Here is a 226,633-nt window from a genome sequence, read left to right as displayed (position 1 = left end):
TGTTAATTTCAGCAAGGTCTGAGGTCAAAGAACCTGTGAATAAATCATTTATGTTTGTGTGTTTTTTGAAAATAAGAAAAAACACTCATTACCCAGGATCCAAAGCATTTTCCCCAAATCCTTCTTTCTGTTTTTTTAAAATTGTCAATAAACTCCCATGACATATCATAAATGTGAACTTATTGAATAAATAAGTTGACAAATCGGTGGATTAGAAGTCCTCCACGGTTAGGAGTGTCTTGTGCATTGCAACCCATTGAGGAGCCAATTTCCAAAGCGGGCCGATGTGTTCTTTACTCTGTTGTCCTGCTGTCCAAAGTACAAGAAAGAAAGGTGTGGAAGGGGAAGGCAAAGCGACTGTGACCTTGCCTCTCAGCCCGAGTCATTCAAATTATGCTTCAGCAGAGAATGGTTGATAGATTCTCTGCACACCAGAAGACAGCTGGCCTTATCCGTGAAGGACCATGCGTTGAAGAATAGCAGCCAAAGAAAGGAAGAGCCACCTGTATTGTGGCCGGAAGAAAAAGGATTGTTCTGGGATCATCTAACTCTAGCGCTTCTTTATGCTCAGAGGCTCCTTACAGTTTGTAGAGATACGTGTTTTTGGAGAAGGATGAAAAAGAAAATCTTGGTTTCCAATTTTGATGACCAAATATGACGGCATGGCTACTTGGCTTCACTTCTAGACTAATAGCTAGAACTTTTAAAATAGCATCTTCTCTACGAGTTCTTCCAATGAGCAGGTAGGCATTCATCTTCCTGCACAAGGGTCTCCTATTGGCTGAACTTCAGAGTCTCTAGAAAGTGTGCTGGTCATTCCTACTGCCCAGTGACATCCCCACTGTATCCTATGGGTGAGCACTCCATGTGCCCTAGCAAAGCATCTTTGTCTTCATGACCACTCAGACAGGGGACTTCTTCCACAGCTGTGGATGGCAGCGACTCCAGGGAATGTCAGGATTTGTAAAAGCACATCAAAGAAAGATGTCCTTGATAATAGTCAAGAACCCACTCAGGGTCCTGGTGATGTCTCCAGCACTCATTCCAACCACGCCTTGAATCAGATGGCATAGCAAGTCCGGACCGTGGACATGAAGACACATAATGGGAGTCACAAGAGAGGGATTCAAGGTGTCCGGTGTCTTGCTGAGATAATTAATCTGTGTCGTCACTGAAAACAAGCACAGCCAACGAAACACAGACCAGAGGATGCTTGTAAAAACAGGCTGCCACTGAAAGGGTTTCCTGATGGCAATTCCCAGGCTCTTGACAGAAGAAACGGAAAGCGTTCCAGTCATTGAACAGAGTGAAATGTAAACCAATATAGTAGTCTGTCATTTCTTGGGGGAGTCCAGCAAAAGCATCACCGAGGAGATCAATGCTGTGACAACCACAAAGCATACGCATCCTGGGTTTCTCAATTGATTTCAGTTTCATGCAAAGAAGCCATGAGGGGCATGGGGACCCATCTCCTAGATAATCTCTCCTCATCCCACAGACCCATTAAGTGCTGATTTAGGATGTCTTTCTTTCTACGAAATACCCTGATTTTTGTGAGCTTTGGTCGACACTTCCTTTTATCACTATGAATTGTCATTGGTTCTTCTTCACAATGCCCCTGGAGGAGAGAGTAGATATGCCCCATAGGATTTCTAAGCTGTGAGCTGTACCGGAGCAGACTGCTCCGTGGTTCTCCCATGGAGCGAGTGACTCATGGTTTTGAAGCACTAACCTTCGAGTTAGCAGTAGAATACTTAACCACTGTGCCACTAGACTCCTTCTCTAGAAGCAGAAACTAATGACATGCTTGGTTTTATTTCATTTTGTGCCACCAGAAGCAGCCAACAGTAGTTCTTTTGTTGTATTTTTTTCCCCAATGAGAAATGAAACACATGTATAAACCCCCCACCCTGATGCTTACTCACTTTCCACCCTCCCTAGTTTAAAAGGTCGCTTTTAACAGCATTTAATATCATGCGATGGGAAGTCAAAAAGGAGGAAGTCTCTGAACTCTTTTTGCCTTTCCCATTTCTCTTTTACTGCTGACATTTAACCCAGCAAACCGGCCCTGCTATGACTTTCCCCAGACACCTGTCCCTGAAGGAAACGCAAGACTCACCTTTGCTGAGGGCCTGTCGGCATGAAGGCGCAGGCCAGTCCTGAAACCTGGCCTTGTTTGCTTCTCTGCCTGTCCTTGCCGAGGGCTGGGGCTGTGAGTCTTTCCTGACCTCTGGTGTCCCGTGGGCTCTTCTTGGATACTGTGATCACGAGTTGTGAGTCCTACTATGCCCAAGAGGAGCGCAGGGTTAGTCAATGCCCTTCTCCTTGTCACCCTGGCATTCCAGGCTCCCCAGAATGCAATAGGAGGATCTGGGCAAGGCTATTTCAGAATGGAATTACAAGGCCAGAGAGATAACGGTTAAATTTTTCCTAACCTTGGATTTTCCCTCGCATCACCCAAGGAAAGTCCCCAGAGATCTTAAGCTCTCCTGTGGAGGAAGGGACCCGGCATGCCCCCGTCTGTCCTGCCTTCAGCTTTGCATTGGCTCTGCTGGTAGCTCCCTCTGTGACTCTCAGCCACACCTACTTCACCACTGGATGAGTGCTCCTGGTTTAAGCCTCTCTTCCTCCCCACTCACAGCATCCACTCCACCATCCAGTCATCTAAGGCAACAGGCTTAGGGGCCACAGAAGGGGAGTAAAGACTCAGTCTCTTGCAGGTGTTCACATGTGTGCATGGAGGTGTGCATGCAGTATGAAGTGGCTGGATTTTCCAGTTCATACCTCCTATCCAATATTCGCTCCAGTGGAAATTGTAAGCTTGTGCCTCTTTTGCTGATTACCCTCCATATCAAAGCAGAGTTTTGAACCAACTTGAACCAGTTTAGTCATGGAAGACACAGTCAAAAGCAGAACAGACCCCAATTTGCAAAATGTGGGTGTGTTGGAATGATAACCAGTGTAGGAAAACCTTCAGGAGGAAGCCCCAGAATGGGAGATTCAGAAGAGGTGTGTGGCACACTGGTACAGATAAAAGCTCCCAATGCAGGGAATTCAGGACAGATAAATCCCTCAGGAACAGTAATGGGAGTAGCGATCTCATGAGCGGAGGGGGATGGTCAGGGAAGGAGGAGGGGGAGTAAAGGGGAACCCATCACAAGTTTGGATGTATAGTCCCCCTCCCCCTAACGAAGGGAACGAATAATGGAAATGTGGGTGAAGGCAGACAAAGGACAGTGTAATATATGAAATAATAATAAAATATATAATTGATCAAGGATACAGGAGGGTGGTAGAGTGGGGGAGGGAAGGGAAAAAAGAGGAGCTTATCAAAAGCTCATGCAGAAAATGTCTGGGAAATGATGATGGCAACATATGTGCAAATATGCTTGATAAAATTGATGTATGGAATGTTCTAAGAGCTGTAAGAGCTCCTAATAAAATGTATGAGCCCTTTCAGGAGTCTGCTGACGGAGACTGGGTGTTTGCCACTTGTGGAGAGTGACACACACAAAATGGTATGACTCTGAGTCGTGCATCTTTATATCCACCTCTGCCTGATACGAAATCTGATTGCTCTTCTTTCTAAGAGGGACACGACATTTCTCACAGGGCGTTGATTTACCATTTCCCCCATTCTGGTTATTTTTCTGGCATACCTATTTTACAAATATGGCTTCATACCAGTTTTGGTTGGTTAGCCATGACCAAACCTGGAAGAACTGACTCGAATTTTTGTATCTCACACACACACACACACACACACACACACACACACACACACACACACACACACACACACACGGATTGTATACCAGCCTATGTTCTTTCCACTGTCTTTTACCTAAGGTGAAAATCTTCTGCAGTCCTGTGCCGACCTCATATGGGACCTTTGTGTTTATTGTTCCCTCTTCTCCCAGATCTCAGGTCTTGGCTTAAATGGCACTTCTGTCATTCGGCCTATCCGAGCACTCAAAACTCAACAGGTCATGGCCAGAGTTGATTCCTGCAGCGCCCCTATGGCATCACTACGGTACTGTCATCCACCTTCAGCCTTTCTTCCTGCTTCCCTGGCCTGTCCTCCCTCCTTTCAGCCTTTATCACTGTCTATCTCAGGAAGTCCGCCACTGACAGCAGGGGGGTCCGTTACAAGGAATCTGCTGTCAATCAGCTTTTATGTAAGTTGAACACTTCCCTTTAAAACTTGTCATTATTATTCCCTTTTGCTATCAGTATGTTTATCAAGCCAATAGTTTTCTGAAGAAAATAATAAAATTGGGCATCTGCAAGTGAACATCTGAGAGTGATCAACAGAGCAAATTCTTCAAATTCTGAGCACAAAGATGGTTTTCCTAGAGTGAGAGTATTTAGACATTTTGTAATATGTTTTTATTTAAAATCTAAAAGTAGTCTTCACAACATATTTTGGATGGTCATTCAGGTAGGGGGACAGCCTTCTCATGTGAGAACTTTGAGGGAGTTGATATTTGAATTATTACTGCGAGGATCCTCAAATATAAATACAAAAAAGTAACTTTGAGGAAAATGTGTGTTGAGAGGATTACTAATCTAAACAGACATGAGACAAAGTCTTGCCGTCCTCATTTCTCAGGTGCATGCTGGTTGCACTAGCCCCAAACAGATTTGTTCATTCTTCAGGGCAAATTTAATATTCTTCTCCAACCCCATAAATCAAGACATCAGTTCTTCCGCAGCCTTTCTTAGTCATTGTCCAGTGAAAACAGGCATAGAAGGCGTAGGGAAGTAGTATAGTGTGAGTCCTGATCCAACCCAACAGACTCCACAGTGATCTGAGTTTCTGAGGCTGCAAATTTTTTTTTAAGCTAAAGGGCAGACATTTTTTGGAGCCCACATGGGAAACCCTAGAGGGGCCCAGCATCCCCTACTGTGTAGGCATGCCGAGCAAAGGGTCACACCATTCACTGTACCCCCATGTCCCAGAGGGACTCCCCTTGAGTCCCTTTGAGCTGAGCCCCAAAGTCCCAGGACTGGCTGGGGGTGGGGACGTGAGGTTGCCAGTGTTTACAGGAGCAGAAAGCCTGGTCCCTCTCCTAGAGATGCTAGCGTACTTGAACCCCCAAATCGAGTTAGATGTCCTGTGCTTACCCCACGAGGACGTCTCACCCCTTAAAGTGCCATCTTAACTTTGGAACATTTTAAAGAGACCTGTGCAACAGGTGACTCCAATGCAATGCGTTGCTTGCATTTTTAAACAGCTTTGGTGGGCATTGATTGTCGGGCCAAGTAAAATGCAAATCTTGGTAACTTTAATATTTTCTTTTTTCTGCTATGTTGCTTATTGGCCTGCTTGTGGGGAATTTTTTTTTGATGTTGAGGTGTGATCCACACTAAAGGGTGCAGTCTTTGATTTTTATCAGCAACCCGTTTCCCCTTCAGGTAGCAAGGGTGTATCGTCGGCACACTGCTGGTTGTTAGTGAGCCTGTCTCCATTTCTGATGGCCCGTTCTTTATGTAGATCAGCTTTTCCTATTATTTGCTTAGCACACTGAGGAAAGTCTTTCCTGGTTTTAAACCATGCTGCAGCCCCTTGTTCTGCTTCAATGGTTGTCTCTTGCTCTGGGCACAGGTACACCCATATTCCACCTACATGAAATCATGGGTAATCTTGTGATGATGATGCTGTTTGCTAAGGAGATCTATGGGCTGGCATGGGCTAAGAGGTAGGGAGCAGGTGCTGTAGCATCTGGTGACACAGACAAGAAGAACACTACACTTGCCCACTGTGCCAGTGCAGAGTCTATAAAGAGGCCCCACTGGGGAGAGCAATGTAGTTGAAAGCAACCAGATTTGCCCCAACTACTGGATCCGACTGTGGCTAATTTGGGTAAATGAGATGAAGAATCTGGTTTTCAGTAGGTGCACTTTGCGTGGAAAAAAGAAAGAAAGAAACCAAACTCACTACCATCGAGTGCATCCTAACAGTGGCTGAGATAGAACCCGTCTAAAACAGTGACCCCATAGAGCAGGGCAGAACTGCCCCTGTGGGTTTCCGAGACTCGACATTTTTACAGCAGTAGAAAGTCTCTTCTTTCTACCTTTGAGTAGCTGGCAAATTCAAACTGCCGACTTTGTGATTAGCAGGCCCAGCGAGCAACCCACTAGGCCAACGGGGTATGTGGAAAATAGACATCTGTAATACCAGAAATGCACACAATTGGGCAAGGTGCTCAGGAATAGATACTGAAGGAAGAGTAAAATCAGATCTTCCATTAGAATTCTCTTGTACCATTTAGAGAGGGAATTTTCTCTTATTCTGTGTCTATGTAGTTGAGTTTGAATATACCAGTTTACATTACACAATCTTGCCTAAAACCAAGAAGCTTTGCTGGTCTGGAGAGGAATATTTAATTTCCTTCCATGTTGAAAATCTGGTAAAATATTTAGGAGGTTTTGTAGTACAACTGAAGCTCAAAGTAAGTCAAATTAGGCAATACATCAATCGTGGAAATACATGCTTCACATCGCTTCAGAATTATCAACAAAACGGATTACTTCATCTGTGACATAAACTACTGCCACCGGAGAGGCAGGCAAATCATTTTACTGTGGAAAGCAGGAGAACACTTGCTTTAATTCAAATCTCCCATCTCCACTTAGGAGTCCCCCTGGTAGATGGTGGTAGTGTTTGTTGCCTGAAAGCCAATTCCAGCACACAGCCACCTGTGCGCAACAGCGAGGAACACTGCCTGGGCCTGGGCATCCTGGCAGGTGGGGCTTTCCCCTTTAGTGCCTTGATGACTCGGGGCGGGAAGGTACCAAGGAAGAAGAAATCTTAGAATCTGAGAGAACATGTCCGATTGCTCCCTTCATCAGCACTGGCTTCCCCTCCCTTACACAGTTTGGGGCCGTTTTTCTCAAGCCTTTGCTCCTAGCATATTGGGGCATAAGGAATGCTTGGATGATTGTGAGACTCATATTCTCAGCTAGGGTGGGATTGGAGCATTCTACTTCCTGGGGCACAAAACAGTAAGTTTGAAAGTTTGGTTGGAGCAAAGTTTGAAAGACCTTTCTCTGGACAGTCTGTTGGACCTCCCTCAGAAATATTACTCACACTCTCTTATTGATCATTGACTTAGAACAGTGTGTAGGCAAGGTTGATTGAGCAACACATCCAGTGACACCCATATATATGTGTGTGTAAGAAAGAGCTTTATATCAAGAAGTAATTGTATGCAAGGAACACATCCCAGCCCAGTCCAACTCGAGTCTTTAAGTCTGCTACTAGTGCATAGTCCCTCTTCAGATTCATGAAACCACGTGCAATGACGCTTACTGCCAAAGTATCACAGGCTGGTGGGTGCAAAGTCTTGTGGATCCAATGGTGGTGGACCCATTTCCTGAGCTCTGGCAGCAACCAGCATCCGCCAGCTAGAATGTAAAGGCATAGGGAGTGGGGGAGGTTCTCAGGGCCCTCCTTTGAGAAGGCCACGCCCACAAGGAGTCCCCATTAGGCTGTGACCTGATTGACAGGCTAAACGCCACCCCTACACTTTTATGTCTCTTCAAGTTGACATGAAATTGTGTAGCCATCACAGTGTTTCCCAAATTGGGTAATCACGTGCTCAGGGATGTGTGTGCTGGAACCCCTGAGGGCAGCAGCATAAGCAGCTATCTTGGATCACAAAGGTTTTTAAGTGTAGGGATGTGGGGGTGGGGGCAGGTGAGGGTGGGGAGGGGGACAGTAATTTTTTTTCCTTCTGAAAAATGGGCAGTAGGCTCATAAGTTTAGGGGCTCATGATTTAAAACACTGGCAATGGATAAGTCTTAACTGAAGGCAAGTACTGATTTAGGATTTCTCACCTTGGCTGGAGGCTTTTGAATAGCACCCAGTCCTTATTACTCAGTCTCCTGTCTGTAGTTGGCACCCACCCAAGATATTCCTTGACTATGGGGAGTGAGGGCCGCCCTGAAGCTTTGAGAAGTGGCTGAGGGGATCTCATTAAACCATAAAAACAAAACAAAAATCCAATGCCATCAAGTTGCTTCCAAATCACAGGGACCCTAAGGGCAGAGTAGAACTTCCTTGTAGGTTTCTGAGACTATACCCCATTAGAGGAGGAGAAAGCATCATCATTAAACCACCAGCCCTAAAGAGGCAGCAGCTTTTGCAGGGGTGGCCACTTCCTGTAGCATGTGATCATTCAAGTCGGTTCCAACCCATAGCTACCCTGTGTCCAACAGAACGCACCAGTGCCTGTCCTGTGCCGTTCTCACAGTGTGCCAATTGTGCCAATTGGGCCACTGTGTTGATCCGCCTCCTGGAGGGCTTTCCTCTTTTTCACTGTCCCTCCACTTTACCAAACATGATGGCCTTCCCCAGGGACTGGTCTCTCCTGACAATGTGTCCAAAGGATGTGAGACAAAGTCTTGCCATCCTTGCCTCTAAGGAGCACTCTGGCCGCACTTCTCAGACAGATTGGTTTGTTCTTTTGGCCTTCCATTACTTGCAATAGTCTTTCCTTGCAGTATAGTTCAAATGCATCGACGCTTCTGAGGTTAGCCATAGCTGATGAACCGGGAGAGTAGCCAGTCTGTAGGCTGCTCGCTGGCCTATGTGATGGACTGGTACAGGGGAGATGCTGGTGATGGAAGCAGGTTCTCGTCCCTGGGACAGTTGGTTACGGGCTGTATGGAGAGAGTTGGCAGCCAGTAGATGGAGCAGAAGTGGAAAGACAGGACAGAGACACGGAGAGTTGCTGAAGCAAGCTAATGGCAGAATAGGAAGTGAGTTTTTTCTGGGACTAAGTCCTGAAAGTCACCTCCTTAGAGCTGGGATTGTGCAAGAGTTCTTGTTTTCCTCTGGAAATGGCCTGTGAGAGTCGGCGTAGGGGCATGCTGGCGCCAGCTCCCAGCACCCCTAGAGATGGCTGTGTGCATCTCTTCCCAATTCTGCCTCCAGAGACAGGTGGGGGGCGTGTTGACATCACCTAAACTGGTACATGCTACCAAGCAGGGTTACCCCTCCAAATCTGGTGGTTATAGATACACTACCATACCGCTTGGGCGAGGGAGAAGTTAGGTAGGAGGAAGGCACCCAAGTTATCACCTCTGGCCTCCTCTCCTTAAAAGCAAGCAGTTTTTTAAAAAATAAATCATTTTATTGGGGCGCTTACAAGAATCCATGCATCAATTTTATCAAGCACATTTGTATATATGTTGCCTTCATTATTTTGAAAATATTTTCTTTCTGCTTGAGACCTTGGTATCAGCTCCTCTTTAGCCCCTCCCTCTCCAACTCATGTACCCCTAATAAATTATAAATGATCATTTCTCATATCTTACACCACCTGCTTTGTTCGTTGTTGCTTGTCCCCCTAGGGAGTGGGGGATGGGAATTGTGCGTCATTGAGATCAGTTCCTCCTTTCTTTCCCTTCCCCCCCCACCTTCCCCCACCCTCACGGTGTCTATACTCCCATTACTGTTCCTGGGGGTTATCTGTCCTGGATTGCATGTGTCCATAGCTCTCATCTGTACCAGTGTATGTGCTCTATCTAGCTGGATTTGCAAGGCAGAACTGGGGCCGTGATAGTGGAAGAGGAGATAGAGGAGGAAGCATTAAAGAAACAGGAATGTTGTGTGTTCCAGCGGTGCTGTGCTACACCCAACTGTTTCGTTCTTCTTTGTGACCCTTCTGTGAGGGAATGTGCAATTATCTACAGATGGGCTTCGGGTCTCCACTATGACCCCCATCATTTGCATTGATAATTTAAAAGCAAGCAGTTATTAAGAAAGGATGTGAACATGATTGCTATTATATAATAATGTAATAGAAAAGACATTAAAGAAAGCATGAAGTACATTATTAAAGAATCAGAGGTTAGCTGATAAAACTCGCAGGAATGTGGTCAGTGTGTGGTATCTTTCCTGTCCCGCCCCGCCCCCCGCCCCCAGGGGGTGACTGGACAAGCTGGTTAGGCCTCTGGTTTTAGTTCCAGGTGTATCCTTTACCCGCTCCTTGAGGTAACCTGAGTGTACATCTGTTATATAAAACCGCAGGAGCCCAATGAATACGGTTGTTGAATGCCTTCTCTTCTTCTCTTTAATGTAGAGAAAATAGGGCAGATCAGAATAGTGAAGAGTCTAGATGAGGCTTGAATTCCAACACTATTTAACACCTTCCTGGTAGTGTAATATTACTTCTCTCTGCCACAGTCTCCGTAGCTGTAAAATAGGGACAAAATAATAAGCTCAGAGATATTTGCAAAGGTTCAAAGACTTATTGTACATAAAATAGCCAGGACAATGCCAGCTGCTCACCATACACTCAAGAACTTCAGTTCTTTTCTCTCTCATCTTCAACATACATAGGGCCCTGGTGGCAGAGTGGTTACACATTGGGCTATTGACCACAAGGTCAGCAGTTTGAAACTACCGGCCATGCTGAGGGAAAATGATGAAGCTTTCTACTCCTGTAAAGAGTCACTGTCTCCCCCACAGGGGCCCATCCTATCCTGTCCCACAGGGTCTCTATGAGTCAGAATCGACTCCGTCGCAGTGGGTTTTAGAGCGCGAGTCACCATACACACTCCGTATGTAGGACAGGCCCCCTGAGAGTAAAGTTGGCCAAGTCAACATAGCTCATTAAATCTCCACTAGCCACTGAGTTGGCTAGTAAGGGCATCTCACTCGTTTTCATTTTAAGTTTTTATATTTGAGATTGTTTAACTCAGATATTTCAAACACAACCAACACAATTCCAAGCCTTTGAAATAAGCCTTTCTTTACAGTTACCAGTCTACGGATGACTATGCTTGTTTTATTTTTTGTTTTCAACAAAACATCTAGATTATGGGCAAAGAACTGTGCTAGGTGTCACAGGGGAATTAAAAACAGATGCTTGTATAATACAAAGCTGAGAAAGAGGGAAGTGGGTGGGGATGGGGTACTTAGTTTTGGAAACCTTCCCTCCCAACCACACAACAACCAAACTTCCTGCCACTGAGTCGGTTCCTACTCATAATGACCCTCCAGGACGGAGTAGAACTGTGTTTACAGGTGTAGAAAACCAAGTCTTTCTCCCGAGGAGCAGTTGGTAGTTTTGACACCAGAATAATGTTGTGTCTTTTAACTCTCTTATTTCTTGTATCAGAATGTATCGACTGTTTATTCACCCATGTCATCTGCCCTCCGCCCTGTGTTCACTGACAGCACATTAAGTGTGAAATCTGCCCTTCTGCCAGGCATACTTCATGGGATGCGGTGCTTTTAGAACCAGATGTTTTGAGGGGAGCCACTTATGAATGGACTGTTTTTTGTTTGTTTGTTTTTTGTCTTTCAGCTTTCATGCTATGCCAGAATTGAATTTGTTTTGAAATGAAGTTTCTGAATTTCAAATACAGTATTTTCAAATAAATGATGTGATATACATATTACCATCAGTTGAATACATTTCAGAGTAATACACTCTAAATCTGTTTGACATTTATCCCTTTAAGTATTTTGCATCAATAAATAATTTCTGGAGTATTTTTAAATGTTCATAAGCAATTGCGTAACATTCTACATCTCCAGGGCATCTTCCATTAATTTGAATAAAAAAGTAAAGTACAGTAATTAAGACATAATTAGGTTGTCTTCAAAAGCTAAGGGTCATTTGCCCTTTACTACGAGAGGAGTTATCAGTGCCCAAGGAAAGCCAGGGAACTGCTGGGCTAGGGCCTGCGATTAACCATCTGGGCCTGCCATTTTTGTCTTCAGACAGACAACCTTTCGACTAACCATCAGCCTGGCCCCGGGCACAAACTACGGCAAGTACAAAATGACCGTGGGGGATGAGTAGAGCTTGGAGGTGGGGACACTCTTCAACACCTGACATTTAGCTAGTGTGAAAAATCTTATTGCCTAGATAGCCTGCCTCAACTCTGCTGATGCTGCTCAGAAATAAGTTTGGGGAGAAGTGCATGTCCAAGAAAGAAACACGCCTACACACAAACACCCCCACCCACCCGCCTCCCCGCTGCTACACGCTGCTCGGAAAGCCTGGCTCAGGAGACTAGGTGTGTGAGTTGGCAGTGCTGCTCCAGCCTCACTCTCCCCACCGCCGGGGAAGACGCGTAAGTGCCAGACTTTGTATCACTTCGCTATCCAACTTCTCTGTAGACCAGGGAGGGGCGGCACGATTCTGAACCCCCTGAGCGGTTTCCCTTGGACCGCGGGATGCCGTCTGGTCCCCTAGGGGTGGGGCCGGCCCCTTCAGGGGTCTCAGGTGGGCTGGTGCCGTTGCAAAGGGCGGCTGGAGCGACCCCGCCGAGGCGCAGGAGGGCGAGGGGAGGCGGGAGCTGGCGGCGCCGAGCCCGGGCAGGGCGCCCCGTCCGCGGCCGGCGCGCCGCGGTCCTCCCTCGCTCGGCTCCTATGCTCTTATTTGGACTCGGCTGCCCGTGCCCAGGAATTTCCCGTCATGCCTCCCGCCGCCCCGTCCGTCGCCCGCAGCCGGCCGGGAGGGAGGAGCGGAGCGGGGCGCGGACGGCGGCGGCGGCGGCTCCCCGGGGTTCCCTCCCGCGCCCCGGCCCGCTGCGCCTGTGCCCGAGCCTGTGCGTGGCCGCGGCGCCCGGAGCCGCGCGGTCCCGTAAGTTCGGCCGCCCGGCCCGCATCCCCGCATCCCCGCGCCCTCCCCTCCCTGGCAAGTTGCGGTGTGGGCGGGAGGGTCGCCCGGGTCCGGAGTCCCCCGCGAGCTCGGCCCGGCGCCCCCTCCGCCCTGCGGGGACCCCCACCCCCTTTTCGGAGCGCAGGAGCGCCGCCCCGGGCTGCACCCCGCGGCGGCGCTGAGGGGAGGGAGGTCAGGGCTGGCCGCGGCCCCGCCGACGGGAGGCGTCCGGCCGCCTCCGGGACACCTTACCCGGCGCCCGGCGCGAACCCGAGCCCGCGGGCGGCTCTCCAGGGGAGGGGCCGGCGGGGCCGCCGCGGGAGGCCCGGGAGGGGCGCCCCGGGCTCGGGGTGGGGGTGGGGTGGGGTGGGGCGGGGGGCGCGGCCCCGGGCAGCGGCCCCCCTGGCTCCCCTGCGCCCCGCGAGCCGGCCGCCCAGGGTGGCTGCCGGACTAACGGGCCGGGCGCGTGGGAACGCACCGGCCAGGCCCGGGGGCGGGGGCGCCGGCGGCGGGAGGGGCGCACCCCGGGGCGCTCGCACCCCCACCCGTCCCCGCCGGCCCGCCCCCCGCGCCCCCTGTCCCGCGTGCGGGGTCGGCGCCCGCCGTCCGGCCGGCGTTTCCTAGGCCGGAGGCCAACGGCCCGGAGCCGGCCGGCCAGGTAGCGGGCTTGTTTTGGTGGGAGGGGAAAGGAGGTCTTCAAGAGTGTCTTCCAAGTTTCCCCGCTCCTTTTAGACTGGAGGTGTCTTTCTGCCGGCCTTGCTGTAAGACTATTAGCGAAGAAGCGGTCGTTCTAGAGGCGTCATCATATGCTTTTTACGAGCGTTTTTTTTAATCATGGAAAATATGTGAGGACTTTTTTTAAAAGGATGATTATAGATGTAGTTGTTTGAAAGTCCGAATGTCGCGTTGAAGGTACGTGTGAAAGTAAGTGCACAAACCTTTCTACGAGGCAGGAGGACTCCTCAAAGCTTTGGGGTCATCATTTTATATGGAAAAGAAGAACAGACATGGTAATTCCTCCAATTTGAGATTCTTGATGAGATTTTTAGTTGGCTCTTGTTTTGCCCCCAATAGACAACTGTCCAAAGAAGATCTGGTTAGCAATTAGGATTTAGAAATTACTTGGAAGCTGATCCTATTGGTATTGAGTACATTCTGGGATGTCTGGTATATATCTTTATATTCTCATTTGCAGCCTTGGTAGCAGAATCGATTTTAAAAAGTAGTTTGTCTATACAAAAGTCCTTAGGATTCAGGTAACTAATTTAGGCAAGTTAGTTCAAGTGAATGGCAGATTAAAAAAATATATTTAACTTACAAATGTGTAGTTTATAAGTATCACTTGAAGCAATGGTATTGGTTTCATCGTTTCAGAATAATTTTGCTTCTCTAAAAAACCTACTTTTATGGAGTTTTACTTTAGAGGTAACTTAAATAGCACTTCTTGAGAAATATAACAGGTTGTAACCTCACATTTTACCAATGGGCTTCTAAAAATACTGTGCTGAGCCATAAAGAGTGGATTGTACTGCTAGGGAATGGACCAATATGTATGCCCGCACCCCTCTCTCACCTGTGTTGACTTACCAAAGGCTTGTGCTAAAGTAGCCCTTGAAGACCAAAATCTAGTCCGCACCAGTAATTTTGAACAGCAAGCTTATATTTAGACTCTTTAAACATTTATTCTTTTAATTTCAGTCCCAGCTGACACAGCAGACTAATTTCTGGTGACTTTTACTAGGACTCTTATGTGAATGACTGGAATTAAAGAATATATATTAAAATAAGTAGCTCTCTGCCGTTTAGAACTTTGTCACAGTACCTACCCTGTCTGTCTGCCAAAGCTGCAAGCTTACAAACCATTAAAGCTTTGCATGAGGACATGTTTTTTTTCTAAATTAAAATGCTAGCCCAATAGTTCTGATATCCTTAAAAAAATCAAGTAATATCCAAAGCATATCACAGCAGAAATATTCATAGGTGATATTCTAGTACATATGCCATTTATTAATTGAAATTACATTTTTAAATCATTAAAGAATAACTTTAGGAAATGACTGCTTCTGCTTTTTGGTGTTATCCTAATCTGGTCAGTCTCTTGGATTTTATTCCCATGTTTGGATGGCCTGGTTGGGGAGTTGGTTGATGATACAGATTCCGTCTCTGTAAAATGGTAGAATTGTTTTTATGCCCCTTCTGTCTCCAGGATTCCATAATACTGTTTTTGTTTCTATAATCCTGACACCCACTACATTTGGTTCCCTCTTCGGATTGTCAGCCTCTGACTCGCTATTCACGTTAAACTGGTCTATCTGTAGTCAGCACTAATGGGTGTGGATCTAGCTTTGGGGAGCCTGGATCTGCCTCAGGACCATCTTGACACCAGCACAGGCACACAAACACACACTCTTGGACAGAGTTTGGTGATATTAAGTTTCTGTTAGCTCCCCTTTCTCACCTAACAGTAGAAAGTGCCAACAATGTTGTGGCGTAAATGCCTAACCGCTTTCTGGCAAGTGTTAAGTTAGAAATACCAATGGAGAGCAACGCCTGTGTTCAGAGGCTCGTGGCTAGTTACTGGGGGGTGGGGTGGGGTGGGGGGCATTCTATAGGGAAATGCCCTATATTGAGTTATGTCCTTTTGATCTTACACACGAAGAGACCAGAGGTTCAAGCCCACCAGTCACGCCAACAGAGAAAGATGAGGCTGTGTGCTCCCATAAACATTTACAGCCCCGGAAACCCCATATACGATTGATCGGAGTTGGAATTGACGTGATGGCAGTGGGTTGGGTTTGCTTTCATCTGATCTGTTCAAAATTAAGGTGGCTTTGAATAGTAGCATAATCAGATAGCTTTAATGTGCCAGATTGAATATTTCTGGTTGTTGTACAGATAACTCAAGGTTTTACCTTGAATGTTCCTATATATTTTCTCCCTGATAAAATGCTCAATATCATCTCAGCATTTGTCTGTACTAACAACACACCAGTCATATTTATGACTATTAAGAGAATAGAAAGTTTATAAAAGATAGCCTAGTAATTAATCAACCAGTTGACATTAGAGTGAATTTTGTTTATTACCTTAGTTAAACTCTGGTACAGGTAACAGAAATGATTTTGAATTAGCTTTAGAAAAAGACATGAAGGAAGAGAGGACAGGGAGGAGGGCAGAAAAGGGGGGGGGGGATGAAGGAATGAAGGAATCCATGGACCAATGGAAAGCATAAGGCAGTCAGACCTTATTAGGGCCTAGGACCAGGGAAAGCCTGGACTTCTCCCGTCTCTAATCTTAGCCACTCTGTGTGCTTGCTTTCCTGCGTTCAGGCTGCATGTGGCTGGCTGCTCAGAAGCTCTTAACTATTTATGTGTCCTTGGTTCTAGCCACAGGGAGACACTGACCTAAACAATTGAGGCTCCATCCTAAATTCCTGAAAGAACTGGCTGATCTATATTTTCCCCAAGGTGACTTCTTAGTTCAGAGTTCTAAATTGTATGGAGCCCTGGTGGTATTGTCGGGTGAGCATTGGACTGCTCAGAGTGCAAGGTTGCCTGCCCAAATCCACCAACCTTCCCGAAGGAGAAAGATGAGACTACCTGCTTCTGAAAAGATTTATGGCCCCAGAGCCCAAGATATAGTTGCTGTGAGGCTCAGGTGATGCCATAGCAGTCGATTTGGGGTATATAGTGCAGCCATCTCCATAGTTTGATTTTGAATTTTATTTTATAAGATGGGGTGGTTGGTCTTTCAAATGCACAGCGTGTTCTTGATTTCAGTGTGTGTGTACAAGAGCACACACCTTCAGTGTTAGCCTGAGACGTTACTATGGTTCATTCATCTTGCTTTAGGAATGCCAGCGTGGACGCTCATGACTGTAGCACGAATCCAGACTCAGGAATTACAAGGCAATTTAGGATCCAACTGAGTGGTGAAAATCCTGTCTGATAATACCTGCTTCAGCTCTGCAGATAATCATTTGCATATTTCCAGGCATTCACTGAATTAAAATGCTGAGTTAAAAGAAAGGCTCTGAAGGATGAGTCCATTAAAGCCATATGCGATTTGAAAACAGTAACAAAACCCCCAAACCCGCTGCCTCTTGTCAATGTCATCTCCAAGTGCCCCTCTGTAACAGTGGTAGAGACATACACAATAGTCATAGGTTAAGAACCAACAACTGTTTTCTTATCTCTCACACATGCCTAGCATTCTCTGTCCCTACCTTTTGTTGCGGTGGCCTGCTGCCTGGAATATGCCTCTCTCGTTTTCCGACTGCCCTGGTCACTGAGAGTTTGGCATTTCCGCAAGCTTCTGGGGCATGCACTGAAGCACCGTTTGTACCGAGTGAAGTTCATACCCAGGCAATTTCTTGATTTCTCACTGGACTGTTAGGTTCATGAGCCCCTTGGCAGTCCCTCCACATCATGGTCCCAGGTATGAAGATTCTTTACTGTCTCAAGCATTCTGAAACAGGTTTTACGGCATCTGGCTTACTTTTGTTGCCTCCTTTTTTGGACAGTGGAGCTAACTCACAGTATCCTCTTATTTTGGGTCTTGACTGCTTTCTAGATTTTCTAGGCTTTTCCATGAATATTCTGGGCCCCCGTGTGAGGGAGAATCAACTATACCGAGGGATAGGATGTTTTCTTGTCGAGGTAACAGGAGGAAGGAGAGAATCACTGGCTCGTGTGGAAGAAAGCCTGTTGGGTTGAGCACCCACTACTTAACCATATATAGAGAGGACAGGTGTAGAGAAACAAAGCATCTATGCAGAGAAACAGTGGGAAGATAAAGTATCATGATGGAAATTTAGGTTTGGCCTACATGGAAAGCTAGGAGGCTGGCAGTTTGGACCATTTTAATAAGCTATGAGAAGCCATTGAAGTTGTTTGGTGCATGAAATAGTAGAATCAGAGTGGAATTATAGGCTATATTGTCTAGCAGTTTAGAGGATTAATTTAATTGGGAGGCAAAACGACTGGGCCAACAAGAAAGTGTTGCTTAAGCGTTTTTGTGTGAGAATGAAATCTGAGCTAAGTAGTGGCCGCGTGGTTGGCGACGTTTTGCTAAAGTGGATTGTACAGAAATGATTAATGGACTATGGAGAAAGAGAGGGACAAGCCGTCAAGTGTGGGAGGGTGAGAGCATCTGGACTCCGACCGGGTCAGTGAGTGGATGAGAGTAAACAGTAAGTTTTGTTTTAGATATACGGGTTTGAGATGTTGATAGGACATTGATGTGTGATAGTGCCAGAAATAGGAGACTATAACATGTTGTAAAAAAGTAAGGTAAAAATGAGGTCCAGAAAAATGCTCCAAGAGCCTTTGCTGGTTCAAGGAGGAGGAAAGACAGAGGAGAAACATCATGAAGAAGATCACTCTGATCTGGCTGTGAAAGATGCCCAACCCGTTTATGGCATTCTGCCCACGAGCTCTCCTGATTTAGGGGGACCACATTTACTAACATCAGGAATAATATGTGGGAAACAGTCAGCAAAGGATATTGCAGGCATACAATAGCCTGAGCTTTCTAACCTGCACAATTGTTGGTGCTACTTCCTTGCATGTCGTCCATCAGCGGCGCTTCATGCCTTGTAGAAGGCCTTAATCACCAAGCCTTGTTTTCCTCCGCACTCCGGGGCATCCTTAAGTTGTTCAGGACACCTTCCCTTCATCTTCCCCCAGAGGGAACAGATTGTGACGATGTGATTTCCACCAGGGGGAATGAATACTTGTTAGCCTTCTTGACTTTATTGGGGGGCTCATAAAACTCATCACATTCCATACATCCATCCATTGTGTCAAGCACGTTTGTACATTTGTTTCGATCATCCTTCTCAAAACATTTGCTTTCTACTTGAACCCTTGGTATCAGCTCCTCATTTTACCCCCTCCCTGGTTTCTTTTTTTTTACAGATCATTTTACTGGGGGCTCTTACAGCTCTTATAACAACTTATACATCAATTGGATCAAGCATATTTGTACATATGCTTTAATCATCATTTTCCAAACACTTTCTACTTGAGCCGTTGATGTCAGCTCCTCTTTTTCCTCTCCCCCCTCCTTTTATGGTTTTGTGAGTCAGTAATCTTATTTAAAGGCATAAATAATCAAGGAGAAACTTAAATAAATCCATTCTTCAATATGTATTTTAAACCTAAGACAATACTGAAAATAAGCCTGTGGTATCTATTAGAGTCTATAAAATAACAGAATAACCCTTGCATAACTTAGAGCACCATACAGTTCACTGTCACCCTTTCATGTGCCTTTTGTTTTTGTTGTGTTTTACTGCCAGAGTCTTGAGTTTGGGTGGGGTCGGGTAAGATGCATATTGCATTTTATTAACCAGAAAATCAAGCCAGTTGCCATAGAGCTGATCCAGTGCCTATAATAGGTGGATGCGCACTTTTTCTTAGATTACAGGTGTACTTGTAAACCTTGTTTTTAACATCTCGGTGTGTGAATATGCCTCCTAGGCAGACAGCCATGAGGGATGCATAGGAATTGCAAGATGTTAAAGTACAGGCAAATTGAAAAAAACAAAACAAAACCGTTGACTACTTAGCATATTTTTATCCTTGGGGCTGTATACATGTTTCCAGGGAGTCAGTAAGTGTGATGAAAAGAACACTGGATGGTGACCTGGGAGACCGGCATTAGAGTTTGTTCGTGCTAAGTCTTTTAAACTCTTTGTGCCTCAGTTTAATATATGTGCTGCCTAATGTCTTGAAATAGATTCAATAATTTTGAATGGAAATAATATGATTAATACATTATGAAAAGTTATGCCTACTCTAGCTATGTTTAGTTTAAGTTGGCCCTTTACATAACTAAATGTAAATATCATTTTGTGTCTAATGTCTTATGTTGGACTATCTAGCCTAATACACCGAGAATTTGATCCATAAGCAAAGTTACATAACCTTAAAGAAGCTTCCCCTCTTCCCAGAAGAATTTACTTCACAGGACAGCACTGAAGCCACAGCTCAGGGAGAGGAACATGTCTGATCAGAGCACAAAATGAAGGGGGAGAAAGAGAGTGGAGCACATCCTGGCCCACCAACCCTTGAGGACGATATCCCTGCTCAGAGCAGCCAATCCACAGGGAAGACCATATGGCCAGCCCTACTACAAGACATAACATCCCTCACAGACCCAAGGCCCTGCGAGGGACAACATGGGAATGGGGATGGGAATGGTGCCCAATGTGACCCCACCACACTGAGGCAAAACACTAAGGGCAACAGAACAGCAAGGGGAGCAGAGCAAGGAAGTCCTGAGGGAATATCAAAAATAGACTTTGGGGCCAGGGCGTGGTGCCTGATCAGATTTGAGCAGAGAATACTCCTGAAGGTCAACCAATAGACCTCAAACTATTTATAGGTTTTTCTTTTGTTGTTGTTGTTTTCTTTTGTTGCTTTGTTTTACTCTGTCTTGTTTGTGTGCATATTATTATCTCTGCATGTCTATCTAGATAAGGTAGGCAGGATAAACAATCTGGAGGAGAAAACAATGGGACTGACTGATAATTCCAGGGGGACATTGGAGAGAGGGAGACCAGGGAAAGGAAGTGGGTGTTAACAAACTGAAGGACAAGGGAACAAAAATGATCTAAAAGTGATGGCGAGGAGGGTGTAGAGGCCTGGTAGGGCTTGATCAAGGGTAATGTAACTGAGAGGAATTACTCAAACCCAAATGAAGGCTGAACATGATAGTGGGACAAGAGGAAAGTCAAAGGAAATAGAGGAAAGAACTAGGAGGCAGAGAGTATTTATAGAGGTCTAAATACAGGCATGTGCATATGTAAATATATTTATATATGATGATGGGGAAATAGGCTTATGTGCAGATATTTATAAGTTTAGTATTAGGTAGCAGATGGATATTGGGTCTCCACTCAAGTACTCCCTCAATACAAGAACACTTTGTTCTATTAACCTGGCATTCCATGATGCTCACTTTCCCAACACGATCACTGAAGACAAAGTGGGTTCATAACCAAATGTGGTGAAGAAAGCTGATGTGCCCGGCTATCAAAAAATATAGCATTTGGGATCTTAAAGGCTTAAAGGCTTGAAGGTAAACAAGTGGCCATCTAGCTCAGAAGCAACAAAGCCCACAAGGAGGAAGCACACCAGGCTGCGTGATCTTGAGGTATCAAAGGGATCAGGTATCAGGCATCATCAGAACAAAAAATCATATCATTATGCATAAGGGTGAGTGCAGAGTGGAGACCCAAAGCCCAACTGTAGGCAATTGGACATCCCGGTACAGAAGGGTCTGGGGGATGAGATGAGCCAGTCAGGGTGCAGTGTAGCAATGATGAAACATGCAACTTTAATCTAGTTCCCAAATGCTTCCTCCCACCCCCGCTATCATGATCCGAATTCTGCCTTACAAATCTGGCTAGACCAGAGCATGTTCACTGGTACAGATAGGAACTGGAAACACAGGGAATCTAGGGTGGATGATTCCTTCGGGACCAGTGGTGAGAGTGGTGATATTGGGAGGGTAGAGAGAGGGTGGGTTGGAAAGGGGGAACTGATCACAAGGATCTACATGTGACCTCCTCCCTGGGGGATGGACAACAGAAAAGTGGGTGAAGGGAGACGTTGGATAGGGCAAGATATGACAAAATAATAATTTATAAATTATCAAGGGTTCATGAGGGAGGGGGGAGCGGGGAGGGAGGGGGAAAATGAGGACCTGATGCCAGGAGCCTACGTGGAGACTAAATGTTATGAGAATGATAAAGGCAATGAATGTGCAAATGTGCTTTACATGATTGATATATGTGTGGATTGTGATAAGAGTTGTATGAACCCTCAATAAAATGATTAAAATCTATGTGTATAGCATCTGGGGTCTTAAAGGCTTGAAGATAAACAAGTGGCCATCTAGCTGAAAAGCAAGAAAGCCCACATGGAAGAAGCACACCAGCTTGTGTGATCACTAGGTGTCGATGGGATCAGGTATCAGGCATCAAAGAACAAAAAATCATATCATTGTGAATGAAGGGGAGTGCAGAGTGGGAACCCAAAGCCCATCTGTAGGCAACTGGACATCCCCTTATAAGAAGGGCCATGGGGAGGAGATGAGCCAGTCAGGGTGCAGTATAGTGCCGATGAAATATACAACTTTCCTCTAGTTCTTTAATACTTCCTCCTCCCCACTATCATGATCCCAATTCTACCTTACAAATCCAGCTAGACCAGAGGATGTACAATAGTAAAGTTAGGAACTGGAAACACAGGGAATCCAGGACATGACCAGTGACGAGAGGCGATACAGGGAAGGTGGCGGGCAGGTGGGGTAGAAAGGGGGAACTGATCACAGGATCTACGCATAATCCTCTCCCTGGGGGGGTTGGAGAACAGAAAAGTTGGTGAAGGGAGATGTCGGACAGTGTAAGACATGACAAAATAATAATTTGTAAATTATCAAGGGTTCATGAAGGAGGGGGTGCGGGGAGGGAGGGAAAAATGAGCTGATACCAAGGGTTCAAGTAAAAAGGAAATGTTTTGAGAAGGATGATGGCAACAAATGTACAAATGTGCTTGACACAATGGATGTATGTATGGATTGTGATGAGTTGTATGAGCCCCAGTAAAATGAGTAAACAAAAAGGTTTAGTACATATGTGGAGGATAGATTAAAATTTATTAGAAGCATCATATTAAATATTCCATCTGAAGTAAGGCCATTTAGCACTAGGTATGACTCATTCTAATTGTACAGCAGTGGATTGCTAAGTTATGCACGAGAATATTTTGCAGATGGAAAAGTTCTCTTTTAGCTGCATTCACCACCGCTGTTGTACCCCTAAGCATACTATTAAACAACAACAAAAACTGTCATTGGTCTTTGTAATAACAACTGACTATAAAGATCAGTACCAAGTTGGCTCCTATTTGGCAGAAGCTAAATATAACCCTGCTCTTGACCTCCAGCACTGCACTGTGCACATTGGGTTCAGTGATTCACTGGAACAATCATAAATAGCTCAGGAAAGCAAGATAGCCGCCATAACAATTTAATAACAGGAAAAGGCTACAAGCAGAAGCGAAGCTTCTAGGCTCCAGATGGGTTCTAGCAAGGTCTCCAGTGTTTAAAGGGGACTACCTGCCTACCATTCCAGAAAACCGTGACTCATTCTTAACCTATCAGAAACTGTCAAACAGGAAACCCAATGGCCTTCTGGGTGGATCACTTCTCTCCATCCAGGAAGAAGTTTGGTCTTGGTTGTCCTCACGGTCTCCCTTTTTCTGTTCGCTCCCGTCGCAGCTGCGGCTGTCCTTTTATTGTGTCTAGGAGGTCTGAGTGCAGGGCCCACGCTTAAAGGTGGCATTCCCCCTTGTCCTGTCCCTGGGGAAGTCCCGCCTGAGGCACAGTCTTCTAGGATTTGGATAGGATAGCCCATGTATGCCTGGCTAATTACCAGCGAGGCTCCTTAACCAATTTGAGTTAAGGCGGGGAGGAGCTCACCCCATCCCAGTAAAGATTGCGTAGCAAATAGTAACTCACTAAACCCCTTGTAATAGCATCTTTGATGGTACAGACCATTCGCTCGTGAGACTGCACACTTAACAAACCCCCAAACCCTGCTAATTTCAGTTAGAGCATTGTTTTTGCCCTTTAGTTTTTGTCTTATTATAAAGTATTGGATCCCTGGTGGTGTAATGGTTAAGCGCTGGGCTACAATCTGCATGGTCGACAGTTCAGAACCACCAGCACCTTCCTTAAGCAGAGTCTGGGAAACCCACAAGGGGTCGCTCTGAGTCAGCACTGACTCAATGGCAGTGAGTTTTATTTTATTTAGTTTTATTATTATTTTTTAAACATTTTATTAGGGGCTCATACAACTCTTATCACAATCCATACATATACATACATCAATTGTATAAAGCACATCCGCACATTCCCTGCCCCAATCATTCTCAAAGCATTTGCTCTCCACTTAAGCCCTTTGCATCAGGTCCTCTTTTTTTTCCCCTCCCTCCCTGCTCCCCTCTCCCTCATGTGCCCTTGGTAATTTATAGATTGTTATTGTGTCATATCTTGCCCTATCCGGAGTCTCCCTTCCCCCCCTTCTCTGCTGTCCATGTCCCAGGGAGGAGGTCACATGGATCCTTATAATCAGTTCCCCCTTTCCAACCCACTCATCCTCCACTCTCCCAGCATCGCCCCTCACACCCAGTGAGTTTTATTATAAACTGTTTCACACACATAAAACAATGTACAAAATCTCTATAAATCAAAAAGGATACTTTTTACCCCACTTAGCTTCTTAAATGGGATGCTAAAGGTTACCTGCATAGCCCTTGCCTGTCACATTACGTCCCCTCTGCTCCTAGGTACGCTGTTTTGTGTTTATCATTCTCTTGTTTATAATTTGATCTTCGATAAATATCAGTTTACCATGGGGAACAATTTTATCATAAACCCCAAAACCACACCCATGGCCATCAGATTGATTTTGACTCATAGTGAGCCTACAGGACAGAGTAGAGCTGCCTCACAGGGTTTTCAAGATTATAAATCTTTATCGAAGCAGACAATTACCACATCGTCATGTACTCTTTCTGTGAGCAGCCAAGTGCTTTAGCCACAGCGCTACCATGGCTCAGTAGTTTTATCAAGTTGTTCATGTTAAGTGCCATCAAGTCACTTCTGACTCATCCTGACCCTATGTACAATAGAAGGAAACACTGGTCTTGAGCCATCCGTACAATTGTTCCTCTGCTTGAGCCCATTTTTGAAGCCACTGTGTCAGTCTAGCTCCTCCTTGACGGCCTCCATCGATTTTGCTGCCCTCCTACTTTATCAAACAGGATGGCCTTCTCCAGGGACTGGTCTCTCTGAACAACATATCCAAAATAGTAAGACAGGTCTTGCCATCATTACCTTTGGCCCTACTTCTTCCAAGACAGATTTGTTTGTCCTTTTAGCAGTCTGTGCTGCTTTCAATATTCTTCTCCAGCACCACAATTCAAGTGCATCAATGCTTCTACAGCCTTCCTTATTTAATGTCCAACTTTCATATGCACTAGATGCACTGGAGAAGCAAATGTGACGAAGAAAGCTGATGGTGCCCGGCTATCAAAAGAGATAGTGTCTGGGGTCTTAAAGGGTTGAAGGTGAACAAGCGGCCATCTAGCTCAGAAGCAACAAAGCCCACATGGAAGAAGCACACCAGCCTGTGCGATCATGAGGTGTCCAAGGGCCCAGGTATAAGGCATCATGCAAATATATATATATATATATATATATATATATATATATATATATATATATATATATATATATATACCATAGTGAATGAAGGGGGAAGTGCAGAGTGGAGACCCAAAACCCATTTGTCGGCCACTGGAGATCCCTTCACAGAGGGGTTTAGGAGATTAGATGGGTCAGTCAGGGTGCGATGTACCGATGAAGAACACAGCTTTCCCCCAGATCCTGGATGCTTCCTCCCCCCAACTACCATGATCCGAATTCTACCTTGCAGGACTGGATAGAGCAGAGGTTGTACACTGGTGCATATGGGAGCTGGAGGCATAGGGAATCCAGGGTGGATGATACCTTCAGGACCAAGGGTGTGAGGGGTGATACTGGGAGCGTGGAGGGTGAGTGGGTTGGAAAGGGGGAACTGATTACAAGGATCCACATGTGACCTCCTCCCTGGGAGACGGACAGCAGAGAAGGGGGGAAAGGGAGACTCTGGATAGGGCAAATATGACAAAATAACAATCTATAAATTATCAAGGGCTCATGAGGGAGGGGGGAGCGGGGAGGGAGGGGGATAAAAAAGAGCACCTGATGCAAAGGGCTTAAGTGGAGAGCAAATGCTTTGAAAATGATTAGGGCAAAGAATGTACGGATGTGCTTTATACAATTGATGTATGTATATGTGTGGATTGTGATAAAGAGTTGTATGAGCCCCTAATGAAATATAAAAAAAATATGAAAACAGAAAAAAAAGTGTTACCATACTGCCTCTAATTATATTGTTTCATTTTGTATATTTTGGCAACACAAAGGGTCTCAAATGCTATATATCTTGTGACATGTTTTTTGGTTTCTTGTACTTTATTGTGGAATCAGATACCTGTATTCTCTCCTTTTACTTTTAAGATTCATTTTTCATTATCAGACAATAATGATAAAAATAATAGCAAATACTTACGCATGTTACTGTGTGCCAAGCACTATTCTAAATGCCTTTTGCATATTACCTCATTTAATGCTCATGGCAACACTATCAGGGAGATATAATAATATCATGGTAATTCATGTATGAAGATTCTAGGGAGTCATTTAGTAAATTGAATAAAGTAATTTGAATGTAGGCAGTCTAGTTCCAAGGTTCTTACTCTTAATTATTATGCTAGTCTGACTCCTAGGTAGTCTTTTCTTTTGATTAAATTTTATCTATCTCTGCGTATTTATTAATCATTTTGGGGGCTCATACAATTCTTTTGTTTTGTTTTGTTTTGTTTTCCACAAGAGATAAGCTTGTAGTTAGTTCAGGGATCGTTTGCTGGCCCTTAGGAGCGTTTTCCAGACCAGTGTGTTGGGGCACCACGCCCTGGCCCCAAAGTCCACTTTCAGCATTCCCTGGGGACCTTGCCACTCCATTCCCTTGCTGTTCCGCTGCACTCCCCCAGTGCTTTGCCTCGGTGTGGTGGGATCAGGTCAGGTGCAATTCCCACACTGTGTCTCCGGTGCAGTCCCCTATATCACCCTTAGTCACTGATTGGCATCATTTCTCATAGTGGGGCCAGCCATGTTGTTCACTCTGTGGACTGGCTGCTCTACTCAGGAACATCATCCTCACGGCCTGGTGGGCCAGGCTGTGCTCCACTCTCTCCTCCTGCCCCTTCATCTGCTCCCGTGTGCTCTGATCAGATATGTTCATCTCCCGGAGCTGCAGAGTCAATGTCGTCCTTTGGAACAAATTCTTTTCGGGGGAGGGGCAGGGCTCATGCAATTCTTATCACAATCCATACATCCATCCATTGTGTCAAGAGCATATGTATATTTGTTGCCATCATCATTCTCAAAACATTTGCCTTCTATTTGAGCCCTTAATATCTGCTGTTCACTTCCCCTTACCTCATGAACCCTTCATCATTCATAAATTATTATTATTTTGTCATATATTACACTGTTCGATGTCTCCCCCTGCCCGATTACATTTTTCCCATTTAGCTTTTTAAGGTGTTACTGAAAACAACAACAGTTTCTTTGCACAACACCAATCATTCAAACTAAAACCAGAATTTAATTTACGTAGGATTTATCATTTTTATTTCACCACATCCCTTTTCTTTGAGTTAGAAGGGGAACATATGTCTTTTTCATTCATAGAAGGGGAACATATGCTTCTAAAATCTTTTAAATGTTTTACTTTTGATCTATGGTTTGGAATTGATTCCATTGATTTCCTGTGCTAACTTGGACCTGTTTTTTCCAATTTGGACAATGACATCTTCTTTGAAAAATATTTTGTGACTTTGAAAAATATTAAGTAATCCACTTAATCTTCCTGAGCTTCAGATTTCCCAAATAAATTTCACTTAAGTAATCATTATTTTATTAATCAGATATATACAAAGGAAATGTCAAAAACTCATGGAAAAATTCCTTTAGCTTTCTATTCCATTTTTTAATGGACATTTTGAAGGCCCTTGTCAGAAATCACTGGGTGGCAGTGAGCTTGGTCTAAACTTCCTTTCAGAGTGCAACAGTCAGTGGAGATGAGGAAGGAAAATAATGAAATAAAAAGAAGTTCTTGATCCTGAAAGGACTGGAAATTACAGATTTTATCCAAACCCTTGAAATTACAGAGGAGAAAACTTTGACACTGAGGCATAAAATCCCTTTATAAAATAACTTTCCTGTATGTATAGCTTTTCTTTATTTGTAAATCAGCTGATTTGTTTTCTTACCACCTGTGACTTGATGCAGTCCTCAAACTTCCCCAAACTCTTAGATTCCCGCTGTTTCTGACCTGAACATATTCCAACTTTCCTCATTGTAAAAAACAAACAGGCCATCTAGACTCCACATAACCAATGACCTGGCTGTTTAATAACTTGTTTATGTTCCTGCTGACTCTTATTTCCTATAGATCTATTCCCTCTTACATGGCAGGCATTGACTTTCTAACATTTGAGGTTTAGAACCAGGCTTTGTTGGGCAAATTAACGAGTCTGACACACTGTGATAGGCGCAGAGCAAGAGGATGAGGGAAGGTGAGGAGGGCTGGAGCAGGGGGTGGGCGTTTGGAGCATGATGAGGGATATAATTATTATTCTATGTGATGTCACATTGAAGGGTTTTAGGCAGGCAGTGACAAGAACTGACCCGCATTTAAAGTAATCACTCTGGCTGCTGGGTGGAAATGACTTGGAAGGGCCAAGTGTGAAGGCAGGTAAGCCATTTAGGGCTATTTCCGTGGGTCAGATAAGAGTTAATGGTTTGGATCAGACTAGTGGTGGCAGAACTGAGACTTTGCTGATAGTCTGGGTTTAGGGAAAAGCTCCATGCCATTGGCACCGAAAGTGCTCTGATTGAAGCAGATAGCACACGTGGTATCCATATCAATAAAACCAATGGCCTAATTTAGTCCTTATCTAACTGACCACTCCCGACCACTCCTGATGTAGTGACCACCCCCCCACTCTCTAGAAATAGTCTTGTTTTCAAACCCGCCTAGCTGAGGCTTTGTACTTCCGTGCAGAGTTCCAGTCTCAGAAACTCACGGGGCAGTTCTCCCCGTCCTGTGGGGTCGCTGCGAGTTTCCGTGGACTCGATGGCAGTGAGGGTGGCTTTGTGTTTTTGGTATTGTTAGATATGTGATCTTGGGTGAATTAGTCAGATTACTTTTGCCTCAGTTTCATCACTTGTAGAAGAGATAATGTACATACCATATAGTTCAAAATTCAGACTCACTGCCTTTGAGTTGATTTTGACTCATAGCGAAACCTATACTCATTCAATAAGATAAAACGAAATCAAAACTAGAAACGAAACGCAATACTCTGGAGTTGATGCCAACTCAGTATAGGTGAATGACTTAGTTACTTAGCACAGCACCCTCCACAGAGTTAATTCACCGTAACTGTTAGCAACAGCCTCGTTATCATACTCATTATCATTGCCAGCCGGGCAGCACTTTCCTTGACCTCTCCCATCTCTGGCCAAGTGTGCCTTCTGGGTCATTTTCGCCAGTTCTTTCTTCACATGTTCACCTCTAGATGTCAAAGATCCTTAGGGCTCTGGCATCTCCTTTTCTCATTTTGCACATTTTCTTAAGTGATTTCTTCCAGACCCTGGCTTTCATCCGTATAACTAACTTCCCCAATTCTACCCACCAGCACAATGCCCTTTCCTAAGTGCCATTGCTTGTATCTTGCTTCTTGTAGTATCATCTTTGGATGGCTGTGCCTCAGAGACATACAAGTAAAAAGATGAAGTCCCCTCTCCCCCCCCCCCACCCCGCACCTCTGCCCTTCTCCAGCTCGCTATACATGGTCCTACTGTTTGCCCACGTAGAGTCTTCCCAAAGTTCTTTCTCCACTCCATGCCGTGTCAGTCTTTTGGCTGGATTTCCGCCATCATCTCCTCATTCCTCTCACCACTTCTGGTCTTATTCCACTCCTGTTCATTCTCCACATTCCGGTTACATTGATCTTTTCTGTTTGCAGATCTTACTGTACTCTCTGTCAGTTCTTTCCATTCTTTTAAAGGCAGTGGTTCTCAACCTTCCTACTGCCGTGACCCTTTAATACAGTTCCTTATGTTGGGGTGAGCCCCCCACCATAAAATCATTTCCGTTGCTACTTTGTAACTGTAATTTTGCTACTCTTATGAATCGGGTGACCCCTGTGAAAGGGTTGTTTGACCCCCAGATGGGTCACACCCCACAGGTTGAGAGCCACTGTTTTAGGGTAAAGTTTCAAGTTCTTAAAAGGAATGACTTCCGCCTGCTTGCAGCCCATCAGCTCTCTCCCAGCCCCACTGCACTCCAGCTGGCTCTGCCTGGAACTCGCTGCTTATCCTCCTTCACGTGCAGAATGCAAGCTTATCTTTTAATCAGATTAAATACTACTTTCTCTATGCGGGTTTCCTCAGAGGGCCGGCCAGACTACTTCCATCTGCTCTATAGGATCTTATTTCTTCTTTGCCTCTCAGTGAACCTTTCATACTTGTTTAAGAATAACTTTCTTTCTCAGCAGGCTGCGTGAGCTGCGTGGTGGCAGGGCCCGGGGCATCTTGTTTCCCACCTTGTCACCAGCACCTGTTAAGGAAAGAAGGCAGGCAGGCTGTGCGTTAGCAGGTGGGGCCTGAGAGCTCATCGCTTTTATTTATCTTTCTGGCCATAATTGTTCAGGATTAGAAAAGGGGACAAGAGATAAGCTTAGGTTTACTGCAATTGAACTCTCCTGGCAACGGAGAGGGACACCTCACCAGCGCTGGCGGTGGCTGATCGCAAGGTGGCCTGAGAGTTCTTCTCTTTAACTGCAGTGACGTCCAGAATTCCCAGGGCAGTGTCTTCAGCATTCCCCAGGCGTGACTGTGTTTTTCAAAAGTCAGCCACAGTGTTTCTGAGATCCTTTATAAGCTAAGGTGGACATTTCCACATACCCACCTTGCCAGAGCTGTCTGTCTTAGATGGAGCCTGTGCTGGCTATTAAACTCTGCACACTCACTGATCTACCTGCTCTCTGGCCCTTGTCCCACCTAGTTAAATGCTAGTGAGATGCTGCTTCTGTTGCGTCCCTTTCACTAACTTGCTGGAGCAGTGTTTGCACTTAGGAGGAGTTGGGAGTGACTTTTCCCCCTGTACAACCTTGCTGGGTGTTATCTAGCAGAAGTTTTCCAAAGTGGCTTTATGTTTTGTTAGTGTCCAGTGCTGATGTACGTTTCCCCTCTATTTTTATATTCCAATGCTACTTTAAGGGGCACTGGCAGGAACCTAGGAGCGCTGGTGGCATAGGGAGTTGCGAATTGAGTTGCTAAGCACAATGTCAGTGTTTGCGCTTATGGGCAGCCCCCCAGGAGAGAGGTGTGGCTATCCACTCCTGTACCAACTTGCAGCCTCAGAAACCCAGGGGCAGTTCTTCTCTGTCCAGCAGGGCCTCTAAGAGATGCAGTCTGCTCAGTGGGAGTGGCTTTGTTTTGAGGGGAGTGTGTTGGGTGTGAATTTGGTTAGGATCATGAATGAGTTTCTTTAGAAAGACATCTATTTGTATTGCCATTTTGGCTGTGTGTGTGTGTATACATGCACGTCTGTGCTTTTTCTCTCAGTACTTAATTTATTTTTAAATATCTCAATGCATTTCTTTTTTTAAGTATACTTAACTCATTTATATTTTATGTCTTTGTGGACATATTTGATTATATTCTGTCATGCTGTTTATGCTCTTTTTATAACATTTTTTACCTTTAGTTTTTGCCATATGATTTCTATGTTTTGTTGGGTTTTATCTTTCATAGGAATACAAAAGGTTAACATCTCTAGTTCTATGAACTTGAAAAAGTGATTAAATATCTTTGAACCTAAGCTCATCTAATTATTAAATTAAAAAATGATATATCATATGTGCTTGACACAATGGATGTATGTATGGATTGTGATAAGAGTTGTCTGAGCCCCCAATAAAGTGATTAAAAAAATAAAAATAAATGACATAATAATAGTGTTAGCCTATTTTCTGATGAAGGGACTTAGGACTCTTTTTTTTTTTTTCAGCTGTGGGACTTAGGGTTCTTTAACTTTTTTTGTGGTCTGGTTTTGTTAACTGAAGTGAGGCCTATTGATCCACATTTAAAAAATCATTTTATTAGGGGCTCATACAACTCTTATCACAATCCATACATACATCAATTGTATAAAGTACATTTGTACATTCGTTGCCCTCATTATTCTCAAAACATTTCCTCTCCACCTAAGCCCTTGGCATCAGCTCCTCATTTTTCCCCATCCCTCCCACTTCCCCCTCCCTGGTGAACTTTTTTTGTTTAAATTTTATGATGACCTCATGAACTCTTGATAATTTATTATTTTATCATATCTTTCTCTGTCCCACGTCTCCCTTCACCCACTTTTCTGTTGTCTGTCCCCAGGGAGGAAGCCACATGTAGATCCTTGAAATTGGTTCCCCCTTTCCAACCTACCCTCCCTATGCCCTCTCAGTATCGCCATTCACTCCACTGGTTCTGAAGGGTTCATCTGCCCTGGGTTCCCTGTGTTTCCAATTCCCATCTATACATCCTCTGGTCTAGCTAGACTTGCAAGGTAGGATTCGGATCATGACAGTGGGGAAAAGGGTGGGAAGCATTTAGGAACTAGAGGAAAGTTGTATTTTTCATCGTTGCTACATTGCACCCTGACTGACTGGCTCGTCTCCTCCCTGAGACCTTTCTGTAAGGGGATCTCCAGTGGCCTACAAATGGGCTTTGGGCCACTCATTCACTATTGTACGATTTTTTGTTCTGATGATGCCTGATAACTGATCCCTTTGACATCTTGTGATCGCACAGGCTGGTGTGCTTCTTCCATGTGGGCTTTGTTGCTTGTGAGCTAGATGGCTTCTCTCTGTGGTAGAGATAGATCCCATTGTTTGTGTATAACACATATTCTACCTTTTAAAGATTATTTTTATATATTGCCTTTAATTATATAACAATAATCAGTGATTACCACCAGACCTTTTATATTGTATTTTCCCCATTCTTAAGGATATTTTATTCCTGTATATGTACTATCCTCAAGTTGATTTTTTCTTTTGGTGGGGAAGGATATACGCATGTATGTTTCCTGAAGCCTTTCCTATATCTCAGTATAAAGAGTGTTATGTGACATATTGTAAGAAGAAGGGCTTAGAAGTGTCTTTGGTGGAGAGGTCTGAGGGGCCAGCCCCAATCCCAACTACTCCGTGGATACCTGCCCCTCCCCTCAGAATAATTTATTTCAAAGGACGGCATTGAATCTGTAGCTCCGGGAGAGGGACATATCTATTGGAGCACACGGGAGCAGATGAAGAGGGAGGAGGAGAGAGTGGAGCACGTCCTGGCCCACCAGGCCTTGAGGACGATGTTCCCACTTACAGCAGCTAGTCCACAGAGAAGACCACATGGCCGGCCCCACTCTGAGACACGACGACCCTCACTGACCCATAGCCCTACAGGGGACAACACCGGAGACACAATGTGGGAATTGCACCTGATCTGATCCCGCCACACTGAGGCAAAGCACTAAGGGGGTGCAACAGAACAGCGAGGGAACGGAGCGGCAATGTCCCCAGAGAATGCTGAAGGTGAGCTTTGGGGTCAGGGCGTGGTGCCCCAACAGACTGGACTGGAAAACACTCCCAAAGGCCAACAAACAGTCTTTGAACTAATTACAAGTTGTTGTGTTTTGTTTTTTTTTGGTCATTGGTTGTTGTTTTGTTGTATATTGTTGCTTGGTTTTGCTCTGTCGTGTTATCATCTCTGCAGGTCTGTCTAAATAAGATAGGCTGGATGAACAATCTGGAGGAGGAAACAACGGGACTGACAGTTCTGGGGGGAAATGAGATAGAGGGAGGTGGGGGGGAAAGTAGTGGTGTTAACAAACCCAGGCACAAGGGAACAACAAGTGATCCAAATTGGTGGTAAGGAGGGTGTAGGAGGCCTGGTAGGGTGTAATCAAGGGTAATGTAACCAAGAGGAATTACTGAAACCCTAATGAAGACTGAGCATGATAGTGGGACAAGAGGAAAGTAAAAGGAAATAGAGGAAAGAGCTAGGAGGCAAAGGGCATTTATAGAGGTTTAAATAAAGGCATGTACATATGCAAATATATTTATATATGAGGATGGGGAAATAGATCCGTGTGCATATATTTATAGGTTTAGTATTTAGGTAGCAGAAGGACATTGGGCCTCCACTCAAGTACTCCCTCAATGCAAGAATATGTTCTTCTATTAAGTTGACATTCTATGAGGCTCACCTTCCGGACATAACCACTGAAGACAAAGCGGGTGAATAAGCAAATGTGGTAAAGAAAGCTGATGGTGCCCGGCTATCAAAAGATGTAGCATCTGTGCTCTTAAAGGCTTGAAGGTAAACAAGCGGCCATCTAGCTCAGAAGCAGCAAAGCCCACATGGAAGAAGCACACCAGCCTGTGTGATCACAAGGTGTTGAAGGGATCAGTTATCAGGCATCAAAGAACAAAAAATCATATCATGTGTGCTCACCTCCTTGATACGATCACTGAAGACAAATGGGTGCATAAGCAAATGTGGTGAAGAAAGCTGATGGTGCCCGGCTATCAAAAGATATAGCATCTGGGGTCTTAAAGGCTTGAAGGTAAGCAAGCCAAGCAGCCATTTAGCTGAGAAGCAACAAAGCTCACATGGAAGAAGAACATCAGCCTGTGCGATCACGAGGTGTCGAAGGGATCAGATATCATGGATCACCAGAACAAAAAATATTATCGTAATGAATGAGGTGGGGAGTGTGGAGTGGAGACCCAAAGCCCATTTGTAGGTCACCAGACATCCCCTTACAGAAGGGTCACGGGGAGGAGATGAGCCAGTCAGGGTGCGATGTAGCAATGATGAAACATACAACTTTCCTCTAGTTCCTAAATGCTTTCTCCTCCCCCACTGTCATGATCCCAACTCTACCTTACAAATCTAGCTAGACCAGAGGATGTACATTGGTATAGATAGGAACTGGAGACACAGGGAATACGGGGTGGATGATCCCTTCAGGTCCAGTGGTGTGAGTGGCAGTACTGGGAGGGTAGAGGGAGGGTGGGTTGGAAAGGGGGAACCAATTTCAAGGATCTACATGTGACCTCCTCCTTGGGGGATGGACAACAGAAAAGTGCATCAAGGGAGACGTCAGACAGGGCAAGATATGACAAAATAATAATTTATAAATTATCCAGGGTTTATGAGGGAGGGGTAGCTGGGAGGGAGGGGAAAAATGAGGAGCTGATGCCAGGGGCTTAGGTGGAGATCAAATGTTTTGAGGATGCTGAGGGCAATGAATGTACAAATGTGCTTTACACCACTGATGTATGTATAGATTGTAATAAGAGTTATATGAGCCCCCAATATAGCGATTAAAAATAAGTGTCTTTGGACTGCCTCTGTATTCACAGGAGGAAAGAAGAATCAAGCTAGTCATCCCAAGGTTCATTCTTTTGAGGCAGAGTCAGACATGTTTCTTTACCAAACCAGACTGAAACTGACCCTCCTAAATGAATTCTATGCTTCTCTGTTGGGTCAGATAATTCATTGCAGTAGATATATAGAGCTCACAGATAATAGTCATGATGATAGGGTTTATTAGAGAAGTTAACTGTGGTAGGCTGGTTGAATAGAGAAATTAATGCAATGACACACAAGCGTAAGAGAGCACTGTATATCAAGCAGTGATCTCAGTCCAGTCTAGAACACGTCATAAGTCTAATACTCGTCCATAAATCCCTCTTCAGATGCATACAGCAATATGCAATGATGCAGCATGCAGGGCGATCACAGGCCGGAGGGTACAGAGTTGTGGAGATCCAAGCGCAGTGTTTCTGGCTGCTCTTTGAATGACTGGACAGCAGGAAGGGGAAGTAGAGAGAGGGGAGGTTCCCACGACCCATCAGGCTGTGACCTGTTTGACAGGTTAGACTCCACCCTTTCACTTCAGGTTGCCATGAAATTATGTACGAGCACATTAACAAACTACAATTCATGTCAGAAATGCTCAGGGTACAGTTGTTCCACTCAGCACAACCTCTTCTCAGCCATGCTCAGCCCAACTCTTTCAGGTCTTTCGTCTCTCAGCCACACAGCCTTTTGGCCTCAGCTCTGCTTGGGCAATGCTACACAGTTCCTGTAGGGCTTCTGGCATGCCACTCTACCATAAGCCTCACTTGAAGGCACACTGCTCCAGTTCCATGAATCAGCAAACTTGGCTCCCCCAGTTAAATGTCTGTATTTACCCCGCTCTACAAATGAGCTTCCTCCTCACAGGTGCTCAGCTCTTCCTGCTTCCTGGGGCTAGTGAGTTCACTGCTGTCTCATGCTGTGGCTCTGGGTTGTGCTGCCGCTCCTTCCCCACTCTCACAGCTCTCTGTCCCTGGAGAGAGGGGCTTCAATAAGCAGCACCTGTGGTCCACAGTATGTGGCCTTCTGCTGACTGGCTTCTCTGATGGTAGTGACACTGCACTGGGTCCCAGCCTTCCTCCGGGACTTCCTTTGCTTTCATCCCCCTGTCGTGTTTTCATCTTGCTATTCTCTTAGAACTCATGATGAACTAAGAAACTTTTCTCATCAGCCTTCAGAACAGCGGTTCTCAACCTGTGGGTCACAACCCCTTTGGGGGTCTAACGACTCTTTCACAGGGGTCATCTAATTCATAACAGTAGCAAAATTACAGTTATGAAGTAACAATGAAAATAATGTTATGGTCGGGGGTTACCACAACATGAGGAACTATATGAAAGAGTCAGGGCATTAGGAAGGTTGGGAACCACTGCTTTAGAAGTTAAAATAAACCTGTTTCCATCTGAAGGCTAGAGCTTGTTTATAATACCCATGGTTGAAATGCTGAGTACCTCTCCAAACAAAGAGAACAATCTTAGCATCACAGGGGCCAGATTGCTCCCAAAGGCCCCTTCTGCCAGGTACTGCCTATAAAATGTTGCTTAGCCTGCTGCTTGAGGAGACAGATTTTGATGGGCAATCTCTCTCTGCCTTCTTGGGTATTAGCACTCAGTGAATACTCTGTTCGCCCTATGGGGCAGTTGGGCTCTGTTGCATTAGGCCGCTCTGACTCTGACCATCTCAGTAAGGTTCAGCACCACTAAAGGTTAGGCACTGTGTGAGGTGAACTAGAAACAAAGTGAAAGGAGAGTTCAAGGAGTGTTGAAGCTTAGTTTCTGTTGGTAGAAAAATCAGCAATTTTCTTCTTGCCTATATTCGGTGTTTACTGTGGACCAAGTGTGATCTCTACTCCAAGTCTTCTTACTTCAGAGTTAGTATTTGAGTTGCCACCATCTAATTCTGGAATGTGGTTGGTCACTTTCAGAGGGAGAGAAAGATCTGGAGGGTCTCACCTCAACAGTTCAGTGCTCTGGTTTGGAAGTGAGACAGCATTTTTGTCCACAACTTCTTGCCCAAAAGTAGAGTTACATGGCTCCCATCCAACCACCAGGGGGCCAGGAAGTGCTGCCTTATGATGTGCCTCGAAAATACTCAAGAAATTCGAACTGAGTCCCCATTAATTGAGTCTCAGGGTTGATATCAGGATGAAATGAAATGGCATAGGCCTATATGCACATACTTATTAATGATGGCCACTAATATTTCTAACATAGCAAGATGTATACATGCAAAATATTTAAATAAAGTGGGACTAAAAACACTCTCAGACTTGAAGGGTGCAGCATATAGTGTGTGAGTGCCCTTCTCATTATACTGTGTAAATTCCAGGAACCCTAGTGGCACAGGGGTTAAGCACTCAAGTGCTAGTGGAGAGGCTACAGTTTGAAATGCACCAGCCATTCCCTAGGAGAAAGAGTTACGGCCTTGACCACCATGTTGGGGTAGCTCTACTCTGTTTGGTTGCTATGATTTGGAATTTGACTTGAGAGTAACAGGTTTAATTTTTTTTGGCACAAATGTAAGGTGATATTAACCAGAAGATATTAGAAGATACAGCATTAGAGCTTGGTTCAAGCTTGGACCTAGATCTGTGTGGTTGTTTATCAAAAGTGATGGTTAAAGTCATAAGAACGGATGAGATCATCAAAAAGAGATACAGAAATATCAAGGATGTTGAAGGGGTAGCTATGGAGCATAATTTCAATTTCTAAATTAGAAAGAAAAATATGAGCTAGAGAAGCAATTCCTAAAAACAGGGGAGAAAATTATATTGTCTAATAATTTAGAACTAACGAATTTTCAATATGGAATATCAGTCCTATAAAATGTCACTAAGAGACACTGAGCTTCAGTTTTGAGTTTCCAAAGCTCAGAGTAAGATGTGCAAAGTCAAATCTTACTATGCAATGAGAGAGTTTGAGTTTAAACTCGAGTACTAGAAAAACAAACCGCTATATAAAAACAACAAAGTGAAACAATAAAAAACAAAGATGCTGAAAGTACTTTTTGTATTAAAATGTTTATGTGATTTTTGCACTTACTATTGGCATTTTTAAAATATTAAGAACATTTCTTGAGATGAAATGTATATAAAATGTATATAAAACCTATGAAGTAGAAGTAAAATGTATGAAGTAGAAAATCAGTGTGCGTTTTAGACAAAAAAGAGATTTGTGTTTTACTGGTGGAAGGAAAAGTTCCAAATTATTAATGTCAGAATAAATAAATCTATTTGACTGATTGTTTTACTCATAAATAAGATAGCTTTTAATAGAATTTTAATTGGTAGCAAAAGATGGACATTTGCCCTTACAACTATTTGAATTATATGTGATGAACCTTCTTAGTGATCCTTGCATTGTCAAGATTAGATGCAACTTTGTGTATGTTTTACACACACGAAATAATAAAGATGTACTACAGATGCTGCACCACATAAACTAGTTTCCCAATGTCGGTGATACAGCCCCCTCGGGGGCAGTAGAACTATCCAGTGTGGCTGCAACACGTTTTGATACGTACACTTTATCCTGCATTATGGGCTATAGTTCCAAAGTTTTTAATTGCTGGGAAATGGGGTAGTGGAGAAAGCACTGAGTAATTTTTTTTTCTGAGAAAGGGCCGGTAGACAAATATGTTTGGGAACCTTACATATAGACAATAGGCATTTTGGTCTATTTCTTTCAACTTGTTTGACCTTTGATACATATCTTCAGCGCTCCTTCACTGTTTGCAACAGTTGGATCAATTTATTGCTTGTCCCACCTTTTTATTCTTTCTGGTTGAGACATGCGAATAGATGACATTTCATGAGCGACACATTCTCAGTCATATGCAGTTTATGGTATAGGCTGTGGACTGGAGCAGCTCTGACTCCACTCTTCTCTCACCGCAAGGACACCTGTCAGAGAACAAATAAGTGAAGGCGACCTTGGTAAAGAGGGCATTCTAAATTCAGACTTTTTATTGGGAGAAACATTGGCCAGTCCCATTAATTCTGCGTTGTAATGCAGGGACACTGATTGTGTGCTTCATGTTGTACCACCATTCTCACCGTCACTTGTCAAACGATTCCCCCAAACTAGCACATCTAACGCCTCCTGAACAACCCCCTCCCTTCTAGTTGTTTTTATGTTTTCTAAACCCCTCTCAGGCTTTAGCACTTCAAGGCAATTTTTTGAGGAATTGCTTGTGAGTCCTCTCATGACTCATGTTTCACTATGAGTGAGTGGGCAGGGACCGAAGTTCAAAGCCTGCTGTACCTAGATGATTTTGGAGGTTTGTTCTAAACCCTGACTGACTCAATGCAGGTCTTCCACCTTCAAACAATTCTGAAAGGCCCATTGCTGACTAGCAAAGTTTTAATTGGTAGGCCTTATATAAATTAATAGTACCATTTGTACAATATATAACATTGCCATGCAATTAGTACTCAATCAATCTTGAATAAATATTGAGTGATTTTTCAACGAAATTATTATCCTTTCAAGAGATTGCAGTAATTCAGTTTGTTTTTTCATACATAGCAGTACATGCATATTTGCAATTTCCGAGGAGGTACAGAGGAAATTGAATTGTAGTATTGTGATTGTTACTGTTAGTTTTTTGTCATAACTCACTCCCTTCAGTTCAATAAAATAGTTTAGAACTTTCCATCTGCTCCCCTCTCAAATTCAACTCCAAACTCGCTCCCATAGACTCAATTCTGACTCACAGTGATCCTAAAGGATAGAGTAGAACTGCCCCATTGGGTTTCTGAGGCTCGTTTTTTATGGAAGTAGAAAGCCTCATCTATCTCTTACACAGTGGTTTCAAAACTGTTGAGATTTTGGTTAGCAGGTTAAAAAATAACCCACTACACCACCAAAGCTCCTTTATCTTTCCATCATTTGTCCATATTTACTAATTCTCTCCAGAAGTGTTATCAAATATATAGATTACTAATATTTTAGTTATTTGGTAGCTCCTAAATATGTATTATGGAATGGATTAGAAATGTATTCTTCGGTTCTTTGTTCATGTAGCCAACAAATCTTTATTATACACTTAACACACTTATTATGTGCCACGCCATGTGCCGGTCCAGAGATCCAGACCCACACTCACTAAACACACTGCCATCGAGTCATTTCTGCCCCATGGCAACCTTACAGGACAGGGTAGGACGGTCTCTCTTGGTTTCTGGTAATGCAACTCTTTATGGGGAATAGAAACCTGGTCTTTCCTGCAGAGCAGCTGGTGGTTTTGAACTACTGAGCTTGCTGTGAGCAGCTCAACGCATTACCCCTTACATCAACAGGGCTCCTGAGAACCAAAAGAGAATCTCACAATGTGGATAGTGAATTTGTTCTCGCAGGCCTTTTCAAGGGTTCGCAAGATCCAGAGTTTTCAGACGGTACTAAGACGTTAGTTGCCTTTTCAGTGTTCACATTTACACTACTGATGCAAAAGTAATAGTGGGTAAAGCTGCTGGTGAATTAATATTAGTGGCAACAAACTTTATTAGTAATTATTCTGTTTTTCACCAAAATGAGTATATGCACAGAAGGGAAATAAAAGTCATTTTCCCATAGGAATGCCCTAGGCGAGATTATCAAATGTGTATTAATTTTATTAAATGTTGACACTTAGATAGATGTCTTTTTTAGTTATTCTAGGTAAAGAAATAGGAAGTATACTTTTACAAAGAGCTTCTGCCTACCGAAGTCAAATGGTTGCCTCTAGGGAAACCATTGGTGTGATTGTTTGGAACATCAGTTTTACTTGAAAGAAAGACCAACAGAGAAACTGTACTTATTTAGATTTGGATATTTGGCAAAAAGCGTCTCAAAAATGATCTAAGTGAGTCTGTCACTTCAGGAGAAACAACAGTGTTTGTTGCCAGTGATAAAATCTGAGCTTTCACATCAATTTTTTGTTTGTTTGTTTTAGAGAAAACTTGTGCCTGACATTGTGAGCGTGAAGCTCCCAAGAATTAAAGACTACTCTGATGAAACCAATGGTGATATTAATGAACATTATATTTTGATATTGTAGAGTGAAATGTGCCAACGAATGCCAGAACTGCAGAGCTTAGTGAACCAGTATTTTCCCAATATACAGTGGACGGTGTAACAAAATCATCCACGAGTAGAAGATTTACTCAAAATAAACTGATGGGTTTTAATTAAAAGCATGAAAAATTCATTGATTTGGTTTTAGATGACTACTGAACATTTGGTGTCAGATCAAAGAAGAATATCTATAATGATCTGAGATGGTTAAGATGCTGCCCCCTTTTCTCGTGCCTGCATAAGACTAGATTTCTTTATATCATCATATATTCTTTAGCAGATCACAGTAGATTCAAGGTGGAAACTGAGCTGCCTTCTGTTAAAAAACCCAGATAGTAAAGATATTTGCCAAAATGTAAACCTCTTCCTTCTATGTGTATGTTTGGGATAACATTATTCACTAAATGTACCATTTTAAATATCTTGTACTGTTACATTGTTTTTAATTGAATATGAAAATATTTTTAAGTGTCTTGGTTTTAATTTCTAATACAATACAGATTGGTATAGACACATGTGCAAATTCTATTAAGGGTCCTTGGTAATGCTTTAGAGTGTAAAGCACGTTTGAAATGGAAAAGTTGGGGATAACAAGTGAGTAGGTGGGGGAGAGTCCTCAGGGAAGCCCTTCCTTGGTTCTAGCTCCTCTATATCTCTGCCACCCTCCCCCATAGTTGGAAGCCATTCTCCTTCCTCTGAAATTTTATAGTGCTTTATATCTTTATAAAGGTATTTAGCACCTGTTTCTTATTCCCATCTACAGCAATACGCTTTTTGACGGCATAGGCTTCATCTTACATGTTTGCCTTCTCACTGGCAGCTGACTGGTGCTGCTTTCCAGGTGGCAGACATTTGTATATGCGACTTGAGTCACTTGTGATTGCAGGCCTCAGAAGTGCTCACTCTGACTGCTTGAGCAGAGTCACCAAGGAATCTGAATGACTAGGCTTCTACTGTTTCCATAAAAGATGCAGCCACAAAGGGTTCACTACTAAACAAAAGGGATTTCAATTCTAGTCAAAAGCCCACTGGTTTCGAGCTGTAGTTAAATGATTGATGGATCAATTCATTCTATAAGTGTTGGCTGAGCACATACTGGGTTCCAAGCATCGTGCTGATAACGTGTCATTCTGGAGCCTAGCAGTCGACATTTACATCCCTGGTCCCCAATGATGTTTCTTTCCTTTCTGATATTAAGAGGGGAGTCAGGCTTTCAAAAAAAAAATCCTCTTTTTTTTTTGACAAAATTCAAATTGGTTAACCCTTAAACCCTCTCTCGGCCCCTGCTAGGTTTTCTTTCTTTTTTGGTGGTGGGGTGTGTGTGTGTGCATTTTACTAGCTTGTGAAAAACCACCGATGTGGACATTCCCGTGGCTTTGATTGAAAAGGGATGTGGCTCTGGGCTTGACTTTGTAAAGCCACTAGTACAATCAGCTCCTTATTTTGAAGCTCAAAATCTACTTTGTGAGTTACTCTTGATTTTCTGTTCGTACCACATCTTTCTTAGGTAGTCTGCTGTTATCCAACTACAGAAAATAAAGTAAAAAGAAACAAGAATAAATCCAAATGAAAAAAACTCGAAAACTGCCTGTAGTCAAATTCTTGGATGTTAGAATTCTGGTGTGGGCAAGGGGATAGGGGAGGATGGAGAAATAGAAATTTCTGACCACAATAGGGCATTTGAGTTATCTTTGGATCTCATATCAGGTTGCAGATGCAGCTTTTCATCTCATATCTTCTTGGAAATTGCTGAAAAATGGACCACCCACTGCTTTTAAGTTAAAGCGTCACCTGCCAGCAGCCTTGCACTGACTAGGGTGCACACAACAACTACAAGCACCAGGAAAACTGAGCACTAGGAAGAAGGCAGTGCTCTAGGACGGACTGTGGCGGTTCTTCCTAATATGACTGAACTGTTGAATTGTGTGATAGGTAAATTATATGCCAATAAAACTGTTAAAAATTTTGCTAGTAAAACAGAAGGCTGAGATGGGCAAAATAGAGTGGGAAATGATAATCCTGAGTGATCAATTTCTTAGTCATGTTTTCCACTCAATACGTCAATCACAGTTATGTTCTAAGAACGGGATGCCAAGATAAGGTATCCTTCCTACTTTTCAGTGCTTTACCACCTCCCAGAAGAGAGAGTGACTGGGATTGCTGATGCAACAGCTTGTTTGACAGTACAGTGGAAACCAGAAAAGAAGAATTCAGGAAAGGCTTTCCGACAGGCTGGATCATGAGAGTAGAGGGCTCGGGGAGTGGTGCCTGGAAGAGTAAGGACATGGAATGAAGAAAAACAGGCTGTGGCAGAAGGAAACAGACCTATTTGGTGTAATGATGGTTGATTTGGCATGTTTGGAGCATGGGACATGGTGGGTTGGGAAAGTGTGGCAAGAGAAGAGGCTGAAAACTGAGTAACTTTAAACTTGAGATGTTTGTTTAGGGATTTTGACTTTATCCATAGCAGTTTCAAAAACTATGTTCTGTGAGATGGGTGACTGCAAAGAAAGGGATTTTGTTTGGACACAAATGTTTGAGAGGCTCCAGTTCAGGTAAAGGTAGGCATGCCTCAGATTTCTTCTTAATGGGTAGCATTTCCACGATGATTATGGAGCTCAGTCGAGGGGAAGTGTAGGGTGTCTCAGAACCTGGTTTGGGAAACAGCTTTGTGTGCTATGGGGAATCATCCCCAAGGACTAGGAAGAAGATTATAGGCAAGCACAGCATTGAATTATGCTATCAACACATAGTCCAATATTGCTTATTATGCATTATTCTTCAAGCCATTTTTAAAAAGCACCTGTTATTTTCAATCATGTGCTAAACATTCAGAAAGATTAGAAAGATACACCTGTGATTTTTGGCTTAAAAATGTCCATTAGCTGTGAATGTTGTCCATCTGTGCGATTATTTGGGTGAAAGACAAGACCAAGTGAGGAAGTTGAGAAACAACTTGGGGAGAGCGGTGGAGTCCCTGGGTGGTCCTTGATCAGGGTCGATCGCTACAGGGCACTGAGTGCTTCTTCCTTAGATTGTCCCCACGCAGACACAGGTATTTAATTTGCTTTCGGGTGTCAGGATCACTCTGGTGAGGAACATAACCCAGGCTGCTTAATGAGTGTGGTGGGAAGAACATTGCTAAATTGATGCTTGAAAAAATTGGGGCAGGAGGCTCACTGTTTGAATCTCTAAAATAACTGTTCAACTTATTAAAGTTGTGGTTAAACAAGTTGAGTCCATTCTGGGTGTCCTCGGGGCCCTGTCCTAAAGGTATTTCCAAGAACTTTTGAGAAGAATTTGAAGGTGAAAGAGAAGGAGAAGTTGTATCTGGTGGAAGGGAAAGATCAAATCCAGAAATTGAGGCGATCCTAGAATTTTCACCCACTTAGCTCCCGAATTTTAAGGAAGAGAATCTCCCTTAAAGGGAGATTTCTGTTTGAAGGGAGAATCTTTAAAGTCTTCTTGAATGAAATGTTCTTTGATCAGGTTAACATAGCATCAGAGTATCTAAAGTTAGTTGGCACAACCACAGGCTTTCCTTTGCCAGTTGTGCAGTGGTCAAGAATATTGACACTGGAGCTAGGCAGCCTAGCCTCAGAGCCCATTCTACCAACTTCCTCCTTAGGCCTCAGTATCTACATCAAACAATGGGAAAAGGGTTGTCTATGCCTCCTAAGATTCTGAGGATTATTTGAACTGATAGCATGTACAGTATGCAGGCTAGTGGCCTGTCACCAAGTGCTTCAGCTACTATTATCTTTAGGATAGCTTTATCCTACTGTTACCTTTAGGATAACTCACTGTGAAAAGCTTTCCAAAAAGTAGGGGGTGGTTTGTTCTAAATAGGATTCTGACACTGGAGAATGAATGACCTCCTAACTATAAATGGAACAATTAAAATTAATATAATTAAAAAATATAGTACATCGTTAAACCCACTGCCATCGAGTTGATTCCATTTCATAGTGACTCTGTCTAGGATTTCCAAGACTGTAAATCTGTACAGGAACAGATAGCCTCAACATTTTCCAGATGAGAGGCTGGTGGGTTTGAACCACCCACCTTGTGATTGACAGTGCAATGGTTACCCGATAGTGCCACTAGAGCTCCTTTAGCAAATAGCACATTTAAATAAAAGATGGTTACTATTTGTTGAATGTATATACACTGGAAATTGCTCCAAATACTTTTTAATCAATTAACTTAAAAAAAGGATATTTTATTGAAATTTTGGTGAAGTTTACACAGCAGGTTAAGTTCTAATTTTCACATAAATTGCTCACTGATATTAGTTACATTTATCACAGTGTGTTCATGTTCTCTTTAATTGTGTCTATTTGTATCCCTTTCAGTACTCTAGTTTCTCTATCCCCTTCGTTTCTTATCTGTTTTTGAGTAATTGTGGACCTTTTGGCTTCATACTCATGGTTTTTAGGTAGAACACTGGTCTTATGAGTAGTATTTTTTATTTTCTGTAGCACTCTCTTATTGTCACTACAAGATGATTTGGGGATAGACTCGGGACTAGGTGTAAAGAGTGTCTCAGGGAGTTTGTGTTAGGCCGAGTTGACCAGAGAAACAAATCCAAACACTCGTGTGTAAGCAAGAGCTTTATATCAAGAAGTAATTGTATATCAGGAAAACATCCCAGCCCCATCCAGATCAAGTCCGTAAGTCCAATACTAGTCCACACATCCCTCTTCAGACTCATGCAGACACATGCAATGATGCAAAATGCAGGAACATCACCAACCAGTGGGTGCAAAGTCTTGTGGATTCCATATCAATGGGTCCACACCCAGGGCTCTGGCAGGACTCAGTGGGGCTCAGTGTAAAGGGGGAGAGAGAGAGAGAGAGAGAGAGAGAGAGAGAGAGAGAGAGAGAGAGAGAGAGAGAGAGACCGACCGACCTCCAGGGAGCCATTTATCTCAGTGGCAGCTGCAACCTGATGAATAGGCTAAACACTCATATTTTCCTACAGGTGACATGTTAGCACAAAAAAACCATGAGGGTTTTCTTCTCCACTGTTTATTTTAAAAATAAGAATATGTTTTCTGCTCTATTCTTTTCCTCCAGGACCACCTATTTTTTTCATTTTATTTTTTGGGGCTCTATTAACTCTTATCACAATCCATACATATATCCATCATGCTAATCACATCTGTACATATGTTGTAGGACCAACTATTATGACACTGATGAGAATGATCTGTGGCGGTAGCTGGGTTCCCTCTAGTTCTGGCAGTAGGCTTGATGAGATTGTAGCTTTTATAGACTTAGTTCTTCCCTGCACTTTTGGTTACCTTCTTACTGCTGTGTTCCTGGCAAGTGAAGCTGGAAGCTGGACCACTTGCAATGTTTTAGGACCCCACTTGCTTCTATTTCCACTAGGGTACAGATTGTGATTTTTATGTGCTAGATTATGCCAATTAACTGAGTTTCCTGGTGAGAATACGGTCCTGAGTGTTCAAAATTCAGAATACCAATGCTGGAAGGTATTTGGTATTATGAGTACCTGTATTTGAGTCTTTGATATGTATATGCATATTCCTGGGTCAGTAAAATGTATTACAACTGGGGTCCCATTTCATACGAGGAGGGTATGCCCAAAAGTATTGCTACAAGGTCATAAAAACCTTTATTAAATAAACGTGAAGATATTGTTCCTTGGCATATCTTCCACTCAGATCTATACAGCCTGAAGGTGGTGTTTCCATTTTCTACATGTGCCCACGAGAATCCGCTGCTCTTCAGTCTATACCTGTCAAAATGGCAGCTTGCACATCCTCAAGGCACTCAAATTCTGTTTCTTTTATGTGCTCTTTGCATTTGTGAACAAAAAGATGTCCGAAGAGAGGCACGACAAAGGGGCTGGAGAGCAGATGAGGAGAAGTTTTCCAGTGGAATTCTCATAGGACAGTGCTTGCTGTCTTCAAAGAGTTAACAGGTGTGTTGTGCTCCAAAACAATCCCTTGGTTCAACTTTCCTGGTCCTTTCTCAGCAATGTAGTTTTCATTTACTTAAACCAAACCAAACAAGCCTTAGTAGGCGCTCTGATGGGGTGGTGGGTTAGATGCTGGACTGCTATTTCCATGACCAGCATTTCAAACCTACATATTGCTTTGTGGGAGCAAAGTGAGGCTCTCTGCTCTGGCACAAAGGGGCCGTTCACTCTGCCCTGTACGGTTGCTAACTCCTATAGTTTTTCTCCAGGATATTTTAAGGTTTTATATTTAACCTCTAAGTCTTTGATCCACTTTGAGTTAGTTTTGCGTGTGATGTGAGGTCTTATTTCCCTTTCCATCAGGTGAATATCTTGTTTTGGCAGCATCAGTTATTAGACTGCTTCTGCCCCACTGAATGGACTTTGACTTATTGCAAAAAATCAGTTGTCCAGAGATGACTGGGTTTAATTTTTAGTTCCCCATTTTCTTCCACTGGCTTATGGATATATTGAACCGATACTAGGCTGCTTTGTTATACTGACTGTATAGTATGGTTTGATATCTGGGAGTGTGAAGTCTCCTGTTTTGTTTGGAAAAGTCTTCATTTTTCCTCAATATTGTATTGGCTATTTGGGATTTCTTTCTTTTTCTTATGAATTTGGTTATTATTATTCTTTTTAATCATTTTATTAGGGGCTCATACAATTCTTATCATCATCCATACATTCATCAATTGTGTAAAGCACATTTGTACATTCATTGCCCTCATCATTCTCAAAAACATTTGCTCTCCACTTAAGCCCCTGACATCAGGTCCTCATTTTTCCCCTCCCTCCCTGCTCCCCTCTCCCTCATGAACCCTTGATAATTTATAAATTATTATTTTGTCATATCTTGCCCTGTCTGATGTCTCCCTTCACTTCTTTTCTTTTGTCTGTCTCCCATGGAGGAGGTCACATGTAGATTCTTGTAATCAGTTCCCCCTTTCCAGCCCACCCTCCCTCTACCCTCCCAGTATCACCACTCACACTATTGGTCCTGAGGGATCATCCGCTCTGGATTCCCTGTTTCCAGTTCCTGTATCTGTACCAGTGTACATCCTCTGGTCTAGTCAGATTTGTAAGGTAGAGTTGAGATCATGACAGTGGGGGAGGAGGAAGCATTTAGGAACTAGAGGAAAGTTGTATTTTTCATCGTTGCTACATCGCACCCTGACTGGCTCGTCTCCTCCCCCTGACCCTTCTGTAAGGGGATGTTCAGTGGCCTACAAATGGGCTTTGGGTCTCCACTCCGCACTCCCCACCTCATTCATTATGATAAGATTTTTTGTTCTGATGATGCCTGATACCTGATCCCTTTGACACCTTGTGATCGCACAGGCTGGTGTGCTTCTTCCATGTGGGCTTTGTTGCTTCTGAGCTAGATGGCTGCTTGTTTACTTTCAAACCTTTAAGACCCTAGACGCTATACCTTTTGATAGCCAGGCACCATCAGCTTTCTTTTTTTACATTTTATTAGGGACTCGTACAACTCTTATCACCATCCATACATATACATACATCAGTTATATAAAGCACATCCATACATTCCCTGCCCCAATCATTCTCAAGGCATTTGCTCTCCACTTAAGCCCCTTACATCAGGTCCTCTTTTTTTTTTACCCTCCCTCCCCTCTCCCCCCTCCCTCATGTGCCCTTGGTAATTTATACCTCGTTATTTTGTCATATCTTGCCCTATCCGGAGTCTCCCTTCCCCCCTTCTCTGCTGTCCCTCTCCCAGAGAAGAGGTCACATGTGGATCCTTGTAATCAGTTCCCCCTTTCCAACCCACTCACCCTCCACTCTCCCAGCATCGTCCCTCACACCCTTGGTCCTGAAGGTATCATCCACCCTGGATTCCCTGTACCTCCAGCCCTCATATGTACCAGTGTACAGCCTCTGTCCTATCCAGGCCTGCAAGGTAGAATTCGGATCATGGTAGTTGCGGGGAGGAAGCATCCAGGATCTGGGGGAAAGCTGTGTTCTTCATCGGTACTACCTCACACCCTAATTAACCCATCTCCTCTCCTAAACGCCTCTATGAGGGGATCTCCATTGGCCGACACTTGGGCCTTGGGTCTCCACTCTGCACTTCCCCCTTCATTTAATATGGTATATATATATACATATATACACATACACACACACACTTATATCATTGTTTGTTTTTTTTTGCATGATGCCTTATACCTGGTCCCTTGGCACCTCGTGATCGCACTGGCCGGTGTGCTTCTTCCATGTGGGCTTTTTTGCTTCTGAGCTTGATGGCCGCTTGTTCACCTTCAAGCCTTTAAGACCCCAGACACTATCTCTTTTGATAGCCGGCACCATCAGCTTTCTTCACCACATTTGCTTATGCACCCATTTGTCTTCAGCGATCCTATCATGGAGGTGTGCAGTCAATGATATGATTTTTTGTTCTTTGATGCCTGGTAACTGATCCCTTTGGGACCACTCGATCACACAGGCTGGTGTGTTCTTCCATGTGGACTTTGTTGCTTCTGAGCTAGATGGCCGCTTGTTTATCTTCAAGCCTTTAAGATCCCAGTCACTATCTCTTTTGATAGCCGGGCACCATCAGCTTTCTTCACCACATTTACTTGTTCACCCACTTTGGCTCCAGCCGTTGTGTCGGGAGAGTGAGCATCATAGAGTTCCAATTTAATAAAAGAAGGTATTCATGCATTGAGGGAGTGTTTGAGTAGAGGCCCAAGGTCCTTCCGCCACCTTAATACTTGACCTATAAATATAGACACATAGATCTATTCCCCATCCTCCTATATATATTTGCATGTACATGTCTTTGTCTAGACCTCCATGAATGCCCTTTGACTCCTAGCTCTTTCCTCCATCTCCCTTGACTTTCCTCCTGCCCTACTACCATGCTTCATCGCCACCTGGGCTAGAGTATACCTCTTCTCTAAGCAACCTTACCCGCACCATCAGCTTTCTTCGCCACATTTGCTTATGTACCCATTTGTCTTCAGCGATTGTATCAAGGAGGTGAGCACACAATGATATGATTTTTTGCTATTTGATGCCTGATAACTGATCCCTTTGGCACCTCGTGATCACACAGGCTGGTGTGCTTCTTCCATGTGGGCTTTGCTGCTTCTGAGCTAGATGGCCACTTGTGTACCTTCAAGCCTTTAAGAGCACAGATGCTATATCCTTTGATAGCCAGACACCATCAGCTTTCTTCACCACGTTTGCTTATGTACCCACTTTGTCTTTAGCAGTTATGTCGGGAAGGTGAGCATCACAGAATGCCAATTTAATGGAAGAACGTATTCTTGCATTGAGGGAGTACTTGAGTGGAGGTCCAATGTCCTTCTGCTACCTTAATACTTAACCTATAAATGTATGCAGATAGATCTTTTTTTCCATCCTCACATATAAATATATTTGCATATGTACATGTCTTTATCTAGACATCTATAAATGTTCTTTGCCTCCTAGCTCTTTCCTCCATTTCCTTTAACTTTCTTCCTGTCCTCCTATCATGCTCAGTCCCCACAAGGGTTTCAGCAATTCCTCTTGGTTACATTATGCTTGATCATGCCCTACCAGGCCTCCCACACCCTTCTCACCACCAATTTGGATCACTTGTTCCCTTGTCCCTGGGTTTGCTAACACCACTACTTTCCCCCCCACTTCCACCTCTCCCATGTCCCCCCAGAACTGTCGGTCCTGTTGTTTTCTCCTCCAGATTGTTCATCCAGCCTGTCTTATTTAGACAGACCTGCAGAGATAATAACATGCACAAACACAAGACAGAGCAAAACCAAGCAACAATATACATCAAAACAACAACAACAAACCAATGACAACACAAAAAAGAAAAGCTTGTAGTTAGTTCAAGGATTGATCGTTGGCTTTTAGGAGTATTTTCCAGTTCAGTCTGTTGGGGTACCATGCCCTGGCTCGAAGTCCACCTTCAGCATTCCCTTGCTGCTCCATTCCCTTGCTGTTCTGTTGCACCCCCTTAGTGTTTTGCCTCGGTGTGGTGGGATCAGATCGGGTGCAATTCCCACACTGTGTCTCCGGTGTTGTCCCCTGTAGGGCTATTGGTTAGTGTGGGACATCATGTCTCATAGTGGGGCCAGCCATGTGGTCCTCTCTGTGGACTGGCTGCTCTAATTAGGAACATCGTCTTCATGGCCTGGTGGGCCAGGATGTGCTTCACTCTCTCCTCCTCTCCCTTCATCTGCTCCCGTGTGCTCCAATCAGATATGTCCCTCTCCCGGAGCTGCAGATTCAATGTCATCATTTGAAACAATTCTTCTGGGGGGAGGGACAGGTGTCCACTTAGTAGTTGGGATTGGGGCTGGCCCCCCAGAGAATTTGGTTATTATTTCAGCTGTACATGGATTGCATTTTATCTCTAGATTGATTTAGGTCGAATTGACATTTTCACTGTGTTAAGTCTTCTAATCCATGAGCATGGGATGATGTTGTTCTTGGATGCTGCCAAGTCAGTTCTGATTCATAGCGACTCTGTACACAATAGATTGAAACACTGCCTGGTTCTGGTCCTGTGCCACTTTCACAATTTGTTGTTATGCTTGAGCCTGTTGTTGCAGACAATGTGTCAATCCATCTCATTGAAGATTTTCCTCTTTTTCACTGCCCTTCTACTTTACGGGGCATGAAGTCCTTTTCCAGGGACTTGCTTTTCCTGTTGATATAGTCAGAGTACATGAGACAAGGGCTCGTCATCTTTGCTAAAGGAGCATTTTGGCTGTACTGCATCCACGACAGATTTGTTTGTTCTTTTAAGAGTCCATTGTACGTTCACTGTTTTTCACCAACAACTGGGTCATTTCTTCTGCAGTCTTTCATATTCATTGTCCAACTTTCACATTTATATGAGGTGACTGAAAATATATGACTTAGATCAGGTTCATCTTATTCTCAAAGTAATATCCGTACACAGAGAAAATGTCTGTGCAGTGTCTCCCTCGAGGAAAGTCTCTGGGAAGCGGGGCAGTGCTGCCCTATACTCTCTGGTTCTTCCTGTAGGTGGGGCCACCATGTTCAGCTACTATGTGGGGCTGGTATCCTCTGTTACTGCGGTTTCTGGGTGGACCAATTGAGCAGGCTCCTATTCTAGGTTTCCAGCTCCTATACAGCCTGAGCTACTATAGTTCGAAACTGCTGTGGAGTGGGAAAGAAAGAAAGAGGCATCAGGGAATGTGTTTGGAAGCAGTGCCTGTGTTTAATGACATTCCAGAGTAGCTGTGGGGCCAGGTGTTCCCCCATGCTCCCAGTAGTCTAGCAGAAAGGCCTGCAGAGCAGAGGTAGGGCTCGCAGCGTGGGAATGGAGCAGGAGGCAAATGAAGTGGAGAAGAAGCTCTTAGTGTCCTAGTCATACAGCTGGCTTTACCCAGCTTGGTCTCCTCCGACCCTCCGTATTTCTACAAAGGCATAATCCATGACTTCGCTCAATGCAGACATAAGCGCATCAGTTAAATTCTAGCTGTTATTATTTTTATGGCCACATTTTCTAAATAACACAAACGATGGTCAGAAAACAGAACAAAACAAATCCTCCATTTTTGCTTAACATTGGATTTCTCACAATAACCTGTTCTTTGCAACATAATTATGTAGGTAAATGAGGAGTGGCTGTATGCTATATACTAAGACCTATATTTGATTTATTAACATTGGATAGAAATTGTACCTAATTAATTGTACCTAGTACTATTCCTACTTAAGTGAAAATTTGACTTAAATGCAGACTTGGGAATGGAAAATTTTCATAATTTGGGGACTGCCTATATGTGATATGGTGTTCCCATAACATACAAATCACACATTTCACAGAATGTAATGTGGACATCCAGTGATGCACAGTGGTATTTGAGTTTTCAGTATCCTTAGTGGTCCTCTTTTTAGATGTTCTGTCTATAGTTGAAGCGTTGTTGTCAAGTCTCTTACTAATATTGTGAAGTCATCTATTTCTCCTGTCACATTAGTCAGTGTTTGTTTAATGTGCTTCAGTGCCTTGCATGCACACACACACACACACACACACACAGTACCCCCCAAAAACCCAGAAAAAAGCTCTGCGCAGCACACATTTTTCCCTGCTAGGTGAGCATTGAGCAACTTGCTCTGAGTCAGTGCACCCAGTAGTGTCACTGGGAATGTTCTCTCTGGTCACAGTGAATTTCTTGTAAAAGCTGTTTTGCTTGAACCTCATTTTTTGGTGTGATGGCTGGTTTAAGAGAATAGCATGCAGCTGTGAAATTGTGTTTCCTGCTCATTAAATATGCTGCCGAATCTGTTGTGCTATTGAACACAGCTTACAAGGACAGTGCTGTGGGAAAAACTAAAGTGTACGAGTGGTTTTCTCATTGCAAAAAAAGCTGAAATGCCAATTGATGACAAACCTCATTCTGGACGCATGTCAACTTCCTGAACGGATGAAAATGTTGAATCAGTGCATTTGGAGTTCATTCTACCAGGGCAGACTGTTAACCAAGCTTTCTATGAGAGGTCTGAAAAGATTGAGTAACTGTGTGTGACAAAAAAGGCCTGATTTATGGCAATTGGGGTTCGGTTTTGCCACCCCGACAGTGCACCAGTTTTTTGGCAAAAAACATCATGCTTCTCTTGCCCTACACACCTTACTCAGCTGACCTGGCTTGGTGTGACTTCTTTTTGTTTCCACAAATGAAAAGGGATATGAAAGGATAGTGATTTGGTGATATAGACGAGCTGAAGAAAAAAATGAGGGAGATGCTGTCAGCCATCTAAACAGATGAATTTGAAAATGTTTTCAAGGATGGAATCACAGATTTGACAAATATATTAAGTGTAATGGAGATTACTTTAAAAGTGATATAGTTGTTTTGTAAAAAAGTCTAAATACAAAGCTATGGGGAAGAAATTCCTTTTTTGTTTTTTGTTTTGGTACTGATATATAAATAATTGGTATGTCTTCTTGCTGCAGTGAACCTTTTCTTATTATGCAACATCCTTTATCTTTTTTAATAGATTATAATTTTAGGTCTGTTTTATCTGTTAACAGTATGGCCACCTCTGTTCATTTTCGTTTTCTGGCTACTTGTCATACCTGGTTGCATTGAATATTTCCCTCCTTTTTCCTCCTTCAGTTGGTGTTATATCCAAGGTGTGTTTCTTATACGTAGAAAAAATACGGATCATGTTAAAAAAATTAAAAATCTAATCTGCCACTTTCTGCCAATTGCATCGGGGCATTATTTAGATTACTTACTTTTTAATAATGAAATTGAAAATGAAATGCCTTCCTCACTTATTTTTCTATTTTTTTGTGTTGTTTCTTCTTTGTTATCTTTATCATATTTTCCCATTTTTGTTTATATTTGCTTGCTTTTATCTGATGAGCTGTTTTGCTTTCTTCCTTCATTTTTCTGGATTTTTTTTCTTGACGATTTCTTAGTTGTTACTACATATAAAGGGGCTTCAGAAATTTCATGGAAAAATTCCTTATCTTTTTGTTTCATTTTCCCATGGACATTTTACCTTTCACAATTTAAACTTGCATCAGTGTTTATCACACGAACAACAGTTAACATACAACCGTAATATAAAAATTTATTCCTGGTGTGCTCCTCCTTCCCCCATTTCTGTTGGTGCATCTCCATTGACATCAAGATAGAAACGATCTTGATGAAAGTGAGCCTTTATTGAGGGCCCAGGACCATTGGGCTCAGGAGAACCCCACCAGCAGGAGGCATGAGAGCCGGTAGACGGGGCCCTTATTTGACCTTCTTGGGACGCGGTTGTTGGCGTGGCCTCACTTGTTCTTGCAGCAGTTAACCGCACGGGGGTGAAGGCGAGCATAACCCTTGCGGCAGATCACCTTGTCGCAGTTGTACTTCTGGGCCACCTGGTGCAGGGACGGCTTGATGATGCCAGCACGCAGACGCAGCCCCAAGTGCAGGGTGGACTCTCTCTGGATGTTGCAGTCCAAAAGGGTGCGGCCATCCTCCAGCTGTGAACCAACAAAAATCAGACGCTGCTGGTCCGGGGAATGCCCTCCTTGGCTTGAATTTTAGCTTTGACATCCTCGATGGCGCCTCTGGGTTCACCCTCAAGGGTGATGGACTTGCCCGCCAGGGTCTTCACAAAGATCCGCACTTCTGCGTTTGCCTCTTGGGCCCAAAAAAACATATTGTGCTAATTCCTTACTAACCTATTATGTTCTTTTGGGTTTTAATTATTGAGTTTATTCTCTGAAAATAGCATATAGGTACTCTGTCTTGTGACTCCCTGGGCTTTTTTTTTTTTTTAAAGTTTCTTCGATGATTTTACCTCGCCACCCCTTGTACAAACACAAGGATTTATCTAATGCGCATGCCTTTCCTTTTGGATGACGTCCTTGAGTAATACTTGCAAAGCTGGTCTAGTAGCAGTAAATTCCAAGAACCTTTTTGGGGAAGTATCTTTAATTTTTCTCTTTTTGAATGACAACTTTGCTGGGTGAAGAATTCTTGGTTGGCAATTGCTTTTGTTCAGTGCTTTATGTGTGTGGTTCCATTGTCTCCTGACATATTCTTGGGATAAATCTGCATTGATTCTTACAAAAGCCTCTTGGTATGTTAAATTATTATTTTTTCTCTTGATTCTTTCTGAATCCTCTCCTGATCTTTGGTTTTTAGAAATTGCATCAGGATCTGACAGGGAGCTGATCATTTTGTACCTCTTGTGATGGGGGTGCATGTAGCGTCCTGTGTTTGCAAGCTTGGTTCTCTGAACACATCTGGAAAATTTTCTCTTGATTATCTTTTAGAAAATTGTTTCTGTGCCTTCATTGTTGTCAAGATGATCTGGGATTCCAAAAACTATAATGTTAGATGTCTTTATGAATCCCAAATTTTCTTTTGAGTTTGCTTTTCTTTGTTCTTTTCTCTTGAGATGTGCTAAGTTTAGCTATTTTGTCTTTCAACTCATTTGTTCTATCTTGTCTGATCAACTCTATTGTTGAGTGTTTCTCTTGTTTTATTCTTCACTTCCAAAGTTCTCTGTTCCTATTTATTTGTCTATGTCATGTTTTCAGTTTCTTTGTTGAGGCTCCTCCTTTGTACTAGCATGTACATAGAAGTACTTTGTCTTCTGTGAATTTTGCTTTAAATATATTTAGCATCATAGTCTGAAGCTTCTCAATTTTTTTCTATTAGTCCCTCCTCCATAGGAGATGTTTCCTCTTCAAATTTTGCTTTTGATTGATTTTCTTCTCATGTTGTTTTCGTGTGTTTTACTAAGTTTTGGTGAACTTTGGCTTTTTTTAAATTTTAAATATTCTGGATTTTGTGGGAAAACTTTTAGATTGGGTGCTGTGGTGGAACAATGGTGCAGCACCCAGCTGATAACCAAAAGCCTGGGGTCCACGCTCACCAGTGCTCCCTGGGAGAGCAGCATCCCACCTCCAGAGACCGCCCTGGGAACCCCTGGGAGCAGCTCCGGTCTGCCCAATGAGGTCTCTATGAGTCAGAGTTGGTCTGGGGCAGGGGTTCTCAACCTTTCTAGTGCCGCAACCCCTTAATGCAGTTCCTCATGCTGTGGTGACCCCGAACCAGAACATTATTTTAGCTGCTACTTCATAATTGCCATTTTGTTACTGTTACGAATCGGGTGACCCCTGTGAAAGGGTCATTCAATCCCTAATAGGGTCGTGACTCACAGGTTGAGAACCGCTGTGGGAGCAGCGGGCTTGGCTTCTTCTCCTTTGAACCACTAGGGGACACCATTAGCCTTAGGTCCCACCCACCCTCTCTCCCCTAGCCGATTTTAGGATTCTGGATGCTGATCCTTAGGTTTCACCACACGTGTTTGTGTGGTGGGAGGATTAGCTGGTCTCAGATGTTGATGTAAGTGGCTTGACTTTCCTGTGGCAAAAGTGGAGAGCTCTCTGTCTGTACTTTATGGGTGCCCTGCTTGTGCTTTTCACTTTGTCCCACTTTGGGTAGGGAGGGAGCCAGTTCCAAGCTTGCCCTGCTGCCTTAGCCATTCCTCCTGGTCGTAGTGCCTGTGCATCTCAGGCCTCAGTGAGATTAGCTCTCGCACCAGTACTAGGACCCACTAAGAGGCAGCACACTTGGCCAGCTTCCTCAGATTAGCTCCTCTGTTTGGAGGAATGCCCAGTTCCATCTGAAAATGGCCAGGATAAGCATGTGGCCCCAACCTTGGCAGGTAGGTTCTGCCAATGTGTGTGCTGCCCCTGCCCCTCCTCTGGACTCACCCTACTCTCCCACACCTCAGCTGTCATCTGATCTCAGTCTGGGCTTGTGTGTCTGCATTCGGTGTTCAGTGAGCTCACTGCTGGGGAGTAATGGGGAGTGCCTACTCCACCGTCTTACTCTGACCCTCATTTCTAATTGCTGTTTTAGGGTTCAGGAAGCTGAGGCACAGGGAAAGCACCCTATCGAAGACCACACAACAGTTAAGGGCAGAGCCAGATTCAAATCCAGGCATTCTGATTGCAGAGTTCACAGTCATCTATTTCATTGTTTGCATGTGCAGACACACACAGTTACTTTAGATCTGTTTGTCACTGTGTTTCATTTTATTAACTGCAGACTTCAGTTAGGTGAAAGCGAAAAATAAAAATTTTCTAGGACGTGTCTGCATAAAAGCTTGCCTTTTCTACTCTGTAGAAGTGTTGTTTCTGATGTTATGTCTAAGACACATTCACTGTGATTTTTTTTGTATTACACAAGAATAGGATTATGAATTTGATTTACCAAGGCATCCAGATATAAGAATGCATTCTTTAGAAATGGTTTTCTCTTTACATTTCAGCTACATATATTCTGGTTAGTGTGTGAGTGATAACACTTTGCGTGTGCTTTACAAAATTAACTGCTGTGTCTTTTAACCTTGCAAGCATTTAAGCAATTAGGGTTATAGCAGATCCTAATTTGTGAAGTATTTGCTTTGTAGGATTTAGAAACGGATAAGTTTGTGACAAATCATACTTCTGGCATGCTTCATTATAAAAAATACTAGATTACACTAAAGTTAATCATCTGAATTCCTCCGCCTCGTTGACATAAATGTAGCACTTTCTGGGCTTTAAAAACAAAACCCCAAACTGGGCAAAACTCATATGCCACTAGATGGAGCCCTGGCTATTTGGGTAGAAACAAACTGGTTTGGACATTAAATCACAAAGTCATATCACACTGAAGGGTCCCTGGTATTTGAGGCCCTGAGCTTTTAATGGTAGAAGGCGTCTTTGTTCTTTGCCTGACCTGCAGAGTGAAATCTCTGCCTTTCTTCCTGCGCTCCGGCTTTGACACAAGCCAGATGGCGGTGGTGATGGGAGGCCGCCTGGTGCAGCAGTTGATGGAACGAATAGGAAGACATTTTATGGTGAGCTGCGGGAGCACAACTAGGCTGTAGCTTTGCTAAGTAATTACATTTACTGCGCACACTTTTATAGGTCGCAAGGAAGAAATACATTCTTAGTTACAGTGTTGCGAGGTATAGACCTTTGATCTTTTATTAGTCAGTAGTCTGCTCCAAAGGAATGCTCTCTTGTCCCTGCTCTGCATTCACTCTCAAACGGCATGTTTATTTATGTTTAATGGTTCTTTCAGGCTGTGCATTGTGATCCTTACCTTCCCTCTCCCCCCTTTGTCTCCCTTCGTAATGCAAAAGTGTTTTACTTTTGGAGTGAGTTTAGTTTGGAGAAGTCAGAGTTCAGGCATGTTAATACAAGCAGATTTCTGTCAGATATACTCCAGAGTGATTTGGTAAAATATGTTGCTGTGTGTTCTGTGTTTGTTCTTCAAGGAGGTCAGAAGAGAACAGGGACTGACATTTTTTTGTGGGGAGCAGGGGATGATGTGGGGGCGGGAGGGGGTAGGAAATGAACAAGACAGTAATTTGACATCCATTTTTGGACATTTAGTGGTGAAGCCATTTACTATGCTGATTTAAATAAAATATTTGGCGTTAATATTGCCTATTATTTTCCATTTCCATTTGAAGTTCTTCTTTCCCTTTACCAACTGAAATAGTATATAAAACCTTTTTAGAAATTCTAAAATCTGAACTTTCCCTACTGTTCAACATGTACATAATTTTGAAATTCTTCCATATGATTCATTTTTCCAAATTAAAAAAAGACATTTGCCCTTTTAAATGTTAGGCCATGAATATTAGTCACACAATTGATCTAGAAATTATAAATTTCAATGAAAATCTATATTTATCATGCTTTTTCAAACTTAATGCTTTTCTAAAGTAAAATCTCTGATTTCCCCCCTGATTTGGCACAAAAGAAATCTCTTAATCTTACAATATTTTACAACATTTTCCAGGGGAGAGAGATTTGCAAATAGTTGTTGGACTAAGTGAGTCCGGTATTTGTGCTCAGATATTACAGGGTTCCCTCTTTATTCTCTCCCTGCTTGTTGGCTGTGTGCCTTTGGACTTGGAGCTTGGGTTCCCTCACATATATATATATACTGGCGGTGCGACTTAGCTTCTAGGTTTATTGTACTAATAAACAATACCATGTGGACTATAGGCCTAAGCCAGTGCCTGTCACATAGTAGGAGCTTAGTAAATGCTAAATCCTTTCAACTTTTAAATTTCACCACTTCTTTCAACCATTTGCATGCTGTGTCCACATACTGTGCTATTATATCATGTGTACTTTCATCATAAGATGTTAATTAACCATCTGAGAAACAAGCATTTAAAATGTTTTATCACCGTGTGTGCTAAGTTCCAGATAAAACCTTATCCATCAGTTGTGCAATGGATGTGTGTAACGTTGAGCTGTTTTAATTTTTTTTTTTTTGGTCTTTTTTCTCCTACTCAGCTCTTGCCTGTGCTCTTGGCCTCTGGTTTTGGTGGTGAAGATACCCCAGTGATGTCTGCGTTCAACCTGCTGCACCTGGTGACGAAGAGCCAGCCCGCAGCCCTGCGAGCCTGTGGGCTGCCTTCAGGTTGCTGTTCCTTGCCTGCTCACAGTGAGGGCCCTGGTCCGAGGGGGTGTGTCTGCTGCAGGAAATGATACACCAGAATGCTTTGCTAAACTTCGTTTTCTTTTACTTGGGCCCTAATTTGAAAGCGGAAATTGGTTATAAATTACCACTCTACTTAGAGTAACATTCATTTCCACAGTCTGTACGACTCTGGGCAACACTGTCCAGTTTCCTTGCCCAGTGTGTCATTGTCGCTAATATTTCATGATAGCTTTTTGTTCTTTAATGCACATTGCACATCTGAAGTCATAATGCTCAGAAGGGGCTGGAAGTCTTGATAAAAAAGTGCCTCAAATCACACAGCGTAGGACTTCTTTCTGAGCAAAGAGTAATAGGAATGCTTTTTGTTTCACATGAAGCCATTCTTTTAGAAAACAAACAAAAATAAAAAGAGCAACCTTAGCATAATTATTAGTTATTCATTGTAGCTAAAAATAGAACATTCTAGTTGATAATGCCCAAATAAACAGAGTACATAGCACAGGCCAGTTGGTTCTGAAATTAGAAAGATCATGCTTTTTAAAACATGTGATTTTAAGTGTTTAAACAAGTGAGGTTTCAAAGTCTTAAGATTTAATTATGTGTTCCTATCATAACTTTAATGTTTTAATTTTATTACAAAAATCAATCCCACTTCTGTGGGCATTTTTATGTATACCTTCTAGTAATGTACATCTTTTACCACATTAGAAAAAAAACAAAGCAAACCTGCTGCTGCCGAGTTGATTCCAAGTCCTCGTGACTCTGTTGGACGGAGTAGAAGCACTTCCTGGCCTTTCTGAGGCTGCAGGTCTTACCAGAAGCAGACTGCTTCTTCTTTCACCCACAGAACAGCTGGTGGGCTCAGAGATGCCAACCAGTTGGCTAGCAGCCCAGCACTTAATCCAGTGTGCCACCAGGACTTCTCTGACCACATTAGAGAGAATGTAATTCCAAGTTCATTAAACATTTGCTGAATATCAGCTGAGTGCCAGAGGGCTGCTTTCTTCAAGGCGTACAAGATGGTGATTGGAGTAGTGAAGCATGGTGCTGTACGGTGATGAGTCTAGAGGCAAGACGGCCAACATGCCTGTCTGGGACACTGGGGGCCCACCGGGGAGGCCAGTCCTCACCCTCTGCTCTCTCTGGGAATGCGGGGCTCGGGGCACAGGGGAAGGCCTTTGACATTAAGGAGGATCCTGTACGGGCTGTAGTGCCTGAGCTGAATCTGAAATTGTGACCGCAGCAATTAGCCGGTGTCCGAGAAATGGGGAGACATCCCTAGCATGTGGAGAAGTGGGCAAGACATAAAACGTGGTAAGTGCCAGGCATGCTCAGAGAATGACGGGTCGTGCATCAAGGCTCGCTTAGGGCAATGAGGGCAAGTAGAGAGTGGTGATGAAGGAAGGGTAGCCAAATCTTGAAGCGCCGTATATGGTGTTCGGAGCAATTTAGATGTTGGCAGGGGGTGAAGGGGTCTAGAATGATAGCACTCTATAAAGCTTGTGTTGACATTGTGGCGGTCAGTGCTAATTCCAGACTGTTTCTATAGGAGGGGATGGCATAGAACCTGATTGGACAGTGAGATAGGACATTTGTCCTGAAGCTCTATTTGCCTAGCCAACACAATTCTGAAAATAGATTTTATATCTATTTGTGGTAACTCGAGGAGCTAGTGACGTTTAATGCATGGATGTCTGTAGCCACTCTCTTCAACATCCCCTGACCCCAACTACGCCCTTGCTTGCCACCGTGAGCTTATATTGAGGGAGTCTGAGGCTAGACGGAAAATTGCTAGGCTAGTGAAGAAGTCAAAAGAAAGGAATAGATTAGAGAGCGATTCAGACGGTAGCACTGACAAGGCTTATCTGTTGAATTGTATGAGATACGAGTGTGAAGGAGAACCTAAACCAATTGTGTCCCTGGGCCATGTGGAACTGTTTCATAGCTGTATACGACCTACATTTAATAACTGGGGTCTGAAGGTTACATACGTTTATACATGACTATGTTTTCCACTGAAGGGGACCAATCAAGTGTGTGAAAACACCCAGCATGGTTCTTGTAACATAGCTTACACAGTTCTTGTAACATGTTAACACCCAGAGTGGGCTGAGTTTAGAGAAACAGCTTATTCATTCTCAGTGGATTCCGCTAGATTTGACAGTCACTGCATTGAAAGGTCTTATAATGAAGTTGTTTTAATTGAATAATCCCTATCTTTAATGCTGTGATCCTAAAATGCCTGAAGGAGAAAATCAGCAGAAAGAAATCTTTGCAGTCGAAGCCCTGAGGAGCAGTGGGCTCCACAGGGACACTTGGAACCACCAGCCCTTCCATGGGAGCAAAATGAGCAACTCTCCAAAGAGTTACTGTGGGAATTCAGTAGATTAAAATGTGAACAGTACTAACAATATAGTAACTGCCATGTGACAAACACCATATGTGTGAATATTCATGCTGTAATTATACCTACTTATATGGATAAATATATATAAGTATTTGTATTCTTCTAATACTAAGACTTTATCTTTCCTTTTTTTTTTTATCTCAACCTGCTTGATTGGCAGCTTTAAGGAGCACAGGGCTTAGATATTAAAGCAAATCCCTGTGAGCCCTCTGTAAGAAAATAACAATGGACAGGAGCTTCATTTTCCTCTTTAAGATGTCAATAATTAGTTTCATTATCAAATGTGACAGTTTCTTTAACAGTGCTTTGTATCTACGAGTGAAAGTTTTTCAATAAATAGATAATTTGCAAAGATTTTGCTAAATAGTCAATTTTTATAAAAGATGTATATACTGAAGGACTGACTTTTGTAATACTTTAAAAAGAAAATGTGCAATAATTGAATGATATATGTATTAACTCCCAATTAATAATACATTTTTGAAAAGAAAGAAAATGTGCTAGAATTTTAGCTTTTAAATGTTCAGATAAGCTCCATGTTTCATGTAACTTCAGTAGGATCCACAGATGCACTTCATGTTTCAGGAATAACTCTCAGTCTGTTGTTTTGATCTCTTTATTTTACTTAAACATTCTATTTTACTAGAACTCAAGTTCTAAAAATATTAATTTATTTTTACTACCCAGGACTGAGGAAAGTTCAGAAAAACATTTTTATCTTCATTACTTAAAAAAAAATTTTTTTAATTGTGTTTTGGTGAGAGTTTGCATCATAGACTACTCAATGACATTGATTCCATTTTTCACAGAGTGCCAGCATTATCATTAATTCCTTTCGTGATTGTTCAGTAATCTCATTTCTCCACTTTCCTAATTTTTGACCATTTGGTATTCTTTCTTAGCTTGGGCTGGTAAACTGATTTTAATTTTTAAAATTTTAATTTTATAAATTTATTGGGTAGAACCATATTGAATAATGTCTGAATGATTCTAGCACATTTGCTTTCTAAGTGTTAGGAAAAAATTAGTCCACGAGTATCTACATGTTTTATAATATGGCTATTAGCAAAGTCTTTGTTATCCATTTATTGAATAAAATTTCACTCTTAGCAATATATCAGTGTTGAAGGAATTATTGCATTTAATATTAATGAAATAAACTTACTAACATCTTAAAGAATAAAAATGAAATTCAAATAGGAATTCCTCTCCTTATTGCTTTCTTTAAGGAAGGAAGGGAGAGGCCAAAATTAGAGATTTAGGAAATTATGATAAAAGTTTAAAGTTTGCTTTAATTTACTGTTCCCTGGTCCAAACCCATTACAACAAAAATCTCTGTAAATCAAAAAGATTTCTGCTCCCTAGCCAGTTCCCTAATTTTGAGTATTATTCAATAAAAAATAATTCCAGAAACAAAAAATAATTGGAACAGGCTCTTAAAGTCGATTATAACGGGACTGACCTGCATGAAGGCCATATCCCAGAAGAGCGATCTGTCGCTTTTCAGCTTTGACTTCTTTACTTCTTATTTTTTAATAAAACATTTTTAATTTAGAGCTTATTAAGTGCCTCTGAGTTATGGTTCACTCATGTTTGTAATTAAAGATTTTCCCCCTCCTGCCTCTCAGAATTTCTTCTTAATTTCCTAAAATAGTTTCCTTTGTATATTAAAAAGAGCACTGGATTAGGAGTCAGCCCTAACCACACTGCTGCCATTAATTTGGGTGACCTTGAGCAAGTCAATAAAGCTCCCTAGGCCTCACTGTCTTCATCTTTAAAATGAGGAATTTACGTGAAATAATCTATTAAATTCTGAAATTCTATGATCTTACAGACTTTCATTTGTTTTTTTTACTCCTGGCTTATGATCCATCAAATCTCAAGAGTCACTCTTAAGTAATGGCTGAGAAGTTGAAGAAAACCTCTGCGAGGCTGTGGTGGGAGGACAGAAGTATTTTCCATGGGAGGACATAGAATTCCTTCCCCCCAAAACAAGACTGAGCATTACTGGAAGGGGGATAAAGAAGCAGTTTCATGCATTGTTTTAATGATGGATAAAAATTAGGTCAAATTATAGCTTAGACCACGTTAGCTTTCAGCCTTTACGGGCGTTTATCTAAATTGTACTAATTTTAGTGGTAAAGTATACTTTTATCTGACTATGGTTGTGGCTCTTTCTTGACTTTGGTGTTGTGCTTAAGTCTCCAGTAAACTGAAGAGTCACATGGCTGTTTTGCAGTTTGTAAAAATATTATAATATGGCATAATGGCCTGATACAGGGATCAGAAGTCCTTCAGATACATATTCAGCACGTCTTGTTTGAAAGTCCTCCAATATCATCTATATAACCATAACCATAGGTCAGGGCTTAGTGGTTCCACAGCTTTGCATGGTGCCTGGCACTTAATAAATATTTGTTAAATGAATGAATAAACATTTGGAAAGTTTACATGTAGGTGAAGTGACAGCTATGACAGAGTGCAAATTTATTTGAGCATCCTTGGGAAGATTGAAAGTAAAGTGCACAGTTTGATTGTATTTTGAATATTGGTCAACGCCAATTCTTCTTTTTTTGCTTTACCTCATTAATACAGTATAGTGACTATAGCTATAAATCACATTGCTGCTAAATAAATAGGGGGAAAAAACTCAGTAACACAGAGTCTATGTTTATTTTCAAGAAGTGCATTTACTTTTTCCTCCAAAAATTGAGGTGTAGGTGATTAGACATACAATGAGAACTAAGAACTTAAGCTTATTCCTTGGAGCAAATTTATATGTAGTACTTGGAAGTTCTCATGTATAAAAAGGAATACTACAGGTATGTATTAAACCAACTCTCAAATTTGCTATTCAAGTTTGAACATCATTAGTTCATTAATAACTGATGGCATTATTGAAGATGTTATTTTCACTGTATGTGTGTGAAGTCATTAGTGGGTTGTACCTCTCTGTGGGTAGATTAACTTTCTGTTAGATTTTTGAAGTATTTCTTTGGACCGTGAAGAGATGAACCTTCTCCCTAACTAGGTTGTGAAAGCTATGACCTTCTTCCCCAGAAAGTGCATAATATATACACGGCCTAGTGGCTAACGCTTCTCACCCAAAGGCTGGTGGTTCGAAGCCTTAAAGATTTACCACCTTGGACACTCTTTGGGACTGTTTTACTCTGGGTCAGGATGAGTTGGAATCGACTCACTGGCAGTGGGTTGGCTCTTAGTTTTCAAGGTATATATTTTAAATCTTCTGAAGCTCTTCAGGGTCGGCCCTTTGACTCGGTCCAGAACCTCCATTCTAAAAGACAGATACACATGGAGCAAATAGAAATACTCTGATGAGAACACAGTGTTTCCGACTGTAAACTTCCTTCCACCGGAGTGTCCTCCACTTGTCCTGCTCATGCCTCTGCCTCCTAGTCACAGCGGTGTTTTAGCTTCATTTTACCTAAAATTATTCGACCACATAGCAGTGTCAGGGAGGTTTTTAAAAAAATCATTTTATTGGGGGCTCATACAACTCTTATCACAATCTGTGCATACATCAGTTGTATAAAGCACATCTGTACATTTGTTACCCTCATTATTCTCAAAACATTTGCAGGGAGAAGATTTTTTAACATTTGTTTTTAATAGACTTAAAAATGGAATTCTTTATTTAACCCAATTCCAAAACGGCTGAGTTGATCCGGTGGCATCCCCATCTTTCCAGTAGATGGCTCTAGTCTTATACTCTTTCACAGCATGAAAGAAGCCTGAAACCATTAGCACAGAGGTGCACTGTGAAAACTTAAACAAAAGTCTATAAAGAATATCCAGTTAGGAACATATGGATTTACAGACCACAAATTTTTCTGCTTATATTATGTTCAAACAATATTTGTAGAGTGCAAAACCTTTTCCCAGTTTCAATAGGATTCCAACTTCCCTGTGCTTGGACATCTCATCGAAATTGTCTTTCATGTATAGACTTTGTATAAACTAAAACAAGTTTTCATAAATTAACTTATCTTGTATCCAAATAGCTGATTTAACAGTAATTTATACTTTTATATGCAGCTAAATTTTCTTCAGCAGACCACCCAAGATTGAAAGAAAATTTCACATTTTGCTTTGCTGTGTTTTGAATTTTTATAGAATCTCGAGACCTATTACTTTAACATGTTGACTGTTAAGCATGCCTCACTTTTTACATGAAATCAAAATATTTTAGGAACCTAAAGAAAATTGTATTTAAAATGCTGATTAATGAGTACTCTGATGCAGCTATGTATTTTTCTTAAACAAAATGTTTGAGTAGCTCAGTGATAAAATAGAGTTTTAGTTAATGTTGAAAAGTTGCTGTGCACTATCTAATTACCAGGTCAGATCTGGACAATATATATTAGTCAAGCCTAAATTGTTATAGAACAATGCATCTGTGTGAATAAGAAGTTGGGCATATGGTTCGTTAAATGTGGAATAAATTATTTATAATCTATTATAGTAACAGTAAAGTATGTGTTTATTATATATTACTAATAACAAAACATATAGCAACATCTATTAGCAACTGGATATGAAAAAAATATAACATTTTAGTTTTGATCGAGAGATTCACTAGTTAATTGACAATGACTAAAGAATATGAAATACTCTATACATTTGAAAACAAATTTAAATTCTCTATTAGGTTGTTTAAACATTATGGACTTTGGGGAAATCATACCTATAAGCTATTAGATTTATCTGCACCAATTCATAGTGATGTGATCTAACAGTGGAAAGATGTATTAAAAACAAGCTGCTTTTACCCAGCAAACACATGTTTAATGAAAGAGTGAATCATGAATGGTCGTTCAGAAGCACTAGTGTTGAGGGTAGATAATGTTTTTTTTTTAGTATATTTTCTAGTTTACAGCTTCATCTTAAACATTTTACTTAGAATTGTAATTCTCATGTCTGCTTTTGCTAGGTACTTTTACATTTAAAACGCCTTAAATAGATTTTTATTCAGATGCCAGCGCAAATAGTTTCCAATTTTTATATTTTTGCATTTGAAATCAACCATTTATTTGGAATTTGTAATTCCCATTTCTTTTATTTAAATTCTCTAGTTAATCATTTCTGTAGATTTAGTACATTTGTGCTGATATTAGGCATTTTGAAAGGCTTGCTCTAAAAATACACCTTGAAGATATAAATTATTTAGGTGGCTCAGAAGAGCAGTCACTTAAAGAATTTAAATGTACTCAGTAGTTAGCACTGGAAATATTTATCACACTCAGCCACATAATTGCAAACATAGAATAGAAGGCCAATTTACACTTGATCTTAGCCAAAAGGCCGAGAAGCAATTAGAATGCCAATTTAAAATCATTTACTTATTTGAATTTTAAGCAAGTAAAGAAAATCCAGAATTCTAAAAAGGTATTTTTATAAGATTTTGTTTTGTTGCAGAACTGTGTATTTTCTTGCTGAATGATAAGACTGTTTCTATTCTGTTCTAGTTTGGTTAATATTCAATGTTTCTTACGTAGATTTTAGATGGCGTTATGAAAAGTTTCAAGGTTTGCACCACATTATTGGTACTGATGAAGAAACAGATAAGAGGCGTAATCTGAATTTACTAGTTTGTTTCTCTGCTTTCTGATGCCAGGCATTTATGTTTTGTACATTTTATTCTCCTTTCTTTTTCTGTAAACTAAGAATGATAAAACATTTTTAAACATCTTTTATAGTTGTAAATTTTTTATAGTTATAGAATTGAATATATGCAATTCACATTGCATTGAATTGTGCAAAGAGTTGTGCTATCACCACCGTGGTCAACTTTATCTAACAGTCTTGTCGAATCTTTCACATTTAGCTATGAACCTCTGGTTTAACATTACCTGGCATTTAAAAAAAAGATTTTTCCCCCCCAGTACCATGCAACTTTAGGCCCTTGCTATAAAGGGAGAGAGAACAGGGACAAGTAAAGAGAGAGGAGCATCAGATACATCTGAGAAAGCTGATGCACTTGACCAGCTGAAGTCTGTTTCTATTACCAGAAAATCCTTTGTTCTTATGAAGTAAACTGAACAAGATTTCCATCTGTTTAGTTCATTGTTACACCTTAGCACCTAGAATTGTGTCCATTACATTGTCTTAAAACTCAAGTAAACCGAGTACCATCAGGTGATTCCTTGTCCTAGACACCCTTTGAGACTGTAAATCTTTGTAGGAACAGCCAGCCTTTCTCCTGAGGACTGCTGGTGGGTTTGAACTGTCAACGTTGGGGTTGGCAATGTACCCAGTACCACCAGGGCTCCTAACACACAGGCGAGTACTACAGATACTTGCTGAATGAAGGAATGAATGGCGTGAATTAGCATCATCATATTATGTATCAAAACAATGGCATACTATAAGTACTGTAGTCTCTGTTAAGGAATGTACACTCGAGTGAAAAATGTGGACACTAGGTTCAACTCTGAAGGGAATTAGACATTTGGTTGTTCTGTGATTTTATAGAAATACTTTCTTCTTTACTTATGGAAGGAGGGAGTAAAAGAAGCAAGAAGCATGATGTTACCTTCTAGCTAGAATGGTGGGAGTGACTGCTTGGACTAGGAAGTAAAGACTGGAAGTTATCTGAAGGATGCTGAAGGAATGTGTGCATGTCATGAGCAGGAAGTGACATGAACGGGCGAGAGGAGCCTGGGCACGAGGATGAAAATAGACGGAATGTGAAAGCAGCACCAAGCATGAGCTCACAGTGAAATGTAATGAGTGAACTGATGAGCAGTTGCAGGCAGGAGAGACTGGCTCTTGTTAACCATGTGTGTCTCTGGACCGGTCACGTGTCTTCCCTGGCCCGTGGCTTCTCCAGGAGGGATTTGGACTAGGAGGCCATTCCTCCCATTATAATAACAGTTGTACTCATTGTGCAACAAAAACAATCCCATCATCAAATTTGAGAAACTGTATATTTCCAGTTCGTAGATTCTTAGATTTACTGCTTTTACACTTTTATCGTGTTGGTAATCAGAATGCATCCTAAAATCACTGTATTAGGGAAGCATTGTTCCATGGCTTAGTTGGAAACAATTTGCCCCTTTTCTAGTAGAGCATAAAATAAGTCAGAATATTGTAGATTAGTTATATAGCGCCCACCAGCTTAAGAAAGTCTCCGAGTCACTTGCATTGAGAGACCCACAGAACTTAGGTAGTTTTTTCCCATCTGGTTTGTCTGTGGAGCCTTCCGCTCCGTACCTTTCAAGAGGAACATCTGTTAGCTTGGCTTCCATAGAATCCACTGTGGGGAGTGCTGGACTAGGTTCCTTCAGAGGCCTTAACTCCATGGAGAGTTAATGGAATATTAGTCATCATAAAGGATTCATCTTTTCATCCTTTCACTGATTTCTTAACATTATTGTTGCAGTTTTAAAAATATTTAAGAACTATGGGGAAATGCATAATGTAGAAAATATCTTTTAGAAAGAAGATTCAAAAAGCAATAATTAGAGCATTTAATAAGTATCTAAAGACAATGAATTTAGTGCCTACTCTCATCCATGCATCAGGAGCCCTGGTGACACAGTGGGTTATGCATTGAGTTGCCAACTACGCCAGTGGTTCGAGCCCACCAGTCACTCCATGGACGTAAGATGAGGCCATTTGCTCCCATAAAGTTTGTTAGTCTCAGCAGCCCAAAGAGACAGCTCTACTCTGCCCTGTAGGGGTCACTAGGAGTCAGATTCAACTTGATGGCAGTGTTTTTTTGTTTTGCCTTTGGTTGCTTGTTTTTCTTTTGGCTCGCCCATGTATATTGCTAGGTGTAGGGCATGCAAAGATGTATGCTGCCCTTTAAGAAGATAGCAGCTCATTCATTTAAGGAGATAACAACTCAACTCCTTTAAGGAGATAGCAAGTCATTCATTTGTAGTCTTACACCTTTTTCCCCTAAGTTAGCTAGGTAATAAAAATGTAGAAGTAATGCTAGTCTTTAAATTTTCCTCCATAATTTCTCAGAAGTCTACGGACTGTGTAGCCTCCGCTTTAGCTGTCCATTAGGTAGCAATCATAGACTTGTTTTTCTGTCCGTTGTCCTTAAATAGGTTTAGTCATGAATTTTGACTTGGGTGATAGAGCGGTTGTAGAGATATGCAAAGCGATTTCCAGGTGATAGAAATTTTGTTTCTCACGAGGGATATTTAATGTTCTACTGAAATAAAATTCCATCTTCTGATCTAAGTAATGGCTTCGCCCCTTCCTCTTTGTGGTGACTTCCACTCGGTCTCCCCTGCAGACCGAGCTCCCTGGAGGAAGAGGAAGGATGAGAAAGAGAGCACTCCTTTTTCCTAAGTCTTTTTGATTGCATGTGAAATGTAGAATGGAAATGAGCCGGCCTGTTTTTAATTTTTTCCCCTTTCTGTAGGGGCTATGACGTTCCAGTAAAGCCCTATACAGGAAAAAAAATTAAAAACAGGGGACTCAACTTAATCAGACATTTCACTTGCAATCAGATCGACTTGAAGTCCACTATTGCCAATTCGTAGTGCCTTGAACAATTCTGTCTGTACTTATGTCCTTTGCAAAGCAAGAAAGTGTTTTTTGGACCAAGATGTGTTTTAAATCTTTCCCAGTGCTGGGCCGTACAGTCCACGCTAACATGCAAGCATTCCTGTCGGTGCTTGCATAGCATTTGAAGAGTTGGTGAAGCATGCCTGTAGAGTCTTTCTTGGTGCCTGTGAGGCATGCCCCCAAATGATTACTACACTTGAATTCAACAATTACCACCCGGTAACAACCCAGTAAGAATTACAAATTTTAAACACGGTGTCTATAGCTTTCAGAAAAATTATCAATGAATGCATCATTAGAACAAATGTCCTGATAAACCTCTCCATTGCCTTTTCTCAAAGAAATTGTGCAATCCCAGACACTAGCTCCTATTAAGGCTAGAACTTAATTTATTTAATAAATTTTATATGAAGGTAGTACACTTACTTCCATTGACTTATAGTGAGAAAATGCCTGCACAATTTTTTTTTTTTTTTATCATTTCCTTACTTCTCAGGCCCCCAACTTTTCCTCTTTCAAATCTGATCATCTGTCTTACTTTGGTTGTTTTTTGCTTTGCTAGGCTAACTGATACTGCTTATATGTAAGACTGCTTACAATCCTTTTGTCAGGATATATATTTGATCGCAGTACATCCATCAGCTTGTTTACATGGAGTTCTCTTCCCTTTTGCTTCTTCCCTGTTCCCCTGTCCCTATAGATCAGCGGTTTTCAACCTGTGGGTTGTGACTCCTTTGGGGGTTGAACGACCCTTTTACTGGGGTTGCCTGATTCATAAGAGTAGCAAAATTAGAGTTTTGAAGCAGCAGCGAAAATAATTTTATGGCTGGGGGTCACCACAACATGAGGAACTGTATGAAAGGGTCACAGCATTAGGAAGGTTGGGAACCACTGCTCTAGATGATGCTTCTACAAATGGTTTGAGTTTTCCATGTCCTAATTGTAACTGGACCTGATCCATCTAGGTAGGCAGAATTTTACAATGTCAGTGTTCCTATTGTTAACTCTCTTACTCAATGTTTTTTATATACTTTTTTTTAAACAATTTATTGGGGCTGATACAATTCTTTTCACAGTTCATACATATACATACATCAATTGTATAAAGCACATCTGTACAGTCTTTGCCCTATACTTTTATTTTGAGACTGTACATTCATTTTGTTAACATTTTTCTTATTTCTTCTTCTAGAATATTCAGTCTGCAAGGTCAGAAATTTGACTCACTTTTAACTGTGGATATACTGTGTATATTTAATATTTGTACAAAGTATGAATCAATATTAGGCTTGATAGTTTATATTGTCAGGCAACTTCCAATTTGGGAGAAGAAAGCAGAAGCCACTATAGGCATTTGAAAATAATTGTAAATACTATATTAGTCCATGTAAATTGTACCTCACAGAGTACATGTTCCAGTAATAAGGGCACACAAAGTATGTGGATATCTCAGTTTATCCATTCACATCTTCACTGTGGGAACCCTAAGACCAACTTTTATCATTTCACAACAGACCACTGAAATATATGTTGTTAGGTCCCAAGTCAGTTCTACCCTACGTACAACAGAACAAAACACTGCCCAGGCCTGTGCCGCCCTCACAATTACGTTTAAGCCCATGGTTGCAACTGCGGTGTCAACCCATCTTGTTTGGGATCTTCCTCTTTTTTGCTCCTCTTCTGCTGTACCAAGCATAATGTCCTTTCTGGGGACTATTCTCTCCTGATAAGCTATCAAAAGTACACGAGACAACTCTCACTGTCCTTGCTAAGGAGCATTCTGGTTGTACGGCTTCCAAGACAGAGTGTATAGACTTTTGGAAGTCCAGAATACCTTCAGCATTCTTCTCTAGCACCATAATACAAATACCTGGGTTCGTTCTTTTTTGGACTTCCTTTAATTTGGTGTCTAAATTTCATATGCATTTGAGACAACTGAAAATACCATGGCTTGGGTCAGACACTGCTTAGTCCTTGTATTAGTCTGGGTAGACTAAGGAAACGAATCCATGGACACACATATGTGTATAAGAAAGAGATTTATATACAAGAGCAACTGAACATTGAGAAAACATCCCAGCCGAGTCCAGATTAAGTCCATAAGTCTGATATTAGCCCATATTTCCCATATAAATCTATAAAGTCCTCTTCAGGCTCACGAAACACATACAATGATGCCGAATGCAGAAGATCACAAGCCAGTGGGTAGAAAGTCTTGGGATCCAGTGTCATTGGAAACATCTCAGTGCTGGCAGGGGGTCTCTCTGTGGCTTCTCCAGCTTCCGAGGTCTGGTTGTGTCCATGTGGTTTGTCTTCTGCAGTGTCTCCCAGGAAGTAGTACACAGAGAGAGGTGTCTTCCGCCTCCAACGGGGAAGTCCCAAATTTCCCAGAATTCTGAGGAGAAGACCATGCCAACACAGAAGTCTCATTGGCTATCCCCAGATTGACAGCCCAGACTCCACCCCTACACTCTTACTCCTTAAATTGATGCCAGATAAGGTGACTACCACAGCCCTCAAACTAACATCCTGGTTTTTCAACTCTTGAAAGAGGTCTTGGGCAGCAGATTTACCCAGTGCTATACTTTGTTCTCTTCACTGCTGCTTCCTTGAGCATGGATTGTGGATCCGAGCAAGATGAAATCTCCATCAACTTCACTCTTTCCTCCATTTATCATGATGTCACCTATGTGTCCAGTTGTGAGGATTTTGGTCTCCTTGATATTAAGTTGGAATCCCCGTTGAAGGCCGCAATCCTTGATTCCCCATCAGCAAGTACTGCAAGTGCGCCTCACTTTCAGCAAGCAAGGTTTTGTCATCTGCATATTGAAGGTTGTTAGTAAACCTTCCTCCAGTCCTGATACTGTATTCTTCTTCATATAATCCAGTTTCTCTGATTATTTGCTCAAAATCCAGACTGAACAGTATGAGAGGATACAAACCTGATGCCCGCCTTTCTTGATTGTAACCATGCAGTCAGTACTCCCGAGTTCTACGCACACACTGGCTCTTGATCCGCATACAAGGTCTGCACAGGCAGTGAAGTGCCCTGGAATTCGGCATTCTTTCTTTCCAAGGCCACCCATAGTGTGTGGAGGTCCACACCGTCCAATGCCGTGGCCCAATCAATAAAACACACAGAAGCATCTTGCTGGTATTCTCTGATTTCAGTCAATACCCATCTGGTATCAGCAATGATAGAACTTTGTTCCGCCTCCTCTTCTGAATCCTTCCTGAATCTCTGGCAGCTCCCTGTCAATGTATTGCTGCAACCATTGTTGCATGATCTTCAGCAAGATTTTACTTGCATGTGATATCAATGATAATGTTCTATAATTTGCATATTCTGTTGGGGCACTTTTCTTTGGAATGGGTTCAAAGTCGGTTGTTAAGGTAGCTGTGTTCCAAATTTCTTGGCATAGACTAGTGAGTGCTCCTAAAGCTTCATCACCTTGTTGAAACATTTCAGTTGGAATTCCGTGAACTCCTGGAGCCTTGTTTTTGGCTAATAACTTTACTGATGATTGGACTACTTTCAGTACCAGTGGTTCTTGATCATATGCTACTTCTTGAAATGATTGAAACAAACATATGGTCTTGCTTACTTCAAGAAGTTTTAGAATGGTATTATTGTGTTGGCATGCTTATAATGTTCATTGAGGTTAATTAGCACTCTGTGCATTGACCAAAAATAGCACAAGGGCATGAACTATGATTATGATGACAAAGATAAATTTTTTTATCACAAAGAAAATAGTATTATTTACCAAAAATAATAATTACATAAACTAATTTTTCCCAACTCTCTAGATTTGGACTTCTATTTTCCTTGTGTTATATTTAGGCCTTGGAGGCCATATAGTAAACTAAAATTAATGTACAAATTAGGAATGTTTAAAAAAGGAAAAATAATGCAAGGTATACATTTATATGGGGCTAAGTAAAAATACTACTACAAAGTAATAGGAACCTTTATAAAGCAAATTTATGAAAATGTGAAGTTACTCCTTTTTTTAATGTAACCTTCATCTAGGTCAATACATTTCTAAAGGGTATATAAACTTCTAAACCTGTTCGGAAGAATTCTGTGTGGAAAGGAGTCTGAAAGGGCAGGATCAGGGCTGTAGAGTAGATGGGGTAAGAATTTAAAAAGACAAGTGCATCTTTGGAATCGCCAAAAAAAAAAAAAATCTTCATGCAACTTTCCTGGCCTTTTTCTCCCCAATACAGTTTTCATCGTTCACAGTTCTTAGTTTGGACTGCTCCCTTGTCTTGATGACAACTTCTGTATCCTTAAAGATTATACGGCAGGATGACCCCTTTGGCGTCTCAAGAAATAGTTACCATAACCTCTGAGCCAACCTCTCTGCCTTGGATTCATTGTTGCGATCTTCCAAACCTCCCTTAAACCATGTGATCAGTCTGCACATTGCTGTGCTGTGGGCCTCGTTCTGGAACAGTGTTGCAAAGCTTCCATCATTTGGGAATAGATCCACTTGGGTTTTATTAACTTCATGCTAGCCCTGCCTCAGATTTCCCCCATGGCACAAAAGGGATCCTTTTTCTTATTTTCAGTCAGGCTAATGAGACAATGTCTTATGTATTACTGAGAAAAATTGTCTGCAATCATCTATTAATTACAGAGACATCTTTAAACAGGTTTTGTTGGGAATAAACCTGTGCATGTATGAAGTGGGACCCTCGTAGTGATACTTTCTGATCATTACCTCTTCCTCTGTGTAGTCATAGCTGATCTCTGCCAGACCTCAAAGACTGTCCTAAAGGAGGGAGCTACGAAGCGTTTCAGAAGGCGAACTCCTTGTTTAACCAAGGGAGATTGCTCTCTAGGCGCATGAAAACTTATCACCCAAAGACATCAACAAGTGTCTTCTCCTTACACATAGCCCCATGTTGGGAAGGGTGACCCACAGTCTACAAAGGGAGACGTTAAGTAGACAAAACAGATTAGCTAAGCCTGCCCTCTGATTTTGTGCTCAAAGTGGAGTCAGGAAAATAGTCTCTGGATTATTTTGAATGTAGCACTTTGCTAGAAGGACATTCAGGATGATTGTTCTTGGAAGTTAAAGCGCAAGTGCCAGGCAGTGTCTGTATTAAGATAGGTAGTTGTAAATGGTCTTGTTGATAAAGTATTTCTTTTTTGCGCATTTACATTGTTGCTTGTCTCTGTTCAATTCCCGGTCTAATACTGCCATTCTAATTCTTGCTTTCTGGGTCTGATGCTGGACTATGAACTTCCTACCCTGGCTGTTCCTGTGCTCACTTCCCCTTTGTTTGGAAAGCTCCTCCTCCAGAGACGAGCACCAACTCATTCACTCTCCAAATGCCAGCTCCTCAGGGCGGCTTACCTTGACCACTTTGTTTAAGATGAAATGCTCACTCCCGGTCCTCGCTCTGCTACACTTTTACTGCGTCCTGCTTCTTGCTTGCACACCTATTACTTTCTGAGAGGCTTTATAATTTGTTCCAAGGGTGACAGATGGGGCAGTCTGCTTCCACAGACACTTCTAAACCAAACTTCCTGTCATCAAGTCCAGGCCAGCTCATAGCGACCCGATAGGACAAAACGGCCCCGACGCGTTTCCAGACTGCAACTCTTCCAAGGAGTAGAAAGCCCCGTCTCTGCCTCAGAGCAACTGGTGGTTTCCAATGGCTTACAGTCTCGAAAACACTACGGGCTGGTTCTGTATTGTTCCACAGGACTGGCACGAGCGGGAATCGACTCCAGGCAGTGCTTACGTACCTAGAATAGTGCTAGCATATAGTAGGTGCTTAGTCAGTAATTACTGAATGAAAGTGCTACCTGACACACTGCATTTTTGACGACTTAATTAAACAGTCAGAAAATATATGGGTTAGTGGTCATCAAAGTAAGTCCGATAGCCCTACTTTCATGGAAACCAGATAACTGAAGCAAAAGTGTCCCGATACATCAGTGCTATTCTTCGGAAATATTTTTCCCTATGTAATGTTTCCTTGGAATGAAATTCAAAAGAATGGGGTATCTCTAAGCATAGAGCTTTTCTTTGCTTGTGTTTTGATTTCTCCTGAAGCCTTTGTTAGATTACTAGATAACCCCTCCTCAAAAAGCTTTATGATATACATTCTGTCGAGTTTTCTAAAGATGGACTAGGCTATGCTTTTACAAATGCCTGCTGATCTGGAAAAGTCTAATGCTATCCCTAGCTTAAAAAATTAGTTTGTTCAGTTTTCAAATATGGGGGAATAACAACCACCTGAAAATGGAAATTTATAGTGAAAAAAGTATGTTTATTTAACTGTAGCAGCAAGCTATTTCAAGGTGAACTTTACTGCTTTAACCTAGTGGTAAATTTGAAGCAAAACAAGACGTTCTTATCATTTATTATCTTGGGAAGATATTTAATAGTTTCATTTTTTTCTGACCTTAGAACCAAAATTAAAGTTATGAGATCTTTGGGTTTTGTTTTATTTTGATTTTTCACACTGAAATATGAGATTTATAACTTAAAAGGGCTCTAAGATTTAGGTAACAGAGCTGATTTACTTCTTAACAGGAAGTTAAAAAGCCTTTCAACATTTTATAGGCTCTGTGAGCATCCCATTTGAACCTTGTCCCTGACCCTGTGCCATTGGCCGATGCAAGGCAGTGTGCTATTTGGGATGAACCATGGTCATTATTAATCTTCTTTCTTATTACCAGAAAATGAATGATAGTTTCAAGCTGAAAGTTATAATGAAACTTAAAAAGAAAGGAGACAGCATCAGCACAGTTTTTCCTCCCTTAGAGTTAAACAGCTTTGGCTTGATGTTAATACAGCTATTTGCTGCGCGTCTTTAGGTAATTAGATTGTAGCCGAACCGAGCCTCAGTTGCTGAATCTGTAAAGGGAGTATAATATATATGTCCTAGGGTTTTGGAGATGATTAAGTAAGATTCTGTGACAGTAACTTTGTGTGCCTGGTATATAAAGTGCGTATAAAGTATAGTTTTCTGTTCTTCCTTCAATTCTTATTTTCATCATTCAAAACAAAACAAACAAAAAACTTGTGAGGCAAAGACTCCTCTGAAGATGTTGTTAGCAAAAAATGAATGGCTAAGAAAGTCTTGTAACATAATGAGATTCTGGACTGGCTGCTCTGTAAGATACAGCTTACCTTCAGACTTCATTATAATCAGGATGGTAGCGTGTGCATTTATTCTGACCGTGTGATCTGTATAACAATAACATGGTAGCTTTTTTTTTTTTTTTTTTTTTACAAACTTAGCCAGAGAAGTTGGCTAGGAAGCGGGCAGAGCTAGAAAGTGAACTCCTTGCTGTAAGGTTATTTCTGTTTTAACTGCTTTAAAGCAACACTAGCCTTGGGGCAACAACATGGAACAAATCTCAGGGTAACAGGGGAATTTGGCCATATTTTAGTGAAACATACCCTTGGACTACGTTTAAAATGGATACGACCTATCTGAACTGGACCCTGTAGGGAATGGTGGGAGGATTAAATAGCAAAGCGATGGTATACCTCCCTTAAGTATACTGTGTGTGTTATGTGTGCTGATATACACCCACATGCCCATTCAAAGTACAATGTTAAACATTCATCTGAAGGAAAAACCTTTCCTTAACATCCTCCTAAGTTAATTTAGAGGTCATTGAGCAGATGGCATATAATACTAATATTAAATTACCCTGTATAATAAGACAATTACAGTACCTAAATGAAGATAGTAAAAGGAAACTATCCAATGAATTACTCTAGAATATAAAAATCATATCTTCAGAATTAACAATGACACCTTCAGAAAAGTGATAGAAGAAGGGAAACCTGGGATAAAAGTGAAGCTTTTCTGTGCACGTGAGCGTGTGTGTATTTGTGTGTGTGTGGTGTGTATATATGTGTGTGTATAAATTTTGGGCTACGATGCTGATGCAAGAAGAGCTCATGTAACAAAACTTTCAGTTATCCAGGAAGTAAATTATTTTTAAATTATGTGGCAAGGAATTTGTTAAAATCTCACTAATTTCTCGCTAAGTTGCTTAATATAAAATCACAATAATTGTTTCTGATATACATATAATTCCTTTTGCTATTAGGTATACTTTAAAAGCCAAATTGTTTTGAGAGCATAGTATGGCCAAAAAGTGAAAATGTATGAAGTTTGACAACTTTAAATAAGCACTAGAATTTCTTAAAGAACAACCCTCACTTACAGTTAGGAAACAATATTTATATTTAAGGTTGAAAAGCCAGGATGTAGGAAAATTTTGCTAATTTGGAAGGTGACCTTTAAGTGCACCCAAACCAAATAATTTGTAGGCTATGACATAGGGCGCATTCCTACAAAATCTGTGTGAATGCTGCTTTAGTGGATCTCGAAAGACAGACAAAGCGCTGGGACGCGGTCTTGTGCCCCTTCCCAAACAGACGGAGGCGGACAAAGGCGCCCAGCAGCACTCTTTCAGAGCCGGCCATTAACGTGCGCTCTCTGCAGCAGTTAATGAGATGGTTCATAGTAGAAAGCAATCTGTTTTTAAGAATGTTTAGATCAAAAGTAATTTCTAATCTATGAAATAAAGTCTCTTCAATAGCCTTCATTCACCAGTAAAGCTTTTATGTTTGTATTATTTACTTCAATCAGATGTGTTCAATTTTACCTTTCTTCCTTGCACAAATACTTGACATGGTTCACCAATACTGACCAACGGTTGTATTCTTTTTTTTTCCTCCTCTCCCATAAAGAGAGATTTTGACAGGGAGAATGAAAGAGAGAGAAACATCTTTGGGTAAATGATTTGCAAGCATCTGTGCTTTAAGCTACTTTTTATGAACACTCCTTAGTAAATGACTCAAGGTAAAAAAGCAGAAAAGCATCCAATGGTAGGAAATTGCAATCCAATACCATGTAATTTAAACCTGCAGTTGCTTCTCTGGTGCTAAATGACATACAGATGGGTAGCTCAGTTCTCTCGACTCTGGGAACACAATTGGTCTTTTTGTATGAATGAATGTACATTAACAAAAATATCTTGGACAGAATCATTTAATTGTACAGAGTTTAATTATCTATGCCATTGGAAAGAATAATTTTAATTTAAGATTCTGTCACGTTAAATTTGCAAGTAATGAATTTGTTTGACAAAAATTAACGAAGATAAAGCCATCTGACAAATCAAACAAACACAGAAAGATAACTTCCATGAAGTCTAGAGTGAATTGAGTGAACATTCACTTCTTGTCGTCACCTTTCGTAGGAACAGTCGGTTTGACATCAGCTGGCTTCCTGTGACAAGGACCATTTCCATCTACCCTTCTGGCAACATTAGAAATAGATGTGAAGTCGTAGTCTTTGGGCACAGCCTAGTGTAATAGGGGATCCAGTAAGTTGAGAGGCTGTTCTTGTGGCTCTTCCCAGCCGAGGGGCCTGGTGGAGGTCAGCAGAGGCCCATCGCTGTGTGACAGCCTGCAGGCCTGCTCAAGATGGCTGCCTGTGTCGTCCCAGCTCCTCCGGGCTCTTCCCCTGCCACCTCCATGTTTTCTCCGAGAGAGTCCACCTCTCCGTCCTGGAGGCCCTGGTCCTGGGAGTTGATATCTTGCTTTCATTTCTCAATCAGAGAAACTGGTTACCCCTCCCCTTGCCCCCCAGTTTCATTTCACCTATCAAACCCACGGGGACATCAAATGTGTAAAGAAAGAGAAAGCATTCTACTTGTAAATCAGACTTCTTTATATTTCAAAAGAAGTTGCGTTCAAGATTCAGGAACCTCAGCACGCTTTCTTTTAGTTGCTACTTCAAAACATGGCCAGACATCGTTTCATTTAAGACCATCTGCAAGCCCCTCTCCCAGTGTGATGGACGGCCAAGAAAAGCCATTTCTCTGCAGTGAGTAATGGGCGCGCTGCCCCAGAGTTATATTTTTTCTCAATCATTTGCGCAAGGAAAGTAAAATGCTATACATAAACAGGTGTTGTCTGAACATTTTACTGCAGTCTGCAGAGGCTGACACAAAAACTGCCATTGTTATTGGAACCCCATTGGAATGACTTCACCATTCACGTAGCCTTAATCTGCGGAGTCTCCCTAAGTGCAAGGGAACGGCACCGGTCGAGGGAAAATGGAATGAAAAATAACGGCAGTTTTCCACGAACTTTTTGAAACCTCCTTATACATTTAGGGGAGAAAAAAATCTCTGGAAGCATGTCCACTTATTTTTGCTCTGCTTGTCCCCGATCTCCTATTTTTCTCATTCTTTTTTTTTTTCTGGGAACTTATGCATGGTTGGATATGTCTTCTTGTATAGTCTACATGACTCAAGGTAAAAAAAAAGCATCCAATGGTAGGAAATTGCAATCCAATACCATGTAATTTAAACCTGCAGTTGCTTCTCTGGTGCTAAATGACATACAGATGGGTAGCTCAGTTCTCTCCGCTCTGCGTCGTGGTTTACATGCAAGATAGAGTCTTTCAGGAGACGTTTGTTGTTCAGAACTCCGGACAACCTAGTGAAGCGTCTGACAGAATCACAGAGAACAGCAAGTCCTAGTGATGGGAAAATACATTTTTTAGGGTGCAAAGAAAAACCAAAATTGGATGGTAAGGAAAGCACCCAGAAAGGAAATTCAATGATGACGCTTTCAAGCTGTCTACCAACTTGCAAAATAATGCAATGGAAAGTTCCGGTTTATCATCCTATGCTCACCTTCTTATGTGTGTGTATAAATCACGTTTGTAGATAGAGTTATGCTTATTGGATTCATGTGGGGGGAAAGCATTTCAGGGCGCTGGGGGCGAAGGAGGTACTCCCAGGTTGTGACTGTTCACCTAGTTCGACACATTGTCAGTGCTCCAGTAGAATCACCTGGGTCAGAAGAAGCATTCTTTGTACACAGGGAGAAACAGTGAGCTGTAGCTCAGGTAAGCTTTCTTGTGCATCAGGGACTGGTGTGGTCCCTGGAAAGTGGATGCAGAAGCCGTGCTGTGGCAGCAAGCCAAAGCAATTATTCAGGATTCAAACTCAAAAGCCTCGCTCTCCCATCTATCCTCTCTCTTTTCAGGGTCATGTAGGGATAAAACGAGCTGTAAGGTGGTCTTTTCCCAGCAGGAACTGAGGAAGCGGCTAACACCCCTGCAGTACCATGTCACTCAGGAGAAAGGGACCGAAAGGTAAAGTGAGCTCTAAGAAAGAGCCATTCAACCAGAGCTCGCCCTCTCCGTCCCCTCGCCCTCGCCCTCGCCCTCGGTGAGCCCTCGGTGAGCCCCTTTCCATGCCCATCAAAGACCTCTGCATTCATTTGCTGACGTCTGCAAATTAATACCCCTGAAAAATTGCATTGTGTAGGTTAAGACTGTTTTATTTATCCTCCCCATTTAATCAACAGTCTATCTTATGTAAAGTCACAGGGCTTTTGCAAAAGGCCTGTTTTTAGTTTACTACAAGCTGTGGAAGTAATAGCGACTTAGGTACATTTTTTGGGAAGACATCACAGTAAGCAAAACCATGAGGGACATGGCACTGAGCCAGGATGCTGAAATTGTTGAAGGTGGCCATTGTAAGGATAGACATTTTGGCTGCAAAAAGAAGGTAGCATAATTTAGTTCCTTTCTGCCCCACTCCAATTTCTTTCTGAAGCACATGTGGAGAAAGTATTTATTGGCTCATTTGTGGTTGGAATGTCAAATATTTTCAATAACTGCCCTCACATGGCTTTAGTCCTTGGAAGTTCGCCCTAAGTCCTGAAAAAAGAGTTTGTTCATTTCCAAGACTGGTTTAGTGAATAAAGTCTCTCTCAGCTCAAAGGTAACGTGCCAAGGGCCAACCATTTTGTTGTCTAATTTATACCGCGGGGTTTGGCGCCAGGCCGTAACTTACCTCTGATCCAGATTTATTAATGATGTAACTTCTTGTTTTCATTCATGAACTGAAAGTGCTCTTTACCACACATGGGGTCCTGGCTAATAGGCAACACTCTCTTCCTGTCATAATATATATTGTTTACTGAATTTGCCAAATGTTGAATCCCTGACAAAGCCTGTTCTTGCCACACAATGAGCGAGCGGTGGCCTCCAGTCTCAGCTCAGGAGGACCTCGGCTTGTCTCGTCGTGTCCAGGACCAGCTCAATGATTTAATGCACACAAACAACCCGAGATTAGGTCATTCTTAAAAATTCTGTTTATAAAAAAAATTGGCCCTCATAAAGAGGGTGAAAGGATAATAAAAACAAGCTGCAGAGTACATAGACTTTTTGTTGGGCTCACACAGCTGATTTGTATTAGCTGAATGACCTCCTAGCCCTTCAGATTGTTAACTTAGAAAAATATTCCCTTCAAGCTGCAATATTCCTTTTCAAACCGAAAAATAAGACTTCTTCCACTTCATGTGCTGGACTGCTCTGCACTTTCTGATGGACGCACTTGGATACTCTAGAGTAGCAGAAATCTTACATGATAATATTTTTTAAGCAAATCTAAACTAGAGACATTAAAAAAATAGTAATCTCTTTCCCCCTAAGCATTACATAACTAGATGGCTTGATTTTTTTAAACCACTCGTTTTCAGTAGTTATATGCATATTTTATTATATAGATTGGAAATATATTAGTTATATTCCTATTTCCATATGTTTGGTCTGTTCTCATTATAGGGCATAAAGCCCTTGACACATTTATTAGAGAATTGTCATTTAAGCAAATTATGTTCTATAAGAAATAACATGTTTAATTTTTTAATGCCCTGTTTATTGTCTGACAGTGCCTTCGAAGGAGAATACACACACCACAAAGATCCTGGAGTCTATAAGTGCATTGTTTGTGGAACGCCATTGTTCAAGTAAGTGGGTGAGAAACCTGTGGGCATGGGCATATTGCAGGATGACAGCAGACTGTCCCCCCCCCCCACCCCCGTCTGGAGTGATTCTGGACTTTCTTGGTTAATGACTAGTTAGACAGTGAGGCAAGATCTTTCACTATGTGGATCTTAAAAGTGCCCATCATGAATTTGTTCATCTCAATAATTGTAGCACTTAGCAGATCGATAAAAGAGATTTTGATGAGCATAAAAATTGGTGGCATAGTGTATTTATTTATTTTTCTGGAAGCAATGGCCTTAAACTCATTTATAGGACCCGTCTGAAGGTCTTCACATAGATCCTTCTGATTGAATAATATTCACCAGATGGATTATTTTTACTTCTGCCATGAAGGGCAATATCTCTAGCAAAGAAAGTATCATGTAAATTATAGCAGGCACTTCTCTATATGCAAGATTAATGAATATGAAGTTTAACGTTCTTGAATTCACCAAAAATATTTATTTTAAAGATCCTAATAGTTTACTACAAAATAGACAGCACAGAGACTTTTTGACCAAAATAATGAGTTCCAAAAATGTATTCTGGAAAGGATGGATTTTTTATTCAAGACAGGAAATTTTTTACCGAATTTATCCGAGAAGCCTATACTTTCATGGGGATCTTGATTTTGGGGTGGGCTGGGGGTGGGGGAAAACATTAATGGAGAGTAAATGGTATTTATATAAAACAATTACAAAGTTTCTTAGGAAACTTGTAAAACACATTTAATATCTCTCTATAAATGTTTCCCTTTGAAAACACTAGCATTTATAGATTTTCCAGAAATAACAGGAAACAGTAGTTTCCTTGAAAAGAGATTTTTAATTTAAAGATCGTTTCTTCAATTGCAAAAACCTCAGTGCACGTTAGTGTTCATTGAGAATCTGTTCCAAATTCCTGTGTATTTATTCTTCATGTTAAAACCGACCCTTCAAATCTGTCACCCATTTCTTCTCAGAAAACACACATCCGTACACTTCAACACCTTCAGCTGGTGTCAGAGTAGTTGACACAACACTAAAGGGAGTTGCTGAGCCATGTTAAACTTGTTACTAACTCAACCGGTCAAATTGGCTACATCCCCCTTGCTTTTTGTTTAAAATTCTCCATCTCTTTTCCTATCATGGAATTCAGTCAAGTAGTGGCTATAAGGAGAACTTACTATCCTAAATAAGAAACAGAACCCCTGTAAATGAAGGATTTAACCCTTGTGAGATTTTGAGTCCCACATCCTAAAAGCGAGACCCTTATCCAAGCACAAGTACCGGCGGGAGTAAGATTCCACATGTGGTGTGGTAGTATTACTTTTCTGTTTTATTTCGTATTCTTGCAAGAAATCTTTTGTTTTCGGAATTTTTAAGGAATATGATTTATATATATATATGTATGTATATTCTGTCTTGTTCCTTGAAAAACGATTTGCTTGTCTTTTTACTTTTTCTTTATCTATTTTTGGAAAATCAAAGTTCTCACTCCACCTTTCTTCACACGGGACCTGCACCCTGGGGTTCCGGCAAAGGCGTGCTTGGGACCCTAGCCATGGACACTTTTGAGAGAGTCCGATTTCTGATCCCTAACAGCTCTCACTACATTCTCCTGCATTTGAGATGTCTGGGAAAGAGTCTGTGGGCTGCTGCCGCTGCTTCGTTCCCAACTGCTCTTCCATAATTGCTCTTTCCCGACCTTTCACCTATCACAAATCTTGATATGATTTATGGCCTTGGGTAAAATCTTCAGCACATCAAAGAAAGCAATGGCGTGGGGAGACATTGCAGCCGAAGGAGAGACTCACCAAAGTATGGCAAAGTAGCAGTGCCAATAGTAAGAAGGACAGTGATCATAATAATAGATAATATTTTGCGTTGGAAAGCTTCTTGGCAGGGATCTTGTCCACTTCCTTCCTTCTCCACCTGCTGTCTGTCTTGTCTGTCCTACCTCTCTCGGTGAGGAGGATGCCATGGAAACACGTGCCAACATGTGCCTTTAAATGAACAAGTCTTCATTCAGACATTGGATACGTCTGAACTGGTTGATGTACGTGACCCTAAACACTGGCTTTGTAAATTAGGTTCTATCGTGGATCTCTTTGTTCATTAAATGATATAAGTAGAAGCTGTTGACAAAATATACTTTTAAGTGTATATACAATATGCAAACACAATGTTATTAATCTTTTGCAATGATTTAAATTCTTTTAAAAAATATGAGCGGACTTCAAAAATTTGTGGAAAGATCATGACATTTTTCCCATGAATTTTTTGAAGCCCCCTCACACAGAAACCGTGCAATCATTTGAGCAGTAAAAAATGACTGAACAGAAAGAGACTTTGGTAGTAAGGCATTGACTAGGAAGACGTAAAGAGAAATTCCAAAGGATATAAAAATAAAATATAAAAACAACAGCAAAACCCAACTCCCTGCCATTGAGCTAATCTGACTCTCGGCTGCCTCTATACAAAGATTGGAGTTCTGCTCCCATAAAGAGTTACAGTTTTGGAAACCCATAGAGGCGGTTCGGTAGGGTCACTATGAGCATAAAAGCTACAAGAAACAATCAGTCCTCTCTCTCTCTGGCCAACCTTGTTGGAGAGTGGCAAGCTGGAGCTCACTGAACAGCAGAGAAGCCTCTATTGCATCGGAATAGTAGAACTTGCTGAAAATTGAACCGCTGAAACTCTGGAGATATACCTCCTAGAATTTGCTGGCAATCGACTCTCTGAGCCAAAAACCAAAACAAACAAACTCATTGCCACCAAGTCTATAGTGGCTCATAGTGGCCCTACAGGACGGTACAACTTGCCCTGTGGGTTTCTGAGACTATAACTCTTCACAAGAGTAGAAAGCCCTAGCTCTCTCCCTCAGAGTGGCTGGTGGTTTTGAACTGCTGACCTTGAAGATTGCAGCTTAGTGAGTAGCCATTACACCACCTGGACTCCTTTGCCTTCTGAAGTGCTGGGGAAAACTGTTCCCAAGTAGATGTCTCATTGGCGGCCACCAGGAGCTGCTAATCTCTGAATTACAGGAGCTTGGCCCTGGAGAAGCTACTGCTCTAGGAGCCTGGCACTGTAGAGAAATGTCTTGCACCGCAGGAGCTGGGCCTTAAAGAAACTGCTGCAGGAGCAGCACACTGGAGATACAGGGTACTCTATAGGGACTGGGGACTGGAGATGCTGGATTTTTTGCAGCCCCCTAGCACCCAGGAAGCTACCCATACTGCAGGAGTCTGGACAAAGGAAGCCCCTTGCACTGCCAGGAGCCTGTTGAGCAAGCAGATCAGGCAGGGAAGGTTGTTTTGGAGGTGATAGCTGGCACAGTCTACAGATTTTTCTCAAGATTTTGAAAATTTGGGTAAAGTTTGAAAATCACTCATTTATCTCGTGAATTAACGGTATTTTCAGAGGCTCTCTTGAGATGGTTGATGGCATGTGTGGAGCTTGAGATGTGGGGACAATGAGAGAGAGAATGGCGTTTCATTCAGAAATAGGAACGAGAGAAGGAAATGAGGCAGAATGTAATCGAGAAATAATAGGAGAAATAAGAGCAAGAGAGAAGCAGATAAAAAGGGAAAATAAATTAGAAGCACTAACTTCAAAAATACTCAGCTGCTGGCAGTGTGCAAAGGTCCTTTCCTTAACGGCCCTCTCTGCTCTCTTACTCATACTCTGTGTGTGTGCGCACAATCCTCTTCATTTACTTATCTGACATATATCCAGCATATACCTCTTTACAAAAAAGCCTATTGGTTATGCCTATTTCATTTTCGAATGTGTGCTCTACCCTAAATACATGGCCTCTCTGTACAATAGGCTGCTTTCTGAAGCTTACTAACCGTCAGAACCTTATCCACAGGCTTCTAATAGCCCAAACATGCCCTGTAGTTGATTCCCCGATTATTGTTTTCTTCCTGTTCACAAATTTTATCAACCTAGTGTATTTCTGGTGTAGTACTACTGATGTAAAGTTGGTAAATTGATTATCGGACAAACATGTTTTCTCCTCACGTTATTAGAACTTCTACAATGGCATAACATTGAATACTGCATATCAGAGAAGGCACCGCTAAATAATTTAATTTAGAAAATATTTTTGACTAATTTTAATTTTGTTTTTGCAGAAGCAAATTGATGAAATAATTTTTTTCCTCTCAAGGGGCTTAAAACTTTTGTTGGAGTGATAAGAAAAGCCACAGCAGACAATTAAAAAATATGACAAAACAGCATCAGTATATGTTTCAGTGTGCATGTTTTAAATGCATTCTTGAGTAATAGGAAGATAATGTAGCTGCATTCAAGTAAGGAGTGGCTTCCTGGGGGAGATGGACCATAGACAGAAGAAAGTTGTTTTATTATTTTTTTTTTTTTCGGGAGAGGATGCTGTATGAGAAGAGGAACTAGAGCCAGGATCAAAAGTGGATTTTCAGGGGGATAAATAGGTAGGAGTCTTTTCCAACAAGGCCGTCCTTGGGTACTAGAAAGAAAGACATTTAGATTTCTACGTGAAATGCTTTCAGCTTCGGATTTGTTTTCCTTCCAGGAAGTCCGGTGTCACTTCTTCCTCCGTGGCCCCCTGTGCCCTGCTCAGAGCACCTTGTGTGTATTGCCATCAGCGCACGCCCTACTTTGCTCTGTGACGATTGGTTTGTGTGTCTGTCTGCCCACTAGCGAGTGCACTCCACATTTGTAAGGTCATACTTGTGGTTTTAGCCTCTGTTGTTGTTAGGTGCTGGCAGGTTGGTTCCAAAGTCAAATGGCTCTGTGTACAGTAGTACGAAACATCGCCCAGTCCTGCGCCCTCCTCTCAGTGGTTACCTTTGAGCCCATGGTTGCAGCCCTGGCTTCAGTCCATCTCGTCAAGGGTCTTCCTCATTTTCCCTGCCTTTCTACTTTCCCGAGCATAATGTCCTCTTTCAGGCACTGGTCTCTCCTGACCACATGTCCAAAGCACACGAGGCAGAGTGTCACCATCCTTGCTTAGGAACTTCCTGACTGTACTTCCGCCAAGAGAGATTCGTTTGTTCTTCTCACCGTGCATTATACTTTCAGTATTCTTTGACAGCACCATAATTCAGATGAATCCATTTTCTTTTGTCTTCCTTATTCAGTGTCCATCTTTCACGTGCAATGTGAGGCACGTGCACCATAGTCCTCAACGTGCGTCCTTGTCCTTCAATCCTTTAAAGAGGTCTTGCACAGCAGATTTGCCTAATGCGATATGTTTGATTTCTTCACCGCTGCTTCCATAAGCATTGATTGGGGATCCAAGAAGCATGACATTCTTGACAACTTCAATCTTTTCTCTGCTTGTTTATTGATGTTATTTATCGGTCCAGTTGTGAATGTATTGTTTTTCTTTACCTTGATTTACAATTTAGACTACAGGTTGCCGTCCTTGATCTTTATCAGCAAATGCTTCAAGTGTCCATTTTACAGATGAGGGAACTAAGACCAGATAAATAACTTTTGCCTATCACTCAGCCAGTATGAACCTATAAGATCCAGAATAGTAATAATTAAACCTATTTTTGATTAATTACTAAAGAAAGAAGAATGCTAAGGAAGTATAATGAAATTAAGAGTCTGATCTAAAATTGATGGCACGGAGGGCGTAGGAGGCCTGGTGGGGCTTGATCAAGGGCAAGGTAGCCGAGAGGAATTACTGTAAGTTGAATGATATCCGAACATGATAGTGGGACAAGAGGAAAGTAAAAGGAAACAGAGGAAAGAACTAGGAGGCAAAAGACATTACAGAGGTCTAAATACAGGGATGTACATATGTAAATATATTTATATACAATGATAGGGAAATAGATTTATGTACATATATTTATGTGTTAAGTATTAAGGCAGACGTTGCTTTACTCAAGTATTCCCTCAACGCAAGAACACTTTGTTCTAATAACCCGGCATTCTGTGATGCTCACCTTTCCAACACGATTGCTGAAGATAAAATGGATGCATTAGCAAATGTGGTGAAGAAAGCTGATGGTGCCCGGCTATCAAAAGATACAGCATCTGGGGTCTTAGAGGCTGGAAGATAAACAAGTGGCCATCTAGCAGGGAAGCAACAAAGTCCACATGGATGAAGCACACTAGCCTGTGTGATCATGAGGTGTCGATGGGATCAGGTATCAGGCATCAAAGACCCAGAACAAAAAAATCATATCAATGTGAATGAGGGGGGATGTGGACTGGAGACCCAAAGCCCATCTGTGGACAATTGGACATCCCCTTACAGAAGGTTCACAAGGAAGAGATGAGCCGGTCAGGGTGCAGTGTAGCACCGATGAAACACACAACTTTCCTCTAGTTCTTTAATGCTTCCTCTGCCCTACTATCATGATCCCAATTCTACCTTACAAATCTGGTTAGACGAGAGCATGTACACAGGTACAGATAAGAGCTGGAAACACAGGGAATCCAGGACAGATAAACCCCTCAGAACCAATGAGAGTAGAGATACCAGGAGGGTAAGGGGAAGGTGGGGGGAGAAAGTGAGAACTGATCACAATGATCTACATATAATCTCCTCCTGGAAAACAGAAAAGTGGGTTACGAGAGACAGTGATTATTTAAGACATGAAACAAAAAATTTATAAATTATCAAGGGTTCATGTGGGAGGGGGTAAAATGATACTTAGGACTCAAGTAGAAAATGTTTTGAGAATGATGATGGCAAAAAATGTACAAACGTGCTTGACACAATGGATGTATGCATGGATTGTGATAAGAGCTATAAGAGCCCCCAATAAAATGAAATTTTTAAATTTAATTATTTAATACTATTAAAATAATTTATTTGAAAAGTTCTTGACAACTTCAATCTTTTTATTATTCAATAATAATTAAATATTAAATATTTAATACCACAATATTACTAAAACTATTTTTAATTTATTAAAATAAGTAGAATCACATACATTTTCTCTAAATGACTTTAAAATATGTAAATCTATTTTAATATTTTGCTCTAGCACCAATAGAACAAATTAAACACATGCATATCTCCATACCTTGAAAATCTGTGTTTAGCACAGTATTTACGTTGAAGGTTGATGGGTTCCAAGATGGGCTGGGAAGGAAAAGTACCTAGATCTGTTATGGCAGGACATCAAGAAGGACTCCAGTTTCAGGTTAGTTGTTCTCCTGACGGAAGTCCTATGGACTCTGGACAGGAAGATGGAGCCAGTGTTCAGGAAGCAATGAGACTTCAGCATCTGGGACGTGGGGTAGCAGCTGGATTCATGGGTGGGTTTCTAGTTATAGAAACCAGAAGATTACTGTATATTCATTTACTTGTTCCCTATCACATTTTACCAAGTAGTTGCATTCCAAATGGTCACAACTGTGTTCAAATTCTCTTCTGACGCCACTAAGGCCAACTAAAATTAGGCATACTCTAAATTTCTTCCCTTTGGCTTTGACATCTCTTAGTTATCTTCATCTTTATCAAACAATCACAACAGGCACTGGCTAAAATCAACGATTAGAACTCCTGAAACATCAGCTTATGTGTGTGACCTCAGTCTGATCAGCTGTGAAACGGAGAATAAAACCAAAGAATTGTAAGAATTCAATGTGGAAAACCTAGTATGTGGGAAAATTTCAACAAATGTCCAATATAAATGGCCTGACCAAGTTTTGGGAACATCCCACACTGTCATAAAAGCCCAGGGAACTCCTCACGAAGTGAGGCAGTTCAGGCTTACTATAGAGACTGTGTCTGTTAGCAGTGGATCCCAGCGTGATGAGTCACTGCATTTAAAGAAATTCATCTGCAAAGCGATTCACATGTGCTACATTTCACATGAGTCTCCTGTGTCATCTTATTCTAGGCTACCAGAAAATGTAAGCTATATTTCAGCCTTTTAAGAACATATGCCCATTCAGTAAAGAATTTCCCGCCCAGTGCAACAGTTTTACTAAACTATGCTATAGCATGTATGCCTGAGCCCCTTTACCATCGAAGGAAACGTTGAGCACCGACTCCCTGTGCCGCGTGACACAACTTTGCATGTGCATGGAGGTGAGGGTAGTTGGGAGGCAGGAGGATAGTGTTTTTCACTCTTTCTCTCCACTCAGATCCCATTTCATGAACCCTTTTCAATGTTGCCCATATCATATGTACTTACCAGCCATTTCAGTCAGTATGTGATTTTCTCAGGTGAGGTAACATGAGCTTAATTTTCAAGTCTTCTTTGTGTGGAACTCTAGCTAGAAATTGCCTATAATGCCAGCAAATGCTTCTTAACCTTGAACAAAGTGCATTTCACCTCATTCTAAACCCTTCAGCAAAGTAAGCCTTCAAGTACAATGAAATTGCTCAAAAATGAACAAGGGGATTGGCTTAAACTTCTTATATCTGAAGAAATCATGTATTATTTTGAGGAGAACATAAAATAGATTTCTCTCACCCGGTGTCGCTTTCTGCCTTATCCTCACTCTCAATGATTCTAGACAAAGTGTTTGTAACTGAGAATTACTTTTCCGTTTCCATCTTCTCTGAAGCTCAAGGTAAGAGAGAATTGAGAGAAAGGAACTCTCTGGAGCCGCTGGCGGAAAGAGGGAGTAAAATGCACTGATAATGTCTGATTTATCAAACCACCAGGAGAAAAAAATAAAAAGCTACATATATCTTGAAATCAGTAAACTAGGAGGATAAATCAAAAAGTAGTGCTATGAAAAGTTTATAGCAAAATGTGAAGTTACTGTTTCTTAGCATATCTTCCATGTAGCTCTGAAGGTGGTGCTTCCAGCTCTCGATCCCTTCACTAAAGCAGCCTTCGCTCTTAGGTGTACACCACCCTCAGGTGATTCAAATTGGGTTCCACTTCAATGTACATTGAGATTGGGAACCAAAAAGGAAATCTGAAGGGGCAAAACCAGGACTGTAGAGTGTGGATGGGGTGAGGTTCCCAATAAATCCTCACAGGACAGCCCTTACTACCCTTTCAAAAAGTGAGCAGTACAGTGTCATGAAAGGAAATGAGCTGGGAGGTGGGGGGTGGAAGGGGGGTGGGAAAGCCACAACTTTATTGATATTTTTTTCTACCAAGCAGTTTTCAATGTTCTTAAACCTTCTTTTAAATAACCCCGTTTGTCCCTCCAGAAGGACAAGATGAGGCTTTCTTCTGCTCCTGTAAAGAGTGACAGTCGAGGAACCCAGAAGGGCAGTCCTGCTCAGGTCTGTCAGTTGCTAGGAGTCCAAATTGACCTGATGGCAGTGAGTTTTTATTATGTTTTTGGATTTGGTCATTCCAGAAAACCTATGTGGATTATGAAATCCCCCAAATAGTCTCCATAACCTTTTGAGATGACATCTCTGCCTTGAACTTAACTCCACCAGAAGTCTGCTCAAAGGCCACTGGGTTAACTGGATGTTTTGGGGAAGGACCCTACTGAGCTGAAGACGTAGAGAGTGAGCTTGTCTGCAGTCCTCCTGTGATCACAGAGACATGTTTAGACACCTTTTGTTAGCAATGAACCCATGTATGGACTGGGCACTAGAGGTAATGCTTTTTGTTTCTTTGTTACTTCACAGAGCAAAACATAACCCAAAATGTAATCATATGCAAAGATAATTACAACTCTATTTTTTAAAGTTAAAAGTGAATTTTTTTCCTAAAATAAACTTTATCCATCTTATTTAATCATTCAACATATGTTCAGTACTTATTATATCCAGGAACAGTGAGAGCAATTTAGTAGTACTGGGACCACAACTGAAATATAAAACCACTGCCCTGAAACATGTCCATGTGTGTGTACACACGCACAACTCTGTGTGTAGACTTCAGTCAAGTGTGTGTGTGACACACATAAATGAACACAAAAGGCCAAGTGTTATAAGAAAGGCACGGGTGACTTGGAGTTCAACCACAGAGAAACACTACCTTCTGAGACAGAGCCTGTTGTGGCTGCGAGGGGCCATCGAGCCGGTCAGACTCATGTGACCTTAGGCACAGCAGAAGGAAATGTCCACCCTCACAACCGCACCTGTGCTTGAACCCATTGCTGCCACCACAGTGTCCATCCAGCTCCGTGAGGGCCTTCCTCTTTTTCACTGCATATATATATATATATATATATATATATATATATATATATATATATATATACACACACACACACATACACATATATATACATATAAACATTTTATTGGGGGCTCATACAACTCTTATCACAATCCATACATCCATCCATAGTGTCATGTACATTTGTTGTCCTCATCATTCTCAAAACATTTGCTTTCTACTTGAGCCCTTGGTATCAGCTCCTCAATTTTTCTCCTCCCTCCCTGCTACCCCCACCCCCATGAACCCTTGATGATTTATAAATTATTATTATTTTGTCATGTCTTACACTGTCCGGTGTCGCCCTTCACCCACCAAGTTAAACGTTACTTTAAAAAGAAACAGCACCTACACTTAAGATGACTAGATAACTGCAAGTGTGTGTGTGTTTGTGTGTGTGTGTGCATGTGTGTGTGTTTGTGGTGGAGTAAAGTAAGAGGAGAGCAGGCCTGCCTTGTATTGCTTAAATCACAACCTCAGTTCCCTTGGTCTATTTTGCAAATGTACATAGAAATAGAATATTATATTTTCTTAGTGAATTATAATTATAATGGATAGTTAGGACAAAATGAAAAACCTAGCAGGCAAAGACTTAGCTTTCAGGAATCAGAAAAGTAATATTTATTATTGCAATGTACATAATTTGAAATTATTTAAAGGCATTTTATAAAAAGTAATGTGCCATTATTACCAAGTACTCCTGAGGTCATCCATAAAGTGCTTTTCTTCTGAATTAACAACTTTTTTGGGGAAAGTGGTCGCTGACGTAATGAGTATTGCATACATTTTGATTCTGATATATTTAATTCTTCAGTGGGTTTTCCATGAGGGATGGGACTTCAAAATACTGGTGGGAAAATCCATGATCTTTTCATTACATTTTTTCACAAACTTTTTGAAGCCCCCCTCCCCCCTAATTGGAGAGGGGCAGCCTTTTATCTAACATTATCGAAGAAAAGTGTAGAAGCCATTGCAAGGATCAAATGGAAGCGTGTGAAATTCCAGCACTGACTGACTGCATAGCCATTAGCAAGTTTCTTAAGCATTCTCATTTTTCATTCCTTTTTTAAAAATAAACAGTTTTATTGGGACATAATCCAAATGTCATACAACTTGATAGTTGCACCATACCAATAAATGTACAATCATTACCACAGTCAACTTCAGAAGATTTTCTTTCTCCTTGTACTGTGTTATTACCTCCCTATTTCTCCCCACCCTCTCCTGCCATCCCCTCAAGGAACCATAAAGCCAGTGTGTTAGTCTGGGCAGACTAGAGCAACAAATCCAGGGACACACAGATGTGTATAAGAAAGAGATTTATATATAAGAGCTATTGAACATTGAGAAAACATCCCAGCCCAGTCCAGATCAAGTCCATAAGTCTGATATTAGCCCAGATGTATGATATCACAGACTCATGAAACACATGCAGTGAAGCCAAATGCAGGACGATCACAAGCCAGTGGTGAGAAAAGTTTTGGGTCCCGTGGCGTTGTAAGCATCTCAGTACTGGCAGGGGTCTCTCTCTGGCTTCTCTGGCTTCTGAGGTCTGTTTACGTCCACGCGGCTTGTCTTCTGTGATATCTCCCAGGGAGCAACAGAGAAAGGTGTGTTCCACCTCCAAGGAGGAAGACCCAGAGTTCCCAGAATTCTCAGGAGAAGGCCATGCCCACACACAAGTCTCATCGGCTATCTCCAGATTGACAGCCTAGACTCCACCCTATACTCTTAATCCTTAAATTGACACCAGATTAGGTGATTGTCACATCCAGTTACTTACTGTCTCTGTAGATTCACCCATCCTGCATTTCATATGCTGAGAAATATAAAAAATGCCCCCCCGAACCCCCAAAAGATTCTATAAAGCTAACAATAACAACAAAATAGAGAAAAAAGCCCATTTGGAAAGAAAACAGGAAATAGTAAAAACTAGAACAACTTTAAAATGGAGGTCAAATGATAAGGTGTTAGATTTTAAAAATCATTTTATTGGGGGCTTGTACAACTCATCACAATCCATACATCCATTCCTTGTGTCAAGCACATTTGTACATTTGTTGCCATCATCATTCTCAAAACATTTGCTTTCTACTTGAGCCCTTGGTATCAGCTCCTCATTTTTTCTCCTCCCTCCCCGCTACCCCTACCCCCACGAACCTTCAATGATTTATAAATTATTATTATTTTGTCATGTCTTGCCCTGTCCGATGTCTCCCTTCACCCACTTTTCTGTTGTCCGTCCCCCAGGGAAGGAGTTATATGTAGATCCTTGTATTCAGTTCCCCCTTTCCCCCCGCCCACCTTCCCTCCAAAGTGTTAGATTCTAGCCTAGCTTTCCAGTGCATTCGGTGTGATAGCACGGCCAGTCACATCCCTGGTCCAGTATCCATGTTCAGAGGGGGCTCACCGGAGCTTTCATCCACATGTATTTTCCCTTCAGTACTTCTTTTTTTTTTTTTTTAACATCTACAACTGTGAGTTGTGTCAAAAAGGGAATCAAAGCAGATGTTACATTTTAATTTACTGTAATTTCTCAAGGTCTAATGTGCCAAATTACTAACATAGTACAAAGCATTTTCTCTCCTTGGGTTCCTTATAAGTGTCGTTAAGCACTTTTTCCCACTGGCAGATCGATTCCCAGTTTTCTACCAACAGAAATGTACTTGTCTTCTCCGAGACATGCTTACTTTTCCTGTCTGCAGCTTGACTGGAATTTCCCATCAGGATCACTTACCACTCTGGTAGGAGTATCTTTGGGTTTGAAGTAACCTTGGTCATTTATCTCTCCCTCAATCTTGAAAATCTGACCCCAGCTGAAGTGCGGCCTCCTTTGTCAGGTGGTTGCTAAGCTGCAGAGAGGGTGCTGTGTGCATCGCGGGTGCTCTCCAAGCTCTCTACTGTGTCGATTGGCAGACTGGATTGGTAGATGGCATGACCTGGAAGTAGGAGTTTGCCTTCATCTTGGTGCCTGTTCTTATAATACTGGCCTCATACAATCTTTTTCCTTTTGTGATTGACTAACTACACTCAGCATAATGCATTCCAGATCCCTGCATGTCATAAGGTGTTTCTGGGTTGCCTTGCTGTTTTTTAGGGATGTGTAGTATTCTTTTAACTCTATACTTCTACTGATGGGAATTTGGGGCTGTTTCTCACTTCTTGCTATTGTGAACCGTGCTGCAATGAACATGGGAGAGCATAGATTTTTCATGATCTGCCTTTTCTTTCTTTGGGGTATATGCCCAGCAATGGTATTGTTGGATCATACATTATTTTTATTGCCAGTTGTCTTAGGTATTACTATATTGATTTCCCATTCTCATTTTCCTGTTAGGATGGTGAGGATAACCTTAACTCTTCCAATTCACAGCACTACTGTATCCAGTTAAATACATATGCTGTAAAAGATACACAATCCGTTCAGATTTTGACAGAGGAAAAGAACAAACCACCTTGTTTTTATGCTATTTTAAAGCGGGTCAAGCTTAGAAAATAAAAAAAAAAAAATCTCTTTTTAGCTTCTTAAACAAATACAAAGTACTTCCAAAACCCAAACCTGGGAAACATATTACAGTGTGAGAGAAGAATTATGCATCAATCTCATTTATGAAAAAATATATAAGGATCTCCATTGTTAGTAAAAGGATTATAACAGTAGGGCTGGTTTTAGAAATGAAAGGATAGTTCAGACTGGGACATCATGGGAAGTAAATGTTTACTTTAACATATACCAAGGTGAAATATTATAAAAACTCAAAATGTTTTCCTTATTTGGAAATAAAACACCCTAGTGCAAAGAGAATAGAAAGTTATTAAGCAGTATATTTGTTCAAATAAGAAGTCATTGATTGCATTGATTCAAAGATTTATTTGAAAACCCTGCCAATTAAATTATGAAATACTGCTGATTATAAAGCACTTCCACATTTGAGAGATGTTGACATGGTGGCACAGTGGTTATGTGTGCTCATCTGCTCACTGAAAAGGAGGCAGATTAAACTTAGCAGCCGATCTTCAGGGGAAAGAGTTCATAGCTTCTTCAAAGACTTACGGCCCGGGAAACTCTTAAAGGTCAGTGATCTGTTCTTTTCTAGCCTGTAGGGTCACTATGAGTTGGAATTGACTCGTGGCAGTGGATTTTAACATGTTTTTAAGTTCTCAATAGAAGAAATGAAATATCATCAGTAGTTTTGGGATGACCACTTACAACATTTATAAAAATTATATCAGACTCTTAACATCTTATATCTTGCACCTCAATGGGACTTTTTACGAAAGAAATGTTTAAAATATTAACAATAATATAAGTGTCTGAGGTGAAATAGAAGCATGTTTCCAATACTAAATATCATTCCTGAAGCAGAAGTCAAACACAAAATAACAGATTGGACTACTTAAATATGAGGATGCTCAAAAAGTTCATGAAAACGTTGAGTTAAAAGATAATAGAAGTTTTGTCACCAACTTTTTTTTTGCGTGTTTGAAACTAGCTTGTGTGTCACTTAGGAGTTTAAGTCCGTTTTCAGTTTTGCTTGCATCATTTCATGACCACTCAGAGAAGGGTGTGGGTCTGGTGTGTGAGGGATCTGGAGGGTTTTTAAGTCTGTGCCCCTTTTCTCTTTCAAATTTTAAAATATATTCATTTTTATTGGGAGTTAACAATTTTATTGGGAGTTAACACAGATATTAATCATATCAAGCAGTAATTATTGTACAATTGCTACCTAATTATTTTTTTTCTTATTTGCTCCTTTTATCTTGGAATAGAACACAAACAAAAAATATCATACTATATGTAGAACTTCCTTGTGCGTTTCTGAGACTGCAACTCTCTATCGGAGTAGAACGCCTCATCTTTCTCCTTTGGAGCTGCTGGTGGATTCAAATGGCTGACCTTGCAGTTCTTAGCCTCACACATAACCACCGTGCCACCAGGGCCCCTAAGACAAGAGGCAAATATGACCTTGAGTCTATCCCATCCAAATTTCAAGACCATCTCAAGAACAGATTTGACACATTGAACACTAATGACAGAAGCCTGATGAACTATAGGATGCCATGAAGAACATCATACACAAAGGGAAAGAATCATGAAAAAGACAGGAAAAGATGGATGAGTTGTTGTAAGAGCTGTAAGAGCCCCAATAAAACGACTTAAAAAAACAAGACAGGAAAAAAGAAAAGATCAAAGTGGATGTCAGAAGAGACTCTGAAACTTGCTCTTAATCATAGAGTAACTAACGCAAATGGAAGAAAGAATGAAGTAAAGAAACTGACACAAAGGGCAGCTCGAGAAGACTAGTAAAGTATTACAATGAAACGTGAAAAGGCCTAGCGTTAGAAACTAGAAAGGAAGAACACCCTCACGATATGTTAAACTGTAAGAACTGAAGAAAAATTTCAAGCATCGAGATGCAATATTGAAATATTGAATGATGCAAGAAGCATCAACAGTAAATGGAAGGAACACAGTCATTGTATCAAAAGGAAGTAGTCAACACTTAGCCATTTCAAGAGGTGACCTTTGATTGAGAATCAATGGCCCTGAAAGGAAAAATTCAAGCTGCGCTGAAGGCATTCACTTAAAACAAGGCTCCAGGAATGGATGGAATACTAAACTGAAAGGTGTCAACAAGCTGGTGAAGCACTGCAAGCACTCACTGATCTATGAGAAGAAACTTCGAAAACAGCCACCTACCTGGTCAGCTGACTGGACGAGATCCATATTTGTATTCATTTCAAAGAAAGGTGACCTAATAAAATATGCAAATTATAGCACAATATCATTGACATCACCTGCAAGTAAATTTTTGCTGAAGATCATTCAGAAGTGGCTGCAGCAGTACATTGAGTGGGAGCTGCCAGAAACTCAGGAAAAATTCAGAAGAGGACATGGAATAAGGGATATCATTGCTGATACCACATTGGTCTTGACTGAAATCGGAGAATACCTGAAAGATGTTTCTTTGTTGTTTTATTGACTACCGCAATGACATTCGGCTTTGTAGGCCATACAAAACTATGGATAGCCTTGAGAAGAATGGGAACTCCAGAACACCTCATGTGCTCATGCAGAACTTGTACCTGGATCAAGGAGTAGTTGGGCAGACAACAAGGAAATAACTACGTGGTTTAAAATCAGGAAAGCTGTGCATCAGGGTTGTGTCCTCTCACCATACTTGTTCATTCTGTATCATGAGCAAATCATCAGAGAAGCTGGACTATTTTAAGAAGAATGTGACATGAACATTGGAGAAAAGCTTGTTACCAATGTTCGATATGCAGATGACACAACTTTGCTGTTTGAAGTTGTGTTAGCCCAGGTAGACTAGAGAAACAAATTCATAGACATATGTGTATAGGAAAGAGTTTTATACACAAGATCAATTGAATTTTGAGAAAATATCCCAGCCCAGTCCAGATCGAGTCCATAAGTCTGATATTAGCCCATATGTCCTACACCAGTATATAAAATCTTCAGACTCATGAAACACATGCAATGATGCTGAATGAAGGAAGATCACAGGCCAGTGGGTGGGAAGTCTTGTGGATCCAGTGGCATTGTAAACATCTCATGGCTCCTCCAGCTGCCAGGGCTCTGGCTGCCTCTGGGTAACTTCATGTGGCTTCTCAACAGAAATGTCTCACAGGGAGTGAGCAAGTATCTCGCCTCCAGCAAGCTATTTATCTCCATAGCACCTCTAAATAAGGTCATCAAGCTGCAACCTGATTGACAGGTAAACCCCACCCCTTCACTTGTAAGTCTTAAATTGACAACAAAGTATGTAACTACCACAGAAGTAAGATAAGCAAGGATGTTACTTCGAGGACTAACATGCACCTGACCCAAGCCATGCTGTTTTGAATCACTTCATCAGCATATGGAAGTTGAACATTGAAGAAGAAGACCAAGAAAGAATGGCTGCATTTGAATTATGGTGCTGGCAAAGAATACTGGAAGTACCATCAACTGCCAAAAAGAGACAAACGAATCTGTCTTGGAAGAAGTTCAGGCAGAAAGCTCCTTAGAAGCAATGGTGGCCAGTCTTCCTCGTCGGTACTTTGGACATGTTATCAGGAAAGACTAGTCCCTGGAAAAGGACATCATGCTTGGGAAAACCGAGACAGGGAAAAAGCGGGAGACCTTGAGGAGATGGATTGCCACAGTGATTGTAGCGGGACTCGAGTGTAACAATTGTGACGAGAGTGCAGGAGGAGGCAGCGTTTTGTTCTGTTGTGCACACGGTTGCTATGGTCGAAACTGACTCATTGGCACCTAATAACATATTAATGGCTCCTGCTGGCAGAGTAGTGGGTTACATGTTGGGCTGAAAATATAATCTAGTATTGCAAATAATGTTGTAAAAGACAATGGAATGATCTGGAAAGGTATTTTTAACAATGTAAATGTCTATAGAACAGTATTAACATGATCTTAAGTTGTAAAATATGTGTATCTCTGAGTATATTCCTAGAAAATGGTTCAGAAGGTATGTGAGTACTGAGAGATTTGTTTGTTCTTCCGGCAGTCCATGGGGCGTTTCATGCTCTCCACCAGTGCTGCACACTCTTCTGCAGTCTTCCTCATCTAGTGGCAAATACCGTGACCCTGGACAGGTGCGCTTCCATCCACAAAGGGATAGCTCTGCTTTCCAGTACCTTACGTTGATCTTTTTTGGCAGATTTGCCATATGCATATGGCATTTGAGTTCTTAACTTCTGTTTCCATGAGTGTCCATGGTGGATTCAAGGAAAATAAAATCCTTGACAACATCAGTCTTTCTCCATTGATCATGATGTATAGCTATCCAATTGGGAGGACTTGGGTTTTCTTTATGTTGTGGTAGAGTCTACATCGAAGGCGATATATGGTTGCTAATGAATCTTCCTTCTTCTTTATGTAGTCCAGTGGCTCCTTCTTCAACATACAGGTTAAATACGGATGGTTACCTGTAAACCCTGATGTACACGGTTCATTATTTTAACTCATTCAACATTCTTCTATTCAAATGATTGCATCTTGGTCTAAGTACAGTCTCCACATGAGCACAGTAATATGCTTTAGAATTCCCATTCTTTACAATGCAACCTATAATTTGTTATGATTCACAAAGCTTAATGCCTTGGCATAGTCAATGAACTGAACATCTTTCTGGTATTCTCTGCTTTCAGCCACTTGCTCACATCAGCAATGATATTCCCCATTTCTGATTCTGGCCTGCATTTCCCTGTTGAAGTACTGCAACCATTTTGAATGACCTTCTGCAAAATGGTTCTTGCATCTTCTATTAACTCATAACCCCTTCAAGAAGCCTCTTGCCACTGAGTTGATTCTGATAGGTAGTGACCTCAGACCATCATGCCACCAGCACTTCTTTTCCCCAGGGGGAACCCTCTTGTGCTGTAAGCCCTTGTGCCTTCTGGCTGACTATTCTTTTTACTGAGTGGTTCGCCATCTGGTCGGTATCACATGCTAGTGTTAATTGGTGCTAATTTTCTGGTGTTGGCCAAGTGAGTAGGATTTGAAAGTGGAGAAAGCTATGACCAGGGTTAAAATCACAACGTTTCACATTTACAATGTGCAACGTTGCATAAGCCACTTAAACGCTGTGAGGCGTAATTTCCTCATTTATAAGATGAGCATAATGCCTTTGTCAAAAGAACTTGGGCAAGGATTAAGCAAATAAAGTGGGAATGTTTTCTCAATGGAAAACCACCTTGAGAGTGCAGTGTAGACAGTAAGCATCGGTAGAGTTGGCGCAGTGCAGCACCTCTCAGAACTAAAGCTCATCGGACAAAGGGGAGGCATAAGCACCACTTATTCAGATCGGAATGAAGCTCAGTAAGTAAGGCTTCAAAAGTCAGGAAAGTGTTGACTCTCTGCAGAGCCGTTCCTATTCTGGCAGACCCTAGAAAAGGACATCACGCTTGGTCAGGTGGAGGGGCAGCGAGAAAGAAGGCCCTCAGCATGCTGGAGCCAGACAATGGGATCACATGACACTGACTGAGGATGGGGCAAGGTGAGCAGGGGCCTGTTGAACATGGGGTCACTATGAGTTGGCCAAAACTCAACGGCACTCACAGCAACCACAACCACAACAATTTGCTGCAGGGAGTGGACTGAGGCAAAAGTGATTTTTCTTGTCCCACATAAGGGAAAATAGACAGAAACCCAGAAGGCAAGAGACAGTACGAGTGTCTCACTAATCTGTGCCATAAGACATACAATCAACGTGCTCCTTGCAGGTGAGGGCTGTCTTCTACAACATACGACTTTTCAGCTAGGTTTGTAGTTCATTGCAGTGACCACATGCAACTCCCAATGCGCACCCTTAAGGGGCTCCTTGTGGAAACTAACAGGCTGCGATTTAAGTGAGAAATGTTCAAGGTACAATTGTTCAGTTAAGGACACTCTCTGCAGTTCCCACAGGCAGGCTTCTGGCCCTCAGTCTCCTCTCTGGGCCTCTGCTCTGATTGACTAATGTTTCAACACTCTTTTGGGGCTGCTAATAAATGCCCACCGGGAATGCCACTTTGCTGTAAGCCTCATTCCGAAGGCTCACAGCTCTAGCTCTGTGGGTTTAAAAACCAAGCTTCTTGAAGTAAGTGCTTAGAGGCATCCAACTCCCCAAGCCAGTCTCCTGCCCAGAAGCTCCCAGCTTTCCTTGCTCTGCGAGCAGGCAAGTGCACTTCTCTGTCTCATGCTCTGGCTCCTGTTTTGCTGCCGCGGCTCCTGTCACTCGTCTGACGTCAAGGTTGTCTCTTGGATCAAGGAGTTTCAGTGTTCAGGAATATTGGCCTTTAGAAGACACACTGCACTCCTGACTTGCTGGTAGTGAAATTCCACTGCATCTGAGATGGCTTGTTTTATATCAGCTGGATGACTATCACTCCCAGATGGATCATAGAATACGATCAGTAATGTTTTCCCCTGCCTTCTGACCCAGACACAACAGGAAAATAAGAATCATTTAGTGGGTGTATCCAAGGCTCTGGTTAGAAGAGTCATATTAAATAATTCACTAATTTGTAGTGAAGGTGACGAGACTTTCTCGCATCCTTTGACATGTTCTCTGGAGGTTTCAGTCTCTGGAGAAGAACACTATGCTTAGTAAAGAAGAGTCACTGAAGAGGAGGCACACCCCTTCAATGAGATGGATTGATATAGTGGTTGCAACAATCGGCTCAGACCTAGCAGTGAGGATGGCGTAAAAGAGTGCACTGCTTTGCGCCTACCTAGAGCACTCTGGTTTATTATGAGACCCTTGCTTTACAAGGTTTGTAGATAACATGGAAGAAGAGCAACTGATGACTAAGACACCCAAAATATGATATCATTGGAAGAGATGAAAGAAGGAACTGAAAATGCTTAGCTGGGTTCGAGGAGTGATGGGGAGAAGAGCCAAGTAGTCCAGCTTCTCGGATTCCTTGTTCAACATACAGCTTGAATACGTATGGTTAAAGGGTAAACTTAGGTACATGCTTTTCTTGACTTTAAGGCAAACATTTCATCCTGTTGTACATAGGCGCGAGTGGGCACTGACGAGAACTACACCTGAGGGAGGGAGGGAGGGAGTGATTGGTGAGGTGAACTAGAGGAGATAGCAGACTCTAGGGATTTTCTTTTTAATTTGATAAACTGAAGAGAGGTATATTTATAGGTGTTAGAAATGAAAGAATGTGCTTTAAAACACAGATAGAAGAATAAACATTAGAGCTTTTTCTTTTTCTCTGAGGGAGGTTTAAATATTTTTAGATTATGTGATACAGTTTCCTTTTTTTAGAGATTACCCTCTTCATATCATCTCTTGATTTCATTTTTTCTCTTTTCATATACCGCTTATTTTATTAAATTTTATACTAGTAAATTGTCGCTATAAAAAGGTACTTTAGTGGAAGAAACTTCCTCTTGAATCATTTAGTAACACAGAGCTTAGATTAAAAAAATTCCTCATCCGATAACAAGAAGACAAAACAAGGAAACATTTTCCTTTCTTACAAGTGGACCAATTTGGTTTTCTATTTTTAAATCTCCGAAAAGTAGATTAAAACCTAAATAAAGTGGATGTTAAAGTGATTGGTTCAACTACTGGTCTCCTGCATCCTTTTCTGTTTTCTGGTGTTTGGATGCAGGCTCTTTGGGCGCTTTTTCTCTTGTGTGTTCACTGGTCCGTCTGTACCACTATTTTATGATGCATTTTCTACATTCAATTTTTGAATGACAGATTCTTTGCTTCTAAGTGCCAGGCATGCTTGCTGCAGAGCCATTCAATACATGGAAACTCTTACTTGTGTGGCTGTACTTACACTGTTTGAACATTTTACGGCTTCATACCACACCGTTAAGTAGACAAAGGAGTCTATTCAATTAAAGTCAAATTGGGTAGCAACACTTGGTTTATCATCCTCATAGCACATTACCATCAGTTGGGTTGCTGCAGCCCACAGCTCCTTCTGTTATTCATCTTCAGCTTTATTATCTTGCTTTATACTTGGAACAGATGACACTTTTGTTAACTCATGTCTTGATTTGTTTCCCAGTGGTTATTGTAGTTAGAGTTTTATGCACTAAGGCAAGTTGTTTTTATGCTGCTGGAGATTTGCATGTTTTACGTCTCTGTACTTACTGAAGCAGATAGTGTTAATGGCAGTGCATGACTCAAAGTCTATAGTCTACACAAGCATAAATTAACTCCCGCCCCTCGGTGGTGTGCCCTCTCTGAGCTTTCCCCAGACGACCACCCAGAAGCCAGCCAGCATCTACACAAACTGCAGAGAACCATTTGACTTAAGAACCCAGACAGACACACCGACCAAATTGCACTTGTGTCCCGTGACATGAACCAGCAAACTCCTGACTGCGGATCAGTCTGTTGATCTCAAACTATAAGGCCTTTATGAACTGAATTGCAGCTACCCTAACGAGATCTCTTCCTCAAACAGAGTTCTTCACACGTAAGCGAGCACTCCATAAGTGCCCTTGACTATGACTTAAGGAAACACATCTTTCAGTGAACTTCTTTTCGTGGCTTCCAGATGGGAGGAGAGGCATCTTGGTGTTGAATCTTTATTTTTGCTTCAGAACTTAAAAGGAGCACCAGTGTATTAACTTCATAAGATATACTGTTTTTGTGATGAATACTTTATTCACTTTCCTAGCTACTAGTCCTATCTGAGTGATTCACGGGATCTAAGATTTTATAATTTTTTTGGCTAGAAACAACAGTTTGTATAATAGTTTTAATAAGCTCACCAAGAAAATGATAAATGTATCATCATATACCTTAGTGTGGGGTCTTTTAAAACTGATTTGCAATTGTTTGGGTCTTATTTCAGAAATTTACACAAAGATAACAATGATAGATAAAAGCTTATGAATGTGGGGTTTATATACATTTGGAGTTGAAATTTTTTCTTCCAGTTTGGACAATTACTTTGGAAATTAGTAATATGAATACATTAGAAATATGAAATAATTAGAAACATGAGATTTAACAAAATTTAAATGCCTTTCATTTTTCCTTAAGGAATTCCATCTAGTCAGTGGTTCTCAGTATTTCTGGGGAATTTAAAGTATAGATTTAGAAAATCTTTAATCTATGCTTTTTAGAAGATTGGCATGACTTAAAAAATCAAATCTCGTGTCATTGATTTGAGTTTATGATCCAATGATTTAGTAGTAATTTTTGTCTCAAAAATTTAAGCTATCTTTTCTGAAGGCAGTTATATACATTTAAAAATTATTAAGTAAGCTTAGTATCCTACAGGCTTGAAGCTTTCTTACGGATACCACCAGCTCACGAGAATCAAACAGACATCCAAAACCTTTTTCTTCTCTCATTTATATATTCAGTGTAGGCGCTGTGCTGCTCATTATCCACCAAGTGACACGAGCCTTCCTTGATTACGCTTGCTCTCGCTCACGTATCCAATCTGCTAGCGTATTGCGCTCTGAGTCTGATTGCCCACCATCTCTCTGCTGCTGTGCCAGCCCGAGCCACCATCATCTTTCACTGGACTACTACACGGGTCTCTGCTTTAGCTTTTTTTTTTTTCTCTTAAAGATGGACTTCATTTTTTTCATAACAGTTTTAAACCCCATTGCCATCAAGTTGATTCTACCTCAGTGAACTACATGGCCAACTGCAACTACCCAACAAAGTTTTAAAGGCTGTAAATCTTTTTATTAAAATCATTTTATTGGAGACTCTTTTTAAAAAATCAATTTTACAGCTCTTATAACATTCCATACATCAATTATATCAAGCATATTTGCACCTATGTTGTTATCATCATTTTCAAAACATTTTCTTTTCTGCTTGAGCCCTTGGTGTCAGCTCCTCTTTTTTCCCTCCCTCCCCCACCCTCATGGAGCTCTGATAAATGATATATTCCTGTTGTTTTCATGTCTTACACTGTTCATTGTCTCTATCGCCCATGTTTCTGTTCATCTCCCCGGGTGGGGTGGTGGTTATACGGCAATCATTGTAGTCAGTTCCCCGTTCCTCCCCCTCCTGGTATCCCTGCTCCCATTGCTGTTCTTAAGGGGTTTCTCTGTCCTGGATTCCGTGTGTTGGGAGCTTTTATCTGTACCAGTGCACATGCTCTGATCCAGCCAGATTTGTAAGATAGAATTGGGGTCATGATAGTGGGGGGAGTGGGGAAGCATTAAAGAACTAGAGGAATGTTGTGTGTTCCATCGGTGCTGTGCTACACCCTGGCTGTCTCGTTCCTTCCTTGTGACCTTTCTGTGAGGGAATGTCCAATTTGGTTTTCACTCCAACCCCCATCATTTGCATCGATATATTTGTTTGTTTGGGGTGTTCTGTTGCTTGATAACTGATCTTTTCAACACCTTGTGATCACACAAGCTGGTGTGCTTCTGCCATGTGGACTTTGTTGCTTCCCTGCTAGATAGCTGTTTGTTTAACTTCAAAAGTTGTAAATTAAAAAAAATCATTTTATTGGGGGTTCATACAACTCTTATCACAATCCATACATCCATCCATTGTGTCAAGCACATTTGTTGCCATCATCATTCTGAAAACATTTGCTTTTTACTTGAGCCCTTGGTATCAGCTCCTCATTTTTGCCCCCTTCCTCCCCGCCTTCCCCTCCCTCATGAACCCTTGATAATTTATAAATTATTATTATTTTGTCATGTCTTACACTGTCCAGTGTCTCCCTTCACCCACTTTTCTGTTGTCTGTCCCCCCAGGGAGGGGGTTACATATAGATCCTTATAATTGGTTCCCCCTTTCTACCTCCACCCTCCCTCCCCCCTCACGGTATCACCACTCTCACCACTGGTCCTGAAGGGTTCATCTGTCCTGGATTCCCTGTGTTTCCAGTTCCTATCTGTACCAGTGTACATCCTCTGGTCTAGCCGGATTTGCAAGGTAGTATTGGGATCATGATAGTGGGGGGTGGGGGTGGGGGTGGGGGTGGGGAGGAAGCATTTAAGAATTAGAGGAAAGTTGTATGTTTCATTGTTGCTACACCATACCCTCACTGGCCTGTCTCCTTCCCGTGACCCTTATGTAAGGGGATGTACAGTTGCCTACAGGTGGGTTTTGAGTCCCCACTCCACACTCCCCCTCATTCGCAATGATAAGAATTTTTGTTCTTTGATGCTTGATCCTGATACCTGATCCCATCGACACCTTGTGATCACACAGGCCAAAGCTGTAAATCTTTATGGAAATAAACTGCCTTATATTTTCCCTACAGAGGAATTGGTAGGTTCAGAACACCAACCTCTCAGTAGCCACGCAGTTAACTGCTGTGTCAGGTTGAGTCTGTAGAAAAATTTTTAGCCGTTCAGAAAAATTGAGAAGATGGTAGCAAGAATTCTTAAAGAACCCCCCCCCACTCAGTTTTTCCTCTCTTATTAACATCCGACACTAGTATGATATATTTGTTAGCATTAATTAACCAATATTGCTGTGTTATTAGTAACATCCATTTTGTATTCAGATTTACTTATTTATACCTAATGTCATCTTTCTGTTCCATGTTCCTATCTGTAACACACAATATATTTAGTTGTCATAGTTTCTTAAACTTCTCTTGACTGTTACAGTCTCTTAACCTTTTAATTTTTCCTTGATAGTTTTGAAATCAGGTCTTTTGCGGGATGCTCCTTAACTGGAATTTGTGAGGATATTTTGGCCTCATGAATTGACCGATTTTATGGGTGTGGGGGAGGAAGGCCCTTTGGTAAAGTGCCATTTTTATCACACTGTACCAAGAGTACCTACTATCAGCATTACTTTGGGGAGGTGTAGTGTTGGTCAGCTCTTTTGATCACTTTGCATATGTACTCTCTTGGGAAGAAGACGCTATGAACGGCCTACTTAAGAGATTGAGGTACATACTGGAAAAATGAGTGTAGCAGTTACATTGAGAGGAACTGCTAGTATTTCAAGCCAGATTTAGAAGAGGCTCTGGGATGAGGACTATCATTTCTGATGTCAGATGGATCCTGGCCAAAAGCAGCAAATATCAGAAAGATGCTGTTACTGTACCGTTGGGTCAGGTCTACCTCATAGTGACCCTGTGCACAGTAGAACAAAAACTGCCTGATCCTGAGCCAGGCTCCAAGTTGTTCATGTATGTGAGCCCATTGTTGCAGCCATTGTCTCAATACATCCATCTCATCAAGCGTCCTCTCTAAGCTTGATGTCTTTCTCTAGGGACTGGTTTCATCTGAGAAGAAGTCCCTCCATCCTCCCTTCTAAGGAGCATTCTGGCTGTTCTCTTCCAAGACAGATTTGTTTTTTCTTTTGTCTATCCATAGTTCTTCAGTATTCTTCTGCCAGTACCATAATTCAAATGTATTGATTCTTCTTTGGTCTTCCTTACTCAATGTCCGACTTTCACTGCATAGAAGCAACTGAAAATACCATGGCTTGGGTCAGGTGTACCATACTCCTCAAAATAACATCTTTGCTTTCCAACAATTTAAAGTGGTTTTATGCAGCAGATTTACCTAATGCAGTTTGTTTCATCTCTTGACTGTTGTTTCCTTGAACATTGATTGTGCATCTAAGTAAGATGAGATCCTTGACAACTTCAATCATTTATCCAGCTGTGAGGATATTCATGATCTTTGCAGTGGTCCATACTGAAGGCCGTAATCCTTCATCTTCATCAGCAAGAGCTTTTAGTCTCCTGTACGTTCTGCAAACAAGGTTGTGCCATATGTATGTTGCAGGTTGCTAATAAGCCTTCCTCCAGTCCTGATGCCCCTTCTTCTTTATGTAATCCAGCTTCTCTGATGATTTGCTCAGCATAGAAAGCTGTTGATGTAGGTTTCATGGACCATGCAAAGGCATTTGACTGTGTGAACCATAACAAACTAGAACACATTGTGAAGAATAGAAATTCCTGAATTTCTATTGTACTGATGTTCATTGTACTCATGTGGGACTTGCACATAGATAAAAAAGCAGTCCTTCAAGCAGCAAAAAAGGAACACTGTATGGCTGAAAGCAGGACGTGTACATCAGGAATTGTGTGTATCCTAGCATATTTCATCAGGTGTTACACCGAGAAGACAATCTTAGATGCTTGATTATATGAAGAAGAACATGGCATCAGGATTAGAGGAAGACTCACTGTGAACAACTTGTGATATGCAGATGGCACAATCTTGCTTGCTAAAATTGAAGAAGACTTGAACCACTTACTGTTGAAGATCAAAGACTCCAGTGTGCCTTTACATCTCAACATAAAGAAAACAAAGTCTTCACAGCTAGTCCAATAAGCAACAACATCATGATAAGTGAAATAAAGATTGAAGTTGACCACGGTCTCATTTTACTTTGATTCACAATTAACACCCATGGTAACAGCAGCCAGGAAACCATACAATACACTGTGTTAGGAAACGTTGATCCAAAAGACTTCTTTAGAAGTGTTTGCTTTCCTTTCCCCACCTCCTCCACCGTTGTCTACCATGTGCATCCCTGGTTTTGGTCTGGTCTCTGCCATACTACAGTCTTCACCCCAAAAATGTTTGTATACAGTAGCTTTTTCCCCTATGCCACTTTTGCATTTTTTTAAAATACTTAACCTCAGCGGACTCATGTTGTACTCGTCCTTTTGTGTCTGACTTACTTCGCTTAGCATGATTTCCTCCAGTTCTTCCCATGCCGCTATGACCAGGTATAAGGCATCATGCAAAAATATATATATATATATATATATGCATGTGTGTATATATGTGATATATATATATATATATATATATATATATATATATATATATATACCATTGTGAATGAAGGGGGAAGTGCAGAGTGGAGACCCGAGGCCCAAGTGTCGACCACTGGAGATCCCCTCATAGAGGGGTTTAGGAGAGGAGATGGGTCAGTCAGAGTGCGATGTAGTACCGATGAAGAACAGCTTTCCCCCAGATCCTGGATGCTTCCTCCCCCCAACTACTATGATCCGAATTCTACCTTGCAGGCCTGGATAGTACACTGGTGCATATGGGAGCTGGAGGCACAGGGAATCCAGGGTGGACGATACCTTCAGGACCAGGGGTGTGAGGGGCGATGCTGGGAGAGTGGAGGGTGAGTGGGTTGAAAAGGGGGAACTGATTACAAGGATCCACATGTGACCTCCTCCCTGGGAGAGGGACGGCAGAGAAGGGGGTGAAGGGAGACTCCGGATAGGGCAAGATATGACAAAATAACAATCTGTGGATTATCAAGGGCTCATGAGGGAGGGGGAAAAAAAAGAGGACCTGATGCAGAGGGCTTAAGTGGAGAGCAAATGCTTTGAGAGTGATTAGGGCAAAGAAGGTACGGATGTGCTTTATACAGTTGATGTATGTGTATGTGTGGATTGTGATAAGAGTTGTATGAGCCCCTAATAAAATGTTTTTTAAAAAAAGTGTTTAAAAGCCAAGAAGTCACTTTGAAGACTAAGGTGTCCCTGTATCAAGCCTTGGCATTTTCTTGGGGAAGTATATTGCATGTACTATGGACTCCAGAAGAATGTAGGACTTCGTCCTGTAAGAAGGTGTGTTCAGACCTCCTCGTGGTAGGCCATGTCCTGACTCTGAGCAGCTTGTTCACAGAGAGGGCTGCACGGCTGGCCTCAGCCCGAGATATGACATGACGTCCCTTCCCTAGATGATAGTGCTGCAGAAGAGAGCCTAAAGATAGTAGTTCAGGTAGAGCGGCTAGTCTGACCTGTCCACGAGGGAGTGAATGGATTTACTTGATGGGGTCAGATAGGGCAAAAATAATAATAAAAAAGTAAAACATATATAATATTAAGGCTCTGGGGGAAGGGAGGGATAAAAGGGAACTAATATCAAGAAGTTCAAGGAGAAAGAAAATGTTTTGATACTGATTGTGGTAGCAACTGTACAGTTATGCTTGACCTAATTGAATTATGGATTATTATGATATCTGTATGAGCTCCGTATTAAAAAACCTAAAATGTTGTGCTAGGCCAGGTTGTCTATAGAAACAAATCTAGCAAGACTCATGTATGTATAAGAAAGAGTTTTATATCAAGAAGAAATCCCAGCCCAGTCCAACAAAAGTCCCTAAGTCTAATATTAGTCCATAAGTCCCTCTTCAGACTCATGCTGTCACATGCAGTGATGCAGATGGAAGGAAGATCCCAGGCCAGTGGGTGAAGAAATGTGTGAATCCTAGGTTGGTGGCAACATAGCAGGCCACCAGCAGCTCTCAGGTCAGTGGCAGAGTCCCAGCCAGCAGGAAACTGAAGGCAGAAGGCCACACCCTCAAGGCGACATCATCGGCCTGTGACCTTACTGACAGATGAGATTCCTCTCCTACACTTTCATGAGTCTTCTAGTTGACATAAAATCATCTAACTACCACAAAAGGATAGCCGGAGTACTCTTTATAAGGGAGGATCATGAGACGTCATCTCAGACCCTGTGGACATATTATCAGGAGGGACTAGTCTCTGAAGAATGATATCATACTTAATAAATTAGAAGGTTAATGAAAAAAGGAATGGTATGGACCTATGGGCTGTAACAAGGAACTCAACAAATTTGAGGATGCTACGGGACCGTGTGGTGCTTTGTTCTATTGTACATAGGATCTCTGTGTCAGACCAACAATAACATCATCAGAATACAACAAAGGGGGCTGAGTTTTAAACAGAAGTATTTATTTTGTAGCCTAGTACTGCTGTGGCAACAGTATCAGAATATATTGGGTAAAAGCAGCAGAAACCTTAAGAAAAAGGGCGTTAGCCTGGACTATTGAAATTAGTAAGAGCGCTAGGGAACTGGAGTGGAATTAGGCTCTAGATTCCCTTGGCCTGTTCTCCTGGGTGCACAGTGAGGAAAGTGGAAGGCAGTCGAAAAAGGGCCTTTCCCCTCAGTCACTTGTCTTCTTTTTATGGTGGAAACTGCATAAGACGCATACCCAGCAGACATCTCCTACCTCTCACTGCTCAGAAGTGAATCATATCCTTATCCTTGAGCAAAGGACAGTAGAGTTGCCATGATTGCCTGAACCAAATCATATTCATCCCTACGTTTACTTATTTTTAGCATCCTTCAAAAGCTGGAATTGGTTATTAAGGACAAGGGAGGACTGACTCCTAAGAGTGTAGCCAACAGTGTTTGCAACAATTGTTGAACTCTGAGTGTGAATAAATAGCTGTGTGAACTAATAAAGAATGGCAGCTCTGACGTGTGCAAAGAAGTTATGGGTACAATGTGAAAGACTAAAAAATAAAATTTGATATGTAAACACCTAAGACTTGCATGGACACTGGATTTTTTCCCAAAGCCCCTGTGGTGTAGTGGGTTATGCATTGGGCTGCTAACTGCAAGGTCAGCAGTTCAAAGCCATCAGCTATTCCACAGGAGAAAGATGGACTTTCTAAGAGTTACAGTCTCAAAAACTTACGGAGACAGGTGTACCCTGTCCTGTAGGATCTCTGGGAGCTCAGGGAATTTGGTTTGGTTTTGGAGTTTTTCATGTAAGTAAAACAATGAGCTTTCTAAATGTGCTCGGAATCTTACAAACGACCATATGCCTAAAATTATACCAGTGATAAAACTGTTTTCCTAAAAAACTTCAACTTTACTATCAAGTGAATTGTATACGTTACATTTTAATGACTGCCTCCTTTGCCGTGGCACCAGAGATACTAGTACTGAACAGTTTCATCAGAGAGTCTGTGGAAGATCTGTGATCAAAAGGGGGGAAATGTAGAACAGAACTTCAAAATTTCATGGACTCGAGATGTTCTGAAGCCATTGCACCTAGATGAATTTCTGAAACTATTGCCCCCAAATCATCTTTAAACCTCAAACCAACTAATTGCTTGAAGACTTCTTAAAACCAAACAATAGTTTAGCTTAACTATAAAAGAATGTCTGCCTTGAGCATTATACCCTTTAGAACTATCTTTATAGAATCAAGTTGACAGCAACTGAGCAACGACTAGAAAGATTAGACACCAACCTGAGCACGCGGGTCACTGAGCTGAAATTAAGGAGGGAGAAACACTCTGAAAAGGAGGGTGGGATAGTTGCACAGCAGACAGAATATGATCAACATCACAAAAATGGACATGCAGAACTTGAAAACGTGTCTGTGTTTGCTGTGCGTATTTACAACAACTGTATATATATATATATATATTTAAGTATCACTGATACTTGAATTCTCCTAATATCTATCCTTTCTGGTGTTTGACTTGATGGTAATTTCATTTTTTAAATCATTTTATTGGTGGCTCATACAACTCATCACAATCCATACATATATCAATTGTGTAAAGCACATTTGTACATTCGTTGCCCTCATTATTCTCAAAACATTTGCTCTCCAATTAAGCCCCTGGCATCAGCTCCTCATTTTTCCCACTCCCTCCCCGCTCCACCCTCCCTCATGAACCCTTGATAATTTATAAATTATTATTTTGTCATATTTTACACTGTGCGACGTCTCCCTTCACCCACTTTTCTGTTGTCTGTCCCTCAGGGAGGAGGTTATATGTAGATACTTGTAAATCAGTTCTCCCTTTCCACCCCACCCTCCCTCTATGCTCCCGGTATCGCCACTCTCACCACTGGTCCTGAGGGATCATCTGTCCTGGATTCCCTATGTTTCCAGTTCCTATCTACCAGTGTACATCCTCTGGTCTAGCCAGATTTGTAACGTAGAATTGGGATCATGATAGTGGGTGGTGGGGGGAAGTATTTAAGAACTAGAGGAAAGTTACATGTTTCATTGTTGCTACACTGCACCCTGACTGGCTCGCCTCCTCCCCGTGACCCTTCTGTAAGGGGATGTCCAGTTGGCTGCAGATGGGCTTTGGGTCCCCACTCTGCACTCCCCCTCATTCACAATGATATGATTTTGTTTGTTCTTTGATGCCTGATCCCTGATCCTATCAACACCTCGTGATCACACAGGCTGATGTGTTTCTTCCATGTGGGCTTTGTTGCTTCTGATGGTCACTTCATTTCAGGCTTAAAAAATGAGAAGTTTTAGTTTAAGACTTTAAAAAACAATATGTGACAGTATTGCTACTATATAAGATACAGGCTCAACTACTGTGACAAAACTTAAAGAAAATAATGTCTAAAACAGAGAGTAGTGTGGGATTCAAGTGGCAGCCTCCCAGGCACCTGTGACTTCATTGTTCTGATGACCTTACTGTCTGCTCCTCTCGCCCCACCTAAGTTGGCAGCGGACAACAAGAACCCTTTCAGTAAATGTGACTGTAAAATAGGAATAAAGGGGGGGGCATAATACAAATGACACAAATCAGAAGGAGGGCTTTTATTTAATTCTGAAATACTTACGCTGTGAGGAAGAGAAATCCGGGGAGAGCCATGCAGAAGTTTTGCTCAACAGAAATAGCGGACATTGCTTAGGTGCTGTAGGGACTGAGGTTAATACGACTCCACGGTTTTGTTGGGAAGGTAAACAATGAAGCCAGTCAGTGGACACCAGGTTAAGGTATCCATTTATGATTCTGCTCTGGATTGAGGAAATACAGAGGAGGCTTACAGAATAGGAGAGAGGGCTACAAATTAGGAATGATTTGTACCTGCAATAGGAGGCAGGAACATCCGAGAAGAAGGCTCAACAGTGAGGCTTGTGGTGGGGCCAAGGTGTGGGGAGAAAGGAGACCAGGACTACAGTGTTGATTGTTCACAGTCATAGTTGCAATCACAATTTCTTTACCTAGTTGCTGACATTACTTAGGCGTCAGATGCGAATTTACTTAAGCATACTTAAGAAGATGAATTTTTATAGCCAAGGAAGCTTCTTGCTATCCTTTTCTCTTTTGTCCTCCCTTTGATTTCTCGTGAAGCTTATTTAGGTAAAGAAAATCACTTCTTCCAAAGATGCTTTGGTACCTTGGCGTCATTTCAAAGGAACCTCATTTCCCACTTAGTTAACTACATTTCCCCTGGAAAAAAACTCTGTCCATGGAGCATCCTTTCACAGGCCTCCTGCTGGTTGGTTCTTGTCTCTTCTGTGGCAGCTGTGACCACGTCTACTACCGGTTGTTAGCGTGTGATATAAATCCGACTGGAACATGCCCACTAATTGGTGTGAGAGCTCAGTGTAGACAATGCTGTCTTATAGTAGCTTGTGTAGATAGGCCTAGTCAGAGGGCTCATTCTGCTTGACGGGACATCAGCAGCGTCTTGAGAGTAATTACCCAACAGAAGTTTTCCCACAGCCAAACCGAGAGCTTCAAAGGCTTCTGAATTTACAACCAGTATTAACCTATATCTGAAACATAGTGTTCCCACAAGGGCTCAGCGGTTTTTTCCTCCTTATTAAATGTATGAGGTTACGAGGTTCATTCACTCCTTGCTAAGAGCTTAGTGAAAAATTACTTGGTGTTGATAAATTGAAAATCTTTAATAATAAGCAAAGAGGATAATTACAAATTGTTTTTTCTCCCCTTCGTGTTGCTTCATTCTATTACTGAAACAAGTTAATCTGAAGATATCAGGTGTTTTTTTCCCACATAATTTATCCTCTTTCAAAAGCAAACTTAACTATTTTCTGCACTGGGCCAGCTGCATGAAATGTGTGTATTTACAGGGACTAGGGTAGTGCATGCATTCACGGTGCTAAGAAAAGTTTGTATTTGCATCTTAGAAAGATATCCCACTTGTCCCTCAGTGAACTGACAAATATTAACTATTTCATCCTTCTTCCCCTCCATGTAATAACTATTGTTCAAACAATTTTTATGTTTTAAAAATTTTCTTTTCCTTTGCAGATCAGAAACCAAATTTGACTCTGGCTCAGGTATGTTTACATTAATAATGTTATTCTTAGTGTGTTTTATTTACATTATTCTCTAAGGAGTAATTCATCAGATGAAGAACCATTTTGATCTTAAACAGACTGGGCAGTCTCTTCAAAACGTGGCCCAGCCTCAGAGCAGGCCGCTGGCCGCTGGGAATCGTAAGTGAGGATGCTCACTCGGGCTTTGTGACGGGTCTGCAAGAGACATTACATGCACGGATCCACAGGGGTTATACAGCCTCACTGCTCAGAACAGAGTATTATTTTTTTAGTGGACAAAGCATTCTAAATCTGAATATTTTCTGCAAGTGATTTGTTATCAAATGTGAATGATAGACACATAAATCTAGCAAACAGTAGTTTCAGCCAGGAGAAATAGAAAGTTGTCGATTATTTATTTGGTATCTATGGTTATTGGTTGGAGGGAGACAGACAATTAAGGTCAGATTAAGCCCTTATCTTATGTATCAGCAAATTTTACAGTCCCACAAATGGTGGTGTCTCAGACTCATGGATGCTTGCTTCTCATTAAGATGACTGTGGCTGTGTAGTCCTGAGAGTTGACACTGTCGCATGTCACATTCTGAGATTCATTTATGTCGCTCAGAATTGCGGATGCTGCTTTCAGTGAAAGAAAGGAAGGAAGGAAGAGAGTGTCATGTTAGGTACATACAAAGGAATTAATTAATTTCAGGAGAAAATAATTTTAAACTATCACTTTCAATTTATAAGCATATTGAATTTGATTTTAGTTCTGTTTTAAATTAAACAATGCTTTTTATGCTCAGAGAAGAACCAAGTGACATGTATTCTTCTTTTTTGACAGTGGTATTAAGGAGCTAATGTACTTTCTCCGTATGTTTCATCTTTTCTTGTTCAGCTTTATGAAGTTCCACTACTTGGTGAAACCCTTTAAATATGAAGTCTGTTTGTTTAAGTTAACAATTTCACCTAAATTTGAGCACCACAATTCCAAGACTCTTTCTCTTCTACGTGTTCTTGAAATGTCTCATCTCAGAGGCCAGTGACACCAAGACAGGCATTTGATTAATAGCATTGACTAGAGGAGGCTGCAGGCATGCTAGGAGGGTCACTGATCGACTCTTCTGCTGATTCAGATAAGGTGGCTCAAAATAGACTGACAAGTTCTTTTTAATAGCAAAAATGGTGTAAGTATGATTAAAAATGAATGAATGCCAAATATCCCTTAGCACTGATGGAGAATGACTTCTTACATTGAAAATGCATGTCTTTTTATCATTGTCACCCAGTCATCAAATATTTATTTAGGACTTATGACTTTATTGTAATCTGATGTGTACTTAAAGCACTAACAATAAAGTTAGAAATTGGCCATTGGGAAGAGGATCAGGAGTACAGCTTATAAAAATCTAGTAGGCTCACTTTGAAAGAAGACTTGGAAGTAGTGTATAAAACTGAAATATTAGGCAGCTGTTGTCAGAATCACATGATTTATGCTCAAATTTCAAACCTAAATTAAAGTGCTGCTATATTCCTCTCCTGATGTTTAATATTTATCATGAAAATAGTTATAACATCTGTACAGGCACACACATCTTTTACTCTTGTGAGTAAAGATTTTGTCCATGATGCTTTTATTTTTTCCTTGGTCCAATGTTTTTTCAAAATGCCTGTCATGGATAACATCTACTTACCTTTGAAGATACAAGTTCTGTGCTTTGAAAAGTCTTATGGGGAATACTGATTTAAAGTTTATTTTAATTTTGTATATAAATACGTTGCAGAAAGATTTCAGGTGGGTTGAAATTAAGAAACGTAATTTTTTTTTTTAAAAAAAAGGTCTTTTAGCTTACCACTGAATGAGGGGGTCATGACAAAGGAAGGCAGAATTTTAATTTTTGGTATTCTGTATGCAGTGATACTGGCACATCTTGGAACAATTGAATGTGTGGTTGCGATAGCTTCAGATTCTCTTAGTGTTCCTCAAATGCAGAGAGTACACTAGCTTAGTTACAGCTGTAGCAGGGTTTCTAGAGGGTTCCTGGTTTTTAAATGAAGGAAGACATCCATCTTACTACGAAAAATAAAACCTTAACGAATATATAGGACGGCTGGTGACTAACCAGAAAGGGAAGGGCTCAAAGTGAGATGTTTGATGTGTGTAGGCAGGTACAGGCTTGATTTCTCAGGGAAATGACACAACAAATTACCCACAATGTTACTGCACAACATTTTGCAGTTTGTTTAAATGTATTTCAGACTATGGAGGGAGATTCAGGAGCAAGGAAGGAAAGCTTTCCTTGTCAGCACACGTTAAAAATGTTCACTGACCATCCTAGAAAGTAATTAAGATTTGTTCCTAGAATTAAGAAAGCATCATCTTAGACATTTGCGGGGTGTGTTCGTAAATGTTTGACCTTTTAGAATGAAAAGTGTTCCGGCCTACATCAAAGTGAAGGCCTAAGTCTCGCGAGCAATCATCCTCTGTTAAACAATCAGTTACCACATTTGATTCCCTTGTTTCCTTTTTTTGCTTAAAGTATTTTAAAGTAAATACATTCATTTCGTTTAAAATCTGAAAATTAGGAATTGCCTAGACTTATAGAAAGGGGGGTCACTGACATTTTTAAGATTTCAGGAATCTGGATCATATACACGTTTTTAGGGAAAGAATTGCACCATCACCGAGTCCACATCAGTCAATGAGATTTTGATAGTTTTATTTGTGGTGAATTGTGTGGCTAAAAATCAAGTGAAAAAACTCTTTTCAATTTGAAGGCAGACGTATAGATTAATTCTGATTTGAGAACCTCAGGAATGTTCCAATTCTCAAATTTTGTGTAGTTAAAATTTTTGCTTCCATCTAGCTGTGTTCTCTCTCTATAAACTGAGTTATATACGGAGTAAAAACCATTTCTCTTGGTTTATAATTCAACCACCTAAGGTGTTTGACTGCCAGCTGAGAGCAGAGATTAGGTTCTCTCTAAAGAAGTTGTAGGTTTCTATTTTATTAATTGTTTTCTAGTAATGTACTACTTTTGCTTGCTTAAAATTGTGTAGAGTTGGTCCTTTTACTAATACAGTAAAACAAATTTCCTTTTATGTTCTTAAGTAGCAAGAAGCTCTGCTCTTCTCCCCACCTCCCAAGAAGTTGTTACTGGAGGAAGTAGAGCATTGAGTTTAATGTAGTGATTAAACATGAAAGCTGTATATCAAATCTCAGGAGAAACATGCTTTTGAAAGAGGCAGAGAACTGTGGAGCATATTGCATGATAGGCTATGTAAACAGAGCTCTGGAGGTCAGCGTGTGGACGCAAACCAATTAAATAAAGAACCTACTGGCTTTGCTTCATATCATCAGCATGGGGAGGGAGGACCACAAGTTAGCCTGCACAGTGTTAAAGTATAAACTTTGCTTGAATAAACTAGGCACTTTTGGAAACTTCAGTGATTCTTTCAATCCAATTCCAAGATTTTTTTTTTTTAACTAAGGTTCCTAGAAGTTAAGGGGGAAAAAAAATCCAAAATAGATGCTCTTTTGGACATTCTGTCCATACCTCTCAGCAGAGGTCCTGGTGGTGAGTTGAATGAAAGAGAAAGCAGAGTATAGAATTGTACTTTTAAACAAGAAGCAGTCAAATTTAAAGAATATGCACATATCTTCCAAAAACATGCCACTGGGGAAAGCAGAACTTGTGCAAAATAACTGGAAGAACAAAAAAAAAAATAGGGGTTTCTCTTTTGAATTTCAAGGTCTAAGGTCAAGATATAGTTGGAATTGCATCAATGTTAACAAAATATTAATACACTGTTATTTCTGTTGGATTAAAGTAGAATAGCTTTCTAACCCAGAAGCACCTGGATCCTGTAAATTGAGAACTATAAAGCTTGTCAACAGTCTGATTCTGCGGTCCTAATCTTCTCAGACAATATTTGGGCGAGACAATGAAATACCAAGTTAAATGGTACAGTTTCATAGCCCATAAACATTCAGTACAAAGTTTTTGTTTGTGTTTTTCCTGGAGAGTCGTGTCGACTGAGAAAGTAAGTAAGTTCATGTTTAGCGCTCGTTGACTCTGGGCTGCTTGGGATGGCTCTAAGAAGGAAATGGGCCCACAGAACATAGCAACTCAAAGGCATAGGGTTTCATGAAAGCAAATTATGGAGGATTAGGAAACCTAATGAGCACGGTTTAGCTGGAGAGTGGAGGAGGGAGCTTACTATTAAATAAAGCCCAAGAGTATAGAAGGTTAGGGGATCCTAAAAGACTTGGTAATGAAAGGCACAACAGAAAGTAATTATCCTGAAGAGATGGGGGTGGGGGGAACCCCCAAAGCCTTCAAGAGACAAAAAGCAGCTAATGTCACTTTTAAGACTTGTAGTTATAAAAGAATCTGCACCGGGGTAAGCAAATCAAAGACTACCATCAGCTAAAGCTCACGGCAAAACCTTGGGCCAGTAAAGAATAGAGTGGGTGGGAATGGCAGTCACTACATTGCACGGAAATGAGGACTTTGAATGTACTGGAAGCAGAGTTTTCAAAATATGATAATAAGACAATTTGCCTAACATAGTAAACCTTTCTCAAGAAATTCTAATAAGGCAAATAGTTTCTTATCTTACATATGTGAGAATATGTGGATACCACTTTTTAGCTGCTGCAATTCAAGTTCATCATTTTGAATATCTCGCTTTGGAAGTTCTCATGACAATGAACAACGAGGAACCAAAATATGATTCTCTATAGGAACATTGAGATCTGTCTTTGGGCACCATATTGACTATGCAATCTTTCAGCATATGTTTATTTGGGAATGCGCTATACTAGATGCTGAGGTTATAGCTATGAACAGGATGGACATAATTCCTTCTCTCCTGAAACTTACAACTCCTTGGTCCATTACACTAATTTACATGGGTTTCTCTGCAGTTTTAGCTTGGCAAGCCTAACCAGACTGAACTTAGACCTAAATAGATAGTGAATGAAAGAACTCTTAATATTTAAACATAAACAGATATCCTTTGGATTTTGATATACTCTTCCTTCTTCAAGCCACATCACTTGGTTTTCTACTTTACCTTTTAAGAGTTCAGTCTAATGCTAATAATTTGTGTACAAGTTTTCTATAGCTTGGAATAAGAATCGGCTTTTCCCATTTGATCATCATTAGGACAGGTTAATTTGGGAGAGAACACCGACTTCAGGCGAATGTTAGTGTTGAGTCGCTTCCATAGCAACCGTATGTGGGACAGAAGCAGACACTGCCCTCCTGTCTTGTGCCGCCTCGCACTCGCTGCTGTGTTTGCAGCCAGTGCCGCGGCACTGTCAGGCCGCCCCAGTGAGAGTATGCCTTTGTTTCTCTTTCTTTCGGCTGACTCTTGATTTTGTCAAGCACAGTGTTTTATCCAGGACCTGATCACGAGTGCAAGGTACACAAAGCCACCCCATCCTAGTTTCTCACAAGCAATCTAGCCGCACTTTTTTATAAGTAAAAGAAATAATTTTGGAAGAGGATAATAATTATTTGTGAATACTACTCCTGTTTTTACTTAAAAGGAAAACAAAATTGGGTATTCTGAATTTAAGCTCTGATACTATTCCTTCATCTGGATTTAGATTTCATTATTTATAATCATGGATCATATAGGACGGAGTGCTTCTACTGTGTGAACTCAGTTAATATCTCTCTGTAGGAATATACAGGTACCTGTTAGTTTTTTTGTTTTTTTCTTTGTGGGGGTGAGGGACCGATTATTAGTTTATGACAAGCCAGGTTCAAAAAATATTAAGGATACAGTCATTATTTCACAACAACACATCTCCTCAGACAGCAACCAAGTCGCACGCTCTCTCTCTGTGTCGTCTGGTCCCTTGAGCCCCACCTCCATGGACCAGCCCAATATTCTGTCTCACAGTCTCATAGTATCAGTGCTGCTCCTCTGTCCCGTCTCCTGTTTTTCTTGCCTCGGCCTCTGGTGCCTCTAGTCTTGGCCTCCACCTCTGCAGACAGCTTCTCTGGGAGCTTCTTCCAATGGTCGTGGGTGATCTCTTTGCTCCTGCTTCAAAGGTGGCACATCCTTTGGTAGCCAAGGGGGATGGTAACTAAAATGGTCCAACCCGTTGCCTCTATTGGTGTTTCGTATGCCCTATCTGCATAGTCACGCCCAATCATTTGGTGGGAGTTACGGAGACATACATAGACTTGCGGTATTAAATTTTTCACTCCACCACACTCACCTAGTAGTTATTTTAAATATTCAGCATGACAAGTTGGTATCAGAAACATTAAAAACCTCCAATATAGTTTTCGATTTTCTTCAAAGGTCTTTCCAATAAGCTCCAGTGATTGTCCCGTGTCTTTTAAGAAAATCTGTCAGGATTACTCCTTAGAAATTCCTAAAGAACTATGGTCAGGCCTTCTGAATTAGTCTGGGTTGACTATAGAAACAAATTCATATGTGTCTAAGAGAGTTTTATATCAAAGAGTAATTGTATATCAAGAAAACATCCCAGTCCAGTTCAGATAAATTCCATAAGTACAATATTAGCCCATATGTCGGATACCAATCTATAAATTCCTCTTCAGACTGAAGCAAAACATGCAGTGACACCGAATGCAGGAAGATCACAGGCCAGTGGTTGGAAAGTCTTGTGGATCCAGTGGCAGTGGAAGCATCTCAGCATTGGCAGGGGTCTCCATGAGGCTCCTCCAGCTCCAGGGCTCTGGCGTAGCTCCATGTGTCCTGTCAGCAAGCATGTCTCACAGGGAGTGTGTTGCCTCCTTGTTTTAAGACACATTTAGATGGCTAATTGTTTTTAGAAAACTCTTCAAGACTCTAGATGCTATTCTTTCTGATAGCCAGGCACCATCTGACTTGTCAATCTATAGCACCCACATCTTCAGTAATCTCTCCATGAGCATGAATATCGAGTTGGGCCATGCCATAAGAAGTAATTATTTTTAGATTAGGGCCCAAAGTCCCTTTATATACCTATGGTTTATGTGTCTGTCTCTGGGTCATTTTAGAGACATGATTATCATTTTAGAGAGCATTATGAGTCATCCCCACAAGTTAATTCTATTGATAGTATCATTAGTAAATGGTATAGAATTCAAAACACCATTGAGAAAAGGAAAGTATATATGTATAGATCAGCCTTTAGACCAGAATATACGAGTTGTTGACTTGTACAGATTAAAAGTTTAAGTGACCAAACACTATTTACATGAGCAGTGATGGTTGGGGGTAGAGCAAATCTTTCAGAAACATTCATTCACAAAGGCAAAATCATGCATGCTAGACTAACACATGTCATAAAAAGCGAAGAAAACATGAAAATAATAAATATATGTTAGCCCTGGGCCACCACACATTGGACACCCTCACAGGAACGGATCCGAGTCAAAGTCCAGTGACCATAACCTTGAGATAACTGTTATCTGCTACTTCACATACTAGAGCAGTGGTTCTCAACCTGTGGGTCACCACCCGTCTGGGGGGCCGGACAACCCTTTCACAGAGGTCACCCGATTCATAACAGTAGCAAAATTACAGTTATGAATTAGCAACAAAAATAATGTTATGGTTGGGGGAGGGTCACCACAACAGGAGGAACTGTATTAAAGGGTCACGGCATTAGAAAGGTTGACAGCCACTGTACAGAGTGTTTCTGCCTTAAGTTCAAGGAACTAGGTCAATTCCTTAAATCTGCTACTGGTGAGTTTAAGGTAAAGTTCAGTTCACTTGGTGGCATTTCCAAATCTTATTCTTCTGGCGTGACCTTTGAAGGGTGTTGTGCACATTGAAAAGGCAGAGTCTAAAGTCTCAGTTGTGTATGGCATGTGGCCTGGGTCAGCAAGGGCTGGATAGTACTGGGTCATGATATTGGGTGTGTTTTCACCTTGGCGTCTGTACAAGTAATGTGCACCGTTTTTTCCAAAGGCTTGTTGCCGTAATCTGGCTTACCCTAACAGAAGTGTAATCACCTTCTCTGAAACTAACGTGCCTGCCTCCTACCTCTTGGCTTAAATTTCCAGTGAAGTTCGCTAATCACGACTGTAGGTGTGTCTGTTGCGTTGGGTGACTTTAAAACAGCGTTCTCTGACATGGACTGGTTGGTCTGCTCCCTTTTCCTCCATCCTGAGATACTGGCTCCTGCTGATTTGAGGCCTCGTATGGATGACAGGGAAAGTCTAAACTGCATTTGCAGGGTGTCCATGTGGATTCGGCCATTGGTGACTCCCCTCCGACCATAGTCCAGGGCGGTGAATAGCCTTGTTAGCTAGAGAGCGTTCACTGTACAGTTGATTGTGGCAGATGCTGTTGGGTTAAAACGTAAGACCTTGTCATTTGATTTCCCTTGATCCATTTCCAGTTTGCTCCAGTTTTTAATATTTTCTACTTTCTTTTCAGTTGAGGTGTTTCTCTTTTATTTTGTCTTTTTTGGGTAGGTTTTCCTGTGTATGAAATCCAGGATAGGCAAATCTATAGAGACAGTAACTGAGTGTGTCAGTCTGGCTTGACGAGATACGCAAATTCATAGACACTCATATGTATAAGAAAGAACTCTATTTAATTTATTTATTTGTAAACATTTTATTAGGGGCTCATACAACTCTTATCACAGTCCACACATACATCAATTGTGTAAAGCACATCTGTACATTCTTTGCCCTCATCACTTTCAAAGCATTTGCTCTCCACTTAAAGGAAGACCTTTATATTCAAGAGCAGTTGTGCATTGAGAAAACATTCCGGCTCAGTCCAGATCAAGTCCATAAGTCAGATATTAGCCCATATGTCTGATACCAATCTATACATTTCTCTTTAGACCCACGAAACACATGCAGTGATGCCAAATGCAGGACAATCACAGGTCAGTGGGTGGGAAGTCTTGTGGGCCCAGTGGTGGTATAAGCATCTCAGCACTGGCAGGGGTCTCTACTTGGCTTCTCCAGCTCCAGGGCTCTAGTGTAGCTCCATGTGTCTTGTCAGCAGGAATGTCTCCCAGGGAGTGAGCGTGTGTTCTGTCTTCAGCGGGCTATTTAATTTCCTTAGTGTCTCCAAATGAGTTTATCAAGGTGGGACCTGATTAACAGGCTAAACTCCACCCCTTCACTCTTTTTTTTTCTCTTTTCTTTTTAATCATTTTATTGGGGGGCTCGTACAACTCTTATCACAATCCATACATAAATCCATGTGTCAAGCACATTTGTACATTTACTGCCATCATCCTCAAAACATTTGCTTTCTACTTGGGTCCTTGGTACCAGATTCTCATTTTCACCCCTCCCTCCCGGCCACTCCTCCCTCATTAACCCTTGATAATTTATAAATTATTATTATTTTGTCATGTCTTATACTGTCTGATATCTCCCTTCACCCACATTTCTGTTGCGGGTCCCTCAGGGAAGGCATTATGTGGAGATCTTTGTGATTGGTTTCCTCTTTCTACACCACCTTCCCTCCACCCTCCCAGTATCGCTACTCTCACTATTGGTCCTGAGGGGTTTATCTATCCTGGGTTCTCTGCGTTTCTAGTTCCTCTCTGTACCAGTGTACATCCTCTGTAAGGTAGAATTGAGATAATGATAGTGGGGCGGGGGGGTGAGGGGTGCGAGGAAAGCATTTGGGAACTAGAGGAAAGTTACATGTTTCATTGTTGCTACACTGCACCCTGACTGGCTCATCTTCTTCCCACGACCCTTCTATAAGGGGATGTCCAGTTGCCTACAGATGGGCTTTGGGTCCCCACTCCAACACCCCCTCATTCACAATGATAGCGTTTTTTGTTCTTGATGCCTGATACCTGATTCCGTTGACACCTCGTGATCGCACAGCCTTTTGTGCTTCTTCTATGTGGGTTTTGTTACTTCTCAGCTAGATGGCTGCTTGTTTATCTTCAAGCCTTTAAGACCCTAGATGCTATACCTTTTGATAGCTGAGCACCATCAGCTTTCTTCACCATGTTTGTTATTTGCACCTGCTTTGTCTTTAGTTATTGTGTCGGGAAGATGAGCATCATGAAATCCCAGTTTAATAGAACAAAGTGTTCTTGCATTGAGGGAGTACTTGAGTGGAGGCCCAATGTCCTTAATACTAAACCTATAAATATATGCATGTAGATCTGTTTCTCCATCATATATAAATATATTTACACATGTACATGCCTTTATTTAGACCTTTATAAATGCCCTTTGCCTCCTAGTTCTTCTATTTCCTTTGACTTTCCTCTTGTCCCACTATCATGCTCAGCCTTCATTTGGGTTTCAGTAATTCCTCTCAGTTACATTGCCCTTGATCAAGCCCTACCAGGCCTCTCATACTTCCTTGCCACTGATTTTGGATCACTGTTGTTCCTTTGTCCCTGGGTTTGTTAACACCACTTGCTTTCCCCTGCCTCCCCCTCTCCCATATCCCTCTGGAACCGTCGGTCCTGTTGTTTTCTCCTCCAGATTGTTTATCCCACCATTCTTAACTAGATAGCATATATAATTTTTAAACAAACAATAATAAAAATTATATCTGTACCTAACAGGATAAAGCTAAAATGCACACAATTCAATATGTGCCACCCCGTTTAAGCATACTATTCTATAAGTGAACAAAACAAAAATAGCCTATACTTATGTGAACCCCTGAACCATAATTCTATGAGCATATTCCTGTGAATGTATCCCCCCACCTATGAAAGTTTGTAAGCCAGCCACGTCATGCCTTTATCTGTCTCATTTTGGGTATCAATTTCTATACTGTCCACTTACATCAGTGCTCTGAGGAGACAATCATATTCTTTGATGTGAATAATCTTCATCTCAGTTGGAGTCTTGTGAAATCCGCATCCGTAAGCAAAGTCAAATCAGGACAGGCCATCAATAAAGTCAACAGCACCATGCACTGGTTCACAGGCTCAAAATCTTCTCTTCATCTGGTTGGGTTCTGGTCAACTCAGTGTGGGCTTTCTTACAGAGCCTCACCAGGGTGCCCATGGTCTCGTCACAAATTCACAATACACCTAGTTTCCTTGTGCTAGGTCATGAACTTCAGACCTGTCATCTACTCTCATCTTCTCCTCTAGTCCTTTTAAACTGGGTCCACAGGTGTCAGTGACCAGACTCAACCTGTCTCTTTATTGCCTCATTTTCCCCACTTCCACTCATCAAGCGGATCCAGGTGGTCACCTAACAAGCATTTCAGCCTGCCTACAGGCTCCCTTTAAGGTTGAGTCCTAGAGATGAGAGTTTCTTCATGGTTCCAGATTTTTTTCCCCCAACTTCGAGCACAAACCACAAGTTTAAAATGGAAAAAGCCAAGGAGCTCTTTTTTATTTCAGTCTGTCAATAACTCCATAGGTAAGTCTCTTCACCTTTGAATGTCCTGAGCACTCTACATACTGGGTGGGGCTAATCTTTTCAGAGTCTTCTGTGCAGGTCTGTCCTAAACCCATTTAGCGATCCAATTTTAATGGCTGAAGACAAGTGGGCTTCCAAGCTCTATTTTCTTACTTCCAAATACTCATTTATATCACTCATTATATCAACAATAATATGCAGAAGAAAGCAGTATAAACAAAGTAGAATCAGATCCTAAACGTAATTCTTAAAAGAGTTAAGTTCAGTTCTTATCTCTCTTATCTTAGTCCTTATCTAAACTATTCTATTGATACAAAATATGGGACTAGCCTCTGATAGCATCAAGCCAGAGCCAGGCTTTCTGTCAAGTCGTTTTCACTGAGCCGCTCTGAGAAATTCAAGGGGTGAGTTTGTCCCCTGAGCTCACAGTATACATTGTTCACATTCATTTTCTCCATTTCAAACAGGAATAAGCAAAGACAACAATCAAAGAAAATAATCAAAACTCTAGCTTCCCAGGTTCTTTCCAGAAAGCAACCCAGTAAACTGCATGGCCATATCTGCCCTCTGGCCAGCTAAAGAAGCACTACCATGAGGCAGAGGTCACACAAGCGTCCACTCTCCATCTTCACGATTTGCTTCTCCATACCCCTCTCCCAAGGTATCATCGTCTATTCGTCCACTTCACTAGAGAAACAAATTCATAGACACTTACATGGGTATAAGAAAGACCTTTACATACAAGAGCAATTATATATTGAGGAAATATCCCAACCCAGTCCGGATCAAGTCCATTAGTCTGATATTAGCCCATATGCCTGAAACTAATCTATAAATTCCTCTTCATACTCACGAAACACATGCAATTATGCTGAATTCAGGAGGAGCACAGGTCAGTGGATGGAAAGTCTTGTGGATCCAGTGGCAGTGTAAGCATCTCAGTGCTGGCATGAGTCTCCATGTGGCTTCTCCAGCGCCAGAGCATTAGTGTAACTCCATGTGCCTTGTTCACAGAAATGTCTCCCAGGGAGTGAGCATGTGTCCTGCATCCAGTGAGCTATTTATCTCCCTAGGGGCTCCAAATGAGGTAATCAAACTGCCACCTGATTGACAGGTTAAGCTCCACCCCTTCACTCTTAATAGTCTCAAATTGACAATAGATTATGTAACTATCACACTGGGTCATTAATTATCTAGGGACATGACAAAGGGAGGTTGGGGGGAAATGAGGCACTAACAACAATAACTATAAAAAAGAAGAAAATGTTCTAAAATAGATTTGGTGATTATTGTACATCTTAATACAATTAACTTTTTAATTACCTGATAGGTGATTTATATGCCACTAGAGGAGAGAGAGAAGTCACAATCTCAGAAACCCAAGGGGCAATTCTTCCTTGCTCTCTAGGGTCTCTGGCAGCGATTTTGAAATTGAAGACTTTGAAATTGTTTGGGGGAAGGTCAAAGAGAAACAATACTTTCAGAAATGGGTAGACCTACATGGAGGCTATGTCATGGGAATAATAGCTTCCCATTTTGATATTTTTTTACTTAATAAGGATTTCTATGATTTTGTAGCAATAAAAAAAGTACCAAAACCCCAGAATCCAAAATGGACATAGAAAAGCAGGCCCCTTGATTGTAACAATCTTTATAACAATCAGCTAGAAGGGACACAGCACTTCTCCTTAAACATAGCATAAGGACTCGGACGCAGGACGATGCAGTAGCGGCACTATTTAGGCTTTGGGTCAGACAAATCTCCCGTAGTCGCTCTTTGATTCCAGACACTTCCCAGTGGTTTTCTTGGATTCCACCCTTTTGTCATTTCTTTAAATTTTGATTTTGCCTAAAAAATAAAAATAAAGAGAGAGCTTACATGCTACAAATTCCTTTGTTCAGCTTTAGTTGAATCCAAGTTTTTCTGTTGTAGTTTAGGCAGTTGCAGTTTTCAGCTTTCTTTAGACACAGTAATTATTTCAGGAAGCATTTTGAAATTTGTAAATTGTCACTTCCTGTGTTAATGAGTACTTTGCTAGGAATGTTCCGTTTCGTGACGTGGTGGCCAAAGCATGTGTGCCCTGCATCGGATTTACTTTTAGTGAAAGGATCCCAGCGGAGGCTCTAAGAGGGCAAAGAAAACGATGGCAGCCTTTATGAAACAAAACCCCAGAAGGTGAAGCTGTTGGCTCGTGACATAACCTCCCGCGAGGTCTGTGCCCTCTTCAAGCTGGAATGTCCATTTCTGTCCCCCTGACCTGCAGAATCCCACTTCGAGGCATCTCTTCAAAATGGAAGTTTTGCCATCCTCAAGGACCTCAAATCTCATTGCTTTTCAATGTTCTTTGAGTTTGGGGAATCAAAAGAAGTTTTAAGAGTCAAAATCGGGGCTGCAGGATGATTGGGATAAGGTTCCCCAGTGAAGTTCTCATAGCTCATGCTTCCCTCAAAAACGGAGCAAGTACATGTCATGATGGAGAAGATTCCTCAGCACTGCTGTCCTGACCCTGTGCAGCGGTCAGTTTCTCTTTCTCTCTTTTTTATTTTTATGCACACCTATATTTATTGCAGCAATTTCCGTAATAGCAAAAACATGGAACCAACTAAAAACTCTGATTATAAAGGACTGGCTAAAATGTATGTATGTACATTCATACAGTAGAAACATATATGCTATCTAGATAATGCAGGTGGGATAGGCTAAAGAATGTTAACATAACTGTAAATAGTAATACTAAGAGGGCTAGCAATAATTTCTAAAATGACTTTATACTTATTTTTACAGGCAGAGTGTCTTTTGATTACTAACTTACTTGGTCAGTGAGAATGATGTGTTATTATCCATATTTGATAAATGTGAAAATTTTCACTGAGAAGTTCAATATTTTGCCCAAGGTCATGGACCTAGTAAGTAAAAGAAGGGAGATTTGAGCTTAAGTAAGGAGTACTGACTCCTTGGGGAAAGACATGGCAGTCATCTTCCTTAAAGATTTAGCCTGGGGATCATTCCATGATGCTCACCTTCTTGACACAATCGCTGAAGACAAAGACGGTGCATAAGCAAATGTGGTGAAGAATGCTGATGGTGCCCGGCTATCAAAAGATATAGCATCTAGGGTCTTAAAGACTGGAAAGTAAACAAGCGGACATCTAGCTCAGAAGCAACAAAGTTCACATGAAAGAAGCACACCAGCCTGTGTGACCACAAAGTGTCGAAGGGATGAGGTATCAGGCATCAAAGAACAAAGAATCATATCATTGTGAAAGAAGGGGAGTGTGGAGTGTGGACCCCAAGCCCATCTGTAGGCAACTGGACATCCCCTTATGGAAGGGTCATGGGGAGGAGATAAGCCAGTCAGGGTGTGATGTAGCAATGATGAAACATACAACTTTCCTCTAGTTCCTAAATGCTTCCTCCTCCCCCACTATCATGATCCCAATTCTACCTTACAAATCTGGATAGACCAGAGGATGTACACTGGTACAGATAGCAACTGGAAACAGGGACTCCAGGATGGATGATCCCTTCAGGATTAGTGGTGAGAGTGGTGATACCAGGAGGGTGGAGGGAGGGTGGAATAAAGAGGGGGAACTGATTACAAGGATCTACATGTAACCTCCTTCCTGGGGGATGGACAACAGAAAAGTGGGTGAAGGGAGACGTTGGGCAGTGTAAGATTCTAAATTATCAAGGGTTCATGAGGGAGGAGGCAGCGGGGAAGGAGGGGAAAATGAGGACCTGATGCCAGGGCCTTAAGTGGAGAGCAAATGTTTTGAGAATGAGGAGGGTAATGAATGTACAAATGTGCTTTACACAATCGATGTATGTATGGATTGTGATGAGTTGTATGAACCCCAATAAAATGATTAAAAAAAAAAGATTTAGCCTGGGAATCCCTCTGAGGCAGCTCTACTCCATCACTCTGAGGTGAGTCAAGTCCGCAGCGATGGGTAAGGAGGCCTGGGGGCGCCGGGGTTCTGTACTCATTTCCTAATGGAAAAGTCAGTGGGTCGAACTCAGCAGCCATTCTGCCGAGGAAGACCAGGTAATCTGGTTCTGTAAAAATCACAGCCAAGAAAATTCTGCAGAGCAGTTCTGCTCTGTCACATGGGAGCGCCATGCATTGGAATGAACTCCAAGACACCCAGTGACTGCCCCTTGATTCCAGGACCCTTAGTCTCAGCCACTGTGCAGTATACAAACCGAGGCGCTTCAGGCACAGGGGTTTGTCTGATGTAAACAACACTGTATGGAAGTTTGTGAACATCTATGAACTGATAGGCCACAAAGCCACATATTACCTCTTGAGAAATGGATTTGGAAGGTGAGATATCTTAACATCTACATGTAGATAATCTCCTCGGCATCAAATAACTTTCTGAGAAAGACATTTATGCAAGATTGTTTGTTGTAAGTAATAGAGGAAGAAAACTCACTCAGGATAGTGGATAACTGTTTATTTTGCACTAGTCCTGGTGGTATAGTGGTTAGGTTTTGGACTGCAATCCGCATAGTTAACATTTCAAAACCACCAGCAGCTCTGCAGGGGAAAGACCAAAAAACGGTTACTGTCCCGGAAGTCCACAGGAGCTCACTATGAGTCAGTATTGACTCAGTGGCAGCAAGAGCGCCTTCTTAGTATAGTTCAAAGTAAAAATAACCCAATTAGTATCTTTCACTATAATGTCAATAGAAATGGAAAGTAGTTACTGTATATTGGTAGATATTCATCAAGTGGAATAAATTGGTGGTCACAATCACCTCCTTTGGGTTATTTGACCATTTATGTTCATTGGGATTTCACTCATTCCTGGCCAAGAATAAAGCATATTCAACTGAACTATAGAGAAAGCTTTGCTATAGTGTATTACCCAGTTTCAAACCTAACGTTTATAAGGTTTTACGCTTCAGTATAAAATAATTTATTTACTAAACAACAAATATGGCTGTAATTACCAAACCATATTTGTTTGTTATGATTTCAAAACATTTTTATTAAAATTAGTTTAAAGTGATGACCTTTTATTTAGTTTTATTCTTTTTGTACCTCAATTTTTAATCTTGTCTTCTTATATTCTTGCATTGTGCTGTACAAAAGAACATTTTACAAGTGTTTCTTTTAATTTTTTACTAATTGTTTAGCTAAGAATCAAGGATAATCAAACTCAAAAGTGTTTTGCTTTGTTGTCATGAGTCTTCGAGTAAGGTTTTCATGTTACACTTGGGAACTCAACTACCGTTCCTCCATTAAGATCTTAAGTAGCCTTATGGCCTATACTGTATACAGTGTTACAACTTAAAAACCTTTTATTCTCGTTGCATTTTTTGTTGAAATTTAAAGGACATACAACCAGTAGACATAGGTAATCGACACTACAGTGTTAAGCTATAGTATATGATATTTGTTGAATTAATGATGCATGAATGGATGATCCATTTAGGTTGATATTGAAGATGAATGTTTCTTGTCATTTCCAAAACTATTTTCCAATTATACTTTTATTTTCTTTTAAAAATGTTAGCACACGAGAGAGTTAAGGTTTATTGTGCCGGTCTGGCCAATAAACACATGTGGGATTAATCGAAGGACGGAGAGATAAATGGCTCAGTGTGCCTCGCCGTTTTTGTTCTCTGGTCTCTTATTCTCTGATGGTCAGACCCCAGTTCTTTGCCTCAGCTGGCAAGACTCAATTTTTGTGAGACATCCCTAAGAGAAAACACATGGACCTACCCTGATACAGCCCTGGATGCTGGAGAAGGTGCGTGGAGACTCCTGCCAGCACTGAGATGCTTGCACACTCACTGGTTTGGCTTTCTTCCTGCAGTCAACATTATTGCATGTGTTTGTGAGTTTGAGGAAGACTTTATAGATCAGTGTGGGACATATGGGCTAATGTCAGACTTATGGACTTGGACTGCATTGGGTTGGGATGCTTTCTTAATGTACACCTAACTTTTATATAAACATCTCTTTTATATACATGAGTTTCTGTGGATCTGTTTCTTTTTTTTGGTGGTGGTGGTGGTGGGGGATCTGTTTCTTTAGTATAACCAGACAAACACATTACATTACCTTGCATCCAAGTCATTCCTACTATGGATGGTCACATGTAGAAAGTGAATGTTGTAAAAAAGAAGAATATTTAATAGCAGTAGACAACAATGCAGAGATTCAAGTTTTATAGCCTATAAATAGTTTCTTTACCAAAAATAAGTCTCTGGAGTCAGAGCTAATCAAACACAATTTATGGTACTAGATTATGAGATCTTAGACATATTGATTTCTGTGTTATAATAGTCTATTAAAATTAATTCCATTTTCTCTACATCCTTGATACCAACAGATTTTTACTATATGAAGGAACATGGCATTAGAATTAATGCCAACAGATTTTGCAGCCTGTTGTGAAATATTTTGTTGGTATATAGACTGGGCTTCAAAAAACTCATGCAAAAAGAGAATTTAAAGCTAAGAGACTTTTTCCCACAATTGAAACCACCTAATATGTTTTGGACTGCTTGCTGCCCAGGAGGTTAGCTGGTCAAACCCACTGGCTGTCCCACAAGAGAAAGATGAGGCTGTCTGCTCTTCCAAAGATTACATAGTCTCAGAAACTCTGTACAGGGTCACTATGAGTCGTAATCCAATTGAGGGCAGTGGGTTTGATGGTTGGTTATACCCTTTAGAGACACCTTAGCAGGGATTAGTTCAAGTATATGTGTTATCGCTTGCCTAATATAAATTTTATTTTCATATTTGCTTGTTCTAATAGTATTAAGGATTTTACAGCTTTAACAATCCATACATCAGTTGTGTCAAGTTCATTTGTACATCTGTTGCCATCATCAGTTTCAAAACATTTTCTTTCTACTTGAGCCCTTGGCATCAGCTCTCTTTTCCCCTGTCTCCCCCATCCTGCCATCCTCGTGAACCTCTAACAGATTATAAATTGTTATTATTTTTATATCTTATATAATTCGCTGTACTAAGCAGTACATAATACTAAATACACACTTCTGATTTGTTGATTAATAAATTTGTTGGATTTTTCCTAAACTATATGCCAATATATGTATTTTTAGATGTATTTAAAATAATTCAAACATTTTCTCCATACTAAGCAGTTTAAAATCATATTAAGTTCATTCATAATGAAATAGAATTATTTTGTTGTGGAGTGGGTAAAATTATTATACAGTTTTAAATTATAAATCATTTTATTGGGGGCTCATACAACTCATCACAATCCATACATACATCCATTTTGTCAAATATATTTGTACATATGTTGCCATCATCATTTTCAAAGCATTTTCTTTCTCCTTGAGCCCTTGGTATCAGCTCATTTTTCCCCCTCCCCTTCCTTCTCTCCCTCCCTCATGAACCTTTGATAATTTTTTTTCATGTCTTTTGCTGACTGATATCTCCTTTCACCCCCTTGTCTGTTGTTCATCTCCCTGGGAGGGGGTTATAGGTAGGTCATTGTGATCAATTCCCGCTTTCTCCCACCACCTTCCTTTTCCCCTCCTGGTATGGCTACTCTCAATATTGGTCCTAAGGAGTTTATCTGTCCTGTATTCCCTGTGTTTCCTGCCCTTATCTGTACCCATGTACATGGTCTGGTTTAGCCAGATTTGTAAGGCAGAATTAGGGTCATGATAGTGGGCGGGGGGAGGGGGAAGCAAGCATTAAAGAACCAGAGGAGAGCTGCATGTTTCATTGGTGCTATACAGCACCCTGACTGGCCTGTCTTCTTCCCACGGCCCTTCTGTAAGGGATGTCCCATTGCCTACAGATTGGCTTTGGGATTCCATTCCACACTCACCCCTCATTCACATTATGATTTTTTGCTCTGGGTATTTGATGCCTGATACCTGATCCTACCGAAACCAATTGATCACACAGGCTGGTGTGCTTCTTCTATGTGGGCTTTGTTGTTGTTACGCATTTTTATGCAACCTAAGAATTTTATAAACTGGCAAATATAGTCATGAAGAAAAGACTACACACTGATGAGTTTAAAAAAGATAGAAATTATTTTAAATGAATGAATGAAGTTTTACTCTAGAATGTCATTTCGTAAGTTTGAAAGCTTAGTTTAACAGTTAATTTCCACAGATGTTTGGTGTCAAGCATGGTTCATTGCCTTGAGCAAGCTAGTTGTAAATAATTTAATGTCATCGAGCAGGATAGTTCTCAGCACCCAATACGCTCCTGGTAGGGTCTTCTTCCTTATTGAGGTAATCCTGGAACAAGGCTGCCTTCTCGCTGCTGCCCATCTGGTTATTATGTTGTTAAGAAGGCCCAGGGAGGGGTTTGTTGTTTTTTGCTTGTGTGCTCACATACTCCTGAGGGAAGGCCAATCACAGATACCTGTGTCAGTTTAATTATGCTCTTGATTTAACTGTTATTGGAGCAGTTAGTTATTGTCTACACTATTTTAGTGTATGTAAGCTTCTTAGTGGTCTGGGTGACAGAAAAATATCTGATGGTAAGTGATTAGTTTTACTTAAAGCAGGAAATTATGTAAATGAGTACAGATGCCTTGCTTGTAAAACTGTTTCAAATTTAAAGCTATGCAGCATGATAAACCAACTTTATTATTTAATAGCTACGACGATAGCTTTAGAGACATGTTTGAAGACACAGCTTAACTCTATTCTCATAGATGATTGAATCTAATCTCTATCTTGTAACCAAATTTTCAGAAAAAAGCCTTTAACAATTCTTTTAGAAATCTAAAAGCACATATCATGATTTAGAAATTAGATTTTAAATTGTCTTTTAGAAATGATCACTTTGATTGCTATCTTGTAGCCAGTTTATAAGGACATTATAATTTCTGAGTTGACTCAGAATGGTATGAATTGTTGAGTGTGCAACTATGACCTGGTTTGTAACCTTCACTGACCTGTAATGAAAAGTCTGACATGTTTTAAAGCACTTCATCTTTGTTTGAGATACAATGCAAATTATGCCTTTCTTAAGGCAAAGAATTACATTGATAAGATGATCTATGAGAAATTGCTTTCATATACTTTATTCTTTTTGCTCTTAGGTATAATTTACTTCACAAAAGACTATATATATATATATATATATATATATATATATAAATTTAAGTGCCACCATGTAAGTTATGGGTTTATGTATCAAAAGAATGAGAGCTGTTTGTCTCTTAACTGTATCTGTCAGTAAGAATGATTAGAATGGTTTTATATAGGATGATCAGAAACAAGGAAGCTGGTTTATGCTGTAATATATATCAAATAACTGAGGAGGGCAGTGTGGTAAGAATGAAATGATTAATGGTTGAAGAAGATGAAAATATGTTCACATTGTGCTTTTAAAATTTTATTTATATCGTTTTAGTAGGGGCTCATACAACTCTTGTTATAATCCATACATACATCTATTGTGTAAAGCACATTTGTACATTCATTGCCCTCATCATTCTCAAAACATTTGCTCTCCACCTAAGCCCCTGGCATCAGCTCCTTCTTTTTTCCCCTCCCTCCCCGCTCCCTACCCCATGAGCCCTTGAATGTGCTTTTAATGGCCACTGTCTTAAGTTCCTAACCCAAAGTTTATAACTGGCAAAATACTGTAGGAGAAATATATCATTCATAATCCACTTAATAGTTGTGTCTTGCCTTATCAAATTGTGCCTGCTTTTTAGCTAAAATAGCATAAAATAATATATATATAGCCTTTGTGATGTTCTTAGGTATGGTCATTAAAATGTTAATAGTTATTAGGTTCAGCAGGAAAGAACTAAAATTTAGATAGGGTAGCACCCTAAATAGCTGTATGTAATTTTACACATGATCCAACTATTAGGCAGTTTTTCATCATTTGGAAATGTGCCTTTTTGAAAGCTTAACTATTCATGTTTTCTGTGTGCATAAAACACGCTGTGGCAGCAAGTAGCACTATTGATGTTGGCATTTTGTCCACTGATTCTAGTTCCTGTCTTTTTTTTTAAATGCAGAGATAGTAATGTGTATTCAGCCTCTGCTATATTTACCTAAAGGAAGTCTTTTTAATCCCTCATTTTTATCCTTCACCGGGGTTATGTGTAAATACTACATAAAATGGCAAATGGGAGAAAGTCTGCTTTGTCTAAAGCTACCATTCATCATAAACAAACACATCAGTCTGTCTTTGAAAGGGTAGAGACATGTTTTCTTTGGTGGGAGAAGTAGTATGATGGATGTTGCAAATTATACAGAGTGTTACAATTTCTTTGAGAATTGGACTTTATCTGCTTGGGATCTCACCCTATCTCACCCTATCTCCATTTTGTGTGTGTGTGTGGGGGGGGGGCGGTGTGTGAAGCATTTCTTTATTTCTGTTCATATCAAAGCTAGGAAAACTTAATTTGCTTTGGGACAAACATCTAAGCTATCATGCCCAGGAATTTATAATTGCAGTAAGATACAAATATTTATGTAAATACATCTAATTTTTAAAACCTCACTAAAGTGAATAACGTAACTTACTTTTAACATTATTGAAAAATCTCACTTGCAATTACTGTTCAGTGACCACGTAAGAGCCAAAGGATTTATTTAATTCAATAATTATGTTTATACTTATTGCTAAACACAGATAAGCTACATGTAGTGACTAAATGATTGTTTGCTGGGCCATTACCATATAAAGGTTAAATTGATCTTCTTGATTGAATTAACTCTCAATCTAAAATAATCCATTGATCGATGGTATCACCTGGAGAAGGAGGTGTACTCCTGCCACTGTCCGAGTGGGTAACACGGAAATGACCCTAGGCCCCACGGCAATGGTGGCAGTGGTGGCTCGGCTGGCATTTCAGGGGAAGGGGCCATACAGATGGTGGTGTCATTGGAACTGGTGTTACTTGTCACCCAGCGCAGTAATTCATCACCTCCCCTCCCCCACACATTACTTGCCAGTCACAGAGCAGGTGGTGGTGCCATGGTGCTCTCCATTGGATAGAACGTAGGGTCTCCTCCGTGGCCAATGGGAGTGGGAGTAGAAGCTGCAGGGAGCTGGAGTGGGGAGAGGCTGGATGACTTAATCCTCAAAGTAGCATTCTCTCCAGCCTGCCTCTAAGTTGCTTTCCTGCCTGTCCTTGTTTTAAGACAGATTTGTTTGTTATTTTGGCCGTCCATGGTACTTTTAGTATTCTTTGTGAGGACTGTAATTCAAACGTATCTTTTCTTTTTCAGTCTCCCTTATTCATTGTCCAATTTTCAAATGTGCATGAGGTGATTGAAAATACCATGATCACTGAAAATGCCTGAACCTACATATAAGTAATTGATGGTTTGCTTCCCAGTTGGCCTCTGACCTCATTTTAGCTGCCGTTAATGAGCTTCTCCATTGTCTTTTCCCACAGGTGTAGTCTATTTGATTCCTGTGTATTTCATCTTCAGACGTCCATGCACATAATCACACCTTTTGTGTTGTTAAAAAAGAGAAGTATTTGGTCTATCATGTGATCTCTCCTGCTTCATTGCTCTATCATCAAAGTCATATTTTCTGACTACTGTGTCTTTTTGTTTCTAACTTTTGCATTCCAGTCACCAGTAATTACCAATGTATCTGTGTTGTATGTTTGATCAATTTTTAGACTGGAAGACATTGGTAAAATTCTCCAATTTCTTCATTACTACCTTGAGTGCAGGGATTCTCAACCTGTGGTCATGACCCTTTTGGGAGTCAAAGGACCCTGTCATAGGGGCCACCCAATTCATAATAGTATCAAAATGACAGCTATGAAGTAGCAATGAAAATAATTTTATGGTTGGGGAGTCGCCACCACATGAGGACCTGTATGAAAGTGTGCCATTAGGAAGGTTGGGAACCACTGCTTTAGTTGTCTGTGCATAAATGTGCATAATAGTTGTACTGACTGGCTTTTCTTGTATGTGGATAGACAGCAAATAGGCCACCTTTGATTTGAGGGGCTCATCTGTGGCACAACATTGGACAATGTTCTGTGTTATTCATGAAGTTTTCATCCTCTGAGAATGCTCTGCTGCTGTTTACAAGGTTGTCAGTGGCAAAGTCCTCTGAAGTGGACACCTGGAAGCTCTGCTGAAACCCATTCACTGTGATGCCCCTGCTGGCATTTGAAATATCAGTGATGTGGGTCACAGCCTCACACGACCCAGCAGAGGACAACAAACTGACAGACAAGTAGTAGGCCAAATCATTGAAACCTCCATTAAAGAAAAATATGAAACTATAAGCCCTTTCCCCCCTTGACCTTCCCTCCCTCTAGGTTTACATACTTCTATTTCCATCGCACTGACCTTTTCATGAATAATCTAGCACTGTTTGACTTGTACCACATACAAATAGCAGTTCTGGCATCCTCGGGGGTCTCAAATCACGCTCTGGCCAAAAAACCCATTTCATTGGGAGATAATGCAGATATCATATCATTTCATAGTTCAAGTTCAGTCACATCAGGCAGTATTGTACAAGTTCAATCCCAGTTTTAAAACATTCTTTTCCTTTTTGAACTTGTTGGCATCGGTTCCTTTTTAAACTGCCCCCCGTCCACCAACCACCAGCACTATACCCCCCAGAAACGTTTATTTTACTTGCTCCCCCTATAGGGGCATCAATCCTGGAGTTCGTATATTGAAGAACAGAAAAACGTGTAACAAAAAATTCAAGAGGGTGATCCCCAATGATATAACACATCCTAGATAAACTCCAATATGAACAAACAAAACCCAACCAAACACACTGCTAGAAACCAGATCAGGGGTTCAAGTAGAAAGAAAATGTCTTGGAAAAGATGATGACTACATATGTGCAGATGTGTTTGACACAATGGATGAATGTATGGCTCATGATAAGTTCTGTAAGAGCCCCCAATAAAATGATTTTAAGAAAACCAAGCAACCAAATCAGACCTAACATGCACCAGAGGGGGGTCAACTGACAAGATCTTGACCATTCGAGACGGACTTATCCTATGGATCTTCTATAGTCCTCTCTCCAATGCACCCTGCTTGGTGACCTCTGTCTTCCCTCCCTCTATTATGGGTAGAGGGAAATCACCAGAGGATTGTTTCCTACAGAGTTTTCACAATGTATCTTGGGCTCCCACTGTCATTCATAGCCTTCTGCAAGCCAGATTCTCACAACGTAGGCTCTTATACTACGTCCTCCTTGGCTTCAGGTTATATGATTTATAATCCTTTGTTCACTGATGTTGGGGTGCTTCTTCCACGTGGACTTAGTTGGCATCTCCCTTAGATGTTTGCTTGTTTGGAAACAAGCCTTTAAGACTCCCGGTGCTTTTTTTTATCTGCTAGTCGGGCACCACCTAATTTTTTCACCTGCTTTGCTATTGCACTCAGATCTTCTGTGTTCCCTTCCTAAAGGTGAGTATTGAGCAGGGCCATGTTGTAAGAACGAATTATTCTTAAATTGGAGCTAGTATTTAGTGTGAACCCCAAACCCATTCCTGGTCAAATCACTTTTAAAATGCTTTGCGAACAAGAACAACAAAAATCTGATGGGGCAAAATCAGGGCTAGGTGGAGGAAGGTTTTCTAATAAAATTCTTATAGGAGGATTTTAGCCATCTTCTGTGAATGAGTAGGTGCGCTGTTGTGATGGGAAGAAAAATAAATCACTGGTGCACCTTTCTTGGCCTTATTCTTACCAAAGCAGTTGTCAGTGTTCTTAAAACTTCTTCCTCATAAGCCTTCATGGTCATCTCTCTTATGCCCGTCACAAAAATTGATCAAGATTTTCGAGGTGTTGGAATTCCCCCGCATAGCCTCTGCAGCTTTCTAAGCTTATTTCTCGACTGAATTGAGTGGGCCCAGCCAATGCCCTTAGAGCAGCGGTTCTCCACCTTCCTCAGGCCGCGACCCTTTCATACAGTTCTTCATGTTTGGTGACCCCCAACCATAACATTGTTTTTGTTGCTACTTCATAATTATCATTCTGCTACTGTTTTGAATAGGGAGAACCCTGTGAAGGGGTCCTTTGACCCCCAAAAGGGTCGCAACCCACAGGTTGAGAACCACTGCCTTAGAAGGTACTGTTTTTATTGGACCACATTTCCTCAGGTACCTTAGGAGATCTAGACGAGTGTGTTATTGAAAGGAAGTATGTGCAGCCATCCACGGATCAAGAGACACGTGTAAACATGTTTTGTTTGGAATAAACGGATGCCTGTATCAATGACTAGCAATACTTTTTGTTTACCCTTGTGGAACTAATGGATGGTAGGATTGTAGTAAAATAAGTGTCTTATTTTAAAAGGATTCAGAGATGAAGGTCGACAACAGAAAGAATGCATTTTTGAGAATGAAGGACAATCAACAAAGGGAAAACATGGATAACAGTCAGCAGCATAAATAAAAAAAGTAAAACCAATGAAAGTAAGGAGTAAAGAATGTGTACATTTTTACTACTTGATTTTTGCTGTAAAATAACCCTTCAGAAAGACTGTACCATTTATACCCCTACCAGCTCTGTGTGTCTATTTTTGGGGACACACTGACCAACTCTCAACATTGATGTACTTTTATATTCTTTGTCAGTCTAATAGTTGAAAGGAGAACTTAATTGTTTCAACTTTCATTTTTATTGACTAGTGAGGTTGAACATTTTCTTCTTAGGCATATTGACCATTTATAATTCATTTGTGAATTGCTTATGGATTAAAAAAAGCAATCAAGATGAGTTGAATTCTGACTATATTTTAAGCACTATGTAATTTGAATATAGATCTCACCTCAGCATAAAGAAAACAGAAAGCTTCATTACTGGATCAATAAGCAGTACCACCATAAATGGAGAAAAGATTGAAGTTATTAAGGATTTCATTTTACTTAGATTAACAACCAATGTCCATGGAAGCAGCAATAAATAAACCACTTGGAAGACTAGTTTGTGCCTAATCCAAGCCTGGTGTTCAAGGGCCTCATATGGATGTGAAAGCTGGACAGTGAGCCAGGAAGACCCCAGAAGAGTCGACGCCCTTGAAGTGTGGTGTTGGTGAAGGACGTAGGCTATACCATGGGTTGCTAGAAGAATAAGGAGCTCTGGTGGCTTCGTGGATTCAGTATTTGGCTGCTAATCACAGAGCCTGTGGTTCAGATGCTCACCTGCCCCGAAGAAGAAAGACGAGGCTGACTGCTTTCATAAAGATTCAGTCTCAGAAACCTGACAGAGATCTTCTACTCTGGCCTGTAGGGGCGCTCTGAGTTAGAACTGACTCAATAGCCATGGTTGGCCAGAAGAAAGAACACATTTGTCTCAGAAGAACTGTATGTCTAGAATGCTTTTTGGAAGTAAGAAAGGTAAGAATTCATCTCATGTATTTTGGACATGTTGCCATCAGAGACCATTTCCTGGAAAAGGACATTCAAGGCAGAGAAGTCAGCTCCCATAGCTATGGGGATTATTATGGAGGGATTCTAAAGGGGGGTACTCTTGACAGATTTTTTCCCCCAAAGGACACAGGTCAATCATGGTGGCTTATTAGGCTAAGAAAATAGAAAACTGTGTTGGTGAGAAAAAGGTCAGGAAAGTTATCCTGAGGAACTTCTTTTTATCACAAGACACTTTGTCCTTTTTTTGAGGGTAGTTTTAGAAAGCTTAGCCTACCTACCACACAGCCCTGATATTGCCCCTTTAGATTTCTTTTTGTTTCCTAAACTAAAATAAGATTCAAAAGGAACATGATTTGTGTCCCTTGAGTATGCCCAAACTGCCTTTTGGACATGGTGTAAGTTGACTTCCTCAGGAAAGGGTCAGAGACATGGAGGATGTAACAATATTTTTTTTCTCATACTCTCCTCTCTCTCCTCTGCCCCTCCTTCCCCGCCCTGCATGCGCATGTGGGGAGCCCTAGTGTTCAGGAGTGAAGCGCTCAGCTGCTAAACCAGTGGTTCTCAACCTTCCTGGTGCCGCGACCCTTTAGTAGTTCCTCATGTTGTGCTGACCCCAAACATAAAATTATTTTTGTTGCTTTTCATAACTGTCATTTTGCTACTGTTATAAGTTGGGTGATCCCTGTGAAAGTGTCATTTACCCCCCCAAAGGGGTCGCAACCCACAGGTTGAGAACTGCTGTGCTAAATGAAAGCTTAGAAAACTCACCAGCACCTAACTCTACAGGAGAAAAACTCTGTCCATCTGCTTCTGCAAAGATTACAGCCTTGGTGTAACATCGTGTGCAAATGCAATGCTCGACATCAGAGTTTCCCAAAGTTGGCAGTACCACCCCTGGGAGATTCTGGAAAGATCCAAGGAAGCTGCAAGGATGCCAGGCTATAGTGCAGAAGTTTTTCATTGCTAGGGGGCACTAATTTTTTTTTTCCTTTTGCAAAGGGGTGTTAATCCAAATAAGATTGGGAATCCATTTCCAGAGCATACTTTGTTGAGTAGTGGCTGAGGTCTTTAAAGCTGTGAACAGCCATCTAAGGTGCGACCATGGCTGTTTCCTCATCCAGAGGAAAGAAGAGTAATGAAAACTGAAAAGCATGTGGAAGCAATCAGTCCAATGGACCAATGCGCCGCGCAAGCGTCAGTCTCTACAACCCCGAGACCAGAAGACCTAGATGATGGCTAGCTATTGACTTACTGCCCGAGAGGTCACATATCAAAAGGCCCTGGATAGACTACAAGATGTGGAACAGAACTCAGAATCTGGCTAGATGATAGAGTAGGAATTTTTGGAAAAAGATGTTTGTCTTCTCATAATCTTTTTGTGTTTTCCAGTTGTTTCTTGGTTTATTATCATGAAACGTGAGTACATTGGATGAAGGGGACATGGTTGGCATAGGTTTCCTATAAAGTGTTTGATGCTAGAACACATGTCGATGTGGGGAGAATCTAGGTGGAGGGAGGAACTCATCAATGAAAAATGTCTAGAAATACTAAAGAGAAGAAAGAGAACCAAAATAGACGCAAAGGAGTCAAATAATCTGAAGGTAAGTACACATCACTAGTGGGTGAATTGTATCAGAACGTTCTCACTTATTAACATTGCAGCCAAAAGATAATTCTCATTGGAAACCAGGACGAGGAGGCTCTCTCCCTTGAAGATGAGAAAATCAGGATTAGTGGCAATAGTGAATTCATCCTCAGTGTACAGAGTCAACTGTTGGTGAAGTAGAGATGTCCAGAATACGATAGCTGGCTTTCTTCTAGCTGGAGACTTCTAGTTTGTGACTTCCCCAAATGGAGACTAAATCATATTGGGTAGGTCCCCTTGCATCATCTTTTTCTTATAATTTATATTAATACAAATTATCCTGGCATATGAAACACTGATCATTAGATGATGTACAGAAAGTTCTCAAAGCAATTGCTTTTTTCTAAGGGTTTAAAGATGGGTTGCTTTGAATTTATACTCCATTTTACTATGGAAATTGCATATTAAAATTACATTCCAAGTGTAGTTTGCTCAAACATATTTAATTTATGTACTTAAAGGTACACAAGTCTTTTTGGGAAAAAAAAGGAGTTTCGGCTTGAGATGCCAAGACACAACTTTCCCCCACTATTTTGTGGTAGGTTAAAAAAAAAGAACTTTCCCAGCACAGTTTAACTTAGAACAGTTAAACAGATGAGTAAGTCCAAGTTTTTCATATGCTAATCAATAAGAACAGAGAAAGATATGGATGTTGTTTGCGTTCTGATGATTAGAGAAGCATTCAGCCAGGGTGTTGGAGGAGTTACCATCAAGACTGTTGAAGTTACACAGGGCCATGAGAAGTTGGATTCGAAAGAGAAAGTTTGAGTCAGGTGTTAAAAGAAAATGGGAGATGATCCCAGGAATCCACAGATGGAGGCAGAAAAGGAAAACTGAAGACTTCAAAAGTAGTTTCTTGAGTGATAAAGCTCTAAAGAGCCTGCCTGACTTTCCAGCCACTGTTACCAGCACCTGGACCTGTTGGCTCTAACTTCAAGCTGGTCACCACTCAAGCTGGTCACCACTCACGCTGGTTACCAGGTCCCGTTTCATTTAGAGCAGTGCTTCTGAACCTTGCCTGCATATGAATGACTTGAGAAATTTTGGAAAAATAATCAGTACCTGGGCCCTCCCTAAACCAATTCACTCATAATTCCTGCAGGGGTATCGTATTTTGAAAAGCTCCCCAGCTTTATAGAGCTGAGAATGCTAATTAGAGTTAGAAGTAATTATACCAAGGTAGAAATAATACGTATCTCTTTTGTTTTCCAGTAGCTTTTTCCCATCAAGTACAGTGTTAGTATGAATAAGAAACTGAACATTTGTTTGAATGAAAGTAAGTCAATGATCCTGCATTTCATAGTTCATCAGTGGGTCTCATTTAGGGTAGTGTCTTCCTGACCACATGTCTCAATTCAGACAGGTTTCCTTGTGCTTGATTCCTAAGACATCCTTTTTGGCACCTTTTCCCTTTGTGTCTAAGAACGGACTATTAAGAAAAATAGGCCATCCACTTTGGAGGAATTAGCCAGTGAAAATTTTATGAATAGCAGCAGAACATTGTCTGATATAGGATCACAAGATGAGCCCTTGAGGTTAGAAAATGCTCAAAATATTGTTTGGAAAGGGCTTCCTCCTCCAAGTAGAGTTTATCTTAAAGACACAGATGGAGCAAAGTTTGGGGGTCCTTCATTTGCCGATGGGACACGATTTAAGGTAGAAAAAGCACCTGCAAGAATCCATTAATAAGCAGGATGTGATACGTACAAAGTATGACTAGAAAAATCGGAAGCTGTCAAAAATGGAAAGCATGAAGATCAGTATCCTTGGTAAATTAAAGACCACTGGCAAAGGCATTCAATTGTGCAAATTATAGCAAGCTGTGAATATTATGGAAAAGAATGAGGATTCTAGAACACTTAACTAGACACATATGGAACCCGCACATAGGTGAAGAGGCAATTATTCTAACAGGAAGAGGATTCTGTGTGGTTCAACATCTAGAAAGATGTTTATACTTTCAGTATATTCAATCTGTGTAGTGACCAAATAATCCACGATGCTGGATTATATGAAGAACATGGCATCAGGACTGGAGGAAGGCTCGTTACCAACCTGTGAAGTGAAGGTGATACAACCTTGCTTGCTGAAAGCCAAGCTGACTTGAAGTCCTTAGTGATGAAGATCAACTATTACAGCCTTCGACTCAACATAGGGAAAACAAAAATCCTCATAACTGGCCAAATAGTTATCGTTGTAACTGGAAGAAAGATGGACTTTGTTTAGATTTCATTTTTCTTGGATCCGCAATTGTGTTAGTCTGGGTTGACTAGAGAAACAAATTCATAGACACTCATGCGTATAAGAAAGAACTTTATATACAAGAGCAGTTGTATATTAAGAAAACATCCCAGCCCAGTCCAGATCAAGTCCATAAGTCTGATATTAGCCTATATATCCGATTCCAATCTATAAATTCCTCTTCAGACCCACGAAACACATGCAATGAGGCCAAATGCAGGAAGATCACAGCCCAGTGGGTGGAAAGTCTTGTGGATCCAGTGGTGGTAGAAGCATCTCAGTGCTGGCAGTGGCCTCCATGTGGCTTTTCCAGCCCAGAGTACTAGTGTAGTTCGATGTGTCTTGTCTGCTGCAACGTCTCCCAGGGAGTGAGCAGAGAGACAATGTGTGAGTGTGTGTCTCCCATCTCCAAGGAGGAAATATAGGAGTTCCCAGAATCTTCAGGAGAAGGCCATGCCTACACAGAGGCCTCATTGGCTATATCGTGATTGACAGGCTAGACTCCACCCCTCCACTCTTAATCCTGAAATTGACACCCGGTTATGTAACTACCACACCAGTCAACACCTGTCATAAAAATAGCTGGGAAATCAAATGATGAATTGCAGTGGGCAAATCTGCTTTAAAAGATCTCTGTAAAGTTTAAAAAAGTAAAGATGTCAATTTGAAGCCCAGAGTACACCTAACCCAAGCCAGGGTATTTTCAGTTGCCTCATCTGCATGTAAAAGCTGGGTAATGAATAAGAAAGAAACAGCGAAGAATCGACAGAGGTGAATTATGATATTGGCAAAGAATACTGATGCCACCAGGGACTTCTAGAAGAACAAGCATCTGTCTTGAAGGACGTGCATCAGAATGTCCTTTTGAAGTGAGGGTGGTGAGTCTTTGTCTCCTGTACCTTGGTCGTGTTAACAGAGGAATTCCTGCTTAGTGAAAAAGAGGAAGACCCTTCATGAAATTGGACTGACCCGGTGGCATAACCATTGTGGGAAAGGAAAGGATGTGTTTCTTTCTGTCGTACGCAGGGTCACTGTGAACCGGATTGCACTTAGCAGTCCATATCATCAACAGCTGTAAGCATCAGACGGCTGCAGACGATCTCTCAGTAATGCCCAAGTCCCAATCCCCTAGAGTACCTTCTGAAACAACAAGAACAACAAAAGATATTTTCTGCGCCAGAAGAAGGAGAAGAAGAAAATTTTGAGGTCTGGGCTAACATCACATTGTTAATAAAACGCAAGTGGTTATCTTCCCAAAGTATTGAATCTGTGCACGAATGCTGCCTCACATCAAATACTGGATTTCAGACGGGCCAAGCAGTTAAAGGAAGGTCAGCAAGACCTCAAAATGAATCCGTAGACACACACGTACTTTTATTCTTTTCCAGCTTGACAGGCTCTTGGGCAGGTTGAGAATTTGGGCATGAGAATGTCAGTGAACTTTTTCTTACAAAGTCCATCTATAAAATCCTTTCCAATGGGCCACCTTATACTTCAGTGTCATAATATCAGCAGTTCACGTGGGTTTGGCTTTAAGGTAACTTTCGCCGGGTTCCTTCATCTCAGCTATTTCTTAGATAGGAAGTCTTCCCACCTTCAGCTTCCTGTTCTCATTCCATGTTTAAGGAATGGAATGTTCAGAATCAGAATGGAAATTACATTGCTGTGAAGTGAAATTACTTGATATGGCTCTTCTATCTGAAGTCTTTGTAATCTCCATCAAATGATTGGATGGGCTCATGCAAATAAAGTGAGAGGACTTTAACTCTAGGGCTGGTCAGTTTTGCCATTCGGTTAGAAGCAAGGACAGAAACTCTCAAGACCAGAAGGGGGAGGAACCATGCTTGTTGGGCATCCTTGCTTGGCGAAACGGCAGCAGAAGAGACCCGTGGAAAAAGGAGCTGTAACTGCAGCAGAGTCTAGGAGACAAGAGCAGCTGACTTCCCAGCTGGACCAAGTGACACTGAGGGCCTTGGGCAGGAGGGTGGCTTGCAGAGTAGGGTGCCTTTTGGGCATTTATCAGTTATGAAGGAGCTTTGTAATCTTTGTCAGAGCAGGGCAGAGGTCTGCGCCTTGCATACCCGAGAGGTCAAGGATCAGAGAGAGAGAGGTAATGTACCTTTGGGTGTGGCTAAAAAGAGACTCTGCGGACAAAAAGACTGTATCCTTAATGTTTTCTGATCTTGACATAACCTGCCAATATCACTAATCCACCCCCATTACTCAGTCACTCACTTCTGCCATCAAGTTGATTCAGACTCCTAGCAACCCTGTAGGACAGGGTAGAAATGCCCCTCTGGGTTTCTGGGACTCTTTAGGGGAGTAGAAAGCCCTATCTTTATCCTGTGGAGCTGCTGGTGGTTTCAAACTGCTGACCTTGCAATTAACAACCCAATATACAACCCAATATCTGTAGGCTCCTGTATACTGCCTTAACATGAGCAGTTTCTGTGAGTTGTGTGGCCATTGAGAGGGCTTATTGAGCCTACAGAGAAGCAAGAGTGTCCTGAGAGGAGTGGTTGGTGTTGGAATAGGATAAAGGAGGGTGGAGGCACTCTTAAACAGATAAAAGGAGCCCTTGTGGCTGAATGGGTTACTGTTGGTCTGCTAACTGCAAAGTCAGTGGGTTGAACTCTCCAGCCTTTCTGCAGGAGCAAGGTGAAGGCTTCTATCCCATAAAGATTTATAGCCTTGGAAGCCAAGGGGCGGGGGTGGGGGGGACTCCACTCTCCTCTAGGGTTGCTACAAGTCGTAAGCCACACATGGCAGTGAGTTTGGGGGCAGAGGTGGAATTTGATTCTCGCTTTCCTGTGCATAGCCAGAGGAGGTCAGACATGTCCCCCAAACCATTTCCCAACATAGGTACTTACTGAGTGTTTTTTTTTTTTAAATCTTATAGCTACTTTAAAGGCTTTTTGATAGTTAATACCAAATTACTTTTCAGGAAGTTGGGGATAATTTATCTTCCATCTCTATTTTATGAGTGTCTCTGTTTTTCCATGTCATTTTACTTCAATATTGAATGTTTTCATTATTTTAAATATCTCTTAGTATGATATTTGAAATCTAGCAGTTCAGTAATGTTTATCAATACGTTTAAGTTTTTAACGTAGTTACTGAAGTACCGTAGTAAAACCTGTTGCCACAGGGCTGATTCTAACTCACAGTCAAACGGCTCCGAAGGCTTCCGAAGGCTGTCATCTTTCCTGACGCCAGGGGCCACATCTTTCTTCCGTGAAGCAGCTGCTGAGCCCAGAGCACTGACCTAAAAGTGAAAGAAAACCTCCGTGTGTCTGGTGATCAGCGCTGCCCCTGCACGAGTGGAAAAGAGTGCAGCGCCCTCATTATGGAGATGGCAGGCGAACTGAGGCCTATTACTCGATTGTCTCAAGAGATGACAATTGCATTGTACTTTAAGAAATGCAAACCGTGGAAGATGTAACTGCTGGTTTGAAGAATCTAAAAGCTTTGAGGAGAGCAGTGAAGTGGACTCCACATTCCTTTTCCAGCTGCTGCCGTTCACAACGCTTTGACAGTTAAAATATATCACACATTCTCTTGTCGTTTCAGTGTAAACATTTAGCGTTTTAAATGGACTACAGAATCAAACCAAAATAGGAGGTTGCAGGCTGATAATTCAGAGAGGAAGCTAAGCCATAGATTAAATTAAATGAAAGTGATTTGCAAGTGAACTATTAGTTACACATTATATCTTAAAACATGCTCTTTCCTTGAAAATATTAAACAGAGGCCTTTCATTGCTTGCTTTATTTTAAAAAACCAAACCAAACCAAATTGTTTTGAAAAGGGAATTTCAAAATGTTACCAGCAGAATTTTGACTTATACGAGTTCAAAAGGGAAAATGTGGAGCACTGCCTTTGTGAACGATGGTATGCCAATTGACCTAGATCTTCCCCAAGACTGTGGTCTGCAGTGCCCAGTCCCTCCAGGTGTCTGCTAGCTTTGCCTCTTGTCTGCTGTAATGTACACATGGGTATATGTACAGCACATGTGAATACACATGTAGACATACCTCTGACAAACCAATACATATTCAAGAGAAACACCCCTGTGCTGTCCCGCACCTGCTCACCTTGCATCTCTGGCTACGTATACTCACCCACAGATGATTTTTTGCTCTGTTAATAGAGGATGCTGTATATAACACGCAAAAATTCACTGCCCTCAAAATGATGCTGACCCCTAGCAACCCTATAGGACCTGTGGGTTTCCAAGACTAACTCTTTCCAGGAGTAGAAAGGCTCCTTTTCAACCTGTGTTTGCAAGCGTACTTAGCACTGCTTCCTTGCTTCTGCGCACCTCTCGGTGGTCTCCTCTGTGGTGTTCAGGTTGTGTGCGCCGCCCTCTGCTTACGTCCTGTACCATTGTTTCACCTAAGTTCATTCATGTCTACCCTCTAGTTGGGGGTTTTCTCCCCCTTCCCTCCCTTCTCCTGTAACCATCAAATAATGTTTCTCTCTGTATGTCAACCTCTCCATACCTTTTGATCACGTAGACTCATGAGAGACTTGCCCTTTGGTGGTTGACATATTTCACGCAGCATCGGGCCCCACAAGTTAGGCCATGCTCCGAGGTGTTTTGTGACTCATCCTTGCTCTTCAGCATCGTGTAGCATTTCACTGCTGGAGCCTTGGTGGCATAGTGCTTCTGGTGCTAATGCCAAGGTCAGTAGTGTGAAACATCCACCTCTAGTTTTGCTGTTGATTACCCGGGAAAACTTTGACCTCCTTGCTTTCTCGTTACATTGGCCTCTGCCTCAAGCCTTTCTTTACCTTGAACTGTTTATATTCATGTTCACATTTTGTTAAACTTGCAGTCTTAAGAACTTTTAAAATGACACGTGTTTGAATACCCGAGTCTAGCCTTGGGCTAGCTTGATCATTTTAAAAATATGGATCTGAAATTTTACTTGAAATCCCCATGGTTAAAAAGGCATAGTATATGCATAGGAAAAGCTGGTGTCTTTAAAGTTAGTTTTATCCTAAAAGAAAAAAATGACTAATGAAAGCAGGTTCCGGTTTGTTCAATTTCCTGCTTAGCTTAAACTTTCCTGCACAGCACAAATGCATCAGGCCCTCCCCCTCCTGATGATCCTGCCTTGCATTACTGCAGTGTGAGTAGTCTAGAGATTTCCTCCACCTATGACTCAGAAGATGCTTTTACTCCCTGGGGAACGTCCCGTGGCTGACTGGAACTTCACATCTTTGTAGCTGTAGCCGGCCGCCTTGAAACAGTTAGCTTCTAAATGACTGTGTTTTGGGGGCCAGCATGTAATGCCCGGGGAGCCAGGTCCTGTTTTTCAAGAAAATTGAAAAATTAATTCCTTTCTCTGCCTCAGTCCTAGTAATTTTATTCAGAAAACTTTTTTTAAAATTTCACTTTTTGACCTCTTCTTCTCATGATAGAGAGGGCTCACTTGCTGCCTGTGCAGTTGGAGGCAGGCGTCTTTCTGACCCTCCGTAGTTGGGCCCTTTTTTGGGGGTCTCTTCTCTGAATACCCCCCAGTGACTTGAAGTCGGTGTGTTGCCTGCCTGTCCCATCAGGTTTTCATCACGCACTTGGTGTAAAGGAAAGGAGATAGAGTTACAAATATATTGGATCATTTAGCAATTGATGAGAAATGCCTTTGGATAGGCCTTTTCCTCCTCCTTTTCTCGTGGAGTTGTCTTTGGAGAAGGTGAAAGTCGGGTTATAGTGGGGGCCAGTGCTCCTTTGTATCCCTGTTTGGAAGACTCAGTGAAGTGAAGATGATGCTTCTTGACATGTGAGTTTCAGAATCTCTGGGTGATTAATGTTAATATACACTTTGCTTATGCAAAAAGCCTCACCTGCACCTAGGTATGAGTCTTAAAAAGGCAATGCCTAATGCATTCTGATAATAAAAGGCAGCTGATTGTGCTGAGAGGAGAGACTGACGTCTAAGTCTTGATATGCTGTCTAGTAAGATTCATCTAGCAAGGTAGAAACAAAAACTATAAAACAAGTAGAACAGGAGTTTCAACAGATCATTTAGGAATTGATTGCTAGGAAATCTTCCACTAGACTTCTGTATATTTATATAGTGTCTTTAAGGAGAAACCGAAAACATTTTTCCCCAAGCTAGGGAATTATATAATTATAGTTATATAATATTTAGATAACAGTTACCTTCTCTCTTTTTCAGTGAAAGAATTTACATTTTTAAATCAATAAAAGAAGAGGTGGAATCTATATATATCTATCTCTAAGTTCGTGTCTTACCTGATTAATCGGTATGCTATTTATTTTGAGAATAAAGAAAAATCAATTCCATAATTACTTGCTATTCACATCTAAACCGAAAATAAACATCCTTAGATGTATCATTCCATGATCTATAATCAGATACTCTGTATTTAACCAACTGAAACGTGAGGCCCAGCAGGAAATCACCAGATCATGGCACAACGCCGAGGAACGGGCCTGTAAAAGAAGAGAAGGGAATTAAGCTGGTGCTTTCGTGATGAGGAAAGAGTTGACATGGGGATTTAGGGATACAGGAAACAAGAGTTTACAGCTTCATCCCCTTTTTCCATTCATGTACTCCTCTAGCTCATGAGATCCCGACTTAAATGAATTGACTCACTTTCTTAGTAGGAACAGACACCTGGGATTGTAACTTTCTTTATATTCTTTTCTTTTGACCTGGCCCTCTTCAACTGTTGTTTTTCCTAACTCACAGTTAGCGGCGCAGCTGTATCAGTCAGAGATATCATAGTTTGAATCTGTTGGCCTCGCGGCTGTAAGCAATGTGCTAATTCCTAGCATAAGCAAGTATTTCTGTACAGTGGAAACAAAAAGTCTTTCTTCAAGCATTATTGCTCCTCAGACCCTTTGTTGCTTAAGTTAGAGAAAAGGTGATTTGTTAATATTTGAATGATTCATCAAAATGCAATCTCAGAAACATTTCTATTTTTACACACTTGGTTTTGAAAAGATCTGAGATTGACCTTTATCTTCTATTTAATGGCATCTCTTTTTATATCAGTCTTGTACCAAAATTATGAAAACCCCTTGCTGTTTTACCTGGTAGAAACCCCACAAGACAGAGCTAAACTGCCCCCCGAGAATTCCTAAGGCCGTCTTCTTAATGAAGGCAGAATGCTACATCTTCTCGTATGGAGCAGCCTGGTGGGTTTGAACAGCTGACTTCTTGGTAAGCAGCTGAGTGCTTAACCACTGCATCCCCAGGGCTCCTTTAAAATCATAACCATGAGAGATGATCCCAATACCATGGCGTTGATCCTGATTGACGACAACTGCATTAAATCTGGGGAAATCAGATCTTGAGGAACAATAGCAGGATGAATAAGACATCTGTTCTTCCCCTCTTTTTCCAGATTTCAGAAATAAATAACTAAATAGATAGATAGGAAAAAGAAATTGAGAGGAGATGTGGAATACTGCATCAATGCTGACATCAAAGTCTATGACATCTGAGTGCCAATAAACTGAGAATGTCTGCGACAAAAGGTGAAACTAGGATTTGATATAGTGGTTGATATATTGGGCTGCTAGCTGCAAGGTCAACAGTTTGAAATCAGTAGACACTCTCTACTCCCATAAAGACTTCCCGGCTCTCTACTCCCATTAAGACTTTCAGTCTCAAAAAACCAACAGAGGCAGTTCTACTCTGTTCTATAGTTTCAGGAGAGGCAAACTTTGCCTAAATGAGTACTGGCAATAATTTGCTAGAAAAATCTTAATAGATGCAATGTCTATTGTTGGTGTGGTATGGAGAAAAAAACAACAACAAGCTTTTAACTGTATTTGTTTTGTTTGGAAAAGCCACCCAGAAATATCAATTAGACACATAGGAAGAAACCCCCGTCCGCTGTCGGAGCGGGTGTATGAGGAAGCCCCTGCAGAGTGCCTCGGAAAGGAAACACGAATTGGAAGCAGCTCATTCCTGTCAGTGCCGAAATGGTTGCAAAGTCTTGGGGTGGTGCAAGTGGTTATTGTGCTTGCAGGTTCAAGTCCACTCCACTGCACCTTGTAAGATCGGCTCATGAAGCACTGTTTCACTCTGACACGCATCCATCGCAAATAGACGGCGCAGCAGCTGCTCTGCTAAACCACTCACGTTTATGTAAACGCATGGACAGAATTGATGGTGGAGCCCCGATTTGGTTGTTAAGTTTCTTACTCATTTGGGAAACAGGCCATGAAACAAAAACGGAAGAAGAAAGGAATTGCACATAAGGTATATATAATTCATTTAAATATTTGCATATATATATGGAAAGATGCATATGTGGCATTTTTAAACAGCAACAGGAGCTAAGCAAGTATTTAAAAAGTAATAACATCAAGACATCTTGGAGGTCAGAAAGCAAGGGCAGCCAGGAACTAAGCAAAAAGCAGAGATTGATTGAAAGGTAAAAGTTATTTGTGTGGTAGCGACATTACAAATAAAAATGTATCAACATAAGAACTGCTAAGGAGAAAAGAACTTTTATGTTGACTTTTGGCGTACACTGTAGATAACTCAAAACCCCAAACTTCCATATTCATATAGCCCCTGACATTGCTGAATTTTCCCTAAGGAGTGTTTTTAGTGTGAGAAAGGTAATTAAAATTAATTTTTACCTAGTCTTTGAGATCATAATTTTGACTGCTCGTTAATAATTACATGGGAGACGTTTGTTTTTATTTTTCCACTGACAGGAGGCAAAAGGTGTAGGCTATGGACTGCTGCTAGTGTGTTTTATGCTTCTAGATGCTGAGCAAGGCTTCCACAATGTCATGCTACACACTATGCAAGAGCAGAGTGATTGCATAAGTGGCCACGGCATATTGCCAGCTGATCTTCACGTACTGTAATAATTCATGACATTGTAATATCTGCGTTAGTCACAGAAGGAACAATAAATAGTTGAAAGGTGATCTTTGTAAAAAAAATACCTGAAGTATTCAAAGGGAGAGGAAATTGAACAAGCAAACACCTCATTGCCAGCTAGTCACTTCTGACTCATACTGACCATATAGAACAGAAAAGACTTGTTCCTTAAGGTTTCTGTGACTATAAATCTTCGGTGGAACAGAGAACCTCGCTTTGTCTCCCACACCGGAAGTATATAAGTGAGATATTTTTGTCAGTACTTTCTTTCATCTTGATTCGCTTCACTTATTCATCCTATGTCAATTTAGTGCCCACTCAGTACCAACTGACCGTGTCTTGCACCTATTAATTAATTACCGTATGTCTTCGTATTATTGTACAATTGACAGAATGAAATCATGCTTGTTCACTTGTAGATCATGGAATATACTCTGGCTGGGTTTGGACCTTTTCGGAATTTTGCCTGTGTGTAATAAAAACAGAAACAAACAAACCACCCCTCCAAAACAAAACCTCGCTGCCCTCATCTTAATTCCAAGTCATTCCCACCTGTGTGTTATAAGCGTAGAGCTGCTCCACAGGGTCTTCTTGGCCATCGCCTTTACAGAGCACGTCTCCACTTCTCTCACCCATGGTCTCACCTGTGGTGGGTTTGAACCACCAGCCTTTAAGCTAGTATTCAAGCACATGCTATTTGTGTCACCAAGAATGTTAGGTGTACAATATACTACTTTAGCCATATTTGTCCATCGAAGGTTAGAATATTTTCAAACGATAACATGTTTTTAATGCATTATGCTTAGCAAGGATCAGAAGCAAAGTCACTACAACTTTCAATTTACAAAGGCCCCTTCCACCCACGGGTTGTGATAGAGGATCTTGTCTCCCTGGACTTCATCTCAGCTCTCTGAGTAGTCAATGAGCGGGTGACCTGCAGAGGGGCTCTTCAGAGGCAAGCAGGAATTTGGGGGAGAGAAAAGACTGTCAGTAGGTACCTCGAACCTCTCTGTGTTGGACAGCCATGACTTATTCCTCTCCAGATTGTTCCACCACCATGAACATGAACTTAATGCCTCCTGAGCAAGACCTTTCCCTCCGTCACCCATGGTAACCAGAGCTCAGGCCTGGTTTCTTTTCTTCTTTTTCCCAGTAGTTTTCTTGACACAATATTCACATATTATAAACCTCCACAGTTAAACCACTTCTACTAAGAGTTGTATATACATCATCACAGTCAGCTCCAATGCTCCCTCCCCTCTAGCATATCCACTGATTGCTGCCCAGTTACCAACTCCCTGCCCCTAACCCATTGCATCAGTTATTGGCTCTATGTGAATTGATTTCATTTAGCTCTACATTACTTTTATAATAATTCCTATTAAATTGTGTGCTTCAGAAAGGTATTATTATTACTACGACAAGTTAGTTATGATCCTATTAGAAGCCCAGGTGGCTGAGTGGTTACACCTTGAGCTCCCAACTATAAGGTCAACAACCACCAGTTGCTCCTCGGGAGGAAAGAGCCACAGTCTGAGAAACTCACGGGGGGCAGTTCTACCCCATCCCATAGGTTGCTACGAGGCAGAATTGACTCCATGACAGGGATTTTTGTTTGTTTTTTCATGTGCAAATTTTCTGAATTAAATTGTATTCTATAATAATTATTTGAATCCCAAACAGCTATATCACTTGTCTTTTAACTCCAGATTTTCAGGGTAATAAGAATTTATATAGAAGTTCATTCAAACAGAATTTATTGAATCAGGAACAAGATAATTGTCTCTGTTATCCTAGAGCTTACCTTCTTCTAGTTTGGGGTGTGTGTGTGCAAACAATTGACAAAAAATCTAATAAACAAATTAAATTATAGTATATGGGCGGCTTCAAGAAATTTTCAGGGAAATTCCATTATCTTTTCATTTTATTTTCCCATGGAATTTTGAAGCCCTTGCCCAGATTATAAAGTGTTAAGTTTACGGAAAGAGCAGAACAGAATAACATGGTTGAATGTTGACAGAAGATTTCCCAAAAATGTTTTTAAAAGAAAGCCCAGTTATCAGAGTATGCTTTTGTTTGATTTTGGCTGCTTCATAACTTGTAAAAATAATTATGTATTTACTCGAGTATAAGCCGTGTCGAATATCAGCCGAGGCACCTAATTTTACCACAAAAAACTGCATTTAAAATGTGCTGAAAACTCAGCGCATACACAAGTATATACCGTATTAGCATTTTCTAATATATTAAAGAATGTAAAGTGTTTGATAAATTGCTCCAACTTTGCCATGTGTCTGTACAATGGCAAGGCATCTTTTGTTATGTAAACAACTCTGGATAATATTCTATTTTAAACAGTTTTAAGGAGTTTTTTTAGCAATCTGATTCAACCTATTTTCAAGGTAAGTTTTCAAAAAAATTTTAAGTTGTAGAAGGTGAGCTAAGTTTTGACACATCATAAAAAGGTGATCTAGACCCTGGAAGATTTATAGAAGGCCTGTGCAAACAAGGAAATATGGAGAGGCTTCAAAGAGTTCATGGAAAAATTCTATTATCTTTTATTTACATTTACTTGTGAACTTTTTGAAGTTCCCTAATATTTTATTTCAGACCATAGGACTTCAAAGTATGTAATAGATTAAAGATCTAGAATTTTAGAGAGGTGTTTCAAGAAAATGGAGAAAAATAGACATTTTAGATAAGTAAAAGAGTGTTAAGAGTTAATGGCCTCTTATAAGAAGTAATCTTGCCAAGTGGGTGCATAAGCAAATGTAGTGAAGAAAGCTGATGGTGCCTGGCTATAAAAAAATATAGCATCTGGGGTCTTAAAGGCTTAAAGGTAAACAAGCGGCCACCTAGCTGAGAAGAACAAAGTCCACATGCAAGAAGCACACCAGCCTCTGTGATCACAAGGTGTTGATGGGATCAGGTATCAGGCATCAGGCATCAGGCATCATAGAGCAAAAAATTATATCTTTGTGAATGAAGGCGAGTATGGAGTGGGGACCCAAAGCCCATCTGTAGGCAACTGGACATCCCGTTATGGAAGGGTCATGGGGAGAAGACAAGCCAGTCAGGGTGCAGTGTAGCCATGATGAAACATACAAATTTCCTCTAATTTTTAAATGCTTCCTTCTCTCCATCCCCCCTCCACACTATCATGATCCCAATGTTACCTTACAAATCTGGCTAGACCAGAGGGTGTACACTGGTACAGATAGGAACTGGAAACACAGGGAATCCAGGACAGATGATCCTTTCAGGACCAGTGGTGAGAGTGGTGATACCAGGAGGGTGGAGAGAAGGTGGGGTAGAAAGGGGGAACCGATTACAGCGACCTACATATAACTCCCTTCCTGGGGGACGGACAACAGAAAAGTGGGTGTAGGAAGACATTGGACAGTGTAAGATATGACATGATAATAATTATAAATTTTTAAGGGTTCATGAAGGATAGGGTGGGGAGGGAGGGTAAAATGAGGAGCTGATACCAAGAGCTCAAGTAGAAAGCAAATGTTTTTAGAATGATGAGGGCAAAAAGCGTACAAATGTGCTTGACACAATGGATGTATATATGGACTGTGATAAGAGTTGTATGTGCTCCCAATAAAATGATTATATATATATATATATAAAAGAAGTACTCTTGCATTTTCTGCAGGGACATACATAGAGAGGAATTGTTGCAAAGTTTTCGATAGGTAGCAATAATGTCATAGTTTAACTAGAATGCTCACATGATACTTCGTAGTAAATAGACCTAATTCAGAACTTCAGTTACATCCATGGATTGCTATTTCACTTTTAGCCTGGATGGTGTGTTTCTGATAATAAAATTGTATTTCTCTCAATTTCTCATCGTATTATTCCTCCTGGTATTCTTAAGGTGAAGTAAGTGCAGTAAATAATCTTCACTTAGCAAGCAATGCAAATCACTATCTTCCTGTCCTATGTAGCTAATAAATTCTAAAGCAGACTCTAAACTCCTTGTGAAGTTTCTTAATGGATGCTTCAGTGAACTGAAGAGTTTTGGGAAGTAAAATAAAATAATCATCTAAAGTTGGATGTTTTTAGATCCAGGTTACCAGGTCAACAGTAAATTTAAAACCAGTTTGAGAGACATTTTTTAATGGCACTTAGAAATTATGGCTAAAGGTCAAGTTGTTATATATGATGTTGCTCTGAGCCTTTTGATGCTGAAGGTCTACAGCTGACTGACTTATGTGTGACTGACTTATGTGTAAGATATATATATATATATATATATATATATATATATATATATATATATATATATATATATATATAAACATGAGCTATGATTTAAAGTAGCAAGAGATAGTGTTTAGGCCGGAGAAAATAAAGTCTCCTTTGCCATATTTTTTCTGTCTTTGGTTGAAATCATTTGAGTTCAGTAATTTTATTGAACCTGAAGAGAAAAATAATAATAATATCTGCCTCCATGGAGGGAAATGGCAAAGCTGGCTCCTGTCACTTCCTGCTCAGAAGTGTCTACGATATTTTGAAATTGCAAGAAAACTGTGGGTGAAATGCATACCGATTAGAGGTCTGTGTGTTTGGAACCATTTAGCAATGCTGTGCAGGGCTCGCAGGAATTAGTAAAGCCTGCTGCAGTATCGCCACACTATCAATCTCCACAGAGAATAGATACCAGATGTTCACACTGCCCACAGGACACCTCAGTGCTCTTGATGGTCTTTAGTCATGTTGTCCTTAAATCAATTCAAATGCCTGAAGTGATTATGGGTGATAAGGCTCTGTGGTTTCTACATCTGCAGTTATTAATAATCACTTTGAAGAAGTGTACTATTTCGGATAGGTAGGAAAAGTGACTATATGATAGTAAATTTGATATTTAGAAAAATTGCCTGAAGCAATATAGTAGAAATTCTTCCCTTTTCTCCTCCTCCTTCCCCTTTCCCCTCTTCTTTCAATGGCTCAATTATAGTTATAGCCAAACTAAAAGATTATCTTTACGTGAAGTCCCATTTTGTTGTTAAATAAGGAAGGAAGTTAGGATATTTCTTCACTCCTTCGTTCAGGAAATAGGTCCCCCCAGTCGATGTTGAGAATGTAAGTCACTGAAGCCAATCACGGTCTCCTGGAGCGTAGTGAAAAGCACACCTAGCAGTTAAAAATAACCAGCGAAATATGTGGTAGTAGACTGTTCTAGGAAGAGAGGGCGGTCGGTACTGTGAGCCTGTTTAACGAGGGACCTGGACCCAGAGGGAAGGCTTTGCATGCTCACCTCCAGCAAGTGGATTCAGACTGACAGTGACTGATAGTGCAGGCTAGAACTGCTCCAGCTTTCAAAGACTGTCAATCTTTCGGACTAGAAAGCCTCATAGTCCATTCTGAGACTGGCTGGTGGTTTTGAACTGTGACCTTGCGGTTAGCAGCCTAACAAGAGCACCTAATTTGTGTTGAAAATAGAAACAACCCCCCCCCCAAAAAAAAAACCCAAAACAAAAACAACAACCAACCCAAAACCAAAACAGATTACAGTGGATATTTAAAGCATTATGCTTCTGATTGTCAGTTTGGGAGACCATACGATGGTAGGAATAACTTAAAAATACAAATATATTGAGAGACACGGAAACCCCAAAGATATGAGGGATGGATTGTCTCTCAGCCTTTCTTCCAACGTAACTTGTGTTCAATATCCTAAGGAGAATTTAAACAAAGTTAAACATTTTTAGCATGTTTAGATATTTTTTGGAGCATTGATTTTATTGCAAATATTCCACTGCAGCTACTTCCAGCCATGGGATGTCCTTGGGCGGGGGGAGGGGCTGAATTGTGCAATGTACAATAGAATGAAGCCTGCTATAAACCAAGGTCGATGCGAATGCCCGAGGCTACGATGGTGCAGGCGAGAACATGGAAGACACACCCAGCATCCCCACCACGGATGGGCTCCGTGAGGCCATTAATCCGAGGCTGTGGTACTCTGAGGATACGTGCTGGGGGAGCAGCGGAAAAGCTACTAAAATCCTGCTGGCTCTACACATTGGGATTGAAGCCAAAGATCACCTTCTGGATGGGACGTGATTGGGTGATAGGGCCATGGAGGCAGTTTGTGTCCCTGCCTCTTTTCTTTCTCGAACCTGATTGCTCTTAGCTTTCTCTCCAGTGAACTCAGTCCCATCTATGCAATAAGTCCATGCAGGTACTGAGATAATCTTAAGAATCCTCAATAGACCTCCTCCTTTATAAATGAAAAAACAAACAAACCCGGAGTCAAAAGCAGTCTAGGAGCAGTAAAAAATAACCCTACCCTGAAGTACAGTGTGTTTATACCCAGGTTTTATGTCCCTCAAAGCCTGATCTTCATATTGGAAAGGCATCTGTTACTCTTTACTGAACTGCCTCCCACCCCCAGTTGTTAGGTAAAGAGGGGAAGCATGTATGTGTTTGGAATACATTCTGCTTCTGAAACATCCATTTATAAAGAATTCCAATGAAGGAGTTAAATATTGTAACTTTTATAATCCTTTAGAAAGTGGAGAAAAGTGGGACGGGGGAGGGCTACCTCCATATCCACTTATCTTACACAGAAATCATTTTGTTCTCTCTCTCTAGCCATCAACCTCCTTTACCTCCCTTCTCTGCCAGGCTTTGTTCAGCCTGCACTTCACATAAGCTTCTCAGCCCAGTGCAGAAGCACAATGAAACAGCACTTCCCGAAGTTGAACTCAGCAGTCTGCTCTCTGATCTGATGCAGCCTGCCCTCTCTGTAGAGGACAGCACCCTTAAACGGTCTCCTCTTGTTGGCGGGTCCTGTGCTGCTTTCCTGTACTGTCTCTTACTTCTTGGAGTGCTCGCTTGTATTTTCCTTCACTCATTCTTACTTCTCTGCTTGCCTTTTAAGTGCCTGTCCAGTTTTACTCTCCCATCTATATTCTCCTTCTACATCTGATCACTTATGACCTTAACTATCCTTACTCAGAGCAGTTTCTCTTTTGTGTTTTTCATGCAAGCCCCACGCCTGAGCCCACGTATCCCTCTGCCTCCTGGATAGAGCCACACAAAATTGATTCTGTCATTTTCTTCCCAAGCACACCCTTTCCCCCATTCTCTATTCCATTTGATGGCAACAGATCCAGCTAGTGTTATAAGCTAAAATCCTAATAATTCCACCCCATCCTTTCCCTTCATGTCCCTTTATGTGCCATACTAACCCAAACCAGTTAATTTTGCTGAGTATCTCGAAAAACTTCCCTCTTACATGCCTGCTTTCATCTCTTCTTTTCACAAGGAGTCCTGGTGACATAGTGGTTATGCATTGGGCTGCTAACCACCAGGTCCGCAGTTCAAACCACCAGCCACCCTGCTCGAGAAAGATGGGGCTTTCTACTCCCATAAAGAGTTACAGTCTCAAAAACCCACAGGGCCGGTTTTGCTCTGTTCCGTAGGGCCGCTGTGTGCCAGAATTGATTCCATGGCAGTCAGTTTGGTTTGGTGTTTGTTCTTCACTTTCTGACCTATCTCCCAGACCTTCGTCCTAAAATTTCAAGTGCCACTCACTGCTGTTGACTTGATTCAGACCTGCTATTTTTGAATTACTGACCTTGTGGTTAACAGCAACACCTAACCCAATATATAACCACGGTACCACCAGGGCTCCTACCAGTCTGTTAAAATCCTCAGATGGCCCCCAGTCATCCTGCCATTCAGAATGTTCTTGGCAACAATGCCACTCTCATTAAGAATAATTGTAGTGCTTGATGACAAGATGAAAATACAAGGCAGCTGGTAGCCAAAGTGCAACCAATGCTTGCAGAATAAGTTGCACTTAAATTCTATTGGCATTCCTTATATTTAATCATTTTAGACTATAGATCTAGGTCAATTTTTGTATATGTTTGGAACTCCCAGATTTTCAAGGCAAACATTTTGAGTGTCATGTTTCATGTCAGGTTCTGCTTAATAAACCCGAAGAGGCATGAGAGAGGGTTTGCAAAAGCTGAGTGATTTTGTTTTGATCATGATGATGATGAGACCATTTTTCCTGACTGGGATCATTGAACAATTCCAACAATTACTTGTTTGTGGTAATGAAATCATGCCATCAGCATACAGTGTGAGCTTTATATTGTATTTGTAAGAGCCAACCACTAGTTGACGTTAGTTTGATTCTGACTCATGGTGACCCCTGTGTGTCTATGTAGAACTGTGCTTCATGGCGCTCTTTCAGTGGCTGGTTGTCCCAGAGTAGATCACCAGATGCCGCTGCTGACACACTCTGGGTAGACTGGAACCACCAACTTTTAGTTAGCAGTCTAATTAAATGTGTTACCATTTATGCCACCAAGGGCCTTTTATATGTAATGACAGGAAGATACACAATAAGGCCTCAAGTCACAGTGCGGGGATTGCACCCGATCTGAACCCACCACACCAAGGCAGAACACTAAGGTCGTGCAACTGAACTGCAAGGGGAGCAGAGCAAGGAAGTCCCGAGGGAATACCAAAGCTAGACTTTGGGGCCAGGGCATGCACCCCTTGAGACTCAACTGGAAAACACTCGTAAAGGTCAACAAACAGACCTTGAACTATTTACAAGCTTTTCTCTCTTTTTTTTTGCCATTGGTTTTTTGTTGTTGTTGTTTTCTTTTCTTTTCTTGCCTTTTCTCTGTCTTGTTTTTTGTGCATATTGTTATCTCTGCAGGTCTATCTAGATAAGATAGATGGGATAAACAATCTGGAGGAGAAAACAACGAGACCAATGGTTCCGGGGGGACGTGGGAGAGTGGAAGACAGGGCAAAGGAAGTGGGGCTAACTAACCCAGGGACAAGGGAACAACAAGTGATCTAAAATTGATGGCGAGGAGGGTATAGGAGGCCTGGTTGGGCTTGATCAAGGGCAATGTAACTGAAAGGAATTACTGAAACCAAAATGAAGGCTGAGCATTGTAGTGGGACAAGAGTAAAGTAAAAGGAAATAGAGAAAAGAAAAGCGTTAGGAGGCAAAGGCCATTTATAGAGGTCTAAATACAGGCATATATATAAGATGGGGAAATAGATCTATGTGCATATATTTATAGGTTTAGTATTAAGGTAAAAGATGGACATTGGACCTCTACTCATGTACTCTCTCAATGCAAGAACACTGTTCTATTAAACTGGCTTTCCTTGATGCTCACCTTCCCAACACAATCGTAGAAGAAAAAGTGGGTGCATAAACAAATGTGAAGAAAGCTGATGGTGCCTGGCTATCAAAAGATATAGCATCTGGGGTCTTGAAGGCTTGAAGATAAACAAACGGCCATCTAGTTGAGAAGCAACAAAGTCCACATGAAAGAAGCACACCAGCCTGTGTGATCACAAGGTGTCAATGGGACCAGGTATCAGCCATCAAAGAACAAAAAGTCATATTGTGAATGAGGGCGAGTGCAGAATGGTGACCCAAAGCCTATCTGTAGGCAACTGGACATCCCCTTACAGAAGGGTCATGGGGAGGAGACAAGCCAGTCAGGGTGCAGTATAGCAATGATGAAACATACAACTTTCCTCTAGTTCTTTAATGTTTCTCTCCTCCCACTATCATGATCCAAATTCTACCTTAAAAATCTGGCTAGACCAGAGGATGTACATTGGTACAGATAGGAACCAGAAACACAGGGAATCCAGGACAGATAAACCCCTCAGGACCAATCATGAGAGTAAGGATACCAGGAGGGTAAGGGTAAGGTAGGGTAGAAAGGGGGACTGGATCACAAGGATATACATATAACCTCCTTCCTGGGGGATGGACAACAGAAAAGTGGGTGAAGGGAGATGTCGGACAATGTAAGACATGACAAAATAATAATGATTTATAAATGATCAAGGGTTCTTGAGGGAGGGAGTGCAGGGAGAGGGAAAAATGAGCTGATTCCAAGGGCTCAAGTAGAAGGAAAATGTTTTGAGATTGATGATGACAGCAAATGTACAAATGTGCTTGACATACTGGATGTATGTCTGGATTGTGATGAGTTGTACGAGCCCCCAATAAAATGATAAAAAAGAGAGAAAATGATTAATACGGCTTGAGGCTGTATTAAACAATTCAAATACAAACTTGAAAATAAGTCGTAGAGTATTTCTTTCCAGTGAGCCAGTCTGCTTTGATTTTAACTCCGATGGCCCAGCAGTGGCCTAAGAGTGTTAATCTCTCAGAGTGTAGCCCATAATCGCTCCTTTAGCCCCAGAGTCACTGTCTGATACCAGTTAAAGCGGCTAAGCCTTACATTGATCTTGGTGTTTTTATCAGTACGTTTAAAAATAATGTAATTGTTGTCAGTAGAAAATTGATGCCTAAATCTGTTGTTTTTTCATATAAAATATTAGATCAAGAGACCCAAATCTGCAGCCAATTAAAAAGAAATCTTGGCTTCTGGTTCAAGATGATAGAGTGAGCATGCACATTTATGTCTCCTTTCTTCAGAGGGACTGCTTTGAAATGAGAGTAAGAAAAAGAAGAGCAAGAGTCAAGAAAGAGGAGGAAGAGGAGGAAGGGAAAATTATAATTGCAAAAAGATTTGGATTGGGAAGTGGTCTTGAAGAGATAAATTTCCACCAATTATTTCAGTGGGGGTGGGCGTGGGTGGGAATGGGTATGACTGATTAAAGGAAGCTACAGGTCAGGATGTGAACAAGAGCTGTTGCAGAGATACCGAGCAGAAATACTGAGAAAGTCAGGGCTCAGAACTGGCAAGAGAAAAATTGGGGGACTGACAAACCTCAACCACCTCCCACCCGCCATCAAGTTGATTCCAACTCATTGCCACCCCATAGGACAGAGTAGAACTGCCGCATCAAGTTTCCACTGCGCTGCCAGGGCTCTTGTAGGGGTTGATAGCAAGGACTTTGGTTGAAAGTCTAACAAATGGCCAGACCAGTTTAACATCATCTTCACCTTCATATTTAGAAAGCCACATCATTCAGTACCTACCTCAGACCAAATCTATCGCCATTGGGAAGGTTCCCACTCGTAGTGACCCTAAAGGACGGAGAAGAACTACTCTTTTGAATTTCTAAGACTTTAAGTCATATGGGAACAGACAGCCTAATTTTTCTCCTGCAGATTGGCTAGAGGTTTTTAACCTCTCACCTTGAGATTCTGACCCTGTAAAGCAGGGTAGAATGGCTCTGTAGGGTTTCTAAAGCTGTAAACAGATTCAGCTAGAGAAAAATTAAAGATACGCATTTTCAAGTACGGCCATAGATTCAAGCTGTGAAAGCATGAGTCTGTAGCATCAGCTTGTCGCACCACACCACGCTCGGATGCGCATCATCATTCTGAAACCAGCACCTCAGTCCCATTGGGATTCACTGGTTTTAAAGTTATTGTGCACATGAAGACAACACAATATTTGTAATGACATTTCAATATAATAAGTTTGGGGTCATGAATAAGTTTCCATGTTCTGTGGATATGTCATGTATATACTTTACCAAACTTTCTAATTTTTATTGGGTGATGGGGGCAAAGGATGGGGAAGATGAACAGGAAGTGGAAGCAACATAGCCCAGACCGAAATTAAACCAAACTCATTGCCATAGAGTTAATTCTGACTCGGTGTACAACAGAGTAGACCTGCCCCTGCGAGTTTCAGAGGCTGTCAGTCTTTGGGGGAACAGAAAGCCTCATCTTTCTCTTGCAGAGCAGCTGGTGGTTTCAAACCGCTGATCTTGTGGTTGGTAACCTCACTCATAACCCACTACATCATCTCTTGGTAAGTCAGAGTGAGAGGAATGAGGGCCACCTTTTCCAGACATGGTATTGATGGAATTGACTTCAACTTGTTTATAATATGATGCTGATTTTCACAATTTCATTCAGAGATTTTTGGAAGGAGGAAGGAAGAGATGGGGATAAAGAGCCAAGAAGGGTGTGTGGTGTGTGTGTGTGTGTGTGTGTGTTTGTTTTCAGGAGGCAGTAGGAGTGAACCATTTAATATTTATCAACAGAGATTCAGTTACAAGCTTACTCAGACTAAAGTAGTTTCATTTAATGGTGTTGTGGGGAAAGACGGCAAAATCCCTTCCCCTGCAAACTGAAAAATTCCCTTCCAGTACAGATGAAGACAAGCACCAGGGGCGACTGGATCACCAACTGTTGGGGTCATGTACCCTATGTCAGAGATCCAGATGTGGGTATCCTGGATTTATACCAAAGTATCATGTCTAAAGACTTATTTGGCCTGATGGTTAAAAGTTGTTGAAGCGTGACTGCTGTACTCCAAGTTGTCTCGTTTAGTGGTGGTGCCTGTGTTTCTTAGCTGCTATCTGGAGATGAGAATTTTTTGAGGCAAGGAACTATTTGTTGAATATAGTGGTTTTTGATAATAATAGGCTAATATCTAAAACATACAGTTTATAGCTTTTAAAATGAAATGATAATAGGCCCAAATCCAATCTCGTCAGACAGAAACAAAAGGGATGTATTGGGGGTGGGCTGAGCCAAGTCTGCTTATACAGGTTTTCACATGGCTTTCCTTTTAAAAAGTGCATGGAATCCATCCAAAACAAATAACGTTGTGTTCGATGAGAAGACCAAGAGGAAAACCCTAGAGAAAGGAGGATGGATGATCTTTCTTTAATGTCAAAACTGACATAAACACATTCCCCAGCCCCCCCCCCAGCCCCCTTTGCTCAAGATAATTTTCTCAACAAGACGCAGATTGCTTCAGCCTTTGCCTATCACCCTTTGAAGCACTTTCCTTCTTCTTAGGCGTGGGGGCAGGGTTTCCTTTGAGGATTTTACAGCAGCAAAGAGTTCCTCCTTTAAATACTTTCACATGATGAGGGAATTCCGCTTTCAAAGTGCTGTCAGCACTGTGGCTTCTCTGCCACAGCGCAGTTTATCCCTGGGTGAAGGTCCTTCTTGGTTTGATTGCCATTAAGGACTTGCCTCTCCAGTGGATTCCCTTTCTCGGAGCGGAGCGCCCGGTTTCCGAGACCTCCCTAAGGAACTCAGCGTCTCCTTTGCCTCTCTTGTAGGCCACCCTTCTCTTCGGAAAGAGGCTTCATCCCTGGGGTTGTTAGGCATCAACGGGGTCCCTCTTGCTGATCCCCAATACACTAAGACTTGTCCATTATAAAGACTAAATTGGAGTGCAAAGGGGGGGAGACTTTAGATTTTAGGGTAGTTAATTTTTTTTTCTCTCAAGGATCTCTTTCAACCTTTAAATAGGACAAAACAAGCAACAACCATACTACTCATGGTTCAGCGATCTCCCAGAGCACACAGAAATCATTTGCGTTTTATGAATTTTATTTCATCTCATGGCTCCTAACCCTCCTCTACCAAAAGGGCAACTCTGCTCTGCCCCATTGGGTCGCTGTGAGTGAGAATCTGCTCGATGACAGGGGGTATGGGTTGGAAACCTGCTCTTATCTTGGAACATAGTCTCCTGAGAAATTCTGTATTTGTCTTGGAGAAAAATATATGGTTCAACAGCTCGATTATACAGTTTGACATCTCATTCCCAAGGTGTTTTATTTTCTCCTTTTAATGGCACCAGTAGGCAATGATTTGTAATTATTAGGAGAGCTCATAAGAAGAATCCCAAATATCACTGACAGTTTTTCTCAATGTGGCTGCCTAGTGATAGGTTATAAATGGCTGTGGTAGTTTTAGATAAAGGAATAAAAACTTTTTAAAGGTCCCAAACTAGAATGCATCCTTTAGGACATAGTTACTCTTGGACTTTCGCTTGGAACAATTTGATCACTAGAAGGCGAGAGAATCAATAATGTCCAAGATGCTGTCCTTACTGGCTTCTCCGCGACTCAGTGGCTTACTCACCACAAGGTCAGCAGTTCGCAATCCCCAGCCATCCTGAGGGAGAAAGATGAGCCTTTTGATTCTGTGATGGTTTTCGGTCTCAGAAATCCAAAGAGGGAGTTCTGTCCTGCCCTCCGGGCTTGCTGTGAATCAGAACCAACTGGTTGGCATGGAATTGGGTTTGTGTTGTAGAGGCTACGTCAGTGTAGCAGAACTGTCCAGACGTGGCCCTTCATCTGCTCCTGAGAACCTTCGTTCTCCTTCCTGCCAGGGGGTCCGAGCCTGTCATTGAAAATGAAGTGGAGGGCACCGGAGTCCTGGATTGAAGTGGAAACATCCAGAGGCTATGCCACTTACACCTGTGTGACCTAGGCAATGTATACAGCCCTCTGTTCCTCCCTGACCCCGCCCCTTGCACCCTCAGTTCCGGTAAAGCGAGGTGGCTTAGTTTATCTTCCTGTTTTTACCTTCCTAAAGAAATTATCAGGCTACTTCTCCACTTGAATAGGTTTCTTGATCGTGGTTGAGCCAAGGAGAATACTGTAGCAAGAAGCTATCATTTTTAATGTAGTCTTTCAAAAGAGATTCTGCTGATTTTTTGCTTCTCTCATGTGGAACTTTATGATGTACCATAATTATCTATTCCACTTGCTGTTTAAGGCTAATTAGAAATCAGTTTAATAAACATATGTACCATGCCTCTGCTAGACCCCATGGAGGCAGTGAGAACAGACAGTCAGTGAGCCCAATGTTGACTTCTGTCACCTACTCAGGAGGCAAAGCTGCAGACAGGTAAGTCGCAAATCTAGGATGACATGTAGAACAAGATAAGTGTGCATTACAAGTTGCAGAGGCAGCATGGAGGGGGCATACATGTACACGAACACATGCCTGCACAAACACACTAGAGAAAGCCAAAGAGTACTGCTGCCAATCATAGACCCCTTCATTAAACAAAAATATTAATTTGGAAAGCTATTGTTTTTTTGACATAACCTCCATGTAGATTTAAATAATTCTTTTTAAAAATCATTTTATTTGGGGCTCCTGCAACTTATCACAATCCATACATACATGCATTCTGTCAAGCACATTGGTACATAGGTCGCCATCATTTTCAAAACATTTTCTTTCTACTTGAGTCCTTGGTATCAGCTCATTCCCCTCTCCTTCATGAGCCCTGGATAATGATATTATTTTTTCGATGTCTCCCTTCACCCACTTTTCCACTGTCTGCCCCCCTGAGAGGGGGTTATGTGTAGATCATTGTGATCGGTTTTCCCGAGGCTACCTTCAAAGACAGCTGCCTTCTGTGATGGACATCATGTCAAAATGACAGTTCGGGCACCCTCCAGGGACTCGAGTTGTGTTCCTTTTCAGTGTGCTTTCCGTTTCATCACCAGCAACTGGAGCTGTAGGCCTTGCACAGAGAGCACCTAGAATGCGCCACATCATCATTACTGACTACATGGATCCTGGAGGACGTTGTACTCTCTTTAGAATTTGTAAACCGGGGACAATGGAAGTTTCTTTTTAAAAGTTAATTCATCATTTTATTGGGAGCTCTTATAGATGTCATAACATTCCATAATTCAGATAGTTCAAGCATAAGTTTACAATTACTACTACAGTCATTTCTTTTTTTTAAAGGTCATTTTATTGGGGGCTCTTACAGCTCTTATAACAATCCTTACATCAGTTGCATCAAGCATATTTGTATATCCGTTGCCATCATTATTTTCTAAACATTTACATTCTATTTGAGCCCTTGGTATCAGCTCCTCTTTTTACCCTCTCTCCCTGCCTTCCACCTCATGACCCCCTGGTAAATTATAAATTATTGTTATTTACATATCTTACACCGAACGCTGTTTCCCTTCCCCCCTTGCTTTCTTCCCCCATCCTCTCTCTACCTTCTTCCCTACCCTCCTGGTATCACTACTCCCATTTCTGTACCTGAGGGCTTTATCTCACTTGGATTCCGTGTGTCCTGAGCTCTTATCTGTAACTGTGTACATGATCCGGCCTAGCCCACAGTAAAAGACAGGATTGGGGTCATGATAGTGGAGGAGGAGGAAACCTCAAGGAACCAGAGGAATAGTGTGTGTTTCATCAGTCCTTGACTTCACCCTGGTTGACTCATTCCTTTCTCGCAACCCTTCTGTGAGGGGATGCCCCATTGTCTACAGATGGGCTTTGGGTATCTGATCCGAGCCCCCTTGATCTCAGCAATATGGTTTTGTTTGTTTGTTTGGGGTCTTCTGATGCCTGTTACCTGATCCCGTTTCTACCTCATGATCACACAGGCTGGTGTACTTCTTCCATGTGGGCTTGTTGCTTCTCTGTTAGAGGGCCACTCGTTTAACTTCAAGCCTTGAAGACCCCAGACACTATATCTTTTGATAGCCAGACACCATCAGCTTTCTTCACCACATTTGCTTTTGCACCCATTTTGTCTTCAGCGATTGTGCCAAGAGGGTGAGTACCACAGAATGCCAGGTTGTTAGAACAAAGTGTTCTTGTGTTGAGGGATGCCTTGAGCAGAGGCTCAAAGTCTGTCTACTTCCTCAAAGTATTGCTATATAAATATATGTACCTATGCCAATATCTCTGTTTTTATGAATTAATATAGTTATATAAGTACACACCTATATTTATACTTCTAGCCATAGTTTTGCTTCCTAGATCTTTCCTCTGTTTCCTTTTACCTTCCTCTTTTCCCACCAATTCTTCTGCCTCTTAACAATTCCTCTCAGCTAGATTGCTGTTGCTCCAACACCCCCAGGTCTCTACATCGTCTTCGTTGTTCATTTGTTCCCCTGTCTATGACATTGTTTGCTCACCACTCCCTTCTCCCACCTCCTCTTCTCCATAAGTCCCTCCAGAAACTTCGGTTCCATTGCTTTCTCCTCAAGCTCGCTTCCCATGCCTATCTTAAATAGGTAGGCAAGCCAACAATAATGTAGATGGTACAAAAAGAAAACAAAAACTTGAGTAAAAAGAGAGGGGGGGAAAGAAATAGAAAAAATTCTATAATAATAACTGGCAAAAAAAACACCTCCAAAAAGCATGGATAATTCCAGGTCTGTCTGCTGACCTTTATAACTATCTCCCCACTGGTCCTGGGGGGTTCTGGGACCTGCCCCTCCTAGCCTCAAGTCTATTTTGGGGGCTCCTCAGGGGCTTGGTGGCTTTGCTTTGTTCCCATTACTGACCTGTTAGGTTCCTTTCTTGCTTAACCCCGCTGTGGCTGGGGGGAGGGGGGCGGTTTCAGACTGGACTCACTCCCTGTCGTGTGTGCCCAGTATTGTCCTCTGTCTCGGTGTGCTCCAGCAAGGGGTCCTCACGTCTCAAGCTGTTATTGGCCCTACAGCCCTTTCTGTGCCTCAGCAGCTGCATGCAGGGGCGTGTGCTGATATGGGCTCTAGAACCTCTCTTTTTCTTCTTGGTTTGCTTTTGTGTGGGCATGGCAGATCAGCCCTCTCCCCAATCTGTCGGTTTAGTGTTGTCCTCTGTAGCACATACTTCTAGGGATGGGGTCAGTTTGGCTGGCCCTATAACCCACTCTGCTCATGTGCTGTTCCATGTGGTTGCATTGCCCTCAAGGTTTGGTACGCCTTGGTGGGGTCTGCATGTACACTCCCAATTCTGTGGACATATAACCAGTACTCTTCCCCAGGTGGGTGTGTGCCCTGCTCTCCCAGTGCCATCGTCTCCCCTCTCCACTTCCCTCCCTCCCCCCATTTTTCCCTCCCTTCCTCCCTTTCCCCTTTTTATGTTGGAATGCCATGAATATCCTTGGGTTTGACCTGGAATCCACCTGCCTGCCTGTACCTCCACCCATGTGGCATGAGATCAGTGGCTTTTCTTCTATACCTACTGTGCTGATTATACTTTTTTAAGACTCATGTTGTACTTGACCTTTTGTGATTGGCTAACTTTGCTTACCATAATTTTCTCCAACTCTTGCCTTGAGGTGATGTGCTTCATGTGATAATGGGTGCTTTTTAGTGATGCGTAATACTCCAATGTGTATGTGCCAGAGTTTACTAATCCACTGATCTATCGAATGAAATTTAGGTTGTTTCCAATTTTTTTGTGATTGTGAATTGCACCACAATAAACGTTGGGGGTGCAGACTGGTCGTGGTCTATTTCTCACCTCTTCTGGGTACATATGCCCACTAGAGGGATAGCTGGGTCATAAGGTAGCTCAATTTCCATTTGCTTTAAATATCGCCAGATTGCTTTCCACAGAGTTGCTTCCCTAATCAATGCTTGTTTGACTATAAAGCCTTTAAGACCCCAGACACTGTATTTTTTTAATAGCCGGGCACCATCAGCTTTCTTCAGCATATTTGCTAGGCACCCATTATGTCTTCAGCGATTGTGTCAGGAACATGAATATCATACGGTGCCACTTTATTAGAACAAACCGTTCTTGTACTTAGGTGACATTTTAGTAGAGGCCCAAAGTCTATCTGCTTCCTTGTTGAATTTACACATATGTGCACATATAGAAGAAGTTTCTTAAGAATACTCTTGACTTTCACCATAATTAGTTTTTGTGAAATGGTATCTTATTCTACAAAGTCAATGTTTTCCTGGTGATTTATAGCAATCTTGAAGCAGCCCTGCCGGGTTTGGGTGGGTGTGGCAATCTTGGACTCAGCTCGGAAGTGTTTAAAATCCTGATTATGAAAGCTATACTGTTGCTATAGGCAAAGGGAAATTGTATTGTTGACATTTATATACTCTTTTCTTTCAAGAGTTAACAAAGTACATTGCTTTTCATGGATTTCCTTATTTCTACAGGAGTAAATTTGATTTCTGAAATCTCAAAGGGGGAAAAAGGACCCACAATTCAGTGCAACCACACATCTGTCATCATTTTTGGGGTGTGGGCTTCAATTCAGTGACTCCAAACATATTTTCTGGAAACATGTAAAAAACCTTGACCATAATTGCTAAACATAAAACCTTCTTGTGTACTCATAAACATTTATGCAGTCTTATTGTCCACTTTCCACTGAGTTTCTTAAACCTGTGCATGCATTTTTAAGATCTTTAGAATGAATGAAAAGTGGAAAAAGATGTTGTTTATGAGAAAGTGCTACTGAGAGCGGCCCAAGGAATACTGCTCTTTGAGCTTCCTCAATGAGCAAAACAAGCCTCTTGTCCATAAAGGAGATGGAAGAAAAATTCCGTGGTGCAAAGAAATTAGATTAGGGTACAGACAACAGATAGTGGTCTCTCACACTTCAGCACAGTGTTTAGCCATTCAAATGAAGTATTGAAAAACACATGCTTCCTGGAGAGGTAAAGGCACTGTTGAAAATTTAACAGCAAGCCCAGTTAGATTGCCTTTTGGAAAACATCAGACTAGACGACTCAGAGTGCTTCAGGGCTGCCTGGTGACTCTGGAGACCAGAGAGAAAGGTGGTGAGAGAAAGCTTTCTACATTTGGAGATGCCCTAGAAAACCACTGAATAGTCTAATAATGTCTCATGAAACATAAAACCCCAATGTGACTATAATCTCTATCTGAGGAAAAGGTTGTTCTTAAAAATAATTGCATTTTTGGAAAATATATTATCCTTCAAGTTTGACCCCCCTCCCTTTCTTCAGGTTGAAAAAGTTAAGCATGAGTCATATATTAAATATTTCCATTCTTTGCTTAGTGTTTTGTTAAAATTGCATCCTAACCCAACGCTCTGTAACTCTCCTCTGTTCTTTTGCCTCTTCATCAGGTTGGCCTTCATTCCATGATGTGATCAGTTCTGAGGCAATTGCCCTCACCGATGACTTTTCGTATGGGATGCACAGGGTGGAAACAAGCTGCTCCCAGGTCAGTTGATCCCACCTGGAAACCCACCCAGCATTCTGCTCACTCTGCTTTTCAAACCTTTCCAAGACTCTGGCTTGTGTCAAGTGCAGCATTGAAGGCCAAGAGAAACAGAGAACCACGTGAAGCCTATATGAAGCCTTAATGATACTGCAGTTCCCCAATTTAGAAGTTACATGTTGGTCAGTAGCTTCAATAGGATGAAATGAGATCCTTGACAAGGGAAATCCTCGTCAGTCAGCATAGTACGATGAGGATTGGGTTATTGGGGAGAGCCATATGATGATATTATAAGCCATATAACTTACATAATTTGATAATACCCCGCTCATTGCAGTTCTGATCCAAACACCATCAACAAAAGCCCCAGAAATGGCTTTCCTTAGGTGGGTCTGGAGAGAGAGCTTGAAGAGAGGCTGTAGGAGGGGACAGTTTAAGTCTAGGCTATAGTAAAAGGGGGATATGTAATTTCTTCTCCACTTTATTGAATGTCGTGACAATAGTCAAGAAAACACAGGAAAACATCTTTCTGATACTCTCTGCTTTGGGCCAAGATCCATCTGACAACAGCAATGATATCCCACATTCCATGTCTTCTTCTGAATTCAACTTGAATTCCTGGCAGTTTCTTGTCATTGTACAGCTACAACCACTTTTCACTTATCCTCAACGAGCCTTCACTTGCATGGAATGTTAATTATTCTGTTCAGTGGTTTCCGCATTCTGTTGAGTCACCTTTCTTTGAAAGGGGCACAGAGCTAGATCTCCTCCAGTGACTAGACGCCTGCTTTCCATATTTCTTGGCATAGAGCATTGAGCACATCCAGCATTGTGTCCATTTGTTGCAATCCCCCAGTTGCTATTCCAGCAATTGCTGGAGACTTGTTTTCTGCTCATGTCTTTAGTGCAGCTTGGACTCCTTCCTTCAGTACCATCTGTCCTTAAGCATGTGCTACCTACTGAAATGAGTGAAAATCAACCAAGTGTGTTTAGGACATTGACTGTGGAACTAACACTTCCGTATGCTTTTCTATTTTTTGGCCATCAATATTGAAATTCAAGTCTTGAATTTTTTTCCCCTTCAGTTGTTTTGGCTTGATAAGTCTGAGCGTACTCTTCCCTTGCGGTTTTCTTACCCCAGGTCTTTGCATGGTTTGTTATAAGAAAACTCACTACCACTGCCATCGAGTTGATTCTGACACAGCAACCCCATAGGACAGGGTGAACTGCTTGGTTGGGGTTCTGAAACTGTAACTCTTTACGGGAGTAGCAAGCCTTGTCTTTCCGCTGTGGAGGGGCTGGTGGTTTGGAATTGCTGGGCTTGTCCTTACCAGCCCAGTGTGTAACCATGGCACCACCGACTCTCTCGTCTAGAGACACCTTTTGAAATCTTCTGTTCACTCTTTGACTTCAGCATGTCTTCCATTTGCTGTAGCTACTCTGTTCAAAACCAAGTTTCCGAGTCTCTTTTGAATTCCTTTTTTGTCTTTCCTGTGTTTTTAGTGACCTTTGACTTTCTTCATGTAGAACGTCCTTGATGCCATTCCATGACTTATTTGGTCTTTGGTATTGATATTTAATGCATCAAATTAGTTTTTGACAATAGCCTCCAGATATGGGTGGAATATACTGAAAGCCATGCTTTAGCGCTCACCAACCTGTTTTAATGTTCTTTATCTTCAGCTTCAACTTTGCATTGGAGCAATTGATGGCATATTTTGCAGTGGGTCCCTGACCTTGTTCGAAGCCAGCGGTTCTCAACCTCTGGGTCGCAACCCCTTTGGGGTCGAATGACCCTTTCACAGGGGTCACCCAATTCATAACAGTAGAAAAATTAGAGTTATGAAGTAACAACAAAAATAATTTATGGTTGGGGGATCACCACAACATGAAGAACTGTATTAAAGGGTCACAGCATTAGGAAGGTTGAGAACCACTGTTCTAAGCAATGCTATTGAGTTTCTCCATGGCCTTTTTCCATGATGTAGTCTATTTGAGTCCTGTGTACTTTATCTGGTGATGTCTATGTTTGTAAGTACTGTTTATGTTGTTGAAAAAAAGGCATTGCAGTGAATAAGTTGTTGGTCTATTAAAATTTTATCATGTCATCTGTTTCATCTCTGTTACTACAACCCTATTTTCCAACTACAGATCCCTCTTTGTTTCCAACTTTCTCATCCCAGTCGCCCTATTTGTCAGTGCATCATGATTACATTATAAAGTTTGATCAATTTCTGACTGCAGAAGTTGGTAGAAATTTCTGATTTCTTCATCTTTGGCATTCACTAGGCACAATCTCTGCATAAATTTGAACAGTTCAATTAACTTGGCTTCTTTGTAGGCTTATAGATACTTTCCTTTCAATGACAACCTTGTATTTCCGAATAGATCTGGAAATACTCTTTTTGAAGATGAATGTAACACTGTGCCTCTCCAATTTCTCCCCTTGGGGCTTTGTAGACCACATGACTGCCTGATTCAAAATGTCCAATAACTGCCCATTTTAGCTCACTAAATGCCAAGGGTATCAGCCCACAAGTCTTCCATTTCATTTCTGATAATGTCCAAATATCCTTGATTCGGGTTTTATACATTCTGTGTTTTGATTACTAATAGATGTTCGCAGTGCTTCTTCTCATTTGAGACATGGCACATTAGCAGATGAATATCCTGAAAGCTTTCCTCCCTCCATCCACATCATTAAGGTTATCTCTATTTTGAAGAGACAGTTTTTCCCCAGTTGTAATTTGTAGTACTTACTGGCAGTGTTTAGGTAATCATTGAGCCACTAACCACAAGGTTGTCAGTTCAAACCTATCAGCCTCTTCTCAGGAGAAAGATGAAATTATCTGCTTCTATAAAGGTTTATAGCCTTGGAAATTATAGGTAGAGTCACTATCAGTCAGAATTGACTCAATGGCAGTGTGCTTCATCGTAAGGGCCTCCTCTTCCAATGTTCTGCTAGCCATAAGGTTGTATCTGGCCAGTTTTCTTTCAGAACTAGATGGCTAGGCCATCCTTCCCAGTCTGGCTTTGTCTAGCAGCTCCACTGAAACCAATTCACCACAGTTGACCTGGACGGTATTTGAAATACCATCTATCAGTTTGTCATACTGTACTGCTTTTGTGTTGCTGTGACATCGAGAGCTATGTAATGTACCAGCAGGGAATCTATGGTAGAATCCCATAAATTTGTTTCAGATCATTATTAATTTGTTCCAAGCTAGCTCAATCATCACAAAGAAAGGCAAGTATCCACCAATACAAAATCTTTTTTTGTTAAGTGAAGCAGCTTTTGGTAAAACCCTAAACCTTACTAATTTTTTGCAGATGACAGCTCCTCTAGTGCTGATGATTAAAGATACCCATGTGTTACAGTAGGGTTTTCACGTCACAGACCATCTCGCTAACCTGGTGACTTCACAGTCGTTTCCTTGGCAAAAGATTAATATCACCAGCTCAGGGGAAAGAGCCCTACTTACACACAAGTGTCTTCACTAACTGTGGGAGCAAACAGAATACTACCGGCCAAGGCATTTGGTTTTCTTCTTAAAATGGTTTTCTCCTTCCCATCCTGCCCTATGTCCCAAGTGTAAAAGTCATGCTTTGAAAGCACTTCATCTTGTAGATCAAATCCTTAAGAGAAAATGACAGTCAGAAACCCCGGAGCACCCTAGGACGAGCGGGGAGAAAACCCTTTAGGACAGTTGGAAATACATCAGTACAGAAATATGTAACTGCGTTGAACGCACTGTTTGTGTTTCTTATGCATACAATTGAGAATTGCAGTCAGATTTTAAGGAATTAAGTTAAATATGATGCTCAATCACTATTTCTTCCCCCCCTCCGGGGGGGTAGGGGATGGTCCTTTTGCATCCTGCTCCCCTGGTGCTTTAGTTGCCAATGTTTTGGAATGGAAGGCTTAGATTGTAAAGGATTTCTGAGGGGATTTATATTTTTTCCTTTTGTACAGTCATTGCATGCTTCTTCAAGATGAGGGCTAGATTATTCAGCTTTAGCATGTACTTTACCCACAAAATAGAGACAGAAACAAAGTCACTTTTTAAAATTCCTTTTTTTAAATTGTGAATTAGGTAGGGGCTTACATTTCCCATCACCAATTTTGTATTCAACAACTTAACAGCCCCCCCCCCCAACCAGGCTTGCCCTGCTCCACCCACCCACTTTGACTTTCCTTCTGCCTCTTAGAGAATGCTATCTTCCCCGTCACCCAAGTTAGCACCTGCCTCCCTCTAGCCTACTGCTTCATCTTCCCAAAATGTGCACCTAAGATTCTGCGCTCATGTCCATCAGTAACAGCAGGTTGCTGAGGTTCTTCACCAGGCAACCAGTTCATCTCGGTTGTATGCAGGTGTGCTGAGCGGCTTGCCCAGCACTGGGGTTGGCCTGCACTGGGGAGGCAGCACTCCCAAGTGGCGACAGCAGCAGTGCCTGACTGACAACTAGGAGAAGGAGACAGTGGGTTCCACATGCGCTCCTCTCCAGGGAAGCGCCTCCAGAGCATCTGCATTTGAAAAGAAACCTGGTAATGGTTTCTTCTGGGAAACCCTTGGCCACCTGAACCTTTGAGGTAGCCTGACTCCACAGGCTTTCCCTCAGAGAGAGGGCCCTGCAGAGATGCAGGCAAGAGGACGGGCGAGCGGGTGGCGGCATAGATGCACATCAGCAGCTCCCTCTGGTGTGACATGAGCATCCCTCCTCAGTGATCCAGGCTTGCTGTGCACCCTCCACGACACCTGGAGCCCTCGCGAGCTCCTCAGGGGCTCACTCTTTCTCCAAGGATTTCGCGAGCCCAGTCCCAGCCCAAATGTCTGTGTGTAATGAAGGTGGCCACCTTTATCCATCTATACTAGTATTTCTTAACTTTTTAATTTTACCTGGAATAGGAGCATTCCTATGATCATTGTTTTTCTTTATGTTGAACCAGAAAGGCTAATTACAAGTTAACAAATGAAACTGTGGACCAAAAACCAATCCAGTTTAACACACTAGGTTCCTCTATTTAGGATTTTTAAAATGAAATAATTTGGGAAATGAGAACATATACCTCACACACACATATATATATATACATATACGAGTGTGTACATACACACACACACATATGAGTATGTTGTTAACTTCATCCGAGTCAGTCCTGACCCACAGTGACCGTATGTACAACAGAAAGAAACACTGCGGAGTCCTGTGCCATCCTCGCAGTGTAGTTTGGGTAAAGGTTTGCATGGCATATTAGTTTCAGTTCAACAGTTGATACACATTATGTTTTGTGGCTTTAGTTGCAATTCCTTCAAGGTACCAGTGCTTTCCCCATTTCTGTGGCCTCCTTGTTTCAATTCGTCCCTTTTCTGTCCTCTTTCCTGCATATGAGCTTTGGTTTTGGGCAAATGTTTGTGTTTCAGGCTCATGTGGTTGATACATTCTTCCCTGGTCTCTGGTTTGGTTGAAAGTTGATCCCTGGGAATGGGTCGGTCCCAGCCTTGAAGGGTGTCTAAAGGCCATAGACTCTGGGCTTCTACCAGCCTCTGTTGGACTAGTAAGGTCTGGTCTTCTGGATAACTAAGCTCGTCAACCTTCATATTACTTAAACCTGTGTAGACTGTGGTTTAATCATGAAAGTTTTGGCTTTTAGGTCAGATTCAAACGTTCTAGGTAATAGATCAAATCAGTTCAGGGTTCATTTTTGGTTCTTACAAAGCTGACACAGTTGGCAGTGAAAAAGATTATGTACTTTTAACATGGAAGTGCTATTTATTAATAACTAGGGACCCCTCAAGAAGATGTGTTTTAAAATTTCAGTGGGGAAACTGAGATTCTGTTTCTGCCCCTCGCAGCAAGTACCCTTCCTCTCTCTCACTGTCGCTATTGGTCTCTTAGCCTCATCAGTTATCAGTTCCTTTTCTATTTTCCTATCATGCATGTTTTATGTGAGAAAAATGAATAAGTCATCCATGAGCTTACATAAAAATATGAAACTTTATGAAACAAATGTATCAAAATGTGAAACTTTTTTCTCAACATAACTTCCTCCAGGTGTATACATTTCTGGAGGGCGGTGTTTGCATCACTGTGGCCCATCCCCCCCCCAATCCTGTGCTCTCTGATTTACACCACTCAGAATGGCAGTTCAGACGCCCTCCAAGGTTCAGATCGGGTTTCTTGTCAATATTCTTGAATTTGGGGAACAGAAGGAAGTCTGAAGTGCAGGACCAGGACTCAGGACTTGCCTTTGCTACCTTGAAAGAATGGCCCAGTGCGTTATCGTGATAAGGGGGGGAAATTCTTAATGCTGCTTATTGACTTTGTCTCTTTGTCTGGCGGTTGGCATTTTTTGGTAAAACTTACTTCCAGTAAGTCACCAGCATCACCTGTGTCCTTCAAGAAAATCTATCAAGCTGACCCTTGGGAATTCCAGAAACAGTCATCATAACCTTCTGTGCTCTGCCTTGAACTTGATCTAGCAGATCCCCTGGGAAGCCACTCTTTTCATTGCTCCTTGTTCTCTTGATCATATGGGTAAATCCAAGACTCATTGTTGGTTATTACTCATTCAGTAAAATCATCTTCAGTAGCTTCAATCTTACTGAGCACACCGAGGGAAAGACTGGCTCTTTAGGCCAGCCCATCTGTGTGCATCTTTTGTGGCACCCATGAACAGAAAGCTTGCTCAGACCAAGAGGCTTTCTTAAACATTGGATGTATGCCAGCACGTGAGAGCCCAGCTTCGGAACTATTGGTCATTCTGTGGTCCTCTTCCACCAGTGTCTGGACTTGAGCCACAGTTTCTCCCCTGTTCATCGAGGTGGACAAGTTTCTCTTTTCTGGCCCTTTTGCGACATCTTCCTGACCTTCACGATAAGGTTTGACACATCCAAACACTGTTGTTTAGTATGTCGATTTGTTTTAAAACTTGTCAACTTGATGAGACAAAAAAGCTCAATGATTTGAGAGGATGTGCATTTGAGTTTGGCTAAGAAATTGATATTAGCTTTGACTTCAAAATCATTTTTCCATGGCACAAAAACAAAATCCCCTTTTCCCCCGTGAAGACACCCTCGTGAGATGAAGGCAAGTGTATTACTAAGAGAACCGAAGTCTGCAGTCATCCACTGATCATAGACTTAGTTAAGCAAGTTTTGTTTGGAACAAACCCATGTATGTATGAAGCGAAACCACAGTAGCAGTGCCTTTTCACTCGCGCTCATGCAGTGTCTCGGATCTCAGATCTGGATTCTTCCGTTGGCGTGGAATGCTGATTTCCTGTAGCTGTTCTTGCACGTCCTTCGGGCCCTTGTTCCAAAGTGAGGCCTCTCCTGGACATCTGTCTAAAAAGCCAACCACCAATCCTGACACAGTCTCCCTTTTGGATTCCTACCATTGGCTTTGGTTTGGTGCTCACTGGTGGCATACTTTACGGTTCACCTGTTTTCTGCCGTGCTGCCCGCATCTCTCTCACTAGATGGTCAGCTCCGGAAGGCCCGAGATTGCCCGCATCTCTTTCCCTAGATGGTCAGCTCCGGAAGGCCCGAGATTGCCTGAATCACAGCAGTCTAGGACAGTGCCGGAGTTCTGTAGCAGACTGTACAGAAATCTTTGCTACATGAGCACATGGAAGCAGGCAGTGGTTGCTGTGTAGATTATGAATGAAGGTGTGTTCACAGCCTTTTTGAATGGCCTGCACCAAGATTCCATGTCCTTGGGCCGGCCCCTGCTGAGAGGGTAGGAGAGTGCCAGGGCCGTCATATGGTCTCTAAGGGCCATCCCAAGCACCCGAGCAGTCAGTACAGTGCTGTAGCCAGTGAGCCAGCCTTCCTGGAGAACATTTCTCGGGGCGGGATGTCTCTTAAAGACCATCACCACCCCCACCCCACTTTCTACTCTGTTCAAACTCTGGGCCCGTTTTCCACCGTCTACAGAGAGTTGGGGGCATGGCGTTTAGCTGAACACTTTATTCCTCTCCCCAAGACGGAGTTCATCTAGGCGATGAACTAGCGAGCCTGGCTCTCCACTTCTGCGAAGCCAGAATGCAGGGTTGGGTGGGACTTTTCCATTTGCTGCCTCCGCCCTGGTGACCGTGACCTAGTGGTGGAGCCTTCCCATTGCCCTGCTGGGCTCCAAGAGCATATCCGGCGCCTGTCTGATGTTAGGTCTCGCTGCCCGCCGTGAAAGCAAACACCACCTCCGCCATGGCCCGTTAAGCAGTATCTTTCACAGTGCACTTCTGCATATCTGAAACCCACCCATCCACAGCCAGAAGCGACGCGGGGGCGACGTGGCAGGGGGGTGGGGGCGTGGATTTTATTCTGCATGTTTCTTACGAGGGGGTCAGCTCAATTCGTAAAACTGCTGCAGTCATTTTTCAGCTGGCAGAGAGACTTCACAGATCAAGAAATCCAGTGGCTGCTAGATGATTCTGATAGGCACGATCCCCGTGCTTCTTCCTCCCAACTGGCCGACCGGCGGATTAGAGCCCGCGGGCCCGGCCGGCCCTGGGAGCCGCTCGCCTGCCCGGTGCCCGGGGCGCCCCTGCAGCCTGCTCCGTGCGTGCTCGGCCCTCACGTGTGCGCTCTTGTCTTTCAGTGCGGCGCTCACCTGGGCCACATCTTTGACGACGGACCTCGCCCCACCGGCAAAAGATACTGCATCAACTCAGCTGCCCTGGCCTTCGACGCGGCCGCCGCCAGCAGCCGCGGGCCCGAGGGCGCCTGCGGGCTCAGCGGCCCCGACAAAACCCAGCTGTAGGGCGGGCGGAGAGGGCCGCAACCAAGTGTTCTTAGCACGGCTCACTCAAAGAGAAACCCTAGGTGGTCTATCCTACTAGATATATTTTTTCAAAACAGATCAAGGTAGTGTTGTGCCGTTGGTATTTTTCCTCCTTTGGCTTATCCGACAGAGGCCTGGCCGCCACCGTATTTTGCTATTGGCTAGATCGGAACTGTTTTCAGCTGTCGGGGATGGAGTCGGCTCTGAGAAAGCCCCACCCAGGCCGGTGAAGGCCCATTTGGCCGTTCTTCACGCCGCACAGCTGACTCTGAGTTTGGACTGCTTTTTCCTAGAGAAGCCGGGCCCGCGGCCACCGAGCCCGGAGACAGGCGTCTCCTACGCAGTGCGGAGTCAAGGGCACCCAGACCTGCCCGGCACATGTTCAGGCCTTTGCACAGGATGGAGCGAGGGCTTGTGAGGCTCCCCAGCCTTGTGGAAAGTTTGAGCTAAGGTCGTTTATTCTCACTAAAAGGGTGTGAAGGTCTAAAATCTTTCCTTATGTTAAATTGTTGCCAGACCTGAAAGGGCACCCTGAATGTTGTGGCCGAGAAGTCAACATTACCTCACGGTTAGGCCTTTATTTTATTTTCCATCGAAAACCCTAGATCGTAAGACAACTGTAAAATGCTGAGCCCCCGCTGGGCCAGAGTTCACCAAGAAGCACACCTGCCGCTGCCCTTTCATCAGCCTTCCCTCCGCACCCAAGGCCAGCGGCAGTGGGAAGTGTGCTTGGGGCCACGTTGCACAAGAGAATTTCAGAGACAAGACGCTTCATCAAGGAAGCAGGAAACGAAAGAGCTGGGAAGACCGAGGAGGAAGTCCTGGGTACGGAAATGTCCAGCTTTAGGCCGGACATCTGAAGAGATAGTGCAAATAGCCCACAGAGCCCCCGTAGTGTAGCCACCTTACGCTCAGAGCTTCTGGTGCCCCTCGGAAAGATGGTGGGGATTAAAATAGAACCCAGAGCTCAACTCTCACCCTTGACACTAATTTGCTGTACGACAAGGGGCAAGCCATTGACCTTCTCTGTGCCTATCTCTCCATGTATAACATGGGAGACTCAAAATGTTTGTAAAATGCATGGGCACCCTCACGGTCAAAAGTATGGTGTTGCGTTTGCCCTTCAGGCGAGTAGTGTAAAATTCAACTGCTCTGGTTCTCACTGCCTCCGAAGACGAAGCAGAGAGCACGTTGACTTAGCTGACTGGAGTGGAAACAGTTGGGCCAGAGGCCAGAAGCTTTTCTTTGTAGTTGTACGGCTGGCTTTCCTCGGTCGGAGATGCTCCCCCTCAGTTGCTGCACCCCGGTGAGTCCGGTAGAGTGGATGCTGGTGTGTGTGACCCATGAGGTTCTTGCAGGTGTTGCTTTGTGCTGAGCTAAGGTGATGTGGTGGCTGCAGCCACGCGTGGAGGTCTGCTTTGTAAAGGATAGATTGAGTCCATGGCTTTGATGTGAATTCAGAAATGTAGTTCTGTTTTGGTTTTAAGAGCTGTTTGTGGTAAGCCTTAGAAAACTTGTGAAAAGCCGACACTTTTCTTTGTGAACAAACATCAAGACAAAAATAAGAGCGTGCCCAGACAATTTTAAAGGGACAAAGAAAAAGAGAGAAACGAAAAAGGCACATTGTAACAAATGAAAATGTGAGTGTGACCATGCCCACATTCTTCCACGACTCTACAAGCGCCTTTCCGCGAGGCCCCAGCCCTGGCTTCCTGGTGACTCTTCACTGTCACTTGCACTCCACCCGTACAGTTGCCATTCCTCCTTGGCTCCCAGGCCCAGGGGCACTAACAAGGGTGTCAAATTGAGCAGCCAGTCCACTGAGGCCTCAGGGTCATCCTAGAAAACCCTTTCCCTCTCCTCCCGCTTGCCAAGGAACACGGAGGGAGCCCCACATTTCAGAGAAACTCCAGGGCCCTCCTGGGGGCAACCAAAGAGTCAAGTCTCACAGGGAGCATTGCTGCCTCTTCAGGGCTGCGTGCAGAACCGCCCCCACTGCTCTGGCTGTGGGTGGTGGCCTGCCTGGGGTCTGCTGGACAAGGGGATCAATGAGGGCCTTCTACCTTCTCTCACAGATTTCGGCATTGACATTATCCAGTCATTTTAATGTGGGACTTCACAGTCCCTTCAAAGAACTGTTTTCCCAAGTCTTTGTTCCAAGGGAAGCCAGTTCTCCTTCCCATCAACTGTAAGAAAAATGCACTATCCACCGGGGGTGGGGGTGTGGGGGTGCGTGGGAATCGAGGAGTGTATGCAAGTGGTTTAATTCCAGATTGCTTTTGGGTTTTAAGTGGTATCAAATTTCACTCCCTTTCTGTCTTAGGTTAAAGAAATATATTGCTAAAACGTCAGTGAGCAGTGCTGCCAGCGGTTGAGCACTGAATTTATTTTTGCAGGATACAGAGTGCAATGAACTGGGGCAATGCGCTGAGGTGTATGTGATCTGCTGGAGTCACGCCATTTCACAGTGAGGCACGCAGGATGCCTTTCTGTGCCATGAGAAGACACAGGGGTCTGTGGGGTGAACATACACGTATAGTCATGCACAAGAAGGGACGCCGCTGTACATACTGTCTTAGCCTTTCTCTCCGTGTAAACCGTTCACTTCTGAGATACATTTAACTCTTGAAATGCAGCAATGTAGTTACTGAAAGCCTCTATATCGATTACAAAATGCCTTGCTTTAGATGGGATGAAAGGGATCATCATTTGTTTTGAAAGTCACACGTTGGTTTTGGCCTTAGATACCTTTATAATGATTTTTCTCCAAACAGTTCAAAACTTTTGAAAACTGACATGAAATTTTCAGTACCAGAACCCCTTTCCTATATCGATTGTATACAGAAATGATGCAATAAAATATTTCTTTATAAAAATAAGTTCTCCTCGAATTCCTGTGCCTGAGCCCGTGGTTGTAGCCTCTGTGTTGGTCCAGTGTGTTGCAGGCCTCCCTTTCCCGATACCCCGTCACCTAACCAACGTGATGCGCTCCTCCAGGACCGGCCACTTGAGCGAAAGCGCATCATTTTTGCCTCCAGGGAGCGCTCTGGCTGTGTGCCTGAGAAGACAGATTTGTTTGTCCTTTTTGGCAGGTCATGGTACATTCAGTGTTCTTTACCAACGCCATAATTCAAATGTATTGGTGGATCTCTAAACTTCTATTAAAGAATTTAAAAGGAAAAATGTTGTTAACAATTGGTCTCTCATAAAACATGGCAGGAGTCCCTCATTACTCCTAGATGATTTAATTGTAAAAGTCACCTCAGTATAATAATTGATTTATAGGTTGTTTTAAACAATGTTTTCTTTCTAAAATACTTTTTTGGCATATAATTCACATATCAAAAAATCACATATCATATAATTCACATATCAATTTAGTTGTCCAATCATATTAAGAGTTGTGCAATCATAACCACAATCAATTTCACATTTTTTCATGTACTTGTTATTAGCTCCTCATTTCACCCTAACCTCCCCTGCCATGCCCCTAGGTAATTAGTAATCCAGTTACCCTCTATACTTGTTTATAAGCAGGGTTTTTCAGCACATTTTTAATGCAGTTTTTGTGGTAAAATTATGTGCCTCGGCTGATATTCGGGTTGGCTTATACTCAAGCATATATGGTACTATCTATAGATTTACCTGGTTGGATTGGATTTCACTTACAGAAAGGCATACAAAGCACACACAGGAAGCAAGCCAGCAAGCAAAATCCCCAAAGTGACAAAACAGAAAAACCCCAATTGAAAAGAAAACAAAATATAAAAAACGGGAAAAACTGGTCAAAAAGGGGATATCAGATGATTAAAGTGTTACATTTTAACCTAACTGCATCAGCCATGATGGTGGTGTGGTTATGATTTCGGTTTTGGGCCTCAAGGTCTACAGTTCAAAACTACCAGACGTTCCTCGGGAGAAAAGCGAGGCTTTTATTCCCGTGAAGAGTTAGCACCTTGGAAACCCACAGGGGCAGTTCTACCCTGACCTATAGGGTTACTATGAGTTAGAATGGACTCATTGACTGAGGTAGTTAGTTTATTGTGCCAACCTGAACAATAAAAACAAGTGGGGTTAATTGAAGGGCAGAGGGATAAATGGCTCATTGAGCCTCACTTCTCTAGTTCTCAGGCCTCTCGTTTTGTGATGGTCGGACCAGGGTGCAGCTGCCTCAGTAATTCCCAGCTTCAGCTTGCAAGGCTGACTTCCTGCAAGACATCCCCAAGGAAAAGCCACATGGACCTACCCCGATGCAGCCCTGGGTGCTGGAGCAGCCCTGTGGAGACCCAAGGCAACGCTGAGATGCTTACACGTTCACTGACTTGGCTTTCCTCCTGCAGACAGCATCATTGCGTCTGTTTTGTGAGACAGTGGAGCACTTTGTGGATTGGTGTTCGACATAGGGGTTAATGTTGCACTTGTGGACTTGGGCAGCACTGGGCTGGGATGTTTTCTTGATGCTCACAACCTTTATATGAAACCCTCTCTTATACGTGAGTTTCTGTGGATTTCTTTCTCTAGAGTACCCAGACTGACACACTGACAGGGGTTTGTTTTTGTTTTGAAAGTTACAAGTTGGTTTTGGCCTTAGATACCTTTGTGATAATTTTTGGCTGTCTAATGGCAAGGCTGTTCACATCCCCAGACGATAGTCACAGAGTGAATCCTTGTGGAGACCCTGATACCTTTGTGATAATTTTTGGCTGTCTGATGGCAAGGCTGTTCACATCCCCAGACGATAGTGAATCCTTGTGGAGACCCTGCCAACAGATTCTGGACTTCCACTGTCATCTCTGGCCTGCATACTGCTTACTTCGCCATTTTTGGTTCTCCTTGAAGTGTACACACACACACACACACACCCCCCGACATACACAGACTCCCCCCCACCCCACCCCCTGAAACCACTTCTGTCAACATGCACACACTCACCTGTCTTATTGCAGCAAAGGAATCTGACATGGTCTGGAATAAGCAGTGAGGTAATTAGTAATTATCTGAGTACCGAGCTCCACCCTGTACTGATGGGGTAAAACTGTGGAAGGGACACTTCGATAAAAAATGTCAATAACTAGAAAGCAAGAAAAAGGAGGTTGTGTATATTGGGAAGGGATCCCCGGGTCGTACAGATGCTGAAGGTTCCCAGTGGGTAACCAAAGCCGGTTCGAGGCCAGCCAGAGTAGCCTTGGAAGAAAGGTCTAGTGATTGACGTCCAAAAAGCTGATTGAACACCTGTGGGGCACCGCTCTCGTTGGCACACGGGGAGTTACCTTGAGTTGGAGGGTAACTGATGCTGGAATAGCCCAAGGGAAAGTCACAAGTCATGAATGTCAAAATATGGGTGTCTAAAACTACTGCCAAGGCCTTCGGTTCCCACTGTAGGATTCTTAATGATATTAGGCACCATCAAATCCGTCCCAACTGATGGCAACACTGTACCAGCACTGTACCATAGAATGAAACACTGCCCTGTCCTGCATTGCTCTCACCCATGTTTTAGCCCATTGTTGCAACTACTGTTTGAATCCGTCTCTTCGATGGTCATTCTCTTTTTTGTTGACCTTGTGCTTTACCAAACACGATGTCTTTTACCAGGCACTGATCTCTCCTCATAGCATGGTCAAAGGCTGTAAGAGCGAGTCTCCCCATTCCTACTTCTAAGGAGCATTCTGGCTATACTTGTTCCAAGAGAGATTTGTTTGTTCTTCGGGCAGTCCACAGTATTTTCAACTTCCTTGGCCGGCACTACAATTCCAGTGTGTGACTCCTTTCATGTTTTCAGTGATCTCTTTAAACCAGGCCTCGGGCCATCCATTACACATCATGAGCAATAAGAATGCTTCCCAGCTTAGGGATGATGGCACTAAGGCCCAGACTAGCTGAAGCCAGTTGCACAGCGACCCCATTGTTTGGCCAAGTCCAATGGCAATCCCAAGTTCACAGAACTTGAAACACTGTGCTCTCTCGTGCCCACTCCACTGCCTCCAGTGACTATTTGGATAGTGTTTCGTTGCAGAAAGGTTTGACACTGGAGGGAAGGGAAACGTGCGTCTATCCCTCCCTGCTTATGTAAAGATAATTGAAGCTTGCCCTTCCACAGTATATTCTGCAGGGCAACCGCTGATTAGTCATGTCCATCTTGAGCTTAACACTTCGGTGGAGTTTCTTTCCCCCCCCCCACCCCCCCCCGTTCTTCTTTTTCTGTCTTAGGGCCTCGCACTCTAGGACTCTGCTCGTGACCCCTAAGTACCACAGGAGAGCCCCCATGCGCCCGATTCTGAATGGTGATGGAGAAAAGGGAGGCGAGACGAAATGCCAAGACGTATTTAACCACATTAGTTGGTTTGGGCATAGTTGGCTTAGTTCAGTTTTCCTCGGCGAGAAAGACGTGGTGCCCAAGGCAGAGGGCAGGGTGGCCCGAGTCACAAAGAAACCCAGGTGGCACAGTGGTTAAGTGCTCAGCCATTAATCCAAAAGGTCTGCAGTCCAAGCCCACCCGCCACGGCCAGAGAACGAGCTGCCTGTTTCTGTGAAGGTTCTAGCCTTGGGGACCCCAGGGGCCCCTTCTCTGACCTCCTGGGGCACTGTGAGTCGGCACTGACCCGGCAGCATCGGGTTCCGTTCGGGTTCCTGCTTGATCACCGTACACGACAGATTGATAGCCGCAAAGGCATTCAAAGTTGGGGTTTGCCCCCTCCCCCTTCTCTTTGACACTACCGCTTCTAAGGCTCGTCAGGCATCTGGTGTTTGTTAGATGGCTGCGTTGCATCATCCGTGTGATCGCTGGGGATCATCTCCGAGCATTGATTGGAGCGATTGCAGAGAAGACTGGGGGGCACAAAATGGCCTCATCCGGTTTACATCTTCATTACTGCGCTTCTCACATACCTGCTTACATCTGGAAAAAATCTCCAGGTAAACCTCTTGGGCTCTTTCTCTAAAGGGTAACTGTAATTATTAGGACTATACCCAAATTCAGCTTAGAATAGGTATGCGGCTGATCTTCAGCCAAAACCCTGCGCCTGTCTAAAAGAGATTTTCTTTCTTTCTTTCTTTTTTAAAACATCCAATTACCTGGGAGGGGCCTTTTTCCCCCTACACATGGCCAGAGGGGTTCTTGGTCCTGTACACCCCAAACTGGTATTTATACCCTGGAGGAAAAGGTGAGGAGATGTTGTGGAAGAAAGAGATTTCCCTGAGACTCTGAACCAGATTTCCCCTGTCAAGTCCCAGAATTCTAGCATCAATTGCAGACCACGTTGGAATTTTCCAGATGCCGAGGTGCTATCATGAATTTTCCCCTCCCAAGAAATAGCATTAAAAAAGAGAGAGAGAGAAACAGAAAACGTGTCAATAAAACCTACTACTGTTTTTAAGATTTCTTGCTGATTCTGACTTGTTTAGACGTCATTCCCTCAGCACACAGTTACTGGACACTGCTAGGGAGTCGGGGGCCCTGGTGACATGGTGGCCAGCAGCTTCTCTGTGGAAGAAAGATGAGGCTGTGTACTCCGATAAAGATGTACAGTCTCAGGAACCCACAGCAGCAGTTCTACTTTGTCCTGTGAGGTCGCTATGATTCGGGATTGACTCAATGGCTGTGAAGGAGACAGGAACCATGCTAGACAGAGGAAACCCAGACTCAGTACGACCTGCGGCATGTGGTTAGCTGGGAAAACAAACATGACATAAATTTAATGTAATTCTGGTCTGATGGATAGCTATGGCAGAAATGTGAACAAAATGCTGTGGGAACGCAGTTGTGGAAGGGATAGAGCGGGGAGCGTGGCACTTAGGGAGTCTGAAGGCTTCATTTAGAGATGAAACATAACCTGGGTCTGGAGGCTATGTGGCATTTCACACAGAAGAAGCAAAAGTGAGGTGGTCCAGAGAAATCGGGGGGCGGGGGGCGGCGGTGTGGGGGGAATCCTGTCAGCCAACGTCTCTGTTTAGCGCTGACTGCGTGTTCAAATTCACTTCTTATGTATTCTGATACTTTGTGGTTTTCCAAGATGGTCTCATGATCAAATGTTTGTTTGTTTTTTTAAATCATTCATCTTCAGTAGTAATTAACATGTGTGTATATAATTATGTAATCCATAATTAGTATATATACTAATTATTACTGAAGACAAATGATTTTTTTAATGAACATTTTTATCAGGAGATATATCTCTCAGGAGTTCTGGTGGTGCAGTGGTTATGCGTTGGGCTGCCAACTGTGAGGTCGGCCGTTTGAAACCACTAGGAGAAAGATAGCTTTTTAAAAATTATTATAAGTAAATCATTTTATTGGAGGTTCTTACAGCTCTCATAACCATACATACATCAGTTGTATCAAGCACACATTTGTACATATGTTGCCCTCATCATTTCAAAAATATTTCTGTTTGAGCCCTTGGTATCAGCTACTCTTTTTTTCCCTCCCTCGCCTACCCTCATGGACCCCTGATAAATTATTAATTATTATTATTTTCATATCTTAAACCGGCCGCTGTATCCCTTCACCCACATTACTGTTGTAATGTGGGAGGAGGTGGAATTATACGCATTGTTGTCACTTCCCTGTTTCTCCCTCTTCTCCCCACACCTTCCCCCTCCTCACATGTCATTGCTACACCCATTGCTGTTGCTGAGAGGTTTCTCTGCCCTGGATTTCATGTGTTTAGAGCTTTTACCTGTCCCAGTGTACATGCTCTGGTCTAGCTGGATTTGTAAGGTGGAACTGGGGTCATGATAGTGGGGAGGAGGAAGCATTAAAGAACTTGAGGAATGTTGTGTGTTCCATCAGTGCTGGGGCTGCACTCTGACTGTCTCGCTCTTTCCTGTGACCCTTCTGTGAGGGAATGTCCAGTTATCTACAGATGGGCTTCGGGTCTCCACTCTGAGCCCCATCATTTGTATCGCTATATTTGTTTGGGGTCTTCTGATGCCTAATACCTTATCCCGTTAACACCTTGTGATCACACAAGCTGGTATGCTTCTTCCATGTGGGTTTTGTTGCTTCCCTGCTAGATGACTGCTTATTTACCCTCAAGCCTTTAAGACCCCAGACACTATCTTTTGATAGCTGGGCACCATCAGCTTATTTAATCATATTTGCTTATGCACTCCTTTTGTCTTCAGCGATCGTGTCAGGAAGGAGATCATCACAGAATGCCAGGTGATTAGAACAGAGTGTTCTTGCATTGAGGGAGTAGTTGAGTAGAAAGACAGGGCTTTTTATTCCCATAAAGAACGACAGTCTCAGAAACCCACAGGGGCATTTCTGCTCTGTCCTCCAGCATCGCTATGAGTTGCCATCGACTCAATGGCAGTGAGTGGGCAGCTGGAGCTGTGCCTGAGTGGTGCAAATAACTAATGTGCTTGGCTGCTAACCACAGGTTGTTGCTTTGAAGCCACCGAGAGGCACCTCTGAAGACCGTTTCTGAAAACTCACCTATGAGAAACCCTGTGGAACAAAGTTTGCCCCAAGTGCCTTGACCCAGCTGCTGCGAGTTGGCGTTGACTTGACGGCAACTGATTTTGTTTCCTAGTAGCCCTGATTGACCACCAGCAGCTCTGTGGGAGTTGCAGTCTCAGAAACCCACAGCGGCAGTCCTGCTCTGCCCTGCAGGGTCGCTATCAGTCAGTGTGGACTTCGTGGCAGTGGGTTTGGTCTTTGTTTGGAATCTTTAGGGGGCAGACCATCTGCCCCTTGGCCTCACAGCCGACGGAGGGGCTCTAGGTAGCTGCCAAGCACTTCAGCACTGCACCGCCAGGCTCTTTCCCAGCAGAAACTAGGCCCAGTGTTAAAATCGACGATCTCATTTCACCTGCTTATTTTGGCATCCCTTCCAGGCAAGACAGGTATCACCAGCTCAAGACGAATTGTGTGGGCTCTTTTAAAAAACAGATTTCATGAAATAGTTCAAAGTCAGGAGATTTCGGGTAAAACTCTCAATCTCCAGATGCGCCTGACTAGCGAACGCCCAGGCTGAGCTGAAAGTCAGCCGTGCCTTTCCCAAGCACATTTCCCGTTTGTCACTGGCCTCATCGCTTCCTCCTCGAGGGCTCCTCGGATCTCCACACACATACTGTGTTCTTTTCTCCTGTTAGAGAGAAATCCTTTTGAATCCCTGCATCTGTCCACATAGGAAATGGAAATACGTGCTCTGAAGGCCAAAACAAATCAACAAAAGGCTTGCCTGTGTCCTGTAGGTGTTTGTTTGGTGACCCCTCCTCAAATAGGTGACATTCTGCCCAATTGACCAAGAGGAGACAGAGGCTGAGAACAGTTTGATAGCTTCACCATGATTATCTATCTAGAACGTGTCAGTGCAAAGTCAGGGCCAGTGGATTCCAATGCTCACGCTATTAAATACCAAAACACAACCTCACTGCCCTTGACTCCTTGCTGACTCCTTGCGAGCCCCTGTGGGTTTCTGAGACTGTAACTGTTTACGGAAATAGAAAGCACAGTCTTTCTCCCTCGGAGCTGCTGGTGGTTTTGAACTGCCGACAGTGTGGATCGCAGCCCAACGTGTAGCCACTGTTACCAGAGCACTTCTCATGCTCTTAAGGAGTGTCCCCGGAACTTCTGCGGTCATGCACTTCTTAGACAATTCTGAGCATGCACACTCATCCTATAAATTCACCTTTGTCTCATAGGATCAGTGTGTGTTCTCAGAAATTTTACAGAGGTCCACCCTGGTGGTGCTGTGGGTAAGCATTGGGCTGCTAACCACAAAGTTGTGAGTTCAAACCCACCAGCAGCTCCACAGAAGTACGATGAGGCTAACTACTCTTGTAACGATTTACAGCCTTGGAAATCCTACAGCGTCACCATGAGTCAGAATCAACTCGATGGTCATGGCAGGGCTCTCATAGGGCCACCGCTGGCCTGTCACTCGTCACCCTCTGGTGGCTTGCTTGTTGCAGTCATGCTCGAAGCAATGCCACCGATATTTAAAATATCAGCAGGGTGATCCGTGGTGATGAGATTTCAGCAGAATTTCCAGACTACTAAGACCAGAGGAAGAAGAAGGAGTCAGAAGTTCACTTCTGAAGGATTAACCGCTCTGAAGGTAACCAGCCCTCAGGCCACTGTTAAGGGCTCACCAGCAGCTACATGGGCGAGAAACGTGGCTCTCTGCTCCACATTTCTCCTCGGAGCAATTCAACTCTGTCCTATTGGGCTGCTTATATACATGCAAATAAACGTTTTTAAAACAATGCCAAGTTTTAAATGCAACTCAAAATAATTTTAATCTTATTTACTAATGAGGCCAATATTTTTGGCCTTTCCTAAAACATTAAACTTCCGAGTACTATTTTTATTGAAGTCAATATGATTGGAACTCACCATTATTTAGAGAAATCTGGATTCAGAGGTTGGTGGAACTCTCTGGACATAAGTCCAGTTGATGATCAGAGTTGGTTAAATGGTGGATGTGACTGAGGCCCACCCCCACCCCTGTGGGAAGGTGTAGTGTGGATTGCTCTATCAAGTCATGATGCTCATTTTTCAACCCCAACCATCCAGCATCTAGATGTGTCTGTGGAATTTTACTTAGTGAATCTCCTATTCCCAGATGTCAATAAGTTTTTCTTGCAAACAATTCAGGAACTATTGCTTTTTGAGTATATTAGAACGTGTCAAAATCCATTTAAGAAGGATGATTTTAAAATTCCACTACTTAAAAAATTCCATTCCCCAAATTTTAATCATTTAGTTCTAGAAGGTTCCATAACATACAGTACATATTCTTTTCCAGCCGTCCAGCCATGGAAACAGCTCCAAATATCCATTTTGATTACTACTTTCCTCCAGAATCTAGGTTTCTGTCAGTTATTTGTTATTGAGCTGTCACTGTTACCTGAAAAGACTTCCTCAAGTGAGTCATTTGAAGCCAGTTAGTGTGCTATCAACAAGGGCTTGCTTCTTTCTCAGAAAATGTTGAGAAATTTAGAACTTAAAAAAAAATCCCTTCTTTAATGTTGATAATTATTCTGTGAAATAGCAGGCAAGCATAATGTATTTTCATGGTAATTATCACTCACTGTAAAGTACTATAAAGATGTGTTGGGCTGCTCGCCCCAAGGTCAGCAGTTTGAAACCACTAGCTGCTCTGAAGGTGAAAGATAAGACTTTCTACTCCTGTAAGAGTTGCGGTTTTTTGTTTTGCTTTGTTGGGTAAGACTTGGACTGCTAACAGCAAAGTCAGTGGTTCAAACCCACCAGCTGACTATCATGAGAAAGATTTGATCGCATTAAGATTCACAGCCACAGATAAACCCCTCGGCACCAATAATGAGATACCAGGAGGGTAAGGGGACTGTGGGGGGAGAAAGGGAAAACCGATCACCATGATCTACATACAATCTCCTCCCGGCGAGACAGACAACAGAAACATGGATGAAGGGAGACATTAGTCAGTGTAAGACATGGAAAAATCATAATTTTTAAATTACCAAGAGTTCATGGGGAAGGGAGGGTGGGAGAGAGAGAGAGAAAAAAAAAAGAGGAGCTGATGCCCTTGGTTCAGGTAGAAAGAAAATGTTGTTTGTTTTGTTTTGTTTGGTGTGTTTTTTTCAGACATGAATGATTTATTCCATATAAAACAGATTGGATCATGGCTTCGTGATAGTGGACAGGTGAACACACATTCTCTTAGCATTATACTTGTCTTATAGCACCTTCAATAGAAGGTCCTGTTTAAAACGGCTGCCAAGGAATATGCTGAGAGAGAGTCCAGCTCAGAAGTTTATGGTAACGGTTTTATTTGAACTCCGAAAGACTGATCATGCTAGATTTTGTTGAAGGATGCAGGGTGAGCAAGCAGCTTTTTCTTTGCGCAGGTCGTTAGGTGACGTTGATTTGGCTCCCACTCAGACAAAATAAAACATCACTAATCTTGGGGCTCCCGCCCCGTTGTTGCTGTGCTTGCACCCAGAGTTTCAGCCGTATGCGGATCCTTCTCACGGAAGGTCTTGGCTTCCTGCTAGTTCTCTTTCTTGACACACGGTAGTTTCAAGGAAGGGTTTGGTGGTTGTCGTTCGGGCTATGTTTCAGAAGCTTTATTTCTGTAAGATGGTGGGGTCTCATCCTTGCCCCGATCTTCACTTCTCAGCCCCCCGCCCCTCTTGGTGGTCCATGAGGAGATGGGAGACCGGAGGGCAGGAGAGAGGGGGAGGGCAAGGAGGACAGGGGAGCGAGGACTGGGAGAGAGGGAGCCACGAGAGGCCAAGGGGCAAAAATGTTTGAAAATGATGATGGCAACATATGTACAGATGTGCTTGACCCAATGGATGGATGGATGGATTGTCATAAAGGTTGTGTGAGTCCCCCAATAAATGATTTCAGAAATAAAATAAAACCAGATTTTTATTTTATTTTTTTTTTAGAGAAAGTCAGCCAGGTCCTAATGCAAACAGGCAAAGAAGGGAAAAAAACTCCTGAAAAGCAGCTACCAGTTGATTTTATGGAAGGGGATTCCCCTTCCAAACATCCCTCCCTCCACATCCGTATCCACAGATCCAGATCCTCATCAGTCTCAAGGTATGGGCCATACTGTAGTTGTTAAAAACTTTTTAAATGTTGTGTTTCTTATTTAAATTATAGTATTAAACTCTGAAGCTTCTTTGAAATTTCTGTGTCATGTTTTGTATAAAAAGGCAAGGTTAGGGTAAAAACTTGGTGGTCGAGAACAGATTGGTCCGTTTTCAGTTATCTCTTATGGAAAGTTGATTCGGAACTCGACTGCATCACATCTCCTTCTCAAAAGGATTAGTGTCGGGGCCCAGGGTTCTACTGTACTCTGGACAAGTTATCAGGAGAGACCAGTTCCTGGAGAAGGATGTCATGTTTGGTGAAACAGAAAGGTGGCAAAAAGAGGAAGACCTTTGGGGACATGGAGGGACACAGTGGCTGCCACCCGGCTGTGACGCAGCAGCAGCTGTGAGGAGGGTGCACAGCGGGCAGTGTGGCAGTCTGGTGCACAGAGGCTAGGGTCATGAGGAGTTGACCCATTCAACTCATGCTTATGGGCGCAGACTGCCCGGTCGTTTCTCAGCTACAACTGTTGACCGCTTGAGACCCTCTTGGTTCGCAGCTGCCCACTTCACCATAGCACCGAGACGCTTTCTGCCATGCCTGTACAGGTTCACTTCCTCAACTATTGCCTATCTGTAATCCCATTCAACCTCTGCTCGGTGCTTGAGTTCAAGGGCCCCTCCTCTTCTCCTGGACACACTACATGTGACACAGAACCCAGAAGGCCACAGAACCCAGAATAGGAGGATTCTGTCTTCACTGGGTCACACTGTCCAATGGGTTAGCACCAAACTTACTGTCCATAAAGTTTTTGTGCAGTGTTGTAGAGAAATTATTTTTTTATCCCTGTAGTTTGTTATAAAGACAAAAATATTTTCCTCAGGTCCAGCTTCAGTTGCATCAATATACCTATAAGACAAGTGAAAATAAGGTCACAAGGCTAAAGCTGTTACTTTACTTTTCGAACTTCTGACGGACTCCGGTCAGAGCTGCAATTATCTCCGGATTATACTCAGGTGGTGCATCTGCACAATTACAATCACGTGCTCTTGTTTTCATTGCTGCTGGTATCTTAACAGTTGCTGATTTTGTCAAATTTTTGGCGTCTTAGCTCCCATACTGTGGTGATCAGTATTTACGCACCCCTATCAGTAACACTTGAAAATGAAAGCGTAATTAAAGGGAAAAGAGGACAAATTTTTTAAAGGTACGAATAATGTAACTAACTGTTGAAATCCAGTGCAGATTTTTGCAAAACAATTTTGTTGCTAATATTCATATACTCCAAGAACTATTATACATAGATTAAGTTAAAGCTCTATCACATATTATATTATGATTAGGGCTGATAATAAACATGACTAAAGCTTTTGTATGGTCTGTTGGGAGGGTGGGGGGTGAGACCATTTAATATACTAGGTGGCACCAACCCGACCGATGTAAGGGGTGTAACCATCAGATGCGTGGACCAGTGAGGGTGCTGCTTCAGTTATCAGTAGTCCTTCCTTTGCATGGTCGTGTGAGACTGTAAAAATCAGCGTGTAAACTGCAGCCATGCACAGTGGTCCTAGCAATAAGTTGAGAAAATTACAATTGTCCTGTGTGTGACCTTAAAAAATTGTTTTTAGGAAATAGAGGAAAGAATGAGGAGGTGAAAGATATTTATAGAGGTATAAAATAGGCATGTACATATATAAGTATATTAATATATGATAGGGGTATAGGTCTATGTGCATATATTTATTGGTTAAGGTAGAAGACTGACATTGGGTCTCTACTCAAATCTTCCCTCGATGCAAGAAAACTTTGTTCTAATAACCTGGTATTCTGTGATGCTCACCTTCCCGACACGATCACTGGAGACAAAGGAGTGCATAGTTAATGTGGTGAAGAAAGCTGATGGTGTCCGGCTATTGCAAAATATGGCTTCTGGAGTCTTAAAGGCTTGGAGTTAAACAAGCAACCATCTAGCAGGGAAGCAACAAAACACACATGGAAGAAGTACACCAACCCATGTGATCACAGGTGTCGACCAGATCAGGTATCAGGCATCAGAAGACCCAAAACAACCATTTGGATGTGAATAAGAGGGTCGGAATTGAGACCCAAAGCCCATCTTTAGACAAATAGACCTCCCCTCACAGAAGGGTCGAGCCAGCCGGGGTGCAGTATAGTAACAATGAAATTCTTCTAGTTCTTGAGTTCTTCGCCCCAAGCCCCACTATCATGATCAAGTTCTATCTTTAAAAAAATAGACTGGAGCATGTAACTGACACAGATAAGAGCTCTCAACACCCAGAATCCAGGACAGATAACCCACTAAGGACCAATACTGAGAGCAGAGATACCATCAGAGTAGGGGGAAGGTGGGGAAGAAGGGGAACAAAGGGGGAAATGATTGCAATGATCAACATACAACACCCCCCCACACTTCCAGGGGGACAAACAACAGAATCGTGGGTGAAGGGAGACAGTGGATGCTGTAAAATATGAAAAATTTAAAAATATCAAGGGTTCACAAGGGTGGGAGGGTGAGGGAGGGAGAGACCAAAAGAGGAATTTATACCAAGGGCTCAAGTAGAAAGAAATGATGGTGGCAACATATGTACAAATGTGCTTGATACAAATGATGTACAGATTGTTATAAGAGCTGTAAGAGCCCTCAATAAAATGATTTATTAAAATAAATAATAATTGTGAATGAAACATTGAAAATCTGGGAAATATTTTCAGGACACTATAGAATATATTACTGTTGGTTATAAATACATAGGTAAATAAAAAGAATTGTAAAATGAATACGTATTTAGAATGCTATAATTTTAAACATTACACAGAAGAAGACTAAAATATCTTCTCTGAAAAAAAGAAAAACCAGCAAGCATTTGGAACTTCTAATATATGGATATTTCCTTTGCTGTGAACATATCCATGAATGTGGTGGGGCATGCAGGAAGCAAAGTTAAGCAAACATCTTAGCCCTTGAAATAAATGGGGTGGAGGGAGGCCATATCGGACCTCCTCTGACTTCTCCATTGCTATGAGGCAATCATTTTTATTGGGGGCTCGTATAACTTTTATCACAATCCATACATCCATCCATTGTGTCAAGCACATTTGTACATTTCTGGACATCATCATTCTCAAAACATTTGCTTTCTGGTTGATTCCTTGGTATCAGCTCCTCTTTTGGTCCCTCCCTCTCACATTTCCCCCTCATGAACCTTTGATAATTTATAAATTATTATAACTTTTTCATGTCTTACACTGACTGATATCTCCCTTTGCCCGTTTCCTGTTTTTAGTCCCCCAGGGAGGGGGTTATATGTAGATCATTGTGATCAGTTCCCCCATTGTCCCCCCCACCTTTACCTTACCCTCCTAATATTGCTATTCTCATTATTGGTCCTGGAGGGTTTATCTGTCCTAGATTCCCTGTGTTTCCAAACCCCTTTATGTACCAGTGTACATCCTCTGGTCTAGCTGGATTTGTAAGGTAGAATTGGGATCATGATAGTGGGCGTGGGGGTAGGGGAGGAAGCATTAAAGAACTAGAGGAAAGTGCAACGCCATAAGGGGATGTCCAGTTGCCTACAGATGGGCTTTGGGTCTCCACTCTGCCCTCTCCCTCATTCACTATGATATGATTTTTTGTTCTGGATCTTTGATGCCTGATACCTGATCCTATCGACACCTCATGATTACACAGGCTGGTGTGCTTCTTCAACGTGGGCTTTGTTGCTTCTCATCTAGCTGGCCATTTGTTTATCAAAAGCCTTTAAGACCCTAGACGTTATAATCTTTTGATAGCAGGGCACCATCAGCTTTCTTCACCACATTTCCTTATGCACTTGCTTTATCTTCTGTGATCCTGTCAGGAAGGTGAGCACCATGGAATGCCAGTTTAAAAGAACAAAGTGTTCTTGCATTGAGGGAGTATATGAGTAGGGGCCCAATGCCCATCTGCTACCTTGATACTAAACCTATAAATATATGTACATAGATCTATTTCCCCATTGCCATATATAAATATATTTACATATGTACATGCCTGTACGTAGACCTCTATAAATGCCCTTTGCCTCCTAGTTCTTTCCTCTATTTCCTTTGATTTCCTCTTGTCCAACTATCATGTTTGGCCTTCATTCAGGTTTCAGTAATTCTTCTTGGTTACATTGTCCTTGATCAAACCCTACCAGACATCTTCTACACCCTTTTCACCATCGATTTTTAGATCACTTGTTATTCCCTTGTCCTGGGGTTTGTTAACACCCACTTCCTTTCCCCTGCCTCCCCATCTCCTATGTCCCCCCAGTACCATCAGTTCCGTAGTTTTCTCTTCTAGATTGTTTATCCCACTTATCTTATCTAGATAGACCTGTAGAGATAATAATATGCACAAAAACAATACAGCAAAACAAAGCAACAAAACAACAACAAAAACCAATGACAAAAAGAAAAAGAAAGGCCTATAAATAGTTCAAGGTCTGTTTGTTGACCTTTAAGAGTGTTTTCTGGTCGAGTCTGATGGGGTGCTATGCCCTGGCCCCAAAGTCTATTTTTGGTATTCCCTGGGGACTTCGTTCCTCTATTCCCCTTGCTGTTCTGTTGCACGCCCTTAGTGTTTCACCTCAGTGTAGTGGGGTCAGATTTGGCACAATTCCCCCACTGTCTCCAGTGTTGTGCCCCATACCACTATCGGTCAGTGAGGGATGTTGTGTCTCACAATGGGGCCCGCCTGATGGTCCTCTCTGTGCATTGGCTGCTCTGAGCAGGAATATCGTCGGGGGCTTAGTGGGCCAGGATGTGCTCCACTCTGTCTTCCTCCCCCTCATTTGCTCCCATGTGCTCTGATCAAACATGTCCCTTTCCCTGAGCTGTAACTTCAGTGCTGTCCTCTGAAGTGAATTCTGCAGGGAGGCAGGGATTGGGGTCAGCCCTTCAGACCTCTCTATTGGTTCTCTGCTTCATGCCAGTATGTTGAATTCATGTCTTTGAGCACTGGGTTGAAGTCTGGTCCCTCTTTCCCTATGGAGATATAAACAATACCCTTCCCTTGGGTGGGTTAGTGCCCAATTCCCTCACTACCCATGTTTGGGTTTTTTTTGCTCTTCTTTTTTTCCCTCTGCTTTTCAGTTGTCTACCATAGGTATCCCTGGATTTGGTCTGGCTCCTGCCATACTTCCTGGAACTCACCCCAGGAATGTTTGTATACAGTAGCCTTTTCCTTCTGCCCCTTTTGTATTTTAAGCTTACCTCCGAGGACTCATGTTGTACTTGTCCTTTTGTGCTTGGCTTACTTCACTTAGCATAATTTCCTCCAGTTCTTCCCATGCAGTGATGTGCTTCATGCGTTAATCACTGATTTTTAGGGATGCGTAGTACTCCATTGTATGTATGTACCACAGCCTTTTCATCCATTCGTATGTTGATGGAAATTTGGGTTGTTTCCAGCTCCTTGCAGTTGTGACCTGTGCTGCAGTGAACAATGGAGCACAGATGTCTGGCCATGGTTTGTTTCTTGTCTCTTTGGGGTATATGCCCAGTAGAGGGATTGCTGGTCAATTGATGATAGCTCAATTTCCATCTGTTTTAGATATCGCCAAATCAGTTTCCATAGTGGCTATACATAGCTACAGGTCCACCCGCAGTGGATGAGAGTTTTTGTCTCACCACAGCCCCTCCAATACTTGTTGCTTTCTGATATTTTTAGGTTTTTTTTTTTTAATCTTTGAGGGTGTTAGGTGGTATCTCATAGTTGTTTTGATCTGTATTTCTCTTATGGCTAATTATTGGGAACATTTTCTCGTGTCATTGGCCATTCAAATTTCTGCCCTTGTGAAACTTCTGTTCAGCTCCTTTGCTCACCTCCTCAGGGGGCAATTAGTTTTTTTTCTTTTTTGGAAGCTAGCAGAGTATTGTAGATTTTAGTAATAAGGCCTTTGTCTGGTGTGTCATTGCTAAAGATGTTTTCCTTGTCGGTGGGCTCTCTTATTACTCTCTTGGTGAATTCTTTCAATGTACACAGGTGTTTTATCTTCAGTATATCCCACTTGTCAATATGTGAATCTTCTGTATTTGTGTCCATCCCTATTTCTGATAGCCTATGTATTCCCTGCTCCAAAGTTCTCAGGTTTGTCCCAATTCCATCATTGATGGCCCTAATAGTTTGGGGTTTTACCTCGAGGTCTGTGATCCACCTTGAGTTTATTCTTGTGCATGGAGGGAGATAAGGGTCTTCTTCATTTTTCTGCAGGTAGATAGCCATTTTTTCTAACACCACTTGTTGAAGAGAGTTTCTGTTTCCCATTTGATATTTTTTTGTGCCCTTATCAAAAATGAGTTGTCTGTATGCTAATGATTTTATTTCTGGGTTTTCAGTTCTTTCCATTGGTCTGAGTATCTGTCATGGTACCAATACCATGCGGTTTTGACCACTGTGGCTCTATAGTATGTGCTAGAGTCAGGTAGAGCAAGCCCTCCCACTGTGTCCTTCTAGAGGAGTTCTCTTCTAATTCTGGCCTTCTTCCCTCTTCATATGAAGTTGGTAATCAGTTTTTCCATTTCTTTGAAGAAAAATGATGCTAATTGTATCGGGATTGTATTAAACTTATATTGTGCCTTGGGCAGAATTGACATCGTTACTATATTGAGGTTTCCATTGCACGAGCATGGGATATTCTTCCATTTGTTGAGGTGACTCATGGTTTCTTGTAATAGTGTTCTGTAGTTTTCCTCATACAAATCTCTCGGGTTTTTTTAGTTGAGTATATCCTTAGATATTTCCATTTGTGCTTGGCTCTTTTGATGGATACCACCATTTTGGTCTCCTCTTGTGTGGTCTTGTCTGCTGTGTATAGTGGTCTGATAGACTTCTGCTTGTTGATCTTATATCCTACCACTCTGTCATATTCCTTTATTGAATACTTTCCCCACCTCTATCAATATTATCATGTGTTTCTTACAGTTTTTCATGTCAACATGGTGAATGATACTAACGGTCTTTCATATGTTGAAGCATCCCTGCATCCGTGGTATGAATCCCACTTAGTCAGGGTGAATTTTTGTTTTATATACTTTTGCATTCTATTGGCCAGTATTTTGGTAAGGATTTTTGCATCGATCTTCATTAGGGATATTGGTCTGTAGTGGGTCTTTGGAGTTTGCTGTCTTTTCTGTGTTCTGGAAGAGTTTGTGTAGGATTGGCGTAATTTCTTCCCTCAATGCTTGGTAGATTTCTCCTGCGAAGCCATCTGATCCAGGGGATATTTTGGTTGGTCATTCCTTGATATGTTAGTTTGGGTCCTTTAGAGAAACAAACCCACAGACACTGATATATAAGAGAGAGTTTTATATAAAGGTTAAGTGCACATCAATAAAACATCCCAACTCAGTGCTACCCAAGCCCACATTAACCCTTTAACCCATATGTCCAACACAAATCCACAAAGTCCTCCTCCTTCTCACAAAACCCATGCAATGACCCTGACTGCAGGAGGAAAGCCAAATCAGTGAACGGGTAAGCATCTCAGCACTGACAGTCTCCACATGGCTGCTCCAGCACTCAGGGCTGCACTGGGGTAGGTCCATGTGGATTCTCGTCAGGGATGTCTTGCAGGAAGTGAGCCTTCCCAGCTAAAGCAGGGAACTGGCTAAGACAGCTGCACCTTGATGCGACCATCAGAAAGCAAAAGACCTGAGAAGTAGTAAGGCGAGGCTCACTGAGCCATTTATCTCTCTGCCCTTCAATTAACCCCACATGTGTTTATTGGCCAGGTTGGCACAATAAACTGAATAACTTGATAACTTTGTCTATTTCTTCTATTGCTATGGGTCTGTTGAGATTCTTCACGTCCATCTGGAATAGTCTAGGGAGGGATTGTTTTTACAAGAATTTGTCCATGTCTTCCAAGTTGTTGAATTCATTGGAGTACACTCCTTTGTAGTACTGTGTAATTATCCTTTTGATTTCATTAGGATCTGTTGTAATGCTCGCTCTTTCATCCCTCATCCTCGCTAACAAAATCTGTTCCTTCCTTTCATTGGTTAGGTTTTCCAGCAGTCTGTCAATTCTGTTTATCTGTTCAAAGAACAAACTTTTAGCAACATTAATTTTTTCCATTGTTTTCTTATTTTCCCTCTCCTGAATCTCAGCCCTGATTTTTATTATTTCTTTTCATTTGTTATTTGTAGGATTAGTAGGATTCCCCAGCCATGTGTTAAGCACTGCAGAGGGTGGAAGGACAGGTGGGATTTCCCCGGGAAGAAGGTGGGTGGGATATAAGTGCTGCAGAGGGTAGCTCCGTCCTTATTTACTTGTTCTGACACCAACTGCTTCTCCCACGGCACTCTACAGCTGTGCATAATTCATTTCAATGGCCGCAGACAGTACTCATAATTATGATATTTTACTAAGGAAGTTAGTAGGTTATCACTTGTCATGTTTAACAAACAACAAGGATATAATTATTGGTCCACAGCAGTACCTCTCCGCAGCTAACAGTCAAGTCTTTCTCCATTCTTCAGTATCTCAGCCACGGGGTCGTCTGGTCTCCACGTTCCTGGAACAAAAAGTGGGCCTGTCATTCTATCTCACACGTCCTATAGTCTCAGCACTGCTCTCCTTGCTCTGTCCCATGGTCTCCATGTCACAGTTTGGTGTCTCTGGTTTCAGCCTCCGCCAATTCAGACAGAGAGCCTAGAATATGCTCTTCCCAAAGTCCTGGACTTTTTAAAATTGTGCCTGCTTGAAAGAAGTCTCATCTTTATAGCCAGGAGGGTGGTAATGAAACCAACCAGCACCTGTTTTAGTGTTGTACATGTCCTATTTGCATAGTCCCACCCTGTCATTTGGTGGAAGTTGCAGAAACTCGAGAAGAGTCATTAAGAAATCTGCTTTAGTGTGGTGAAGAAATGAGATGGTGCCCAGCTATCAGAAAGAACAGCATCTGGGGTCTTGAAAACTTGTCTTTAAACAAGCAGCCATCTAAGTGAGGCATCATCTAAGTCCACATGGAAAAAACATATGAGCCTGTGTGATCCAAGGATTGTAAATAAAATCCAAATCAGACAGATGGAATAGTATCAGAGCTTAATAGTGAACACCCAGTTTTCAGAAGGTTCAGAGATGACAGTGGAAGTCCAAATCCATTTTCAGGGTCCAGGCATGGATTAAAGCTAAGGTGAGTCCCCTCCCTCCATAGTCCAGGCATGTGAACAGCCTTGCCATTTTGCAGGTGAAGTGGAAATCAGACTACTGCAGGTACAGATAGGTTATATATTAACACTTGATCATATGATCTCCCCTTTAGACCCATTTTATATTTGCTCTGTTTTAAAATATTTCCTGCTTTATTTTTGATTGAGGCTTTTCTCTATTTTATTTTGGTATTGTTGTTGTTTCTGCCCATGAAATCCAGGATAGGTAAAGCAGTAGAGACAGCAACTGCATCAATGGTTTCATAAGGTAGGGCAGGGGAAGGGAGGGGTAAATGGGGAGCTAATAACAGTGAGTACAAAGAGAATATTCCAAAAATGATTATGGTGATTGTACAACTCTTCTTTTTAAAAATAATTTTATTGGGGGGAGGGGTCATACAGCTCTTATCACAATCCATCCATACATCCATTGTGTCAAGCACACTTGTATAACTTTTCTTACGATCATTGAACTATTGAATTGTATATGTGAATTATATGCCAATAAAACTGTTTAAAATTTTGCTTTACTTCATTCTGTGCTTTATAAAAATAGGATCATGCTTTATGTATGTTGTTCTCTGTCATTTTTCACTAATATTTATACTGTGTATTATTCTTTTATGCAAATTTACACAATTTTATAGCCCATTTAAATCCATGGACATTTGGATTGTTCCAAAATTTTTTTAAAACAATTTATTAGGGGCTCATACAACTCTTATCACAGTCCATACATATACATACATCAATTGTATAAAACACATCTGTACATTCTTTGCCCTAATCATTTTCTTTTTTTTCCTCCTCTTTTCTTTTTTTTACATTTTATTAGGGACTCATACAACTCTTATCACAATCCATACATATACATGCATCAATTGTATAAAGCACACCCATACATTCCCTGCCCCAATCATTCTCAAATCATTTGCTCTCCACTTAAACCCTTTGCATCAGGTCCTCTTTTTTTTTCTTTTTTTTCCTCTCCCTCCCCGCTCCCCCCTCCCTTATGTGCCCTTGGTAATTTATACATCGTTATTTTGTCATATCTTGTCCTATTTTATTATGGCATACAATGTTGTATAAACATTCTTTCATATGTCACCTAAAATACATGTATATATTCATTTTCTATGCCTGCCTAATGAATTGCCTCAAATGTAATGGACTACACAGACAATTTTATTATCTTCTACTTCTCTAAGTCCAGCACGGGGCTAAACTCTGCGTGCTGGCAGACTTGCTTGCTCTTCCGAGGGCTCTAGGGAGGAATCCACTGACATGCCTTTGCCGTTTCTCTGACCTTCTCTTCTGCCCCTGCAGAGGTCCGTCATTTCCGAACCAGCAGTGGGGCATCAGATCCTTCTCATACTGCCAGCTCTTTGACCAAGACCTTGGGGAAAGGTTCTTAGCTTTTAAAGACTCTCTCTTGTGATTACATTAACCTCACCCAAATAATCCAGGACAATTATGCCATCTCTAGGTTCTTAACTTTAATCCTATCTACAAAGACTTTTTTTTATACCATATACGGTAACTAGTCCAGGAATTCTGGAGATTAGAACGGGAACATCTTTAGGAGGTCATTATTGCCTTATTGGCTATCTTTAAAAGCTTTATTTGTAGGCACTCTATGCATTTTGGATATCAATCTATTTCCTTTCATTGGGTTGCATTATTTCTCCAAGTCTGTTGCGTGTTTTTGTTGTTTGTGGTAACTTGTAGTTTGTCTCTGGTGAATTATCATTTTTCATTTTAATGGTTCCCTTTTAAAATTTATTATTGCACTGATATTATACTTCACTAATTTTTGTTTGGGGAAATTTTTGAGAAAGAAAGAGCGAGGTGTAAAGTGCCTTACACTGCCATCCTCAAAATCCTGCTTTAACTCAAAGGCCCGCAAAACTGTTCACGTAGTTTGGAAGAATGAGTGCAGCATCCAAGTAGGCCGTATTCCTCAACCAGTCTCTTCAGCTTTGGGTTCCTTTCTGATGAGAGATGGAGAAACCAGTCACCACCAAGGAAACTCCACCTCGCAGAGACTTCATATGTGTAGGGTAGGAACTTGGGCTCCATAAGGTAGTCAGTGGCTGATTTTTGTTTCTGAAGTAGATGCCCTGGCCTTTCTTCTGAGGGGACTCTGGGTAACTTGACCTTCTAACCTTTCAGTTAGCAGCCAAGCGAATGAGCCATTATCTAGTTGCCATTCAGATAAGAGGATATTTGGGGTTAACAGAGGTTCTAGACATTCAGATTGGTGATCAGCACTGCACACATTTAACTGTTACATAGCGATGAAGCTGTCAGTGGGGAAGGTAGAAAAAACATCTGTCCTTTGGGGAAATAGCCTAGAATTGCTCTCTTCCCAACCTTCCTTTCCCAACCCCAACAGGTCTGAGAGTCAGGACAGTCACACCTGTCTTCTGTGGGTTCTGATGCTTTCTGTAAGCTCGTATCTTATACCCTCGGGGTTGTGTTACTTGATTCCTGTCGCATGCTGGCATTTCATCTCACAGTTTGGAGAAGTGTGACAGTGTGTCTCCCCTACCCACAATACTGGACTATTAGTGTTTTTATTTGGACATTCCTAGGGGGTAATACCTCTCACATATTACTTGAGAAATCTGAGGGGCCTTGGAAAATTTATTAATTTCCCCTGGACACAAAACCTATCATTCATAAAAAATATATTTAAACAATGTACCTGGTTTCCGCTCTTTCGATCACCAGTCTAAGAAATGAGAAACTATCCAACTATCACTATATTTCTCCCAAGTATGGGAAACTTGGGCTTCCTGCTAATAAAAGTATTTCCATGGCTGTGACTTTATTTGAGTTCAGAAATTTCCATGGGAAGAGTGCCAATTTTGTGTGAGGTGGGCTAGAAGTAGTTTTATAGTGAAACATTTCAAACTGGTGGTGGAAAAAAATGCGCCCACCTAATTCAAAATAAGAAAACTGTCAGACATAAAGATGTGCATGTTTCAGAAAGCCTGGTCCATCCTGAACAAATGTTTCATACAAAATAACAATCCTATGATAATCACTGTGACTGAGGAGACACCCCAAGGTTGCTGGACGGAAATATGTTAAATATGTTCTGAAACCGAATCTAATAGAATTTCAACATTTGAGCTCATTCATGGAAAGGCATTCAAAGGCAATGCAATTTTCATAAAATATGTCCGTCTAGGCAATCATGAATGCTGAATATTGTCAGAGTTTCTTGGGAGTTCTCAGCCTCATGGAAAGCCTTCCAACTGGATTTTTAACCACCAAGAAGAAATAACAATTACAACTCAAGATTTAAAATAAACAATCCTGGAAAAAAAACTATAACTCCCACCCAACAGTGCAACAGTGGGGCTTTGTAATATAATAATATCCAAAACTAGTTGCTGTTGGGTTGATTTTGACTCGTGAGCTTGTGTGTGTCTGAATGGTACTGTGCTCCAGTGGATTATCCATGGCCGGCCTTTGTAGACATAGATTGCAAGCCTTTCTTCTGAAGAAATTCTGATGGACTCAAGCATCCAACCCTTCCCATAGCAATTAAGCCTGTTTATTATGAACACCACTGATGTGGATGTGGATAGACGGACTTCTCTGCCATAGAAGCAAGTATGATGTATTAGGGAAAGGATTCTAGGAAGGAAGGGAGGAAAGAAAAAGAAGGAGGGAGAAGAGAGAGAAGGAGCAAACAGCCAGTCGCTATAGAGTCTACTCATAGTGACTTTATAATATATAAACTGACTGCCACCGAATTGATTCTGATTCCTAGAGACCTTTTGTAGTATTTCTGGGACAGTAAATCTTAGTGATGTGATAAACTCCTTGCCATCAAGTCCATTCTGATTCATAGAGACCCTATAGGACAGAGTAGAACTGCCCTGTGGATTTCTAAGACTGTAATTCTTCACGGGAGTAGAAAACCTCATCTTTCTCACAAGGACTGATTGATGGTTACAAACCGCTGAGCAAGGAATTAGCAGCCCAACAGATAAGCCACTGCACCCTTAGGGCTCCTTAGTGACCCTATAGGACAACATATAACAGCCCTGTGATAGTTACATAATCTGTTGTCAATTTGAGACTGAAGAGTGAAGGGGTGGAGTTTAGCCCATCCATCAGGTTGCAGCTTGATGACCTCATTTGGAGGTGCTAATGAGATAAATAGCTTGCTGGAGTTGGGACACGCATTCACTCCCTGTGCGACATTATGGCCAATGAGACTGATAGAGCTATGCTGATGCAGCCAGAGCTCTGGAGCCAGAGGAGCCTCGTGGAGACCCCTGCCAGCACTGAGATGCTTACACCACCACTGGATCCATAAGACTTTCCACTCAGTGGCCTGTGAACTTCCTGCATTCGACATCATTGCATGTGTTTCACGAGTCTAAAGAGGAATGTATGGACTAGTATTGACATATGGAGTGATATTGGACTTATGGAGTTGATCTGGCCTAGGCTGGGATGTTTTCTTAATGTGCAATTGCTCTTTGATATAAAGGTCTCTCTTACACACATGAGTATCTATGAATTTGTCTCTCTAGTCAACCCAGACTAACACAATCTCCATAGGGTTTTCAAGGCTGTAATGTTTACAGAAGCAGATTGCTACATCTTTCTTCCCTAGAACTACTGATGGGTTCACATCATGGACCTTTCGGTTAACAGCTGCATGCTTAAACCCAGAGCCACCAGGGATCCTTGGGGGAAGAATGGCTCTGAGGAAATGATTCATCTAAGTCTTCCAGCTGTTATTTGCAGATGTGTACATTGCAGGAATATGTAAGTGACTCATCAATAATCAAAGTCTTGGATGCCTGCTGATGATTGCTGTGCCTCCTTCCTGATGACATAAGAGGGAAGAAAAAAAAAGGGCGGGGAGCAGGAGAAAATCACTCCTATGGGCACAGGCTCCATTGACTTGAAGAACTGGATCTAGGGTCTAATGGTTTCATACAACAGTTGCCTTTTCACATTTTGATTCCAAACAAAAGTCTCCAATAACCAAGCAGAGACTATTTCCCAACAGAACACCAAGTTGACGCTGTCAAAAAATGACACAGTATTGCAGAGAATGGCTTTTTCTTGGCTTTTCCTCATGCATCTGAATCTTTTTTTTCTGATATGTTAATCCCTCAAGTCATTTGATCTGCCTCATGCAATATAAACACCATTTATTGCATTTATCCATCATGTGCTTTCCCTATTGCCACATGAAAGTGAGAGATTCCATTGGGGCCATTCAGACTTTTCTGCTCAGAGACAATTAGACAGTTAGCTGCATAGTGTGGCAGCACCCCTTCTCCAGGAAGCTGGAATCTGATGGAAGAGGAATGGCTACTTTGTTTCAGCAGATTTGGGGTCCTCCTTGAGCCCAAACCAGTGACACCACACAGTCAGAGGGGAGTTGGATCTGCAATGGGGGAGACAGGAAGATTGGAGTCCCCAAAGGCACTCTCCATTTGGGAAATTGTTGTAGCTGTTGCTGGTGGCCATTCTTGATTTAAAGTTGCTTCAAATTGCCTTCATGAATCCAGCAAGTATTTCTGAAGGACTTTGGGTAGCTGTTTCCATTCTGCTATAGTGTGTGTGTGTGTTCCTGCCTTCATTACAGTTGTGACTACAGACCATCACCCTGCACCCATGATAATACCAAAAATGACTTCAAAACTGTCACCAAAAAGACTGTCTATTTTAGAAAAGGGGAGATGAACCCACCCAATGCACACACTGGCAGACAGTGACGATGGGGGAAGGCTTGTAGTGAGGGAGCTGGGAGAGTTAGAAGAAACGTTGTGAACAAAATTTCACCCAAATCTAACATTATTAAAAGCTAAAGTGGCCAGTCCTTTATCCCAGTCAGTATCTTGAAGTAGGTGCCAGGCCTTTCTGGTGCTGGTGGTAAGGGTTTAAATTGATCCAACCACATTGGACAACAGACTGTCTATGAAAGCCAAACGCGTGCTGACCTAGACCCAACTATTGCAGGCTTAAGCATTTGCTCGGCAGAACTAGTCAACAAAGGATATAGACGAGGCTGGACTGTTCTGCGAGTGGAATAAGTTTTCCCAACACTTGTTATGCATTCAATTGTGCTTTCCAAAGTTGCATTCAAGCCCTAACCTCCTGCACCTATATTTGCTTGTTGGGAAATATGGTCTTGGAAGACATAATTAGTTAAATCAACAGGAAGTTTGACCTCCATAGGACAGACCCCTTTCTAACCTGAGTGGTGTCCTTATGATTGTTCAGGAGTGGAATAAGGAAATAATCAAGACATGTTCGCACAACGATATAGAGCATTAAATTATTCCCTAGATCCACTTCACAAAATACCACAAATTGGGATGGTCTATAAGATAAGAGAGATTTTTTTTTTCAGGAAAAAATCTGGAGCCCAGAAGTCTGAATTCAGGGTGTCTTCTCTAGGGTACCAGGAGAAAGATGAGGTTGGTTGTCTGTTCTTGGAGAGAGCCGCAGTCTCAGAAAGCCCACGGGGCAGTTCTACTCTGTCCTGCCGGGCTGCTGTGAGTCAGAATGAGCTGAGAGGCAGGGAATGGGGTGTGCTTGGCAGCTCTATGGAAAGACCCTTCTAACCTTGTCCAGCTTCGGTTGCCCCCATGTATTTCTTAGCTTGTAGCTGCAGAAAATGTCTGTCCAGTCATGGCTATCTTTTGTGTATCCCTCTGTATTTGTTCTCCTTTTTCATAAGGACAAACACTCAGGTTAGAAAAGGACCTGTTCTCATTCTGTGGCACTCACCTTCCCGACATGGTCACTGAAGTCAAAATGGGTGCATAAGCAAATATGTTTAAGAAAGCTGATGGTGCCCGGTTATTAAGATATATAGCATCTGGGGTCTTAAAGGCTTGAAGTTAAATAAGTGGTCATCTAGCAGAGAAGGAACAAAGCCCACATGGAAGAAGCATGTGAGCCTGTGTGTTCACAAGGTGTCAACAGGATCAGGTATCAGTCATCAGAAGATCCAAAACAAACAATCATATTGATGTGAATGAGATGGTGGTGTCAGAGTGGAGCTCCAAAGCCCATCCGTACACAATTGGACATCACCTCACAGAAGGGTCACAAGGAAGGGACGAGCCAGCCAGGGTGCAGTACAGCACCGACGAAACACACACATTCCTCTAGTTCGTTAATGCTCTCCTGACCCCACCATTATCATGACTCCAGTTCTACCTTACAAATCCGGCTACACCAGAGCATGTGCACTGGTACAGATGAGAGCTCTCCACACACGGAATCCAGGACAGATAAACCTCTCAGGAATAATACTGGGAGCAGCGATACCGTGAGAGTAGGGGAAGGTGGGGAAAGAAGAAAAGGGGGACCAATCACAAGGATTGATGTATAACCCCCACCCCCACTCCCAAGGGGGATGAACAACAGAAATGTGGGTGAAGGGAGACAGCAGATGGTATAAGATATGAAGATAATAATTTATAATTTATCAAGGGGTCACGAGGGTAAGAAGGTGGGGGAGGGAGGGAAAAAAGAGGAGCTGATACTAAGGGCTCAAGTAGAAATAAAATGTTTTGAAAAGGATGATGGCAACATATGTACAAATGTGCTTGATACAATTGATGTATGTATTGTTATAAGAGCTCTAAGAGTCTCCAATAAGATGATTTATTAAAAAAAATAGGCCCTATTCTAAGAAGGTATGAGTTCTTGTTGATTTAACTAATTATGTCTTCAAAGACCATATTTCCAAACAAGGGAATGCTTATAGGTCTTGGAAATTAGGATTTTAATACATCTTTGGAAAACACAATTCAGTCCATAGTGGCACTGGGAAAGAACAAACTGAAAGTTGACATGCAACATGTTTAAATCTCACAAACATAAAGAGAGTGAACTAAACATAAAAAAGAAATTACATCGATATACTACATATGTATTGTATGCATGACACACACACACATGTATGCATACACACAAAACCCCAAACTCAATCCCAAGAGTCAGTGCTGACTCAGAGGGACTCTATAGGTCAGGGTAAGCTTGCCCCTGCGGCCTTCAGAGATTGCAACTGCTGACCTTGCAGTTGGCAGCCCAACGCATAATCACTATGTCACCAGGGGTCCTATATATTGCATATATGTGTGTAAAGTATAAATTATATGTATAAAATTCAAAATTTGGCCAACAAATCATTGAGCTTAAAATCCAATTAGAGAATCCTTTTAGCAAGGGACTTAGCTTGGTGGTTAGTGATTGGATGGAGGGGTGTCACTAGGAGAGATTTTGTGGGTGTCACCACTTGTCTGTCAGTTGGTCACACTGTGTGGGCTCGTGTGATGCTGTGATGCTGGAAGCCTGGTGTATCAGAGGCCGGCAAGAAACCCAAACCATGCTCAGTGCCATGGAGTTGATGCCAACTCATAGCGACCCTACAGGACAGGGAAGACCTGTCCCTGTGCGTGTCCAAGGCTGTAACTGTTCATGAGAGTAGAAAGCCCCCTCTTTCTTCCTTGGCGTGACTGATGGTTTCAATTGACATGATATGTAGATTTCAGCCCAAAGCATACCCACTGTGCCACCTGGGCTCCTTCACATGCCAGCAGAGCCACCCAGGAGAACTTCCAGACTTGGGACAGACTACAAAGAAGTAGTAGGCTGTTAAAATTCTGAAGAATTAGTTACTGAAAACCTTGTAAAAGCAGTGGAATTTTGTCAGAGATTGTGCCAAAGCACGAGGTCCTCAGGTCAGAAATCACTGATAATATGACTGAGGAAGAACTGCCTTCTCAAGTTAAAATCAACCCAATGACATAGATTGATATTTGAGAGTCAGATATTTGAGACCCTCACCTGCTAATGAGGCATGCCTCAAAATGAGGATGAATAATTGCAAACTGAAACTTGTAAAAAATATGACTGCAGGAAAATTGGAATTCATAAAAAATGAAGTGGAATGTATAAAGATCAATCTCCTAGGCATTACTGAATTGAAACGGACTGGCATTGGCCATTTTGAATAAGATACTCATGGTTTACTATACCCGAAATGACAAATTCAGGGGGAAGGGAGTCACATTCATCATCAAAATGGACATTTCAAGATCTATCTTGAAGTGCAGTGCTGTCTGTGATAGGATACTGTCTAGTCATACAAGGAAATACAGTCAATACAGGTACTATCAGCAACCACTAAAGTGAGAAATGAAGAATTTGACATCTGCAATCAAGATGTATGGATAATTATTGGTAATTAAAATGTAAAAGTTGAAGACAACAGTAGCTGGAAAATGCGGTCTTGGTGATAGAAATGAAACTAGAGATCCCATGATAGGATTGTGCAAGGCCAAGAAGTCCCTCAAAGGAGATACCTTTTCCAGTAACACCGAGGCAGGTACACACATGGACTTCTTCAGAGGGAATACCAAGAGATAAAATGGAATATGCCTGTGTGCGAAGAGATGATTGAGCAGCACAGTGTAGGCAGCTTTAATGAAGCCAGGGGCTGACTTCAATGGAATAGACCACCAATTCCACATATGTAAGTTAAAGTTGAAGAAAATGAAATTGAGTCCACAAGAACAAAAATGTGATCTTGAGTCCATCCCGCCTGAATGTTGAGACCATTTTAATAATAGATTTGATGCTTTGAACACTAATGACATAAGATCTGATTATCTACAGGAGGACATCAAGAACACATACTGAAGAAAGAAGAAGATCACTGAAGGAAAGAAATGAAAGAGCCAAGTGGATGCAGAAGAGATGCTGAAACTTGCTTTTAATCATAGATTAGCCAAACCACATGGAAGAAATGAAGGCCGGGAGTTGAAGAACAAATTTCAAAAGGCAGTTGGCGAAGACAAAAGTAAAGTGTTATAATGAAATGTTTCAAGACCTGGCGTTAGAAAACAAAAAGGAGGCACACACTCAGCTTATCTTATACTGTGGCAACTCAAGAAAAATTCTAGCCTCAGCTGCAATATTGAGAGATTCTGTGAGCAGATCATCCAACTACAGTTGCAGCAGTGCATTGACAGGTTCAGACAAGAGGTTCAGGCTGGAGTCCGAAAAGGGGTATCATTGTTAATGGCAGGTGGATCATGGCTGAAAGCAGAGGAAACCAGAAAGTTGCTTATTTGTGTCTTATTGACTGTGTCAAGGCCTTCGACTGTGTGGATCATAACAAACTCTGGATAACCTTGAAAAGAATGTGAATTCCAGACCAATGAAGCCATTGTGCTCATGTAGAACTTGGACATGGATCAAAAGGTAGTGTGTAAATAGAACAAGAGAATACTGCTTGGTTGAAAATCAGGAAAGGTATGTGGCGGATGTAACCTCTCACGTAGGTATTCAATCTGAATGCTGAGCAAATAACCCAAGAGGCTGGGCTACAGGAGGAAGGCAGTGTCTGGTTTGGATGAAGGCTTTTTTTTAAAACAACCTGCAATATGCAGATGACACAGTTTTGCTTGCTAAAAGTAAGTAGGACTTGACGCACTTGCTGACGAACATCAACATGGATTGTAACCAAAATAAAAATGATCGCATTTTGACCAATGGATAAAATCATGGTAAACAGATAAAAGACTGAAGTTGTCAAAGATTTCGTTGTGCTTGGATCCACAATCAATCACAGAAGCAGCATCACGAGAACAAACAACACGTTGCATAGGTATATCTGCCGCCCAAGACCGCTTTAGAACGTTGAAAAGCAAGGATGTTCTTTTGAGGATGAAGGTATCCTGACACAATTCCTGATATTTTCAATCACCTCATATGCACATGAAAGCTGGACATTGGAACAATGTAGGTAGCATATTTTTAAAAAGAGGACACATATGAAGACTGAAGAAGAATCAATGCATTGGAATGGTGGTGCTGGGGAAGAATATTAAAGTACCACAGGCTGCCAAAGAACAAACAAGTCTGTCTTGGAAGAAGCAGGACTGGCCAGTGTTTCATTCTGTTGGACATGGGCTCTCTATGAGTTGAAACTGATTTGATGGCACCCAACAACTATGAAAATGTTGGCACTGTGGATTAGGTATTGGGCTGCAAAGTTGGTGGTTCAAGCCTCCCAGCTGCTCCTCTGGAGAAAGATGAAGCTGTCTGCTTCCGTAGATATTTGCAGTCTTGGAAATTCTATGAAATATTCCTGCTCTGTCCCATAACGTAACTATGACTCAGGATCGATTTTACTTGGGGTTTGTTTGGTTTTAATAATTTTCTATACTCGATTGGATGCTGATTGCACGAGCTCTAACGAGGACTCACCGACTTCAGAGCCCTCCCTGGCCCTTCCTGGACCCTGCAAGTGTCATTCCATAATAAACAAGATGATAACTTGAAGCCAAGGCAGCATCATGTATATACTGCCACAGTTTATACATGAAAAAAACAAACAAACCACACGGTCACCCAACTCAGAGCAACTCTACATTTTCTGCCTGCAAAGTTTTACAGGACTGTAAATCATTGCAGACAGCCTCGTCTTTTTCTCAGAGGGTAGCCAGTGGGTTTGTTTGGACTACTGACCTTGTGGTTAGCAGCCCAATGCTTAATCCACAGTGTCACCGGAGTTCCTTACTGTCAGAATTACCCACTGCCATCCCCTTGGCTTCACCTCATAGCAGTGCTGTCTAGGGAGGGACGGTGATACAAGTAAGAACAAAGTTTTACATGATAAACGCTTTTGTACGATTAGATACAATTTTTCACTCTAACTTAAATAGATGTTTTTTGTTTTTCCTTGAGGATGAACTATACCCAGTAGTTTCCTTACACTCAGGAAGCATGGAACTTCTGCAGATTCTAGAAGTCACACATGCCCCAAACAACTGTGAGCCTCTGTCTCTTGGATCACTGAGCTGTGTGCTCGAATGATGCAACCTGTGACCCAGAACTAATCCCATGCTTGTGGCTGTTAACGTTCAGGACACAAGAAAGTGGTGCTTTGTGTTTCCTGCCCTTTGAAAGGTGGCGATCCAAATGCCACAAAGTGAAACTCTGTGGGTAGTTCTGCTAGATCTGTGTGTGGGAAATTAGAGGGCTGCTAACTTGTCAAATCCTTCCTTCCCTGTCCACACGGGCAGATTTTGCACCAAAAAACAACAGCAAGACATTTTCATAGGTCAGATGATACTCCTACTTGCCCCTTTTGTAGGAGATGGTGTGATAGGCAATGACTCGTGAAGATAGTTGAGGGGAAGTAGGCGCCTACTCATGTCAACCCCATACCGAACACTGCCAAGCCTCTCGCCCAGGCTCGGGCCCTTCACGGTCCTCAGAATGTTCGAGTCGATCGTCGTAAATGAAGGTTTTACCCCACTGGCCTCCTGAAGGTTCTACCTTGAGGATGGAGCCTCGAAGGCAAAAGGCAGTGCACTTGGCTGCTAATCCAAAAGGTTGTGATTCAACCCTTTGAGACAAAAGGCCTGTCAATCATCATCTGTCAAAACTACAGCCTGGGAATCTGATGAACCAGTTCTAAGCCCATCAATGTGAGCCAGACTCAACTGGACTGCACCTAGAATTGGGCAGCTCTTCCTCAGTGCTGTTTGAGGGCCATTCCAGGGGAATAGGGTGTGGACAGGGTCATCTTCCAGCAATATTGTGCTATGACTTACAGAGTTTTCACTGGTGGTGTAGCAGTTATGCATTGGGCTGCTAACTTCAAAGTCAGCAGATCAAAACCACCAGCTCCTCCATAGGAGAAAGAGGGGGCTTTCTACTCCTGTAAAGAGTTCTAGTTTGGGGGCAATTCTACCCTGTCATATAGGGTTGCTGTGAGTCAGCATAGATTCAATGACTGTGAGTGAATTTTTGGAAATCAATTGTCAGACCTTTCTTCCTTGTCTTCCTTAGTCTGCAAACTCCGGGAAACCTGCTGGTATTTGAAATACCAGTCGTAGAGTTTCTAGTGCCATAGTAGCACACAGTCAACATAGTTGAAGAAACTCGCAGATAAATGGCACAAACAACTCATCTTATTGTTACATGTTCATATGTAGGGCTAGCCTTTCATTGCATGAACCAAGATGCCAATTCATTGGTAATGAATGGACTTTGAATTGGCTATGTTGGAAACGGCTTCATTCTTAGATGTGCTGCATAATATTTACTTAACATTTTAAAATAGTTAAATAAATAATTAATTTTATTTAAATCAATAATTTACAACTTTAAATATTATTACAATTTATATTGCATTTTTATTTTTAATAGTAAGACATAATCTTGAGGTTTTTTCCCGGTGGAAAACAATTTAGTTTAATTTTAGTATTTGCCTCAACCTGCATTTATTGAGAAGAATATATGCAACTTTATACTTATTAAGCCTGGTTTCATTTTATGTTTAACCTTTCATACCATGACTGTAAATTGAACACAAATTTTATGTAAATGGAAGCAGGACTCATGCATTTTATAGAATAAATACATATTAAATTATGAAAAAAATATATCTTCATTTTATAACTCACCTAAACATCATTATTTCATCCATGCACAATGTACTACCCAGACCTGGTAGTTCAATTTAGTCTTTTGGTATTTGCTGCCTTTCAGTTTTATATATATATATATCCTTGTACTTTGTTGGTGTTGAAATTTGAAGATTGAACATATTTTATTAAAGAGTTTGGGAGCTTAACTTTAAAATATTTATGCATTAGGCATAATAAAGCCCTCCATGTGTCCTCTCGCATCAGGCTCTGCCAAAGGGAGGGGCTGGCTTGAGCGTAACTTTCTTGCCCTGCAGAGTTTGGGGACTTCCTCAGGCATCTTAGCTCTTGCTGATGCAGAGTGGATTGGGTATCTGCCCCGGGGAATCAGCCTTGTGTTGTAGGTTAGTACTGTCAGTGCTCTCTAGATCACAGGTCTCTTAGAGCAGCCATAGGGAAAGCGTTGTCTTTCATCACATCTTTCCTGTCTTAGATCAGCAAGGGGTGGGGGGGGGGAGGATTAACACAAGATGCCATGTGATTGTATTATTAGTCCGGGTGGCCACAACCAGTACGCTCTTGGCTGCTGACTGAACCCACCCAATAGCTCCGCAGGAGAAAGACCAGGCAATTTGCTGTGCTAAAAGCATAGCCAAGAGAACCCAATGGGACAGTTCTACCGTCACATGGAGCCGCCAGGAGTCACAATTGACTCCATGAACACCCAACACAACACCAAATTCAGAGCCCTGTTTCCTTCTTCTTCCTCTCCTCATCCTCTAGGCTCCTTCTTGGCCACACCTCCCCCCACCCCCCTTGTTCTTCTTGGTCTCCATCTCCTCCTTTAGTGCAGCGTGAGTTCTCTTAGCATCCTTATTTCACTCTCTCTTCTAACTCCCTCTCCCCACTGTCTTCCACAAATCCGAAGTGTTAGACCCTTTTGGGGATCTGACTTTTTGTCCAAATTATTTAAGTAGATCACCTCCCCTCTTTTATTCTCTAACATTTAAAGACTCTCTTGCACACATACACGCACACACAATTGGAGGGTCTTAAAGTATAGCAGCCGAGTCATTTCTTCACGATCAGCACAAACTGCTATTCCAGATGAGAGTTTTTGTTGTAAGTCTAATGCGGATGGCAGTTCTCACTGTCGTACAAATATCTTTGGGATAAAAAAGAGTCTGGAAGAATGGTGATTCCCATTTCTACTGGATAGTCAGACAGGAGTCTTCTCTCAGGGTTCTGTCCTCTGTTAAGCGTCGATGTACTTGGCTTATTCCGCAGTAGAGAGGAAGTGGGTTTCCGCCGTCATGCTAAGACAAGTACCCCTCCTCGTTGCTGCCTTACTGACCTCACATGCCCACAAATTACTCAGTATTGGGTGAGACGGTTGACAAGATGGGCAGTAGATGCTGTAATTAAAACCAATAGCCTTTTTTTTCTCATTTGATACACTTGGCAGTCTACTCCTGGAAAGGATCTCATTTCCCCTTATGTTGGCTCTGGGGAAGTCAACCACAAGTGGCGTGTTTTTCACCGTGGTCCCCGTGGTCATCCTGAGTTGGATAGCTGTCCACAACAGCTCCAGACGGAGGGATTCTTTGGAGGATGGGTGTCGGAAAGGCTGAGTGGCTGTAAGCCTAGACAAGAGCATTCATAAGACTGGTGCACTGTCTTGGAATTGTCCCAGCCCAAAGGACAAAGGTCTCAGCCAGGTTTACCTACAGTGCAAGAGAAGCTAGAATCTCAAAAACGCTCCTTACTTCTTACCACGAGTAAGAAGTAACCAAAGAGGAGGCGATTTAAAGGGCCACAAGGAAGAATGGAGCCAAACCAGCGCAGAGTCCCAAAGTTGTTCCTTAGTGTCTGCACCTTTGCAGCATTCGCCACAAACATGCTGAGCAGTACACATCTTTGACTCTCCCAGTCGTTCGCAAATGCCTCTTGTTTGCTGTTCTGTTCCTGAGCCATGAGCCCTAGAAGAAAGCTATTGCATGGAAGGCCAGGACCTTCTAGTGGTGCCCTCACAATTGCTTACTAGAATTATGATGTACTTTTCCTTTGGGAAATGATTGCATTTTGTTGTCTGCAGGAAGAGTGGGGACGACTCCGTCCCCCTGTGGCTGAGCAGCACCTGAACACCCAGAGACCCTGTGCGCTTTCTGATTTGCAGACAGAGCACATTTTGTAACTCCCAAGGCACTTGGCTATCAGCAAGTCTGGGTGCAGCTTCCTCTCCTCCCTTGAAATAATTAAAGGAGTCATGATGACAACCACAGCGAAAGTTCCTGGATTTGGGGGCGACCTGCATTATCTCATTTATTCTTTCCAACAACATCCTGAGATCCCCATGCTTCTTACCCTCACTTTACAGCTCAGAAAACAGAGGTGAAGGAAGACTCCATAGATTGTTCAAGGCTTCCAGCAGGAGCCATACAACAGATAAAGGAAAGCCACTCTGCCTTCAGAAGCCTCAGAAGAGCTCACTGCCATCCGGGCGAGTCCACCTCAGAGCGGCCCTCTAGGACCTGGGTGTCCAACTCAGAGCGGCCCTCTAGGACCTAGGTGTCCAACTCAGAGCGGCCCTCTAGGACATGGGTATCCAACTCAGAGAGGCCCTATAGGACCTAGGTGTCCAACTCAGAGCAGCCCTCTAGGACCTGGGTGTCCAACTCAGAGAGGCCCTCTAGGACCTGGGTGTCCAACTCAGAGTGCCCCTATAGGTCATGGGTGTCCAACTCACAGAGGCCATATAGGTCATGGGTGTCCAACTCATAGTGGCCCTCTAGGACATGGGTGTCCAACTTAGATAGGCCCTCTAGGACATAGGTATCCAACTCAGAGTGGCCCTATAGGTCATGGTTGTCCAACTCAAAGTGGCCCTCTAGGACCTGGGTGTCCAACTCAGAGTGGCCCTCTAGGACCTGGGTATCCAACTCAGAGAGGCCCTCTAGGACCTGGGTGTCCAACTCAGAGAGGCTCTATAGGTAATGGGTGTCCAACTCAGAGTGGCCCAATAGGACTTGGGTGTCCCACTGAGATAGGCAATATAGGACCTGGGTGTCCAACTCAGAGAGACCCTCTATGACCTGAGTGTCCAACTCAGAGAGGCCCTCTAGGACCTGGGTGTCCAACTGAGAGAGGCCCTATAGGACCTTGGTGTCCAACTGAGAGAGGCCCTACAGGACCTGGGTGTCCAACTCAGAGTGGCCCTCTAGGACATGGTTGTCCAACTCAGAGTGACCCTCTAGGACCTGGGTGAAGTGCTTTTGTGAGTTTCTGAGACTCTCACTCTTTAAGGCAGTAGAAATCCTTGTCTTTTCCCCGCAGAGTGGTTAGTGGTGTCGCTGGTGGTTTTGAAATGCTGACCTTGGTGTAAGCAGACCAATACGTTTCCCCTATACCACCAGAGCACCCGCATCCGCCTTCCTGGGGCCACTGCGAGGAACCCCGGCACACAGTAGTGACTGCGCTCAGCTTCAGGCTGCAAAGTTGGTGGCTGGAGGCCGCCAGCCTCTCTAAGATGCAACAGCCTGCTTCTGGAGAGCTCGTGGCCTGCGAAACTGAACTGTCAGGGAGTTGGTTTCCTCTTTGGGGCAAACACACCAGATCATTTATTATGAAGCAATCAAGATCAAGAACTATGTCAAGGCAGATTGTGTTGCCTTTGGAGTCTGTGATCTATCTCTCCTAACTTCCAGTTGGCATGGCTCTCTGCTCCTAAAACGATCTGTCGCTTACTGAAACGTGCCCCAGGAAGGCTTTGGTAGGCCGCCGGCATGGCACGGAGTGGGGAATAAGGAGTTAAGTGCTGACAGCCAGGCCCTCCCGTGCACATCCAGCCAGCAGTAGTTCATCACCAGCCTGCCGCTTTCATCCTGACAGCTCTACTTTCCCGCAGGGCAGCGGGGCGGGGGAGGGGGGGTGGTGGGGAGGTCTGACATGGGGAAGCAGTAAAGACTATAGAGAAAAGGGTCTTGTTTGCTTCCTGGGTGGATCACCTCCTTCTTGGCACCCCTCCAGGAAGCGAGTCTTTTCCTGCCCTAAAACGTCAGGGAAATAAATCTCTTTCCTGTAGAGCAGACCTGTGAGAGGCCTCCGGGAGGCCGTGTGGGATCCGTCAGGCCTGGGAGACAGGCCGCCCTCTCGGTGGCCAGTGTGTGGCCCGGGAGCTGGCAGCCCCCACCTGGCCGGCCCTGTGGAGGCTCAGGATGAGCCTGGCAAGAAAAGGGGGGTGCCATGAGCTCTCCGACCCCAGGAGTTGGCAGCTGAAGGGAGGTGCCCAGAGAGAAATAAGTAGGCCAAGGCTGGTTCTCTGGGAAGAGGGGCCAAGAGAAAGAGCACTTCATAGTCCGGGGTCCCGAGGTGGGGTGATGAGTCCTAGCCGATGCAGGGTTTGCATTTTTTCTGTTTCAGGTTAAGAAACGGATGAAAGAAGTACGCCATCCTGTGTGATCACGAGTTGTTGACAGGATCAGGTATCAGGCATTAGAAGACCCAAAGCAAACAAATATATTGATGCAAATGATGGAGGTCAGAGAGGAGACCCAAAGCCCTTCTGTAGAAAATTGGACAGTCCATCACAGAAGGGTCACAAGGAAGGAACGAGCCAGCCAGGGTACAGCGTAGCACCTATGAAACACAACATTCCTCTAGTTCTTGAATGCTTCCTCCCTCCCCCCACTATCATGACCCCCGTTCTCCCCTACAAATCCGGCTAGATCAGAGCATGTACACTGGTTCAGATAAGAGCTCTCCACACATGGAATATAGGACAGATAAATCGCTCAGCAACAGTAATGGCAGAGTGAAACCATGAGGATAGAGAGAAGAGGGAGAAATGGGGAACCAACTGCAATGTTCAACGTATTCCCCCCAACCCCCAGGGGAACAAACAACAAAAATGTGAATGAAAGGAGACAGTGTAAGATATGAAAATAACAATAATATATAATTTATCAGGGGCCCATGAAGGTGAGAGGGTGGGGGAGGGAGGGAAAAAGGAGGAACTAATACCAAGCAGAAAGAAAATGTTTTGAAAATTATGATGAGAATGTAGGTACACATGTATTTGATACAATTGATGTATGGATTGTTATACAAGTTGTAAGAGCCCCCAGTAAAATGATTTAATAATAAGAAGAAACCACCATTGAGTTAAGTCTGAGATAGTAGAATGTCCTGTGGGTTGCTGAGTCTGTAAATCCCTACAGGAGTAGAAAGCCTCATCTTTCTCCCAAGAAGAAGTTGGTGGTTTCAAACATCTGACCTTTGGGCTCAGCAGTCAGTACTTGACCTACTTTGACTTTGCACAGGAGTTCCTGGGTGGCGGAGTTGGTTAAGCACTTTTCTGGTAAAGGAAAGGTTTGTGATTCAAATTCACCTAGACACCCTTGGGAGAAAGACCCCAAGTCCTGCCCCTGCAGGTCACAGTCTTGGAGACCAAGGGAGAGCAGTTCTTCTCTGCACAAGGCCCGTGGGCAGGAGTCAGAATTGACTAGACAGCAGCTGGCTTCTGTGGAGGTTTGTTTTGCTTTGCATTGTCAGCAAGGAGGAATAACCCGGCAGTGTATACATAACACCACAACGGTACCGAAGAGCCACATCTCCT

General features: G+C 42.1%; 1 protein-coding gene and 1 pseudogene across 3 annotated transcripts; one reads left to right on the top strand and one right to left on the bottom strand.

The window, feature by feature from the left end:
- The first annotated feature begins 11,972 nt into the window (after nucleotides 1–11,972).
- MSRB3 (methionine sulfoxide reductase B3) lies at nucleotides 11,973–187,727 on the top strand. Of its 3 annotated transcripts, XM_075551333.1 has the most exons (8): nucleotides 12,492–12,609; nucleotides 46,691–46,794; nucleotides 59,657–59,783; nucleotides 81,804–81,912; nucleotides 83,499–83,576; nucleotides 116,939–116,967; nucleotides 175,970–176,067; nucleotides 184,666–187,727. In XM_075551333.1, exons 3-8 carry the CDS (start codon nucleotides 59,708–59,710, stop codon nucleotides 184,825–184,827), a joined length of 552 nt encoding a protein of 183 aa, XP_075407448.1. In that variant the 5' UTR covers nucleotides 12,492–12,609; nucleotides 46,691–46,794; nucleotides 59,657–59,707; the 3' UTR covers nucleotides 184,828–187,727. The 3 variants fall into 3 exon arrangements, with proteins under 3 accessions (XP_075407449.1, XP_075407447.1, XP_075407448.1); XM_075551334.1 differs by lacking the exons at nucleotides 12,492–12,609; nucleotides 46,691–46,794 and adding an exon at nucleotides 11,973–12,097; XM_075551332.1 differs by lacking the exon at nucleotides 46,691–46,794 and having other exon boundaries at nucleotides 12,453–12,609.
- On the bottom strand, nucleotides 54,533–54,996 carry LOC142451424 (ubiquitin-ribosomal protein eL40 fusion protein pseudogene; annotated as a pseudogene).
- Nucleotides 187,728–226,633: the final 38,906 nt, after the last annotated feature.

Source organism: Tenrec ecaudatus, chromosome 6 (genome assembly GCF_050624435.1).
Source record: "Tenrec ecaudatus isolate mTenEca1 chromosome 6, mTenEca1.hap1, whole genome shotgun sequence".
Classification (NCBI taxonomy): domain Eukaryota; kingdom Metazoa; phylum Chordata; class Mammalia; order Afrosoricida; family Tenrecidae; genus Tenrec; species Tenrec ecaudatus.
This window is presented reverse-complemented; position numbering and strand designations above follow the sequence as displayed.

Bases quoted from the DNA above. Each gene is read 5' to 3' on its own strand.
- MSRB3 (XM_075551334.1), top strand. From the start codon at position 59,708: ATGTCTGCGTTCAACCTGCTGCACCTGGTGACGAAGAGCCAGCCCGCA. The intron at 81,913-83,498 runs GTAAAGTGAGCT...ATTGTCTGACAG, and splicing joins CAGGAGAAAGGGACCGAAAG to TGCCTTCGAAGGAGAATACA. The intron at 116,968-175,969 runs GTATGTTTACAT...CCTCTTCATCAG, and splicing joins CAAATTTGACTCTGGCTCAG to GTTGGCCTTCATTCCATGAT.